General features: G+C 33.5%; 3 protein-coding genes across 6 annotated transcripts; 1 reads left to right on the forward strand and 2 right to left on the reverse strand.

The window, feature by feature from the left end:
• Positions 1-19,448: 19,448 nt before the first annotated feature.
• Positions 19,449-151,585, reverse strand: LOC118201825 (uncharacterized). Of its 3 annotated transcripts, none has more exons than XM_085820422.1 (5): positions 151,464-151,585; positions 70,217-70,552; positions 61,477-61,751; positions 42,029-42,149; positions 19,449-22,120 (listed from the first exon to the last, which is right to left on the reverse strand). In XM_085820422.1, exons 2-5 carry the CDS (start codon positions 70,521-70,523, stop codon positions 21,273-21,275), a joined length of 1,551 nt encoding a protein of 516 aa, XP_085676548.1. In that variant the 5' UTR covers positions 70,524-70,552; positions 151,464-151,585; the 3' UTR covers positions 19,449-21,272. The 3 variants fall into 3 exon arrangements, with proteins under 3 accessions (XP_085676548.1, XP_085676546.1, XP_085676547.1); XM_085820420.1 differs by lacking the exon at positions 151,464-151,585 and adding an exon at positions 80,133-80,289; XM_085820421.1 differs by lacking the exon at positions 151,464-151,585 and adding an exon at positions 80,133-80,282 and having other exon boundaries at positions 70,217-70,546.
• Positions 151,586-158,664: 7,079 nt separating this feature from the next.
• Positions 158,665-172,784, reverse strand: LOC118180190 (uncharacterized). Its single transcript, XM_085821390.1, has 9 exons — positions 172,055-172,784; positions 170,285-170,347; positions 170,087-170,164; positions 169,832-169,918; positions 169,657-169,716; positions 169,464-169,541; positions 169,206-169,292; positions 160,124-160,286; positions 158,665-158,781 (listed from the first exon to the last, which is right to left on the reverse strand). The coding sequence occupies exons 1-9, from the start codon at positions 172,732-172,734 to the stop codon at positions 158,665-158,667; spliced, it is 1,413 nt and encodes a 470-aa protein (XP_085677516.1). The 5' UTR covers positions 172,735-172,784.
• Positions 172,785-180,199: 7,415 nt separating this feature from the next.
• LOC146996221 (THAP domain-containing protein 2-like) lies at positions 180,200-185,066 on the forward strand. 2 transcript variants are annotated; one of them, XR_015042109.1, is made up of 3 exons: positions 180,200-180,448; positions 184,379-184,481; positions 184,818-185,066. XR_015042109.1 is itself a non-coding variant. In XM_085820423.1 (2 exons), the coding sequence occupies exons 1-2, from the start codon at positions 180,296-180,298 to the stop codon at positions 182,184-182,186; spliced, it is 201 nt and encodes a 66-aa protein (XP_085676549.1). In that variant the 5' UTR covers positions 180,200-180,295; the 3' UTR covers positions 182,187-182,276. The 2 variants fall into 2 exon arrangements, 1 of the variants encoding a protein (XP_085676549.1); XM_085820423.1 differs by lacking the exons at positions 184,379-184,481; positions 184,818-185,066 and adding an exon at positions 182,139-182,276.
• Positions 185,067-246,988: the final 61,922 nt, after the last annotated feature.

Raw genomic sequence — 246,988 nt, forward strand, 5'->3', positions numbered from 1 at the left:
TTATCTGAATATTCCGTGTCAGGGTTTCTTTTGGATTTCTCGTGTTGATAGTGAGCAGCGAACAAGATATTTGAAGTTTCGAAGAAGCGCAGTTTCCTTTTTCAATTTGATGAATGAGACATTGCATAGGAAAGGTGCATTAAACTTTTTCAGAGATTTGAAAAAACATTTACTGAAACACTTATTTAAAAATTTCGGAGCTATGTTTAGACACTGCCTCCACCAAAATCAAAAGTGGATCCTAATTTACGGTTAAAGCTAAATGAAATAAGACCAGACATACAGAAATTGACCTTGTGCCCACAGCTACTAATGTTCAAAATAAATTAAGATTAGGAACAGCAAAAATTACAAACAAATAGCTAAGTTTATTGCATTTTATTTTTCAGATATCGAAATGAGACGATACTAGAATAATATCGTTCGGAAACCAAAGTAATCATGAATCAAACTCGTTGCCATTCAGCATAAAGAAATATAAGTATGAATGTTATTAAAATGTTTAAGTTAATTTTATAAAATAATTAAACACATGACAAAATATAAAATACTTAAAATAAAAAATAATTATTTCTTATGCAATAACTGAACGACTACTCTACTGCCCCACCAGTAACTAAATTACATTACGAAGGTGGAGAAATAGGCAGTAACTAATATTGCAGTGTTTACCTCACTCAGAAGAATTTAGATTCAGTCCTTGAATCTAACAGGTAAATGTATAGTTCTGCCTGTGCAAGAATGTTTTTGAATCACATCTGAATTTGAATCTGGTCTCTGCAATTTGCTGTTGTCCCCATCTAAAAGGGAATATTTACTATCTCATTTGCATAGATAGATTTTCAAATTTGATGGAAGCAATTCCTTTAGGTAACATTTCAAAATAAAAAATAATTATTTCTTATGCAATAACTGAACGACTACTCTACTGCCCCACCAGTAACTAAGTTACATTACGAAGGTGGAGAAATAGGCAGTAACTAGTATTGCAGTGTTTACCTCACTCAGAAGAATTTAGATTCAGTCCTTGAATCTAACAGGTAAATGTATAGTTCTGCCTGTGCAAGAATGTTTTTGATTCACATCTGAATTTGAATCTGGTCTCTGCAATTTGCTGTTGTCAGGTTTTGTTAGCTGAGAAATTTCCTTAGCTAAAATATAAGCTGGTTTCAAGCGATCCAGGGATACATTAATATGTTTTCCTTTTATGCTAATCGTAAAATATTCGTCCGTGCGATCAATAACAGGGAATGGTCTGTCATAAGGAGGCTCCAAAGGTTTCTTCACCAGATCTATTCACTAAAACACAAGAACAATTTTTTTAAGTTCTTATGTACAAATATCCGTTCAGATGAATTTTTACGAATTTGTCTGGGTCTGACAACTTCCATCTGTTTCTGGAGTTTATTAGCAAAAGTCTCTCATGCTGCCTGGATACTTGGTTCGCTGAAAAACACTCTAGGAAGTCTGAGACTCTGGCCATAAACTACTTGCGCAATAGAATGATTTGTATCTTCTTGAATAACAGTACGCAAACCCAAAAGTACTGTTGGTAATGTGTCAGTCCAAGATATGTTGTTGCGAGCTTTTAATGCTGTTTTTAATGTTTTATGAAAGTGCTCAACTTTGCCATTACACAAGGGGTGGTAGACAGAAGTGTGTTGTAAATTGATGGCACAGATCTTGGATAAAGCTCGTAATGTATCACATTTAAATTGGGATCAATGATCACTAGCAAGTTTGCTTGGCGTTCCAAAATGCGCAATTCTGTTGCTATAAAAGGCTCTTGCGTTATTCTCAGCTGAAATGTTACCTAAAGGAATTGCTTCCATCAAATTTGAAAATCTATCTATGCAAATGAGATAGTAAATATTCCCTTTTAGATGGGGGAAGTGGTCCTATGAGATCGATATGGTTTACATTAAAATATTCCTGGTGGTACTTCAAACTCACCTAATTTTGTTTTGGTATGCCAGCTGATTTTAGCTTTTTGGCAAAGAATGCATGTTCTAGTCCACAATTGTACATCTTTCCTAATGTAAGGCCAAATTAATTTTATGTTATTAACTTCATTCAACAGTCGATTTTATTCCTGGATGTGATAAAACGTGAATTCCCTGAAAGACGTTTTTTCTGAAAACCTGAGGAATATTCGGCTGGATGTTTTTAATTGATGTATCACACCACAAATATTTCGCTGAAGGCAGAGGACATTGCTTTAAATTCAAGGAAGTAGTGGTTTGCAAACTCTTCATCTTGAGTCTGTTCATCAGCTATTTTATCATAATCTAACGATGAAATTTCACTAACTCTAGATAATGTATTGGCTACAATATTATTCTCACCTTTTATACACTATTTAATATCAGTTGAAAATTGGAAGATATAATGAAGTTGGCGAGCTTGTCTAGGTGTTGCTTTGTCAAGTTTTTGACGAAAGGCGAATATTAAAGGTTTGTGATCTGTACAAATTGCAAATATAAGAAAGCATCTGAATATTTTGTTGCACTTTCGTTTGTTACAATGTCCCAAATATTTTCGACGAACTTAGGTTCAAGCTGTGAAAATAAATAATTAAATTCTGTTTCTTCTGAAATGATATTACTAATTTTGAACTGTGCTTCAACTTAAACAAACCATATTTCTGGTTTATCAGTACAAAAAGGAGGTATTTTTACACTCACCTTATGAAGATCCAGTGACTGTGTCGACTTTTTCACAGCAGTTTCAGAAGAGTCATTTGTTGACATTTCAAAAAATAAATCATGGTCACTAAAATGTTTCTTTGGCTACTAATGTTCAAAATAAATTCTAGATAATGCTTGAAGTGTCTAATTGAAAAATATATGCTTAACAGTTCTCTATCATAAGTGCTATATTTTTGCTAGTATCATTTAATTTTTTTGGAAAAAAAATGCTTTTGGTTTCCAAGACGAGTTTTCATATTGTTGCAACACTGAGCCAATCGCCGTATCTGTAAATAACGCTAGAGGTAGTTCAGAATTGGTAAAGGACAACAGTGCCGTTTTCACCAGGTCATTCTTGCACTTTTCAAACTGTTTTTCAACTGCTTCAGTCCATTGAATTTAACATTTGTCCCTTTTTTTAGATCCCTTAAGATACTCATGAAACAATGCTTGATTCTTCACTGCATCTTTTAGGTAGCAACGATAAAAGTTAAATATTCCAAGAAAAGTTCTTAAGTTCATGAATAGTTTATGGTCGTTTGTAGTTAGTAATGGCTTGAACTTTTTCTGGCAAAGAACAGAAACTCTGAGGTGTAATTAGGTAGCCTAGAAACTCGATTTGTTGAGCAGAAACATATATTTTGAAATATTTATACTTAAACCAAATGTATTTAGTCTTTCAAAAACTATTTTAAGGTGATTTTCATGTTTTTCATGAGTACTAGATGTAATGAGTATAACGTCTAAATAGGGAAAAATGAATTCTAAGCATGTAAAGACTTCGTGAATAAACTGTTGGAACTCATTACATTAAATTCGTACAAATCGAAAGGAGCCGTTTTACATGTCTTCTTCTGCAAATGGGAATTTGAAAATAAGCTTTGAATAAATCAATTTTAGAGAAAATATTTGTACCTTTTAAAAAATGATGAAAATCTTCAATCCGAGGAATTGGGTATAGATCAGGTATCGTCTGCGCATTCACTCGACGGTAGTCCCCGCAAGGCCGATATGAACTGTCCTTTTTTGTAACAAGGTGTAAAGGGCTTGACCACTGGGTGTTTGATGGACAAATTATTCAATTGTCAAGCATAAATTTAAATTCCTCTTTAGCTAAGCGTTTTGGATCGAGTTGTCGTGCCTTTGAATACACGAATTGACCATCAGTCATAATAAAATGTGTAACACCCTGTTTAATGTATGTAGGAAAAAGGTTAGGTTTAGAAATTTCGGGATATTTCGACAGTAAATCGAAAATTTTTATGGATTTATTTAATGTGGTTACTGAGTAATCACTGGAAATAGCAGCGACATCACACTGGACACAAAGCTGTGTTACCCCATCAATTAATTTTTTTCTTATTTATATCGATAAGCAATTTATATTTGTGAAGAAAATCAGCTCCTAAAATACCTTTTGCGACATCAGCAATAATGAATGGAAACTGAAAATCACGATGTAAACCCAAAATAAGAGTTAGCATTTTATGCCATAGGTCGAAATATCTTTGTCATTAACTGCATACAGTTTATATTCACTTTTACATTTATTCTGCAAAGTAGCAGGAATTACGCTTACGTCAGCTTCGCTATCAACCAGAAAGTACAAATTAGATCTTTGGTCATGAACGAATAAATGAAATTGCAACAATCCTTCATATTTTCTGCACAAGTGTTTACCACTAAACCTACTGAAGATTCAAGTTTTCCTGGTTTTTGGAATTGTTGTTTACCCAAGCACACGGAGGCCAGCATTTCTCTGGAATACATTTTGCTGCAAATCGTGATAGAAACAAAATTTGCCAGTAGGGCAAAACAGTTTACGAGTAAAAACAATTTACGAGATTGTGAACTGGAATTACGTGCATTCGAGTCCCTGTGCCTTGAATGAATGGTTATTTGATCAAATTTTTGTTCAAGAGAGTTAATTTTTTGCTACAAATCATTTACAAGAACGAAAGTGGCATTAGCACTAAATACTTCTGATTTTCGATTCATATCATTAATTTTATCTGCCATAGATGCTAACTTGGTTACATATTTATCACCAACTTATAATTTACTTTTTATTGATTAAGGTAGCTTCTCAAGCCATATTGTTTTGATTAAATTTTCAGACACATCTGTAGTAGCAACTGATCTCAACTTCTGCAAAAGGTGACTTGGTTTTATGTCTCCAAGCTCTATAACAGTAATCAAACCTTTAATCCATACATTTTCACTTTTTTTTAAATAAATGTAATAACCTAGTTTTAGCATTCGAATATTTTGTAGCATTTTCATTTGTTATAATGTCCAAAATATTTTTGCCGAACTTAGGTTCAAGCTGTGAAACTAAATAATTAAATTTCGTTTCTTCTGAAATGATATTACTAATTTTGAACTGCGCTTCAACTTGAACAAACCATATTTCCGGTTATCAGTCCAGAAAGTAGGAATTTTTACACTCACCTTATGAAGCTCGGATGACCGCATCGACTCTTTTGCAGCAGTTTCAGAAGAGTCATTTGTTGACATTTTGAAAATAAATCAGTCACCAAAATGTGGCCTTGGCTACTAATGTTCAAAATAAATTAACAAATAACTAAGTTTATTGCTTTTTATTTTCCAGATATCAAAATGAGATGCTACTAGAATAACAATGTTCGGACACCAAAACCAAAGTAATCATGAATCAAAACTCATTGCCATTCAGCATAAAGAAAAAAAAAATATGAATATTAACAAAATGTTTAAGTTAATTTAATAAAATAATTAAGCACATGAAAAAATACCAATTCAGAAGTCAAACAACAAAAATCAGCGTTATATTTACAAAATTTTCACAGGACTAGTTTCTATGGTTTTACCGAACCACCATCCTCAGCTGCAAAACCGCAAATGAACAAGATAGGAAATAATGATTAGATAAGAAAGCCTGGACAAGAATAAGCAAGTGGCACCATCTGTTGGTGAAATCAGAACTAAAACATAATTTCTTTAAAGGCCTAAGGCAAATTTGGATTGGAATTAGGATCGTTAACTAGAACAGAAAGATTTTTATGAATGTGAAATGCCTCTAGAAAATCCAGTTCTCCAATGGAAGATGTTTTTTGAATAATTTTGGCAGCAGAAGAATTGAAAGTGTGATTTTCGGACCAACAATGTTGAGCAACAGAAGACTTCTGTGTTTCCTTGTTTCTAACATATGCCTCATGTTCCTTGACACGAAATTTTAAGGCTCTCTTAGTTTGGCCAATGTAAATTAAACCACACTAGCAAGAAATCCTATAAATACTCCAGGAATTCAGATCCGGAATGGGGTCCTTTAGTATGGAACTCGGAATTTTATTGATGGGAGAATAAACAACCCGAAAGTTAAATTTCTGCAAAATATGTGCAACTTTATAGCTAATTGATGGAAACAAGGGAATGACAACAGAATTTTTATAATCTCCTAAAACAAGAGTGGGCCTTTTAGTGTGTTGAGATGAGAATTTTTTAACTGCTTGATTAATAATGTTGGGTGAAAAGCCCCTGTCAATAGCTATTGCTTTTAAATAATTTAGTTCTTCATCAAGGGCTAGTTTGGAGGAGCAAACTTGAAGAGCACGGAAAACATAGGAATAAAATGAACCTAACCTTTGTTTAGTCGGATGACATGATTTAAAGTGTGGTGGAAGGCAAACCGATGAAGTTTTATGGTAAACCGTAGTACTGAAGTTGGATGTGTTACGTGTGACTAGAATGTCGAGAAACGGAAGAGAATTGCAAGTCTCAAATTCAAAAGTGAACTGAATAACAGGATCAATAGAATTCATTGTTGAAAGAACTTTATTTAAATCATCTTTATTACCTTCAAACAGGGTAAAAGTATCGTCTACGTAGCGGAACCATGCCATGAAGTTTAAAGTTTCAAACAATTTTGATTCATAATAATGCATGTAGATATCAGCCAGGATGGGACTGAGGGGGCTTCCCATGGCTAATCCCTCAGTTTGCTTGTAATATTTGTTTTGGAAAACAAAATGTGTTTGTTTCAAACAGAGTTGAGTGAGAGAAATTAGCTCATCAATTTCGATGCAAGAGAAATGAAATTCGCGAAGTCTGGTTTCTAGACATCTTAATGCATGCTCCACTGGGACATTGGTGAATAATGATTTCACATCAAAAGAAACCATGAGTAAATTACTAGGAGAAATGTTTTTAACCTTTTTTACAAACTCTATTGAATTTTTTATGGTGTAAATGTTATTGTCTAATAGAGTTGAAAATCTAGAAACTAAATATTTAGCTAATGGATATGAGGCAGTACCTAAATTTGATACAATAGGGCGGAAAGGAATACCACTTTTATGAATTTTGGGAAGAGCATGTAATCTGGCACAATTCGCGACAGATGGGATAAGCGAATGTTTTAAGTTGCTTGAAATGATTTGCGAAGATTTGATCGCAGTTTTTATTTTTGACAAGTCCGAAGGTGAAGGATCTTTAGGGATCGGATTATATGGTCCTTCGTTTAAGAGTTTAGTGACATCATCGATGTAAGTATTCTTATCCATGACGACTATCTGGCCACCTTTGTCGGCCTTTGAAATGATAATATCCGGGTTAGAATGAATTTCGCGCATTGTAGCTCTTTCTCTCGCAGTCAGATTTGGTTTTAAAGGTTTATTATTGAATTTCACATTATGAGCGATAAGATGCCTAATCATTTCTTTCTGTGAATCTGAAACTTTACTGAACTTGAAAGCTTTTTCGATAGGAGCCAAAATCTTTGGAATCGAAGGTTTACAGGTTTGAGAAAAGTTAAAATTATATTTTAGAATTCTCTCTTGTTCTTCTGAAAGATTAACATTAGAAATATTAACTATTGGCTTGATGTTTACAAAGGGAAGATTTTTTGAACTACTTGAACTGGAAGACTGTAAAAGAAGTTTTTCGAATTTAACTGCAAGGGTGTTTTTATGACGGTTAACTGCATTCTCCGTTCTAGACCAAGACTTTTGTTCAAAGGCAGTGAATTTTGGATATGATTTAGCGAGTTCCAGATGAAGCTTATAGAGTTCATGTTCAATTTTGGACAATTGTTGACGTGTATCCCTTATGACGGACCGAAGTAAGGCAAGCTTGCAATTTAACAGAATTCTTGAAACGCGACTCGAAGGTTTTTGATTACATTTGATTTGAATAAAATTGGGGATCAATTTTTTACATTTACATTTAAGTAAAAAGTCAAGATGATTCAGGAATTTTTGCCGTTTCAGGCGTAATTTAGTGAAACGATTAACTGATGAAGGCATGATAAACAATGCAGAAAATCAAACTAAATTAGCTAAGCAATAATAAAGCACACACAAAACAAACAAAACGTTTGTAAGCAAAATGCATGAAATCAGATAAGCAAAGCAAAATATCCAAATATGCGAAACATAAACATAACTTGAAAATTGCAAAAAAGTACTTACCGAAACTCATGCAATCACAAAATGGCAGCCACACCACGTGCAAAAAAGAAAGCAAAAAATAAGGCTGTTTGGGGCTTCTATAATTAAGACACAATAACACGCCAAATAAATACTAATTCAGAAGTCAAACAACAAAAATCAGCGTTAATTTCATAATAATAATAAATATGAATATTAACAAAATGTTTAAGTTAATTTAATAAAATAATTAAGCACATGAAAAAATACTAATTCAGAAGTCAAACAACAAAAATCAGCGTTATATTTACAAAATTTTCACAGGACTAGTTTCGATGGTTTTACCGAACCACCATCCTCAGCTGCAAAACCGCAAATGAACAAGATAGGAAATAATGATTAGATAAGATAAGAAAGCCTGGACAAGAATAAGAAATGGCGCCATCTGTTGGTGAAATCAGAACTAAAACATAATTTCTTTAAAGGCCGAAAGCAAATTTGGATTGGAATTAGGATCGTTAACTAGAACAGAAAGATTTTTATGAATGTAAAATGCCTCTAGAAAATCCAGTTCTCCAATGGAAGATGTTTTTTGAATAATTTTGGCAGCAGAAAAATTGAAAGTGTGATTTTCGGACCAACAATGTTGAGCAACAGAAAACTTCTGTGTTTCCTTTTTTCTAACATATGCCTCATGTTCCTTGAAGCGAAATTTTAAGGCTCTCTTAGTTTGGCCAATGTAAATTAAACCACACTGGGAAGGAATCCTATAAATACCCCAGGAATTCAGATCCGGAATGGGGTCCTTGAGTATGGAACTCGGAATTTTATTGATGGGAGAATAAACAACCCGAAAGTTAAATTTCTGCAAAATATGTGCAACTTTATAGCTAATTGATGGAAAGAAGGGAATGACAACAGAATTTTTATAATCTCCTAAAATAAGAACGTGCCTTTTAGTGTGTTGAGATGAGAATTTTTTAACTGCTTGATTAATAATGTTGAGTGAAAAGCCCCTGTCAATAGCTATTGCTTTTAAATAATTTAGTTCTTCATCAAGGGCTAGTTTGGAGGAGCCTTTCCGCCCTATTGTATCAAATTTAGGTACTGCCTCGTATCCATTAGCTAAACATTTAGTTTTTAGATTTCCAACTCTATTAGACAATAACATTTACATCATAAAAAATTCAATAGAGTTTGTAAAAAAGATTAAAAACATTTCTCCTAGTAATTTACTCATGTTTCTTTTGATGTACAGTGGTGTCCAAAATTGTGGACACTTTTGGAAATTTTTATGTTTTTGAACTTTGTATGCTTATAGAAAACGTTACGTTTCACAAAATGCAAACTTGTATATATCATTTTAAAGAGAATTTATTACTGAATTCAATACAAAACACAAAATTCAATTATTTGCAATACAAAAAAAGTTAAACGATAATAGTTATCGATATACATTAGATAGTGATGATTGCAGTGAGTTATCAGTGCTTAGTAGGGTACCCTTTATTTTTTATTACAGCTTCACATCGACGTTTCATTGAGCTGACAAGAGTTTTAAGCTCTTCTTTCGTTATTACATGATGCCAGGAAACAATTATAGCCTCAATTAGTTCCCTTTTATTTAATGGGCATCTCATTTGGACAAGAGTTTTCAAACGGTGCCACAAATTTTCGATAGGATTGAGGTCAGGACTGTTTTCTGGCCATGACAACAATTTAATGTTCTTTGTATGAAAACCACTCTTTCGATATTTTGGCCGTGTGGCAAGGAGCAGAATCCTGCTGAAAAATAAACGAAGCATTGTTGGGAAAGAGATCTCTGATGGAAGGTAGAAGTTTTGGTTCTAGAATAGTGGCAATGTATTTTCTGGCATTCAGTGTCCCATCGATGACATGAAGGCGACCAATACCATCTGCTGACATGCATGACCAAATCATAACACTAACTGGGTGTATCACAGTTGCTTGAATGCAGCCAGGATGTAGTTCTTCTCATATTCTACGTCTTACATATTTTCGCCCATCACTCCCGAATAACGCTATCTTAGTTTCATCACTCCATATAACTTGTGACCACTGAATCATCTGTCCAATTAATGTGTTCCTTTGCCCACTGTAGTCTTTGTCTTCGTTGCTGAAAATTAGGATAAGGCTTTTTTCGTGGAATTCTACCTCTCAGTCCAACATCTGTTAATCTTCTCCTGATTGTTCCTCAACTGACAGAAACACCAGCATCATTTAGATCACTTCTGATGGCCGCTGATGACATTTTTCTACATCTTATCTTATTATTTTTCTTATCTTGGAGACATAGTCTTTTTATTCTTCTGTCATGAATAGATGTGGTGCACCTTTTTCGGCTTTTTCCTTCTTTGTTTTTTATTGCATTTGTCTCCTCATATCGTAAACAAATCTTTCGGACTCCAGATGTAGTCACTGAACCACCCACCTGTCTTGTAATTTCAGCATAGGAAAGACCACTTTCTTGTACCACAATAATATTACATCTCTTTCAAGGTGTCCAATCTACTTTTTTATTTGATGTCATTGCTTCGTGACTAAATATTAACAATTTTTACAAAAATATCTATTTGTAATCAAACATTTGATTGGTTCTCAGAACAAGAACAATGATTGGCCAGGAAAGCTAGACATTACAAACCACTTCATAACTGAGTTTTTTATTTATATTAAAATACATATCACTTTTTTGTATTGCAAATAATTGAATTTTGTGTTTTGTATTGAATTCAGCAATAAATTCTTTTTAAAATGATATATACAAGTTTACATTTTGCGAAACATAACATTTTCTATAAGCATACAAAGTTCAAAAACATAAAAATTTCCAAAAGTGTCCACAATTTTGGCCACCACTGTAAAATCATTATTCACCAATGTCCCACTGGAGGGTGCATTAAGATGTCTAGAAACCAGACTTCGCGAATTTCATTTCTCTTGCACCGAAATTGATGAGCTAGTTTCTCTCACTCAACTCTGTTTGAAACAAACACATTTTGTTTTCCAAAACAAATATTACAAGCAAACTGAGGGATTAGCCATGGGAAGCCCCCTCAGTCCCATTCTGGCTGATATCTACATGCATTATTATGAATCAAAATTGTTTGAAACTTTAAACTTCCCGGCATGGTTCCGCTACGTAGACGATACTTTTACCCTGTTTGAAGGTAATAAAGATGATTTAAAATGTTCTTTCAGCAATGAATTCTATTGATCCTGCTATTCAGTTCACTTTTGAACTTGAGACTTGCAATTCTCTTCCGTTTCTCGACATTCTGGTCACGCGTAACACATTCAACTTCAGTACTACGGTTTACCGTAAACCTTCGTCGGTTTGCCTTCCACCACTGTACGTATCCAAATGGTCAGAAGGTTGTTGATGCTTGTTCCTTGATCTATTGCACCAAGATATTTTACTGTACATTTATTTACAATTTATTTACAAGTCGTATGCCACCTGGCATGTTTACAAGCGTTATGCCTCCTGGCATGTACATGATAGACATATTCTGCCACCTGGCATGTGAATTGATACATCATACTAGTTTTCTGCCACCTGACAGATACGATGCAATTACCTCAATTAGCGGTAATACGCCCGACATTTTGGCGTGTCCGCTTCCCTTACGTTCTGTAACGCAACTAACTTTTGTGCGGTGCGCCCTCTGGGCACAAATCACCGCAATCACCGAGGAGGCCAAAACATCCTCCCCCCCGATGAATTACATTCATCTTAATACAATCTTCAATATATGCAAACAAGTAAATGAAAAATATAGAAAATGAAAACATACAAGAACCTTCAAAAAGTATAAAATTACATATTACACTTACCAATCTTCTAGCAAAACATCTTATATCTTACTATATTGAAACGTTAACTATGAGGGTTAAACTAGAACAAACAAATAAAATTATTAGTACAATAAGAAATGAAAATAATAATAAAACATATTCAATATGAAACAAACACTTAAGTTAATGTTCTTCAACTGGTAAAAGACACAGTTTGGTATTAGGACGTTTAATGTCCCCGTGCACAGTTTTTAGTCTAACCACTCGGACATTATTGTCTCTTCCAGGAAACACTTCTATTACTCGCCCGAGTTTCCAACGTAAAGAAGGCATATTATCTTCTTTAATGAGAACCAAGTCATTTAGACGAATATTTCTGCTAGGCTGTCTCCATTTGCTACGCTGCTGTAGTTGGCACAAGTACTCTTTAGACCACCGCTTCCAAAACCCTTGGAACATCTGCTGTGTTAGTTGCCATCTTTGCAATGGAGACACTCGTACTTCGGTTAAATCTTGTTCCGGAACAGCTGTTAAAGAAGTCTCTATAATAAAGTGTCCAGAAGTCAAAGCTATCAAATCATTGGGATCACTGGAGACCGGTGTTATTGGCCTCGAATTTAAGCATGCTTCAATTTGTACAATTAGAGTTAGAAACTCTTCATAAGTCAAAATTTGAGTTCCAACACATTTCTTTAGATGCAGCTTCATAGATCTAACAGCTGCCTCCCATATACCACCATGATGTGGAGCAGCTGGCGGGTTGAATATCCACCTTATGTTTTCATTTGCTAACCACCTTTGAAATTCTGAAGCCTTCCGTAACTCATAGGTGGTAAGCATACCAGATTGCTTTTCACGAACGGATTTACAGCTGTTCACGAAGCGCAGAACATAAGCCATTATTCCCAGTACTTTGGTTAAATTTCCGTACAGTTCAAGATTTAGTAACGGTTCTGTGGATTCCACAAGTGTTTTCAAAGTAACACATTTACGTTCTTCACTAACGTTTTGCAAGTCAGCTTCGGTATTCATTTCGTTTATGTGATGTCGAATATCTACTTCTGAAAGCCAGGGTGGCCCAGAAAACCAATCACTATTATTAATTAGAGCTTCAGCATCCACCCCCCTCGTAAGTTTATCAGCAGGGTTTGTCTTCCCACTGCAAAAGTAGCAGTTGTTTAAAATTGTTTTCTCCTTGATTTCTACCACACGATTTCTAACAAATTGTTTCCACTCGTTGGCAGATCCCTTGATCCAGTGAATGCAAATTTGGGAATCAGTCCAGTAAAATATATTTCCCTTATCCAACTGCGGAAATATCGATTGCAAATACGAACCTAATCTTGCAGAAATTAATGTTACCAAAAGTTCAAGCCTAGCGAGTGTTACCCTTTTTAATGGAGCCAAACGGGATTTCGACACTATGAAACTTGTTTTATATTTATTTTTCTTCTTAAATCTAAAATATGCTACGGCACCATAACACTTGGGACTGGCATCAGAAAATATGTGAACTTCTATAAACTTCCAACACATATCACTGAAGTACTGTCTGGGAATTTCGAAAAACTTTATTTTTTCAACTTCTTTTAACCATTCCTGAAATATGAATTCTGTATCAATGGGAACATTTTCGTCCCACTGAATACCCTTTTCCCACATAGTTTGCATTAAGAGTTTAATTAGAACAGTAAATGAATTCATAATTCCTAAGGGATCAAAGAGCATACCACATGCTGCTAAAATGATGCGTTTAGTTACTTTGAGATTTTGTAACTTCTCAAACTGAGATACATCTATTTTCAAATTATCATTGACATTGTCCCAGATAAGACCTAAAACTTTCAACGGTACCAAAGAGTCTTCAGATGTTTCATGAGAGTCAATTCCATTAAGTTTCCATAGTTCATTCAGCTCAAGTGAGTTTGAAACCCATCTACGTAAATTCATACTGGCCTCGCTAAGAATGAAAATCATGTCCTTGCTTAAATGTAAGGCCTTTGCTACATTAACTGTCCCAGAAATTAAATCATCTACGTAAAGCTCTTTTAACATACTGCATGCCTCTTCGTAGGCATCTTCATACTTTTTTAAATGCAGTCTTACTGTAGCTGTTAATAAATAAGGTGAGCACTTGACCCCGAAAGGAACTCGATTGTGTTGAAGAACTTGTAAGTTGGAATTACTGTGATCGAGATTTGACCCTTCTTCATTTATCCACAAAAACTTTAAAAAATCCCTATCTTCTTTAGCTAAGCCTACCTCTAAAAATGCACGCTGAATGTCGGCACAAAACGCAATTGAATGTACCCTGAGTTTAATGATAACCTTTAGCAAATCAGGATTTAAATTAGACCCGCTTTCCAAACAATCATTAAGTGATAAATTTCCCTTACTTTTAGAAGAAGCGTCAAAAACTATTAGAACCTTTGTAGAATCCTTCTGCTCGCGCACTACCGCGTGATGAGGCATGTAATACCCCGTTTTCAAACTACTATTTAAATACGTATCTACCCGTTCCACTATACCATCTCTCAAGTGTTCATTAATTATCTCATTATATTTTAAATATAGCTCACTATTTTTCTGAAACTTATTATTTAAAAATTGTAAACGCTGTTTCGCGATTTCATAATTGTTATTTAAACCTTCAACACCCTCTTTCCACAATAATCGAGTTTCATACCTTTTATTTTACAACGGTTATATGATTAACTCTTGCGTCCTTACACTTTGATCCTTCGTCCTTGCCTTGAATCACAAAACCGAAAGTGCTTTCTGTTGCGACTAATTTTTTACAAATCTTCACGTTTCGTTCTCCTAAAATTTCCCAAATATAATCCGAACCTATTAATACTTGAATTTCGTCATTTGTACCAGCATCTGCTAATTCTATTCCCTTCTCAAACGCTATCTGTCGTATCCACCGAGAAGGAACTTTTACTTGCCCTAGTGTTATAGAATCAATGACTATTGCGTTAATTTTTATCTTTTTATTGGGATGGTTTACATTTTGCAGTACGATTTCTACGATGTCATACAAGCGCTCTTTTGCATCTTTGCATCCAAATGTGAAAATGATAAGCGCTTCTTTATTAATAATTTTCAACCCCAGTGAATCAACCACTTCTCGTAAGATGAATGACTTTGTTGACCCTGAATCTAGCATACAACGTAACACCTTTTCGTTCCCCCCCTTTACGCCTAACTGCTGCCGAAAACGTCTGTAAAAGAACGGAAGTCGGTAGTTTAATTTTGTTATTATTTTCATTACATAAGAGCGAAAGAGAAGCTTCAGGGATTGGCGTTTGTTTTGTCTGATTGGAAGTATCCGTCTCTAAATCTTTCGATGCGGCGTCACATATTAACGAATTATGTAAACCTTGGACATTGCACAGTCTGCATTTTTCATCTTTATGAGCACAGAAACGCCTTGGATGCCCTTTCGAAAAGCAAATAAAACATAAACCTCGAACCATTAATGCTTTTCGGCGAGCCTTTAAATCAAGTGCGCAATCATGATTCATATGACAAGCAGATAAACAAAATATGCAGACATTTTGATTCTCTTTCTTAGGCGGGGTAGAAAACTTTCGATTTGGATTAAAATGTGATTTTTGAAAGTATTTAGAGGGAGTTTCGCTTCGAATAGTTAATACTGAAGCATCTTGCTTATTCGTACTGTAATCATTTCTTTTAGAATGCATGTAAGATTTATTTTGATAACCTTGATGGGAACTTTTGTTTCGTATTGATGTTTCATTTACATCAAAATTCTTAGAACGCGCTAACATCATTGATGTTTCCCTACATTCTACTTCCGTTTTCAAGAACGTTAGTAGTTCATTAACATCGAAATTTTGTTTATCACTTCTTTTCCTAGTGAATTCTAGAGTTAAATTCTCGGGTATTAACTTTAACAAAATAGGGGATAATAAATGTCCATAAGAACCACTAGTAACATTTAAAGAATTTAAATTCCTTATTTGTATTTCTATATCGTCATAAAGCTTCCTCAAAGAAGCCGTATTTCCGGAATATTTTACAGGTTCTAAACTCAACAATTTATTCATATGCGCATTAATTAGCAGGTCATCTCTGCCGAAACGGGTTTTTAGTATAGCAACAGCCACCGTATAGTTTTCACTAGTAAATGTTAATCCACTAATAGCATTTAAAGCTAAACCTCCCAAAAGCGATTTTAAATAACAAAACTTGTCAACCGAAATGAGACTTTCGTTTTGGTGAATGGAATTACTAAACTGATTCCAAAATTCAAGCCAAGAACAAGGATCACCGTAATATTTTGTAATTTTTAATTTTGGCAATTTTAAAGTATTAACTTCACAAGTTTTCAACTTCGGGGATATAGTTTCCTCACTAGAATTTCTAGATTCAACTTTACACGCGTTTTTTCTTAATTTTTCCTGAATTTTACATTTAAAACTTATAATTCTTTCCTGATATTCCTGCGCGGAAATTACTTCTGTTTCCAACTCCTGTTCCGTAATTATAAGTTTTTCAATCTCAGAATCGTATTGTTTCAACAACTGCGATTTTTCAAGTAACATTTCGAGTAATTCTTTTAATTTCTCATCCGCGGTTTCACCCTCTTCTAACAATGCAGAATCTATTTTACTCATCAACTTAGTAGTTAAGCTACGCGTCACCGTACGCAACTTCTTTGCCTTATTCATAGCCTCCATTTTACCATTAGATTCTATCAACTATAATAATCACCAAGATTTTTATTCAACAATTCTATTCAAAAATGGAAAAATGAAAAAGGGCCTACCTCGAATTTCTTCGCGTTAAATCCTGGCTTTTCAGTCATGAACTCACTAATTTTCTTCGTCCATTCTTCATCTCCACAAATCAAGTCCGGTGTCACCAGAAAAAATGTACGTATCCAAATGATCAGAAGGTTGTTGATGCTTGTTCCTTGATCTATTGCACCAAGATATTTTACTGTACATTTATTTACAAGTCGTATGCCACCTGGCATGTTTACAAGCGTTATGCCTCCTGGCATGTACATGATAGACATATTCTGCCACCTGGCATGTGAATTGATACATCATACTAGTTTTCTGCCACCTGACAGATACGATGCAATTACCTCAATTAGCGGCAATACGCCCGACATTTTGGCGTGTCCGCTTCCCTTACGTTCTGTAACGCAACTAACTTTTGTGCGGTGCGCCCTCTGGGCACAAATCACCGCAATCACCGAGGAGGCCAAAACAACCACACTTTAAATCATGTCATCCGACTAAACAAAAGTTAGGTTCATTTTATTCCTATGTTTTCCGTGCTCTTCAAGTTTGCTCCTCCAAACTAGCCCTTGATGAAGAACTAAATTATTTAAAAGCAATAGCTATTGACAGGGGCTTTTCACCCAACATTATTAATCAAGCAGTTAAAAAATTCTCATCTCAACACACTAAAAGGCCCACTCTTGTTTTAGGAGATTATAAAAATTCTGTTGTCATTCCCTTCTTTCCATCAATTAGCTATAAAGTTGCACATATTTTGCAGAAATTTAACTTTCGGGTTGTTTATTCTCCCATCAATAAAATTCCGAGTTCCATTCTAAAGGACCCCATTCCGGATCTGAATTCCTGGGGTATTTATAGGATTCCTTGCTAGTGTGGTTTAATTTACATTGGCCAAACTAAGAGAGCCTTAAAATTTCGTGTCAAGGAACATGAGGCATATGTTAGAAAAAAGGAAACACAGAAGTCTTCTGTTGCTCAACAATGTTGGTCCGAAAATCACACTTTCAATTCTTCTGCTGCCAAAATTATTCAAAAAACATTTTCCATTGGAGAACTGGATTTTCAAGAGGCATTCCACATTCATAAAAATCTTTCTGTTCTAGTTAACGATCCTAATTCCAATCCAAATTTGCCTTCGGCCTTTAAAGAAATTATGTTTTAGTTCTGATTTCACCAAAAGATGGCACCATTGCTTATTCTTGTCCAGGCTTTCTTATCTTATCTAATCATTATTTCATATCTTGTTCATTTGTGGTTTTGCAGCTGAGGATGGTGGTTCAGTAAAACCATCGAAACTAGTCCTGAGAAAATTTTGTAAATATAACGCTGATTTTTGTTGTTTGACTTCTGAATTAGTATTTATTTGGTGTGTTATTGTGTCTTAACATGAAAAAATAAAAAATACTTGAAATAAAAAATAATTGTTTCTCATGAAATAACTGGACCACTATAATCTCTCTTAAACAGGCCCAAATTTCACACTAAAATTTAGAATTTAAGTATTATAACTTAAATTTTGATAATTAAAATGGTAATGAATTAATCTAATAGTTCTTTATATGTGCATAGATAATACAAATAGTCAATAGGTTGTGCAAATGGCAATATATATATACACTTTATATATATATATATATACACTTTTTAATATTTCTATTGAGAAATTGGAAATTAATCATTGTAATATTTAGTGGTGGTACTAATGTTTTTCAGTTTTTGTTTAGAAGGTATGCATTAGTCAAAAGGTTGAGAACTGCTGGTCTACAGGATAAATCTAGAATCATACATAAAGGCTTACTTAATTCCATCTTAAACAGTCATGGACTGAATTCCGCTGTCTTTTGAAATGAGATGGTGGCAAAGAGACACAGCTGTATCTTGCAAACAATTCACTCTCACAAAACCAACGTAAAACAGTTTGTTGTGATAAGGACCTTCCTGTATTAGCAAGCCATCAATCAGTTTTACCATTATCATTCTTTAACATCCTGCACAGTGGCACAGAATGCAATCACCTTCAGATGGGGAAAAAAAAAAAAAATATGTTGGCTTCTAGCCAGCTCATTTCAAGATGTTTTAATCATTTTGATGATAATTCTACAATTGGCTTACAATACTACATACATTAAGTTCTCTCACAGCATAATTTTGTACTCCACTAGCTTGCAACATACTTATTTTGCTTTTTAACTTGCTTAGCATACAATTAATTCTCTCAGAATGAATTCAAATCAGAAAAACTTTGTATTAGATATTTTTGGACTTCATGACTACATTTTATGTTTATATAATCTAAAATCTATATTAAGTATACTAATTTTAGTTTTAAATTCTAATTAATATATTGAAGATGAGTTTTTAAATTATTGCTCACTTTTTATTAGTGCTGCATATACTTAAAATTTCTTTTCATAGTTAAGATTAAGATGAACTTAATTTAAACAGCAAAAATAGTGATTAAAAATACATCTCAACAGTTTTATGAATGAATTAAAATTATGCTGGAAATTTTAAATTCGTAGATTTTTAAATTAGAGATGAATAATTACCAAACTTTAATCTCTCATTCAAGGGAAAAAATTAATATTAATAAACATTATAAGTGCTTCTTAACTGCTTTAGTTAAATTGAAGAAGAATGGTACAAAGATGGAAAATTTTGAATGAAGTATGGAATTGGGATATACAAATGAGATTAACAATTTTTTTTTCTTTTATTCAAATAGGAAAATAATAATACTTAATATTGAAAAGAACAACTGCTACTTAATTGCTTTTATTACACAAGAGAATATAGCAAGACATCTAGATTTATCAATTTATTACTTATATTTCTTTTGTACTAAAACAGTATTGTAAAATTAATAAAAGCAAAAGACAAACTCATATTATTTAAATTTCTATTATAATATGTATACAAATTCTAAAATGCTTTTCAAATTTGAATCTTATGTAGTGTCAAATGGAAATTATAAATGCTGAATGTTAATCTAAATCTATTTAAATAATATGATCTTACGCAAAACAAAATTGTATGGATATTTTTAAATACTATCATAATTCCATTCCCCATCAACCATAAGAAAAACTTTTGCAAAAAGAATAACTGTAAATTAAATGCAATAATTAATTACAAATATAGAAATCAGACTTATTTCATTATTGCTTCTAAATTGATGTTTAGAATAGAGAATTTTTATTTGGAACAGGAATATAGTCGTTATTGTTCACAATTTTTTTTTTTTTGGGGGGGGGGAGATGTAAGAAAAGAATGAAGACATTTTGAGCTAAAATAAAACAATTTTTTTAACAATTTACTAAATAAAAGCAATGAATTAAGCAATATTAGATTGACATAGATTTTGAATTTTTTGCAACTGTGAGTCTTAGATTGGCATATTTTAAAATCTACAGCAATCTTAGGTTACTTTCTTTACCTGATTTTAAATACTACTGTAATATGTTTTGCTTCCAGTTAAATATATATTATATTACATTCAATTACAAAACCAACCATACAGACTACTTTAAATCTTGTTAACAAGCAAAACTTTGTATACATCTTGATTTCTTTTCTGCAACTTTATAAAGTAGTTATTTAGAAATATTGAGCGAATGAGTTTCAGATGTTATGAAGTTTCACAAAAATAATGACATATTTTAAAATTTAATTATTTGGTATATGGTATTAAATATTTAATTTGGTAATAATTACTATTAATAATAATGGTATTAACATTTTAAAAAATCTTTTCATGCCATTGCTTCACTGCATTTAATAATTTATTTCATTACAAAAATGAAATATCAAATTGCATAAAAAATTCTTATGCATATGAAAGTAGTTGAAAATAACAATTTAGACTATAAATGTAATATTTCTCCCCTTACATTTTGACTACACTGTCAAAGTAGACTGTTTTAAGGTAGAGCCTTAAAAGATTACTCATTTAAATTTTTTATTTGAAAATATTCTCTCAAAACTATATATGAAATATTTAGAAATTTAAACTTTATGAAGAAAAATAATATTACCTTAATTAATTTTGGTAATATTAAATATAAGCAGCATTTTTTTGTCCATATACGAAATAAATTTGACATGTAATATAATTTATGGTTTTCACACACAAATAAAAATCTTCTTCATCTATACTTCCAACAGTACCTATTCATAGAGGCATATGAAACCTTTACTGCTAAAACTACCAACAATTACTGTACATCTGTTTCTATTATAGGAAAAGTGAGTCATTTAGATTCCTTTGGCAGTTGTGTTAACAAATTATTTTCATCATATTACATTGAAGGTAAAAAATACAAAATAACTGACATAAGAATACAATCAATTTGCAATCAAGTATATTTATACACAATTTTTATAACTCTTATATAAGAATCAAAGCTGTTAAAGAAACAGGAAACAGTCAGATACAAGATACTTAAAACACAGTATCTCCCCTCAACATATCGATTACTTTATCAGCTGTTGCATATATAATAATGTTATGCTTCAGAAGTATTTAGTGTATTTTTAAGACAAAAAACAATAGTTAATATTATAGGCCATACAGAAATCACATTTTACAGATTATCCCTCCTATAATTGAGGTAACTTAGTAATAATGATGGTAGAGGCAAATGTGCAATTTTCTTAACCATATAATTGGTGTAATTTTCTTCATCTGCAATTTTTTCTTTAGCCTGATTTTCTTCATCATCTTTCTCAGAATCTGAGTCCCTTGGGATAATTCTCTTCCAAACAACAGTTGCAGCACGTCGTTTAACCTTAGATTTAGGCTGAGATGAATGTCCAGAGCTGGTACTGGGAGACTGGTCAGAATCTGAATGCTTTCTTTTATGCAAACGCTTTGTCTTCCCTGAAACGTTCTTTTTTGGTGTGCGCAATGCCTCACTGGATTGATCGCTTGAAGTTGACTGTTTTTTGCTTGATAAAGTTATAAATGAAGCACTGCACAACAATTCATTGTCAGGAGACTTTTCAGTTGTATCCATCGAAATATCGGAATCATCATCCTTTGCTTCAGAGCCATCTTCAGGTTTAGAATCAGAGTCGCTGTTGGCGATATTTCGGCTATGCTGTTCAGACATTTCACTTAATGACTGCAATTCAGCATGTCTGCGGAGAAAATCTTCCAGAAGAACTGACATTCTAGATGGTATTCGAGAGCTGATAGTGTACTCTGGGCTGTCAGAATCATATTCAAATTCTGAATTGCTTTGACTGTGATTGCTGAGATCACTCTCATCAAATATCGGTATAACAATTCGTCGGACTTGTCTTCTTTGCCGCTTTTCCATTTTCCTTTGTTTTATTTTTAAATTTGGGTGTTCTCTATCAATATTCTTCCTCAAAATGGATCTAATATTAGAACGACATATATGCTGAAGTTTTGGAGGGCAAATATCATCTGAAAATTTAAATATAATTTAAAAGCATTATAAAAAATCATTTGTTATATATATACACATTAAGAGATATTAAGATAATCAACATACACTGCTTTCTGTACAAGCAAACCTTACAGAATATGTATTCTTTTTCATTAACATTATTACATACCAAAAATTTTTTTTTTCAAAAAATCTTGTACTTTAATTTTCATGCAAATCACATAAAATTAAAACAATGCTAATAATTAAAAAAGTAAATTTTCATACTCAAGTTAGCAGTACAGCCCAAAATATCTAAGCTGATATTTCATATTCTACTAACTGCCTGAAACAGTTATAGCAAAAAAGAAAAAATACAGTACAAAGTCTTTAATCCGGACTCGTCCTGACTTAGGCAATTGCGAATTATCGATTTGTCCGGATTATAGATCATCAGTTTAAATCTGGTAAGATGGCATGCAGAAATTATAAAATTAAAAATATGAAACCGTAATTTATGAAATAAAGAACAATTATGATCTAAAGGGTATCAAAATTCCCCCCCCCCCACCAAAGAAAAAGAGCTTAATATTTATTTGTTAACTTTATTAAACATTTCTTTCAATGTAAGTTGTTTAAGTTGCTTCGTTTTATGTGATATTACTTTCTCTTTAATTCTATAAACAGACATAATTTCTTGTTCAGTTACAAAGTTCCACTGTTCAAGTCCTATAATTGCTGTGTCGAGAATACCGACTAATTTGTCAATCGAAATTTTCGTTTTCAATAATCTCTGTGTCACTTTCTTCACTATCGGAAGCGAATTATAATGACGAGGAACTTGTTTTAAATCATATCAAAGACGGAGTACATCAAGATGAAATATTGCATTTAGTAAGGAATTATAAGCCAAATAAAATAAAAACATCTGCCCTGAAGATAAGGATAGTGCTGACAGATCAACTTCCAGTTCATTGCGCGCCACGACGTCCCCCCCCCTGCAGAGCAGCGTGAAATTGATAAACAGATTTCGGAATGGTTAGAGAAACAAAGGAGATAGATGCCTTTATCCCTTTTTTGCAGCAATTCCACTTTTTGTTTGATGGACATCGAAACATAGTTTCGCTTTATAGATCCTTTGGCAGCTCCAGCATCGGAAAAGTCTATTTGACATAATCAAAAGTTCAAGCTTACTTTTATAAAATTGCTCTAACAGTTTGCAAAAAATAATAAGCCGGATCCAATTCGAAGATTAAGGAACAACGCAATCTATAACATTAACTGAAATATATAATTAGATAATTTTAGCTTAGCTTATACTGTCCATTATACATTAAACGAACATGCGTAAACATTATTATGTGCATGCGCACATGCATATGCGCATGCGTAAAGGTATTACGTGCATGCGTTAACGCGTTATGCGTTGACATATGCACAGAAAGTTTGTAGGAGGTCTGGATTATAGATCATTCCGGATTATGGGCGTCCGGATGTATATAACGACTTTTGGGTGTATATAACGAGTTTAAGGAGCCCAGCTGATGTAATTTCATAAGATCAGCTTCTAATTGATATTAATAAAGAAGAACTGCATTTGTTGCTTTTACATTACTAATTTGTTAATCAGTAACAGACAGACAAAATTTGAAAGAAAAATTAAGTATCTCATGCTTTCCAGAACGGCAACACTTTTCTTTTAAATCACTGAGTTCCCTGATTAAATTTGAGATATAAATATTTTAACACTTTCTCAAGTGGAAAGACAATGTTTTTAAGTTGCTGAATTTCTTAGTAAAAAATTCCTTAAATTTGCACAAAATATGAAATAAGTAAAAAAAAATTCCAAATTCAGAATGGGGCCTACGCACCTTCATAATCTAGCGGCTCTGTGTCCAGCCATTCTTTCATAATGTAAGGAACATATTTCATACATACACATTCTTCATTATTTAATAGTGGAGATGATTAGCAGTACTCTGACATATTTAAATACCACATTCAAAATACTGCGGCATATTTATGTAACCCTCAACAAAATTACCATACTTATAAATCTGCTCTCTACTAAATTTGAAGGAATCTAAAACTTTTGTTCTACTGCAGTATTGTTGATTGTTTTAACACCAGCAGTTTATGAGACCTACTCTGGAAACAGATATTTTCAACATCAACTTATTTTATATTCTTAACAACTGAGATTTTCATGATGATCATGATTTTTGAATTTTAAGTTCTTGAACCCCTTCTAAAAGAAGGAAAAATCCACTACAGTCAAAAGTCGTTAATTCAGACACCCATAATTCGGAATGATCTATAATCCGGACCTCAAAACTAAAAACTTTCTGCGCATGTGCCGCGTTGACACATGCGCATAGGCGTTTATGCGTGCGCGTAAGACCTTTTACGACTGTGCATATGAGTGTGCACAAGTGCAGAATATGTTTTCGCGTGCGCGTTTTATGTATAATGGACGTATAAGCTAAAATTATCTAATTATCTATTTCAGTTAACGTTGATGGTTGCATTGTTCCTTAATTTTCGAATTGGATCCGGCTTATTATTTTGTGCAGACTGTAAGAGCAATTTTATAAAAGTAAGCTTAAACTTTCGATTATATCAAATAGAATTTCCGATATATATTTGTTAATATGTAAAGGATCTAAAGCGAAAGTATGTTTTGAAATCCGAAATCTGTTTATCAATTTCACGCTGCTCGGCGGGGGGGATCGCCGCAGCGGGCGCATAATGAAATGGAAGTTGATCTGTCAGCACTATCCTTATCTTCAGCGCAGATGTTTTTATTTTATTTGGCTTATAATTCCTTACCAAATGTAGTATTTCATCTCGATATGCTCCGTCTTTGATATGATTTAAAAGAAGTTCCTTGTCATTATAATTCGCTTTCGATAGCGAAGAAAGTGACAGAGGTTATTGAAAACGAAAAAATTTCGATTGACAAATTAGTCGGTGTTCTCGACATAGCAATTATAGGACTTGAACAGCGGAACTTTGTAACTGAACAAGAAATTATGTCTGTTTAATAGAATTAAAGAGAAAGTATTATCACATGAAACGAAGCAAAACTTAAACAACTTACATTGAAAGAACTGTTTAATAAAGTAAACAAATAAATATTAAGCTTTTTCTTTTTGCAAATTTTGATACCCTTTAGATCATAATTGTTCTTTATTTCATAAATTATGGTTTCATATCTTTAATTTTAGAATTTCTGCATGCCATCTTACGAGATTTAAACTGATGATCTATAATCCGGAAAAATCGATAATCCGGAATCGCCGAAGTCCCGACGAGTCCGGATTAACGACTTTTGACTGTATATGCAGTTTTACAATCTGAAATTAATTAGAAACTGCAATAATTTTTAACTACTTTTTTAGTTTTAACTACTACTTTTTTTTACAATACTGATTGGAAAGAAAAAAAACTGACTGGACTGAATCCTAGAAATTCTTTGAACTTTATGCTTGCACATAAACTCCTTTTATGTACTTGCTCCTAATGGTACTTTTCTGCTATATGACACTGCAGTATGCTAGATAATCAAAGTCAAGCATGCCCTGAAAAATGCCCTTACCTTGCTCTTCTGAAAATGAAGCCCTCCCTCACTTTTTCAATTAATCAAACATGGAACTAAGCATTTTTGAGGGTTATCCTTTCTATTTAAAATTGAAACAAAAAGTATAATTTTATTTCTTCGTCTTGTGTAAAATCAGAAAACAATGCACATTTATTTTCTAAAAACCAAAACCGTGTTATCTAGTATTTATTATTAAGTCACATATTTTTATCTTTAAAAAAACAATGTTATACCTTAAGATTGGTTCATAAGCATTTTTTCTTATTGATCAAAAAAATTCTTCAGAGCTTTTTCATACTGTTTTTGTCTTGATTCCCATGTTACAGCAAAACCCAAACAAAACATACCTATGCCATAGATTATGAACATGCATTAACGGGCCCTTGCTGCACAATGCAATGTGCTGAAGGAGCACCACAACACTGTAACATAGTTCCCCATTTTATTAATTGAACAGAAGCAAATGTGTTCACAACATAAAGGAGTGATTAGTTTGGCTGAATAAATGCAACATTTTGGTGGTACCATCTAACGTTCAGGATGATGAATAATTATGGTACTCTTCTGTTATCAGGAGCATATTCAGAAATGTATGAATGAAAGCATATGTGTACGTGTATACAACACATACATTCATTATTGCTGTACCTGTTTACAAACTTTACTGCTATACTGTTGATTGTGAAGCCTTCTTTCTTTTTCCACATATACAATCACTGAGATTGTCTCTTTGAGACAGGATGAAAGTTTGATGTTTGGAAATTTATTTATTTCATTTTATTTTCTTTAAAATTTTTTTACAAAATCAGTTCATCATTGGGGTTAATTTATTTTCCACCAGCCTTGAGTTATCACATTATCTTTTAACACAAAAAACAGAAATCTGCATATTCACTGGCATGTATTTTTAACTCTGTAAATTGAACATCAAAATAAAATAATCTGATTATGCAGCAGTTACTTTACAAAATCATATTCATCCTTATATTCTGGACATGTGTGCATGTGTGTATGTTCAAAGATAATTCATGAAGTTATAAGAGTATGTTAGGTTAGTAAGTTTACACAAGTTTCGTACAAAAAAGACCTGCAACCTAAAAACTACACATTACAATCAAGCAAAGTGTTTACAATTAAAATTTATACTTATACACATACATAACATACTTATATACATGCATACATGACCACATAAACTCCTTTCATGCACACAAGAATATATACATACATTTTTTAATCCGGTCCTAATAACAGAAGAGGAACATAATTATAACAACTCTTATTTCAATGGTGGTGCTATGTGAACATGGGAACAGAATCAAGATTGCATTGCAAAACTAAGCTCTAGAGCCAATAGGTCTTTTTAAGAGGAAATGGTGCAGAAATCCCTTTAAAAGTCCCCTTAGTCTTGCCTATGAACATTTTGTGTACCAAACTTAATTTTGATAGGCAATGACAGCCACTTATTTAAATGTTTAACAATCATATAAATTTCTTCTAACTTGTAAATAATAATGATAATAATATTTACATATTCTCCTGCCTTCCTTTCAATATCAAATTTTCAATGTGTAACCGTTTGAAGTAAATCCTTAGGTAAGAAGTGTATATAAATGTTGACAGGTCATCTCATTGACCTCCTTGTATGGACTATTAAATTATACACATTTTTTGCTTTTTTCCTTGAATTACTCTCACTTAATTAACTATTTCCTCGAGGTAAGTTGAAAAAGACATCAAAAATTGCAAATTTCAAAATAAGTATCTCAGCTAACTTTGTCCTATGGAAGTCACAGTTCTTGTATTCTTATTTTTTCATAACAAGGATAAAACTTCTCCAAATATAAGTACAGTACAAAGTCCGTAATCCGGAATGATCTATAATCCCGACCTCAAAGCCACAAACTTACGCATGCGCGTAAAGCGTTTACCCATACGCGCTTCCGATTGTTAACTTTTATTCCGATTGTTAGTTTTTTCTTATGCAAATTTTGATTGGAGGTCAATCGGCGGTAAGCTAACGTGGTTGCCGCTGACGTCGAGATCGGCGGGTTGGCCGAGTATTATATTTTCGTCGGTATCGGTGAATGAGTTTTTTTTTATGAGTTAGCATAATGCTAGTTTTCTTTCACTCAATGATTTTAAATGTAAAGGCTACAGTGTTAGCTTATTTTATTTTTAATTTACGGAATAAAGCATGAATTTTATTTAGATTAGTCAGCTTTATTTAAGGAAAACAAAACAAGCTTCGCCTTTATCGCCACTGCCAACAGGGTTATGGGCCCAGCGCCAACAGCTAATCAGTCATCCAGTTCAACTCAGCATTGATGGAATGTAGGTGAAGAGGGATCCACAAAAAGAAGCTAACCTGTCTTAGAAGTTTGTTAAAGTTGTTGTGCTCACACTTAATTGAAGATGTCATTACTACCTGAAGGTTTTGAGCTGTTAAACCATGACAATTGGGATCGATGGTCATATGAAAATGCTGTTACTGGATAGAAATTGTTGGAGCTTCATAGAGGACAAAGAAGAGGAATTAGATAGAAGTGCAACAAGGCAGGAAAAGCAGGAATTCACACCGAGAGAGAATAGAGCCTTCACTACATTATATTATGGAATTAAAACTGAGTTTAGGCCTGTAACAGCTTTAAATAATATTAAAGTCTTGTAGTTTAAATAATTTAAATAGATGAACATTAAGGTATTTGTGAATGGCAATATTGAAATGCAGGCTCGAGAGCTGCATGCATTTTCTTGCGGGAAGCATGTAATTATTTTTTTTTAAAATAAATTTATAGAATATGTTTTCTCTTCTTGTTTGTATGTCGCCATTTTTGAGTGTTAAATAAAAGTTATTGCTGTGTTCCATCATTGGAGTTGCTTCATTTCGCCAAAGAAGTATTACAGTCTTAATTATTTTGGAGGCACCGACTGAGATCGAATAATCGTGCATATTTTTATTTTATTAGTTCATCATTAAACATAATATTAGTGATACCAGATTATTACCTCCTGTTAATATTGAATTGCTTTATTTTATTAGTTCATCATTGAACGCAATATTAGTGATACCAGATTATTACTTCCTGTTAATTTTGAATTGCTTTATGTTATTAGTTCATCACTGAACGCAATATTAGCGATACCAGATTATAACTTCCTGTTGATATTGAATTGCCTTATTTTATTAGTTCATCACTGAACGTAACTTCCTGTTCATATTGAATTGTCTTATTTTATTAGTTCATCACTGAACATAATATTAGTGATACCAGGTTATTACTTCCTGTTGATATTGAATTGCCTTATTTTATTAGTTCATCACTGAACGTAATATTAGTGATATCAGGTTATTACTTCCTGTTAACACTGAACTGCCTTATTTTATTAGTTTATCACTTGAACGTAAACTTAGTGATACCATTTTAATGCCATTTCTACTAGAGCTCAAAGGAAAAGAAAAATAGCTGAAGAGCAGATCTTGGAACCGACGAAGGAAGAAAATAAAGCATCCAGAGATGTATTTGAAGAAGAAGTTAAATCACCAGAATTAAAAGAAGAAGATGTTCAAGAAAATTTAAAAAACAATAAAGAAATTAATATAGAGAATCATTTTGAAATGCAGCGTTATCATCATCTTTTGGCTTTTGATTTAATATCAAAGCCGCTACTAATAGATGAAGAAAACAATTGTCGAAAGCAAATGACAAATGAATATCATCTGAAAGGCACAGATGAACTGAGGAAAGGCTTTACTGTGAATTATAGCCAAGGAACTGGTCCACCATGGAAGAGATCTAGGCGCCGTCAAGAAAAAAAAAAAAAGAAGACTAATTTGAACACTGGCCCATAACAGCTTTAAATAATATTAAAATCTTGTAGTTTAAATAATTTAAATAGATGAACATTAAGGTATTTGTGAATGGCAATATTGAAATGCAGGCTCGAGAGCTGCATGCATTTTCTCGCGCGAAGCATGTAATTATTTTTTTTTAAATAAGTTTATAGAATATGTTTTCTCTTCTTGTTTGTATGTCGCCATTTTTGAGTGTTAAATAAAAGTTATTGCTGTGTTCCATCATTGGAGTTGCTTCATTTCGCCAAAGAGGTATTACAGGCCGCTGATACAAGAATGCTCAAGTGGTAAAGAAGCATGGGAAGTTCTACAGAAGCAATTCGAACTCAAAACAAGAGCAAGGATAATTCAGTTACTGGATGAATTTTTTAGTATTAGATATATCCCAAATGAAGAAATAGAACTATTCATCGTGAGGATAAGAATGACTGCAAAGAAGTTGGCTGAAGCTGGACACAACTTGGTAGGTCTTTTTAAAGGATTTCAGGCAATAAGGAGATTACCCCAGGAATACTGCGGCATAGTACAGTTGATCTATAGGTGGAATGATGAAGATTTTACATTGGAAAGAATTGCTGAAGAACTGGCAAGGGAAGGAAGCCAACTTCGCCAGGTAAATGCTGATTTAGAAGACAGCAAGGTAAGCGTGAGAGTTGAAAATAAAACTAAATCTAAGAAAAAAATGAGGAATATGAGAATAGGACCTTGTTTCAGATGTCATAAATTTGGACACTTAACCACTCAATGTAAAGAAAATGTAAGTAAAAATTAGAAGTTTAAAATAGACAATAAAAATGGACAGTTTAAAGATAAAGAATTAATGTTAGTAGAAAATTATGTAACAACTATAGATAAAGAAGATAACGCAGATAAATTTAATTGGGTCATAGATACTGCAGCTACAACTAATTTCTGTAATAATATAAATTTAATGACAAATTTTGAAGAAATAAATGATATACGTACGTCTTTAGCTGTAGGAAATTGTGAAAGTAAAGTACTAGGAAAGGGTACCGTCAAAAAGAGTAGGCAATTGAATAAATTGAATTGAGTTAGATAATGTGTTACATAATCCAAATCTAAGGAGAAATTTACTATCGGGAGCAAGGTTAGAAAAGGCAGGTGCTCATTTTGTGATTTCAAAAGGGAAGATGTGGATATACTTTAATAATTGGGATAGATTATGCTACGCTAAACAATATGACAGATTTTATCACGTAAAACCATTTAGATATGCAACAGGTAAAAAGGAAGCTGGTTATGGTACAGAAATTAGAAAGTTAAATAAATTAGATGATGCGATGTTATGGCATCGGCGATTTAGCCACATAAATTTTGATTATATTAAGAATACTAGTAAGCGAGATATCAAAGCGAGAAAGGGTTACCAGAAATTGAAAAACCAATGCAGAGGTATGAACCGTCTGTTATTGCAAAATCTAGTAGAATAATTTTTAAAACTGTTCCAAAGAGATCAGATAAACCATTGCAGTTGGTTTATTTAAACGTTTTTGATCCACTCCAAGTTCCCTCTAAGGGTGGGAGTAAATATTTCCTTGCTATTGTGGATGACTATAGTAGATTAGTAACAGTGTAGTATATGAAAAATAAAAATGAATAGGTCTACAACTTTAAGAATTATCATAGGCAAATGGAAAGACTGCGAATAGAAAATTAATAAGTATACGCACCGATAATGGTGGGGAATTCTGTAACAGGCAATTTGAAGGGTACTTAGCCGAAAATGGAGTTAATGTTGAACGCACAAACGCGTACACCCTAGAAGAGAACGGTGTGTGTGAACGTTTTAACCGAACGGCATTAGACGCAGTTAAAGCTATGCTTAATGATGGTAAAATGGGAAAAGAATGGTGGACTGAAGCTCTTGGCTGTTTCGTACATACGTGGAACAGAGTATGTCATAAAAGCATCCGAACCCGTTATGGAATGTTCCTAAATAGAAAACCCAGTGTTTTTTATTTTAAAATATTTGGTTGTAAAGCCTATGTTGGTGTGCCAAAACAGATTAGAAATAAATTACAAATGACGTGCAAAGAAGGAACCATGGTAGGATATGCAAAGAAAACTAGGGGTTATAGGATATGGCTACCAGAAGAATGCAGATTAATGGAAACCTGTAATGTGAAGTTCGATGAAAAACTGAATGCAGTAAATGGGATCCTGGACCAGAAATTGAAAACTAAGTTTAAAAGACTAGAGGAATCTGCACGATTAGCAGAATCAGATGAAGAACAGGAAACTTCTAGAGAAGAAATAAAGTTGTCAGATGACAAACCAACCTCGAAAGAAGTATCAGATTTAAATGGCAAAGAAAAGCAGTTAACAGGCCAGACGGAACACGTTCAGACATATATTATTTTATGTAGAGGCAACAGACTCCCGTTTTAGATCCTATAATGATATTGAAAAGTATTGTGAGGCAAGAAATATTAAATTTGAAAAAGATTAGTGGAAAAAACGAATACTTGGGGAAAGTTAATTTTGTAGAACAGGAGACTAGCTCCGTGTCTGAAGAGGCAAATTCCGTAGAAATTGTTATTCCACAAAATTTTAAAGAAGCACAAAAATCAGTAAATGCTGAAGAATGGGATAAGGCAATGAAAGAAGAAATTGACACAATGAAGAAAAGAAAGGTTTGGGAATTAGTCGAAAAGCCAGAAAATAAAACTATGCTAGGAAACAAATGGGTCTATACGCTAAAAAGAAATGAAAAGAATGAAATGGTTAGATACAAAGCACGTTTAGTACAGGGATTCAGGCAGAAAAGAGGTGATTTTGATGACATTTACAGTCCTGTAGTAAATTTCTCAATCATAAGAATATTTTTCACTATCCTGGTATGTTTATGTGGATGGACTAATTGTCAGTTTGTAAAGTACTTTAGAAAATCTACATTTTAAGAAAATACAATGGTGTAATTGTGTTTATAACAGTTCAAATGTAATTCTCTTGTTATATGTAGATGATATTCTGATTTTTAGTAAAGATCAATATAGTATAGACAAAGTAATTTCACAGCTGAGTAACTTTTTTGATCTTAAAGTATTAGACAAAACTAAAACGTTACTTGGAATTAAATTCTTAGAGAAATACACATTTTTAACAGGGTTCATAGCCACATTTTAGTTAAAAAAATAAGCACCTATAAGCACTTTTCAAGAACATTTTAAGAAAAAAAATAAGCACCTGTCTAATTACATTATACACAACCGCATAACCTTAAAAATTAGACTTGTAATTAAAAATATGAGAAATGCAGTATTTATTAAGAAAGAATAAGCATTACCTCAACCATGGAAAATAATTACTTTTTTTTTTTTTTTTTTTTTTTAAATTTTAAATAATAGTTCAATTTACAGAACTAGTTTACAATGAGAGGGAAAAAAAAAACTATGCAGAACTAAACTATATTACAAGATTTAATGATGAAATTTCAGTTCAAAATAGAGAAAAAAATAATAAGGCATATTTATTGTATTCACTTGGAACCTAATAATAAATACAATTTTATTTTTCCACTCATATTAATATTTAAATAATTTAAATCTAAATTCTAAACATTTTCTAAATTTTCATTGTATATCAGTTTTCTCTTAACAGATATTGCAAGCAAAGTAATTTAAGTAAAAAAGAGGAACATTTCTGAAATCAGAAGACAGAAATTTGCTTCATGCAGTCATCCTTTAACAGTAAAATCTTAGCTAACCCGCATACTTGGAAATTGGCGAATATTCGGACAGTCGAGCGTAACTTGAAAAAGAGGAGCGGAGGGGGGGTAGACTGTAGCCGCTCTTTAAATTTTTCCGCTAAATAAATGCTTTTGACATTTCGATATGCGCATCATATAAAAATAAACCAATGGAACTGAAAAATATTCTGCTTAGCAGGCACAGTAAAACTCTTTTAAGTGTTCATAAACAAATCTCGGACAAAACATCAAAATTAATTATCTCTGCAAAATATTACAAGCGTTATTGCGCAGTACGTGCACCGTAATTCTTCCCTACGTGATATTACGCAATCAGAATCAACAGCTGCCAGTATTGGGAGAATAAAGAACTAAATAACTGGGGTGTTTTTCATTCTAATTTTCAACAGACGGCGTTAAATTTCCAGAATAGAATCATTCTTCGCTTGGGTTGGTAGACCGCAGAACTTTTAGTCCTATTCAATCCAGATTGGAAAGTGGAAAAAGAAAAAAAAAAAAAAAAAAAGAAGAAGAAGAAGTCCGTTGCTTGTTTTGCAGCGAACTGTAACAGTTTCAATATTCGAGATTTTGCGGAGAAAGGGGAGAACCTCCCAATCTTCGTACTGTATAATGTATTGGCCAAAAAAACAAAATTATTTTGACTATTTGATTACTTTCCCTTTATTTATTACTTTCGCATTTCTTTGACGAATAGAACGATGGGCACCTGTCTGTACTCTTCGTGCACACCAAAGGTTATGTTAATGCAGAGAAAGGAGAAAAACTATTTCCGGGAGTATGATTCACCATCTGACATTCCCTATTAGGAAGAAAAGTTGTTTATTTAGTTTCGGCTTTGGTACCGGGAAAAATAGCGTGTTCATTAAAAAAAAAAAAAAAAAAAAAAAAAAAAAAGCACTAAAAGCAAAAAATAAGCACTAAAAACAAAAAAATAAGGGCTTTAAAGAAAAAGTAAGCACCTATAAGAGCCTTTATATTTTATTTTCAAATAAAAGACATTTGGATATTTTTGCTTTTCTTTGGAGTACGCCTTCCGGTATTTCACCGAAGCTGCTGCTCTGGATTTAGGTAAGATATTTTTGCTTTTTGATTCCCTCGCTATGCTTTACCTCGGTGAAATATGAGTGAGTGTCAGCCATCCGCAAATTTAGATAATGAAATCTCAGCCGCCGAACAAGCCTTCGGTAGAATTAATATACACTTAGAGAGAGCTAATCTCCCACCCAATGTTAGCTCTTACACAACCCTAAAAAAGCAAGCTATTGCTGATCTCCTTAAATTCAACTCAGTTGAAAACAAAACTAGCGATGATCTCAAACGTATAGCGGAACTTGAACGCATCATTCAAGATTACGACGCATTCTTAAATCTGGCCGTCATGCATAAAAATCAAACAAACAATTCCATTATGGAAAATAACAACGAAAGCGATGCTATGTTAAAGGCAAAAGCATCTAATAAAACACAAAAAAGCGATGCAAAAAATATAGAGCGTTCGACTATATCTAAGAATAAGAAAAAGAAAATTACTACTGACAGCGACGGGTTTAAAACCCCCCGCATCACGCATAAACGAACGCATTCAAATTCATCGGAAGCTGAACTACCCGTACAGAAAAATAAGTTCAATGACCTACAGGACGATGACCGCATGGAGCAGGAATCGAACTCAGAGTCCGCAGGATTTACTCTCGCCAAAAAAAGCACTGGACATATTCCCCCAATTGTTCTCTCAGATTTTACAGCCAACTGGGATACGTTAAAAGAGGAAATCGAAAATTTAGGAGTAAAAAAAGTCAAAGGCAATCTCACAGGAGATACACTCAACATCAAAGTCTGGGATAAAGATGACTATCGCGCAATCACGGAGTTTCTGGCCAAACGAGGTGTGCAATTCCACACATACAAAATTAATTCCGAAAAACCAATCAAAGTAGTAATTAAGAAACTGCCTAGAAACTCAAACGTGGAAATAATTCACAAAGAACTCACTGAACACGGAATTCCTGTAGAAAAGATACGTCAGCTCGAAAGATTCCGAGAAGGAAAAATTGTTAAACTACCTATATTCTTAGTCGAGGTCAAAAGAAACGAAAAGGGTAAACAAATCTACCAAATAAAGCAACTTCGTGGATTAGACGTCATAGTCCGTGCTTACAAATCCAGACCTGGCCCTGTGCAATGCCACAGGTGCCAGAGATACGGACACACTCGAGATCTATGTCATTACAAACCTAGGTGTCTTAAATGCGCCGAACCGCACGAAACTTACACCTGTAAGAAGAACAAGGACAAACTACCAGCGCTCTGTGTTCTGTGCGGCGATTGCCACCCGAGCAACTCGAAGGAATGTAAATACCATCCGGATAACCTACCCAAAAGAGTCTTCAATAAGAGCAATCAAAACGAGAGAAAGCATGAACAGAAACAATTTCAATTAAATAAAGAAGATTTTCCTTCTCTCCCTGGAGCTACGGAAAACGAAAATACTAAAAATCAACCAAGCTGGACAGCTCAAAAGGAAAACAAAAATAAACAAGAAAGCGAAGCTAAAGAAGTTTCATTTTTTGAGTGGATAAAAACACAACTCCTAAAAGCGAAAGAATTCTTTACAGAATTTAAAAAAGCAAAAAACATCATGGGTAAACTCGAGGTCGGAATGGCCGCAATTGAATATTTCACTTCTTTAGACTATGACTTTTAGACCTCATAGCAATATAAACGCGGTGATTTCAGCTACCAATAGCTTCTTAAAAATTTCCTATTTCAATGCGAACGGTGTCATAAAACAATATCAAGAAATTAAAGATTACTTGGATAAGTACAACATTGATGTCATGATGATAGGTGAAACTCACCTTAAAGCTTGCGATAAATTTAAAATAAACGGCTACAATATTATAAGGAAAGACAGAACCCGAAGTAGATGGGGTGGTACTGCAATTATCATTAAAAATCACTTGAAGCATACTGAATATGATCTTCCTCACAATAGTCTGCTCGAATTTACTTCAGCTATCATTTATACTGCTTTAAATGAAGCCTACCTATTTATTTCTATTTACAATCCTCCTAATAATCTGATGACTAATAATGACCTGGATATCTTAACCTCCACCAACTTCCCGACTATCATCGCAGGAGACTTGAATGCAAAGCATAATGCTTGGAATTCTAGAGGATCTAATAGCAATGGAAACATTTTACATAACTATTTAATTAGCAACGACCTCAATTTTGCTGCCCCCACTTCTCCAACAAGATTTGGTGCTAACGGAAACGGCGAAGTTTTGGACATTGTACTTCTTAAAAATATTCCTCATACCCCTCTCTTAGAAGTAATAACGGACTTAAATTCTGATCATCTTCCAGTGAACTTCGACTTTTATGGCTTTTATCCCCCGTTAAAGAAACACAGAACTAAGATAAATTGGACCCAATTCTCTGATACTATGAAAGACTATAATTGCAGAAATAATTATAATCATTGCGGTGATATCGAAGATGAAATTTATAAATTCACCACTAAAATGAAAGATGCAATCAATAATGCGACTTATCCCTGCAAAAGCACTAATTTTCTCTCCCTTCCTAAATATATAAAAGATATTATTACAGATAAGAATAGAAAACATAAGGAATGGCAGCGGTCCGCAGACCCTCGTGCCAAAAGGCACATCAACTTTTTAAACAGGAAAATCAAGCAGGAAATTATGGAATTCAGAAACAAAAAATGGGACTTTCTCCTATCAAACCTGGATTCTCAAGATCAAGCAGTATGGAAAATTGCTAAATCTCTAAGAAATAGCAGACCAAATCAAACTCATGCAATTCATCACATGGGAATCTCCTATCAATCTGAGGAGGAGATTGCTAATATAATGGCTAATGAATTAAGAGAAAATATTTCAACCTCACCCGCCTGAGAATAACTCCCAAGAAGAAGAAGTTAATTTTACCATTGACAGTATTAACAATTATCCTATAACAAATTTCATTCCCTTTACTTCACCAAGAGAAGTAAGAGAAATTATTCACAAACTCAAGCCAAGGAAAGCCAAAGGCTATGATCAGATTAGCAATGAAGCACTTAAAGCTCTTCCTAGACGTTGTATTACTAACATAGTCAATATTTTTAATGCCTGCATCCGAAATAATTATTTCCCTCAGCAATGGAAACACTCCATAATAGTCAATATCTTAAAACCAAAGAAAGATCCTAAACTCGTCACTTCCTACAGACCTATCAGTCTTTTACCTTCATTAGGAAAAGTATTTGAGAAAATCCTCTGCTCAAGGCTCACTAACCATCTCGAAAGACTCAATTTAATAGATGATCTGCAATTAGGCTTCCGCAGTGGACACTGCACGACTCATCAAATTCTCAATTTGGTGGAATTTGTTTCGCAAGCCTTTACTAAGAAAAACGGGGTGGCTGCATGCTATCTCGATTTTGAAAAGGCCTTTGATAGAGTGTGGCATGCAGGCCTCCTGCATAAATTGAATAATTTTATGCTTCCAAACAGTTTCGTAAAACTCATTAGTTCCTATCTGAAAAACAGGACTTTTCAAGTTCGCTGCGGTGACGCCTTATCTGTCAGAAAAAGAATTCATAGCGGGGTGCCGCAAGGATCCGTTCTTTCCCCCCGGCTCTATAATGTTTATATCAATGATTTCCCGCACCCATTCAACACGAAAATACTCAAATATGCTGACGACACTGTAGTACTGACTGAATCCAAAAGTCCCCAGCTCGCTCTAAGGAATTTAATATCATCTCAATATGATCAATCACTGGTGCAAGACTTGGAAAATTAAGCTCAACGCCTCTAAATGTTGTATTGTGCTCTATCGGAGATACAAAACAAGATTAAGAGTTAATACTGATATCTACTTAGATAGAACTCTAATCCCTGTAGCTAATTCCTATAAATATTTAGGTGTTTACATAGATAAATCTCTCAACTTCAAAGATCATATTTCTTATATCTTAAACAAAGCAAATGCAGCCTACATGGCAATTTATCCTATTATCGGCAAAAAATCGAAGCTCAGTCTAAAAATAAAGAAAATGCTTTACATATCTCTAATTCGACCGATCATGCTATATGCAGTGCCGGCATGGGCAATCGCCAATAAAACTGAGCGCAAAAAATTGGATATACTTCAAAATAAAATTCTACGTAGCATTGTGAATGCACCTTGGTACGTGAGAAACTCTATAATTCATAACGACCTGGATATTCCATCTGTGCATAACTTTATACTCATGACAGCTCACAACTTCTTCGAGAAGATGAAGCATAGTCAGTATAACGCAATTAAACAAATGTTGGATTATGATCCAACCATTGAATATACTGTAAAACGCCCAAGGACAATTCATCACAATTCGTTATGGTGGTAACTTGTAAAATTTAATTTTAAAATTTACTTGAACTCTAATTGGACTCTATCCTTTTATTTGTGTTGCATCTTATACTTATGTTAATCAAGAAAATTTTTTATTCAAGATTTTTATGTTACTATTTCATTTTTTAAAATTATTTTGTATGAATTTTTACTTTATCGTATGATTCTACGAACTTTTGAACTTTTTACGGCCTATCTAACTACTGCATATTTCTGAAGGACTTTGAACTCTTATGCCATTCACAGCTTCAAACTGTCTTCGCGCCATTTTCATGATGTCTCACTATTGCTTATCCTGCACTCTTACTAGCTATATAGAGCTCACCACCTGCATTTGCCATACAACTCACTGAACCTGCCTACATGCTTCAATTTAATGCCATTGCTTACCACTGCACAATTTTTATGATGAACGCCTACTTTCGTAAGTATTAAGATATGCCTGCTCACGCAGCTGAATTTTCTTCGCCCACGGGTGTTGGTACTTCCCTAGTACCATTTATTTGAAAATATCTTTGCCTAGTGCACTTTAATGCGATCTACTGGCAAAAACTCTTTAGTAGTTAATGACCAGAAAAAAGTAAGTCATAAGTCATAAAATAAAAGGACTTATAAGCACTTATAAGGACCGCAACGAACCCTGTTTAAAATTTGAGAATGGAGTTTTTATACATCAGCAAAAATACATCGAAGAAATTTTTGAAAAATTTAAACATTTCCAGATACCAATGACTTCACTCCTCATAGCTAAAGGCACTATTCTTACAAAATTAGATTGTAAATCTACAAATGCAGAAATTTCGGAAATGCATACATTACCCTTTAGAAATCTGTCGGGATGTTTAGTTTTTGTAGCTAAGAGGACAAGGCCTGATATTACATATGCAGTAAATATCTTATCACAATTTCAGAAGAATCTTGGAATTAGGCATTGGAAAGCATTGTTGAAATTGCATGGTTATCTTAATAGTATTTAATTAAATAAGTTAAACTTATCGAAGATTAAACATCTAAATTTATATTGCTATACAGATGCTGATTATGCAAGTAATAGGGATGACCGCGTGTCCATGGGAGGATTTATATTATATTTAGATGAAGTACCGGTAATCTGGAAAACTGTTAAACAAAAATGTGTAAGTTTATCAACCATGGAAGCGGAGAATATCGCCTTATCGGAGGCAGCGAAGGAAATAATCGACAAAAAATGTCCTAAAAGATGAAATTTCAAAGTTAAATTTAAGAGAATGTAAACTATTTTGTGATAACAAGTCTGCCATTGATTTTTCTAAATCGCCAATAGAAAATCTCCGATCTAAGCACAGAGACATAAAATATCACTTTATTAGAAGACTAGTAAATAATAGGGTGTTTGAACTTGAATTTATCACTAGTAAATTAAATACTGCAGACTTATTTACAAAAGCGGTGACTGCTGTTAATTTAAGAAAGTTTTGTTTAGATGTTTTCAGTGTTTAAAGACTATATGTGTTTTCGTATAATAGAATTAAACTATAAACTTCTGCAATTCTGTGTAAGTTTTGTTTTTGTCTTTGCATGAGGAAAAGAGGGCCATTTGTTGGCTTTAGTTTTTCCCTATGCAAATTTTAATCAGAAGTCAATCGGCGGTAAGCTAACGTGGTTGCCGCTGATGCCAAGATCGGCGGGTTGGCCGAGTATTATATGTACGCCTGTATCGGCGAATGTTTTTTTAATAAGTTAGCATAATGCTAGTTTTCTTTCACTGAATGATTTTAAATGTAAAGGCTACAGTGTTAGCTAATTTTATCTTTAAGGAATAAAGTATGAATTTTATTTAGATTAGTCTTTGCTTTATTTAATGGAAGCAAAACATGCTTCGCATTTATCGCCACTGCCAACACCGATAGTGAAGAAAGTTACATTGAAAGAAATGTTTAATAAAGTAAACAAATAAATATTACACTTTTTTTTTGTAAATTTTCATACCCTTTAGATCATAACTGCTCTTTATTTCATAAATTACGGTTTCATATTTTTAATTGTATAATTTCTGCATGCCATCTTAGCAGATTTAAATTGATGATCTATAATCCGGAAAAAAACCCTAATCAGGAATCGCCGAAGTCCCGACGAGTCTGGATTATGGACTTTGTACTGTATAGGAACCAGGAGACTGCATTACAGTTAGATTTTGTTATTTCTACAAAAATATACATTTTTTTTTTAAATTTAACATTGTCAAAACATGAATATTTTCTTCATTTAAAAACTTCTGTAGTTGGAAGTATATGCCTATGAAAGGCCAAGTACGGAGATTTAAGACAAGTAAGGATGTTGATACCTTTGGGATTGTCAACTTTAAAAAAAAAAAAAAAAAAAAAGTTGCACAATTAGATGTCTCATATAAAAAATTTCAACGTCCTATGGCTAAATCACTTTTAAGTTATGTGAAATATGTATCTACTGACATCAAGAAAAAAACCTTTTTGAATTCATTTTACACATACACAGACACACACACAAAAAGGAATGCCTACTTTCACAATAATGCTGGCATTTTTTGTACAAAAACAAAACACTTGCATAAAATTTCCTTCATCATATTTAATAGCATGCTTATTAAATTAGCCAGCAAAGCTAAGTTAAGCCTGTCTTGCATACTGATGTTGTGGTATAAAGGTGCCTAAATTGTAACGAAGCTAGCATGATTCAAGTCAAATATTTATTTAACAAATGTGTAATTAAAAAAAATAAATAAATAAATAAAAGGCAACCTTAGTTTGGCCTATATTTTGAATAAAACTCTACTGATTTCAAGTGTGATCAGACATAGGCCAGACACATTTTGCGAATCATATGTATTAATTTCCAATATAATTATCATCACTAAATTGAAGAATTAGCTACGGGTAAATTCCTTAGTCCCGTATTTTCCATTAAAGGCAAAAACTTCATTTTCTGAAGAAAAATGAACATTTATTTCTGATATGATGCCTGATTGCCCTCAAAATCGATAGTTTTTCAAACTTTATACCAAAATAAGGTTGCTTTTTTCAACCTCTAATTTAAATTTTACATCACTTTCAATTAAAGATTCATAGTTATGATTCCATCTTTTACCTTGGATGCTGTTGAGAAGGCTTTTGCCTTAACAAATTTTCCACAGTCTTCATAAAGGGTGCGTTACAACATGATACTATTATGAAGGCATCATCTCATGGAGAAGTCATTTCTTTGAAATCAAAGTTTAGTAAATCAAAAATTTCTAAATAAGCTAAAATAGCTGATGAGAGGGAATATGTGAGTAAATACAGTGTGTTAGTAAAAAAATAAAAATTTAAACCAAAAATTAAACTTTTCCTTACCAAGCTTAATGTGACACACAGGATCTTTTGTAGCTGGAGGGGAGATGAGAGGGGCAAAAGATACAGACAAAACCTTAACTGTCTGCCATGTTGTCTCACTAGTTCTAGTTATTTTTAGTAACTGTAAAGAAAATACACAAAGAAAATAATTAACAGTATATCTAAATTAAACAACCAAAAATAGGGGGGTATATTGATAATTACATTAAGCCTAATAAGCAAATATAAAAACACCCCCACATAAATCAGAGTAATTCTGATGTACAGAAAGAATACAGTAATGAAACTGGTTAATGGAAATCAGTATTGCTGAAAGAATATACCGTCAAAAGTCGTTAATCCGGACTTGTCGGGACTTCGGCGATTCCGGATTGTAGATTATCAGTTTAAATCTGGTAAGATGGCATGCAGAAATTATAAAATTAAAAATATGAAACCATAATTTATGAAATAAAGAACAATTATGATCTAAACGGTATTAAAATTTACAAAAAGAAAAAGTTTACTATTTATTTGTTTACTTTATTAAAATTTTTCTTTCAATGTAAGTTGTTTAATTTGCTTCGTTTCATGTGATAATACTTTCTCTTTAATTCTATTAAACATACATAATTTCTTGTTTAGTTACAAAGTTCCGCTGTTCAAGTCCTATAATTGCTATGTCGAGAACACCGACTAATTTGTCAATCGAAATTTTTTCGTTTTCAATAACCTCTGTCACTTTCTTCGCTATCGAAAGCGAATTATAATGACAAGGAACTTCTTTTAAATCATATCGAAGACGGAGCATATCGAGATGAAATACTACATTTGGTAAGGAATTATAAGCCAAATAAAATAAAAACATATGCCCTGAAGATAAGGATAGTGCTGACAGATCAACTTCCAATTCATTGCGTGCCACGTCGTTTCCCTCCCCCCGTAGAACAGCGTGAAATTGATAAACATACTTCGGAATGATTAGATAATCAAAGGATATGCCTTTATCCATTTTTTGCAGCAATTCCACTTTCTGTTTAATGGACTTCGAACCATACTTTCGCTTTGTAGATCCTTTACATATTAGTAAATATATATCGGAAATGCTATTTGACATAATCGAAAGTTCAAGCTTACTTTTATAAAATTGTTCTAACAGTCTGCAAAAAATAATAAGCCGGATCCAAATTCGAATATTAAGGAACAACGCAATCTGCAACATTAACTGAATTAGATAATTTTAGCTTAGCTTATACCGTCCATTATACATTAAACGCGCATGCGTAAACGTATTATGTGCATGCGCACATGCATATTCGCAGCCGTAAAGGTCTTACGTGCACACCTAAACGCCTATGCGCATGCGTTAACGTGACGCATGCGCAGAAAGTTTGTAGCTTTGAAGTCCGGATTATAGATCATTCCGGATTTTGGGTGTCTGAATTAACGACTTTTGACTGTACATAATACATTTAATAAAAGTTTAGAACTAGATTCATAATAAAATAAGTTTAGAAAAAAACTTTATCACTATTTAGCTTTCTACACACTTTTCCTCTAATTTCTCTAATTATTATGTCCCCAGGTCTTCTGGATACCTTCACAGATGTCAACTGTTGGAATAGTCTTTCATTAATAATTTTAAATTACACTTTCTTATTATGCTTCCTGATTTCATATGATCTCACAAGAAGTCTTGTAATGTGAGATTCTGCTTCACAGAATGGAAAGGAACCCATACACGTACAGTATACAGGGTTCGCACACATTTCTGAAAGTATGTACTTTTAAGTAGCATTAATAAAAAAAATTAAGGACCTATTAGCAAAGGGAACTGAATAAATTAAAGCAATTATCTATATCTGAACTTCAATTCTGTACTACCATTCTAAGAATAAAATAAATCTGTAAGTAGAATACATTATTATTAACATAATCTAATACGTAACATAACAATAAAAGAAATTCAAGAATAAAATTAACTTTGTAAAATTTATCAAGTAATTAGCATTAAATTAGAAAATTTCTCCAACATTTACACTTACATTATTTATATTTTACATTTATAATAGTCCCACATATTTTAAGGAAGATCAATGACATTTAAGTTTTACTAACAATTATTTTTACATTAATTTTTTCTTTTTCCTTACTCACTCAGTCCAGAGATTTATGCAAATTTTATGCCAAAGGGCAGAAGTCTAAATGAGAAGTAATTTCATAATCAGCATGATTCATAACAGACACTTGGCTATTGCCAACGCAGCTCCTTGCTAAGAGAGAGATGCTGATCAGAACAGATATGAATGCCTGATATTGGCAAGATTGGTATGTGTTAAGAGTTAGTTGTACTTTGTCTCTCTGACCCAGTTAGTATTGTAGCTTTGCAGGGAGTTGCTGGAATCATAATCCAGTTAATATACAGTATTAATATAAGCTGCTGAAGCACCAGAGGTAGTAAGTTGCTTTATATTATTTTAAGTATCATTAGCTGTAAGAAATAAACCATTAGGTTAATTTTTATATTTTTGTGTTCTATCTTATGTCCAGAGTAAGGATTAAGGAAACACAACCTTAACACATAGAGGTAAATTCTGAGGAACGGCAATTAGTTACAAATACTTATATATGTAGTCAAATAGAGTGTTATTAGAGATTTACATGATCACTATTATTTTTTTCTTTTTAATTTCTAAAAATATCTGTTAAAAACAAGATTGAAATCATAATCTAAGAACATTTTACAGTTTAAAATACAGATTATTACACATAATAATTTATGATATTGATTTTAAAATGATATTATGGTAATTACACAAAAAAGGCTACAAAAGACATATTTCATAGAAACAGCACACAACAAAATATTTATGCACCTTTTTAATTTGAAAATTTTCAAAATATTTAAGATAATTTACACGAATTTCCTTTTCTTTAACATCTTTTTTTGTTTCAATAAACAAATAAATGTTCCCACTAGTCCCTGCTCCATTCCCTAAATTGTTAATGTTTTAGATATATACCTTTGAAGAACAATTTTCTTTCCCTTTACATAATTAAATTCTTTCTCAACAAGTTTCCTCTACATATTAACATTTTAAATTTAACTGAAGGTTTCTATTTCTAAAAGAACTGCACATATTTAGAATATATAGAAGATGCTAATTTTCTTTCTTTAATATACGTGTAGTGAAAATAAATATTGTTATAAATTTTGTATATAGATAGGAAATTTTAATGAAATTATATGTAAAATTGTTATATTTCTTTTGTATACTATAACTGGAAAATCTATCGTAAACTTGTATGAACACAACAATTTTGGTGCACTGTTGAGAATAACTGGTTGGATGAAGCGATTCATTGGTAAAATTAGGAAAACAAACTATTTAACAGTTCCATTAATAACTGAAGAATTAATAGATGCCGAAAATTATTGGATTCGATCTGAACAAGAACACCTTTATCCCAAAGAAAGTGAATAAAGTCGAAAAGAAATCATGTTTATATCTTTTTAACCCATTTTTGGACCAGAATGGGATACTAAGAGCAGGTGGAAGATTCGAACATTCTAGTTTGTCACATGATGAAAAACATCCTGCAATTCTTTCAAGAGACTCTTGGCTAAAGAATTTGAAAGTAGAAAGTGCACATGTTAAAGTGATGCATGCATGGAGGAGTAGCAACGACCTTAGCTGAAATTCGAAGTCGCTTTTGGATCCCAAAAGGATGTCAGTTTGTCAAGAAAATAATAAACAAGTGTCTCATTTGTAAAAGATATTCATTGAAATCTGCTGACCAGACCACTTCTCAGCTTCCAGAAGATAGAATTAATGAGACACCACCATTCCACGTGTCTGGCATCGATTTATGTAAAAAACATTGAAGGAAGTCAAAAAGCATATGTAACATTATTTACTTGTGCTACCAGTAGAGCCACACATTTAAAGCTTGAACCAAATCTCTCTATGGAGATTTTTTCTTTATGGCATTCAAAAGATTCACATCCAGGAGAGGCAATTGTCGATTAATTTGTTCGGACAATGCAAAAACTTTTAAAATGGGAAAAAAGGAACTCGAAAATTTCTCTAAACTATTGTCGAATGAGAAATTTCAAGATTTTCTGTTGAATGAAAGGATTGATTGGAAATTTATAATAGAACGAGGGGCTTGGTGGAGAGGCTTCTATGAGAGATTAATAAAATCAGTGAAAGAGTTCTTAAGAAAAGTTCTCGGAACTAACATTTGAAGAACTGTCAACGGTTTTAGCACAAGTGGAAGCTGTTTTGAATTCTCGTCCTTTGACATATGTATACAATGACCACAATGAAGTGTTGCCACTGAAGCCAGTCAATTTTTTTATTTTCGAAAAAAAGATTCTGCACTACCTATCAACTTTAACTCCATTGTTAAAGATGGCTCTACCAAGTCTTCTCTGACCAAAAGAAAGATTTATTGGTTCGACAATAGTGGACTAAATGGAAAAAACAGTATTTAATGGATCTTCGGACAGCTCATCAATTAAAAAATCCTAACGCTTATGATGATTTAAAAGTTGACGATCTTGTATTAATTGAAGGCAACAACAAGTGCAAACTTTTGTGGAACTGTGGTAGAGACTTTTAACGACTTTTGACTGTACATAATACAGTAACGACTTTTGACTGTACATAATACATTTAATAAAAGTTTAGAACTAGATTCATAATAAAATAAGTTTAGAAAAAAACTTTATCACTATTTAGCTTTCTACACACTTTTCCTCTAATTTCTCTAATTATTATGTCCCCAGGTCTTCTGGATACCTTCACAGATGTCAACTGTTGGAATAGTCTTTCATTAATAATTTTAAATTACACTTTCTTATTATGCTTCCTGATTTCATATGATCTCACAAGAAGTCTTGTAATGTGAGATTTTGCTTCACAGAATGGAAAGGAACCCATACACGCACAGTATACAGGGTTCGCACACATTTCTGAAAGTATGTACTTTTAAGTAGCATTAATAAAAAAAATTAAGGACCTATCAGCAAAGGGAACTGAATAAATTAAAGCAATTATCTATATCTGAACTTCAATTCTGTACTACCATTCTAAGAATAAAATAAATCTGTAAGTAGAATACATTATTATTAACATAATCTAATACGTAACATAACAATAAAAGAAATTCAAGAATAAAATTAACTTTGTAAAATTTATCAAGTAATTAGCATTAAATTAGAAAATTTCTCCAACATTTACACTTACATTATTTATATTTTACATTTATAATAGTCCCACATATTTTAAGGAAGATCAATGACATTTAAGTTTTACTAACAATTATTTTTACATTAATTTTTTCTTTTTCCTTACTCACTCAGTCCAGAGATTTATGCAAATTTTATGCCAAAGGGCAGAAGTCTAAATGAGAAGTAATTTCATAATCAGCATGATTCATAACAGACACTTGGCTATTGCCAACACAGCTCCTTGCTAAGAGAGAGATGCTGATCAGAACAGATATGAATGCCTAATATTGGCAAGATTGGTATGTGTTAAGAGTTAGTTGTACTTTGTCTCTCTGACCCAGTTAGTATTGTAGCTTTGCAGGGAGTTGCTGGAATCATAATCCAGTTAATATACAGTATTAATATAAGCTGCTGAAGCACCAGAGGTAGTAAGTTGCTTTATATTATTTTAAGTATCATTAGCTGTAAGAAATAAACCATTAGGTTAATTTTTATATTTTTGTGTTCTATCTTATGTCCAGAGTAAGGATTAAGGAAACACAACCTTAACACATAGAGGTAAATTCTGAGGAACGGCAATTAGTTACAAATACTTATATATGTAGTCAAATAGAGTGTTATTAGAGATTTACATGATCACTATTATTTTTTTCTTTTTAATTTCTAAAAATATCTGTTAAAAACAAGATTGAAATCATAATCTAAGAACATTTTACAGTTTAAAATACAGATTATTACACATAATAATTTATGATATTGATTTTAAAATGATATTATGGTAATTACACAAAAAAGGCTACAAAAGACATATTTCATAGAAACAGCACACAACAAAATATTTATGCACCTTTTTAATTTGAAAATTTTCAAAATATTTAAGATAATTTACACGAATTTCCTTTTCTTTAACATCTTTTTTTGTTTCAATAAACAAATAAATGTTCCCACTAGTCCCTGCTCCATTCCCTAAATTGTTAATGTTTTAGATATATACCTTTGAAGAACAATTTTCTTTCCCTTTACATAATTAAATTCTTTCTCAACAAGTTTCCTCTACATTTTAACATTTTAAATTTAACTGAAGGTTTCTATTTCTAAAAGAACTGCACATATTTAGAATATATAGAAGATGCTAATTTTCTTTCTTTAATATACGTGTAGTGAAAATAAATATTGTTATAAATTTTGTATATAGATAGGAAATTTTAATGAAATTATACGTAAAATTGTTATATTTCTTTTGTATACTATAACAGGAAAATCTATCGTAAACTTGTATGAACACAACAATTTTGGTGCACTGTTGAGAATAACTGGTTGGATGAAGCGATTCATTGGTAAAATTAGGAAAACAAACTATTTAACAGTTCCATTAATAACTGAAGAATTAATAGATGCCGAAAATTATTGGATTCGATCTGAACAAGAACACCTTTATCCCAAAGAAAGTGAATAAAGTCGAAAAGAAATCATGTTTATATCTTTTTAACCCATTTTTGGACCAGAATGGGATACTAAGAGCAGGTGGAAGATTCGAACATTCCAGTTTGTCACATGATGAAAAACATCCTGCAATTCTTTCAAGAGACTCTTGGCTAAAGAATTTGAAAGTAGAAAGTGCACATGTTAAAGTGATGCATGCATGGAGGAGTAGCAACGACCTTAGCTGAAATTCGAAGTCGCTTTTGGATCCCAAAAGGATGTCAGTTTGTCAAGAAAATAATAAACAAGTGTCTCATTTGTAAAAGATATTCATTGAAATCTGCTGACCAGACCACTTCTCAGCTTCCAGAAGATAGAATTAATGAGACACCACCATTCCACGTGTCTGGCATCGATTTATGTAAAAAACATTGAAGGAAGTCAAAAAGCATATGTAACATTATTTACTTGTGCTACCAGTAGAGCCACACATTTGGAGCTTGAACCAAATCTCTCTATGGAGATTTTTTCTTTATGGCATTCAAAAGATTCACATCCAGGAGAGGCAATTGTCGAGTAATTTGTTCGGACAACGCAAAAACTTTTAAAATTGGAAAAAAGGAACTCGAAAATTTCTCTAAACTATTGTCAAATGAGAAATTTCAAGATTTTCTGTTGAATGAAAGGATTGATTGGAAATTTATAATAGAACGAGGGGCTTGGTGGAGAGGCTTCTATGAGAGATTAGTAAAATCAGTGAAAGAGTTCTTAAGAAAAGTTCTCGGAACTAACATTTGAAGAATTGTCAACGGTTTTAGCACAAGTGGAAGCTGTTTTGAATTCTCGTCCTTTGACATATGTATACAATGACCACAAGGAACTGTTGCCACTGAAGCCAGTCAATTTTTTTATTTTCGAAAAAAAGGTTCTGCACTACTTATCAACTTTAACTCCATTGTTAAAGATGGCTCTACCAAGTCTTCTCTGACCAAAAGAAAGATTTATTGGTTCGACAATAGTGGACTAAATGGAAAAAACAGTATTTAATGGATCTTCGGACAGCTCATCAATTAAAAAATCCTAACGCTTATGATGATTTAAAAGTTGACGATCTTGTATTAATCGAAGGCAACAACAAATGCAAACTTTTGTGGAACTGTGGTAGAGTGACAAACGTTTTTCATGGCTGTGATAACAAAGTTCATTCTTGTGAACTAAAATCTGCTGATGAATTAATAATAAAACGACCAGTTCAATTATTACAGTGGGTACAAAAAGTATTTGCACACATACATTTTTGTTCACAATTTATAAGAAAATGAATTAAGAAATACAAAAATTGGCATTTAAAACATAGAATAAGCTTATTCATTTAAATTAATTACAAAAAATATAATAATATTAATAAAAAATATTTTTGAAACAATATTAAAATATCTTATGTCAAAAAAGTATTTGCACACTCAACTCAACTTTAGCAAATTTGAGTTTTTATGGTATTATTTGACAGTCATGCCACAGTAAATAACATATGTAAGACAACTATAAAAGGAGGTGTTGTAGAAATGTTATCAGTTGATTGTCGATTTCAAATTGTAATGGCACCTAAGAAAACTGAATTGCCGATTTCGTTGCAAGAAAAAATTGTTTCTCTACGTGAAAATGGCCTAAGTTATCGAAAAATAGGTAAAAAAAGTACATGTTTGCTTCTCTACTGTTCGGTATGTTATAAAACGTCATAAAGAAAGAGGATCTACATCAAATAACTTGCGCTCTGGACACTCAAAGAAACTTTCACTGCAAATGAAGTGAAAACTCATAAGAGAAGCATCGAAAAATCCATTTATTAGTGCAATTACTTTAGCCAATGATGTCACTTCAACATCTGGAGTTCAAATCTGTGCCCAAAGTGTTCGAAATGTCCTGCACGATGCACACATTTATGGGAGATCTCCAAGGAAAAAACCTCTCATAACTGAACGAAATAGATTGAAGAGACTTGAATTTGCTAAGGAATATATCAGTAAGCCAATTGATTTCTGGAAAAATGTCATATTCTCCGACGAGAGTAAGTTCAATATCTTTAAATCAGATGGCAGAAAATTAGTTTGGAGAAAACCTTGTACTGCTTTTCATACCAAAAATATGTTACCTACAGTTAAATATGGAGGAGGTTCTGTTAGGATTTGGGGGTGCATGGCTAGCAAAGGAGTTGGTAATTTGTGTTTCATTGATGGGAATATGAAAGCTCGAACCTATATTGATGTGTTGCGAGATAACTTGCTACAAAGTGCAATAAAATTGGGTATCAGTAATTCGTACTATTTTCAGCTAGACAATGATCCCAAGCACACTGCTGGTATAACACGTATGTGGTTGCTTTATAATGTACCCAGAAAGCATGCCACTCCACCACAATCACCAGACTTAACTCCTTTGGAATATTTATGAAATTCTTTGGATTTAAAAATGAGAAAAAGGAAGATTTCAAGCAAATCTGCCCTTATTGAAGAGTGATAGAATACTGATCCTACTGTTACAGAAAATTTAATTAAATCAATGTCAGCAAGATTACAAGCAGTAATAGATGCTAAATGAATGCATACTAAATATCAGTTATTTGAAATTTGCTTATATATTTTATTTCTTTTGTATTCATGCAGTTGTGCAAATACTTTTTTGATACGAGATATTTTAATTTTTGTTACAAAAAAGCATTGTTATTTATATTATTGTAATTTTTCTGTTTGTTTTGGATGATTAAACTTATTCTGATTTGGCAATACCATTTTTTTTTTTTTATTTCTTAATGCTTCTTTTTATGAATTGCAAACAAAAATGTAGGTATGCAAATACTTTTTCTACCCACTGTATATACTTTAGAACTTTAATAACATTTTTTTTTTTTTTTTTTTTTTTTTTTTTTTTGCTATTTAATAATATGAATAAGATTGAATATGTTTTATGCAATTGTTTATTTTGCTAATTTACTTTCATATGATTAAGAATAGTAAGATTTACTGAAGTAGTGTCAAATTGTATTTGATGTTAACATACATTTTTTAGAATTTAGTACAAGCATAATATAATGATTATAGTTTGAATATATTTTCTATGCATTTCAAATGCTTATTAATTGTTTGATAATTATATTTTAAAATACTTATTGATATAAATTTGATTGTTGTTAGATTAATGTGAACTCTTGACAGAGTTCAGGTGGGGAGTGTGTGGAAATTACTTTGATTAATTGATAGATGGCACTAGTATTGCGAGTTAAACGCGATGTGCCTTCTGAATTTCCATAGACTTTCCACCGGCTGCTTGATAGATGGATTGTTTAGATGCTTCGCACACTTTATGAACACTTCGGCTCCTATTTAAAAGATTTTGAATTTTGATTGTGAAAGCATATAGTAGGGGTGGCCAAGCTTCTTGATAGTGAGAGCCATTTTTCAAAATTTGAAATTTTTCGCGAGCCGCAATAAAATATGCATTTAAAAGGAATGTAAAAAAGGTATTAAAAATTTTTTTACAGACATTATATTTATTAAAATCATATAAATAAAAGTACAAAATACGTGCATTGAATTTAAATATTAAAAATTAAACACATTTATTTCACTTCTCTTGATAATTCCTTAAAATTTGGTGAATAATTGGTTACAGCACTTCTCAGTAATTCTTTGAGATGCTGGTTAGTTAATACTGATCGGTGTTTGGATTTCACGAATTTTAAAGTGGAATCAAATAATTCACATAAGTACGGATTTCCAATTATTGAAATAATTCGACAAGCAGCCTTTTTTAATTCAGGATACTTCGATTCTGGTACAAATATCCAAAATTCAGTACAGTCAAAAGTCGTTAATCCGGACTTCGGCGATTCCGGATTATAGATCATCAGTTTAAATCTGGTAAGATGGCATGCAGAAATTACAAAATTAAAAATATGAAACCATAATTTATGAAATAAAGAACAATTATGATATAAAGGGTATCAAAATTCCCCCCCCCCACCAAAGAAAAAGAGCTTAATATTTATTTGTTAACTTTATTAAACATTTCTTTCAATGTAAGTTGTTTAAGTTGCTTCGTTTTATGTGATATTACTTTCTCTTTAATTCTATAAACAGACATAATTTCTTGTTCAGTTACAAAGTTCCACTGTTCAAGTCCTATAATTGCTGTGTCGAGAATACCGACTAATTTGTCAATCGAAATTTTCGTTTTCAATAATCTCTGTGTCACTTTCTTCACTATCGGAAGAGAATTATAATGACGAGGAACTTGTTTTAAATCATATCAAAGACGGAGTACATCAAGATGAAATATTGCATTTAGTAAGGAATTATAAGCCAAATAAAATAAAAACATCTGGCCTGAAGATAAGGATAGTGCTGACAGATCAACTTCCAATTCATTCCGCGAAGCGGCATTTCCCCCGCCAAGCAGCGTGAAATTGATAAACAGATTTCAGATTTCGAAACATACTTTCGCTTTACATCCTTTACATATTAGCAAATATATATCGGAAATTCTATTTGATATAATCGAAAGTTCAAGCTTACTTTTATAAAATTGCTCTAACAGTCTGCAAAAAATAATAAGCCGGATCCAATTCGAAGATTAAGGAACAACACAATCTGCAACATTAACTGAATTAGATAATTTTAGCTTAGCTTATACCATCCATTATACATTAAACGCAGATGCGTAAACGTTTTATGCACATGCATATTTGCAGCCGTAAAGGTCTTACGCGCACACGTAAATGCCTATGCGCATGCGCAGAAAGTTTGTAGCTTTGAGGTCCGGATTATGGGTGTCCGAATTAACGACTTTTGACTGTAATTGGCGCCGATTTATATTTTAATTGCAGAGCTTGATCTTCTTGCATCTCTATTAATTCTAATTCTCTAGATGCTTTTTGGGTCACAATTATATTGGAAATGGAAAACTCACCTTGAATTTTGTTAATTTCAAATGGATTCAGAAAAAAATTAGGAGTCGATGGACGGAAATGAAGTTTGTTACAACGTTGCACTTAGTCTTTCATATTTGTTATCTGTAATTAATTTAAAAGACATTTTGAAACACATATGGAATAGTAATAATTTTTTCACATATAATAACACAAAAATGAAAAGGGAACTGGGGTACATTTATCGAGAGCCACAAATAATTCTTCAAAGAGCCGCATGTGGCTCATGAGCCGTAGGTTAGCCACCCCTGGCATATAGATTTGTTAGATCACCGAACCACCGAATGCTGTAATTAATGATATGTAAATATTGTACATACTAAAGGTTACATTTTAAAAGTGATAGATGTCAATTTATAGCAATCTCAGAATATTTTGAAACAGCAAGTCCATGGGAATCTCCGATCGTCCTGTTCAGAAAGAAAAAAAAAATTCAAACTAGATTTTGCATTAACTATCTCTGGTTGAACAAGGTTAAGAATTCCTAGAATCGACAACATTCTGGACACACTTTCTGGAAGCAAGTGGTTTTTAATGCTTGATTTAAACAGCATATGTTGGCAGGTAGAGATACATCCTCATAACCAAGAAAAGAAGCTTTCACTACTGAACAAGGACTTTGGCAGTTCAAGATGACAGCGTTTGGACTATGCAATGAGCAGACAACATTCTAACATCACATGGAGACTGTGCTGAGAGGTCTTTTCTACAAAGCCTATCTGATATACCTAGATGACATCACTGTCAGAAGGAATTTGGAAGAACATTTAGAAAATCTTAGAAAGGTGCTTCCGAAACTGAATGAAGCCAATCTAAAGTTAAGTCCTGCGAAATGTATATTATTCAGACAGTAAGTAACTTACCTCAAACATGTCGTCTCTGCCAACGATGTGTGTACATATTAAAAAAAAAAAAAAAAAAAAAAAGCCAGCAGTTAAAAGACTGGAGATGTCCTAAAAATGTCCATCAACTGAAAAGTTTCCTAGGGCTTTTCGAACAGAGAACAAGCAAAAACTCTTGTGAACAAAAGAATGTGAGGATGCATTTATCAAACTGTAGGAGTTTGAAGATCTGCTCCAATTCTGACGTATCCCCAACTCAACAAACCATTTATTCTTGACAAAAATGCAAGCAATGATAGTGTCAGTGCCATTTTGTCCCTCAAGAACATTTTGTGGTATACTGGAGCAAATATCTATCTAAACCACAGAGGAATTACTGTGTCACCAGCAAAGAACTGGTCGTCGTAGTTAACGGCCATACATTTCCATCTTTATCTCTAAAGCAGAAAATTAATGCTCCTCAGAGATCATGCATCATAGACTTTGTTCTTAAATTTCAAGAAACTTGAAGTCATGGATAAGAAGACTCCAGGAAAATGACATAACTATCTGTCATCGGAAAGGATCATTGGATGTAAATGCCAATGCCCTGTCTAGAAAACTCTGTCCAAAAAGCTGCCGATTTTGTTTCAGGATAGAAACGGAGATACAAACTTCTTAATCCAGTCGCACGGAAAATTACAACTTCAACATCGGCTGATGAAACCCATGGACCGATGAAATCAGAAAAGGCTATTTAGAAGATAGCTACATTAAAACCATAATTCATTTAATGGAATTTTCAAACATTAAACCTACCTGATCGGAAAGTTTGACCTATAATCCTACGACAAAACAATATTACACACTCTGGGATTCATTCCATATTTGAAAATTTTTTTTATACCGGAAATTTGAATCAGATGATGAAAAGATATTCCGATGGCAGCTGATACTTCCAAGATCCCAGACATCCTTAAAGAACTACATAGCAGCCTTACAGGAGGCCGCTTCGGAATAAGTAAGACATTGTATAGAGTTCGAAAGCGCATCTCCTGGAGTAATTCAAGAGCAGACACACAAAAGTAGTGTCAACTTTGTGATGCCTGTGCAGGTCAGAAAGGAGCAAAGAAATGCAATGTTATAATGTAGGGGAGAAGCTGCAATGTTACAATGTAGAAGTGCCTATTGACGCCTTTGGCATCTTGAAACCTCTACCAAGAACTGCTGATGGCAACAAATACATACTCATCGTTATTGATTACTTTACCAGGTGGTCTGAAGCATATCTTATCCCTGATTAAGAGGCTGTCACGGCAGCATGGGTAGTGATACAGAAGTGCCTATTGAACATACCGCCTTTGGCATCTTGAAACCTCTACCAAGAACTGCTGATGGCAACAAATACATACTCATCGTTATTGATTACTTTACCAGGTGGTCTGAAGCATATCTTGAGGCTGTCACGGTAGAATGGGGAGTGATACAGAATTGATTATCAGGCTTGGAGAGCTTCTTTAGTTACATTCTGATCGAGAAAGAAATTTTATCTCGGCTGTAATTAATGAACTCTACAAGCTACTTGGCATAGAGAAAACTCAAAGGAAATCTTTAGCTCCCCAGTCAGATGGCATGGTAGAGAGGTTTAATTGAACCATACTTAATAACCTCTAGCTGGTGATTTCCAAAAGGACTGAGACGAGATGTAACCACTGTCCTTACTGGCTATCACATAGCCATCCACGAGACTATCAGTTATTAGGTAGTGGCCTTCCGTCTGCCTTATGATCTTTTGTTTGGTTGCCCTCCAGATACTCCTTCATTGCCTGAGAAGTACATGCAAGATCTCCAGACATGGTTTGAAGTGATGCACAGTTTTGCATGTCAACAAGTCAATTGGCGATAGAGAAGATGAAGACCTGATATAACATGAAAGCTACAGGACGTCATTTCAACAAAGGTGATAAGGTTGGTTGTGGAATGCAATTCGATGGAATTTATTCTCTCCTAAACTACAGTCACCTTTTGATGGCCCTTACACAGTTCTAAACAGGGTGAACGTCATCATAGTTTAGATATGTAAGTCACTGAATTCTAAGCCTTCTTTACAGCCTAAGTATTTCTTTACAACAGGCTAGCCCCTTACTATAGCCATAGTATGTAGTCCCCACAGTGTATATAATATTAATAGTATACATACTAAGAACATGGTCCTATTTATTTCTAAATTTATGCACTCATTTATTGGTTTAGTATTTGATTTGTTTTATGTTACTTACTGAAATCATTGTTTAAGTATTGCATAGATTTTTCATAGTTGTAAGTATGGCTTCCTGTCCAGGGATTGTACTGCCCAAAACGTGCAGTCCTTATGAAGGGGGCAGTGTTATGAATTTTATCCATAGATAGGTATTTTTTGTGAACTTACATGTAAAATTGCTGTAATTCTTTTGCATAATTTAAAAAGAAAATCTATTGTGAACTCAGTCGCACACAACAACGTGAAGTGATGCAAGGTCAGGACCAGCATCAAACCCAGTATGGCAGATAGAAGTTAGTGAAGCAACAAGCAACAAAATTTAGGGATCGCAAAAATTTAAAATTTAGGACAGATGCTGGGCAACAGAATAAAGGACCTATGAGATTGGACTGGGAACAGAGATTCCACCGGGTGGCAAAATGCCACCTGTACGATGCAGTGAGAGACATAAGATGAATCTTTTAAATTGGCAGTTTTCTTTTTCTTTATTAATAGAAAAATTCCTTTCTACCTATCCATGTGACAAAATTAGAACTATTTTTGCAATTTTCTATGCTCGCGTCTAATGTAAAGATGAGAAAACAAAGGGAAGATAAACATGTTAAGAGGAAGACTTCTAGGATCGAAAGCAGAAAATTCAAGTAACTTTTTTTTCACTTTTCTTCCAAAAATGAGAAATTTATCACAAATTTCCAAAAACGCACATTCATTACAAGTTAATATCATGAAAACATCTTTCATTTGGTCATATTTTTTGGAATTGTAGGTCTTATAAATCTTGCTTTCACCTTCCGAGGTGAGAGGTCTAAAAATTATTCCTGCCAACTAACTCTCTAGGAGAAAAAAGCCAGAAGATTCCTGAATAAAAATATTTCTGAACAGAAGAGTGTAAAGTAAAATTTTAAGTGAAAACTGTTAAACATTTGAATATTCTGAAACAAGTACATGGGCAAAAAATTTCTAATGAAAACATATAAAAGAAGAAAAAATAAATTAATTTTCAAATAACTAAAGTAGCTTTTGTTTAGAAGCGTTTTGGAAACTATGTTTCATAGGATTTATTATCTTACTTAATTTTCAGAAACAAAATATTCCTAGTTGCGAAAATCCAAAGTAATGTTATTTTAAAATATGACATGAGAAAACAAAAATTTTTTATTTTAATGTTATTTCTTTATTACAATTTTAGTATATAATCATTTCTTAATATTTTATTTTAATGCTACTTTTTATTACAATTTTAGAATATCATAATTTCTTAATGATATTAACTTTATTATGTTTGCTTAAAAAAAAAGGCAAAATATTCGGATTATTGCAAAAATGTTCATAAATCACCAAATTTAGTAACACATAGTTAAAGAAATTATATCTTAAAAACAGAAAGGATATTTTTGATGTAATATTTTATGAACTCTTCATTCTCAAAAAAGAAATTATTTCAAAATGTTAATGTTTCGATTCAGGCAGAGCTATGTAGTCCTCACGACCTGTTAAAACTAAGCATTCAAATCACAGCCCATCAAATAGATATTTGTCAATGTATCAAAAAATAGTTCTCCAAAATGTTCATTCATACTCAAAATGACAATCGTAAAAAACAGACAGAAATGTTAGATGAGTAAAATTAAAGACCTTTTGCCGATTTGGTCCAAAATTAAGAACAAAATCGTTTCCAAAAAACCTAAGGACTTTTAACTACTTTCATGAGTATAGTAAAAAAGGTGATGAACCGTGAGTATAGTAAAAAAGGTGATGATTAAGAACACTAATGCTTATCTTTGTAACAAGCTGACAGAAGACAGTTGACTTGAAAGACAAAAAAAAAAACTTAATGCTTTGAAGTCTTTAAAATCATGATAGTATGTCTACAATCTCACTGCCACTATTTAACATTTGGCAGTATTACGGATATTAGTGAACAAATTTAAATTCTACACCAGGCCTTGGCAACTTATGGCCCACAGGTCGAGCGACCTATTTCATAATTTCAAGTGGCCCACCTGAGTTCTGAAAATAAAGCATAATGAATAAAAACAAATTATAAAACATAAATCTGAAATAAATGCTTGAAGAATATCTAAGAGAAAAATTATTATAGTAACATTTTCATTTGATTATAAATTTGGGTACTATTCGGTTTCGAGGGCTGTAAAAAATCGCCAAACTATTGTTGATGCCAGTGCTGCCAAAAATAATTGCGGCAACCCTAATGCAGGAAAAGTATAATAGTAAATAATTATCTAAGATTGATGTTTTAATTTAGATGAAAGGTTAATTTCATATAATACTTTATTATTATTATAATTTATATAAAAAAAGGCTAATCATGACTGAATGGAAGCATAAGAGTAAATAACTATTTCAGATCATTATTATAATTTATATAAAAATTGCTAAACATAACTGAATGGATGCCTGAATCGCTATTTCGCTACTGACTCATCGCTAAAGCATAATTTCATCTCGTTCGTTGTCCAAACGTAATTTTCTATAATGAATGATGCATTTTCTTTGAAAATATTCTCGGTAAAGTGCAGAATCGCTCACTTATTTGTTTGCCGCTTTTTACAAGGGTAAAAACAATTGGATTTTTGTCAATTTTCTGTTACTTTTTAAGTGAAAATAGGTCAATGTGTACGTAGATAAAGTTAAGGGTGTGCGCAGTGCCATTTTTGTGCAATTCTAGGATTTTTTTTAAAGTGAAAATAGGTCGATGTGCACATGGATACTGAGTATGTGCAATTCTTAAAAACGCGTCAAGCAATCGGTGATTCTGCACTTTACCCAAAATTCTATTGCCGACTTTTTGTCATGGGCAATTCCAAAATTGTTAAAAAAAAAAAAAAAAAAAAAAAAAAAAATTAAAAATTAAACTAGTATTTCAATGGCGTCTTAAGAAATATAGAACTATATAAACTTACACAATCTGAAATCAGCGTGTACGCTAGATTTGGCGTGCTGTTAAATGGGTGCATTTGCTAGATTTGGCATTTCTGCGCGTACATTTTCGCTGCAATTTTTTTACAGCCCTCGAAACCAAACAGTACCTAAATTTGGATTAATGAACATGCATTTTATTTTGTAACATAATTTCAAGGAAAAATGTTTAAGGTCTGACATCTCTGATTCATAATTCCTTAACAGATATCTCGAAATCTTGCATGACCAAAGACACTGACATTTTTCGTCAAGTACAAGAGTCTACTAATTTCAAAAAAAGGCAAGTATTTGATTTAAAACATAAATTGTTTGTCGAAACAACTGACAGTGCTCCAGCTATAAGAGGAAAAACTGCTAGATTTGTGAAATTGATGGAACATGGATTTCACCACTCGCTTACAATCTTTCATCCCATTACGAATGAAGAAAATTTATTTGCAAACTCATCTATGCAACAACTTAAAGATCCAATGAAAAGGTTGTTAAAATAGTAAATATGATAGTAGCACAATCAATGTTAGTACACAGACACTTCAAAAGCCTTTTTGATGGAAATTAAATCGAAATATGGAGAAATTCGAAAAAACGATGGTTAAGCCACGGTAAAGTTCTTAAGCTTTCTAGAATGTTTTGATGAGGTACAAATATTTCTTTAAGAAATCAAAATATGATCTCAGACTCAATGATAAAGAACAGTTTTTAAAAGACTTTCATTCTAAGAACATAAGACCCATTATGATTTCAGCCTACCTCAAACAAAATAACCACACAATTTTGAAATTGTACAAGGAATGGAAGAGTTTTTCATTGAAATTAACTCAAAACAGTAATATTACTTAAAAAAGACATTAAAAAAATCACGTTTTCCTTTGCAAAAAGGGCAACATGAAAAAGAAAATATCAATGAGAATAATCATAATGTATTCGAAAGTTGGATTTTGTGCATTAAAAGTGAATTTAAAAATCAGTTTCAAATTTTTAAGAAGCACAGTAAAATATTTACTTTTATAGTAATAAAGTCCAATGAAACAGAAGAAAATATTTTAGATTTGCCATATTTTCAATATCTTAAAGTTGACAACTTTAGTTTAGAAATAACTGCTTTTTAAAGTTCAGTGTTATGGATGGATAAATTAAAGACACTCCAGACAGATTTGGTAAAATCAGAATATTATGATCTTTTCATGTTATCAGAAAGCTGGGCATCATTTCCTACAAAGTTTTCATCCCTGAAAAAAAAATTGGCTTTGGCATTTAGTCTGCATTTGTTTCAACTTATAAAGATAAGCAAATATTTTCATATATGAAATTTATTTTAAGAACAACTGCAGTTTTGCTGAAAATTCAGATGTTTTTATTTGTCTAAACTATAAGCCAGACTTGACTAAACTGACAAGTTCAGTGTCACGGAAACCATTGTTATCACAGAGAAAAATAAATTCATTCAGTTATGTTTGTTTTTATAATAATTAAAATTACAATTTTACTGTTTAAATTTCAAAGCATATTGCAATTATTTTTTAAATAACACTTATATTATTATTCAACAAAAAAGACTTTTAAAATGAAAATACCCCTGACCCAAAACATCATCTTAATATTCACATACTGGTTGATTTTGACCAGCAGCCAAAAAAGATTGTTAACACTTGTTCTAAACCTTTGAAGTCACACTGAATATCACACAAATTACAGAATTTACAAAAAGAATTCTTATTAATTTCATTATCCAACAAGTAAATAACTTCTTAATCTAATCTCATTGAGAAAATTTCCATTAAAAAAACACAAACTAATACACACCTTTTCATTGAGAGGCATGATTAAGATACCCCCAATTTTGACTAGGTTTTTAATATAAGTTTCATATTCTTCTGGACAAGATGCTCCACAGTAAACTCTATCATATTGTTGACAGCTGCTGTCAAGCATCAAGCAGTTACCAACCACAAATGAGGGCTCACAAAAATCATATTCATCAACTGCCATTGAATTCTTTAAAAAATGTTCTAATCTTTCATATGCAAAATCTACTATGTCACTATATAATTCAATCCCATGATTTGTGCCATAAGGACCTAAAAGCAGATAAATGAAAAGCCAAATTAGAAACAATACATTTTAAAACTGTAACATTAATAAGCAGAATTTTTTTTATTCTATTCAAAACAAATAAAATAAAAAAATAATATTCAAAATAAATAAAACACTTCCTATTTTTAAAAAAAGATACTTTTCTTCAAAGGAAACAAAGCAGTCACACATGCTGTTTGAAATTCAGTTCTATCAGTACACATTACGGTCCTCCTGTCTTTAGTCATGGAATTTTTCCACGAATAATCGACTGATCCAGAGCTTCTGTCTTAAGGAAAATTTATCGTTTCAGGATTCAATGTCAAGTTCATACTGACGATGCTCCTTCATCTCTGTCGTTAATCCTCCAAAAAGTGTGTGAATCTAAAGCCTGTTAACAGTTGTTTCCATACCCATCTCTTCTACAGTTGTCCTCAGTATGTACGAATGCTGGGAACCACTATTGATGAGTACCCGTACTTGTTTTTCTTTATTTCCATATTTCAATCTAACCTGTAATGTCTGAAGTAGAACTTCACCAGAATAACAATGATTTGACAGGCTGTTATAGCTTTTTCTGATTCTTCAGATTTAAGAAAATTATTAATTAATGCATTAGTTTTCAGCTCTGGACACATTAAAACTAAATATCTTTTTCCACAGAGAATAAATTTAATATTTGTCTTGCAAAATTTCGATTGATGTATGGCTCTTAAACATATAAAGCAGACTTATTTATTCTTTAAAATATCTTGTTTCTGCTTGAAATTCAGAGTTTGAGCCTTAAAACAATCTCTGCTCTTGTGTGCCTTTTCACAAAATACACAAGCTACATTTTGTTTTCCCTTTTCGAAAACTCCACAAAATAAATCTGCAGCTGTCGGTTGATTAAGTGGTTTAGCCATCTTTTCTTTCTCCCATTTCTAGTATTTATTTGAAAACCTAGATTTCACTAGAACTCATTCCTATCCTTTTACTTCCATTTTCATAAACAGTAACAAGCTTTTTAGCTTTCCACTTCATGGATTCTCCGCAGACTCATTCACTGTACTAACTATAGGATTTCACAACCACACCCTAAAATTGTCCTCCGGTGTGCAAGATTCAATGAGAGAGAAAAGCACGGCAGGATATTTATCCAAAGTCAAACTAATGGATTCCACAGTTCTCTCTCCAGTTTATTGTACTGTCTAACAATGTTTAATTTTTAGTTATTGCCTTTAGCATTTTTTATGACTAGCTTTAACAGTTCTCACACATAGAACTCAGTAAGTATTTCATCTCGCCCAAAACAAGATTTTAGGCATTCTACCACTTTATTATGATTTTCACCTGTTAGCAGATAACAGTTAACAATATCACGTGTGCATTTCAAATAAATGATGAAATTTAAGAATTTTTTTTTTAAAAAAAAATTAACTTAAAAATTGCATTATATGTAAATTTTTTACATTATTTTACAAAGTAAATCATCAGAATGTAAATAAGCATGAAATGAAATAAAAGCATTTATGAAGAAAAAATCAGCATTTATGTAAATTTTCTGTAAAAGTGAAAACACAAGAAAGTATATAATAAGGATGTTTGGATAAATAGATTAAAAAAAAAAAAAAAAAAAAACACTTTTTTGTGAAACTGTTTAAAGCATATTTTATCTTTTTCGCTTCCCACGTGTATCTTGTTCTATGAGGTTTCTCCCTTGTGCTACAGAATGTACACTGTTGGGATTTGCATTTTTACTGATATATATTCTGCATTCTTTAGTCTCTTTTCATCTGGCACAGAAAATTTGTTGGTTTTATATTAATAGGGGCCTTTTGCTTTGGTACGGATCCTTCGTTTCCAATTTGTATCATACTGCTGATTATATCCATTCTGAACACTTTGAGAATTTTTAAACTGCAATCACTTTCTGAAAGCATTCGATACATAATGGTCACTTGGTAAATTTACATCATCATTTTCTCACTGATCATTACTTTCATCTAAATTTCTTATAAACGGGAGGGAAGGGGGTAAAGGAGTATTTCCCTCTCATCACTTTCATCCTCAGAGACCACCAATTCTGGATCTGAAGGTAATTCTTCAAGTAAAGCTAATGCATCAGATATTTCTAGCCCTTTGCAAGCCATTTTAAATTTCAGAAGTAGAAAAAAAATATTTATAAAAGATACTTAACTTAAATAAAACTTTTATGTGATTTCTATTTTTAATTATAGAAAAATATATTTATATTATATTTAAACCACACAATATACCATAATTTCCGGAAGAAACGCCGCGGCGTTTACGTGTTTAAAACTTAAATTTTCAGCGGATGTGGTGTTTCTACCCATGCGGCGTTTAGGTGCACTAAAAATAAAATATTTCCTATGATGGTCATTGTACATAGTTTGGATGGCCTTGTCATTGTGCATAGACTGGTGCTGTTCCCACACAAAAGACCACTCAGGTGCTTTTTGCGAACGTTATTTTGTCTACATTCTTTCCCTTGAACGGACCTACGTGCCTTATTCACCCTAAACGAGATCTCAGAACAATAACATTCTTCCCCCTTCCAAATCAACATTCTCATCAGTTCGAACTCTCTCCTCTGCCATTCGATGAATCTTCCAGGACCCATCCTCTCTCCACCCCTGCCTTTTCTGCAATTTTTTTCAAAGGCGGACACGACTCCACCTGCCTTGCAATAACGAACTCCGACGTATTTCCCCTTCGCATGAATGGATTTTTCTTGGCATTCTGCCAGATACAGATCCCATCAGTTTCGGTACAAGTACTTGTTGGATAGTTTTTAAGACTAGCGTCTACATCCCAAAACGGCAGCCTATGAGAGAGACGATTCTATTATTTTCATCGGGGAGTAGGGGAGTTAGAATGGTTTTCTGAGGAATGCAACGGCAGTGGACTATATGTTTGCTTACATTTGGAAGTTCAAAAAATTGCTAAGGTGGATTGCCTTAGTTTCTACGGTTACTTAAGGGAAATATTAGGCAGTTTTATCGGTTTGCTGATAGAGGGCAAATAGACAGTTTACCTTTATAATCCGCATTTATCTATTTAAACTTCAGAAGATTTAAGATGAAGAGAATATATTTAACACAACAGAACGCAAGCTTAAGACTTGTAAATCTTTTAAAAAACAATACATCGATAATTAAAAATATTATTTATAGTGCATTATTAAAAACTTAACTGGTATGTCATATATCAGGACTTGAGTTTTTGCATCTATAAGGCCCAGGACGATGTCACGCACAATTTAATCTATTGCGGCGTTTACGCTGATGCGGCGTTTCTGTGTAATTTTAATTTTTTTCCTGCCATTTTTCTCAAGTGCGGCGTTTACGCTGATGCGGCCTTTCTTCCGGAAATTACGGTAATTAATAAAATCACAATACTAGCATAGGAATCAAGTATGTTGAGCTGAGGTTTGGTTTATGTATGTGTGTGTGTGTGTGGGGAGTTATGGCAAAGCTTCTAAGGTAAACTTGCTCATATACACGTTACACATGGGTAAAACCACGGAAAGGCCCATACAGCCAGCCCGTTCGCGGGATTTGAACCTTGGACTGAACTACCAGTGTTCAGGAATTTTACCACTCGGCCGCCAGTAGGACGGGTTGAACTCAGAGAAAAGTCTCTGGAAATGAAAGCCATTTTACATGGGCAGGTGCATGTATTGTTTACAAATCAGAGCCCCTTATCTATATCCAGGTAAAAGTAAATGCTCCCATTTGAAAGCAGAAAACACCATTGTGAAGAGCAGTGGTTTCAGAACACAACCATTGAGCCCTTAGAACAATGTGAAACAATGCTCTAGTGGCTCTGTGGTTGTACCCTAAAACTACAAAGCAAATGCCATAAATATACACAGGTTGTTCATATATGCAGGCTAATGATTGCTACATTTTTATTGTTTATGATAGAAATGATGATGTGCGATGAATAACTTTTGAAATTTAAAATTGTTTATATTAATAAAAGGTATTTTGTCTCACTGAAAATGAATTTTAAAAGACATCTGCTTTGAAATTCTAAGACCTCAAAAATGCAGGGTTCTGCAGTCTTTTTGTGTTATTTAGAGGTAAAAGATCAGAAATCAATTGGTTTTCAGTCAAAAATTTTGGAAAGAAGAGAAGGGGGGGGAATTCGAAAACTGCTGCTTTCAGGAAGCGAACACTGCGTGTGAAGGGTTTAAAAAGTATAGTACACAGAAATTGGACTTGCATAGCAATTTCCCAACATAAGGGTGGCCATATCTTTATGAACGATGCTTTTTCAAATTAGAGCAGTTACATCTTTATGAAGGATGCTTTTCTTAAAAATAGAAACTATTTTACAATAAGAAAGTAAGCACCTTTAATGCAGGAAGCAAGCACTCTAATAAGATTTCTGTTTTTTTAAAATTGGCATCATTTCATAAAGGTGCAGGTATCCGTATTATGGGTCCCATTATTAAACAGTTCTAAAATATGAGTGCTGTTGATATAATCTATTCCTAGACTGAATTTTTGAAAAATTATATGAATGATTAATGATGTATGGTGTTACATAAGATACAATTTATGGTGTTATATAAGATACAATTTATTAACTTGATTTAAAAAATATATTAAAGGAATCACATTTTAACAAGTACAGAACATTCACAGCACTACAAATATGAGGCCTATTCAATTGATTCTTAGAATGAAACTCTTATAAATACAGGAATGACTTAACTAATATATGCTGTTAAAGTATGCACACCTCCTGTTGCTATACACTACACTTAACATCAATGCAACTCTCTGAAAGAATAATAAAACTACTTTTTTGGGGGGAGAATACTGTGAAATTCCTTGCAGTATTTCATTTAATGGTCCAGGAATCTCTATTTAAAATAGCTTTCAACCCGGGAAAAAGAAAAATGGCCATGAGGAACAATATAATGATAGTATCTGGGAAATCAATGAAATGTTTATTCTTGGCCAAAAAGTTCAATACAAGTTTTTATACATGATATGAATTGTAATGGTGAAAATGCAGTTTTCAAATGTCATTTTTTTCTGTATTTTAGAGCATCAAATATAAAATTTTTGGTACTTCGTTATTTTTGCAGCTCCCATTTTATAAACGGTGCCAAGATTGTCAATTAATAACCAATACAAACCATCTTCAAACTGCACTGACATGAAGAGTAAGCATATTCATGACAAGTAAACCATGTCTTGTTATATTTTTTCATAAAAATGTTAAGAGTTCATGATTACTCATAATTATCTTTACATGAGTTGAGATCTGACTATTCCAAGTGTTAACAATATTTTTTTTTTCAAAAATAAATAAATAAATAAAATAAAAATGCTCAATTTGCAGAAAAGTGCTGCTATATCTCTCTTCCATCAAAACCCCATTTTAATACTCATTCAAATATGCAAAATGGCCATTAAACAAAAGAACATATCAATAAAAGCATATTTAATGTGAAAAGTGGTGAAGGAATATGTAGCACATTTGATCATCATCTAAATGCAGCTTACAGGCAATAAACTTTGCAAGCTCCCATTTTATAAACGGCAGGCAATAAACAGATAATATCATAAGATCATAGTTCATTAATGGATAAACAGCAAACACAAAAAAATACAATTAAAATGTAGACACATATTTATTTTGTAAGCTGTCAGAAAGAAAAATAGCACACAAGCACTATCAACTTTTCATCTGTGCAGTATAATAAGTTGTGTAAGACAATTTCTGCAGGAACAAGTCCTTGTTTCGGTTAAGGAGAGTGAAGATAAGAATGGATGTGCAACTTCCTTGTTTCTACTACTAATTCTACAAAAAGTTGTAAGTAGAAAAAACACATGTTGACAACTAAGTTAGCAATATCAGAATACAGTTAGCAATAGTATAGTAATCTGCTTACTGTTGAACACATCAACTGATGTTTAGTAAGTGGTGGAAGAAGCAACTCAGCCTTTACAAAAATACAACTATGATTAGAATAGCTATATGAGAGAAGTGTATTCTTTATATCAAATCTGACAATCATATACGTAAATAAAATTGCTCTGAAAAATTGTGTACATGAACAAAAATCTGTTCGTAAAGGAAAAAAAACAGAAATGACAGGTTTTCCTCTACAATAATGGATATTTGGTAGATTATGTGAAGAAACTGGTGAATTCCTTCTTACTCAGGTTCTGATTAGAGAAGCAACCACACTTGTGGCAAAAATCGTTGACCATCTATTAAAGACATCAATGATTTATTCAGTCATTAAAACAGAGAAATGGTAATAGCAGATTAGAGACATTTTATGAGCCATATATTTGTTGTTTATACAACAATGTTGCTCATGCATAAAATTTTGAAAGGCTCTGGTGTTCTCAATAATGTATAGTTTGCCTTACCTTGCAAAGTTTAAGAGGCATTTCTTGGGGCAAGAAAATGCTTCTGGTGACATATTAAAAGCAATTGTTCCAAGCTTAAAGCACAAATTCATGATGCATTAAATAGTCATTATACAAAAATAATTAAAAAAAAAAAAAAAAAACCTCAGCAAGACTTTCATATGAAAATAAACTTGCTTGGCAATTCTGGTCTTCCACTGTGATGACATCTGTTTTATCTGTTGAGTGATATCCAAACATCCAAGATTCTTCCTTTGTGATAACCAGGTTAAGAATTTCCTCAAGTTCTGCACAAACAGTCAAGTGATTGGACTTTTTATCTTGAGGAACAAATGATGTGGAAATATTCCTCATATTTTAATAAAGTTTGGTGATACAAGCCAACTGAAATAATTGTTCCTACAGCAGTGTCAAGAAAAACATGATATCACCTCATCAAATAAATGATTTCAGCAATTTCTTGTTGATGATGATCAACAGAAGGGCAGCCAGGACATAAATCCTCACTTTTTAAAAAAAAGTGAATTTGCTTCTGAATTTCTGTGCAGTGCTTACAGTGTTCATACAGTGTTCACAGCTTACAGTGTTCTCATTGAATGTTGGATTTAATATTTGTATATCTCTGTGGCTGATTTCCAGAGATTGAAAAAAAGTGGTTATACCACTGAAATGGTTAATAAAATGCAAAGAAAAAAAAAAATTTTTTTTTTGCTTACATAAATGAGAAAAAGAATATAAATATGGAATATGTCCCCCTCTGACAATGAACATAGGCTTAGCACCTCCTTTCTATGCAACTGATTAAACGGTCAGCTACGTTAATCAAAACAAGTCATTACACATCTCATAATTAACTCTTAGCTCCTTTAAGGATGCTGGAGGAAAAGACAAGGTGGCTAGCTGTCTCTCTTCCAATGTGGTTCCATTAGATTAGGATCTAGTGGTCAAGCTGGCCACTCCATTCATTAAATAGCTAGGCAGTAAAGGAAATAGTTAAATGTATATATCCTAAAAAGGCAGGTATTAATGTTTACTCAAACAAAGAAATTGCTATTGAAACCAGTATACTGTTTTGCATGAGATCAAGGATGTCGGTTTTACATATCTCAGCTCTAATAAACTAAGGAGAAATACATACAGGTCAGTGTGACTGTTTAAATTCTTACTCAAATAAGGGTATTGCTTCAGTATGTGTGCATTCAATTGAACATGATATGACATAAATATACACTGCAGACAGTATTTAAATTCATTAGTGGAAAAGTACCGACTGTCATTACTTTTTGTTCCATACAACATGCTTGTCTATATCAGTTTGTTATGAATGAAGGCATCAATGGAATATCAACAGCGAACCTTCAAGCAAATAGCCCCTTCAATATGCAGTATTCTTTTCATAACAAAAGCTGATATTCTTCTTATGAAATGATTAGCACTAAGCTAAGGCTCTATGGTTTGTTGCCTTCTAGCTGAAGAAGCAAGAAAAGTCCTTGGAAGAAGATGTTACAGACAGACAGCCTGAAAGTGGCCATCTTAACATTGGAAAACTGATTTTTATTCACTGGTAAACTGATTTCATAATCTGTAGATAATACTACTATTGACATTTAGCCATTCTGCTGCTTCAGCTTGTGACAGGCATTTTTCTATCTAGCCAATTGTTTGGCATCTTAAAGAAAGCCGCAGATGATATTTCTTAATTTCACAGACTAATTTTCGACAAATAAATATGCATTGGGTACACAAAACACTGTCCCATATTTCTGCATTTAAATGTAGAAGTACCAACTTTTCCTAAACATATAGTGATATTTCTGTGTTAGATAAAATTTTAATGCTTTTATTACTTAATTAACCAATAAACTTTATTCAACACGATTTATTTTCACAATAATATAATAGAAAAATCATTTGCTTGTTAACTCACAGAAAGCAGATAATTTCATAAAAACTATTCTTTATAAAAATTAAAATTTAATATAAATGAAATATACATATTATCTTGCGAATATCCAGCAATGAGAGTGAAGAGAGGGAGGAAAACTGAATGAAGAAAAAGAAATGTTCACCTAAAACTAATCCTGCTACTGTACTAAGATAGCCACTGCCACTTCCAAGATTTAAGAAGGATAATCCAGGCCGGAGCTTCAAGGCTTCCAAAACTTCAGAATATACACATGGTGCAGACAAATGCAGGTTTCCCATTCTCCATGCTATATCCCTATAGGCATTTTCCTTATGCTCTGGGGAGTAATAATTGCCTCGATCAACAGCTCTAAATACACGCTGAACTAAAGGAGTTTTGATAAATTCAGCTTCAACTAAATTATCAATAAGTTCATCATTATTCTTTCCAGCACTGACTGCTCCACCCATTCCGGACCTTTACTAGACAGAACCTGAAACTTTTAAGAATAAGGAATAAATAACAAGCAGTCATTGAGAGAAAAATATTACATTCATTCATTGAAAATTTAAAACTTACAAAATAATTTACATACTTTGATATTTAATACAGAAATACAGATATACAATTGAAATTTGCTTAGGGATTTTAAAGAATTAAATGTTTGGTTAATTATATCTAACCTGATAAGTAGAAAAAATGGATCACACAACAAAATTGCATAAAACTTTAGACCAGTGTTTCTTAACCTTTTTGGCACAATGAACCACTTTAAAAATTTTAAATATGTCACGGACCCCTCTGTGAAAAAAAAATTGCTTAAACATAATTTATTACAAAATATATTCTGTTTTATTATTTAATTATTTTAATATTTTTATTTCAATAATATAAAAAATTTGAAGAAATTAAAATTTTTAATGTGAAGGCTGTTGCTGCTTTTCCTTGATTAACAGATTGAATTGAGGGATGGTTTTCGACAAAGCAAAGCGCATATCATTTCGACATTCAGTCTATTTCGATGTTTTGTTTTTATTGTGACAAGTGTGGAAAATCCCGCTTCGCAAAGATATATGGTAGCAAACGGAATAATGGCTGCCATAGCTCGTTTTACAAGCAATGGGTAGGCTTCTGTTAAAGAAGACCAAAACTCTCCAAGAGTTTTTGAATTGAAATCCATTTTTAACAAGGACTTTCTTTTCAAATCAATTTGCTCATCTTTGGCAAGGTTCATGTCATCGATACAGTCAATATCACAAAGAAAAGGATTACGAATCCACAACTCATCTTTTATAACAAAAGAACCATCCGAATTGAAATATATTTCAAATGAAACTTCCAGGTGTTCACAGATTTCATTTTTCAAGTTATTCAATAACAAACTATCTTTCCGATATCCATTTTCAAAAAGCACTTCGTCCAACATTTGAAAGTTTGCATATATCCCATTTTGAATTCTAATTTTCCAAAGTGACATTTTCAATAAAAATGCCTGTGGTTTCTCAGTGGCATCCATAATTGTTGTATCAGGCCCTTGAATTGAAAGACATATATCGTTCATGTGGTTAAAAATGTCTGTCAGGTAAGCCAATTTACATATAAAATCTCTTTTCTTGAAATATTTGATGAGTGAGTTATCTTTTTCTTCTAAAAAAAGTGATACTTCTGTCTTCAACATGAAAATTTGTTTCAAAATCTGCCCTCGTGACAGCCAGTGCACTTCCGTGTGGTACAGAAGTACCTCATGTTCTGCGTTCATTTCTTGACGGTGTTTTAAAAAGATGATAATTAAGAGCTCTACTTCTAATAAAATTCACAGTTTTAATAACTATAGACAATACTTCTTTTAAGCTGGTTGGAAGAGTTCTTGTAGCCAGTGCATGTCTATGTAAAAAACAATGTGTAATAATAATACTAGGAGCCTATTTTTTTACCAAATGAGCAAAACCAGATTTATTGCCAAGCATCGCAAGTGCTCCACCCGTACAAAGTGAATGAAGTTTTTGTTTCCAGTAAAAGTCGTGTTTGGAAAAGAAAACATTTAAAATTGCTAAAACATCAACTGCCTTTGTAGTTTGCAAAAGAGGATCACAAAATAAGAATTCTTCTTTGATAGTATCAGCAGACACGTAACGAACAAAAACAAGAAGTTGACTACAATTCAAGCTGTAGTTTCATCCAGTTGCATATTAAAGGGAAATGGCAATGCTTTCAATTCATCGATGATCTGTTTCAAGATATTGCAAAAAATTTCAACTATTCTTGAATGTATCACATCCTTTAACAATGGAATAGCCTCAAGTTTTTTTCTCTGTTCCAGTCCACAAACTAATTCAACCATTTCCAGCTCACAAGGCTTAATTAATGTCTCTCCAATAGTATGCGGTTTCTTATTTTTGGCAATACGATATGCAACTCTGAAAGATGCCTCAACCAAAGGTCCAAACATATCCATTAAAAAAACATTAAGAAAATTTTACAGCAGGTTATAATTTATGATATTGATTTTAAAATAATATTAGTACTATTAAACACTACAATCATTAATTAAATTAATTACATTAAAATCTACAACAACAAATAACAAAATGTTTATGTGTCTTCTTAATTTGAAAATTTTCTAGATATTTTTAATTTACATCAGTTCCTTCTCTTCAGCATCTTTTCTTAGGTTATTTGTTTCAATAAACAAATCAATGTTCTCACTTGCTTCGTCTCCTAGTCAGTTAATTTTTAAATAGCTTACCTATGAAGAATAATTTTTTTCTCTCTTTGTAACACCAATTCCTTTTTCAATTAATTTTATTTTCATTTCAGAATTAATTAAAGATTTCTGTTACTCTACAGAACTGCTTGTACTCAGAATGTATAGAAGAAATTAATTTTGTTTCCGAAATTATATTAAGTCAAAACTGGTGCAGCAACCAGAGTGGCAGAATTTTTTAATTTAGTGAAGCACTGAGCAATAAAATTTAGGGCAGGTACTGAGGTATATATGATGCACTGAGACATATATGATGAATCTTAAATAGTCAGTTTTAAATTGCTATTATTAGGGTTGCCCCAATTATTTTTGGCAGCACTGGCATCAGCAATAGTTTGGCGATTTTTTATGGCCCTCAAAACCAAATAGTACCGCACAACTTTTCTCGCAGAAACAAGAGCGGGGAAAGTGCAGAATCACCCACTGCTTGGGACGTTTTTTAAAGTTACACAAACTCAGCATCCATGTACACATTGACCTATTTTCACTTAAAAAATCCCAGAATTGCACAAAAATGGCACTGCGCACTTCCTTGACTTTATCCATGTACACATCGACCTATTTTCACTTAAAAAGTCAAAGAAAATTGACAAAAATCTAATTCTTTTTACTGTTGTAAAAAGCACCAAAAAAATAAGTGGGTGATTTTGCACTTCACCCACAAGTGCTTCTCACAAAACAGTTTCATGGATCAGACAGGGTTCGTACACATTTCTGTATACAGAAATTAAGCACTTTTAAGGACCTATGAGCAAAAGGGAACTGAATAAATTCAATTAAAAATATTATCTATGCCTGAATTTCACTTTTGTAATACCATCCTAAAAATAAAATAGATCCCTAAGTAGTGCATTATTACTAAAAATGAATTAATTAACATAATTATTAATAAGTTTGAGAATAAAATAAACTTTAACTCTCTGAGCGGCCAGGGTTTCACTAAGAAAGCACAAAACTACTATGAGAACAAATTTTTTTTTTGATTTTAATGTAAAATCTCTCCTGGTATTTCATACCTAGATTTGTTCTCTTTTGATATATTGCCTTAATTTATTTGACATATTTTATTATGCACGTATATATACGTTCTTACAGATATCCCAAAACATATTCTAAGCCGCATATATACGGCCTTACCGATTAGAGGGTTATGCGATTTATCAAGAAGCATTAAATATTTTACACTTATAATAGTTGGACATATTTGAAAGAAGAAAAGTGACATTTACGCTTTACTAACAGTTAGCTATATGTTGATTTTTTTTTAGTCTCATTTTGTCCCATACTAGGTCAGTCTACAGGTTCAGTAAATAGCAGGTAGATTTTATATCATACGACATAGGTTAAAATGAGAAGTAAGATCATAATCAGCATGATTCATAACAAAAGACTGAATGTTGTCACCGCTGCTGCTTGTCTAGAGAGAGACCTGCTGATTAGAACAAACCTGAAAGGCCTGATGTAGGCATGGTTGGCAAGTGTTTAAAGTTAGTCAGGCTCTGTTTGATGCAGTTAGTGTCATAGCTTTGTGTAGCGTTCCATGGGTTGCAACCCAGTTAATATACTTTAAGGTTCCAATAAGCCATTAAAGCACCAGAGGTGATAAGTTATTTTGTATTATTTTAAGCTTCACTAGATGCAAAGAATAAGTTTTACTTGAATTTTTACATTTTTGTATATTTTATCTCGCGACCACAGTGAGTATTATTGAAAGGCAATAATTCGCTTTAATATGTAGAGATGAATTTTAAGGGTAAGCAGTTAGTTATAAATAATTAAATTAGATACTTAGAGAACCTTAGTCATTATGGATTTATATGGCCACTATTAAATTTTATTTTTTAACAATATTTGTTAAAAAAAGCCCTATTAAAATCAAAATCTAATAAAATTTCAGTTTAAAATACATGTAATTTATGACACTGATTCTTAAGGGGTGTCGGAAACCGACAATGTTAAATTGGCCATTTTCAATGTACCTTCTCTCACAATCTACTGTAGATACACGCTTGAATTGATACACGTAATTAAAGTAAAATCTCATCATACTGAAATGAGCTTTTGAAACATTTTGAATATTAGAGTAATTTATAGACTAATGTGTTAGGCATAGTAAAATTTAGCAATCTTCTCAAAAAAAAAAAAAAAAATTGTGAAATTATTTTCTTAGTTTATCACAAATGACTCATTTTAGTACATATTAGAAAACACAATAAATAAGCCATAAAAATTTTACATGCCTGTGAGCAGTAGTTCCTGAGAAAAGGTACATTAAGTATACAAAAATCACATTCGGAGAAAAACGCTTTTTTATGTAAAAAGTGTCGTTTATCAAAGCATTCGATGATAAATTAAAACTAGATTTTTTACAGTTCTAATTTTCATAGAGATTAAAGTATGATATTTTTATAAAGCTAAAAGTGTCGAAAATTTGAAAATGCAAAAATCCCAAATCACCATTTGAAGAATTTTGGGTTCCAACACCCCTTAAATGATATTAGAATAATTTCACATTAAAAGCTACAAAACAAATCTCAACAAAATATCAGTCATTTTAACTTGAAGCCTTTACAAATATTTTAGCTAGTTTATATTGATTTCCTTCTCTTTAAAGCATCTTTTATAAAAATTAGAGATTTGTCTCAATATGCAAACCAGTGCTCTCGCTAGTTTCTACGTGCTTTATCTCCTAACTTGTCAACCTTTCCATAACATACCTATGAGGATTTACTTGGTCTGGTATAAGTTAAATAGCCCAAAACCCCCGACAGACGTGAAGCATATTATTATGTCTGAAAGTAACTACAATATCAGATAAAGGTAAGGTTCTTTTTAAAAAAGCCTCTTATTTAAAAAGAACTTAGAACACAAAGGCATGTTCTGATGCTAACAAAATCAATTACAGCTGACGGTGACATAATTAAACAAAAATAGTCTAATTCAAACTAAAAATGTGTAGTGGTCAAAGATTATACAATTTAATTTAAATTTAATCTGGTTCAGTAACTCTATCATAGGAGGAAATAGAAATGGGGAGTTATAGTAAAGGCTAAAATCATAAATAATTGGGTAATTTAAATAATAATAACTGCACATATCTTTGATGAATAATTTTCTTTATGTATTCAATTTCTTTCTTCAACATGTTTCCTTTTCATTTTAGATTTTTTGGATTTAATTAAAGATTTATGTTATTCTAAAAAACACTAAATGCATTTAGAATGCATAGAAAAAGCGCCCAATTTTATTTCTTTAACAATATGAGCATTTAGAAGAAATATGAAATATATATGGTAACAGAGCTGATGTGGCAGAATTTTTAGAATTTAGTGACACACTGAACAACAAAATCTAGAAATGGCAAAACTTTTAGAATTTAGAGCAGGCATTGGAAGCAGAATTTAGAAAGGCACTAAACAACAGAATTTAGGATCCACAGAGGTTGCATCAGGTGGGAAAATGCTTAGAGCCAGCTATGTGTATGATGCATTAAGACATATTAGATGAATCTTTTAAATGTTAAGTTTTCAATTTCTTTATTAATAAAAAAAATTCCTTTCTATAAGGCCTGCCCATGTCATAAGATTAGAATCATTTTTGATATTTTCCATGCTTGAGTCTAGTGAAAAGCAGAAAAAATTAAGAGAAGATAAGCATGTTAAGATTCTAGTAACAGAAGTAAAAAATTTAAATATTATGTTTTCATTGTTCTTCTAGACGTTCTCCAAAAAGTAAGAAATTCATTGCAAACTTTCTGTAAAATACATCCATTATATGTTGATACCATGGAGACATTTTTCATTTTGTCACATATTTCTCGAATCTTCTCGAATCATAGGTCTATAAATCTTCCCTTCAACTTCTTATAAACCTTCCAAGCTACAATGTCTAAAATCCTAAAGAAAAATTATCCCTACCAATTTTGTAACAGCAAAAAGAAATTATTTTTTGGGGGGGGGAAGAGGAAAAAAGTGTAAAATTAATTTTATAGAGAAAACTGATGCATATTCTGAGACAATTACATGGAAAAAAACTCTTACTATGAAAAAATTAAAAAGAATACATTTTTAATTAATTACATAGATAATTTTGCTCTTGATAAGAGCTGTTTCATAAATTGTGCTTTAAAGCATTATACATTGTTTATTTTTCAGATTCAAAATTTTAAAATATAAGTTGTTGCCAAAATCAAACTTTATAATATGACAAGGAAAAAAAAAATGTTTTACTTTAATGTTATTTTTTAAATATAATTTCAATATATTACAATTATTTTAATGAAATAATCAATGTTACAATGTTTTAAAAAAAAATCATCGAAAAATTCTTAGATCTCGGAATTTAAAATTTTCTATAAAAACTGATCTTAAAATCGCCAAAATGTTGATAAGTCCCCAGATTTAGAACCATTTAATTAAAGAATTCACATCCCCAAAAGCAAAAGTTGTTTAAAAGCTCTTTATTAGAAAAAATGAATTTCGAAATGCTTAAGTTCCACTTCTTCCCATCATTTATGTTAAAAATAGAAACAAATTATAACCCATGAACCCATTCAAAAGATAAGCATATATGTCAGTGAATCGCCAAAAATATTCCTTCAAAATGCTAATTCACACTCAAAATGGTAGTCGTAAAAACAGACAGAAATTTCAGATGATTAAAATTAAGGACCTTCTTCTGAGTTTGGCCAATATTATGGATTTTTACGGACGAAAAATCGCTTCCAAAAAATCTAAGGACTTTTAAGGACTATACGAACCCTGTCAGAGAAGAGTCTAAAATTTAAAAAAAAAAATTGAGTTCTCTCTGATAGTCAGTGCATTTTAGACACACCTAGCATCATTATTAATGATTAACTATCTATAGCACATTCTACAGAAATTTTTAGCACAAAGTCGTACTTAAAATTAATATAAGGATCTGCTACTGAATATAGAAACAACCTGCCAACGGCAATGCTAAAAGAACTGCTTAAAAAAAAAAAAAAAAAAAAAAAAAAGAAAGAAAAGAAAGAAAAGAAAAAAAAAAGAAGAGAGAAAATTTTAAAACAAAATTTACTAACTATTTTCTATTTTTCAATAAAAAGGCTAGAAAGACGAGAATGCTTGAGTAACAAAATAGGAAGAGAATGAAATTAGCAGACTGATTAAAAAGATTTAAATCAGACAAATCTTTAGTCATGAGCGACTAATTACGGGATATTTTCAAAGAAAACAATTCAAATACAGCATAACAGGCATTAATGCAAATAACAAATATTATATAAAACAGCATACTCTATTTTATTTACAGCAAAATATTTTTAATCACAACAATTTAACTCAATTACTTCAAGATCAACAAAGTGCTGAAATACTTGGAGCAATCTCAAAATATATTAATGCAGAATCAAAATACATATACAGTGTCTCACAAAAGTGATGGGACACTTGTGCTTTACAAAAACTGTAATAAAATAAATTAAAAGAACATGTAAACATTTTTTGTGGGTTTCATACTTAAATTTAGTAACGATTATTACATAATACATTTTCTCATAATATTAAAATATTAATTTAATAAAAATACAATTGTTTAGAACGGAGCAAAAAATGGCTCACATAAGTGATGGGACACCATTAGATACTACTACGTACTACAATAAAAATACTTTTTGGGGTTTTTATTTTTACTCAAAAGCAATTAGCAATAATTTATAAAATCGTCTGCAGTATTTCGCTCCAGTTTGTTTTGGAATTTTTGTGTTTTTTAGTTCTGTGCAGCCATGAATGCTAAACGAAAAGAAACCTTGCCTGAAATTCGAAAATTAGTTATTACTTTGCATATTGAACGTGGAAAATCTATTAGAGAAACTGCTGAAACAGTTAACTTGATTCATTCAACAGTTTTCAATATCATTAAACGATATAAAAAGAATCATATGATTCAGGATAAAAGAAGATCTGGCCGACCATCAAAGCTATCCAATGGAATAAAGCGAATTATCATTCGAAATATTAAAAAAAATCCAAGAATGAGTGCTCCTAAAGTTGCTGCTGATTTACAAGCATTATATGGAGTAATTGTTAATCCTGAGACTATTAGAAGAGTAATTTGATTTGCTGGATATCACGGTAGAGCAGCCAGGAAAAAATTCTTCGTAAGTGAAAAAAATAGAAACCTCAGACTGGCTTTCGCAAAATCCAACACAAATAAGAATTCTGATTACTGGAATGGAGTTATATTTGTTGATGAGAGTAAATTTAATACATTTGCTTCTGACGGTAGAATCTTGGTGTGGAGAAAACCCAGGGAAGAATTTCGCAAACAGGACTTGGTGCCAACATTAAAACATGGTGAAGGAGGATTTATGGTATGGGGGTATATGTCGTCCGCTAGAGTTGGTAATCTTGTTTTTATTGACAGTATAATGGATCAGTACAAGTATATTGACATTTTAAATCAAAATTTGAAATCTTCAGCACGAAAATTGAACCTTCATAACGATTTCAAATTCTACCAGGACAATGACCCCAAGCACACTGCTCTGAATGTTACACTCTGGCTGCTGTATAACTATCCTGAAATAATAAAAACACCACCACAATCTCCAGACTTAAATCTAATAGAGAATATTTGGCAAGAATTGGAATCAAGAATTCGCAAACACACCATTTCTTCAAAACAACAATTAAAATCGGTGCTTCAAGAAGAATGGGGTAAAATCACTCCAGAAATCACAAAAAAATTAGTCGAAACCATCCCAAGACGAGTAAATCATGTTTTAAAAGTAAAAGGATATCCAACAAAGTATTAAAACCTTTTAAAAAGTAAAAGTTTTGGATAAACATTTGATGGAAGTTAATATCTGAAAATCAAAACGGTATACTTACTTTTAAATACTTAACCCCCAGCCAAAATTTTATGGGAATGATTCAAAAATCACCTTGAAAAGTAATATTAATATAATGAAGTACGTAAACAATGAATTAAATCTAATGTCCTTTCCTTATTATTATAATTGATCTTCTTGGGATTTTATGATGATATAACCATTTTAAATACATTTCCTGAAAGTTGTACGAAACACATACTGTTCTCCCACATATGAAAAAAACCGCTCGCTCAGAAATAAACAAAATAACCTTTAGTAATTACATAAACCAACACTATAAGAAATACTGTGTGGTATTTATATTATGATCCCGTTCGACTACTTAGAGGAAAACAAATGAAATTTCGATAAGCATTCGAGCAAATAAAAGTTTTATTAATTGAATTAAATGCATGTACACGTTCGAAAAAAATTTTAAGATTCATACATCAATTTTATTACCTTCGATTAATAATAACTTCCAATACTGATTAAAAAGTCGTCACTAGATGTAAATTCCACTTCATCAAAGATGAAAAACAATAAAGTTCAGTTGATGCCATATTCAATACGTAAATAATTTCTCAAAAATTTCATTACTTCTTTATTGAATTTCTTATATTTTACAAGCCTGCTAGGAATAAATATTTGTATTTTATTAGAGACGTCATTTATTTAATGCTAGTAAGGTAATGCCACATATTTTCATTAACAATTTCTTCTTTCTAGAAAACTAATTATACTGAAATACAGTAATAACGAGTCTGAAATATTTTAGAACATGATTTAGAATTAAAATAATTAATCCTCATCTTAAATACATAAATAACCAGATCTCTAATTGTTAAATTATCTAAGGAATTGTAAAATACTCAATTTTCCATCCATGTTGCTCAAGCTTCAAGCTATTCAAATACGAACGCTTCTCAGCAAAGCATCTGCTTTGTTAAAGAAAACCTTTTGGGAGTAAAATCATCCACTTCATCGGGTTTTTCAAACAAAGCAGTCAGTGGTCCTGTTACTACCTGCTGACCTAGAGAAATTTCCCAGAAACTTTTGTTCGAAAAAAACGAGTTTTATATTTTTAAGAATTTCCATTCTGACAGCAAGATTTTGTTATTTTTCATATATAGATGAAAAGAAACTAATTTGTTTTTAATAAAGAAGAAAAAAATTAATAAGCTTATTTAAATTTTTTACACAGCACCGAGTAAGGAGACGAAATTTAATTTTCTTTATAAATATTTTTCTCAGACAATACTTTAGTGTTTTTCAAATTACGAGAATAGCGCGTTAGTGCATGCATTTTCAAATCAGATTTATTTAATTAATATATATGGATATGCCGAACAAGCACACTTTCGCACACATACACTGTATATTAGTACATACATAAAAATGAAATAAAATTTGAAAACAAGCAATTTAAAAACTACTGTATTGAAAAATTATTGAAAATTTGTTTTTACCTCATTTTTTTTCGTTATATACATTTACTTCAGTTTTTTTATATGCATTTACTTAATTTTATTTTGTTATATGCATCTGTTAGTCTTTTTGAAAAATTTTTAGATTTTTTGAGTATGCCAAAGGAAACGAGATCTATCAGCCGAAAGCAATGAATGTCTCCATGGACGACTTTCTAAGTAAAACGTACTCATGTTCATGTTACACATAGGGAAAATCACAAAATTCAACCAGTTCGTTTGTTTGGGTTCGAATATGAGTCGAAATAGCGATAATCAGATATCTTAGCCAGGAGGCCATTGATTGGGTTTGACAGATTTCGAAACCTAATAAATAGTATTTAATAAATATAATATTATTAAACGAATCGGATTTATATAAAGCAAATAAAATTCTTATATCGAACACAACTAAAACTCGATATAACTTACACTGATAAACTGATGTGTAATAACACTGATAAATTAAAATACTAAACGGAATATACATTAATTCTACATAGATAATTTTTTGTAATGTATTTCGCTTCAAATGTCTGGACGCAAAATCCTGATTATATATACCCTTATTTTAAGGATATCACATATCTGATGGTTTGACTTTTAGCTCAAAACACAAAGAATCCACAAAATTCAGTAAAATTAATAACTTTATTTCCCTGTTGAAAATTCTCTGAATCTTTTCAAATATAAAAGCACACGCGCCAAGCAGTTTGCTTTAAATAAATATATGCAGCAACGAGAAGATGCGCTTTTGACAGCAACTCGTTTCGAAAATTGAAAATTTTTCTAAATGTAAGAGATTTGTCGCTTAAATAAATTTTTCATTAAACAAACAAAAAAAAAAAAAAAAAGAGAATCGCATATTATATTATTAAAAGAATTTTATTGATAATAACAAAGAAAGAATAAACAATATATTTCATTCAACGGGGCCAACTTTGGCGCATGAACTTATCAACATAAAAATATTTGAAGCATGTTATGGATAAAGATTTATTTGATTATGGCAAAGTACTCGATGGTTATTTGCCTAAGGTGAAGGATGCCTTCGTTCGAAGAATGCCTAACGGAAATTGGCTTGCATACATGTTACACATATGGAAAACTAAGAATATCATCCTGGCAACCAGCCCGTTTGCCGGGATTCGAACCCCGGACAGAACCACCAGTTGTTCCGTTAGACTCCGCTCAGTCACTGGTGGGCTGTCCGATAACGGAAAAGTTCAAAATTTCAAAGAGATTTCAAGAATGTTTAATTATTTTATTTAGCTTATGACAAACTAAATAAAATAATTAAACATTCTTGAAATCGCTTCTCTTAACATACTGGTAGTTTGACCTGCATTCAAACCCCCATGAACAAGCTGATTGCATGGGCGTTTTTATGGTTTTAACTTTTTGTAGTGCGAGATTGTTTCCCTTAGAAAATCTGTCACGAAAGCATACCTCCCCTTAGACAGATCGCCTTCACGTGCTTAATAATCTAACAAGCCAAACCAAACACAACCCGAGCGAGGACTCGTAATCAAAGCACGTCATCATGAAACGCTAACTAAAATTGGCTCATATTCACATTAAACATGGGCAGGAAAAATTCGCTAAAACAGCTATGCAGGCAATCCATTCGTCAGGATTTGAACCCGCTTCAAACTATTTAGTATTCAACGATTTTACCGCTACTTCGTTGGCGGCCTTTTGTAGTATCTATAAGGAAAGTAATCGCAAAGACACAATCATTGAGTACCGACGGATGAATTAAGTTCGGAATTTAAAGAATAACTTTCATCCGTGCTATTGCTATTAGCATTGACATTTGGACAGATGTTAATTTATTTTTAAATCCTTTAATGTAATTAATTTATATCTTTAAATAATTGATCTTCTGACTGTAATTTTTTGTGCGGAGTATATCTAACCCTTCCGTACACTAACTGTTTTAATTAATTTTCACTCCATTAATTTTAAGAGATTTTATATCGATAGATTTCTTTCCAAAAATGTTTCAAGGAATACATATTTTTTTCTTTAGATTTCAAAACATTTTGGATTTAAAATCTTAATAATAAAATTTTTAAAACAAATATTTCTAGAAATTCCTTCGGCGTATTCATTTATTCCATTTAGTTGAAATTTCGAGTAGAATATCTTCCTTTCAACATTCATTTAATTTTTATATGTCAGTTAGCCATTTCTACGGAGCATAGAGCCACACATACGAGTACAAAACTCAGGCATGCTGAAAGCACAGTTTTAACATTTAAGAACGTAAAAAGAAGAATATACCATTATAATAACGCGCATTTGAAATACGAAGGCAAGCAAGAAAGCTGGTTGCAACATTTTATATTTTTTCCTGACAAATCAGAAATTGTAATCATTTTTCAATACAAAAATAAAATATTTGATTCTATAACATATAGGCATAAAGGCGTCCTCCGTTACAATTCTTATTTTTTCTTGTTTCTACTAAAATTCGGCAATGTACTATAACAACGTCGGATCCTGTTTGACTTTCATTTGTATAAAGTACCACAAGGCAAACAGTTGTAAAACGATTTATCTTCTTTCGCAAACTATTAGTCGGCACATAGATAATACATACCTGCTGTCTGACAAAGATACTTCACTCTAAGGACTTTTTCCTAAAGTGCTCTTTTCAAAGAGACTTCACACCCTATTAAGACCTTTGTGTCAACTGACAGCCGCCTGCAGAAAGGTAGGGGAAGGAAGACCAGATCGCGTCGTCTAAACACGTCTTAAGCAATCTTCGCGAAATTCGGGCTTCGTGTATACACGTCTTAAGCATTTTTCGTGCGATTTGAAATTCGTGTAAAGACGTCTTAAGCATTTTTAAAGAAATTCCAAAAACGTTTAAACACGTCTTAAGCAGTTAAAGGGTTAAAGAAAGATATGAATTTGACTAAGTTATTTTTCAACAAATTGATAACTTTGCCATGAAAGACTCATTATTTGCTGTGATCTGCAAATATGATCTGGTTCTGTTTTAAATGGAGAAGACATGTATGTATCACCAAAATAGCTAATGAACAGTCAATTACGATCAACGGATTTCGCGGAAATTCGTTAACAGGCTGTTTTTCATTACAAACAGGAAATGGCATACTGCAAGCCAGAGGGAATATGGAGTTAGGGGATCTATTGGAACATAATGTCCAGTCCTTTCATTGCTATTAACGATTTTCAGTTTGTAGCATCGCAATTATCTTTCCAAGTGTAATTTCATCCGATTTTGTCACTACCGATTCTAGCAATGAATAGATGGAATTATTTTCGTTTAGTTAAGGAAGTTGTCGGAGACAGGGATACGTGTGTGCAATGGTGTGTTTCTGAAGGATTACTGCCTTCATCAAAAACATGTTCTGAAGGGCATAATATGAAATTATGAAAAAAGAGAGATGGATCAGATATTTTTCGCTCCCGACGTACTCACGCCTCTGGTAAAGATGAGCAAGTGTCTCAGGCAAAAGGCACTTGGTTCGCCAAAACCAAACTTTCTCCTGAGAAAGTAATAATATCAACGTATATTTTTTCTCAGGGAGAAAGCTATGAAAATGCTATTTTGCAGAGTAGCATTGACAACAAAGTAACTTCGTCAGAAACAGTGAGCGATTGGTATTCTTACTGTCGCGAACTGGTTTCTGACAGAATGCTACGTGCAATGCATTCATCGAAAATTGGCAGTGTCGGCTGCGTGATTGAAATAGACGAAACGAAAATAGGCAAAAGAAAGTACAACGTTGGAAGGGTCGTTGAAGGAACGTGGATAATTGGAATGTTTCAAAGAGAAACCAAGGATTTTCGTCTAGAAATATGTCCAGAAAACAACAGATCTGCGGCGACCCTGATACCGCTAATAACAAAGCACGTGGCTCAGGGAACCACAATCATTACTGATGAATGGCGGGCGTACGCATCTTTAGCCAACAATGGGTATTATGTGCACCAGACTGTAAATCATTCAACCCATTTTATTAATCCGGCAACTGGCGCACATACTCAGTCTATTGAGTCCAACTGGAGACCTCTGAAAGTTAAACTGCAGAAAAGTGGTCTTCATAAGGAAAACCTAGCAGATCACCTTCTCGAATATTTATTTCGGCGTGAAATAAGTCACAACAATAAGGATCCATTCACAGAAATTCTGGCTGCCATCAAGGATTGCTTTCCAGTGACATAAAATCTCCGGCAATTTCCTTAACAACACAGTTCTTTGGGAAAAAAAAGGAAAAAAAAAAAAAAAAAAAGAAAAAAAAAGGCCCTTTTCAGGACTATACAAATTTAACAAAAGATATATGACATATTGCTAACCTTGAATATTGCTATATATACTTTAATTTATATGCTTTATAATGTTTAACTCATTAATATTATGTCTATTCCTGCTAAGTCTAATTTTTATCCTTTAAATATCATGCTTCACTGTTTGATATTATTTTTTGCCAGCTAACTCTAATTTATATGTGTTTAATATGTTTCTTCATAATTTTTATGCTTTAAATATCATATTTAACCTTTTGATATTTTTTTCTGCCGCTAACACAAATTTAGATGCGTTTAATGTGTTTTTTTAATTTATATGCTTTAAACATCACGGATCACCCGTTTAATTATCTTGCAATATGTTTGTTTAATATATATAATAATATAACTTAATTTCTATGCTTTAAATATCATGTTTAAACTTTTGATAATTTTTTTCTGCGGCTAACTCAAATTTAGATGCGTTTTATATGTTTCTTTAATTTGTATTACGGTTAACCTTTTTAAATATCTTGCAACGTAACTGTACACCGCTAAACTCATGGCCGATTAGCCGTTGACGCATCAGTCATCTGAGCTTGGCGAGTAAATACGCTTCGCCACCAACGGATCCTCTGCCGAAGCGCCAACGGATCCTCTCCAAAAGAAAAGCCAAAAATTCTGGAGTAAAAGTATATACTATGTATAACTATATATATTCTTTGAATGATCCGTTTACTACTCATCGTATATGTCCCGTTTTTATTGCTCATCATAAAGTCGCCAAATCCCGTGTGCACCGGATACTAGGATTAAACCCAAATATTTAACCATTGAATCTCCAATTATAAGTAATTTCATCTTTTTTGGTTGCATATCGGCAAAACAAACAACTACAAATCGAAACACAGATCAATAATTTAGTAATAATTATATATGCTGTAAATAAAATGCAACTATAAATTAAATGAAAATCAAACACTAATCATAAATATAACAAAATACAGATAATTATTAATAGAAAAAAAAAGAAGGTAAATAGCTGAAGCGAGAAAAATGGCGCAAAAAATACACACCTCACACCCGCTAATTAACACGTGAACTAAATTGGCGCCAATTCTTGACCTCGCGGAAAAATTTATGGGAAAAAAAATAACGCCAAATGCTCGCCAAGCTTTGTTGCCAACAGGTACATATCCGGTGTACATATCATCAAAGGTACATATCCGGTGATGACGTAGAACACACTTCCGGGTTCCGATTTGCGGAATTCTGTAAAACTCGTTTGTTTACATGATAATTCTTATTTCCACGCTGAATCTAACGTCGTTTTGAGTGTTTCTATTTCGGTCTTTCGTATCAAATTCTTTTTTGCTGAGTAAACGTTTATGTAAAGATATTTGTTTTGAAATTTAAAAATGAATAATAATACGAAAAGAGCTTCAGGTCAAAGACCGAAGAAAAGGAATAATTTTTTTCGAAATCAGTGCACAAGAAGTAATGATAAAGATGCAAATGTCTCTGCATCAGCAAAAAAACTTCTAGATCATTTAGTAGTTTCTGGTGACAGCGAATTTAAAGCGTATGAAATTATTAAAAGTTTATTATTTTCTGTATTAGAAGAATACTTATGCTGTCATATTTGCCATAATAAAAAATTAGTATTATTTCTGTAGTAGTATATGGTTTAACCATAAAAATAAATATTTCATGCTGCTCTTGTGGAGTACTAACATCTATAAAAATTCCAAACTTGTAGTGAAAAACAAACTGCTTCTGATTTAAACAGAAGATTTACTTTAGCAATGAGGTGTATTGGAAAATGATTGACAGATTCCAGAACATTTTGTGGAATTAGGGATCTACCACCAGCTGTAACACAGAAGTCATACGACAAAATTGCAAGTCATATGCATGCAGCTACACGTAATATTGTGGAAAATAGTATGAAGATAGCAGCTGACGAAGAAATAAAAATGACTGGTTCTTCAGATTTGACCATTAGCGGAAATGGCACATGAAAAACCAGAGGACATTCTTCACATTTCGGTTAACTTCCGTTATTGGTGGTGAAACGGGTAAAGTTATTCATCGTTATGTTTCAAGTTCCTACTGCAAAGGTTGTGAGACTGGAAAAAATATATCCTCAAAAGGAAGCTATTTGAAATGGAAAATAGAACATAACAAAGTATGCAATAAGAATCATTCAGGCTCATCTGCACAATTGGAAGCGAAAGGTATGTTGAGTATGTTTTCGCGATTCGAAGAAAAGTATGGTCTTCGTTACGTTAATTATATTGGTGATGGAGATTGTAAAACTTTCTTAGCCCTTACAAAGGATAACCCGTATAATGTTCCGATTTCGAAGATAGGATGTGTGAGCCACATTCAAAAACGAATAGGTGCCCGTTTGGGGAAACTGAAGCAGAAATTATGTGCCAAGAAACTGTATGACAATTAACCTTGTAGCGGTAAAGATCGACTTATCGATCGATCGTGTTGATAGGTCAACTTACAGCATATTATGGTAATACCATTAGGAAGCATTTTCACAACTACCACGTTATGCAAAAAGCTATATGGGCTGTTTAGTACTATTAACGTTCAAATGATAATGAAGTAACTCATGACTTTTGCCACGATGGTGTTGATTCTTGATGCGCGCATACAAAAGAGCAGTTGTAAGTGGCACAAATAAAAATTTTAAACATACAAATTCAGTTCCTGTAGCAATTATGGATGCTATAAAATCCGTATTTAAAGATATGTCCCATCCAGTCTTGCTGAAGAGATGTATTGGTGGTCGAACACAAAATGTGAACGAGTCGCTAAATTCGTTGATCTGGACGTTTTGTCCGAAAACAACAAGCAATAGTAGGAAAATTGTAGAAATTTCTGCAAATTAAGCAGTAGCCAACTTTAATTATGGAAAACATGCAACGCTGTTCATCATGAAAGAATTAGAATGTATACTTGGAACTAACTGTGTAACATTTGCTGAAGAAGCAAATAGAATTCATATTAAATTCGCACAGAAACGAGCCCAGGGCAATAATTTAGAGGCTCGAATTAAAAGTAGGGAAAAAAGGAAGCTGATGAACTTCATAATTGTTTATGAAGAAGTAATTTAAGCTTCTGGTGCATTTTAAGTTTGTTTTAAAAAATATAAATTAGAGAAAAGTGATATTGTATCTTTAATTTGGATTTTCTCAAATTGGGAATTTTCAAGTTTGTGCGCAGTGTTATTATCAACCATATATGCTATGCTCATAAAAATTTAACTGTGTATGCTACTGTTGTTACTCTGCATGCTAAAACTAAAAAAATTACATACATCAATGTATATACATATATTTACCTTGAAAAATGATAAAAAAATTACATATTTTTAGATTTAAAACATTTTTTTCTTAATTTTTCAAATTTAAGATTCATTTCATAATATGTTTTGGTTTTACATTAGAGGTGAATGTGTTTCGAATACATTTTTACCAAAAATTGTCTTCTATATGCAATATTTTTAAATTTATGATGCGCGCAACATTTGATAATTTTTATTTACATGTCTCTTATGTACATTTTAAAAATTTTAATTTATAAATTATTTATTTATTTACAATTTGCATTTCATATACAGTCTAATAAGACATATCTATTTAAGGTATAAAGTAAAAAAAAAGTGTAACCTTTTAATCATATAATACGAGTTTTTGTGTTTCGAATTTGAGGATTTTTATGATCGTTTCGACGAGCCCAAAGGTACTGTGCCCCCTTAAATAAAAATGCTTGTATAACAGCTTTGTGGACATTAGATAGTTTAGGTATCAGGAAAATAAAAGGAAAATAAAATCCGAATTTGAGGAAGCCGCTAAGTGTAGAAACTGTAATTGCACCAGATGGCGCTGTGTGCGCCTGAATTCTTTTGAGGACTTCAGAACTCTGATGACTGTGAATGATGGAACAGGAAATTAATTTAAGTGCGAATTGCGAACCAAGTTTATATGTGCTTCTTTATTGTAAATGTATTTATTGTGTCGTCAATAAAAATTGGATAAAATAAAAAAAAAAAAAGGCGAGAATCCTTGCTGCGTCTGACAGGTAAGCGAAATTTCTTTATTATTTGATTTGAATATTGAGTTTTAGAATATTTTAGCGAACGTAACAAAGAATATATATGCGTATTTACAATTTTCTTGGTGCCGATAATCCGGAAGAGACTTTTAGATAAAGTAAATTGCGAACTGAATACTGAAAAACGTATTTAGCGAACTAAATATTTTAAATTGTTATAATGGATATTGTAGCTTTAAAAAAGATTAGATCACCTGTCAGACGCGAGGCAACTGACACTATGCAATTGTTAGGAACTGAAATAAACAAACAGGAAAGATCAGTTGATTTAATTGATGAACTTTTAGGTAAAGAAGCTAATTTAAAGTATCTTAATGAGGAAATTCTAAAACTGTGCAAAACGGAAGAAATACAAAAGGAAATTGAAAAACAGCAAGAATATAATGATAATATCATTACTTGGAAAATTCGCGCGAATAGAATCCTGAAAACGTGTGTGTGATTATGGCAAAGCCTCGAGGGCTATCTGCCTAAGGGGAGGGATGCCTTCGTGGAGGACTTTCTAAGGGAAACTGACTCGTATACACGTTACACACGGGGAAAACCATGAAAACGCCCATGCAGCCAGCCCGTTCGCGGGATTCGAACCTCGGACCGAACTACCAGTGTTCAGCGACTTTACCACTCGGCCGCTGGTGGGCCGAATCCTGAAAACGAAAGAAAGCGAAGTTCGCGAAACTGAAAGAATGAATGTTGTAGAAACCAGAAGTGAGCAGCAGAATACAGTAAAACTTCCTCACTTGCAAATACCTCAATACGATGACAATATATTAAGGTTTAACGAGTTTTATTCTCAGTTTGCAGTAGCTGTCCATAAAAATGTGAATCTTAGTGATGAGTGAAGTATAGTTATTTAAAATCGTACTTAACAGACGAAGCTGAGGTAACTTTACATGGTTTAGCCTTGAGTTCTGAAAACTATGAAATTGCCTTGAACATATTAAAAGAACGCTTTGGTCGAAAAGATATTATTATAGATGCGCATACAGCAAGACTTTTAAACTTAAGTCCAGTACGAAAATCATATGACATTTTAGCGATGCGTAGACTTTACTCAGAATGCGAAACACATATTCGAGGATTAGAAAATAACGGAATTAATCCTAATAGTTACAGTTGTCTATTGTATCCCGTGTTGTTAAAATCGATACCCAAAGATTTGTCGTTAGAATTTTCTCGTAAAACACATTCGGCAGATGAAAACAAAATATCTGATTTACTGGAATTTTTAAAGATTGAAATTCAGTGTCGTGAATGTAACGAGTACTTAAGTAGAGACTTTAATTTAAACACTTCAGATTCGCGATTGGAAACTAAATTTAATCCTTTACAAAAACCTAATCAAAAGTATGGGAGATTTAATAAAACCAAAGTTGAATATAGCGGAAAAAATAAATTAAATTCGAACATTCCTACTACTTCTGCTTTTATTGTTGATGTGAAAAAATGTATATTTTGTACAAAACCGAAAATAGATCCTGATTCTATCTCTTGTCCCTTATCAGTAAAACAAAGAAAATTAATCCTTAGAAAAAATAGTATGTGTTATGCCTGTGTTTCGAAGCGGCATGTATATAAGCAGTGTAAAACAAAAACTATTTAACATAAAACGTTTACAACTTCCACAAGTTTTGTGGAAGTTGTAAACGTTTTATGCATCACGAAATGATTCGCAATCAAACCAATGTTTATTCTTCTTTCCCCATTCAGGAATTTCGTCAGACCGTCGACACGAATAAATTAAATGTTGTGTCTTTCATAGCATCTGCGAATCAATCAGATGATTGCTACATGCTACTTGAAACTTGCTCGGCAGTATTAATAGGCAGTAATAAAAGTAAAGAGATTAATATTGTTACGAAATATCAAGGCACGGTGAGATAGCTTCCACGCAAAGCAGTTTTAAGTTGCCATTAAATGGCAAGATAAGCCAGGGTTGCCACAATTGGCGAGAAATCGCCTATTTGGCGACAAATTTGGTGATATACCATGGACGGATGGAGAACCTTCTGGAACGAATTCTTACTGGTTTAGCCCAGAATGTTCTCGAACAAAAGCCGAAAGCTATATAAATCCTGCTGGTCCGCAGTCAGTTAGTGTGTGTGTGCCTCGTCTAGAGTGCGAGTTAGTTAGTATCGAGTTCTTGTCTCATCTAGCGAGTCAATCCCTGCGGAGTGGATCGAGTTGACAGCCGGGCAGCGAGTGCCGAGAGGGTCGTCGAGTGCACCGCAAGAGTCTCGTAGTATAGGGCGGTTAGTGTAACGTCGAGAGAGCGTGTTGAGCTCCGGGAACGACTGAACCGAAGAGTCGGGAGCTGTGCTCTTGTGTAGTCGAGTGCACCGCGAGTTGTAGTGTGGAGAGTCTCGAGAGTACGTGGAGTTCCGAGAACGACGAAGCAGAGTCGGGAGCTGTACTCCGGAAAGCAGAGTCGGGTGCTTTGCAGGAAGCTGTCTCCACCGTGATAGCCTGATAACCTGAAGGTTGTGTCGCTGATTGTTCCAGCGTGTTTATAGTAGATCTTCAACGACTGTAAAGAGAGTTATTGGAGCTGTCCTGATTAATATTGGCTAAATAATGTGTGTTTCGATACTTCATCAAGTGTCGTTGTTATTCACTCCAAATCTACACGAACCCCGTACGAACGTGAAGGGAAAAAATAACGTAACAACTGGTGTCAGGAAAAGAAAAACGCAACAATATTTTGTTAGATAATGCGTCGCAGAGATGTTTTTTGAGAAAAGAATTAACCGTAGAAATGAAACTACCGGCAATTCGACAAGAAAGGTCTAGCTGTTTACACTTTCGGCTCTAGAGTGCCAATACAAAAAACGTATGAAGTAGTTTGGTTTACACTTTGTAATTTATGTGATTCGGTCAAGAAAATAACGAAAGCACTTTTGACTGACTGTATTTCTGGATCGTAGTTTAGAGTATCACATAACAAATTAATGCAAATAATTTCGAGGAAGAACATTCAATTGTCAAACTGAAGTAAATCGTCAGGAAATGAATTGTCTCTGCTAATTGGAGCACAGTATTTTTGGGATATTCATACGGGAGAAAAGCAGCAGATTTGATTGATACTCTGTTTGGAAGGGTTGTTCAAGGTCGAATCCCTCCATCAGGTTTAAATGCGAATCGGGATATTTCTATTATGAAAATTGCATGTTGCGCCGCATTAAATGAAAAACTAATAGATTTAATGGAGATAAATGATACTCATAGTGGAGATTTCAAATTTAATGAGGAATTTATTTCTCAATTTGAAAGTAATTTAAAATATGAAAATGGAATGTATACAACTAAATTATTCTGGGATGATAAATCAGAAAACCTGTCTAAAAACTTCACGGTAGCAAAAGTGAAGATTTCGTAACTTAAGTGTAAAAATGAAAGAAAATGATTGGGTTTATAATGAATATAAGAATATAGTTAAGCAATTAAAACTGAATATCGTTGAAGAATGTCTTTCCTGCTTAGAAGAGAATTCTTATTACATGCCTCATTCAGCTGTAGTAAGATCAGATAGGGACACTACGAAAGTCAGATTGGTTTTCGATGCATCGTAAAAAGGTAATGGGTGCTAATCTCTTAAAAGAAAGCATAGGTTTTCATTTTTCTAGAATGAAAATGTGAAATTATTATTTAATATTTTTATTTAATGTAATGACTGCAAAAATGTACGCCTTAATTTTAAGAAAGTATACTGATCTAATACCGTTTTTTCAAAATGCTTTGATCGTGTATGAAAACAAATTTTTGTTTATTGAATATATTAATTTTAATATTTTATGCTAACCATAACACAATATAAACCTGAATTGCCAGTGCTGGGGACAAACAGGCATAGTAATCATAAAAACAGTACACACTCAAGCAATGGTTAAGATGCTACCTCGTTCTTCTTTCTGCATAAAAAATTGCATCTCTTACTATCAGATCTTTGACAACACAGGATACCAAACATAATCATTACTCAACCACCTGTAATTATAATGCACTTGCTGGCCTTTTAAATGCTAATTAATAATACATATATTATTAATTAGACTATATATTTATTATATCATTTTATATTTTAGTAATTTTAACTTGTTTAAATATAATTTGAAAAGTTTTTTTTTTTTTTCTAATTCAAGAATCTTTTTCCATTTAAATTAATGGTAAATAGTTCTTTGATTTATACAATTTTGTGTGTAAAAATGTTCATTGAAAGGTTGCTTTCATTATGTACTAAAAAATTTGATTCTAATTAAAATTTGAAAATTGTTCTGTAATTACATCAGCTTGACACTATTAAATTGTGGCCTTGGCTACTAATGCTCAAAACTAAATTATGATTAGGAACGGCATGAATTATAAACAAATAGCTAACTTTATTGCTTTTTATTTTCCAGCTATCGAAATGCGACGCTACTAGCACAGCAACGTTTTGAAACCAAAACCTAGCAATCATGAATCACAACGAGTTGCCATTCAGCATGAAGAAATTTAAATATAAATATGAACTACTTGTTGCCATTCAGCATAAAAAATATAAATATGAATATTAACAAAATATAAAAGTTAATTTCATAAAATAATTAAACACATAAACAAATATATGAAATAAAAAATAATTATTTCTCATGCAATAACTGGGCCACTACACTACACTACTCCCCCACCAGTAACTAAGTTACGTTACGAAGATGGAGAAAGAGGTAGTAACTAATATTGCAGTGTTAACCATTATCAGAATAATTTAGTCAGTTCTTGAATCTAACAGGTAAACGTACAGTTCTGCCTGTGCGAGAATGTTTTTTATTCACATAGGAATTTGAGTCCGGTCTCTGCAAGTTACTGTAGTCAGGTTGTATCAACTGGGAATTTTCCTCAGCTAAAATATATGCTGGTTTCAAGCGATCCAGGGATACATTAACATGTTTTCCTTTTATGCTAATAGTAAAATATTTGTCCTTGCGATCAATAACAAGAAATGGGCTTTCACCCGATCTATTTGCTGAAACACATGAGAACAAGTTTTTAAGTTTTTATGTACAAATATCCGTTCAGATGAATTTTTACAAATTAGTCTAGGTCCAAAAACTTCCATCTGTTTCTGGAGTTTATTAGCAAAAGTCTCCGATGCTGTCTGGATACTTGGTTTGCTGAAAAACTCTCTAGGAAGTCTGAGACTCTGGCCATAAACTACTTGCGCAATAGAATGATTTGTGTGTTCTTGAATAGCAGTACGCAAACCCAAAAGTACTGTTGGTAATGTGTCCGTCCAAGATATGTTTTTGTGGGCTTTTAATGCTGTTTTTAATGTTTGATGAAGGCGCTCAACTTTGCCATTACACGAAGGGTGGTAGGCAGTAGTGTGTTGTAAATTGATGTCACATATTTTGGACAAAGCTCGTAATGTATCACTTTGAAATTAGGATCCACGATCACTAATGAGTTTACTCGGCGTTTCGAAACGCGCAATCCAGTTGCTATAAAAGGCTCTTGCGACATTCTCAGCTGAAATATTTTCTAAAGAAATTGCTTCCATCCAATTCGAAAATCTACCTATGCAAGTAAGACAATAAATATTCCCTTTAGATGGGGGAAGTGGTCCAATGAGATCAATATGGATGACAGAAAATCTTCCTGGTGGTACTTCAAACTCACCTAATTTTGTTTTGGTATGCCGACTGATTTTAGCTTCTTGGCAAGGAATGCAGGTTCTTGTCCACAACCGTACATCTTTTTTTATGTTAGGCCAAATGAATTTCGATGTCATTAATTTCACAGTCGATTTTATTCCTGGATGTGATAAACCATGAATTCGGTGAAAGACATGTTTTCTGAAAGCTTGAGGAATGTACGGTCGAATATGTTTAGTTGATGTATCACACCACAAATATTTCCCCGAAGGTAGAGAACATTGCTTTAAATTCAAGGAAGTAGTGGTTTGCAAACTCTTCAGTTCTTCATCTTGAGTTTGTTCATCAGCTATTTTATCATAATCTATCAATGAAATTTCATTAACTCTAGATAATGTATCCGCCACAATATTATTCTCACCTTTTACATATTTGATATCAGTCGAAAACTCTGAGATGTATTGAAGTTGGCCAGCCTGTCTAGATGCTGCTTTGTCAAGTTTTTGACGAAAGGCGAATATTAAGGGCTTGTGCTCTTTATAAATTGTAAATACTCTTCCTTCTAGATAATGCTTAAAGTGTCTAACTGAAAGATATATGCTTAATAGTTCTCTATCATAGGTGCTATATTTTTGCTGAGTATCATTTAATTTTTTAGAAAAAAATGCTATTGGTTTCCACGAGGAGTTTTCATATTGTTGCAACACTGAGCCAATCGTCGTATCTGAAGCATCTGTAAATAACGCCAGAGGTAGCTCAGAATTGGGAAAAGACAACAGTGCCGTGTTCACCAGGTCATTCTTGCACTTTTCAAACTGTTTTTCAGCTTCTTCAGTCCATTCGATTTTACGTTTGTCCCTCTTTTTAGCTCCCTTAAGATACGCATGTAACAATGCTTGATTCTTCGCTGCATCTTTTATGTAACGACGATAAAAGTTAAGTATTCCAAGAAAAGTTCCAAGTTCATGAATTATTTCTGGTCGTTTGTAGTTAGTAATAGCTTGAACTCTTTCTGGCAAAGGACCAGATTTTGAAACATTAATTCTTAACCCAAATGTATGTAATCTTTCGAAAACTAATTTAAGGTGATTTTCGTGTTCTTCATGGGTACTGGATACAATGAGTATATCGCTAAATAGGGAAAAACGAATTCTAATCCTCTAAAGACTTCGTGAATAAATCGTTGGAACGTTGCAGGAGCATTTTTTAAACCGAAACTCATTACGTTAAATTCGTATAAACCGAAAGGAGTGATGATAGCCGTTTTACATTTGTCTTCTTCTGCAATGGGAATTTGAAAATAAGCTTTGAATAAATCAATTTTAGAAAAAATATTTGTACCTCATAAAAATATAAAGAAAATCTTCAACGCGAGGAACTGGGTATCGATCAGGTATCGTCTGCGCATTCAATCGTCGGTAGTCCCCGCAAGGACGATATGAACCATCCTTTTTCGTAACAAGGTGCAAGGGGCTTGACCACTGAGAGTTTGAGGGACGAATTATTCCACTGTCAAGCATAAATTTAAATTCCTCTTTAGCTATAGCTAAGCGTTTTGGATCGAGCTGTCGTGCCTTTGAATAAACGGGTTGACCATCATTCGTAATAAAATGTGTAACACCCTGTTTAATGTGTGTAGGAAAAAGGTTAGGTTTAGAAATTTCGGGATATTTCGACAGCAAATCGAAAATTTTTATGGATTTATTTAATGTGGTTACTGAGTAATCACTGGAAATAGCAGCGACATCACACTGGACACAAAGCTGTGTTACCCCATCAATTAATTTTTTCTTATTTATATCGATAAGCAATTTATATTTGTGAAGAAAGTCAGCTCCTAAAATACCTTTTGTGACATCAGCTTTTATGAATGGAAACTGAAAATCACGACGTAATCCCGAATCAAGAGTTAGCGTTTTTATGCCATAAGTGGAAATATCTGTGCCATTACCTGCATACAGTTTGTATTCAGTTTTACATTTATTTTGTGAAGTAGCAGGAATTATGCTTACGTCAGCTCCGCTATCAATAAGAAAGTGCAAATTTGATCTTCGGTCACGAACGAATAAAAGGAATTTGCGACAATCCTTCATATTTTCTGCAGAAGCGTTTGCCGCTGAAACTACTGCAGATTCGAGTTTTCCTGGTTTTGGGAATCTTTTTTTACTCAAGCACACGGAGGCCGGCATTTCTCTGGAATATATTTTGCTCTAAATCAAAAGTGAGAGAAACAAAATTTGCCAGCAGGTCATATCGTTTACGAGATCGGCTTCGAGATCGTGAACGCGAATTACGTAAATCCGAGTCCCTACGTCTTGAGCGAATGGTTATTTGATCAATTTTTTGTTCAAGAGAGGTAATTCTTTGCAACAAATCATTTACGGGAACGGAAGGGACATTAGCAGTAAATACTTCTGGTTTCCGATTCATATCACTAATTTTATCTGCCATAGACGGTAACATCTTCATCATTAACTAATAATGTATTTTTTATTGAGTCAGGTAGCTTCTCCAGCTTTGATTAGATTTTAGAGAGAAAGTTTTGATTAGATTTTCAGACGCATCTGTAGTAGCAACTGATCTCAACTTCTGCAAAAGTTGGCTTGTTTTCATGTCTCCAAGTTCGATACCAGTAATCAAATGTTTAATCCGTACATTTTCACTTTTTTTGAATAAATGTAATAACCTAATTTTAGCATCCGAATATTTTGTGGCACTATCTTGCGTTACAATGTCCCAAATATTTTCGACGAACTTAGGTTCAAGCTGTGAAACTAAATAATTAAATTTCGTTTCTTCTAAAACGATATTACTAATTTTGAACTGAGCTTCAACTTGAAAAAACCAGTGGCCGAGCGATAAAGTCGCTGAACACTGGTAGTTCGGTCCGAGGTTCGAATCCCGCGAACGGGCTGGCTGCATGGGCGTTTTTCGTGGTTTTCCCTATGTGTAACGTGTATACGAGCCAGTTTCCCTAAGAAAGTCCTCCACAAAGCCATCCCTCCCCTTAGGCAGATAGCCCTCGAGGCTCTGCCATAATCACACACACACAAACACATTTGAAAAACCATATTTTCGGTTTATCAGTCCAAAAAGGAGGTATTTTTACACTCACCTTATGAAGCTCCGGTGACTGCATCGTATCTTTCGTAGCAGTTTCAGAAGAGTCATTTGTTGACATTTCGAAAATTAATCAGGGTCACCACGATGTGGCCTAGGCTACTAATGTTCAAAACTAAATTATAATTAGGAACAGCATGAATTATAAACAAATAGCTAAGTTTATTGCTTTTTATTTTCCAGCTATCGAAACGCGGCGCTACTAGCACGGCAACGTTTTGAAACCAAAAACTAGCAATCATGAATCAGAACTAGTTGCCATTCAGCATGAAGAAATTTAAATATAAACATGAACTACTTGTTGCCATTCAACATAAAAGAAATATAAATATGAATATTAACAAAATATTAAAGTTAATTTTATAAAATAATGAAACATGAACAAATACATGAAATACAGAATAATTTCTTCTCATGCAGTAACTGGGCCACTACAAATTATAATAATTGCCATAATTTTGAAAATTTAAATTTCAAGCTAGTTATTTCTTGTAAGTGCGTAGTGCATATTAATAGCACGTAACCTAAAATAGCAACAATATGCCAAACTTTTGGTGTACATAATCTAAAGTGACCACATTTTCATTGAGACAAAGCGGGACAAATGGAAATGAAAATTGCAATTTAGTTATGAAAGCAGACCAATAATTAAAAAAAAATTTATTTTATTGTATACATTCATTTACTTATATATAAATATACAAAAATAGATTTATTATCAACTATAAAAATATTTGTAAAAAACTATGATTTGAATATTATGTTTTTTAATTAATTTAATATTTTATTTAAAAAATTTATGGTTTTCTTTCACAATCACATTTTTTATCCGAGTGAATACTTTGCAATATATTTGGATCATTTATTAAAATGTCGTGAAATTTCTCACTTGAATTGGTCAAATTATATTTTACGCTTAATTCATATTTTAAAGGTTTAATGTTCAACTGCGTTTTTTCAATTGTCTATATTTTATTGATACTAGAAAAAACACGTCTACAGTTTTCAAAATATTTTCATAAGGAATATTATTCTGTTTAAAATGAAGGAATAACTCTGTCCATTTTTTGTCTGTTTCCACATTTGCAGACAACGAACATTTAATGTTTTCTTCAGTAACTTATATTTTTAAAAATGACACCTCATCAAAAAGATAATTTTCGCAAATATTATTTTTTGGAAAATGATTATTAATATTTTAAAAAGATTTTTCCATATATTCCTATTAAATCTCTTTTATACTTCCTTGTACGAAGTAAAAAGGAAGTATTGTAATCGCGAAAATTTTCAGGCAGCATATTTCAACGAAAATATCCATTTTGACCGCTATCGAATGCAATTTAACGATGTTTTTGCGTCTTATCTGTACGTAAGGACATAATAAAATACTCTTTTCCTTCAAAAAAATTATAAAACTGCTTTAAAATAAATTCTGAAGAGAATTTTTCGTGGCATCTGTACGAACGTATGTACGTACGTGCGTACCTACGTACGTATCTCGCATAACTCAAAAACGAGTAGCCTCAGAACGTTGAAATTTTGTATATAGGACTGCTATAGCATGTTGTTGTGCACCTCGTATTTTGGTTGCAATCGGCCGCACCAAACGTATATAAATATATTTATATATATATCCACTCTATTACCCGGCTCAGTGATCTCAGTTTCTTTACTCTTATATGTTTGTAAATTGTACATTTTTTGCTTTAAAAATGATTGAATTATGTTGTTTTTAATCTTCCGGTTAAGGATTTTATGCCTTTAGTAAATCTGTGTGCAATATTTTTAGAATTATCAGCAATTTTAAAGTTGTTTAATTGCCGCTAAGCCTGTTTTTAATGGCGGCCATTGATGTTTACATTTGAAACAGGAGACTAGTGGATTTGTTGCCAATCTAGAGAAACTTAGCTTCGCAACAACAAAGATAACGCATTCATTTATTATTGACAATTAAATCATGCTTAATTCTTTCTGGAATTTTTTCGAGGAAGTAAGAGTTTGAGATTTAATTCGTAATTTTTAATATAGATATTTTGAGTTTTTATGTATTTTTGCCTTCTCGCGAAGTGAGAACTGAATTAATTAAATGATAAATACTGAATCGTCTGTGAAAAAGTGTTTCTGTTTTGTTTTGTTTGCTCAATTTCTTTTATACATGGTTCTAGCTTTATTATAGTATTTGAATAGAACATGTGGCAACGATTAGATAATTCTTTAAATGATATAAATTTTGTGCATTCTGAGTTGTAATATGAATGAAATATAATACTGTTAAGTAAAACTAGCGCCAGAGTGTCGCTATGGTAAACAAAGTGATTTTAAAGAATGCATTTATTCTATTGTGGTTTATGCGCTGTCGGCGAAGTAGGTTTAATTCAATCTAGTAAGTATAAATAAAATGCAAGAAAAAATACATATAATTTAATATTCCGTACAAGGAAGTCATGTGGTGTACACATCAGATTTTTTTTTTAATGTCACCCAATGAAAATTTTTAATATCCTCGAATTGAATTGTCCGTTCTTAAGATATTCCAAGCAGTTATTATAAAAATTTCGGACTTCTTTCAGAAAATTAGGTCGTTGAATGGCGCCTTGTTCTTCTAACCTAGTGATGCTCTTTCGAATAACTAAAGGAACGTAATCGTTATCAATTCTTTCTCGCAATTTTGTTTTTAAATTATTGATTTCATTTGACACTTCCGTAATTGAAATTTTGTCCCCTTCAATAATTTTCGCAGCATTGTGAAATAATGTAGCTTGGTTGTGAATGAACTGATGCCAAAATTGTGATGTGTCATTTTCAATAAAGAGCTGCAATATTCTTGAATATTTATCTAATAAAATGTATGATTTTAATGTTTCGCATATTTTAAAAATATTTTCTACAGCTTGTAAAAGAGTTAGCCATCATGTTTTGCTGTAACCAATAATTCTTTTATATTCGATTTCTGCGCTTTCACAAAGATCCTTCAAACTTTCAACACGCACATTGTATATATATAAAAATACGAATAAATATTTGCATTAATATTTTCAAGATCCACAGGAAGTAAGTCAGATGCTGTTTGAATAGTACTGTCTAGAATGTGCGCTGCAGAACCTACCCCAATAATTTATTGGTTCAAATGTTCGTTAAGTTCTGTAAAAACGTTATTGATGCCTCTTCTAGCTTTTCAACCAAAATTTGCGTTAGTTTTATCCTCACAATAGTCAATAATTTTATTGTTTAAATTATTACTTTTTAAAATAGTACTTATTGAATCAAGAATTATTTGTGAAGTTTCAACCGGCAATGAAACAAAATCTAATATTCTAATTTCAATTCCTGTTTCTGGATCAAAAAGTCTAACAATTGTAAGAAATAATATTAAATCTTTGTGTTTGTAAGCATCATAATATATGGATATAAATGTGCATTTATCTAATTCTTTCTGCAGTTGTGAAAATGAATATAGTGAAAAAAAACATTACAAATAATTTCTTCGGTTTTTGTCCTTACACATGCAAATTTTTTGTCGTACAATGTTTTGATCATTTACGGCATACATTCAATTGATCTGAAACTTCTCATTGTGGTTTATGGTGTGGAAAGCAAATAGCCTTTCAGCTAATGTTAGCTGAGTTGTTCCTCTGTTAACAATACATATTCCTTGCCGAGACGTAACATGATGATCATGATCGAATACCACCGGGTAAAGGATCGAACACCACCGGGTAAATCTTAACTCGTTACATCGCCTAATTTAGTTTACTCTGCATGCATTTTATGTGTTTTTTAATTTATGTATTTATTTCTTTATATTTACTATAATAATTAATAAATAATAGGTAATATATTTTTACAGCACATTTAAAATAAGAAATGCAGGTGTTTTCCAAAAAGCAGGACAGGTTAAAAAATCGGAGGGACGCGGGACCGTCCTCCAAAAAAACGGGACTGTCCCGCCAAAATCGGGACGTGTGGTCACTTTGACATAATCCTTACTGTATAATAAGAGGGAAAAAATATTAAAAACAAGTCTTAAAATATTTTCATGTTTTTAAAATGAGATATATTTCTTGCAAGAGAGGTAGCACATAAAATTGTCATTTTGCCAATGTAATTAATATTTAAACATTGCAATTGTCAAATGACTTAGCTGACACATTAGAAATAATTTTTCTCTTGCAGTAAATGTTTCTATATTGTAAATCTTATGTCGATTAAGAATTCTCTTAACCTGTTCAATATCCATTGGATTGCCATTAACTCCAATTTGCTGGCATGATAAATGCTTCTATATATTTTTTAACAATTTTCATAAAAATTAAAATTTGTAAGAAATAATTTCCAACATTTAGGATTGTGCACTGTTGTAGTTTAAATGAGAAATCAACTAGGATTTGATAAAATAACATTTAATAACAGACTTCAGAAACAAGCATGAGACATACCTAGATATAAAATGGTTAAAAAAATTTCCGCATATAATTGTTCCAATCAACAACTGTATTGCATATTACGAAACTCAACTGAGGTCAGTCCATGATACCAATGGTACATAAATTTTACAGCTCTAAGGAAATTTAGATGCGATCCTTCAAACCAAGTGCGAGATATGAGACTTTTTTCTGGGCAAGATCTAACTAACATTGAAACGTTATTTTGGTGTATCGTAATTGGTAAAACACATCATTTCAGGATTATTTTTACAAAATTTTCAGCTATGAGGAATCCCTTTATTCTATAGTAATTTCACTGCTCCCCCCCCCTTTTTTTTTTTTTTTTTGTAAATCTCAGGCAACTTTGCTATTGAACAAGAATTTCTATCTATAGAATTAAGAGAAAAAATTAGCACAAAAAATTAAACAAGTTACATTGGAATAAATGCTTAATAAAGCAAACAAATAAATATTGAGTTTTTTTTTGTACATTTTGACTCCCTTTAGGTCATACTTACTTTGTTATTTTATATTTTTAATTTTATGATTGACATCTTACTGGATTTAAACTTAAGATCTAATATGCAGCCAAATCCCAAATCTGAAATTGCCAATGTCACGAATATCCTAGATCTTTGACTTTGTACTATATCTCTAACAGCAGTCAGTATAAAGCCATGCTATACAGGATATAAAAAATTGCAATGACAGTCTCTTTTTCAAGTATTTTCATGGTCTGAACAACATTTTGTTATTTAGGAAATGCTGCTTAGCACAGCCAAAACAAGTCCAGCAGACATTAAATTAAATCGATGGAACATTGTGCATATTTTTTTAAATTTCTGTGGCATATACTCAGAATGAGAATGTCAAACAGAGCCTGATAAATAGGTTCTGCATGCTTTCGTAGAGGACTGGAAAATAAAATACATCTTCTGTTTTGAAATGACATCAAAAGGAACATTTTCTAGATTTCATTACAAATGCTTTATATATTTGCAATCCAATACACAAAGACTACGGTTAGTATTGGAAAAATGAACAACCCAAGCTGTACGGCATGTAAATTATATTTATTTAATGAGAATAAGAAAGTTTAATAAACAAATAATAACACATGAACATTTGGCTCAGTTCACTCATAAAACCAAGATGACTTAGCTGATCACATTGTTGCTATCTTCAGCAAGCTATCATATATTTTAACACTGTTTTTTGGCGGTGCCCATATGACAGAAAATGTACCTACATTTCTAATAACAGTTTTTAAATGGAACACTATCATTATTTATAATAGTGATGATATTGTAATCATTATTATAATATCATTATTACAATATCATCACTATTATGACATAAAAGGTATATTTTATATTTTATAGGAAGTTATTAAATTATAAATTATAGAATTTTTTAAGGTGTGAAGACTAACAGTCTCTTGATGAAGAAAAAGTTACAGACATGATTACTTATGTCTAAGCAAGTAAAAGATATATTTATAATTTATTTAAATATGTTTTTAAAGGGATAGTAATAATCAATTACTCAAGTATATGTTAAAATATAAAATAAACCTAGCACTTATAAATGTAATAATTACTTAACATGATCTTTCAAAATATATCACCTAACTATGTTACTTCTGATTAACATTTCTTACATGATAAAATATTTCTCAAATTAAATTTTCCTTTAAAACTTAAATACATACTTTGAATATAATGCCACTCATGATATGTCCCCATATATATATGAAGGAAAATATATCACACTTGCTAAGTGTTAATATATGTTACAAACTAGACAACGGAAGCAAAGGAAGATGAAATGAGTTAAATAAAAACTGTTAAATAAATTATTAACTTTTATACATCCACTTGATATTTTACAAGAAACAAAACATATCTTAACAGAAATATTTAATAGATAAATATATACAATACATATTATAGTTGCAGAGTTATTAGTACGGAACTATATAGGCTAAACTAAGAACAGTCATTATTAAATTAGAAAGAATTATTATTATTTTATTGTTCACTTTCAACCAAATATAATCATTATTAAATATCATGGTTTACTAAATCCCACAAATTTACAGGAAAGATGCAATAGCACAGGTACTGACTGAGACATGGTACGTACAACTCCAACATTCCATAAGCCGAAAAAAAGCACTTCTACCTACATTGCTATCATATCATATGAGCTCATGCTCAGTTGAACAGTTTCTTTTTTTATTCCCGTGTATACCTAATATTTATCTTTACTGTAATGCGACCACGCTAACCATATGCAGTGTTAGTAACTGCCAATAGTTCGACACATAGTCAAGCCATAAAAAAGCACCATAAGTACACTCTGTTGAAAAATGAGCCGCCATTTTTCTTTATTTAATACCCCCTCCACCACTAATCACATATGAAGTTTGCTGCTTCAGTAATTATGTTTGATACATGCACGATTACAAATAAACTGCGATTACGAAATATCGGAGATCAAGTATCACACTACAAAATACGACATGTCATCACGATAGTACGTCCATCTTTGCGCATGCGCTAGCCACACGATTTCGCCAAGACCTCGTAAATCGCCAAATTTAGTCGCGGGTTGCGTTTCCTAGGGAGGAAATAAAAATACGCGTGCCGCGTATATGACGCGAATATCATAATGAATATCATCTGTATGACGTGTTCCGGCTCTTTGAAATAACTGCCCTGTGGGCCGCTTGACAGTAAAGTTTTCCAAGTGCGTGAAAACGAGGATACCCACAGATACACAGAAACATCGATTTCGAAGGAAGGAGTGGATGAGCAAGATGGATTCTCTTGGGAGATGGAAGTCAATGAGCTTTGCTATGATCCCCTCGTGCCAGACCCGATCAAAAGCTTTCGCTACGTCTAGCATGACAAGTGCAACATTCAGCTGGATATGTCGTGCTGCACCGATGAATACCGTGATTCTCACGAGTTGCTTGGTGGTTGAATGCTGTTGTCGGAAGCCAAATTGTTCTGGCGGTAATTTCGTGAAGTAGCACTTCATTCTATCGAGAATAATTCTTTCATAAATTTTCCCTACTCCTGGAAGAAGGCTGATGTGTCACTCATTAATATTTGGATTGATGTTCACGATGCTGCATATAATCGCTCTTTACATCTAGAAAATGACTCAAGCTACAATTAGCCTCAAATATTATGCATTTACTAACACCTGTCGATTAACAGAACTCAAGTGTATTGTTTATGTTTTAAATTGATCTGAAAAGGACTGGAAGTTTTACAGTGAATCTAGTGTTTTCTTATTTCAGTGCTTGCATTCTTTGACTTTGAAAGTGTAAGATTCAAAATATGGATAGTTAATGATCTGATTATTAATTGTTAGCATTAAAGTGATATATGAATAAATTACATATATTCGTTGTGAACAAGATACATTCATTCTGTTTGAAGAGTGTTTATTGTGCAGGTAATACATTTAAGAGTGAACAGTTATTCATGTGAAATTTAACACAATAAATGTGTAGGAATGCAAATTAAGAAAGTTCACTTTCAATCAAACTGCACATTGGCTTTTATTATAGAACATCTTTTTCATATACACTGCAATTAAAAATTCTAAGACTTTATATAATAATGCTTATATTTGATCTAATTCGCACAGAAACTTTTTCACAAGAAATATACGATGCTTTAATTATTTTGTACAGAAAATTGCGTGACAAAATATTTTCAACCATCTTGGAAAAGCTCATGTTAAATGACAGAAATACTACTGGAAGCCCATTGGTCCGTTTTAGAAACCACTTCCTCATTGGCAAAACAGATTTGCACTTACGAAATATGCAGCCGGGACATTTCTCGGAAACCTCCTGTTTAAACCACTGCTATTAAAATCTGGTTTATCGGAAATGTCGAGCCTAGCTGAGCCAAAAAATATGTATTGTTAAGAGGGAAAGCTTCGCAGTAGCAGGAGTGGCTCCCTCCAGACGAAAAGGGACACAACTGCGCATGCGTCAAATATCCGTCGCCAAAAAGCTCGAAGCTGATGTCGAAATTCGAACAGATTCCACGGTCACGTTTATCAAGAGTTTAAAGCTGCGTGACTCCATTTTTTCCCCCTACATATCGACAAGTATGCAATCAGACATCAAACTGCGATTTGGATAATACAAGTTCAACTAGTAAAGCAAAAAAGCACGAAAATTCGAGTTTAAATTATCGCAAAAAGTCAAAGAACGATTCATCTTAACCCGTATTCCTCAATTTCCTATACACGTGGAGGAGGTGGAAAATCTCGGCCAGGGTGAAATTCCAAGGAGGTTAGAATCACAAAGGGTGAAATTCCAAGGAGGTTAGAATCACAAAGGGTGAAATTCCAAGGAGGTTAGAATAGAAGGAGGGAAGGTTCAACTCAAATGGTGAAGCTTGGCGTCCATGTTCCTGTTATCGCTGTGACTTGTGCAAGGAAGTCTGTAATTGCAATATTTTTTCTTTTCTTTTTGAAGCATGTCAGCTTGTGTTGTATATGGACACACAAACAGATTTTCGAAAAAGATTCCAGAGATTACTTTTCACGCGTAAGTATTGATTTTCTTTTTTTTTATGTAATTTGATAACCATGGTAAAAAATATCACAATGTCATGTTTTCTATCCAGATGTGAAAAAAGGACTTAATAATAATCAAAATATGTTAAATACATTTTAATATTTCTCCTTATAGCTGGCATCTTTGTTCCTTAACACACAGTGATGTATGCTAGGATTTAAACTGTATAATTTGAACGTTTTAGGTAATTCATTTGATAATTTTCATGAAAAGTAAGACACCAATTGTTACTATTTTTACGAATTGTAAAGGAGTTAAATAAAGTAATGATTTTCTTTATGTAGTAATTATTATTCATTTTTAAGTTTTGTGAACCGTTAGGAATATAATTTGTGCATTTGATCAAGATGAACTATCTTTTCTGTTGTTAAAATTTTTTGGCATAAATTTACAAATTTGTGGGCAGGATAGCGAGGAAAGCAAGTAAAATATTTACGCAACTGAACATGTGGAAAGATGTATTCAAAAATATAGGTATAGGTATATTTCTGTAATTCAGCTTAATTCAAGGCTGAATTAGAGAAATCTTTGAGATTCATAAATATGAAGCGCGCATTAACTGAAATAACTGAATTCACATAAATCTGTTTTATTTTATTAATATTTATTTTCTTGTTGTTATAAGGTTGTTGGTTGTGAAAAGAATCTATTTAAAACTTTCATTTAAAAAAAATGTAACGTGTGACCATTTGTTAGATAATTATCTGCTATTAATTTCAGGTTAAAATTATTTTAAATGATTCTTTAATAAATTATAATGTTGTGAATAAATCAGAAATATAACTTCTTAAAGGAAAAATTGGAAAGTACATCCAACAGGTTGCTAATAAAACCTAAACAAATTCTTGAAATATACAGAAACATTATTTTTAAAGGCTTTAATGTTATGCACATGCATTTAGATTTTGAACTATTTCTTAATGATTTTCTGTACGTATCATCAAAGGATATCGTCTTTATAACTTCAAAACAAAAAACTAACAATAGCGAAGTATTTCATTATAAATTTTATATACTTTTAGTGGAAAATACATGCACGGAACAGCTTAAAAACACATATGTTTCATTGCCGTAATGCGATGTTTTTAAGTTACAAACCTGGACACCGCTTGTTCGGTGGAGTTTCATTCCCCGATAGTGGAGGAAACTGCGAACCCTCCCTCCTTATATTCTAATCTTCTTGGGAAAGTCTCGCTAACAGGTTCCATCGACAAATCCCTTGGCGAATTGTCCCTCTTCTTTCTAGCGGCGTAGAAGACAAACTGTTTACATTACGTCTATGGAGCCTTTCCTTCTTTACATAGACTTTCTTTGGCTGAGCGCATCGCTAGTTATGATAGCTCCTTTATGTAGAATAACGCTCTCTTTAAATTCGATTCACTCTGATTTATTAGAGACTTAATATGCATTTTGTTTACTAAGCAAGGAAGATCCAATTATTTGAAAAACTGAGGCACTGTTTTCATTAAAACATTGAAATTATTATAAATAAAACTGTTGCATCAGGTTCTTCTATTTACAATAAAATTAATGTAAAATTCCTTACCTGCATCTTCAGTGTTCACGACGCCAGGCTTCTAATAATCACGTTTTCCAGTAAAAGTATTGTGACGTCGTGGATGCTTCAGTGGGAACGGAATCAACACTGGTATTGGTGATGCATCACTTTAATTACACAACATAACACAGATACAACATTTAATTAATACATTTAGAAAAACTTGAGTACATATCCGGGTTGGTGACACGATCAGAGACGTTAACGAAGATAGCACTCGTCATCACTGGACAAACTTAGTCTCCACACCTCAGCTCGCTGGCGGAGCTTCCCAAAACTCTTCTCTCACAGGCGTCTCAACAGAACTCTCATCTCTATACGCATGCGTAATTCTCAGTTAAGTCGTTGCCATTCACAGTTCTTTAAATAAGGTGTTAAAATGAATTATAGTACTCGTAGTGCGAGGAGTTTGCTAACGACGTTCTCTCTAGTCAAGAGCATCATAGGTCTTTCTAGTAGAGTTCAGGAGCGTTCTTTACAGACTAACTCCTTCCGCCTCCAGATTTTGTTTTCCTCGGCCACAGAGGAAACAAAACTTTATTTAGGTTCCTACGGGATAAAATACAAGTTCAGGCAGGCGTTCACTACAAACAAACACCTTCCGCCTCCAGTTTTTGTTTCTCCGGACACAGGAGAAGTAAACCTTCACAGTTTATGGTTTCAATACAGATTGTTCAACATTTTACCAGTTAATTTTAAACCACACTGTTAAAAATGCTCTCCACTCTCATAACCAGGCCATCATAAAAAAACACATATAACAATACATATACAATATATATGAAAAACCAACACAGAAATTTTGTCTTTAAGAATAAAGCTAACAATTTACTATATAGTATGAATTTAAAAGAAAAGTACAATATACATAATAAAATAATAAGACAACTTAAAAGAAATGATAACTAGTCTATTTAACTGGCATGTACAGAGTTTCTACTTAAGCAGTCTACATTTAAGTTGTCGTAAAATTATAAGATTGCAAGGCTAAGGCCCAGCGTAATAATCGACCATTTCTACCTGCATTATTTTTTAGCCATACTAGGGGATTATGGTCCGTTTGAATTGAAAATTTAGTCTGCCCATCTATATACCCTTTCAATTTTTTTATTCCATACAGAATTGCAACACACTCTTTTTCAGTGGTGGAATACTTCCGCTCATTATCAGTAAATTTTTTACTGAGATACAATATGGGATGTTCTTTTCCTTTATCATCTTTCTGGGCTAAAACAACACCATATCCTTGATCTGATGCGTCTGTCTGTAGTATAAATGGTTTAGAAAAATCGGGTGCATGTAGCACAGGCCTACTAGATAGCTTTTCTTTTAACGATTTGAATGATTCATTACATTCATCATTCCAAACAATTTTACCCTTTTTCTTATTCCCTTTTAACAAATCTGTCAAAGGTGCGGCTATAGCAGAAAACATGGGTATATATTGTCTGTAGTATCCAGCTAACCCTAAGAAAGCTCTAATCTCAGTTTTAGTTGTGGGAACAGGAAAATTTTGAACCGCTTCGACTTTTAGTTCTGCTGGAGAACGTTTTCCTCGACCTACTATGTGACCGAGATATTGCACTTCTTCTTGTGCAAACTTGCACTTAGAGGGTTTAATAGTTAAATTGGCTTTTCTTATTCTTTCTAAAATTTCATGTAAATGTTGTAAATGTTCCTCCCACGTTTCAGAAAAAATAGCAATATCATCTAAATAAGGGGTCGCATATTTCTCACATCCGCACAATATTTCGCTCATCATTTTACTAAAATAATAAGGAGCATTTTTAAGCCCAAATGGCATTCGCAAAGGCCTATATACGCCAAAATTTGTAGCAAATGCAGCAATTTTCTGAGCCCTAGGGGTCAGCGGAATTTGCCAATAACCTTTAGTTAAGTCTATCAAGGTGATAAATTTGGCTGCTGCAACAGTTTCAACACGTTGCTCTATATTGGGGATCGGATAGAACTCAGTACGCGTTATTTCGTTTATCTTTCTGTAATCAATACACGGCCTAGGATCCCTACCTGGTGCTTCAACAAGGATCATGGGTGAAGTATACTCAGAGAGTCTTGGTTTAATAATCTTGTATTTTAACATTTTTTCAATCTCGACTTTAAGAATTTCGTTCTGTCGATTTGTCATTCTATAAGGCTTATGCTGTACGCGTTTGTCACTGATTAGTTCGATATCATGTTCGACTAAATTTGTTTTCCCTGGAATATTCGAAAATATAGCAGAAAACTTTACCAACAACTTTCCCAACTGCAGGATTTGTTCATCACTAAGTCTTTCTTTAAGATTATCTTTTGCTATTATTTCATTAAAATCAAACACATTGGGGTCAGTTAACATATAAGGAAAATCCTCCTCTAATTCCGAGGGTTCAACTATCTCCTCGTTGTCAAGGAGCACCATATTCAAAAGTTCAGGTCTCTTATGATAAGGTTTTAACATATTGATGTGATACACTTTATTCCCTTCTTGATTCCCTTCAAAACTAACCACATAGTTTGTTTCTGATAATCTTTTCTCTATTATCCCCGGACCTTTCCATTGAGGACGAGTTTATGCGGTTGGTTCAATGCTAATACTAATACAGAATCTCCTGGCTAGAATTCCCTTTTCACGGCATTTTTGTCATACCATTTCTTCCTTTTGTCTCTCACCTCTTCCATTTTCTCTGTAGCTAATTCTCTACATTTCTTTAACCTATTGATTAATTCGAAAACATATTCTATTACGGTATCTTCTTTTTCCTGAGGATCTAACCATTTCTCATACAATAATGCGACAGGTGTCCTGAGGTTGGTCCCGTACACTAATTCAGCTGGACTAAATCCTGTACTATCATGCGTTACTGTCCGCAGGGCAAAGAGAGCGGCAGGTAATTGTACTTCCCAATTTGGGGCAGCTTCAATACATAATACCTTTAAGACCCTTTTTATTGACCTATGGAACCGTTCTACAGGATTGCTCTGGGGGTGGTAAACCGAACTTCTGGAAATTTTTATACCAAACCTCTTCAAAAATTCAACGGTTAAGCGACTCATGAAAGATTTTCCTTGATCAGTTGGAAAACCCATCCGACTAAATACCTGCAAGAATGCACTTACAGCAGATTTCGACGTTATATCCGGTACCGGGACGGCGTCAGAATATTTAGATGCTAAGCACATTACTGTAATAAGATATTTATTACCTACAGTAGATGTAGGCATAGGCCCGCAAGCATCTACATTAACCTTACTAAAGACTTCCGATATCACAGGTACTATTACCAACGGTGCTTTCTTCTTGTCACTTGCTTTTCCTACACGTTGACAGGAGTCGCATGTTTTAACGAATTCCTCAATGTCTTTATAACAATTTGGCCAGAAAAAATGTCTTAGTAACCGGTCTTTTGTTTTCAGAACTCCTAAGTGACCTGAAGTTCCTTCATGACAAATTGCTTTAATTTGCTCTCTGAGGTTTTCTGGAACAACAATTAAATGTTCTTCTCCTCCTAACTTATTTACCTTCTTTTTTACTAAAACCCCATTTTTAATCCCATAACTTGTTTTACTTCCGCTTTTTACTAGTTCTAATAAAGGCGCAAGTTCTTTAGTTTTTTATTGTTCATCAATAAAAGTACTTGAGTCAATTTGAATTGCAGGACTTGTGGGGACACAAAGGTCGACAGGAGGCAATATCTCTCCGTTTTCTGACCTCTCATGAGCATCGTCCTCCTCTTCCAATTCTAACTCATTCTGCTCAGAATTTTGATTCGTCTCACATAAATTTTCCGTTTCCTTAAATTGTCGTGCTTGAGATCGAGTAACGACCGCATTAACATTACCGGCATACGACGAATAATTTTTCTCAGTTCCTCTGAGAAGAGCCGCTGTCTGGTTGCCTAATATATATCCCCCTTGGTCTAAGTGGTCTCCTATAACAGCTGCTTTGGTGGTTACTGTACCCAAATGGCATTCAATATCTACTTCAGGAACAGGTAAACAAGTCATATGATCATCCAACAAATGTCGAACCCACACATGTTCCCCCTTCATTCTATCTCTGTCTACATATTTCTGACAGATAATATCTACCGTTGCTCCCGTATCTCTTAGAATAGGTACTTCAAAACCATTTACTCTTCCATTTAATGTATAGGGATCTAACAGATTCTTCTCTGATCTCCCGCTTATCCGATACAAATCTGCCTTTTGAGTTTTTAAATTAGGGCACTGAGGTCGTAAATGGTCAAAAGATCCACATTCATAGCACTGGAGTCTTTTTCTCCTATCAAAATTCAAGTCCGACTTTTTCCCAACATTGCGTGCATCATCATCTTTTTTAAATTGTGTGCCTTGAGGGTTTTTTCTATTTTTGAAAACGTTACCAGTGGACTGAAAAACACCCATTTGTCTACCTGATATTTTCGTTTTAAATTCACCCAATTTTGTTTTCCCAACCATCGTCTTTTTCGCATCTTTAAATTCCTCTATTTTACCCACCAACTGTTTTGGTGAAGTGATCGTTGCCCATTCATCTATAAAATGTTCCTTAAACTCATTAGGCGTGCGCCTTTTAATCTGATCTACCAACATTAAACCCTTGAGTTGCTCAAATGTTTCGATTTTTAATCCCTTGAGCCACCCATCTAAAAATGTTTTAATTTCGTGATAAAAATCGTACCACGTAGCATCCGGACTTTTCTGAGTCTTAACAAGAAGTTGCCGAAACTTCTCCGCACTTAACTTAAATCTTTTAAGTAGTAATTCTTTAATATGTTGGTAATCTCTAGCCTGTTCTTCAGGTTCCCTAGCAATTATATTATTTACCTCAACCGGAAGGACACCAATGATATATGACACCCATTGATCCGTGGGCAATTTTAGAACTTTAGCTTGCCTCTCAAAAAGTTCTAAGAATAAACTGATATCATCAGTTTTTAAATTAAACTTGGGCATAAGTTTCTGAAAATTCTGATTAAATACCGTTTCACCTCCAGGTTTAGCAGATTCAGTGTTCTGTTTTGCTTTAAGGCATTCTAGTTCTAACTGTTGCTTTTCAATTTCTTTATTTTGTTGTAGTATCTGAAATTCCCTCTCCCTAGCTTCCTGTTCTAACTGTAATTCTTTCGCTCTTGTTTGCTTCTCTAAGTTTTCCTTTTCTATCCTATCAGTCATAATACTTTCTAACAAATTTTTAACAAATTCTTCCTCATAATTTTTACTATTCGTTATTAATTGTTTTAAATCTATCACTTTCATATCTTCTAAAGCTATTTCCCCAAGTTCTGAAGCGACAAGGAATAGATCCCTTTTCTTAGCTTTCCCCAAAAATGCCATTTTCGCAAAAGTAATTGTTCAAAACAAATAACTCAAATAGTTATTCACAAGAAATACGCAAAAAAATATATCAGAGATATAAAAAACACTAACTTTTCTTCTTTCTTACAAAATTAGGCAAATAAAAATAAAAGGTTAATAAAAGCATTAATCACTGTGGATTTATTTCCATTCAAAACATTCATTCAAAACGAATTTTCCATTCAAAACGAATAAACAACCTTACTGAATACTTCGTATAAAAAAATAACAAATTCTTTTCATTTAGTACAGCCAGACGTGCCGCCAATAAATATAAACACCTTTAATTAACTATCGTTTTCATGACAGCTACTTCCGCTGGCAAACACATGGGCAACGCAATTACTACGTAAATTCGTTAGGCGCAGGTTTAAATCAGAACACTATTAGAACATTTGTTTACTGCTCAAAGCTTTAAAATTAAAAATGAAATGATAGAATTTAAAATTCTACTTATCAGAAAAAACACATCATATTAAATTACAGCACTGGTGTGCTTTCATGAGAAAACCAAAGTAACAAGTTTTTAATATCTTCAACAACTTATTTCTTTCACAAGAATTCAACATAAATTTTCTTCTAATGACTTAGAAATGATAATTGCAATATTGCACTGATGTGCTTTCACATATACACAAAATAAATAGTTCAGATTCTATCACACCAATTGATAGCGAAACGTTAAATATAAATACACTGATGTGCTGTTTATTTACGGGAATGGATTTTCCCCATTATCATACAAAAGAAAAATATCTCGTTAGATATATAAATGCAACACCTTGATTGTTTTGAAAACTTTTATGCACTGACGTGCTATAAAATACACTGATGTGCTAAGTGTTAATGGGAAAATGTTTTTCCCGAATATACCACAAAAGGAAAATATATTGTTAGATATACTATAAACCAAACACATTGAGTGTTTAAAACTCTTATGCACTGATGTGCTACTTCTGCTTTGGGAATTGATTTCCCGAATAAGTAATAAATAACTACATTATACACTTCAGGCCTGGAAATGAATATTGTGGAGAACACATACCTGGTCTCTTGTCACACAAATCTCGGTTGAAACCTCGAATTTTTATATCTTTCGTCTGTGACGTCGTGGATGCTTCAGTGGGAACGGAATCAACACTGGTATTGGTGATGCATCACTTTAATTACACAACATAACACAGATACAACATTTAATTAATACATTTAGAAAAACTTGAGTACATATCAGAGTTGGTGACACGATCAGAGACGTTAACGAAGATAGCACTCGTCATCATTGGACAAATTTAGTCTCCATACCTCAGCTCGCTGGCGGAGCTTCCCAAAACTCTTCTCTCACAGGCGTCTCAACAAAACTCTCATCTCTATACGCATACGTAATTCTCAGTTAAGTCGTTGCCATTCACAGTTCTTTAAATAAGGTGTTAAAATGAATTATAGTACTCGTAGTGTGAGGAGTTTGCTAACGACGTTCTCTCTAGTCAAGAGCATCATAGGTCTTCCTAGTAGAGTTCAGGAGCGTTCTTTACAGTATCTATTAAAATTAACAGGCCATTATTCTTAACATTTTATGGTAAGATGAATATTTCTCAAAAAATGTTCTACCCTTTGAGTATTTAGTGCAGAAATGACTGAATTCCTTTTTTCAGAATTCACTATTTCCATGTCCGGTATTTTCCTTTGTCTAGGCCATTCTTCCTGATTTTTCTTGAGCCGATCGGGGCCCTCCCACCATTTAACTACTAAAAGTTGTTTGCCAGTGCAACCTCTTGATGGGAGGTCAGCTGGATGTTTTGTTCCAGCAATATGTTTCCACGTTTTTGTATCCGTCAGTTTCCTAATCTCCCTGACTCTGTTTTCCACAAAGACAGCCCAGACAATCTCTTCCCTTTGAATCCACGTCAAAACTGTTGTAGAATCCGTCCAAAAATGCGTTTCCATATTTTGCTATTGCAAACCATTTAAAACAGAAGAGCATAGTCTGGCACCTATCGTGGCAGCTATCAATTCCAGTCGAGAGATCGTAATAGATTTCACGGGAGCTACTCTAGAGTTCGATGCCAACAGATGAACTTCAACTCCAGAATTCGTCACAGTTCTCAAGAAAACTGCAGCAGCATACGCATTACTACTGGCATCACAGAATGTGTGAATGCTGCAGAACTTCCTATTGTCCTTGCTGGAATGTATCCAACGTAGGAGGGATATTTCTTTTAAGAGAAAAAGGCTTTTATACCAATTCACAAAATTTTGTTTTGTACTCTCGTCGACTTCAGTATCCCAAGAAATTCCTGTTTTCCATTAGTTCTGCAACAATATTTTAGGATACAAGAGAACAGGACTAACAATTCCAACAGGATCAAATATTTTGTGTGTTACAGCGAGAATTGTTCTCTTCGTTATTATACCCATTTCAAAATCTTCTAGCCAATTCAGATTCAAAGTTAAATTATCTTTCTGAGAGTTCCATAACAGACCCAATACGGATGAAATAGTTTCCTGTTTCAAGTTATCTCCGTTATGTAACCAACCTCGAAGATTAAACTTTCCTTCATACATTATTTCTCGAGATTTTTCGATAAACTGGATCATCTCGGATTCTTTGTCAAAACTGGCAACAACGTTATCTACGTAGAAGCTACGCAAGAGTTTAGCTATCATCTCCGTATCATATGAAGAATTTTTCATGTACTTTTGTAGATGGAATTCTATAACAGCTGCCAAAAGGAAAGGACTACTCTTAACCCCAAATACTACTCTAGTATGACGAAATATTTTCGCTTTCCTTTCTTCCACATCATTCCACCAGAAAAACCGAATCCAGTCTCTATCTTGAGGCTTTACACTGATCTTTAAGAAAGCCTTCTCAATGTCTGCTATAGCAGTAAACTAGCCTTGACGAAATCTCAACAAAAGAGAGGGAATTAGTTCTATCAAATTTGATCCACACTCGAAACACTGATTTAGAGAAGGATACGATTGTTTCCTCGCAGACGCATCAAAAACCGGTCGAATTGGTGTTGAGCTATTTTCTTTGATCACAGGTCTATGCGGTAAATAATGTCCAAAGTCAACCGCTATATTTTCTTTAACTTCTTCGATCACTTCTAAGTTACAACAGTCATTAAAAACTGCATTGTATGAAGAAAATAAATTTTGAGATAAAAGTTTCTGAGTGGTAGATTGTAGACGTTTCAACGCTAAGTCCTTGCGGGTGGAGAGTGGTACATGATTCTCCGACCAGGGAAGTGCGACTTCATAACGCCCCTTTTCGTTTAGAGATACAGAATTTTCGAACTGCAATTTTGCTTGCAAATCCCTTTCCTCTCTAGCCTTCCTTGTAACTGGATCTGTTATTCCGATAACATCAAGCCTCCACAGTTCTGACAGCGTGGCATCAGAAATATGTAAAGATAACGAAAGCGTGGAAAAGGAATTTTCTATTTCATAATTGTCAGTGTTCGCTTTCTCCATGACTGTCCACCCAAGTCTTGTACTTACAGCAACTAATCTTTCCCAAGGAAGAACTTCGATTTTACCTGTAAACAAATTTGCATCAACATCTGCCCCTAACAACAAATGAATCTCTTGGGGGTTCTCCTGGAATAATCTGCAATTTCCATTTTCAAAAACATCACTGACGTAAATTCCTCTTCTTCTAAGTTCCCTAATCCAGTGTATATTTTTGATTTTAGGGACCGAAGAAGATATTTTTCTTTCATCTAATACATTGATTTCGCATTTATACCTTTTATCTACGCTACCCAATTTTATTCTATAACGTTTATGTTTTTCAGAATCTTCTATGCCACCGCAAAGTCCGTGGGTTACACTTTGTTCACGTAAGCTTCTTAATTGTAACCTTTCTGCTGCATATCTTCTTATATATGAGTTTTCACTTTCGGTGTCAATTATCGCTCAAACAAATTATTTATTCCTTCTTCCATATATGCGGACAACTAAAGTTTGCAAATATACTTCTGAACATCCCAAGGAGGTTAGAATAGAAGGAGGGAAGGTTCAACTCAAACGGTGAAGCTTGGCGGCCATCTTCCTGTTATCACCGTGACTTGTGCAAGGAAGTCTGTCTTTGCAACATTTTTTTCTTTTCTTTTTGAAGCATGTCAGCTTGTATTGCATATGGATGCACAAATAGATTCTCGAAAAAAATTACGGGCATTATTTTCACACGTAAGTATTAATTTTCTTTTTTTATGTAATATGACAACTATGTCAAAAAATATCATAATGTCATGTGGTTTTCTTTCCAGATGTGAAAAAAATGACTTAAAATAGGTTATTTAATATAACTATAATCAAAATATATGAAATACATTTTAATGTTTCTGTTTATAGCTGGTATCTTCGTTCCTTAAGATACAATGCTATATGGTAGGATTTAAATTGTATAATTTGAACGTTTTAGTTAATTCGTTTTATAACTTTCATGAAAAGTAAGAAATCAATTGTTACTATTTTTATTAATTGTAAAGGTGTTAAGTAAAGCAATGCTTTTCTTTATATATTAATTATTATTCATTTTTTTAAGTTAAGATAAACTGTTCTGTTAAAAATTTTTTGCATAAACTTACAAATTTCTGGGCAGTATAGTGATAAAATTAAGTAAAATATTTACACAATTGAACATGTGGAAAGATGTATCCAAAAACTTATATAGGTGTATTTCTGTAATTCAACTTAATTAAAGGCAGTTTCTTTGAGATTAATAAATATGAAATGCGCATAAACTGAAATCAATGAATTCACATAAATCTGTTTTATTTTATTAAGATTTATTTTCTAACCTAAGCAAATCCGTGAAACATGCAGAAACATCATTTTTTAAAGGCTTTAATGTTATGCGCATGCATTTAGATTTCGAACTATTTCTTAATAATTTGCTGTACATAGTAAATTATGGATATAATCTTTATTACTTTAAAACAAAAATTCAACAATAGCGAGGGATTTCATTATAAATTTAACATATTTTTACTGGAAAATAAATGCACGGAACAGCTTAGAAATACGTACATATCAATGCCGTAATGCAATGTTTTGAAGTCACAAACATGGACGCCGCTTGTTCGGCGGAGTTTCATTCCCCGATAGTGGAGGAAACTGCGAACCCTCCCTCCTTCTATTCTAACCTCCTTGGAACATCCTGCTTGATTTGAAAGTACTTTATTTTCTATCTCTTCGTCTTTTTTAATTTCCGAAACCTCGACAGAAGGATTTTGTTTATTACACATAACAGTTGCATGTTGTTTTTTAGAAATATAACAAGTTATTTTTTTTTCTGAGGTTTCGCGCGAAATGGTGTGGTTTTTGGCATTTATAGCAAGCACATTTCTTTTTTAAAATGTCCCTTTTTTCTTGTAATGATAAGCCGGAAACGAAACTACAGTCATAAATCTTGTGGAATTGATTACAGAAGACGCAGTTCATAATTTCCTCCCTGCAATCGGATTTTGTAAACAAATCTGTAGCGGTCGAAATCTTTGGTTTATTGTGTCTATTTGAGAGACCATATGCGCATTTCGTTGCAGGGGGGAAGAAGACTGTCGTCGATCGGATATTTTTTGCTGTTGCGAAACCGTTGACCTTGTGCGTTCGCGGGATGAAAGTTCTGCGTGTAAAAATGACATTAAATCTTTTATGTTATAATCGGTGCCAACATTTCGTGTTCTATGAAATTCAAGCGTTAATTCTGAAGGCAATAACTTCAAAATCATCGGACACAGCAAAGCGCTGTAAGATTCCGATACAACATCTAACGCTTCGAGACATCTAATATGTGTTTGTACTTTATCATACAAGTTACGAAATGTTTTTATGTCATTCGCATTTTTTAATGATTCAACATTCAGCAAATTATTCATGTGCGCATTAATAAGAATGTCTCTCCTTCCAAAACGGTCGTGTAAGATTTGAATTGCTGAATCATAATGTTTCGGCGATAACGGAAGTCCTTGAACGCAACTAGCAGCTGTTCCTCCTAAATATGTTTTCAGGTATTTAAATTTGTCTACTTTGTTCAATGATTCGTTATTATGTATTGAGGACTCAAAACTATTCCAAAAAGTAAGCCATCGACTACTGTTCCCATAAAATACGGGAATGGAAAGTTTGGGTAATTTAACATTAGGTGTATCTTTTATATTTTGCTGAGTGTTCGGTGCATTTAAGTCATGATTAAGTTCCTTAATCCGTTTCTTAAGCCTGAATTTCCATAACGTTATCTTCTCGCGATATTGTTCTGTAATTTCGAATTAATCAACACTCAGAATAGGTTCAACTTCCATATCGGCATTAGATAGTGTTTCGGTTTTAGCATTAAGCTGTTCTAACAATTCTTTGAGCTCATTAATACTACCTTCAGATTTATTTAATTCACTTTCAATTTTCTTAAATAGTTTTGTAACGGCAGTTCTTAAGATACTTCTTTTCTTTTTTAATTTATCTACTTCTGCCATTATCTTTCTTAGATTCAAACACTTACACAAAATATAGACGTCTCATGAAAAACAAATATTTAACTCTTACTTAGAAAACAAAATTATTCTTCTGATGAATACTTCAAAAACAAATATTAAAATCTTCAATTTTAATATTCAGCTTTTGAATTCACATTATTAGAACTTTTCAAAAACCTGGCGTCCCTGTTCGGGCGCCATAAAAATGTTGCATCAGGTTCTTCTATTTACAATAAAATTAATGTAAAATTCCTTACCTGCTGCATCTTCAGTGTTCACGACGGCAGGCTTCTAATAATCACGTTTTCCAGTAAGAGTTTCTATTAGAATTAACAGGCCATCTTGTCTTTTTCTTATTTATTCAAACAAAACACTAATATACACTATTTACAAGGTAGAATTATTTTAAGACAGTACATTTTAATTGCTTTTCTCTGAAGTTCCGTTTTTACGCTCCTCAGAGCGGTTCCAATCTAGTCTCGTTCCCGGAACTTAATTACAGCAAAAGTAAAGGAAGAGATGCCCGCCAGCGTATTTCCAAACCCTACCCCACTTTTCGAATTTTTGACGTCATGGACAAATCGACTAGTTTCGCCTGGATGGTAATTCTTGAGCATGCGCTGAAGGGCGAGAAGTAACATAAACAGAACTTTGGCTTACACTTGTAAACACTATAAAGTATATTGTCTGAAAGTGCATTCGTTTATGTAATTGCATAATTTTACTGTTTCTGTAATAAGAAAACTTCATTCAGATAAAATTTATTTTAATATTATTATTATCTGGTTATAGGATTATACGAAATGCTGAATACTCTAGGTACTATCCTAATCTTCGCATAACCTTTCACATTGTATTTTGCGTTATCATTGTAAAATATATTGTATTATAAAGATTAAATTACTTTGTTAGAAGTATTATAAAGATTAAATTACTTTGTTAGAAATGTGAATGTTCTAATTTAATTTTCTTTTTATCACTTATTATTTATTTCCGCTTTGAAAACACGTTCATATTTAACAATTATCTCCGCTAAAAATTTTTGATTGTTTAAAAACTATATTTGTCAATAATGTAATAAAAACTCACTAATCTAGTGCTTCATAGGTCAATATGACAACGAATTTGAAATGTTTTAAAAACAGTTTTAATCTTTAGTTTATAGTAGATGCAACTAATGTCACAGAGAAAAAATATTTCAATAAAAAAGTTCTTCATGTTAATTCAATAGCAAAATTATTTCTCTTTCAATGAAAAATCCACTTTCAATGCTTATATAACAGAAAAATGTAACATAAGCATTTTAGAAGTTTTAAATATAAGCTAAAGGTTTGTTGTACAATTTTATATAAAAAAATTCTTCAGATTTATTTACTTAATCTTTATGTTTAGTTTCTGAGGTACTTTCCATTTCACTGGCGCAAATCTCGCCAAGCAGACTTTGTTGTCGACAACATACGATATACACATAAAAAATTTTAACAAACGTTAGTTCTAAGAACTTTTTATTTTGAAGGCATAAACATTTTAATACCTTTTAAAATTTTGTAAAAAAGCCAATAAATAAAGACAATAAATTTGTAAAAAGACATTAAGAATTTACTATGTTTTCATGTTTCAAGATCCTGATTTGTCGGTTCGTATCACGTGATCTCATCTCACGTAAACTACGCTACAAAAATCTAATTCTCTCAGTAATTATCCACATTAATGACAAGTTAAATCTTAATTTGGAATACAAGTTTAAATGCAAGAATTATTTTAATTCGTACGAATAGTTTATTCAGAAATTATGTAAAACCACAGTGCTTTACTTCGCTAGTCCATTCTCATTAGAATTGATGAATTTGACCTGTGATTTTGCCTTTTCTATATTTTCGCTTTCAGATAAGCGGTGTGAATGCATTCTAATTGACTTAATTACCGCGAATGGTCTTAGAGCATAAAATTTAACTATCTTGTATAAATTCTATGTAATTGTATGCCAATACAGTCAATCCAATAAGAAATGGCTGCGACTTGTTTGAAAATGAGGCGTAAAAGGTTATCAGGTTCAATGTTTCTTCTAACCTTCTTCGGAAACATACAATGACCTGACTAGAACAGAGAGCTTACTAAAGCTATGTTCACTAATTGTAGTAAGTAGACAGGATACAGACGAAGGGTATACAAAACCCTTTATTTTTTTCTTTATATACAATGACTTCCGTACTTCGGAATACAATGACCCTCCACTCGGGGTCTAACTTAAAAGATATCAAAATAAAACTAAACTCTAATTTAACTTTAGAATAAGATTGGCCTTATAATAACAGAAAGCGTATGTAGCACAGAGACTGTGAACACTACAATACGTTTAATTTATCAAGAGGATTAAAACCTCTGGCCTGGAAGGCAAAGTAGCAACTGCGTAACTTCTAAGGTAAGCGGCCTGCTTCGAACTCACGGCTTCCTCTCTTCTGCTTGGCAAAAAGGCCACACTTAAATACTTGGCGTTCGCCAGACAACTTTGCATAAACTCCTTCACGCTTATAATTCTGGCCGGAAGTAGAAAATAAGAAGTGATAGTAAAGATTTAAAATAAAATAAACGTTAGTAAAACTTAAGATCCTTACATACTTCCCGCCAGAGTTAATTAGTTTGAAACTGAGGTCTAAAACGACCTTGTTGAAAACTTTTAGCTCTAGAAACTAACGCGAGGCCAACCTTTAACAATCATAACTTAGCTAGAAACTAGAAAATTTTAAAAGAAAGAAATTTGTTACAATAGCAGCTCCCAGGATATACAACAATCTTTTTTTCATCTGTACTGCATCTAAACAGGAGCTTTATTCAATTCTGGTTCCTTCCAGAGATCTGGAAGGAAAACTAGTTTAATGAAATGTTACAGAATGACATTGCAAATAACATATAGAATATACTTTTCTTAACATTCTTATTTCATTCATGACTATTTTAATTATCTCTCCCCGTGCTCTCTGACATGTGTTGTAAAAACACCAAACACGAATGTGTTTCTGTCTATGTGTTCAACACTTCCTCCTACAATCAAAACACTAACGTGTTAAAATTCAACATACGAGACCTCTTAACACACCCTAATTTCAACTCTAGACCCTGAGGTACTATTCTGAAAGTGGCTAACTCTAAAGTGTAGCGTCAGAGAGCCTAACTACATCATTCAACCTTTAACACATATTCACCATGATTTAATCTTTACAGTCACACGAATAACAAATTTTTTAACATTACTTTCACTTTTACCATATCACGTTATTTCTAAACATTCAAAATAACAGTTCACATGTATACAAGAACATATCAAGATGCCGTTAATTTTACACATTTGAAAACATACATTAGTAGTACATTGTTAACTTCTATTCTTTTCAAAGCAAGTGCCAATTCTTTCTACATTGAAATAATACTACATTTCAAAAAGTCTTTCAGACTAAAACTTCTTTCTTGTTAGAATGTTTTAAATAAAATTTATACAATAACTTTTTACAATATTTAAGTCTTTATACAACGCTATTATACATCAACTTTAGTTTTACGCGCGAGTAATTGAAAAACATAATAAGAAAATCGGTCACAACTCATTTCTCGCCCTTTTGGCGATAAAGGTAGACCTCGCATGAGGTAAAACTTCTTGAAATCTGCCACTTGCAGTAAGAATGAAAGATTAACTTAAGTTTGTAAAGTAACATAAAATTTTACTTATCTTTGTAATATTCAGACATCCTTTTCTGGGCCCAGTCTTTAAAGGTGCTGCAGACCGTAGCTTGGTTGATCCTCCTTCTTGTACGGGCTCGCCCTTCAGTGCTTTCCTCTGGAAGCTTCCGTTTTTCACCACTACGGCCACCCTTGAACATCTTCCTTCTGTCCTCTGCTTGTGGTCTTAGCCGTTTGAAGGCAGCTGGTCTTGGTGGAACCGGGAAACTTCTGTCGTGATCCTGCTTGGACCTCGTTGTTGGCCGTTCAAATTTTTCTTGTACTTTTTCCTCCGCCGCTGATGGCCCTTCCGCAGTTCGGCGACTTTTGCTGCGGAGAGTTCTGTCGGATGAGTCAATCTTCCGTTTCACAGCCGGGTTATAGTTGCCGTCCTTTCTCCCGGTCCTTTCCACATACGTCGTCCTTCTCCCTTCTTCATTCTGGGGGTGTTCGTGAACTCTGTTTTTTGGACGGTGGAACGGCTTCTTTTTCTTTGTACCTTCAATTTTTCCGCGGGGCAATTTTCTTTTCACTTGCTTCTGTCTCTCATTGGCTTGCCCTTGTACTTGTCGTTTTCCCACCTCTGGAACTTGTACCTGCGCTGTCTGCCGTACCGGATCCTGCAAAAGATCTGAAAAGATTTGCATTTTATTACGGTCATAGAATGGTTTTATCTGGTCAATGTTTGCGGAACAGGTTTCACCATTTCTTGCCTTTAACACTACAACAGCGTGAGTTATTTTTTCTATAACATATGGTCCTTCAAAGCGTGGAAAAAATTTGGCAGTTTTATCTTCTGGTGCTGAAGAAAGTGAATGCTTAATTTTTAGTACTTCATCCCCTACTTTATAAGTTACTCCCCGTCGTTTCAAGTCATAATACAATTTTTGTTTTCTTTGTGCTACTTCCGTATTCTTTTTTGCTTCTTTTATTAGTTTGTCTATATCACCCATTTTAAATTCTGGGGCTCTTCGTTGCACATAAAATAGTTTATCTAACGGTGTTATAACCTTTCTGCCTAGAAATAACTCAGCAGGAGTTTTGCCCGTTGTATCATGTTTTGCGGTCCTAAGGGCGAAAGCAAATTCATTGACATAGTTATCCCAGCTTTTATGAAAATTTTTAACATAACTACGGATAATTTTCACTATATTTCTGTTGACCCGTTCCGCTATATTTGATTGCGGCCGATACGGGACCATTTTTAAATGACGTATGCCCAGTTTTTGGCACATGTCTTCAAATATATTACTTACAAATTGAGGACCATTATCCGATATAACTTTTAGGGGCGCCCCGTATTTTAAAATATATTTATTTAAAATAGAATCGGTAACTAATTTCGCGGAGGCTCGTTTTAAGGGAACAATTTCGGTCCATTTACTAAAATGATCAACTATAACAAGGAGATAGCGACTTTTGTTTAACTGACTTTTTGGGAAAGGGCCCAATAAATCGATGCCGATTATTTCATTTGGAAATTCGGATTTAATACTATTTAGAAACCCGGCCGGGCGGAAATTAATATAATTAACGGCTTGACATGTTGGGCAGGACTGGACATACGCCCTTGTTAACTTTTGCAGTTCAGGAAAGTAGACTGCCTCGCGTACGCGTTGAGTAGTTTTTCGAATACCAGCATGAGAAGCTAAAGGGCTGTCATGGAGCTCTTGCAGGATATTTAATCTAAGACTAGCTGGGATAACAGGTCGAAATTCGTTGTTGGAATTCGTAGTTTTTGTATAAAATAATAGACCATCTATTAGTTCGTAATGGGCCGCCCTATTTCTTATCGCCACAATATCTTGGTGGCTAAAATTTTCAGGATCCTTCAAATACTCATAAATACTTCCAAACTCAGGATCCTTACCCAGTTCGGTTATTACAGTTTCTCGGGAATTTATTGTACACGCTGTCAGCATTGCAACTTTTACGGTATTACCCTGTTCGTCTAATTTAATTCGTGACAGGGCATCTGCTACGATATTTTCCTTTCCGGGGGTATGCTTGATTACCAGATTATATTCTTGCAGCTTGAGTGCCCATCTTATTAACCTTGGGGATAAATTTTTTCCAGAGTACAATCTAGTTACCGCCGCATGATCAGAATATACTGTTATCGGCGCCTTTCCAAAATAGACTCGGAACTTTTGCACTGCTAACAGAACTGCAAGTGCCTCTCTCTCGGTCGCGGAATAGTTTCTTTGTGTTTGATTTAAAGTTCGGCTAAAAAATGCTACTGGCTGCTGATTTTGCGAAAGTACCGCTCCTACCGCATAATCCGAAGCATCCGCTGAAATTTCTAAATTTTCATCCTTTTCAGGAAATTTCAACACAGGGGCTTGCGTTAATGCTTGTTTTAATTTTTCGAAAGCACTATTGGCTTCGGCCGTCCACGAGAATCTTGCCTTTTTCCTTTTTAATTTTAACAATGGCTCAGCGATAGCCGCAAAATCTTTTATAAAGGACCTATAATATGAACAAAGTCCTAGAAAAGAAGAGAGCTTCTTTGCCGTGTTTGGAGTCGGATACTTTTGTACAGCGATTATTTTTGATTCATCTGTCTCGATCCCTTTTTGCGATATTTTGTAACCTAAATATTTTAATTCAGGGGCTGCAAATTTGCACTTTTCGACATTAACTTTTAGACCGGCCTCATTTAATAAAGAAAAAACCTGTCTTAAATCCTGTACATGTTGGTCTAGATTATCACTAGTAATAATGATATCGTCTAAATAGATAAATGTGGACTTTCCGAGAACAGGTCTTAACACAATGTCCATGCATCGCTGAAATGTTGCTGGGGCGCCTGAAAGGCCAAACGGCATTCGCAAAAATGCATAAGTGCCAGACTTGGTTATAAAAGCAGTCTTAGGCACGTCTTCAGGCCTGATCCCTATTTGAAAATAACCATTCGTTAAGTCTAAAGTTGTCATAAATTTGGTTGATTTTATGTTCCTTAAAATTTCTTCTATAATCGGTAAGGGATATACCGGATATTTCGTTATGGAATTTAATTTACGGTAATCAATAGCGAATCTCCACCTTTTTGGATGCTCCAAAGGATAATCATTATTTTTCTTACATAAAACCACCGGACTAGCATAACTACTTGAGATAGGCGTTACGATCTTTTTACGTAGCATATCGGTAATATGCCATTCTATAATTTTTTCCTTATTCTTATCATACCGGTATGGTTTTTGACGAACCGGCAATGCATCTCCGGTGTCAATACTATGGTTAGTAACCTGGGTAAATCCTGGAATATCACTAAATAAGGAAGCAAATTCACTTACCACTTGTCGGATTCTATCTTGCTCGTCATTAGGCAGGTGGTCGAGATTTAACCTTGGCGGTTCAACCTTTTCTACACGCACTGGTTTCATCGTCAGCTTAAGAGACGCTTCATTAAAATCCAGTGTAGCTTGTGCGTCTGAAAGAAAGTCTATTCCTAGTATTAAGTGTGCTTGAAATTCTTTACTATAAAAAACATCACCTTTACTTGTTCGTCCTTGATACGGATGTACAAAGGTACTTTACCTACGCACTTACATTGTTCTCCTTGCGCCGCTAATACTGTTGTATTATCCGCATTATATATGCGGTATTTGCGAAAATACTTTCTAAAAAAGACTTCTGCCACACAGGAACACTGCGCGCCGGTATCCAGGAGCGCGGTGGCCGGGATATTATTTACCAAGACTTCAATCTTCGGAAGAGTTAAATTTTTCACCATTACTGTATTTAACTTGTAGGAAGAGGGGTTTTCGTGGCCTTCGGATTTCCGCACCCTCTCGTCAGCAGAAATCCGTTTTAGTTTAAATTATTTTTTCTTTCGGTGCTTTCCTTCTTTCTCCACTGGCCTTGAGACTTTTTTCCTGGGTTGCTATTGAACTGTCGACGTTCGCCGGCTGTTTTTGAATGCTCGGGTTTCCTTGCCCACTGATTCGCTTTTTCTCCGTAGCCATGTGCTTGAGTTTGCTGTAGTCTTGGCGTACCAAATTGGTTTCGCTGTTGATATTGGCGTCTTCTTTCGACGTCCGCCGTTCTTCTACTTTCAAACTGGATTGCTAGCTCAAATAATTTTTCCAGTGTAGTCGGATTTCTCAATTCAATAAAGTCTTGCACTTGGGGTAGTAACCTCGGCAAAATCACTTGAATTATTTCAGGATCCGGACGTTTCCATACAAGAGCTTGAAAACGTGAATTTTTCTTAAAATAAACCTCGAGATGTTTTCCATTCTTTGTTGATATATACTGAAAAGTTCTGTTTCTAATTTCGCACGATCCCTTACAACAGGGAAGGCTTTTAGTAGGGCAGTCTTGAAATTTTCGTAGGTATAGGTGGGACTTCCTGCTTGACCCAAGAGACTTATGCCGATACATTTGAACCAGTTAAGCGCTTGGCCCCTCAAAGCGCTGGTAGCTAAGGTAACTTTTTGAAACTCGTGCACGGGGTAGAGCATGAAGTGGTCATCCAATTTTTCCAAAAAACTGGTTACCTGTGAGTTTCCATTAAACGTTGCTTCTGGTTTCATCGAAGCGCGCATGGTCTGGACAATATACCCAAATCCTTCCAGGGCGGCAGCTGGCATTTCTGGATTCTGAGCCGTTTCTGCAGGCAGCACAGGTTCTTCTTGAAACTCGGCCATGGTTATTCTTCGTCGGGCGCCACTATCAGGTTCAATGTTTCTTCTAACCTTCTTCGGAAACATACAATGTCCTGACTAGAACAGAGAGCTTACTAAAGCTATGTTCACTAATTGTAGTAAGTAGACAGGATACAGACGAAGGGTATACAAAACCCTTTATTTTTTTCTTTATATACAATGACTTCCGTACTTCGGAATACAATGACCCTCCACTCGGGGTCTAACTTAAAAGATATCAAAATAAAACTAAACTCTAATTTAACTTTAGAATAAGATTGGCCTTATAATAACAGAAAGCGTATGTAGCACAGAGACTGTGAACACTACAATACGTTTAATTTATCAAGAGGATTAAAACCTCTGGCCTGGAAGGCAAAGTAGCAACTGCGTAACTTCTAAGGTAAGCGGCCTGCTTCGAACTCACGGCTTCCTCTCTTCTGCTTGGCAAAAAGGCCACACTTAAATACTTGGCGTTCGCCAGACAACTTTGCATAAACTCCTTCACGCTTATAATTCTGGCCGGAAGTAGAAAATAAGAAGTGATAGTAAAGATTTAAAATAAAATAAACGTTAGTAAAACTTAAGATCCTTACAAGGTTGCCAGCAAAGGTATTCTGTTTGGCATCAGTTGTACCATTGTTGACAACTTTATCGTTTGCACCGGCAAAACGGAAAAGTACCGTTTCTAAATGTGTTTTTAATTTCGCAGGTTTCATACTTTCCATGTGCCAAGTTTTCACTGCATTTAACAGAATGGATATTCATTTTCCATTAATAATGCAACATGTAAAACAGTATAAAATAAACTCTTCTTGATATTTACTCAATTTTTTTAAAAGTAGAAAGAGAGCCAGTGGATTCATTATTGTTTGCATTTTCATTAATAGTTTTTCTCTAAGTTTATTTGATGTTGGTCCATCCATCCCGTTTCTCTTGTGAACATTGGGTATCTATTTTGGGCCATTTAACCATCATGAACAAAACTGCAACTAAAACAAAATTGTTTTTATTATCCTTTGAGACACTACTGAATTTTCCAATACTTAGGAAATGTTATGTGCTTACTTGACAACAAATTTGATTAGGATTAAGAAACATAGTTTATAAATGATGCGTAATACAATTCTATGCAAGACACTACTAACGTAGTCGAAAAAACTACATCTTAGCTACGCGTATGCAATTGCTTTGAAATTCGATTCGAGCTGTTTGGAAATCATCAAGCATAACACACAAATCAAGTGGAAAGCAATAAAATCAAAATTAAAATAGGGAAATGTTAAAAAACATTCAAAATTCTCTTCAAATTCCATATACCTTTTATTGTCAAATAAATATCTCTGAATTTGGTGCCCCCCACAAATTTGTTTACGACTCCCAGGTTTAATTTTGTAAAAAAACAATACAAGTTATCTATTGCATTTTGAAAAAAAAAAAAAAAAAATTGATTTCAGGCTTGTCTTCAACAGAACAGCATGCAACGGAGTATTTTCAAAATTACGGGAAAGTACGACTTATGTGAAAATTGATAAACATTGGCTGTCCAATGTGAAAAGTGAATTACGGTTTAATATGTTATGTTCATAGCTTGTGTATTTTGAATACAGAATGATCCGTTCCTTCAAATTTCTGCTGGAATAACTGCTAGAAAATCTATTCCATTTCAGATGAACAGAAAGCGTTTTATTCTTATTCAAAAATTACAGTACTCTCGCATAATACTTACAAGGAATAAGTCAGGTTATTTAACTAAAGTGCAATCAATTTTATTCCTTATTTACATGAATGACGTATCACACAATGCTGTGTAGGCTGGTGACCTAGCGATGATGACTCAAAATGCATCTCTGCATTCAGGCATATGTTCCTTACAAGAATATAACCATGCACTGGAGTCCTAGCTTCAGCAGGTACATTTTGTTGTGCTGTGCAATCTCTGTGGGTCCTAAATTCTAAAAACTTTTCCACTCCTAAATTCCAAAAATTTTGCTACTTGATATTTCTGTAAATTCCAAAATTTTGCACACCTGCCATAACCGCACTGGCTGTGGCTTCAGTTATCCAAAGTTGTAGCAAAATCAAATATTGTAACGTTATTTCAGACGACTTTCTTAAACCGTAGATCGCAACCCCCATCTACAGCAGGGAGTCGCAAAAAATTTTAATAGTTTTGGTATTTCTTAAACTTAATATAATAATTTTACAATTACCCAATATTTTTACACAATGTATCTAAAAATAGATGAAGATAAGACAATACAGACAAAGAGAAAAACAAAAATGTTTCAATGCATTCTTTTTATAATATAAATGTTAATTTTACTTTTTTTGCACGTGACGCTGTCATTCCATCTGTTACTTAATTAAAATTTTCACATTGTTTTATGTCTTAAAATGAGAAATTAAAGTTAATGACTTAAAACTGCAATATTATCTTACTGTACAAGTGAAAAAATTGACAGTTTCACTCACGTGCGTGTCGGATTTTTGCAATGCTTATGGGGTCCCACAAAATTTTCGTAAATATTTTGGGGTCGTGAAAAAAATCTATGATAAAAAAGGGTCACGACTGAAAAAAAGTTTAAGAAGCCCTGTTTTAGACCAATCAGTTTCCTGACGCCAACCCATTTTTTTTTTGCCTGTTTTGTTTCTCAGCCGAATTATGTTTTTGTGGTAATTTTTCTATATTTTTACTGTTTCAGCTGAATGGGAAAACACGCTAAAGTGTTTCAAATGACTATTAGGGGAAGAGGATCAAATACCCCACATTATTATTATCTCTGTTTATCTCCTGTTTCAATTCTGAGTTGAATTATGTTTTTTGATAGAATTTTTCCATATGACATATTTCAGTTCAACAAAAAATCAACTTTTAAAATATTGAGGAAAAGCATGTACTAAAATGTTTCAAAATGAAAATGTGGGATAAATAAATACAGTACAAAGTATTTAATCCGGATGTCCATAATCCGGAATGATCTATAATCTGGACCTCAAAGCTACAAACTTTCTGCACATACGTAGCATTTACGCATGCGCGTTTAATGTATAACAGACGGTATAAGCTAGGCTAAAATTATTTAATTATCTATTTCAGTTAATGTTGCAGATTGCGTGGTTCCTTAATCTTCTAATTAGATCAGGCATATTATTTTTTGCAGGCTGTTAGAGCAATTTTATAAAATTAAGCTTGAACCTTCGATTATGTCAAAAAGACTTTCCGATTCTGGAGGGATTTACGAAGCGAAAGCATGTTTCGATGTCCATCAAATAAAAAGTGGAATTGCTGCAAAAAATGGATAAAGGCATGAAGAAAGTGACAGAGAGGTTAGTGAAAACGAAAAAATTTCGATTGACAATTTAGTCGGTATTCTCGGCATAGCAATTATAGGACTTGAACAGCGGAACTTTGTAACTGAACAAGAAATTATGTCTGTTTATAGAATTAAAGAGAAAGTATTAGCACATAAAACGAAGCAACTTAAACAACTTACTTTGAAAGAAATGTTTAATAAAGTAAACAAATAAATATTAAGCTGTTTTTTTGTTGTAAATCTTGGTACCCTTTAGATCATAATTGCTCTTTATTTCATAAATTACTGTTTCATATTTTTAATTTTATAATTTCTGCATGCCATCTTACCAGATTTAAATTGATGATCTATAATCCGAAATTGCCAAAGTCCCGACGAGTCTGAATTAAAGACTTTGTACTATATATAAATTACTTTTTTCTAGGAGTGTAGGAGTTCTTATATATATATAAAGAAATTTAGAACAAACTTTTCACAAAGACTAAAAAAATTAAAGTTCATAAAAACCTATAAATGTAGAATAAGAATACTTTAAAATGTAAAAATTAACACGATGACTGCCGTGCGCATTTTACAAGATTTGCCCATGATGTTAACTTGAAATTTTTATTATGCGATATATATTATGTTGAAATTTTATCTGCAGATGTTATATATAATCGTGCTTAATGCATTTTTCATGCTGGGGGTCACCGGAGACCCCCAAACATCTGTAGACCATTTTTGCGATTTATAATTTAAATTTTTACAATTTATTATTCTTCAAATCATTATAGTAACAATGGTACTATTTAAAAATTTATCAGTATCGATATTTATTCTAATTTTATCCGGTATCACCCACAGCGCTGTAGCCAAGTGGAGCGCTGGTCACCGGTGACCCCCACAGCAGTCAATGTGTTAAAAAACACCATCACAAGAAAAACCAAAAAATAGTATAAAAGAACAAGAAAGGCGAGGAATCCAACCAACTTCAACATAATATCATCAAGATGAGGTATGTCAAATTTAATTACATTTCCCCTTCTAAAACAAAATCCTTGCTTTTCTGTATCCAGAATCCGTTGACGAACCATTTCAATATATTTTTTATCTTAATAGGTCACCCGAAAATTCTAGTCCTCCTCCTCAAAGCGAAGGAAAATCATTAAAAATATCTTCCAATTTAAAAATATTTTTCTAATCTAAAAAATTCTTTTAAAAACAAAAATGGAAACATGCCCTTAAAAATGTAGAAAAAATTAAAATCCTGCAGTGGAAAATCTTTGAAAGTTCAAAATAATCTTAACTCAAAACTTTACTAGAACCTCTTATCAAACAGCAGTAGCAAAGAAAAATGGGGGGGGGGGGGTAAAATCATTAAAATTATCTTATAATTTAAAAAAGATTTTACTAGTCTAAAAAGAATATTTGATATTCCACATTTACAGGATTTTATCAAGTTAATTTGAATTTCAATTTTTATTCTTTCTGAAAAATTGGTTCTAAATTTCTTTCTTTATATATTTACTGATCAATTTTTAGCAGCATAATGCATGAAAATTTTTGGAAGGATTATAAATTTTTCTTTTAAAAAATTATTTGTATATACATAGTCCAAACGCATCTGTATACTGTGGAATACGTTTAACGCGAAATATCGGTTAACACGAAATAATGCAACGGTCCCGACAAACTATGTATTTTCATGCATTTTGTTTCTCATAACACGAAAAGATATCCTTTCTGGAAATAAACACTGGCATCGCAGGCAAGATTTAAGCGGGATGTGAAATAAAAGGGAGGTGGTTTCACATATTTCATAGAAAAGAGGCTAATTTGGCTTTGAAATACCACGAGTCAGCTTTGTTATGACACGAGTCAGTTTTGTTTATCTACGCTACTTTCGCCTTCCACCTCTACAAACGCCACACAAACATCTCATCTCTCATCAGTCAGCTTTGGAATTCGGTGACAAGTACATGGCAGTGCGAGTAAAAATTAGTGAGTTTGGCTCATATGTTGCACTGCATGGAATTCAGCAACTCCAAGGATGAATGAAAATTATTTTCATTACACACAATTCTCAAAAGTATCAGATTCTTTCGCACCAAAAGAAATAGAGAAGTAGGATAGTGACACTGAACTGACACTTAATAAAATGTTTGAGAAAGTTTCTGTATTAATGAACTGTCGTACTGTACTATCAGAAGAATTTGTTGCAGTAATTTATGATAATGTATGTACAGCCCCAATTATGGCAGACAAAGTTATTTTGGAGTTTGTTCAAAGCTAAAAAAATATCATTGATGCAGATTCTGGTGACGAAAATAAAATGAATAATGCAGTTCCTGTTCCCACCTCATCCGAAATGAGGAACATCATAAAAGGTATGGACAGTTATTCAGACGCACATTCCAATGGTGAAATGAATAACAAAATGTTTGACATTGAACAATTTGATGCTAAAAAAAGACAACGCAAAGAAAAATATCAGATTATTTTCCCAAAACTCAATAAATGTTTTGTTTTTCAAAAAACTTTAAAATTTTGTATTAAATTCTATTAAGTTCTTGTGGATGTTTTTGTTTCATTGACTTTTATTAAATACATACATATACACATATCTATGTAAATAAAATGTACTCTAATAAGCTTAATTTTGTTGAATATATATATATAATATATATATATATATATATATATATATATTAATATTCTTTAACACGAAAAAATATTTCAGTCCCCTCAGTTTTGTGTTAAATGATTTTCACTGTATATCTATTGCACATAAATCCCTTTCTTACATAAATAATAAATGTATGTATAAAATAACTAAATAAATTTTAAAGGAAGTTTAATTAGCAACTATGAAATCTTAAAAAAGTAGTATAAAATTTATAATGGCAAACATTAAAATAGATGAAAGTAAATAAAATTTAAATTATAGAATGTACTTCATAAAATTAATAACAAGCAGTTAAAAATATATATTTTAATTGCTTAAAATATGGAAGTTATTTGGCAGAGATTGTTGGATATAAAATTACTACTTCAAATTTTCAGATTACTATTGTTCATATTTAAAGTCTCAACTTGCAGTCTCAATCCACATAACAACCATTGTAAAAATCACCCGTTATCATATTCCAAAGATCAGCAGCATACATTTTTTCAAAATCGTGCATAATATTAAATAGTCAAGTTGATACAAATAAGATGAACTGCTTTTATGAGTTTAGACTAGTAGTTTAAAACGAAAAAGTACTTATTCGGAGAGTGTATTTCTTTTTCGTTCATGAAAATCAACATGCAATCACACTGCACAAGCATATATGGAAATTCTTAACACATTTAGTAATCCTGATAATTGATTACAAATTTAGTAAATAAATCAGAAAATATTTTAATGTATAACAAATGAATAAAATATTTAAGTTTTTTTAAAGCATAGCATAATACTACAGTTATGAACAAATTTAATGTTATAAAAGTTAGTTAATTTAGTAAATGGTTGATCTTTACAATATGGTAACTTGGCGATTTTTTGGCGAAATTTGGCGACCAACTCTTTTACAGCAACCCTCTATTTTTTTTCTCCGCCGCCATTTTGTCTTCACGAAGTAAAGACATGTTTCTTTTCTTTTTATCTACTGAACACTTCTTCCAACAATCTACTAGCCGAATTACACTTATGCTAGAAATTTTATCAAACAAAACTGCTTAATCATGACAAATATTCACTGCAAAATTGGGAAAAAGTGCACAGTACCATACTCCTTACGCGTTTTTCAAAATAACACATACACATAAACCATGTACACGCCGACTTATTTTTACTTAAAAAAACATCCCAGAATTGCACAAAAATGGTATTGCGCACACTCTTCACTATATCCATGTACACTGCTTTTTTCTCATAAATTGGAAAAATTTCACGAAAATACATGACAATTTTCTCAATCTTTAAACCCGGTAAAAAGAACATATATGAAATTACCTATCGCGAAAAAGTATTTACCCTTTCCAAATATGAACATTTCCACATATAAAATAAATAAAATATCCAAAAACTTTTACCTCTAAATCATCTATTACATTATACACTTCACCAACGAATTCATACCGCAAGCATTACAAATACTTAGTATCAAATATTTAAATTATTTCCATGCACGTTTACTTCAACTTAAACGTATACCAAATTCCTACAAACATAAAATTCATAAAATAACTATCATTTAATTAAAATATCACTAAACCATGTACACGTCGACTTATTTTTACTTAAAAAAACATCCCAGAATTGTACAAAAATGGCATTGCGCACACTCTTCCCTATATCCATGTACACTGCTTTTTTCTCATAAATTAGAAAAATTTCACGAAAATACATGACAATTTTCTCAATCTTTAAACCCGGTAAAAAGAACATATATGAAATTACCTGATCGCGAAGAAGTATTTACGCTTTCCAAATATGAACACTTCCACATATAAAATAAATAAAATATCCAAAAACTTTTACCTCTAAATCATCTATTATATTATAAACGTCACCAACGAATTCATACCGCAACCATTACAAATACTTAGTGTCAGATATTTAAATTATTTCCATGCACGTTTACTTCAACTGAAACGTATACCAAATTCCTAAAAACATAAAATTCACAAAATAACTATCATTTCATTAAAATATAATTAAATTCAAAAACTCTACTTAAAATATAAATGAGCACATACATTAAATTAATAAAAATTACCTTACAATCCTAATTACTTTAAACTAAATCATTGCTAATAACAATTTTCCCAATAATACCAAATTCCTTTCCACCTTACATTTAGAACAATGCATAAAAATAATATCCTCAAATAATTAAAAATACTAACTTACCTAATCTTCTTCAGCATCTTGATTACGTGTCCGATAAACTTTTCTTCTTTCTGTTTAAAATCATACTTATATTTCACAGGAAGGTACCAGGTAAAATAAATAACTTAATAAAACATCTTTATTTCTATCTCGCACAACCTTAAAGAAACATTTATTACTACCCTTTTCAATACCACTAAATACCCATTTCGAATTCACTTTAGTTACGGCCATGGGATCCAAAAATTAACGAACACTGTTTCACACAACACAGAATAAAGCCAAATACAAAATTTCCAGATTTTTTCCCGATTTCCCCCCCTTTTCCGATTAAAGAACCGTAATTCGTCCATTAATATCACATGACATATCCCATGATCTCTCATTTCCCTCAGACAAAATAATGCGTAATCAGAACTGAGTACTGCTCACATTATTACCAAAGTCCCAGGTAGTAACCTTTATCGCCTCCAAAATGTCGCCAAACTACCAGTTACCATATTGTAAAGATCAACCTAGTAAATTTCAGTTTTTCACCAAAGCAATGAAATATTTTGATAATTATAAAGTTCCTTGTATATCTTTATAAATGAACTTTATTGTTGTTTTAAACAATTAAACAACTGCCCATGTTATTTTAATACTTATGAAATATATACACTAAAAGAAACATTAAAATTTATTAATATATTTGTCAACCTTGATTTTGGCATAAAAGTCTGCAGAATGCTTCCTAGTTTTTAAGCACACAGAGGCACTGCAATTCTTTCTTATTCCTTGATTTGAAGTTTTCTGCAAGTTTTTACTTATTTATTTATTTATTTATTTTCTTTAGTAAAATATCTGTATTGGCACACATACAATGTTTGTATAGTGACTTCAGATGTGGATAAGTTTTTCGAGCACTCTCGTTTGTTTTACTGGCGTCGCTGAATTTTGCGATGAATGCATCACATTTATTGCCGAGTATCACCTTCCAAATTTTTCATACTGTTAATGTATACATTAGCAGTGAATTATTCTCCTCTTTCCTCAGATATACTACGGCGATAAACAATAACCATTCAGTAAAGATTTTGCGTAAATTTCCACTCATAATAATTTAAATTGCGAAAATCTCACAATTACCATCTAAACACACCAGTCGGCACAACAATTTTTTCGAAAGCGCGCCGTAGTAGTCAAAAGTGGGGTACGCCGTTTTGCCAGGTGAAACTAGTCGATATTTCCGTGACGTTAAAAATTCGAAAAGTGGGGTAGGGTTTGGAAATACGCTGCCCGCCAACTAGTGGCAAGAATGTGACATCCTCCCACCTTTTGATTTTACCTCGATAAGATGGGAAAATAAAAACAAAATTTATCAATAATCAAACAAAAATTCAAGTACAACTTTCACAAATATGAAAAGTAATTAATGCTCTAAAATTAATACTTACAAAGAAGGATTACACATCTAAACATTTTCTGCATTACATTCATACCATATCCAGATAACATGTTCCAATTGACTACTGTTAGGACAATTAAATTTCTAAAATACTGAAATAAAACAAAAATTAGTATAGCAATTTAAAAATATGTAACAGGTTTTACAGTTTTACGTCCATATCTAGTTTGATAGTTCATATCACTGTCACACTTATCGGCAGAGTTCTTTCTGTTCATGGTAAAGTCACTAAACAAGTTAGGTCTATCAAGTTCGAGAGGATAAATACGTTTCATAGGTCTTAGGAGTTCACCCGTTGCAGTTTTCACTTTGACAACACGCACTTCGTAGTCCTTCCCAGGATATATTTCTACAACACGACCTATTGGCCAATCTATTCTCTTCTTGTTATCGCTGCCGACAAACACCAAGTCATTTTTGTTGATAGTTCCAGTAGATCGTTTAAATGGTTTTTGCACTAGGATAGCTAAATATTCATCACGAAATCTTTTGCGAAAATGTTCTCTTAAGTTCTGCAAGAACTTGTATCTTTTTGTCAGATTGATGGTATCCAGGTAGTCTAAGTCTGGTACTCTGACGTCATGCACATCTTGTAGAAACATTGAAGGAGTTAGTGCCGGAAGATCATTTGGATCTTCTGAAAGGTACGTAAGGGGTCTTGACTTAATCACTGATTCGATATCACAAAGTACAGTCAACATTTCCTCGTAAGAGACACAGGACTTTCCGAGAACATTTCTCAACATCTTCTTCACTATTTGTACCAACCTCTCCCACCAACCGCCCCACCATGAAGCAGTTGGGGGATTAAACTTCCACTGTATTCTCATACTAGTTGAATGACATTCTATTTCTTTCCAATCTATTGATCTTAACAGATTTTCAGTTTCAACGAAATTAGTGCCATTATCGCTGTAAATAATACTTGGACGACCTCTTCTGGCAATAAATCTCCTTAATTCCAAGATGAACGCATTTGTTGATAAACTTTCTATCAGCTCAAGATGTATCTCGCGATAGACTGCGCAAGTAAAGAGCAAGATCCATGCCTTTTTATTCTTTCCTTAAATAAAGAGGACCGGCTACATCGACACCGGTCACTTCAAACACCAGAGCATCTCTAACTCGATCTTCAGGAAGAGGTGCTGGAACAGTCTCTATATTCTTTGCGTTATATCTTCTACAGCGAACACACTTCATAAGAACTTTACGTACTGTTTTTCTTCCTCTCAGGACCCAGAATTTCTGTCGAATATTGGCTAGTACGAATTGCACACCAGCGTGGGATAATAGCAAATGGTAATCTAAAATTAACCTATGAACTAAGTCATGATTTGAGGGCAATACAATTGGACAGAGAAAATTTTCTTCTTCCTCTCTTCTAGTAATCTTGGTCTTTAACCGAATAAGGCCATCTGAGTCAAAAAAGGTACAAAGGTTGCTAACTTTAAGTTCTTTGCCAAATGCTTCTATCTGTATTATCTTGCATATTTTCTTTTCTACAGTTTCTATTTCAGGGACCGTAAGTTCTCCTGATTGTTTAGAATCTGGTATTCTGCAGTGGTTGATAAATCTTCATATCCAAGCAGTTATTCTTAACATTTTATGGTAAGATGAATATTTCTCAAAAAAATGTTCTACCCTTTGCGTATTTAGTGCAGAAATGAATGATTTCCTTTTTTCTGAATTCACTATTTCCATGTCCTGTATTTTCCTTTGTCTAAGCCATTCTTCCTGATTTTTCTTCAGCCAATCGGGGCCCTCCCACCATTTAACTACTAAAAGTGGTTTGCCAGTGCAACCTCTTGATGGGAGGTCAGCTGGATTTTTTGTTCAAGCAATATGTTTCCACGTTTTTGGATCCGTCAGTTTCCTAATCTCCCTGACTCTGTTTTCCACAAAGACAGCCCAGACAATCTCTTCCCTTTGAATCCACGTCAAAACTGTTGTAGAATCCGTCCAAAAATGCGTTTCCATATTTTGCCATTGTAAACCATTTAAAACAGAAGAGCATAGTGTGGCACCTATCGTGGCAGCTATCAATTCTAGTCGAGGGATCGTAATAGATTTCACGGGAGCTACTCTAGACTTCGATGCCAACAGATGAACTTCAACTCTAGAATTCGTCACAGTTCTCAAGAAAACTGCAGCAGCATACGCATTACTACTGGCATCACAGAATGTGTGAATGCTGCAGAACTTCCTATTGTCCTTGCTGGAATGTATCCAACGTAGGAGGGATATTTCTTTTAAGAGAAAAAGGCTTTTATACCAATTAACAAAATTTTGTTTTGTACTCTCGTCGACTTCAGTATGCCAAGAAATTCCTGTTTTCCATAGGTTCTGCAACAATATTTTAGGATACAAGAGAACAGGACTAACAATTCCAATAGGATCAAATATTTTGTGTGTTACAGCGAGAATTGTTCTCTTCGTTATTATACCCATTTCAAAATCTTCTAGTCAATTCAGATTCAAAGTTAAATTATCTTTCTGAGCGTTCCATAACAGACCCAATACGGGTGAAATAGTTTCCTGTTTCAAGTTATCTCCGTTATGTAACCAATCTCGAAGATTAAACTTTCCTTCATGCATTATTTCTCGAGATTTTTCGATAAACTGGATCATCTCGGATTCTTTGTCAAAACTGACAGCAACGTTATCTACGTAGAAGCTACGCAAGAGTTTAGCTATCATCTCCGTATCATATGAAGAATTTTTCATGTACTTTTGTAGATGGAATTCTATAACAGCTGTCAAAAGGAAAGGACTACTCTTAACTCCAAATACTACTCTAGTATGACGAAATATTTTCGCTTTCCTTTCTTCCACATCATTCCACCAGAAAAACCGAATCCAGTCTCTATCTTGAGGCTTTACACTGATCTTTAAGAAAGCCTTCTCAATGTCTGCTATAGCAGCAAACTAGCCTTGACGAAATCTCAACAAAAGAGAGGGAATTAGTTCTATCAAATTTGATCCACACTCCAAACACTGATTTAGAGAAGGATACGATTGTTTCCTCGCAAACGCATCAAAAACCGGTCGAATTGGTGTTGAGCTATTTTCTTTGATCACCGGTCTATGCGGTAAATAATGTCCATAGTCAACCGCTATATTTTCTTTAACTTCTTCGATCACTTCTAATACACTTCTTCTTCGATCACTCATTAAAAACTGCATTGTATGAAGAAAATAAATTTTCAGGTAAATGTTTCTGGGTGGTAGATTGTAGACGTTTCAACGCTAAATCCCTGTGGGTGGAGAGTGGTACAGTCGGTCACAAAAGTATTCGAACACCCGCACCCATTCAGAAAATTTTCTTTTCCGTTGAGAAGCAAAATTGTCTCCAGAGTCCATCTTGGCTCAATGGAAAAAACAAAAGGATGGCTCGTGTCAAATTTGGCTAGGTGTAGGGGAAAAAATAGAACATGATATTTTTCCGTTGGGAAACAAAAGGGTCTCCCGAGTCCATCTTGGTTCGATGGAAAAAATCAAAATAATGGCTCGTATTCAAATTTGGCTAGGTGTATCAAAAAAAATACAACATGACCTATCTGGGTGAGATCGAAAACAAAATGGCTGCTCACATGATCCAGGTTTGCGCTCAGAGAAAACGCAAAAGTTCGCTGCGGCCCGTCTCGGTTCGCGAAGAGTGAAAACCCAAAAGGGTCTCCAGTGTCTATCTTTGTTGGATGAGAAAACACAAGGATGGCTCATTTCCAATTTATTTAGGTGTGGAAAAAATATAACGTGACCTATCTGGGTGAGATGTCTCCAGCGATCCAGTATGGACTTTTTCCCCATCTGCAATAGGTGACATCTATAAACAATTCCATTGAAATCTCCTCGAAATATAAGAAACATCTAGCTAGTGAAATTGTAAGGTATTCCCAAAGAATTCCACTTCTTGAGAAAGAATAAACATCCTAGGTCCAGAGGAAGTAGAGAGAGAGAAAAAGCATGTTGCACCATGGAAAGCCCGCACGGTTTCTGAACAGAAAACGTGGAATGCTTTTATAGAAAAGAGTTGAAAGTGAAAGTAAAAACCAAATCGTCTTGGGTGGAAAATTTTCACTTGGCTGTCAGCTGGGAAAAAATTTTCTAACCTCAGGAAAAAATTCTGAGATGTAAAAAAAAAAAAAAAAAAAAAAAAGAGGATGAGTCATGGTCTTTGGGTTTCTCCATTTGAAAGTAAACAAAGTGAAGACATCAATTTAATAAAAAAAAAAGAAAGAGGTTTTTTTTTTCTAACTCAGAATTTTTTTTCTCAGCTCTGGAAGTTTTTTCTCATTCGACAGCCAAGAAATATTTCCAACAAATACAATTTTATTTTTACTTTCTTTTTCAGTTCATTTCTTATATCTATAAAAACATTTCACGTTTCTGTTCAGATCAGTGTGGGTTGTTGAAGATGCAACATCTCTACCCCATCCCACAATCAGGAAGAAAAGATGTTCTTTCATGAGGAATTCTTTTGGCTTTCGAAAACAACGATGACATGATGATTCTAATATATTTCTGTTCTGATGTCCGATGCTTGAACTCATAATTATTTCCAGAGCTCTGAGAAATTTTCCTAGTCAACTCGATGACCCAAATTTCGTATATTTATTTAAGCCACTCGAGTTTCGACTTCCCATCCGTGTGTGCTGTGCATTCAAACTGGAGACACATTCCCTGAGCTCTAAGAAATTTTTCCCAGCCCACTTAATTGCTGAAATGGATTAAAAATAAATTCTTTCATACATTTTTAAAGCTCAAGCGTGTTAGCTGTCATGGAAAGGGCCTTTTTTCCCAGCCCACTCAATCGCTGAAATGGATCAAAAATAATTTCTTTCATACATTTTTAAAACTCAAGCGTGTTAGCTGTCATGGAAAGAGCCTTTTTTTTCCCAGCCCACTCAATCGCTGAAATGGATTACAAATAAATTCTTTCATACATTTTTAAAGCTCAAGCGTGTTAGCTGTCATGGAAAGAGCCTTTTTTTCCCAGCCCACTCATTCGCTGAAATGGATCAAAAACAAATTCTTTCATACATTTCTTTAAACCTCAAGAATGTTAGCTGTCATGGAAACTGAAATTTATGTCACGGTTTGTCTCTCACACGTCGTCAACGGTATGGTGTGAGGTGAAAATTGAAGACCCGATATGAAAAATCTCTTTAACTTCACTTTAGAAGAAGGTGTGGGATAGAGAGCTTCCGTCATGGGAAAGTGTCTTTCAATATTATGACATCTCCTTTCAAATAGGATTGAAGGATTTTTCTTAAACTATGTAGAAATCATGATACATCCAAACCACGGATGAGAAATTCTGATCCATGGATGGATTATCCAATTTCGCTAGAACCTGATAAACGGTTGCTGATGAAATCCCAACTACGGGGCTCTATTTTTTCAAATGGGAAACATTTTCCCCTAAACGGAGGAATGATTTCTATTCTGTGAGACGTCAAAAAATGGGAAAAAACTTGTGTTCACAGAAGCTCTTTCTAGAAGGGTGGTCCTGGGTCCAGATGAGGTAGAGAGAGAAAAAGCATGTTGCACCTTGAAGAGCCCGCACGGTTCTGAATAGAAAACATGGAATACTTTTATAGAAAAGAGTTGAAAGTGAAAGTAAAAGCCAAATCGTCTTGGCTGGAAAAATTTCTCTTGTCTGTCGACGGTTGCAACCGAAAACATCGCTTCAAAAACATCGCGGATGAAAACGTCGCGGAGAAAACAACGCAAGGCGAAAACGTCGTGCTACAAAACATAGTGGGAGAAAACATCGCAAAGAGAAAACATCGCAGTTCTAAAACATCGTCGTACAAAATATCGTCGTCGAAAATAAAGCGGTTCAAAAACTTCGCGGTTTAAAAACCTCGTCGTCGAAAATATCGTGGTAAAAAATAAAGTATCTACAAATCATCGCATGACGATAACATCGCAACATGCTTTTTTCAGGCTTTAATAACTGTAAATGGATATTCCCGTAATGATTTGTGAGCGCAAGATGGAAAGAAGGATAATTTTTACTTTCATATTTTTTATTAACTAATAAATTTTAGCTGAAAAAGTAAGAAGGAGACTTAAGCATAGAAAATTAATGCAACTTATAGCACTTAATTTTAAACCGACATAGTTAACTAACAAAGGTCATTAATAAATCATTTTTATAAAGTTTTTACTGGTAATTTTTTATGAAAAGTATTATCTAAAAAAGATTAGAAAAAGGAAGGTAAGTAACTGCATGACCTTATTTATAAAAAAATTGCTAAGTTAATTTTGAGATTATTTTCTTCACTTTTGTTAGTCTAATACTCTTATAGCGAAAATTATTTCTTGTTTTGTTTCAGTTTATTCCTAAAATGTCATTAAAATTTCCATGCACAGCGTGCAGTCAGTTACTTGAATGACGATTTGTTAGTTATGAAGAAAGTCAGCTATGCATAATATTTCAGTAGGATTTGGATTTATTAGATTATGCCAAAGCACACTACGGCTATCTGCTTAAGGGGGGGGGATTCCTTTGTGGAGTACATTCTCAGGAACTGGTTCATATGCACATTATACTTTAGGAAAATCGCGAAAATCTTCCTGCAGCTTTTTTTTTTTTTTTTTTTTTTTTAGAAATAATGTATATTTGCAGTGAACATTCTTGGTGACTATCTCCCTCTAAGACGAACAGTGTTTTTGAGAATAATAAACATTGGTTTTTTATCATTACGCAAGTTCACCACATTCTCTCAAGATTAAACATATATGGAATTTTGAGTAATCGCTTTAAATAGGATTGCTTACATTTACTTTTAGATTTAGACATTTCTTATTTATCCCTTTAAAAGTATTATTTAATTTTTCATATACATTTTATTTGAAAATTTTGTAGTTACTTGTTGAACTTACAGTGGCCAACTTTCTAAGACAATTTTGAATGTTTTCTTCGGTATTTCTTAATTTTCAGAATATATTAAATTATGGTCGCCAAAAATCTGTAGCGAAATTAAAATTAATATTTCTGAGTGAGATTCTATTTTGTAGCGATTCTTTGCCTAGCAACTTTGAAGCGACTAATTTTTCTTGTAGATTTTTAATTAAAGATAAAATTTAGTGAAATAAAAACTTAATCGAATTTCCTTTATATAGATTTCAAGGATAAAAACTGTACATATTTTATATTGTCTTTTCTTTTCACTGACTGAAACGTTTCAAGTACAATTTCTTTTTGTATTTATGTGACAAATTGTTTGGAATAAGAAAATATAACATTTTTATGAATCATATGAATACATATTTATGAATCATATATGCTTTAGAAACATATGATTTTGAATATCAATCATGATTAAATTTTAAAATCCTGTTCGCTTCGTGCATGATTTTTTTTTAATTAAAGTATCCAGAAAGAAATTGTTTAAAAAAATGAAAGTATTTAGTGTGTCTAGGCATTAAACTATTGGAAAAAGATATGTTGAAAGAATGCATGTTAAGTTCCATAGTTTACGTTTTAAATCAAACAAAATTATCTTTTTGTTTTAATAATTTTACAAATCTTATTGTTTTTTTTAAATCTGTAATTAACTGTAGTTTTAGTTTCTCAATTCACAATAATAAGCAAAGATATACTGTGAAATAGCTAAGTCAATGAGAGGTGTGTTATTAGGTAAATGTAGAATTCAGTTTATCTATGTGCACCACTGTAAACAACAACTATACTAATTGCTTATCTGGATTTCTTTACCTCAACGTTAAACATTTTCTTCCTCTTACACTCCACAGGGAGGGAAAAAAAGCTTTATCTCTTTTCCCAGCCATAAAAACTCTACTACGATGTTCATTATTGCATCTGCATGTAACAAAAAGAACAAAATGTTGCATATAAATTTATAACTTCATGGAGTTACCCATTTTTTATACTTCGATATGTGTTCTTTTTAATATTCACGTAAGGCTTAATTAGCATGTTGGCTATGATTCATACTAGTATATACTTGTATAAAATCGAATCACGTGCTTTTTTGAGTGCTGGATTGCTCAAAAAAAAAACGTTTTTTCGTTTTATTGTTAAAATATGACTAATTTTTATATAAAATGTAGTGGTGATGGTGCGTGTTAAGAGGACTATATATAGTCCTTATTAGTTTTGTATATTGTCCGTATTTACTAGTCCTTATTATATTACATATTATAGTAATGCATTTTAGTAATATTTACGAATTCGCATTGATACTGTGACACAATCATTTTGCTTCTTGAAGGCAACTTTTGCAATAAACTTCGAATGTTTCAGTTTCATCATAAAATGAATTGATACGAAAAATATGATTTAAATTTTGTGCTCTAATTTTGCATTAAACTGGACCAAAATTTTTGGGAAATCCTCTTGTTATTGAAAACTAATACATATATAAAAGTAGAAAATAGTAGTTTCTCTAAATTGTTTTGAATTTCTTTTAAATGAATGTCAAATGCTTCTAGGATTAATATATTCCTAATTGTAATGGGTAAGAATTGCAATAAAATTATAGCTCATAGGAAATGTAGAATTATAAAATAATCAGATAATTATGAAATTTCTCAACTGTATTCAGAATTCTTGCATCTTTTTCTTTAGCATTGAGTCATCTATGATTGTTTCACTAATGACCTAGCTAACTACAGTGTTATCAAACGAGTCTTACAAAAATGCATATTATGATGCTTCAAATCATTAAAACAGTATAGATAATGGCTATCTGGTTATATCTCTGTGTAAGGTCTTTCTGATTTGTATACAAAAATATTTGAGTTATATTATTTTATTGACAAATGTTTAGAAAGCAGACGTAAAACTCTGATTGGCTTAAATGAATGTAGGTCTTTACATTTATGACTGAAAATAATGCTAGTTTCATAACTCCCTACAATTAAATATAATATGAATTTCTTGCATATCTATGAATTTGCAATTTGAAAGACACACAATTTGCATTTTTGATAGTACAGTATCAATGAACACATAAATTCAGAAATTTTAATGAAGAAGATTTCTACTTTTTCTACAATATTCATTTAATTTATTTACAGTTATGTATAGAGTATGAGCTTAATTTCAGGAGAGGATACTAGAAATGTTAACTTTTTGTTTACTCGTTTACCTGTTGTAAAAGTATCTGGAAGTGGCATTCAAAGGTAATTTGAAATTTTTACTTAACTTTAATATCTTCTACAATTTAAACGAAATGAAGTAATGTGGTATGTATTATAGAAGAAGATGTGATTTTACTAAATAATTACAATATTATTTTAAAAAAAAAAAACTGGTGTAAATATCTTATTTTTCTTTCATGTCTTTCTTTTTCTTTTTCTTTCTTTCTTTCTTTCTTTTTTTTTCTTTTTTCTTCATTAAATTACTAGACAAATTGCGTACTTTTGACCGATCTTACTAAAAAAGGTTTGGTTCCTGGAGTAATCATCCAAATAATTTTAAAAATCATTTAAAATGTGAAAAAGGTTGGATAGGAGGTAGTCAGCTGAGGAGCATTTGATATTTTCGTTTGAAAAGTAAAAAAAAATACATATCTTTTCTCATTTTAGATTTTTTTTTTTTTTTTTTTTTTTTTTTTTTTTAAACAAACCAAACCAACCTTATCTCATATAAAAAAATAAAGCTTTGAAAACTACAGATCTCAATAAGTTCAATCTCAGTGCAGATTTCAAAAGTTCTTTTGATGCCCTTCAAGTTCCATAACCGACATAAAAATTCTTGTCAAAGGCATCTCTCGTGAATAAAAAACACATTTTTATTTTAATTAAAAAGAATAAATATTTTAGTTAAATAATAGTTTTACTTTTAATAAACATTAAGTTAAATTAAATTTAAATAATTCTCTTACGCATTGATTTAAGTAATGAAATTTGAATTTAAAAAACATTCTCTATTCGTAAAAAGTAAATTGAAAGTTAATTAAATTTTAAATTATGAAATTTAATTGTAAACAAATGAATGATTAATTATTGCTGCGAACTAATCTGCAATATCATTTAAATTCTGAATACATGAATGACGAAACACGAATTGAATAATTGAAAAGTTAGGTTTGGAGGCAACTTCCCTTGATAAGTTTGTCTCCTGCCTGCTCAACAATTATTCACTTATACATTTAAAAATTTTTTTTAAGATTAAAAAATTTTTTGGAATTATATATTTATTCATGGATTTTGATACTTTCACGTAATTTATATATGCTCTCAGAATTTAAATGATATAGTAGATTAGTTCGCAGCAATAATTAATCATTTACTTGTTTGCAATTAAATTTCATAATTTAAAAATTTAATTAACTTTAAATTTGCTTTTTACGAATAGAGAATGTTTGTTAAAGTTTTATTTTAATTAAATATGTTTACTTTTTGTTTATTTGCATTTTTTCTATTGATTAGTTCTTAAATGTTTATGTTTTTTTAAAAAAATCGAAAGTTGATTAAAGAAATCGATATATTAATATATGAATATAATATATGAATCATATGCTGAAAAATTCTTTCCCTATGCTATTTACATAATCAAATGGGTTTTTTTATACTGAAATAAGTACTGGATATATACTGAAAAGTTTTTTTACAATTATATACTGAAAAAGTATTTCCTTATGCTATTTATATAGTGAAAAATGTTTCCTTATTGTGAAATAAATACTGAATGTATACTGAAATGTGTTTTATATTCTTCCCTAATGCTATTCATATGCTAACTTGTTAGTTTTGAAAGACTCTTTTTAACTTTCCCTCTATATTAATTTCCAAACTTAAGCTGAAACTTCGTTCGCAACATTAAACCACAGTATTTTATAAAAGAAGGCTTCCATCATAAGTCATCTATTTTATGAAGCAGTATAGAGATTGTTTGTTGAATTACCTTGTATTAATGTTTATTTCTCAGATCAAATTATATCCAAAAGTGCATCCTGAAAAATTCGTTTACAATAGACTGTGTTACTTTCAGATTTTGCAGTGCATCAGGAAATAATATTTTGAATTTATATTTTAATCAAAAATTGCCATTCTTAATATTATATTATTTTTATTAAACACAGTGCTTTATAATCCATTCTTTTACTATTTTTAAGTAATTATAAAAATTTATAGTTGTTATTGAATAATGAAAAATATTTATGGCACCATTATAAAATTTAGCGTAGATATGTCAGCCTTGTTCAAAATTTGTAGCTTAAGAATAAACAATAATTTTACTTTCCTTCATTTCGTAAAAAAGGTGATATCATGTCAAAACTTTGCAAATAATGTACCATCTATTAATGCAGTTATAAAAAATTAATTAAATAATAAATACTTCATTGTATACATTTAAAAAATTAGGAGCGCGAGAAAACTGTAAACATAGTAGAAATTCCCGCCTAAGTCAGAACTAATATTTAATATTGCTTCATAAATATTTGCGAATAAGCTATACATGGAAAACCATAAGCATATCTTGAGAATGTATTTTTGTAGCAAAAGACCGATATTTATAGTGTTACCCATTGCAGAAAAACATGAAACTCTCTAAAATACCTTTCATATTTATCAAATAAAACTTTCGTTTATATATCATTCTATATTTAGCAAATGAAAAACTGCTGTTAAGGATTTTTAACGTTAAATTTACATTACTGTCATATAATAAATTATTTTTAAAATTATGTTATGTAATCAGTATTGATCAAAATTGAAATGACTGGGGATTTAAAAGCAAATCTCTTACCTCAGTTTTCAAATTTTCCCCCTTTTAAATATGCAGAAATACGCAATAAAATACCGTATTGTCTCAAAACATAATGGTGTCATATATGAAAAAGTTTTTTCTTTTAAGAATCTTTCAGAAAGACAAAAGGGGCTTACATATATAAGTATATATAAGTTTTAAGGGCCACGTATATAAGTTTGATATATCAAAGTAAGTTACAAGAAAAGCCATTAAAAGTCTAATCTTATTAGTATTTGAGATAAAATTAAGTAAATATATCTCCCATTGCTTTACGAGTTAAAAAATACTCTTAAACGTATTCTTTAATATTAAGCTGCCTGATCAGGATGATTTCAGTAAGGAATAGAAATTGAAAATTTCGTCTTATATGCGTCCACAATGGTATTAAATTTACTGAATTTTATTAAAATAAAGCTAGCTTATTGAGCTGAAAATTTATCCACTGTAAACAAATACTCTAAAGTCATTTTCTCACACAAACATGAATTAATGAAAAATGAAACGAAATAAAATTTTAATTGATAGGAATTTTTCAAAAATATCGTTATTGTTAATACCAAATCTCCAATAAATTTTAGCTTCGCATACCGTTTCAGTTAATAAATGATATTTAAACGAACAAGGCATCATCATTTGTCGTTCATAATTTCTCTGATGAAATAAAATTTGATTTATACTACCAAAGAGTGTATACCAAAGAGGCTTAAATAAAACACATTATATGGAGTAAAATATCATTCACATATATTCATGAAAGCTAGTATAATTGTAAATATCAACTCTAAGAGCATAAAAGATCGCCTAATATTTTTCAGAAAATATAATGTAATTACGACTCATGTTAAAGCTGTAGTAATAAAAACATGTATAATTATATCAGACATTAAACATCCTCATTAATTAATGTATAAAAAATTTACACCTGCAGTTGAAAATTGTAGGCTATTCCCCTTAAATAGTCTAAAATAGGCCGATCATTATACTCATTTACAATCTTTTGAATTCTGAGAGATGTATCTCTGTAAACTTTTCTACTTACTGGTGGATGGTGACCTGCAATGTATTGTTCAATTTTTATAGAATTTAAATTTTGTTCCTTTTTTAAGCAATCAATAAATTTCCAATTGTTGGATGGCATCCGTTCATAAGTTCGTTGGAATCTGTCTGATATCTGAGACCCGACGAAGGAAGCTTACCCGGATATTTACCAGCCTCAAGGCAAATACTCTCGACACACGAGTGGTATTGACGAATGAAGGGTTATTGTAATTGGCTATTTATCGCCGTACTGGTTATTTTTTGTTATCATACTTTTACGTATGTTGTAATTGCTATGTGAATGAGTTTGGGGAAGTTTTTACAAAATATTTACGACTCTTCTCTTTAGTGTTAGCAAGAACTTAAGATTATCATTATACATACGCTTGCATTAAAACTAATCAGTCTACTCAAAAAATGCATTAGATATGCGATTTTACTCATGCATTATTTCTTCGTACATACACAAATAGAAATATATATTTCTGGCATATATGTATATAATATTTGGAGTGTGCAGTAGTTTTTAAAATGCATGAAATTTATGAAATCAGATTGAAATCTGTGTTATATTTTATTATCTATTTAATGGAGAGATACTTATTACTTATTTATTACTGAATTAATGGAGAGATACGTTTTATTATATTACGGTTTTATTGTCAAGTGGAGTAATCTTTGAAATATTATAAAAACTGTATAATGGATTGTTTTGCTAAGCAAGTTTTTTCCGAACGTTACGCTCTGTTAACTCTTTGTTGAATATGTCCACTGTATTATGAAAAGAAACCTGCATTGTATTAAAAACATATTTCCCTAAAAGATTTAAGGAAGACAATTATTATTCATTTTCTCAAATACTTGTTTTTATATATTATGTAATGAATGTGGAATTTTTATGATTGCAACCTTTGAAATCAATCAAAAATAAATATTTAGGTCAAAAGAATTGTGTATGTAAAAAAACTTGTCCACATATATATTTTCATGTTAACAGAATTTGTTTATATATATAATGAACAATTATGTCAGAGTTCATCAATGCAGAGATTCCGTGTTGATTTCTACAATATTTGTCCTTACAATCGTAAAACTGCATATTTACAAAAAGTATAGATATATTTTCTTTGAAAATAAAAGTAAGACTGTTAAGTAGTGTCTTAGATATCAATTGTTTTATCTTTATTTACAAATTAGGGCGTAATCAGCAGATTACTGAGAAAATTTAGATGACTAAAAACTAAGGAATTTTGAATGCGAGAATGTTAGATAATTTTAGATACAGATTTTATTGCTTATTACTATATTTAACTACACTTATTATTGCAGCTTATGTAAAATTTACTGTTTCTGTTTAAAAAGTTGTTCTTTTTTACATCTTTTCACTTTTATGAAGAAAGTTGGAAAGCAGAATTATGGTGCAACATTTATTTCATATAATGCCTGCAGAAAAGTAGGACCAATTATGATGTAACAGGAAAAACAAGGAAACCAACAATTTTAAGGAAGTATCTGCAGATATCAGTTTTAACAGCTAGGTATATTATCCTAAACATTAGTCAAGGTGTAACAAATTTTTAACTTTTTGACCCATTTGGGCACCTAAATTATAGACATAGTGATCTTATAGATTCAAATAATTAGATATTAATAAGTGGTCTTCAACCTGTCTCCTATATCTTGCACAACCAGATATTTCACAACTCACTTTACATTTTCACTGCCATCTCCTTTACAGTTTCCAATGGACTCATTTTTTTACACCGAATATATATGTACTTCTATCTACATAATCTATGTAGTCATCATATGATTGTTTCTTTTATTTATGTTTTATTTCTTAAGAAATTGATATGATTTTAAAAAAGGACAACATTTATATTACAGTCAAAAGTCTTTAATCCGGACTCGTCGGGACTTCGGCGATTCCGGATTATCGATTTTTCCGGATTATAGATCATCAGTTTAAATCTGGTAAGATGGCATGCAGAAATTATAAAATTAAAAATATGAAACCGTAATTTATAAAATAATGAGCAATTATGATTTAAAGGGTATCAAAATTTACCCAAAAAGAAGCCTAATATTTATTTGTTTACTTTATTAAACATTTCTTTCAACGCGCGGATGCGTAAAGCATACCTTATGCATAGCCGAAATTAGAAAATTGCAACCAGAAAACTATTTGATTTGTATTCGTGGTATTTATAATGACGAGGAATTTGATTTAAATCACATCAAAGACGGAGTACATCGAAATTAAATACTACATTTAGTAAAGAATTATAAGCCGAATAAAATAAAAACATCTGCTCTGAAGATAACGATAGTGTTGACAAATCAACTTCCAGTTCACTGCGCGCCGCGACGTCTTCCCCCCCCCCCCGCGCAGAGCAGCGTGAAATTGATAAACAGATTTCGGAACGGTTAGATAAACAAAGAATATGCCTTTATCCATTTTTTGTAGCAATTCGTTTTTTGTTTGATGGACATCGAAACATACTTTCGTTTTCTAGATCCTTTGGAAGCTCCAGCATCGGAAATTCTATTTGACATAATCAAAACTTCAAGCTTACTTTTAGAAAATTGCTCTTACAGTCTGCAAAAAATAATAAGCCGGATCCAATTCGAAGATTAAGGAACAACGCAATCATCAACATTAACTGAAATAGATAATTAGATAATTTTAGCTTATAGCGTCTGTTATACATTAAACGCGCACGCGAAAACGTATTCTGCACTTGCGCAGATGCGTATGCGCAGTCGTAAATGTCTTGGGCGCACGAGTAAAACGCCTATGCGCATGCGTCAATGCGGCGCATGCGCAGAAAGATTTTAGCTTTGAGGTCCGGATTATAGATCATTCCGGATTATGGGTGTCCGAATTAACGACTTTTGACTGTATAAGAAAATGATTTAATGAAGGTGACCCTTTTCTTTTTACAATGAAAAAGAGGACAAAAAGCGAACAAAGCAGGACATTTGCGTCTTCACAAAACTTTTTTAAAGCAGTCACACGAACTGTAAAACGACTAAAATACAAATAAATTGTTGTTATTATTACTTCTACATCAATTGGCATGGCAGATGATGCCATGTTTATTGCATTTGACAAAATATGTGTATTACAACCAATGCCTAGTGTTTTCTTTTAGAGTAAATCTGGTAATTTTTCATAGACATTATTTACTCCTTTTGCATCTTTTCCCACCAAAATTTGTATTTGTATTATCTGCTGTTAGTGCAACAACTTTATATTTCAAATTGTTTTCATTTATTACTCTGTATAGATGGTTCACCAAAATTTCTTCGCCCTCAATAGACTTTAAATTAAAAATTTTTATGTGAGTGCTCTTGTTAACATTATAATATCTTACTAGTATTGGATACAATTTTGTTTCATTATGATTCGATGCCTCAGATAAAACTGTTATAAATACTGCATTTTTCAAGTCTTCTGCAAGTATATTGTCACAATTATTATACTCAGAGTATAATAATTATACAGTGAAAGGAAATTTGTATTTGCATCAGATGTAAATGTGAACTATAATATTATAGACACATTAAAATAAACAAAGTAAAGTGCGCAAAAGTGTGAGGGTGCATGACAAGTGTGGCTGCATGATGTTTTGATATGCCCAGAATGTGCTGTCTGTGCATTTTATAATCATGTTTTTTCGAACTGCACTATCACCTGACCATTGACATGTAACATTTCGAAGCAGCATCTTTAACTAATACAGAGATAAACAGATTAGTTGTAAAATATTGAAAAGGAAGACAGTTGGGAGGACACTTCTTGAAGAAGGACAGAATCTACCAAAGGAGGACAATTGGTCTCCTTGCATGGTGGTTCGCATGTAACATTCTTTTCGTTGTTACCTCCTGGGGCATAGCTAGAGGGGAGTGAGGGTAGACATATGTCCCTTGGCTCCCCCCCCCAAGGGGAGCCAAACTGATGTTACTAAATTTTAAAATTAAATATTTTCCGTTCTTAGCAAACAAAAAGGGGTGCGAAAACTTCAGCTGGGCACTGAAAACCTTACCTATGACTTTGGTTACATTATCAGCTTTAAGATTTTCCCCAGGCAGATTATTATAATTCTCATACTGTCTTCGGACTAGTTGTAAGACATTTTAGCTCTGTGTATTCCTAAGCATATTTCATTTGTGATAAAATTTTCGTGGTGAATCATTTCCATAAGTTTCTTCAGAGTATCAGGTATGAGTCAACATTTCAGACATTAGCATCTGAAACACAAGCACAGAAGCTAACCATACAGAAATAAATGCCAATGATGATTTAATAGCTGTCCTTTTTTTAAAAAAAAAAGGATTCTATATAATATCCTTTAATAAAGGTTAGTTTTTCTATATAAATTCACCTTAGCTGCTTCATTACTTTTTACCATTTTTTCTTATTAAAGATTTTACAGCAGTGCTGTCCTTTTGCAAAGTGGAGATCTGTATTAAATTTATATTTTTTTAGATATGTACTGTTAAATATAATTTAACAGAAATTCAATTATCCTTCATCCTCTCAACATCAGTTTTTACTATTCACTTATATATTCTGATGGACAGAATGAAACCCCCAAAAGGCGAAAAATAAAAATAAGTAATAATAAAGAAAAGGATTTAAAATAAGCCATATTGTGATAAATATGATTATTTTGTCATTTTATTTATAATAAAGGAATAAAATATTGTTTTAAAAACAAAACAGACTATGGAATGAAATTACATAGAAAAAAATTTCCATAAAAAATGACAAATGGTCAAATCAATAGTCATGTTTTTCCTGAATATATAAACCTTCATATCCAGCATATAAAATTTTAATAGAAATTTCTATCCAGCAGTAAGAAATGGTATTGACCTAAAATGGCGAGGATGAGTCATGTTAAAGATGTTTGATATTTATTGTATTTTGTGTAACGATTGTAAGTTATATATTTCTTAAATGCAACTTATATCATAAGAGCTTGCTTTTGTTTGCATAAAGGCACAAATCCACATACTATTGGACGTACATCCATTTTGATGTTTTCAATGAAAGCAAAAATACCAATCTGCAGTTTGAAAAATTAATCTGGCTATTTAATTATGATCTGTACATTACTTATAATAAGTATAACATATAACACATATGAAATTTTATTATTGTACAAAATCTTTGGTAAAACAATTTTGGAAACTTCTGAAAGTTAACAGTAATTCTGAGAACATAAAAAAGCTTTATTATTGAGCATTAATAATATGTAGTTATTTTCTTGTTTGAGCAATCTAAAAGCTATTAAAAGAAACAGAAATTGAAAAATCATCAGGAATCATTATATCGTTATCTTAGGGAGATTTCATTACATTTAATATAACTTATGTAATAGTTTACTATTTATATATGTATATGTGCTATTTCATCACTGTGTGCTAACATAAGTTGTCAATAACAATTATTAAATGCAGTGGTTTGTGAAATGGTTAGAAGTTTTGGTTTTACTGCTTACTTATTTATAATTATTGATCATTTTTAACAGTTACAGTGAAATCATTGGGGCAACCACTTCCTGAAAATGAGTAATGTTTCTATTATCATAAATCAAACTTCACAGAATTTATTTTTAAATATTAAACTTTAAATATCTCTATAAGATGATGGATTCCATGAAAGATAAAAGCCATGGATGCCCTTCTTGCAGAGATTTCACTGTGTAGATATTTAGTTATTGCTATTTCATTACTCATTATTTGCTTCTGCTCTCTCACATAAACTATATGCATGATGCTTAAAATATTTTCAGAAATATGTTTAATAAAAATTTATAATTTTAATCCAATAGTATATATTATTAATTTTTTTCACATTTCAGAAATGTTTAATATGGAATTTTTATTTACTTTCTCAAGGGGGGAAAAAACTTAGCATCATGATGTGTTAATGAAATAAACATCCTGAATTTTTTATTCATACATAATTTGTCAATGCATGATCTCAATGCAAGTTCTCAGATTTAATATTTAAAAATTATGGAAATTTTTAACTTTTTTTAAAATAAAAATTCTTGTTTTTAATGTAATGAATCTCATTGCTAATGTTGGAAATAAAGATAAAATTGTACCTAACAGATGGGAGATTTCACTGATATGAAGTTATGAAATTATTCCTGTTAGCATAGAGCTTCTGATAATAGTATTCAGACTTACTAATACTATTTCTAATATCTAATAGTTTGAAAAGACAATAGAACTTTGTTAATTCAAAATTTGTGATAATTTAAATTTAGATATATCTTTCCCTGATGAGTTGTTTTAAAAATGGATACTAACTTTTCTTCATAAATCAAACATAACTTTGATAATTCAAAATTTGTGATAATTTAAATTCCTCTTTCCCTGATGAGTTTGTAGAGGCATTAAGTTATTTTAAAACAGGAGACATGAAAAATGAGCAATGCCCTCACCGGGAATCGAACCACGGACCTCTCGAATATCCGCCAAGCATGCAGACCACTACACCACGAAGGCACACTAAGAAGCTTGGAGAAATACGTTGTATACTCCACCTTTTAAAGGGCACTGGGGATTAAGGGATTCAATCACCAAATTCTGATGGTGGAGAATCGTCATCAACCATCATTTTTAGTTCAGGCGGCACTGTAGAGATATTTTTTTTTTTTTTTTTTTTTTTAAATGCAGGAGAAGTAAAAAATTAGCGACGCCTTCACAGGGACCTCTGGAGTACGTGCCCAGCGTGCTGACCACTACACTACCAAAGCATGCTAGGAAGCTGGGAACTTCCCCTTTTAAAAGGTGACTGAGGTTTTATGGGACCCACTCGCCAAATCCTGGGTGTGGAGAATCATCATCCACCACTCTTTTAGTTTGAGCGCCACTTTAGAGACATTATGTATTTTTTGGAAGCAGAAAAGATGAAAAATGAGCAATGCTCTCGCCGGGAATCCAACCACGGACGTCTGGAATACGCGCCCAGTGTGTAGACCATTACATCATGAAGGCATGCCAAGAAAGTCGGAGAAATACCTTAAAATTTTTATCAAAAATGGATACTAACTTTTCTTAATAAGTCAAATTTCCTTGGCTGCTGTAATGAAAATTTCAATCAAATTTTCAATTTACTCAAAATTCAGAATTTTGATTAAGTTTATTTTCCCCCCTACTTTTTCCTATTTATCCTAAATTCATAGAAGTTGTTCTAACTTCTCAGGAGATTCTAATCGATTGAAACCTGGAATGTTAACAAATATGTAGAAGTCTTCGGTAAAAAGTGAACTTCCCCTTTTCGTCCTGACAACCAACTAAAATATTGTAACATGAATACAAGCCAGTATCTCAAAAATCCTCCACAAAAGCATCCCTTCCATTAGCAGATGTCCCTTACACACTTTAAGTTAAATGAAACACTTCGAAAAACTTAAATTACCTTGGTATGTAATTTAAGTTTTTCGAAGGCAGTGTTTCGTAAATATTCAAATTTTTTACACATAACAGTAATATTTGTAATAAATATTTAGAGATATCATGTATCATACAGCATTATTTATTAGGAAAGAACACAATTCTTGGTGTAAGGATGCTAGCATATGAGAACACTGCAGCTTGGTTTCTTGATCAATGCTATATCTTTTGGTACCTCTAAATTTCAATAGTAAATTATTAGTGCTATGTAACTCTTGATCACCTTGGCATTAATTAAATCACACTGTTTCCTTTGCTTGGTCCTAATACTTATGTAATGTGCCGTATATGATTTCAGAAAAAAATCCAAGCTGTTGTCAAACTGAAATGAGAAGCAATGATATAAGAAGCATGATTGCCAGTGCCCGACTTAGCCTAAATGGGGACTTTACCAAAAACTTTTTGGGACCCTCCTATGCTTTACTGCTTCAGTAATAGACACACGAACTTTTTAGATATATTTAAATTTTTATAGTAATAAACTTTCTAGCCGATTAAGAGCCCTTCTGTGCTGTGGGGGCCTGGGGCAACTGCCCCGTATGCCCTTGCCTTAGTCAGGATCTGATGATTACATAACCTACAAAGTACATATTTGAGGACTATATTTCCCACCTATTTGAGTCCCTACTGCCATACTTTGCTTTCTTCCTTGAAATTGGTATTACACTGCTAGCTGCTCAACTTACTATACCATGACTGTGGCATGCAACAAATGTCAAATTTGCCTAAAGTACTACATGGTGGGATGTGCAAATAGTTAATGATCAGTATTCTAGCGCATGCACACAAAGCAGGTATGAATAACATCTGCATTGTGTATAATTGTAAAGTCACCGCGATTTTCATTTAGAAATCGCAACTGAATATCGGTCGTTTGAGTATTACGCCTACATATTATAAACGAAAAACTCCTACCAGCACCTGTCAGAAATCGACTGCTCCAGGATTGGAGGGTTTATCGGTTCACTAGCGCCTAGAGGACAGCCATATCTTTTCGTCTCGGCTTTTGCGGGATTGTACAATCACTTCACGTGCCCTGAGTCAGGAATTTGGCTCCTCATGTTCAGGACTACAAGTGTCTGCACAGACCGCGCTATGACGTCTGCAGCACCACGAACTGTTAGGACTGCGACCGTTATTGCGGGTTTCAATTGGTGACGCAGCAGAGACAGGCGTACATACCAGTAGATTGACGAACGACGATATTGGACACAAGAGTACCACCACATCCTCTTTGTAGAGGTTCTGCTTCAACATCATGATGAAACTCGGTTCTGCGTCAGCCATCATGATGGACGTATCCATATATGGAAGTGTAGCAATTTTAACGCCCAAAAGCAGAGTACTTTAACCATAAGTTATGTGCATTTAGAATAATTATATGATCATCATGAAACATGCAAGAGGAATGAGAATACAGAAATGAAAATACGATGGAAGCCTACTCTTAGTCACCATGCATGATTGGTTTCAAATTGATTGAAGAGCATACTTCGGAACACTCTTTTGCAAAAAATCCAAGCACCATGAAGGAAGTGGTTGTTTTTGATGAAATTGAATATATGTATAACTGATACACAGGTAATAAACTGATTAAAAGGTCAAGGTTATAGTACCTGTTCATGGCTTACAATCACCCATTGAGTGTTCAAGTTAGTAGTTGGTCGAACCTTCTCTGGCGGCAATGCATGTTTGAATTCGTCGAGGCAAGGAATGGTAGAGGTTCCTAATGTCATCCTGCGACACATTCTGCCAAGCATTCATCAGTTGTCGCTCCAGATCTGCGATTTGTTCTGCCCGAATCTGGCGGCCTACCATGCCATAAAGATTAAAATAGTTCCGACCCGGCAATAAGCCATACAGTATTGAATGCTGTGACACCAAAGGGTGTCTAAAAACTATTTAGCGATCACTCAGCCCGAGTCAGACCTTGGTAGTATCATTACGAATCCCTACCGCGCCTGAGCGCGCACTGAACAGAACGGTGCTTCTAGTCCTGTGAAGGCCGCTAATTTTCTCCATATTCCACTCCCAACGTATGCGCAGAATAAGTGAGCAGCGTGGGGGAGGTCAGGTCCAATTAACCCGCATAAGTAGAGCAGCCAACTCATGCATTTCCGCCTCTTCCCTACGTCGACGAAGGACCCACGGAGAGGGACTGATAAACATGGCCCAAGAGCCCTAAAAGTGAACTCCTGACGATTGAAAAATAGACAACTGTAAAAGAGACAACTATTCACTGACGGCAATGAAATTATGCTCTCGGAAATATCTCTTTGCAGTACAGTGTTTTCATTGTACTGCAAAGAGATAAGTCTGAAAACAGCTATTAGCACTACAGCTTACCACAATATCGCTGCCGATCACATTCAATCAGGACCAGGATCGGAGCCTGTGCAGCCGTACCGGGCGGTAGCACTTAGGGAAGACAAATTTTTTAGAATTTAGGGCGGCACTGGGTGGCAGAAGTTAAGACAGTAAAGACTGTACCGTGCGGCAAAGAACCTACCATTGGCCCTGCGTACACTCCTTCATTGATGCTATTCCACCAGATGCTAATGTTAACTTTCAAGAGAACGATAGTCACCGTGCATAATTGATCTCATATTGGCTGAAGAGCATATTTCGGAATATAAATAGTTTCCGTGCCAACTCAATTCTTTGGTTTCAATCCCATAAGCACTTTCAGAAACAAAATTGAAACATAATTTCGAAACTTGCTGACAAGAGTTTTTAATTGTTGATCAGGTTTATGCGCGTTGTCAAATGGTTGTAACTGTCGTCCTAACACGCCTCATGCATACATATCACTTTTGGGAAAAAAACTGAAGATCTGGCAAGCAAAAGGGAGGTTGTAATATTAAACAGACATTCCTTGGAGGCGTTGGCCGCATGCAGCTGGCTATCATCTTGCTCAAGGTTGATCGCTGACGAATGCCATAGTTTTGGCAATACAGAAGTTGGCAGGATCTTGTCCATAAATCATTGGGCTCTTAAAGTGCTGCGAAAGATCAGTAAAAATTTGGTTATTAAGTAAGAATTTGGCTGCCTAGATAATAATGCCAGTATATACAGAGCTATGGTTGTTTTACGTTGACAAAGGGTACACAGCTCACTCGGACTTCTATGCTGAATTAAGGTAAGCCAATCTTCTTTCACGTATGAATCCCAAGCTAACGAAAATCATAATTCATCGCACAACATGATCCAGTTCTAACCCGATACATTCGAAAATTATCAGCCGCAACACCAGAATAAACGTTGCTCTCAATGCCCCCTCTCCGGGGATCTACGTCGGAAAATCGGGAAGCTACTGTCTAAGATCTATACATAGGCAGTTTCTGCCACGTATAATCAGTCTTTACAGGACTAGAACATACGTTCATTCAGAGGATTTGGCTGCCTAGATAATAATGCCAGTATATACAGAGCTATGGTTGTTTTACGTTGACAAAGGGTACACAGCTCACTCGGACTTCTATGCTGAATTAAGGTAAGCCAATCTTCTTTCACGTATGAATCCCAAGCTAACGAAAATCATAATTCATCGCATAACATGATCCAGTTCTAACCCGATACATTCGAAAATTATCAGCCGCAACACCAGAATAAACGTTGCTCTCAATGCCCCCTCTCCGGGGATCTACGTCGGAAAATCGGGAAGCTACTGTCTAAGATCTATACATAGGCAGTTTCTGCCACGTATAAGGTTCAGAGGATGGTTCAGGACCATATGGCCCCATTCAGGACCTGCAGGGACCATGTGGCACTGTCTTGTCTGCCTATTCACTGTAGGTAGCAACATGGTTAGATATGAGGCGTTTTCATTGGGTCATTGGCTCTTCGGTCCTCTGGTGCACTTAGTAGATGGAACAACACATCAAATATAATCATTGCTACCGGACTGGTACCCAATCGGAACTTTTATTGACTGAGCGTTATCGTTCGTGCAATGTAATATATATAAAGCCCGTAGGAACCCGCGGGAGTTACGTCCGCCTGAATGGTCTCCAGATCTGAGGATTTTTTCTGAAAGTTAATCTAGGGCAGGAGTTCGTCTCCAGTGTTCTATTCTGCTCTCCATGCCTAGGAGTTATGGATATTGCAACAGACGCCGAAAATTCAAACCACCTTTCCTTACAACACTGTTTTTTAAAACTACACGTCTAGAGTTTGTAGGTAAGTGATGCTGAATGGTAGAAGCTTTCAACTAATTTGCAGTAACTCTTGCTATCCCACAATCCTTCCCAGAAACTGCCATTCTAGCTCTGCGTCTGTCCTTTTGGTGATTCTGAATGCCTTATTGTAATACTTAGTAACAATATAGTTCTAACTGTATTACACTCTTGTCAGAATTCTGGTTCTCAGGTCAGACGATGCATCAGTAAGATCAGTCCGTTCCCATGAAAGTGGTAATGCAGTCGCTGTCGAATTTATTCATTTGGATTATATTGAGTATTCGGATACATTCTCATTAGCTAATGCAAACAAAACTGTGAAATAAGTAGTCAAAGTTATAGAACGTTGACACGTTAGTCGATATGCTTAACTGAATAAACCTTGCTCAGGCAGTTTTAAGTAAGACAAGAGAAGGCTTATATAAGCACACTGCTTTTTTCGGGAAATGAGCTTGTCTTCACCTACACTGCTGGCCATTAAAATTGCAACACCAGGAAGGAATGATGTGACGAATGATAAAAGCACGTGAAAGGAAGAAGAGATTTGGTATGCAAATGGATTAGAATTTAAGCAGGAGGGAGAAAAGACATCTGACGCATTGCATAAAAAATGTTGTATAGTGGATTTCTCATTCGAAACGCGCTTTGTACTGCCAGAGTTTTCTCAGAATATAGTGTTATGCCTCAAATATTAAGACGAAATTCTTACCAGCAAGAGTCGGAATTCGGTAGAGGCAGGATTGTTTCCCATAGAGAGTGTGGATTATCGTTCCGCGATATCGCCCGTCGCACTGGTCGACATCCAATCACTGTCATGCGAATATATAATCAATGGGTTGCTGAGGGTCATACTGAACGGCATGCAGGATCTCAACGCCGTCTCCTGACTAACGCTCGAGAGGACAGACATATTGTGAGGTTAGCCTTGAAAAAAACCGCACAAACACATAACGAACCATTAGTTAGGAAATGTGTATGTTTGTAGTACGCCGAGTATCCGCTCGTACGGTGCTTCGACGTTTGCAGCAGAGCAGTGCTTAAATTGCACCGGAGCCCAGCTCTGGTACTTCTCAATTTTTAAGCTAAATAACAATTCTAGCCGGAGTGCACCGGAGCCCTAAATAAGAAGGCTGCGGCAATTCTTTTATATAACTGAATAACAATTTCCGTAGAAATTTTAACTCGAAAATTTTATTTTTAGCAATAAAATTATATTAAAAATCGCTTATGACATTTTAATTTGTTGCTTTACATTTATTTTAGTTTTAATTATTTCAATAAATAATAATTAATTATATAATAATCATCAATTAAATTATAATCAATTATATAATAATTGTTAATTGAATAAAATCTATAAACTTTAATTAAATAGCTATTAATTAATTTGATTATAATTAACTGTTTAATTTAAAAATTATTAATGAGTTTAATAGTCATTAATAATTTATTTACTTTTATTGCTCTTTGCTGGCGGTCTTCCATAAGGCTCCGGCACTTATAATTTTAAAATTTAAGCCCTGCAGCGGAGTGAACTATCAACACGATGACCGCTACTTTGGCTTCCCTTGAAAATGCAGCATAGAGAGAGACGGTGATTCTGGTGCACCAAACGACAAAGCTGGATAAAAGAATGTCACAATGTTGTCTTTTCAGACATGACCCTGTTCAGCGTGCGATATTCTGATGGCCGTATATGTGTCTGGAGGTAGCGAGGAGACTGCACGTCGTATACCATACAGTTTACGTGCAATAAATATCTTTTTTGTATTTGCTTTTCTTCACGGTGTTGCTATTTTAATGGCCAACAGTGTACTACTGAAGTGTTCCTAACCGAAACATGTTTCGTTGAAAACTGCGTCTCGCCTAGCTAGCGAGATAATTTTATACTTAAATGAAAACGTTTCGTTTGAAGCACTGTTTCTCGTTTGATTTCTCCAAAGAACCGGTTTTCATACAAGTCAACTGATCAAACAATAATTATATATTCGACGTTGTATGCATAGATCTTCTTTCTGCACCTTCCCACGCATTGACCGTATTCTCAAATTGCACATTAATTCTTCTAACACTACATTTCCTGAATGTTTACGCTAGCCCAGAAATTTTATGAGTCATTCATTTTAAGTAATATAGTCTGCTTCTTATTCGATCTATTATTTTTCTTCCGGTCTTTTTTAAATTGCTAATTCTTCATCGATTTAATACATAGCACTGTTGATTTATGTCATAGTGAATGAACTTCATTGCATTTTTCTGTGATTACATTTCGCTTATTTTGTGACATTGCATCCCCTTTTTTTGCCAGAAGCAATGAACTGTTTGTGTTTTCTGAAATATAAATCCTAGATAATTCATTGCTATGCAGCAACTTGATCAATATGGTTCAGAACCGACTCACTTGTGCCAAGATTCGAATTTCAAATAAGCTATTTTTTACTGTTATGCTTAAGCACATTAAGGACACTTGAAATCTGTCAGTCCAAAAGTGCTCTGATGGGGATGCTAGAAAGGAAACAAAAGGTGTAAACCACAGGAATCTGTCTTTTCGGGTTTTATGTATCGAATCTAAGAAATAATTACCTATACTGCTGCAACATAAACACCACAAGTAACAGGTATAAAGTTGCACTATTATGATTATTCAAGATCTTTCCGCATGTAAAGACTCAGAGTAAGTTAACACCACACTTATTGATATGTATAATATAAGCAAATGATAATCTCCTTTTCATCGAGTTAGAATGTCATACAATAAACAGTCCACGTTTAAAAGCATCTAGCTAATTTCCTGGTCTTAATCCCATATCAAGTAGAGTTAAACCTGACTTATGCAACTTGAAGTTACATGTTTTTTTAAATCATTTTTTAAACTCCAATATATGCATACAACCAATGATTGCATAAGAACTCTGATGGACAAGTGGTATAAGCAATGTACTAACTTACATTTCACAAAAATTTAGACCAGATTTTATGACAGCAATATAACTAAGAATGCTTTAGATGTATGGAAAAAATTTAATGTTGTAAAGGGCAAAATTATTTTGTTTCCCAGTTGCTTAATGATTTCACTCCTATAGATACATATGCCAGTATTGGGCTCAAACACTACTCCTGCATATACATGCAGGAGTAATGTCTACACGAGAGTGGAGTAGGTCAAACACTACTCCTGCATGTATATTTAGTTTATTAAATGAAAACTTTAGTTATCTTCCCTTTTTTAAGTGTATTATGTAAATATAAATAAATATATATATATTCAGAAACAGGTTTGAAACATATTCACATAGATATTAGATTTTTTTATATGTACATATACAGTATTCTTTATTAGTTCAAAACTGAACTTCACAATATCATCTTCTAAGACAGAGGTTCCCAAACTTTTCCATGTCTAGCAGTTCTAAAAAATTATATTCTTGCAGCCCCTAACAAAGTTTCTAGGGAGGGTGAGGAAAAAGAAAACAGTTATGTAATCAAATTTTAATAATAATAATAATAATAATAAAAAAAGGAACTAAAAAAATATTACAAAATTTAATATTTGCATAAATTTTTCAAAACAATAATTAATAACTATTTCTGTTCCTCTGTATTGGATATTTTTTTCCAAATTGTGGCACTTTATTGTTAATAGCAATTCGCATATCTGCTTGTGCATCCAAGTGATTTCTGAATTTTGTTTCGATTGACAAAAGAGCATACTTCACAAAGAATTCCTTCACATGCAGAAAGGCATCATTTCTTTTGTGATTGTTTTCATGTCTTCACAGAACCAAGACATCTTCCATTATGGCAACACTATGCTGTAGCACCCAGACAGGATAGTAGTTAATGACGCTGCCTATCATACCAAAAGGTTCGAGTTCAAATCCCAAAGAAGGCATGGATGTTGTAATGTAAGTGTGTAATGGTTGTTTAGCAAGGAGCACTAAAAGCAGAAGGTGAGGCAAAATCCTTGAGAGGTTGGTGGTAGGAGACTTTCTGACCACATTCAGAGCATTCTTCTTCAAAATTCCATTTTGGTGGAAGCTTAGTACTTAGCAAGGCCCAGCAATACTTAGCAAGTACTTAGTAAGGCCCAGCAAAGTACCCACTTAGATATACAGGTGCTGGTTTTCCTTCAATCTGTCAGGTACTAAAACAAGCTTATTTTTGTTGCCCATCAGTTATTATGAAGGGACAAACAAACATAAGCTTGATTTAGGTAATTCTGATTATAGATGCTAAAATATACATTATGAACATAAACTCTTTAGAACAAAACAATTTCAATAAATATCTATTTGATTTGAATGCATTCAAACATCATATATACTAATATTTTCAGATTTTTTACCATACAATGTTTACAAGAGAAGGATTCGGGAGACAATTACAAATTATTATTATTTTACAAATCTCTGAAAGCTTTTTATCAGCTTCAAAATTATTTGAATGAAACTATTTTGAATTTACTTAAAAAGTCATATTTTCATCCATTGACTGAGATTCTCGCATGTATGTATTCTGACTCAACACAAATTCAAACATTAAAATAAAAATAACATCAGAAACATATATTATACAATTTAATTCAATCTAATACATTATTACTAGAAGTAAATTAAAGAGTATAAAATTTTAAAATACATATGCAAAATCTGATGTGCACATCACATTACTTATTAAATTATACAAAAACTGCAGATTTTGAAATTTAAAACACTGCTCAGTCTTTGTCACATGGGAGTCAAACTTCTCATAATTTCATTTTTTATAATGAGTATAAAAATGTCCCAGATATTTTTTCAGACATAAGGAAGCTGGAGATCGCATTAAAATAGATTTCGTTATTTGTCAAAAATAATTTTTTAAAAAAAGTTTTACATCGTCAAAACACAACTATTTTCATCATTTAAAGCATTTCAATGATAACTGGGAGTATAGACTAGGGCCAATGATTGTGAAAATTAAGGCTAGGTAAAGGTGTGTGTGTGTATATTTGGTTCTGGTAATTAAAATAAAAAGAGAGATGCACAACTATAGCAGTCCCATATACAACAAACATTCTACGGCTAATCTTTTTTAGTTATGTGAGATAAATACATATGTATGTACAGACATCATTGAAAAATTCCTTTTGGAAAAGAAGTCATTTATTCTGTGCGTATATACAGATGTTATGCAAAATTATGCATGACTGTTTGCCAGGAAATGCTCCAACGGTTGAATGTTGATCTGAACCTTCTGGAGAAAAAGGTGACTGGTGATGAGACCTGGGTCTACGAGTACGATCCTGAGTCGAAGTATCAAAGCTCAAAATAACACACTGCTTCCTCTCCGAAGCCCAAGAAAGCTCGCATGAGCAAGTCGCGTGTGAAGTGCATGCTGATTGCTTTTTTAATTGTCAAGGAGTGATTCACAAGGGTTTGTTGTTTGTGGACAGACTGTCACAGGTGACTTTTATGTTGGAGTGCTCCGCCGCTTGAGGGATCGAGTCCGCCCGGCGTCTGGATTCTGCACCACGACAATGCACCCGCCGACATTTGAGTCAAGTTCAATGTGATAACACTGACGCAGCCACCCTACAGTCCCGACTTGGCTCCAAGTGACTTTTTCCTCTTTTCCCGAATCAAGACAGTCCTAAAAGGAAAGCGATTCGACCCCATCCAACAGGCTTCGACGAGAGCCCTTGACAGCATGACACTCGAGGCCTTCCAGAAGGGCTACGAACAGTGGAAGGCACGCTGTGTTGATGCTGAAGTATTATATTTTGAAGAATTTTAGTCCGCTGTATTTAAATGTCCAATAAATTTCTATTTCAAGGTAAGTCTTTAAACTTTTGATTCACACCCTGTATAATGATTGCATTACATTAAGATATATACATATTTCTTACTTTGACCTAAGTGGGTCATCAGCAGAAAACTGAATATTGAACTGAGCTGCCCAATATTCAGCTGGGATTAATCCATTAAAATGGATTCCCATATGCCAGCTCTAACAACATTTTTCAGTCCCTTTTTCTGAAAATGTGTTTGGTTACTTGATAAAAGCTCTAATTTATTGTCCTTGGAAAGTTAGAAACAATATCTCACCTAAACTGACAACACTGTTCTATATTTTGAGTGAACCGTTTTCGCCCTACGTGAATCCAACCATTAGAATCTGGAGGAGCAGATTTCCTGAAAGGTGGAGGAAACATATCTTGTTTACCATTGCACAAAAAGAAATTTACCAATTCTTTAATAATTCATGAAATCTCAAAATTACTAAAAAGAAATAACTGTTATGAAAAATGGATGCCGCATAGGGTACAAATGATTACGATTCACCACTAATGAATTATCATTTACCTAAAGAAAGAAGACAATTCAGAATTTTCCTTTAGGTTCTTTTGAGTAACAGCTACAGATGAACATTGGTGAAATTCTCTGTTAAAAAAATTAATTTATATGAAATGAAGAATAATAATTTAATGAAATGTACACGACTTGCAAAAATATAAATAATAATGTTTGATTAAGCATACAAGAATTTATGATTTACCTTGGATCCGTTTCATAGTTCAAAGATGCTACATGCTTTGGTGAAACCAGGCAAGGCTTCCTATGGGAGATAGAAGCATTATGTTTATGAGTAATTTCATATCCACATCCTAAGAAATTAATCTTGATAAAAGCTCTAATTTATTGTCCTTGGAAAGTTAGAAACAATATCTCACCTCAACTGACAACACTGTTCTATATTTTGAGTGAAACGTTTTCGCCCTACATGAATCCAACCATTAGGATCTGGATGAACAGATTTCCTGAAAGGTGGAGGAAACATATCTTGTTTACCGTTGCACAAAAAGAAATTTACCAATTCTTTAATAATTCATGAAATCTCAAAATTACTAAAAAGGAATAACTGTTATGAAAAACGGATGCCGCATAGGGTACAAATGATTACGATTCACCACTAATGAATTATTTACCTCAAGAAAGAAGACAATTCAGAATTTTCCTTTAGGTTCTTTTGAGTAACAGCAGCAGATGAACACTGTTGAAATTCTCTGTTTAAAAAATTAATTTATATGCAATGAAGTATAATAAATATCAATTTAGAGCAAAGAGTTCATGAACAAAAATTTATAGATTCTGTAGTACTTCATGCATTTGCATAAAAAAGCTACCTTGTTTGAAGTTGCTGTTCAGTTTCTGAAGGAGCTTTCACATTCAACTGTGATGGCAGTTTCCTGTGGAATAAAATAATTATGATTACACTTTTCTGCATTATTTTGTAAAAAAACAATTTTAGAGCATCAAAGCTAAAGTCAAGCTGTAAAATGCACTGTAAACTATCCTGTATGCTGTTTTTTCCCTTTATTCTGTAGCTTATATATGTTACTGTTTAAATACTATTTTTCCATAAGCAATTTATTAAATAGAACAGCCACACAGTTTCTGAGGTAAGTTTGACAGCTATGCAAAAATTAAGGCCATGGGGGGATGCGTTTTCTCCCCTCAGCAGTGATGATTCATTAGAAGATGCTCTCCTCTGCAGTGACTTTAGGCAATATTTTCAGCAATCAGAAGATTAACTGCCTAGTAGGCTGTATTATTTTCTTAACAAATATTAAATGAGCAGCTGGTAAGTTATAACATATATACATAAACACTAACAATAATGCATATAGTTAATAAACTCAGCCATTTATGACGTTCAGATTTTCAGAAACCAGAAGAAATACATACTAATCACTAGCAAAAATGCCATTTATTAAATTAAGACTGGCAAAGGACTGATTCTTTTGTACCAAAATATCCTACATGTACATATAAAAATTCTCTGTACTTCATCATTCACTTTCAAATTTGCCGTTATCTTAGATGGGTCATTTGCAGCATGTTAGAATCATAGGACAAGGACTGATTTCAAAGTGAAGCACTTTAAAAAGATTTATTATAAACACACACAAATATTTATCTGATTGTAATTCTTCGTGCATTAAAGTGATCTGTAGTCACAAGGTTAATGTCTTTTAAACAGCTACAGTTTGAAACAAATTGATGTTTATCACCTGTGTAATCCCAACAGAACATATAAGACAAATAAAATTTACTTGCCTAATTTTTTATTGTGAATGGAAAAATTACTTATTTTCCAAGAAAATATCTCAAGCTTGCCACAGAAATAAAGAATTTATTTCAGAGTTTGGCAAAGTGAAATTTAAAAGTGTGTTTATTATCAAGTAGATTACATGCAAATGTGATTTCTTGCATTGTAGCCTTGAAATAACATGGGAATGGATAGCAAGTTAAACTTTTTTTGCGTGAAACAGAACTTTGCACTGAGTATCTCTAACCATATTTCTACAAACAGAAATAATTTTGCAGTTGAATATGGATTTTTTTTCTAGTGTTTGAACTTGCATGAGAATAGTTGTGTCATCAACAAAGAAAATTTGAATTTTACAGTGTTGGGAAGAATAATAAGCACATATATAATAAAATAAGGAACTCAGTCTTGGGCCTCTTGTTCTGTAATCTGCCTCTGCACTGAAATGATCCATGACAGATAAAAATTTCTCATTAAAGAAGCCACTACATAAGCCTTTGAGAACATTAGAAATTTGAATGTTATTGACTGGGCGATTACGTTCTCCAGCTGTCACAACTAAATGCAATAGCTGCTTTATCAAGGAAGCATTAAGTTTTTTCAAGAAAACAATATACAATTTGTATTCTTAGGCACTGAATTTTACTTGTCAAATTTCATTACTTTAAAAAGAAAAATGAATAAAGATTTTGATAGTTCAACAGTTGCTTAGTATGATTCAGAAATTCATAGCTTGGCTGACAAACAGATTGCTTAAATATTTAATGCCTTGCTGTAAAAATATTTCTTTGTGTTTGAATTTCGAAGAAGGAAAGAAATTATATATATATATATATATACATACCTCGACAGAGCTGATTCAGCAACAACTTCAGAATACAGAGGAGAGGCTGAAGATGTTAAAATATCGCTGCCGCCATCACAGAGAGGAGGAAAATCCAATGAACTTCGAAGCTCTATTTTACTGGTACTTTTGGAACTCTCAGTTAAAAGTTGCGTCAAAACTTGAACAAACAGTGTAGCTAACTGCCGTGTTCCTGCTGCATTCAAATGCAGCCCATCCAGAGCCATGCATCCACTCCAGTCACGAGATGACATGCAGAAGGTTACATTATCCAGCTCTTCACAGAGATCAATCATTTTTTCATCAAACTGAGAACTCTTGTTGTTGACAGAGCGCAGTCGAGGTCGCAATTCGTCTCTCTCATTATAAGTTAAATACTTCGAATCCACTCTGGGCAAAATTCCTGATATGACTACCCGCGCATACGGATTCACTCTACTCACTTCCCGAATTAAACTTTTATATTTTAAGACACTGTCATCCACAGTAGAATCCATATTATTGGTCCCTACATGAAAAAGGATACAATCGTATTCATTAAAGGATGAAATTTTTTTGGTCAACCTTTCTATTGTTATGCCCGGAAACGCGAGAGCATGCAGTTTATTATCATACAGCTGAGACGGTAAATATTGGTACATATATTTAATCATGGAATCACCGGTTATCAGAACCTTCATAGTCGATTACAAGTTATAAAAACTTCAAAATTACAAGCCCATTACAAAACGCCGAACGACCTAATATTAACAATACTACTACGAACAACGACAGATTGAACAAAAGCTTGGCTACTTTTGAGCAATGCACTTGGCTCTAAATTTTATTCTGGTAACCTTACATTGCATCAGCGATTTCGAAAGGCATCATGGGAAAAAGTACACATTTTTCGGCAAACTTCCGGTATCAGGGACTCAGTTATCTGTAAAATTCAGTTCGTTGAATCTGCGATGCCATCCTTCAACCGCATTATTTGTCCTTGGAACTTTATCTTTTACAGCATCATAACAGTTCCAAAGAGGGATGTCAAACACTGGTCTGCGACGTTGTCCACGACGAGTAAATCTACCAATCCATGTGTCTTCAAAATAATTTATGATTGGTTGAATGATGTTCATATTATTTACAAAATAAGTAGATGATATTAATTGTTCAAATGCTTCAATGACATATGAAGTAGGAACGAAAGCCAAAGCTGCAAGTTGAGAGATTTCCAAAACGAAATTCGGATCAGTTTCATATTTACTTTGCAAACCTGCAGACTGAATCTTTCTATACAGACACTGGCTTAAATGAAAAAAACATCCTCTCTGAATGATATTCGGAAAGGAATTTTTAAAGGCATTTATGGCAGCCTTTTCAAAATCAGTCATTACAGTTTTGGGCTCACCGTAAACACTGTATTGTATGTTTCTTCGCGTTTGTTTGGCATTAATACATACACTGAAGGTATCACATTATCCTATTTAACACCATGGATCGTATAAATCTGACTGAAAAGCGGTGGTGTTGCTTTAAAAGTTCCATCAGCAAACCAGTTCGGACATTCAGCCATGAAGTCCAGATTTCTGAGGGTCGAAAAAATTAGAATTCTGTCTGTCTGCACTCCACTGTCATACAGCAAAAATTTCTCTTCTTTTAGTGTTTTTGAAAACTGTTCTGGGATTACTAATTCTTCAAGACATCTAGGATTATGCAATGGCATTTCTCCGTGTCGAGCATATCTGATAATTTTTTTAATATTTTCCACTGGTGGTATATGCCCCGAAACAGCACAAGGAAGACCAATTGTACCAACTGCTGCTAAAGAATGTGTCGATTCTTGCGTTGTTACCGCACGCTCTTTAATTGAACTCACAATCTCTTTCGTTTTTGTAATTTTGCCAGCATTTGGAGGATGCCCGTGAGATTTTTCAAGAATGATATTATCATCTTGAGTGTGAATTCGCCCTTTACACTTACAAGTAAATAACTCTACACATTTCCAAATACTTTTCTCAGCACTAGCACGTTCAAAATTATAGATGTATCCTTTCACCATAAGTTGTTTACGGTTCTTTTGGCTGATGATATAGTGTAACGGCATGTTGGCTTCTCTGACAGAAAATGCAGTTAAGTTTCCGAGTTTCAGGTACAACTAAGACTTGGAGCATCAGACATACATTATTTACCTATTGTCAAACAATGGTTTTCTCGAGGCAGGAGCCACCTGTTTCCCCTTCAGGCTCAAATGACGTTTTACAGTTTGTTAAGTAAAAATAAGCAGGTGTTCTATTATTGAACACAGTTAGTATATGTTTATTAGTAGTTGAACACCAGGAAAATTTCTGTGAACTGAAAAATGTCAGCTAAGCAATTTACAATTTGATTTATTTTTAGTGTATCTGGAATCATTATTGCTAGTTTAAAACTAAAGTTTTGTATATAGTGCTGAGCAGTTTTTGTATATAGTGCTGGAACAGATTAAAAATTTAATAAAAATTAAACTCGAAGTTCCTTTCAGGTAACAAATATTAGCATCTTTACTGAGAAAAGCTAGTAAACAGAGTTTTGAAATCGGAATAAATTATTTAATTATTTTAAAATGGTTCAAACCCAAAGAAAAAGATCTTTAAATCAAATATCAGATAGTAATTGAATCTTAAAATAATTAGACTGAAATTTTATGATAAACAATTAGAAGTAAAATGAAGATAGAAAGAGAGATGAGTCTAGTTAAAATAAAAATATCTGTGTAGAATTAAAATAAAAAAGAGTAAAAAATACAGCAATCCAACATCCAAGTTTTAGTTATAGAGATGTCTTATATAAGCATATTATACTCTAAGTAAAGTGGTAAAAAGCCTTCCGTGTCATATTTTTTTGTACAACTGGTCTATTGTAATGATCTGAATGTTATCCAACATCCAAGTTTTAGTTATAGAGATGTCTTATATAAGCATATTATACTCTAAGTAAAGTGGTAAAAAGCCTTCCGTGTCATATTTTTTTGTACAACTGGTCTATTGTAATGATCTGAATGTTGAGTTTTATCAGAAGTACTTTATTAATTACGTATCTCGAGGTCTCTATCGATATTTATCCACATATTGTCGAGCAGCGAGTACCAGATGCATGTAGATCACAGCCACTATCATACTATAAGAGTATAAGAAAACCATTTACTTGAGAAACTTAAGATTGAGTCTACCAGGAAAATCAGAAATGAGCTATGAGCTTTAAATCTAAAAGTCACTCTGCACGTTTTTTGACGCATTTTCATTTTTATTGAATCTTTTTGTTTTAGTTTCACATTTAATTTTATATGAACGAACGTTTCGCAAAGCATTCGAATTTATAAATTATAATCTTTAATCTTACTGTAATCATGACCCCTATTAGCGGTCGAATGGTTAAAATCGCTGAATGCTAGGAGTTTGAACGCAGTGCCATTTCAGGCAAAGAGGCTGGCTTCGTGGTTGGTATCGAGAAAGCCCTCATCGCAGGCATTCTTTCTCTAAGCTTGATAGCCTTTGTGTGCTTTGCCATATTTAAACAACCTAGCCTATTGTGTAAACATAGAAACATATGATGATAAGAGATTACACTCTTTATGGAAACGAAATGTACACTGCTAAAAAAAAAAAAAAAAAAAAAAAAAAAAAAAAAAAAAAAAAAAACTGAAATGTTTCAGATTTTAAATTACGTCCAAAGGGGCGTTTTTTAACATTTTGTGTGTTACCTTTCTTTATTAAATATCATGTTCCTCGCACTTAAACCATAAGATCCAGTGCAGCAATATCGCAAAATAGTTTTAAAACGAGCATATCTTTAGACTTTTCGATACAGAGACTCACGCGCTGGAGATAAAAATGTTTTTTCTGCACAACGTAGCCATTGCTCGCTTTGAAATCCTTGAGTTTGTTAATCAAAAATTCGTCAAAGTTTTAAAAAATAGGAAATCGATCATAAAACAAATTTCAAATTTCAAATTTGGTCTTCCACATGTTCATATTCGTTGGAGGATTACGTTATTCAAAATTCGATGACTCTATGTACCGTTGTTTTATCACAATACGAGAAATATACATACATTTATGCAGATTTTTCATTATTTAATTTCTTCAAATATAATGCAGGACTCTAACATTTTGTGGCAACAGTTTGAAAAGTGAACCGACATTTATGAGTCCGACGCAAAATGCCAAAACGAAACTAATAGTCCTTCGGGATTCAAATCCCTTTGGACTAAAAAACTGGGACAGTGCTATATCTCCTGTTCTACTGGGCCGATTGACAAAATTCAAATTGCGTTCTTCATGTCTCGAAAGCGCGACTTAGGATATATATTAGATTTATATATAGCACTATTCTAACATAGGTATTTTGACACAAAATCGGACTTTTTCTGAAATAACATACCAATTTTTTTACATATTTCAATTCTACGACTCAAATTACGCCTAAATATGAAATTTTGTAAAATTTGGAGCGAAATTTACGGAGAAATTCACAAATTTATGTTGGCACTTTTTTGTCAGTTTGCGCCAAGAATAGTTCACTTGGCGAACTTCTTAGTATATGGCAACCTAGTTTCCTTTCCCGTGAGAGGAAAAAAAGTCACCATCGTTCCTTTTTTCCAAATAATATTCTTTATATTATATTTTTAATTGTAACTTATTATTTTAAGTAATTTTTTCTTTTTCGAATTTCATTTTAATTAAGTTGCATGGTTTTTTTCGAATTATTTTTTTAAAAATTTCTACTTACCTATTCGAACTGAGTAAATAAAGGAGCAGCGTTTATTTTTTTTCAAATAGTTTTCTTTATATATATTTTTTGTCATAGTTATTATTTTAGGTAATTTTTAAATTCTTAACTTTTATTTTAATTGTTTGTGTTGTATTGTCTCTTCAGATAATTGTTTTAAAATTTTCTATTTATTTCTTCGAATTGAGCATTTAAAATATATTTATTAATATAAATTTTCCAGAATTTGATTTTATTTATTTGAATTGCGTTTTTTTCGGAGGAATACTTTGTAACCCAGACTACGATGCGTTTGAAAACTGCATATATTAAAAGAGAAAATACAGTAAAGCACAGTTAACACGCCTTTCAATGTTCCGTTCAGAAAAGATATATATATATAAATAAGAGAGACATTTAACTTAGGATTGCGACATTTTAACTTAGGATGACTTGCATACACTGCTTTAAACAGTTTTATCATTGTGCCCATTGCTTTACACAATTTTATCCTACATTTGGCTTCTTAAATGTTATTCATATTTTAGTCAAATATTTTATTTTTGAAATCGTAAGAATCAAATATCATAAGATTAAAAAGTTTTAAATTAAAAAAAAAAAAAAAATACAAATACTAAATTTTACAGTAAAATTTATTTTTTCTTCTCTTTTTCTTCAGGCATTCTACTTTACTCTTGCTCTTTTTCTTTAGGCATTCCGCAAGTATATTAAAAAGCATTCAAATTTTCGAAATATCTTGATATTTCTGACAATCATTTTAAATAAAGTTATCGCCTTCCATTTCATAAATACCCACAAACGGCAGAGCGGTAAAGTCGCTGAACACTGATAGTTCACTCCGGAGTTCGAATCCCCGGAGTTTCGTAAACGGGCTGGTTGCATGGGCGTTTTCGTGGATTTTCTCATGTGTACCGTTTGTGCCAGCTGATTTCCCTTAGAAAGTTCTTCATAAAGGCATCCTTCCTTTTAGGCAGATAGCCCTGCTTTGACGTAACTTAATAATTCAATTCAATCCATTTCATCAATATTTGGTCAGAGCCTTTATCAGTCTTTAGAGGCTAAACATTTTGAAGGTATGAGATGAAAGGAGAGACTGGTTTCATAAAATTATGACAAAGCACACTAGGGCTATCTGCCTAAGGGGAGGGATGCCTTCGTAGAGGACTTTCTAAGGGAAACTGGCTCGCATACACGTTACACCTAGGGAAAACCACGAAAATGCCCATGCAGCCAGCCCGTTCTCGGGATTCGGACCTCGGACAGAACTACCAGCGTTCAGCGACTTTATCGCTCGGCCGCTGTTTCATCAGGAGGAAAAAAAAAGCATCTTTAGGTAACATCCACATACATCACTGGATAAACTCCTGAATCTTCAAATAATTCGAATGAGAAAATCACGGGATTCTCCATTTATGATACGATATGATGTTCTATAACGTAATTTAAATTTATACAACCATATAGTTTAAAACCAGTCGCTCTTCACTTTAATCTGTAATGATATCGTTTTTGTCTTTTCTGTTAACTACAAGCTCAATTGATGGTATTTGCTGGTGTACACGTCCAAGTTTTTTTCTTTGAGAACCTAAATTCTTTGAAGTATCCTGAAAGTATATTCAAAAGCGTCCAACATTTTGAAACATCTTGGTATGTCTGACAGCCAAATTTCCCTGCAAATTTTTGCTTACCTTTCTCCCTAATTTTCTTCTTTCCTTCTACAGTTATTTTCAGTGCACACACAAGAAAATTAAGATTTTTCGATTGCTAGACTTCCATAAATTTTGCATTCTTGTCAATTTTTTAAAATATCAATGACATGAATTGCGTTTCAGCTGAAGACAGCTTTTCATTTTCTAGTCATTTTAACTATAAATTAAGTTTAAAGCGAAGTCCAAAGGATAAATATTTTAATTAAAAGATTTTTGCTAAAAAAAAAAAAAAAAAAAAAAAAAAAACAGTCCAGCAGGGTTTATTCTCTACCACCGAGTAACCCGATTCTTATATCGGCTGAAACAATCTAAATCATGTTAAAGATCATATTTTTTTATACAATCTATAACGCGAGAGAAAAATTAGCTTCTTCAAACATTCTTTCTAAGAGGATTAATATAAAAGATTATATTTATATATATATATTTTAAAGCTGGGGCTTGAACCAAACTGTAAAATTTTTAAAGTTTAATTTACATAGTGGTCATAATTAAAGTTCCAATTTGAAATAGTCATAAAAGGAAAACTACCGTACCAAATGTTATCAAACTTGGGAATCGTGTAAAGGAGATTATGGGAATTTATTTTCCGCGGAAAAAAAAGAGTTCAAAAACTCACCACCAGGAGAAAAATGGCGCTGTATACAAGATTGTTAAATGAAATAAGACACGAAAACATCTGTTTAAAACGTGTTTAATATTTTCCGAAACGTGTTACAAAGCATGTTCAATGTAGCGTCCATCATTTTACGAAAGCAAGTTAAATCCTGTTACTGCATTCTCAACAGCAGCTCTTAGCATATCAGGAGGAATGTTACGGACATGTCAGTGTATCACATTTTTCATTTCTGCCAAATTGTTTAGATTATCACCATAAACAGTGCTTTTGAGAAAACCCCATAGCTAAAAGTCACAAAGTTTGAGGTCTGGTGGGAAGAGGGGAAATGTTGGCCTATAAGACGTTCATTCGTGAAATGTTGCCTAAGTAACTGTGCGACACACGTGAGGTGGGGTCCAGCCCTGCATAAAAATCGTAGTATCTAAAATGCCACGTTACTGCAGTTCATGTATGACGAAACATTTTAACATTGACTCTATGGTGATGGCGATAAGGAGCGCGCCTTGCGCCTCCGATAAGTGTGGCAACCCTAGAGGAGAAATTTCTTACGAGTAGCGAGCAGAGCGAAACAGGCAGGCTGTCGGGGAGTATGCGCGATGTTCCTAAATAAAGTTTAATTTTTATTGTGCACTATGTCTTGTTAATATTATATTAATGCAGTAAGAACATAATCTGTGGTATGGAATTTGAGGATTGATGGTAAAAACATAACAAGAAATTACCATAATGGTAACCTGGACTGTGTTAAATCGTATGAACAGTTCTCAAGCACTTTCGGTTTTGACTACAAGCCATCACTCAAGATCTCCAAACCAGAAGTAATGGATTACATCGGTTTTCGTCCTCCGGATCACAGATGAGTAGTAATTATAGATCATTTTATAATTCTGTTTTCTACTTATCATTTAATTTCATTTTCTTTAGTTAAATTTTTCCTTTTATTTTGGCTTAAAAACCTTGCACAATGTCTGATGTTTATGCCGTCCAAATTCCGGTTTATAACCGATCTGCCAAAAATGCCATTGCTCAGGCTACCCTTTTGAGACACCCTAAGGCTCCTATATACCAGGCTGAATCATCAGGCATTCGCTATCCCAAGTGGGAGATTAAATGGCGGCTGTGTAGTTACGGTGCAACAATTTTTTGTGTTTTTTTTTGTGTAAAATGGGCGGATGTGCAGCTATTAATTGTTCAAATCATTCATGGAAAGGTCATACATTGGTAAAATTTCCTAAAAATGAAGAAAGAAGAAAAATATGGGTAAATAATTGCCGAAGAGACAATTGGAAACCTGGTCCAAGCGCTGAAATTTGCTTAGTAAGTATAATGTTAATTACGCCTTGATTTAGAGTTTATATCTTCTCTGATGTTTATAATGTGTAAGTAAAGTGAAATTCTTGTGTACAATAACCTAAGTATCTGCTAATTTCTGTAATAATAGCTATAATTAAATTAGTCTAGGGTTAATGTACCCGTCGCCAAACATCGCCAATGTGGATGTTTTGAATGTGGAAAAGAAATTTCTCTTCTAATATAAAGCGCAAATTTTGTTTTCCTGTGCTAATTGTGGAAATTATACTAATGTAACATGAAAATCATTAGCATATTGAAATTTATTAAAAAACAAATCATAATTTGGAAAGTCATGATAAAATCTGAATGTTTGCTAAAGATATATGTAACATTATACTATAGTTGCAATATCGTTGGAATGATATATAATTTTTTTCTTTATTTTATAATCACTATTGTTAAAAAGTTAGATGAGTTTTTTATGCACGGTGCCCACTAATGTTTCTTGGTTAAAATAACTTCCAGAATTTTGACATTGACATCTGAAGTCAATAGAATAAATTGAATAGTATGAGACAAAATATATATAATCTGACTTCAATAATTGCAAGTACCATATATTTATAATCACAGTATTATACAATTTGGCAATGGAGTAAAGATTTAGAAATGAATGCAGAACATTCAAATAAGCACAGAAAACTTGTGAAACTGCATGTGTATTTTTCAAAAATAATTGTAGTGTTTTTAATGCATGTGTAGTGTTTAATGCATGCATAACAATCAAATAAATCTGCCTATAATGATGAATTTCAAAGGCCAAGCCAAAATCCTTTCATGAATTTGATACTTCTAAAGAATGTGATCTCGTCAAATTAAATCCTCATGACATTGATAAACAGTTATTACTGATATGTGTTACAAAGCAGATTTTTATACATGATAAATAATATTTTCTGAAGCGTTATTTTGTGTTGTCATCTCTAAATAAGAAATTGCCTACAAATTCAGAAAGCTACTGAACTACGTTCTAGAGTTTTTAATAACTTTAATTGGATATGTCTGTGGGGATGTAATTTAAAAAATTGTCGTTTAAACTGGCCTTGATGCTTTTTAAAATGCATGTTGGCACTGTGCTTCGAAATTAGGCCTATGTTTTGAATGATTAGAGAATTAAAAATTAAATATTTCAATTAAAGCAATAAACATTACTACAATTATAACAAGAATCATAGTCTGCTCTAATTATAAATGTATTTATCGGCCTAGTATCTTAAAAGTTGGGTGAAGTGAACTCATATTTTCTTATCTATTGTAAGAGCACTATAGCAAGAAATATAAAGTTTTATTTTAGTTGTTTTTAATTTTATAGCAAAACACTACTTCATTTAATTTTTGGATAATGTTCTAAAGAACACTTTAAATTATAGGCAAAAAATAAATATTGGATAATTAAATTCTGCCCAAGCTTACAAGATGCTGCTGCTGATATGTTAGACATGGTTTGTTTATTGTTTCAGTTTTTTATAATACTGGGCCTAATTTAATTACCTGCATATTTATTTATTGCCTATACTTACTTACAGTTCATGCTTGCTGCCTTTGGCACAACCTCACTGTGTGAAACACTTTTCTCACATTTCTTTCGTGTGGTTTGTTTTTTGTACTTTTATTTATTTTGTATACTTTTTTTTATTACTTTATGTATTTACAGGATCATTTTGAGGAATCTCAATTTGAGTCACTATGCAAAGATAGTTAAAAACTAAGAAAAACTGCAGTACCAACACTCTTTAGCATTCCAAATCCACCACCATCTGTAACTGACAAGAGGATAAGAGAAGTAAGATGTCCTAAGCCAAATACTGAAGTGGTAAATTATTTAATATTCTCCAAAAAAATTGTTGAAAAAATCATTGTTATTACAAATATATTAATTCAGTCAACCATTGTTTAAAAAAATAATCACAGCATAACATGTTTACTATTTCTTTTTGAATTTAGGAAACTCTACCTGCTTCAAATGAAGAGTTGTTAAAAAAAATAGAATTCCTTGAGCAACAGCTTCAAGAAAAAGATGCAAAATTGACATCATTTTTGTCCGATGAGCAAGTAGGAACCCTTGCTGTGCAGTCAAAAAGGAACTGGTCAGAAAAGTCCATTATAAAAGGACTGAAGATGCGATTTGCTTTGAGCAAACATGGATATAATTACCTCAGAAGTACTGGATATCCAGCACCATCGTACAGTACCTTGAACAGGAGGATTAGGGACATAAAAATTAATTTCGGCATTTTAGAAAATTTGTTTTTTTTCCTCAAGACAAAAGTTCATTCATTGGATGCTCTTGATAGGAACTGCTGCCTTTTAGTTGACGAAATGGAAATAGCTTCATATCAAGATTTTGATACATCGTCTAAGTCATTCATTGGAAATGTTACGTTAGGAAGCTAAGCATTACACTATTGTAATGCTTAGAGGCCTTAAAACATCATGGAAACAGATTGTTGCCAATGAATTAACAGGGCCTTCAACATCAGGTTCTGACATGAAAGATCTAATTCATAGAACTGTAGTAGCAGCTACAGAAATAGGTTTAACTGTAAGAGCCTCTGTTTCAGATATGGGAAGCAATAACAGAGCAATGTGGTCGTCATTGGATGTGTCTGTCTCTAGGAGAGATAGGAAGACAAATTACAACATTGGAGGACCTGATGTTTTCATTCACAGTATTGCAGATGTACCACATCTCATTAAAAATATGAGAAATACATTTCTTTCAAGTATTATAATATTACCAGAGGAATTTCGCCACCAGCATGCCTTGCCATCGAGGATAGTATCTTCAGTGTATGTGAAACGACTCTGGTCAAGTGAGATAGAAGCAGATGCTGCCCTGAGATCTCTACATCACTTGAACAGAGTTCATCTCTTCCCAACACACTTTTCCTCGATGAATGGGGCATCTGCTGTGCAATTGTTTTCTGTAAAAACAGCTGCTGCTATTGAAAAAGCAGGTATTTTACACCAAGTTGCAAAAGAAGCATTAACTTCTGCATGGTGGCTGAGACTTGTAGCAGAATGGTTTACAATTATGACTACAAGGCATCCAAAAAAAGGCATCACTATCAAAAATCAAGATGAGAAATTTAATATTTTATTGAAATTCATTCATGTGACTGAAACTGTTCAGTTTGGGAAAGCATGGAAGCCATTTCAAACTGGCATTATTATGAGCACATTGAGTGTTGTGAAACTCTCAAAAGAATTATTTTCCGAGGGGTTTACATTTTTCTTACCAGGCAGGTTGACACAAGATGCGCTGGAAAATGCCTTTTCACAGATTAGACGAAAGTTGGGTGCAAAGCCTACTGCTTTGCAAGCCAAGAGAGCACTGAAATTAGTGTGCCTATCACAGTTCATTTCAGATATCAATAATCCAAATTATTGTTCTGAAAGTGACCACAGCCTCTTTGATGCTTCTGAATTAGAGGTTGCTATCAGAAAGGAGGTCTTGCATCCTATCTCCAATTCTGTAGTGCCATCTACCTCTTCTGCAGTGGCAGTGAAACGTAGCTTGCCCCCAGCTGTGGAAGAAAATGATATACATTACATCGCAGGAGCCATATATAATAAGTTGTTGAAAAAAAAAAGCATATGTGAAAATTGTAAAACAGCTATGACCATTTCAGAGGACATGCTGGAACCTGACATACCCGAGCATCGCACAAAACATAGCAATAAAGGTGGACTGAAGGTCATCTCTTCAGGAATGTATCAAATATGTAGGGAAGCTGAACGAGAATTTCAAAAATGTAAAGATGTACTCCTTCGTTTACAATCAGCCATCACAAAAGAATTAGTTGAAAGAATAATTGATAAATGTACGCATGTGGCCATGCCAGAATGCTGTAATCTTAAGAAAGTAATTATTCATATTTTTTTTATTACTAGATGCAAAGGCCTTACACAGCATCTTATCAACAAAAGAGCCCATAACGTTTCATATTCATCAGCATCGGCCAATAAGAAACAAAAAGTAAAATAATTTTAGAAGGTATGTATGTTTTATATTAAATAATTTATGTGTTTTATGTAATATGTATTACTTTTTCCTAGGCTACGAGTATATAAATTTCTGTGTTTGATGTTATATATGTTACTTTCTGCTAGGCTATGAGTATATTATTATGGTATTATTTTCTTGTTTCTAATATATAGAAATATAGCATATTTTCCAGTATAAAATTTCAGTTCAGTTTTACTTAAAAGTATGGGAAAGCAGATTTGTTTCATGCATGATCTTTATAATACTGGTATGAAATGAATGAATTTTAATCTGTAAACAATTTTTTGTTAATATTGAAATGTGTTTCCTTGGGTACATTTTTAGGCACTTGTGGATCATGTCAGACAACATGCAATAGAAAAAAGATGTCCGTGTGCATAAATTTTTCATTGTGTTACTTCATTTTATCTAAATTTCAAGGATAATTCTTTTCATTTTTATATGGCATGTTATTAGTATAAAGGCTAGTGAAAATAAATTGGTATGTGTATCTGTTTTTGAAGTGTAATGCTTAAATAAAAAGATGGTGTGTGTTTCTTCATTTAAATAAAATTTCAAAGATAGTATTTTTCAGCGTTGTACTGTTTGTTATTTCTCAATGTAAAGGGTAACAAGGGGAAAAAAACTGGTATGGTACATCTGTTTTTTAAGCATGATAATTTTATTTATTTCTTTAGTGATGCATATATATATAGAGAGAGAAGGTATTTGGTCCAACTGAAGTTATAATAAATCTAATTTTACTAGATCTCTCCCTCCCCTCAGGTGTAGAAAATTTTCAAATGCAGAAAGTTTATTTGCAGAATTAATTCATTTCTGATAAACTTATTATCGTTAATTTTTTATATACCATGTTATTAAGTTACACGTATGACTACTGTGTAATAAACTTGTATTTAGGGCAAAAAATTAACTGTTTTGCAGCTAGTGACTAATATCATATGCTTCTAAGAATATTACTTTAACTTTTTTCATAACTTTTGTATTTCAGGAACATGAAACTGTTATTTTGATATACTTAAATAATAAAAGTGTGTATCTGAATCAATTAATGGATACAAATATTTTACAGTTATTTTTAGAAGATATTTGCCATATCGCTTCTAATAATTCATAAAGTATATTAAAATATAGGTAAATAATTTGGTGCAGAATTCAAATTTAGGGTTTGAAATATAGTGAATCATGAGACTAAATGATTTTTATTGTCATGATTTGCCTGGGCTTAAGAATGTACTTTTCGCCTGGTGGAAATTGTCATCAAACTGTCCTGAACAGGCTTTTTGTTGATAATAACTTCCAGGCTTATCAGTACCTCCTTTTGAGTGGAGGGTATACAAATATAGTACCCAATTTAAATTACATTGTGATTGTAATAATATTGTGGTATTAAATAAGTGATTATAATTACAATTTAGATAATTGCTTTGTAATTATATTACATTGTATCTGTGAACTCTTAATTTCATTACTTTATGCAATTATGTTGTAAGTGCATAATCTAATTGCAATAATATAATCTATTCACAATTACAAAATAATTATAAATGCAGTTACATCTTAAATAGAGGCCATTTTAATACTTTTAAATTTTTGCAAGATAACTTCCCATTAAGGTTCATTTGGAGGAAACTATGCAAATACTAAAAAAGAAGTTATGTTAAATTTACATATTTTGTACAGTAGTTTCTTGTTATAATGCTGTTCAATATATCTTCAATACTTTTGTAAATTTAACGACATTCTTTGCAATTACTGTGGGGCTTTAAAAAGAAGTTTCTTAGTTATGCTTTCTAATAAGAATGTGTTAAAAATTAAGTATTATGTATAATAACTAACAATTAAAAAAACTTGACTGCATGAAAATGCTGTTGCTGTGTAAAATAAAAAATAAGCTTTCTTTTATGCTTTGAAATGAATTACATGTGGTTAAGTCGTCCTTTTACAATTTAAGAATGTGGTTAACACACATTCTTAAATTGGACAGGTTTTATCTAAATTATTAGTATAAAATATATAAACTATGAATTATTTTGTAACATAACTCAAATTACAAAATTCATTCTATATACGTTCAAATTTATTATCTTTTATGGAATAACTGTTTTTTAATTTAGGTAAAAATTGGATTTTTAGAAGTATTACAAATACAATGCAACACAAAGGTGATCTGATTGGAGAGGAAGGACTTTTTATTACGGTTTCTAGTTCGTATTTATATTACATTTGGTGAAAGTCATCCAAAACACAGAATGCTGTACTTTCTTCTTCCATATATGTTATGAAATATTTCACACATTTAAAAGAAAGTGTTTCTTCAGAGTCTTGCACAATTATTTCCATATACCTCAGACTAAAATGACAACATATTCTTAAGTTATTTTTTTAGTATGAATTTACAGTGTTTTTATGGAAATTTTTGTTAAAATGTCATTAAGATAAATTTATTTGCACACTCTACGCTTTAACTATTTCCCCATTTGACACTATTGAAAGTTTTTATTCATATCTTATTTATTTTAGTCTGCTAACGAAACTGAAACATCTAAAGAATAAGTTATTTTGAATATGTTTACAAAATATACGCGAAATTTTTATTTAAGTGAAAACGTCTATATACTATTCGAGAATTAATTAATTATCCGAAAAGTTTATGTGCGCTGAATGCCGCGCGTCTGTAAAATAAATCTTTAAAAAAAAAACAGCAGACATTCAGCCAGCGTGTGCGATAAACGCGCCAAAATTGGTAGCGCGTTCCCTCCCTCGCCAAGAGAGAAAAGTTGGTGATTCAGCCTGGTTTAGAGGAGCCTTAAGACACCCTATTCCCGGAGCCCAGCTAAGCATCTGGGTAGATGCCTCAGACGTCGCAATCGGCGGCACACTTATGCAGTTGTCTTAACAAACATGGGAACCTATAGCATTTTTCTCTATGAAACTCAGTAAAAGTCAACAGAAATGGTCCGCGTACGATAGGGAATTATTTTCTATTTATTCTGCAATTAAGAAATTCCGACACATGTTAGAGGGCAGAAATTTTATAATTTATACGGATCAAAAACCGTTAATATACGCTTTTAAACAGAACCCTCATAAATGTTCACCTCGACAATTGCGACATTTAGATTTTATTTCTCAGTACTCTACTGATATTAGGCATGTGCAAGGTTCAAAAAACGTCGTTGCTGACGCTCTTTCAAGAATCGAAATTGATTCCATAACAAAATCTCCATTTTTGGATTTTAAAAAATTTTCGGAAGCTCAACGGCATGATCCGGAGGTACAAGACCTTCTCAAAAACAACACATCATCTTTGAAACTGGAATTTAAACCGTGCCAATATTCTGATGGTAATATTCTTTGTGACATATCAACAGACATTCCTCGTCCATTTGTTCCGAATTCCTTTCGCAGACTCATCTTTAATCATCTGCATAATCTGTCACATCCAGGAATTGCAGCTACTACGAAACTTATTTGTTCTCGTTATGTATGGCCCGATATGAAACGTCATATCAAAAATTGGGTGAAATCCTGTGAATCTTGCCAAAAATCGAAAATTACTAGGCATACTAAAGCACCACTGGGCACATTCTCTCTTCCTGATGCACGTTTTTCAGAAATCCATATGGATATCGTCGGACCGTTACCTCCATCAGAAGGCAATGTGTACCTTTTGACTCTAATAGATAGATTCTCCAGATGGCCTGAAGCCATTCCCATCCCGGATATGAAAACGGAAACCATTTGCAGAGCCATCTTCAACTGTTGGATATCTCGTTTTGGCTGCCCATCGATCATAACAACAGACCAAGGTTCTCAAATGAGATCCGCACTTTTTGCAGAATTCACGCGCATTTTGGGTACGAACAGAATCACAACAACAGCCTATCATCCAATGTCCAACGGCATTGTTGAACGATTTCATCGACATTTAAAATCTTCTCTCAAGGCTCACGAGACCAATAACTGGACTGAAACACTACCAGTTGTTATGCTTGGTATTCGGACAGCCGTAAAGGAAGATCTACAGTCATCTTGTGCTGAACTGGTGTACGGCACAACTCTCAAGCTGCCTAGTGATATGATAACGTCATCTAAGATATCTCCGTATGACACACAATTTATCACGAATCTTAGGCATAGAATGCAACAATTGAATCCAATAGCAACATCTGCACATTGCCAAGAAAAATGTTACGTAAGTGCTACCTTAAAGTCGTGTACGCATGTATACTTACGTGTCGATCGAGTAAAGCCACCTCTGTGCCAACCATATACAGGTCCGCGTAAAGTCCTTTCTAGAACAGACAAAACTTTCACAATTGATGTTAACGGTCTGAAATCTACTGTGTCTATAGACCGTGTGAAACCAGCCTATTTGCTTTCGGACTCTAATTTGCCTGAACTGAAAACAAATAAAGACTTAAAGACAGTTCAGCAGAATAAATCTGCAAACGAACTCTCTAAGACACAAACTGTCACCAGATCGGGAAGACATGTTCACTTCCCTAAGAAACTTGCTTCTTACGTAACAATTTAAAACATTTCTTTTAAAATTCATATCTTAACATATTTCTTGTTATTTCATGTTTATTATATGTGTCAATACCTTGTTATATATTGAATTGCATTTTGATCTTTTCTAATTTTATATTCTAATTTTGTAATCATGTAAAAAATACCCGACAGTACGGATCCTCTAAGATAATTTCATAACCTATGTCGTTCCTTTGAATAGTCATTAAAGGAACTGGGGGGAAACTCTGTGGTGATGGCGATAAGCAGCGCGCCTTGCGCCTCTGATAAGTGTGGCAACCCTAGAGGAGAAATTTCTTACGAGTAGCGAGCAGAGCGAAACAGGCAGGCTGTCGGGGAGTATGCGCGATGTTCCTAAATAAAGTTTAATTTTTATTGTGCACTATGTCTTGTTAATATTATATTAATGCAGTAAGAACATAATCTGTGATATGGAATTTGAGGATTGATGGTAAAAACATAACAGGAAATTTCCATAACTCCAAGTGAGCTGCAATCACAGTGGTCCAGCTGTCGACTGCTCTTCAGAGAAAAATGGTTCAGTTATAAAACTAGCTGTCATTCAACACTAAACGGTGTGGAATGACTGCTATGCAATCGAATGCAGTAGCAGAATGCAATGGAACTAGATAGATAACATGAGGGATTTCTTTGGCCCAAATCGATTAAAAGCGTTTTGAATCAGTATCTTCATGTTTTAGGGCCGAATTCAGGCTTCAAAAATTACAAATTAGCGATCTGTAAGAAAACGATTTCTAGATTGTACGCACTTGTGCGAGTGATTTGCGATCTCACATTTTCTAATCGCTAATTCGTGGTTTTCACGCACGAATTTCTCACTTACACGGATGGCGATGGCGCACTCAATGTTTATGGAATTTAACACCTTTAAATGGTAATTTGCTTACTTCAAAATTTCTTAAGGGTATACAACAAACCCGTGTAACAAAAGGTTAAGTTAGATTCCGACCCATATTTCGTTTAAAAATATTGCATATAGCGCCATTACCTCCCCTGGTGGTGAGGTTTGGAACTTCCTTTTTTTCGTGGAAAATAAATTCCTATGACCTCCTTTACATGATTACCAAGCTTGATAACATTTGATACAGTAATTTTCCTTTTATGACCGTTTCAATGTGGAACTAATTATAACCACTCTGTATATTATTAAATTTTAATTTGAAGCTATGCGTTATATGTATACCATGCGTAAATTTTTAGCTTTTATGGAAAAATAAAGAATCGAAGCAAATATACTTAGAATAATGGACCAAAACTGAAAAAAATTCCCCTCCCTCAGAAAATCAAATATTGAAACTTCGACCTTGAATTTATTGGGTTATCGAAATATTTAATTTGACTTATCTTCTAAGTCCTGTGTTCCGACAACAATTCCGAATTACTTAAGATGAAGTAAACAATTTAGTATATATTCATTGTATGTTAATAAAGTAATTAGAGCGTAATAAAAATAGATTATAGAATTTACGCTGATGCAACTTTTTGTCTGACTGCACAACATGTAATGGAAGAGAAGGCTTGTAGAGTTCTGTTTTTGACATGCCTCTAAATATAGATGTCATACTCCTTTTGTCTCTTTAATGACAAAAAACTTTCCTTTGAGAGGCAACTTTAGTTTCTGGGAAAGAAAAAAAATCACAAGAAGAAAAATTTGAAGAACATGCAGGATGATTGAATACACATACTTATTTTCGGAACACAAGCGATTCTCCGACTGGTTATTGAATAATGAAAACATGCATTGTCATGCAATACAAAACATTTGGAATACGTTTTCTGACTGAAAACGTAAGATTAAAAGTCATCTGCTTAATTCACAGCCATTTACAAGTCAACTGCTCGGGCAATTGCAGAATCGTTTTGATCCAGAGCTTGTAAGACAAACCTAATATCACTGGAATTAAACACTTCTTTAATCTTCCGAGAACGTTCCTTCTTTAGCTCATATTCCAAGAATATTTAAGTAAATACAATTATTGCACTACGGCTTGGTAGTTTACTAACGAGTTAAACAAAACTTAAATTCTGCTTTTTGTGTCTAAGAATACAACAATATTTTAAATATTTACAAATAAAATATTAAATTGGAGATTTAATTGGAGCCTCACCAGTTGCCTAGCATTTGAAGATTGTTAAATACTAATTGTTTGTTGCGAAGTCTAACCCAAGCTGCATGGTTGGTTTTCGTAGTTTTCTAGGTTCTCTTTACAAAGGTTCTCTATGAAAGCATCTTAATCAAATGGCTTCCATGTTCTTTCTTTGTTCAAATAACCAACTAACCTAGTTTCAGCGCGATTTCCAAGTGAATTTACTAGCAAAACCCGAATACTCATTAAAAATCATGTAGCTTGCCAATCGGGAGTAACAGGAAAGATACGGCGCCAATAATTGAATTGTTGTTACGGTACGCTGTTTCTGAACTTAGATGGTCATTTCTTAATTAAATAGCCCACTAGCGGCCGAGCGGTAAAGACGTTGAACACTGGTAGTTCGGTCTGAGGTTCGAATCCCGCGAACGGGCTGGCTGCATGGGCGTTTTCGTGGTTTTCCCCATGTGTAACGTGTATACAAGTCAGTTTTCCTTAGAAAGGTCCTCCACGAAGGAATCCCTCCCTTTAGGCAGATAACCCTCGTGTGCTTTGCCATAATTAAATAATCCAATCCAATCCTTAATTAAATATAATTGATTTGTAACTTCTACTAGAGCTGACGTTAAGAATTGAAGTGTAAATAAATAATATCGTGTGCAATCTTGATTAATATAAAATTAAAAATATTTGCATAAAAATATTTTTATTCAGACAGAAAGTTTTTTCAAATATTTGCAATTACTTTATAAGAAGGATTTATTAATAACCGTAATAATTACTTATTTTATTACTGATGATTAGGATTCAGTTCTTGACAATTACATTCTAAATTAGAATTTTAAGGATATAATGAAAATACGCTACGTACAAAAGTACATTTTAGGATAAAAAATGAGTTGATTTTTTATGTTTTAAAACTTCTTAAATTTATTTAAGAAACTTCGTATCCTCGTCGTTAATTGAATCTAGAAGGGTGTGTGTCGTTTATATAATTATTCTTACTTGTCCACAGAACCTGCTGACTTATCCAGCCATTAAGTAGCTGCAGATCATTTCTACATAACCATTGAACTTCCATTAATTCAGTCTCTAGAGGGTTTTATGTTTATATCACAATTTGACTTTTATAAAAATGATTATTCTAAATCTTATGTTCCTATAAAAATATACTGTGCTTTAAAAATATGGATGATAGTATCAGCCGCTCTTTCAGCCACTTCATAAGCAACAGTTTCTTTAGAAATAAATTATGCAGTTAATGTCATAAAATATTTTCATAAAATTCAAATAAACATCAAACGAAAATTCTCAGTTTTAGACACTTCGATTTAAACAAAGTTAAAGTAAAGTAGCAGACAAAAAAACGCCGAAGGTAAAAATTTACTCTTATTTTTTTTAAAAGAAGGAAAAAAGAGAGAAATTTTAAAAAATAGTTAAAAATTTGAATAATATTATCTGTAATTTTTTAAAAAATAGCTTTTCATATAGTATTAATAAATATTTATTACGCATCATTGAGGGGAAATATTTTATATAATTAATTCTCAATAAAATTTTACTTGAAATTTAAGGTTAAAAATAGCTGTGGCAATTCACTGTAACAAAAATCCATAAACCACATTTGGCGTTATTATCGCTCAAAAAAGATGCCAAATTTATATTAAAAAAAGATGCCAACAAATATGTAAATTCGTGTATATCTTAGAAAATTTTGAATAAAAACGTCTAATTTTTTGCAGATATGCTTAAAAATACACCTACTTTAAGATGATGGTAAAAATTTTATAGGTTATAATAAAAATTTTTTTCGAAAAATTTATAAAAATTATTAAAAAATAGAAATTTAAAAAATAAAACACAAAAAATGGGTAAATTTTATTTGGAATGAACTAAATTTCGAAATGTGGGAGAAAAAACCAAAAACGTTTAATGAAAAAAGAGATATTAATAAATATTTGCCAAATTCAATTAACATTGAGGAGCTAAAATTTTGAGAGCTAATATTTTAAAAACTACTCGTACGATTTTTACAAAACTTGGCATTCTGGCATAATTTGAGTCGTAGAATCGAAATATGGAAAAAAATTGGTATGTTATTTCAGAAAAAGTCCGATTTTGTGTCAAAATACCTATGTTAGAATAGTGCTATATATAAATGTAATATATATCCTAAGTTGCGCTTTCGAAACATGAAAAACGCAGTTTGAATTTTGTCAATCGGCTCAGTAGAACAGGAGATATGGCACTGTCCCATTTTTTTTTTTTTTTTTTTTTTTTTTTTTGAGCAGTGTACGTGTCGAAAGTGTGCAATTAAATTCTAGACATGTTGTTTACATATATATTTATATGTAAATGTAGTATGTAAATTGTGCAATGCGTTTATTTGCAAACAATTTTTATTTTTAGCGCATTTTTATAAAGAATTTAAATACTTCTTACATAATAACAGGACCGAGACTGATGAAGAGAAAGAAGTACTCAGCTAGAATAAATAACTCAGACGGGAATTGCAAGGGAAAAAATAACATGAAAGACAGTGTTATTTAAACCTGAAAATTAATTAATATGCATTATTCTCTGTCCTGATAAATATTTTATGTAGGTTTTTTAGTAATTAAGTCTTTTAATTAAGTTTTTTTTAATTAGGTTTTCTTATCATATGTGTGGAATTCAATCATTTAAGGTAATGTGGATTACCTCAGATAACAGGAAGTGCGGATAAATGGACAACTGTATTATTTCATAAAAAATTATCATTACGAAAATTTATTGCACACGGTACTGTTATTACGCACGGTGTTAAAAAAAATGTCCCTGAAAAATTATCCTGGAAAAAATGTTCCAGTAAACATGTTTCCAGAAAAAATTAAATGTTTCTAGAAAATGTATGGCTATTTTCCTATTTTTCCAAATCTTATAGCAAACTATTTAGTGTCATATCATAAATATCATCACAAGTTTATATAACTTTTAAAATTAATGAACATTATTTAGCTTTTACATAAGAAAGTTGCCTTACATTTAATGAAATATGTTATACAAATGTACTAAATGTGAAATATTCTATAAAAGATACTTAAAGTGAATAGAATTAATCATACGATTGTGTTATGTGGATAATCACATATAAATTTAAACTAGGTCTTTGGAACATTGTGCATTATGCTTATCAATGTAGACGTTACGTCGATTATTTTTTTAACAGTTCGTCGTAAAGGCCAAATCATATTCCCAATTAGTAAAGCCGTATATCATACTCCTAGTTAATAATAATCCGTAAAATGATATTCCCAGTCCGTAAAGCTGTAGATGCTGTTTCTAGGCCGTAGATGTGAAATATATGATATTTTATTCTTTAAGGGGCTGTGTACAATTCTAAATTTTATTTTGTATAAATTTTTTTAAAGATTACATTTTAATTTAGAATTAAGATTAATTAGATAATTAAGATTACATTTTAATTTAAAATTACTCGGCCCTGTTATTATGTAGATTTAATCGTACAGGAACAGACGTTGTGAACACGAGACATAAAGAAAGACAGTCGTGTGGGCGTTTATTGAGCAATCGGAAGAAAGGGGAATTAATGAAACATTTCGGAAAGCGGAACTGGAAAAAAAACCACAGTACTTTTAAAAGCATTATACCAATTTCATTTACTTGTAAAGCACTTATATTTTTTCATTTCTTCGTATTTATATTATTCTCATTATTTACATAAACTAAAGTTTTATTCCTTAAATACATTAAATCGTAAAAGGAAATTTTATAACTTTTGTGTTTAAAGACCGGACACCAAATTTTTAAAGTTGTTTTGACAGATTAAAACATATTTCGGGAAAATTTGTATATTTCTCTTATTGGTCTGAAGAAGTATTTAATAATAAAGAAATTTAAAAAAAAATAAATGCATAATGCACAGTTCTGAAAAAACACTGCTTAATGTTTATATAATTAAAAAAATTATTTTATTTTGGAAAATCTTGTTCCTCAGATTTTAAATATTTTCCATTCTCAGCGACAAAGTTTGAATTTATGATGTTTTTATCATACGTATAATCGTAGAGTTTCGCCTCCTTAATCGAACTACGTAGATATGTAATTTTATTGGAAAAAGTTTAAAATTTTGGATTATTCATTATTCGTATAGTTGAAATTAGGCCAAAAAAGAAAGAAAAAATGTTAATTAAATCTATATTTTTAATATAATTCATTGATGAAATTATATATTAATTAAATAAATCTGTATGTATGAATACTTATATGCAAAAGAGGCAAAGGGCCTTTTTTCAAAAACAAACAAGGAAGGGCGATCTAAACACGTTTGAACTATAAACTTTTCTGGGTTCTCTTTTTAAACTGCATGGTAGATGTAAAACACACAAATACTAAGAAGTTAAGAAATGCTATTTCTGTCTGTACATGGACCATCATCAGTAATGACCGAAATTTTCAGCTGTCTTTTATTAACCAAATAGCCTTCAGCGGCCAGAGGGGACAGGACCCTGGAGTAAGGCTTGAACAAAACACCCGTTCTCACGGATGTTAACTAATGGTTGACTAATAGTATAAATAGCTGTAATTCATCCGCCCTCCCCTGAGTTCAGCCACTTAGCTTGTTTTTCAACTCAATACTCAAAACTAAGACTTTCAAGGAAAAGTTCTTAATTGCTTTCATCTTGCATACTGATTGCTACAATTCCCAGGCAAATCCTAATTCTCACTTCTCTTTCGAAACAAATATATGGTTGTAGGAAAAAATGTCACCCGGAAAAAAGGGAAACGGAAAGAATATCCCCGGAAAATAAGGAACGGAAAAAATGTCACCCTTCGTTTGCAATGGGAAATATAAGGCATGTTTAGAAAGATCGCCAAGCTGGGTGATAAAAGTTTTATCTCAACAACCATAACTTCGGATGACCGGAAACATGTGCGAGTAGAAGCAAGAAGATGTGTTGGCTGCTTGTTTCTTCCATGGAGCCTACCTCCATGGTTTCTTCGTTAAGGTTAAAAATAGAGAGTTGTTTAGAGAGGGAAGCTTTCGCGATGGAAGCCAGGGGGGAAGGCGGGTTGTCCAGCGTCGGTCATTGTCAGGTCTTTAGTAATTACTCTCCTGGCACCGCATGTTGTTATAGCCTTATGTTGCGGTTTAGTGAAACATTTATTGACGCACAACAGAAAACTAATTCATCCAGAGCTTTGGCATAAGAAACAGTTGTAGATGCAATTTCAAGTTACGGTTTGCGATAAGAATAGGACTAAATTTTTTACCTAATTAATTTTTGCATAATTTTTTTTTCTCATTTGATTTAAATTAAAAGTAACGCATCTGCACAGGAAACAATTGTTTAATTTTGCACTTAAGTTTGAAAACAAGAATACCACAGTTATTAAAATTAAGAGGTTTATTTCAAAATTATTAATCCCTGAGGGACTAATGTTTTCATTTTGCGATTTTGCGTCGAATCACTCTGAATGTCCGTTTCACTTTTCAAACTGTTGCCACCAAATATTGTGATAAAACAACGGTACCTAGAGCCATCGAGTTTCGAATGACGTAATCTTACTGCGAATATGGGCAACTGGAAGCCCAAATTTGAAATTTGGAATTTATTTTATTATCGATTTTATATTTTGTAACGGATTTTTGATTAACAAACGCAAGAATTTCAAAGCGAGCCATGGCAATGTTGTACAGAAAAAACATTTTTATCTCCAGCGCGTGAGCCTGTGAATCGGAAATTCTAAAAATGTGCTCAATTTAAAATTATTTTGCGATACTGCTCTTGAACTGAATTTTATGGTTTAACCCGGCGGAAGGCGCACCAAGAAAAGTTACTAGAGTGGGCGCGTGGGGTATCACATACCCCGATATTTAAAATACGATAAAAATAGTTTTATTTAGTTTTAAAGCTGTTTTTCTTATTCTCGAGTATTATAAATACGAGAAAAATAATTGGGTTTCAAAAAATTAATTTCCAAAATAATCTTAGAGTTAAAATTAAGATAAATGAAAATAATAAAAAATAAACATCATGCCTCTAAGTTTCATTGCATCTCTAATACAGAATGCTTATTTTATTTCTTCACACTTTGAACGAAATAAGTTCACGTGTTCTTGGAACAGAATGTTTTCACATTTTAAAAATTGCATTCACGTTCTTCTGTCCTTGGCGCGAGGGCAAAGAATTTATCTTTCATACTTAGTTGTTTCGAATTTCATGTATTCGTTTTAATTCTTCGTCAAAACTTCTGCTTTTGTTTTGCATGCAGTACGTTAGTTTCTCGGTAAAGTATTAATCTCTGATCTTTGTTCAATACTTTTTTCATTAATTGTAATGCTAAGTCCTTCAAAAACAGACTTCTGTTTCTGGTTGGTGGATTAGCAGTTGAATGTAATATAATTCAAGCATTTATTACAGCAACATTCAGTGCAGGAAAGAAAATTACAATTGGCCACCCCCTTGTTATTCTGGCAATTGAATAATTTTGCTGACATTTCATCCCCCATATCCACTGCTCCTTTAGTCATAATTATAAAAACATATAATTCCTGACGTTTTATTTTCTCCGATAGTATCATGTATAGTATGATCGTTATATAATGTTGAAAGCATAAGAACGGTTTTTGCTTTTTTAGGAACATCAGGAATTAATGTTTTATCTTTTCGAAACCAAAACACTGTAGAAAATATTCCTAGTTTCATCTTCAGTTTCCGAAATGAAATCTTCATCGCTTTCAAATCTTTCTAATAAATCTCACAGGCGTTGCATCTCCAATTTATAGGGAGTCATTCTTTTCACCATAATGCATTAGAAAATTACCATTGGAAATTTTTAAGAATTTAATGTCAAGTACTTTAAAATCCCTTGGGAGTAGAAATATTTACTGTTACACTCTAGGAATAAAATCAGAAAAACGCTTACGCGGAGAGGCGCGTGGTGTGTGTCATACCCCAGTTCCAACAAAATACCGATAAATCTTTTTCTGAAACACACAGGCAAAGAAAAAGTAGTTCTGAAAGTCAACCACAACTAGAAACTCAGCTGCTGAAAGCAGCACAGAATTTCAGTTTCACAAGTTAGGAATATTCCACTTTTATGTAGGGTTGGGGTATGATACACCCCACGCGCCTTCCCGCGGGTTAAGTGCGAAGAATATGATATTTAATAAATAAAGGTAACACACAAAATGTTAAAAAAAAGGCCCCTTCGGACGTAATTTAAAATCTGAAACCTTTCAGATTTTTTATTTTACTAAAATTTTAAAATCTAAGTAAAATGGTTCCTATAACCCCGCGATCTGGATTTAAACATTTAATATGCAATGAAACCTCTTATGGCAACCTCTTCCAAAATAATTTCTCAGAGTAGAAATTAACACTTGTACCGAGCATTATCTCTTTAAGACGACCACTTCCACCAAAGACCAAAATAATTAGAAACGTGGATGATCGTATTAGAGAGGATTTAATGCATTTTACAATGCACCAATGCGTAACCTACTCAGAGCTGCACCATCTAGTAGCCCATAAACGATTGGCGACCATCTCCTTAAGACGATCACTTTCAAAAGTGACAGGCATTTCTATGGGTATAAACAAACGCTTGCACTGAATATCATCTTTCTAGGGTGGTGATCTTCACAGAATACCAAAAATCAACTAGAAACATGGATGGATTAGGACTATTCAATTATGGCAAAGCGCACGAGGGCTATCTACCTAAAGGGAGGGATGCCTTCGTGGAGAACTTTCTAAGGGAAACTGACTCGTATACATATTACACATGGGGAAAACCACGAGAGTGCCCATGCAGCCAGCCCATTCGCTTCGCGGTATTGGATCTCGAACCAAACTACCAGTGTTCAGCGTCTTTACCGCTCGGCCGCTGATAGGCTGAAATCTGATGGATGGCTGATGGATATCTTAGAAAGGATTTTTACTTATAGTAGTTATATTAATTACAATTACGTGTAAAGCTTATGGAAACTTAAAAGCGGCCGAGCGGTTAAGTTGCTGAATACCCTGGTTGTTAGATCTGGGTTCGATTCCTAGCAAAGCAGCTTTTCGTGGTTTTTCCCCTATATAACGTAGTTACGAGCTAGTTTCCCTTAGGAAGCCCTCCACGAAGGCAACCATTCTCTTAGGCAGATACCTTTCGTGCGCTTTGTTATAGTCAAGTAAATCAAACCAAATTAAAGAAGCTTATTCATTCTACTCTCCAAATTGAGCTCCAAATAAGTCATACGTGGGAGCTTTTCGTATTCATAACGTAAAACGTATCAAAACGGAAAATTAAATAAATTTAATTATTTAAATTGGTTATCTAGAATTCCAGTTTTTAATTTATCTCTTGTTTCCAAAAATCTGAGCATGAATAATTGTGTAATAAAGCATAAACTGATAACTTTGAAATTCAGAGAATAACTTAAATGGCCTTTGACCACTAGCAGGCGAGAGGTAAAAATCGTTGAATATTGGTAGTTCGACTGGCGTTCAAACCATGGCGGATGTGCTGCTTACCAGGAAATTTTCGTGTTTTTCTCCATGTGTAACATAAGTACGAGTCAATTTCTATCCGACGTATGAAATAATTTTTGTCAACTACCCGCTATAAACAGTCCTCCATGGCATCCATATTCAGTCCTCCAAGGCATCCATATTCACTTCGGCAGATAATCTTATGGTACTTTGCCATAACCTAAATAGTCTGATTTGATGATCATGCTAATTTTTTCTCATACTGAAGCCAGTGATGCTTTAATTAATGTTTTATTTATCATAAACTGTGTTAACTGCTTTAAATTAACCAGATCAGGATTTTTTTGTGTTAGATTTCCTTTTTGAAATTTTTGACATCATTTTAGAAGCCTAAATATGTCAGATCGTTTTAGTAAGACGTATTATTTGTAACTGTTTTACATATAAGTACAGAGAATCTCATGACGGCGAACTTTAAAAGTGTTTCCTACAACATAAATAAACAGGCTTTTATACATTTGCCTCTCTAATGCAACCATCTATATAAGTGGCCTAAAAATCGCTTGAAGCGGCCGTTAGTAGTCGCATTAGAAAAGTCTCATTATATTTGCATTTTTGTGGCATTTAATAATTTCATTTACATGTCTGCCTTATAAATTATAATATTGATTTTTCAAGGTCGTGTAACAACTTTCAATATAAATTAGAATAGTAATAATCTTTTACATTCCATTCGGATTATTGTATTCGTATGAAAGCCTTGAATCAATTGTTGATCATTATTTTGTACGTATGCTATTGCAAAAATTTAAAAATTCTTAATTATGATATTTTCCAATATTCGGGCTTTAAATGCCCAAGTTATTTAATTTTATGCCAAGATTTAAACTTTGTGCATTTACAATAAGAAGATCTTAATTCTGGAACTTTTTAACATCTGAGGCTGGTTAAAACTGGTTGAAATGTGTTGCAGTCGCAGTTCGTATGCAAAACCATTCTCGCACTGATTTGTTTTATGCTCAATTTATAGCAATTTCCCTAAGTAATCAAATTTTAGATTTATATAATTTTTTTTTAAATTGTGAAAATAAACAAAAAGAAAGGAGAACATTTTTCTTTCTTACATTATAATTATTTTCAGTTCATCTTTTATGATAAATAGTGTATTTTCCAATTTTCCTCAACTGTCAAATCTTGTTGTATTTCTAAATATCTTTAGATTATTTACAGTCCCTGCAATTTTAGAGTTTTTATGTTAAACTCTAAAATAGTTATTAGAAGAATTATTAGAAGCATTTGATGTAATTAATGACGCACGTCGCCCATAGATTCGCAAATTTTGAATTTTCAATATTGTTGCAAGCACTTGAGCAGAAAATTCGTCTTTTCTAGCAAATTGCAAATTTTAAAATTCAAAAAATTCAACTCCATCAATCCAATTTTCAGACTCAATTAAAGGCACTGAAGTTATTTAACATTTAAGAACTCTCGGTGATTTAGAACTCCCCGGAATTGGTACTCAAGAAATGATTTCAAAAATGCTCTTCTACATCTATTAATAATTGTTCTATCCCTTGAATAGCTAGTACCTACTGCATTTTCTCCTCATTTCTTCTTTGGTGGTTATTTGAATCATGGCTAAGCATAATGTATGTCTAAGAGAAGGGATGCCTTCGTGGAGGACTTAACGAAGTATGAGAAAGGGAAACTTGATTGTATTTACCTTACACATGAAGAAATAACTAAATTATCTTGCAACCAGCCTGTTTGCTGGGATTTGAGCCCCTGTCGAACTATCAGTGTTAAGCGACCGCCAGAGTCGTAGCTAGGGTTTTCAACGCCCAGGAACAACTGAAGATATCGCGCCCCTTACTGCTTGCCAAGGATGGAAAACATTTAATTCTACAATGTCGTAATATCAGTTTGGCGCCCCGGGACTGCGCCCAGGAACAGATGCCCCTCCTTGCCCCCTTCTAGCTACGGCCCTGGCGACCGCTGGAGCGCTGATGAGCTGCATTATGTATTCTGCTTAAGAATATAGAACACAAATTACTGTCAATTTTATTATATCATCAGTGTTTGGTAACTTTCCCTATGAAAATAAAATTGTTAGAAATATGAGTGAAAAGACATGTAAATATTTTGAATTTGGATTCAATTTAATCCCCTTCATGTAACATATAATGCTGTAATTTACGTGATAGCATTTAAAATTTTTGAATATATTAACACAAAAGGATACGGCAATGCTGTTACGGCATTCGAAAAAATAAGTCTCGTTTACGTATATACCAATCTTTGCAGAAGGAAGAAAATTATAGCCAATGCAGAAAATTTCTAAATTCAATTTCGCCAGATAAATTTTACATAAAATGAAAAAACAATTTTCAGTACACATAAATAATTAATTGAATGAATGTAAATTTTTACTGCAGAATACATAAACTTATTTTCAGCTGAATGTAAAACTGTTCCCTCGCAAAATTTATATTATAAGAAAAAGTTAAATGTCTGTTATGTCGAATATTTCTTCACTTAGATTGCAGAGACATTCGATATTTTATGGAAGCAAGAGACTTGAAAAATGAGCAACCACCTCTCCGGGAATCGAACCGCGGATCTCTGGAATATGCGCCCAGCGTGCAGACCACTACACCACGAAAGCACGTCAAGAAGGCTCAAGTCTAAAATTTATGCATATTTAGTATTAATTCTATATTTTGCATATTAACATTTAAAAAAATACCTGACTAAATTACTCCTGGACGGTTGTGTATAAGCCTATGGTTTGTTTGATCAAGTGCGACTCATTTGTAAAGTATTGAATGGTGTACTCGCTTGCAAAACCTTGTGAATTTTGTGTTTCTTGAAAAATCGGCCATACTAAGTATGATTGCTAAATATTACATTCTTTTTAAGGGAACAGTATAGTATAATAAGAAGAATATTTTCTCCTGGGATATACTTTTATCAATGATATGTTACTGCAGCGCAGTTTTGCTAAATTCCTATAAATCAGTTCTAACTAAGACACAATAACACGCCGAATAAATACTAATTCAGAAGTCAAACAACAAAAATCAGCGTTATATTTACAAAATTTTTCACAGGACTAGTTTCGATGGTTTTACCGAACCACCATCCTCAGCTGCAAAACCGCAATATTTCTTACCATTTGCGGTTTTGCAGCTGAGGATGGTGGTTCGGTAAAACCATCGAAACTAGTCCTGTGAAAAATTTTGTAAATATAAAGCTGATTTTTGTTGTTTGACTTCTGAATCAGTTCTAATTATTCTAAGCTGATTTACTAAGACTTGGAATGATGCTCAAGGCCGGCGCTAGACGTTTTGCCGCACGGTGCCTGCTTTACAACTTCAAAATTCTGCTGCCCAGCTCTTTCCAAAGTTCTAAAAATTTTGCGTTCTCTCAATTCTGCCGCCCGGTGCGGCCGCACCGATTGCATATGCTCTGGCACCGGCCCTGATGATACTAGGAATGACTAGGAAACGATAATACTTATTATCTGAATTGTCATTTCCTCATAAACATGATGCTTATTAAATTACAGACGTTTTAATTAATAACAACCTTTAAAACTGGTTGTTAGTAGCTTTAATTTTGACTCCATACACTTCAACAATTAAAAAAGTCAAAAGATAGGAAGTTTCCTTGTCAGCTCTTTTTGAGTCCTTTTCTAATACTGCTAAAATTCTGCATGATATTTGTTTTAGAACTGCTAAGAAACTGCTAACAAAATTTTAAATACAAAAGTTATACTGCAATTTTAAGTCTGAAAAGTAATTAATTCAGACTTGAAAGAAGTTGAAACATAGAACTTGAGCTCAAAACAATAAGAATAGAATTTTGCATTCATTTTTTTTTAATTATACGATTGTTGCTTCATTGATAACAATGTTATAAATAGTTCATTTAAAATTACACTACAATTGCTGCATTAGAATCCCTATTTCTTACTAATTATTTAAACATGAAAAATGAGAACTATAATGTTTATATGTACTTTTTAATCTCCAAAGTCATAATAAAGTTTTCTCATAAATAGGAAATTGACTGTTTTCAACAGTTTTCACCTCTTCGTCAAGAAACATTTCTTTTACGGTCCTAATTAAAAATTAGAGAACAGCAGAACATAATCTATCTCACGAAATTTGCTAAAACAAATTCTTTCGCATTAATTTTGAATTTTATTTAACTCAAATTTATTCAATACTTCGAGTTCTGGATAATCAAATTAGCGGTATCATTCTAAAGCTGCAAAATGTAATTAAGAAGCTCAGCTTCGTTTTTAATGATTCATTTTACCACGCCACTGGGGAAAAAAAAAATATCTGAGTTTTCAGATTTTCAATTACGTCCAAAGGGCGTTTTTTTAATGTTTTGTGTGTTACCTTTATTTATTAAATATCATGTTCTTTGCACTTAAACCATAAAATTCAATTCAATAGCAATGCCGCAGCATATCTTTAGAATTTCCGATACACAATTCCGCGCGCTGGAGACAAAAAGGTTTTTCCCACCCGTAGAGTGTTGCCATTGCTCCCTTTTAAATCGCTGAGATTGTTACTCAAAAATTCGTTAAAGTTTTGCAAAATATAAAATCGATAATAAATTAAATTCCAAATTTCAAATTTGGTCTTCCACATGCCCATATTCGTAGGAGGATTACGTCATTCAAAATTCGATGGCTCTATGTACCGTTGTTTTATCACAATGCGAGAAATATACATACATTTATGCAGATTTTTCATTATTTAAAGGAAAATCTGAAAGCTTTCATATTTCATATTGCGCCCAAAAGGATTTTTTTTAACGTTTTGTGTGGTACCTTTATTTATTAAATACAATGTTCTTCGCACTTTACCATAAAATTCAATTCCACAGCAATATCACAAAATATTTAAAAATCGCAAAATTTAAGAATTTCCAATACACAGTTTCGGGCGCTGGAGATACATTTCTTTTTTCGTACAGTGTTCCCGTTGCACGCTTTTAAATCGATGAGTTTGTTAATTAAAAAATTCGTTAAAGTTTTGCAAAATTGGGAATAGCTAATAAAACAAATTCCAAATTCGGAATTTCAAGTGCTCATGTTTGGTTGGAGTACTACGTTATTCAAAATTGGATGGCTCTAGGTACTGTTGTTTTTTGAAAATGCGAGAAACATTCATGCATTCATGCAGAATCTTCATTATTTAGTTTCTTTAAATATAATGCATGGCAATAATATTTTTAGCAACAGTTTGAAAAGTGAATCAACGCAGAAAGTGAAACCACGCAAAATGTCGTTTTGAGACTATGTACCGTTGTTTTATCACAATGCGAGAAATATGCATATATTTATGCAGATTTTGCATTATTTAATTTCTTCGAGTATAATGCAGGACTCTAACATTTGGTGGCAACAGTTTGAAAAGTGATTCGCCGTTTATAGTGATTCAACGCAAAATCGCAAAACGAAAAGAATAGTCCTCCAGGATCTCTTTGGACTTAATGATAAACCGTTAAAGTGGAAAAAAAAAAAATGACACTATAAAATATCTGTCGTTTTATAAATTAACTGATGAAAAACCATTAGTGTTTAGAAAATTATATTTCATATTACGGATAGATTAAATAATAACGGAATGCATAATATAATATTATTGCTAGATTCGTTAAACCGTAATAAAAAATAACAGACTATACTATGCCAATAGTTCTGTTTAGCAGCTTTCGTGTGCCGTCTTTACTAACAATTCGTCATTTATCAACACTTTAATGTGAACAAGCTGTTAGCTTCCAGTTAGGGATGGATGAAATTTAGTTTAAAGACCGGCAATCATTATTTAACAGAGGAGAAACATTTGCTCCCCGTGAATTCTTTCCTTCCGGGTGAGGTGGGTCGGTTTCTTTAAGGAAACGGGTGAAGCAAATCACGGGGGAGAACATACGATTTTCCCGCAGGCAAGTTGGAAAAACCTGCTGTCGAAATGACCTTGCTCAGCTGCAGCCAGCTCAACGTCTTACCCTTAAAACCTCCCTCAAGAGAGCCCGCTATAACCCTGCCCGTTTGGCAGGTTTCCCTATCTCCAATCGGCGACATTATTTGGCGAGATTTTAGAGCTCCTTTTTTTCCGTTCCTTATTTTCCGAGTGACATTTTTTCCGTTCCTTATTTTCCGGGGACATTCTTTCCTTTTCCCTTTTTTCCGGGTGACATTTTTTCCGCACAACCAAATATATACTACCACTATTAATGAAAGAAAAAATTTCATTTTATGAATAACTGAATATGAAATGTAATCATTTATTAAAAAATGAACTTTTGTAAAAAACTCATAAATCAATATTCTGAAAATTTTAAGTGCGGTGAAATACAGCATTTAAGTCTCTCCCTTAACCCTTTCAGTCCCAATGGGTTAAGTCCCAGTAGATGTTTAAAGAAACCTAGAGATAATTAAACGCATTAATTTACTACATAGTTGATGTCCCACTGGTAGCAGGCATCATTTTTAACATCCCCATTACAAAATTGTTGCGCGCATCATCTTATAGAGGCTTAGTGACAGACTGTCAATTTCTGTTAGTGTGATTTGTGTCATTTGTGATAATTACCAAGAAGGCATAAAAAAAATCAAGTCACTTGAAACAAATAAATTGTGATTGAAAGGGTTAAACAATTTAAGATGTTTTATAAATTTTCAGTATTTAGTTATTCAGATTTCAACCAGTAAAATCATCTTCTCCAAATGCCATTTGTCAAATGTATTTAAGTCCTCAAAAAAAGTATTTTCCCTTTCATTTAAAGATTTTATATTTTGACAACTTGCACATCCTTGTTTTTGATATTCTGCACTATATCACACGTAAAATTATAATTTTTGCTGATAAAAACTCACAGAATCATGAGTCTATTTGAATTAATTGTGTTTCTTATATCCAAAACATGTTTAATATGTTGAAGACGTATATTAATAGAGTTTTATAATATATGTTTAGTGGGAAATATGCACTAATATATAACATGCATTAAAATAATTGAGTCACAGGATCAGTAAGAAACCATGGTTATTACCAAAATAAATAAGGACAATGTGCAAAATAATAAAGACTACAGAAATAAATGAGGACAATATTTAAAATAAATAAGGAATATATACCGCTCCTCACACTCCCACATCATCACCACTACATAATAATTAAACATGTTGCAACAATAAAATGAACAAAAAAGAGAAAGTCTGTGCAATCCATTACTCCAAATAAAGCATATGTTTCGAGTATATACAAGTATTAATACATAGTATGAATAACAACCAACACACTAAAAGTTGTACTAAACTACAGCACATTAAAAAATACTATATACTTCAAAGGTAAAGAATTCTTAGGACAAAGAATCGCCACAAAGTAGACTCTCTCTCAGAAATATTAATTTTAATTTCGCTACAGATTTCTGGAGTGCATAAATTTAGATATTCTGAAAATTAAGAAACACAAAAGAGAAACATTAAAATTGTCTTAGGAAGTTTGTCACTGTAAGTTCAATAAGTAATTACAAAATTTTCGAGTAAAATGTATATGAAAATTTAAATAAAATACTCTTAAGTGCTTATAAGAAATGTCTTAGTATAAAAGTTTTCTTCTACCCTCAGCGGACTTCGGTTTGGCCACTACTAAGTGATGTTCACTTTATTACGGAGGCACCTAATTATAGGTGGGCCACATTTGCCTCCTATGAAGGACAGTTACAATCCTGCCTTCTCCGAGGTTCGAACCCGGGACCTTTGATATCGCAGCCCCGCGACTCAAACCACTATACCGTCTAGGAGGTCTAAATATAAATGTAAATGTAAGCAATCCTATTTAAAGCGACTACTCAAAATTCCATTCTTTTTAATCTTGAGTGAATGTGGTGAACTTGCGTAATGATTAAAACCAATGTTTATTGTTCTCAAAAACACTGTTCGTCTTAGAGGGAGATAGTCACCAAGAATGTTCACTGCAAGTATACATTATTTCTAAAAAACAACAACCAAAAAAAAAAAAAAAAAGTGCAGGAAGATTTTCGCGATTTTCCTAAAGTATAATGTGCATATGAACCAGTTCCTGAGAATGTACTCCACAAAGGAATCCCCCCCTTAAGCAGATAGCCGTAGTGTGCTTTGGCATAATCTAATAAATCCAAATCCTACTGAAATATTATGCATAGCTGACTTTCTTCATAACTAAAAAATCAGCATTCAAGTAACTGACTGCACGCTGTGCATGAAAATTTTAATGTCATTTTAAGAATAAACTGAAACAAAACAAGAAATAATTTTCTCTATAAGTGTATTAGATTATCAAAAATGAAGAAAATAATCTCAAAATTAACTTAGCAATTTTTTTAAAAGTAAGGTTATGCAGTTACTTACCTTCCTTTTTCTAATCTTTTTTAGATAATACTTTTCATAAAAAATTACCAGTAAAAACTGTATAAAAATGATTTATTAATGACCTTTGTTAGTTAACTACTAATATTACTTTGTTACTATATATATTACTTTGTTATTACTATATATATTACTTTGTTAGTTTGTTAGTTAAAATTCTATTAAGTGCTATAAGTTGCATTAATTTTCTATGCTTAAGTCTCCTTCTTAAAAATTATTAGTTAATAAAAAATATGAAAGTAAAAATTATCTTTCTTTCCATCTTGCGCTCATAAATCATTATGGGAATATCCATTTACAGTTATTAAAGCCTGAAAAAAGCATGTCTGCGATGTTATCGTCATGCGATGATATGTAGATACTTTATTTTTTACCACGATATTTTCGACGACGATGTTTTTAAACTGCGAAGTTTTTGAACCGCTTTTTTTTCGACGACGACATTTTGTACCACAATGTTTTAGAACTGCGATGTTTTCTCCGCGACGTTTTCGTCCGCGATGTATTTGCCGCGATGTTATCGGCGGACACCCTGTCGACTGGGAAAAAATTTTCAGAGCCCAGAAAAAAATTCTGAGATGTAAAAAAAAAAAAAAAAAAAAAAAAAAAAAAAAATGTTAATTTTTATTATTTTTATTATGTCTTCTAGACATTATAAAAAATTAACTCTACCCCCTTTTTGTCTGGGAATGTTGTCTCACCGTTTCTAAAAATAGACCATGACTCATTCTTGGAATTCTATGTTTTAGAAAGGATGAGTCATGGTCTTTGGGTTTCTCCATTCCAAAGTAAACAAAGTGAAGACATCAAATTAATAGAAAAAAAGAAAGAGGTTTTTTTTTTTTTTTTTTTTTTCCCCTCCTAGCTCAGAATTTTTTTCTCATTCGACAGCCAAGAAATATTTCCAGCCAATACGATTTCATTTTTTACTTTCACTTTCAGTTCATTTCTTATATCTATAAAAACATTCCGCGTTTCTGTTCAGATCAGTGTGGGTTGTTGACGATGCAACATCTCTACCTCATCCCACAACCAGGAAGAAAAGATGTTGTTTCATGAGGAATTCTTTTGGCTTTCGAAAACCACGGTGGCGTGATGATTGTAATATATTTCTGTTCTAATCCGTGGGGTTGTGGAAAGTACATTCTCGGTACGCAATCTCACACCCAGGAAGAACAGAAAATGTTTTAAAAGGAGTGAGTGAGTGAGTGAGTGCACCGCTATGATGGCTTCCGACCACGGACATGAACCAAACGGAATTATATACCATCACGGCGGGGAAGACTCCAGAGTTACAAGGTTGAATATTATATACTAATAACAGTTTTTACATATTGTTAACTGCAAGGCACTAAGCGTTATTCTGGTTATCTGCTTTAAGTTCTGAACTTTTGAAACATTATAATATTATCCACGGTTGTTTCTGCTTAGGCAGTGTCCTGAGATTTTCTCTATTTTATCAAGGCTTATTCTGTTTTTGAGTGTGTTAGTCGTCCACATTGCCCAGGCACAGTCCGCTGGTTTCTTCAAGTGCCAGGTTCTTGTATGTACACAATGGAAGTAATAATGGTCCGTGTCGCCTTCCTCTCCGCATTCGCAGAAAGGATTAACCCTAAGTCTGAATCTGTTCAGATATACTGGGAATGGTCCATGACCTGTCAAGAACTGTGTTAGGCTAGCACAGTGGGTATTTATTTCCATGTTAACTTTTGGCAGTAAGCGAAATGTCCTTCGTCCTACCTCTGCCTCTGTCCATCTACTTTGCCAATTTTGTAGCAGACTTGTCAAAGTTGTTCGCTTAATATGAGACCAAGGAAGTTTAGTTGGTCTTTCTAATATATCCGTGCAGTTGGCTGCATGCTTGGCCAGTAGGTCAGCGGCTTCATTGCCTTGAATCCCTGTGTGAGCTGGAACCCATTTTAAAGTGGGTCTTTGCGGAATAGGCATTGTCAGAAGCTGTTTATGAATTCTGTATACCAATGGACTCCGGCTGTTTTGACTTGCGATAGCCGCCAGACTTGATGCCGAATCACTGAGTATGGAGAATTTCTCCTGTTGACACGTGTTCGCATATCTAATTGCAGCACTGATAGCTAGAAGCTCTGCTTGGTATACCGAGTTGTTCGAGCCAAATTTCCTTTTCCACTCGAATGTTACAACTCCATTTTCTAGTCTACAGAAGGCGCTGCCCGTGCCGTTCTCAGTTTTGGAGCCATCTGTGAAAAGGTTATTACTGTACCTCTGAATTGGTTGGTCGTTTATACTGATACCGTCAGAGAGATTAAAAGCTGCTTGATGAAAGTTATTGTAGTTGTTTTGCTCCTCGTAGTCCGAGTGGTGATAACTATGACCCCAGAGTGTTGAAGTTTGACCCAGCCTGGTAACCCTTACGATAGCTGCCTCCCTTTCTACTATCAAATCTAGGGAAGGAATTCCTGCTAGTTGTTGTACGGCTAGTGTTGACGTGGTACGGTAGGCCCTGCATACTTGAAGTAGCTGCTGTCTCTGAATAGAGAGCAGGGATCTTTTCATATGAGAGGTAAGTTCGCCACCCCAGATTGCTGCTCCATAAGTTATTACTCTTTCTGTAATGGTTCTATGCCAAATTTTTAGTAGCTTAGATGAGATACCCATTTATGTGAAGTCATGCGTCTCATGTTGTTGCTTAGGATGCTAATTCGAGTCTTAAGATTCCTGACATGTGGCATCCAATAAAGTCTGTTGTCGAGTAATAGCCCAAGATATTTCAATTGGGGGAAACATTTTACCGGTATCCCAGAGTTTAATGCTTGGGTTGCGTCTTAGCTGCCTGCTGCGTCCTATGAGCAAAGCTTTAGTTTTCTCTGCCGAAATCTGAAGCTTATGTGCTCTGGCCCATTGGGAGAACAGATCAAGACAGTATTGAGATCTCATTTCGAGGTTACTCCTTCCTGCCGCAACTAGCATAAAATCGTCCGCATAGGCTATGATTCGAGCGTATTCTACGCTCTCAAACTGACGAAATGCCGAGTTTGCCACTATATTCCACAGTGTTGGTCCAAGGCATGACCCCTGTGGGCATCCTCTAAAGACATTTTTGACATAAATGCCGCTGTCTGATGTTACTTGCGCACTTCGATCTTGAAGGTACGAGCGAAGGATGGTAATAATGGCTGTTGGGCAGGCCATGTTGTGCAGCAAATTTATTACGTCTGGCCACCAAAGGGAGTCAAAGGCTCCCTTGATGTCAATGGCTATTGCCAGTGAGTGCAAATTGTTATCCTTGTTCTGTTTGATAGTGGCCATTAAGTCTTTTATGGCATGTTCAGTTGAGTTGCCCATTCGGAATCCATATTGGTTGGGACGCAGAGCGTTGTTCCTTTGCAGGAAGAAGTCCAATCTGTAAAGAATTACTCTTTCCAATACCTTACCGAGCGCTGGCAGTAGACAGACTGGCCTGTAAGATGTAGGTTCTGCCGGAGTTTTGCCTGATTTTAGGAATAACGCCACTTCTGCCAACTTCATATTTTTAGGAAAGTACTGATGTTTCCAGCAAGCTGAAATGACCGCAAGGAATAGTTTTGGGAATTCCCGGTGTATCTCTCTAATGATGATATTATCAATTTCATCCGGACCTGGAGCTTTTTTGGGTGCCAGAGTACGTATGATGTTATCCACTTCCATTTGCGTAGGAGGGAGTTCGTCTCTTCTGGTAACTTGGCGAAATTTCATACTGTAAGTTTTTCTCGCTTCCTCTTGCTCCTCTAAGAAATCCTCTTCATCATCATCAGGAAAAACTGCATTTATGATCTCACTGATTACTTCGATGTTGGATGAGGCAGTGCTATTCACCATAGGCGAAAGGGTCGTAGAACGAAACACCTTGTTACATGTTATCTTTTGAGTAGGTCCAAAGGCTTTAGTAACATTACTACAGTAAGTTCTCCATGAGATTAACTTGACCTCTTTAATTTTTCTTCTATATAAAGCTCTGGCTTTATTGTATGTTATCATTTTGAGTTGCCGTAGATATGGATCTACCGTGGATTGTGCTTTTCTGCGAAGTGCTCGAATTCTGCTCCTTTCTGTGTTAAGCTCTGGTGACAACCAGGATATCGAGTGTTTTGCCTTTACAGATTTCAAACGATATGCTTTGTGGGCGGCTTGCACTATTTTTGTAACTAGTAAGTCGTAGAGATTATCTAAGGAGTTTCTGTCCTGGCAGTTGTTGAAATCTTTGATAAATTTCTCTACACGCGCTCGAATGTGTTCCCGTAAAACGGAATGTCCTCCAAATGCCGTTTTGAATGTTTTCTTTATTATGTAGTCTATAGGAGTATCCAGCCTGTAAGTAATAATTTTGTGATCACTGAGTGACGGCAGGTCACTCACTGTCCAATCTTGTATGTACGGAGTTGTATTGGGAGTTGATATTGTCAGATCTGGCCACCCTCGAGCTCTAGATGTTTCAAAGGTAGGCGGTGAGTCCTGAGCGTTGATGACAATGAAATGCTTACTGTCTAAGAATTCGAGTAGCGCAATTCCCCTTCGGTTCTCGGAGTCAGCACCCCATAGTTGACTGGTGGCGTTAAAGTCTTCTGCTATGATACAGTGTGATGCCCCAGTTAGAAGGTTAGAATTAAGTTCCTCTAATAGAGAGGTAATATCTTCGCTCGGGGGTAGATACACAGCAATAATATCAATGCTGCAGTTACTAGTGTCTAGTCTGATGGAGACTGTATGCTCTGTGATTTTCATTAGGGGAGGGGAGAGTAATAAATAATCGCAGCTAGCTGATTCTTTGAGAGAAACGTTCTGCTGTATGTTGAAACACTAGGAATCACTCCGTTGTAAACGTATGGCTCTTGGAAGATTCCGACATTGGCAGCAGTATGTGTCATTACTTGCAGCGTATTTATGGTTGCTGCATAGCACTTCTGCAAGTTACACTGTAAAAATCGAAGACCTGCTATATGTTTGTTTAGTGTCATCTTGGTTTAGTTCTTTGCAGTGGTCCTTCTCAGGCTCTCGAAATGGGCTCCATACACTGGGCAGGAACTTGAAGTAGCTGGGTGATCTGTGCTAAAGAGGTCCCCTTTTCAGAATTACTACTGCAGCAATTAGTGCAACTCGCTTTTTCCGAGCTACACTCCTGCGTCGGGTGGCTGTTACCACACTTCGCGCAAACTGGAGCGTTTTTACAGTTCCTGCTATAGTGACCGAACTCCTGGCAGTTGTAACAGCGTATGATCCTAATGTACGGACGGAGAGGACAAGACTCAAAACTCACTAAAAGACGGCCTAGCTTAACTAGGTGTTCTGCTGACTTAGGGTCTATGTCTATCACCCAGTTTTTCCTTCCGCTTTGCCCGGAACAGCTTGCTCGTATTTGAAAAGCACTGGGATTGAAATTGGGCAGTTGGTCTACAAGTGCTGCTGTTAGATCTTCTTTTCCTAGATTCTCAGGTACTCCAAAAATAATTACACTTTCCCTTCTTGGCTTGGGCTCCCGAAATTCAAGTGTCTCTAGTAGTGCTGGCCTGTCCTCGATTGCCTGTTTCAGGCGTAGCAGGTGAGCTTTTTCTCGACACCGGATGAGAAGCTCTCTGGACCTTGTCGGCCGAATCTGCACTAAAGTGATCACTAGCTGGGAGGGTTTCAAATCTGCCGAAAGTTGAGCTTTAATCCCTTCGGGTGTCCGTGTGGAGTTCTTTGACCTTAATAATAGAACGTGCTCCGATAGAACTGGAGAAGATCTTGAAGGTGGAGAAGTTTTTCGCTTCTTTCGTGTCACCTCAGTGAAGGAATATTCTTTTGTGGAGTGTTCTTCTGGGGCTGAGGATTCCACTGCTTGATAAGACTCGGAATGTTGAGGATTCTCGTGAGATGGCTGTAAACTGTGTGCGAGTTGCTGTTGTTGCAGAGCCAAGACTTGTCCCTGTAGCTGGGCGAGATAAACTTCTTGTTCCGTTAACGTTATGCGAACGGTGTTCACAAAAGATGTAAATTGCTTTCTTTCAGAAGCGTTTAGTCTGCGAGATTCCTTTGCTTGTAAGATGAATAACTGGAGTTGGTTACAGATGTGGTTAATTGCTTCCAATCTGGAGGTAGGGGTCGATGTGCTAGCAGCACCTTTAACAGAAGGGGGAGAATGTTAAATATTATGCTCCGTGCCGGCTGGTGATGAGGGAGTATCCGAAGGCATAGTAAGTAAGAGAACACAATGAAAATGCTTTCTGAACACAATGAAGATGCTGTTTTCAAAGGAATACTTTGGCCTGACTTTTGAAAAAAAAAAACAATGATCACAGGGCTGTTGGGATAGGATGAGAACCCATGATGATATTGTGCGATGGGGGCTAATCTTTTTTTCTTAAACGGATCTTCTTCTAAACATTCAAGGTATGATTGTTTCCATAGATGAAAGAAAACAATACCTATTTTCTTTTTTACAAGAGAAAAGTGTTCTCAACTTTGTTGTTAAAAAGACGAAAGATATTTTCTCATGGAACTATTGGACCGCTCCTCTACGGTATTGTCGGAAGCGATATCGCATTCAATCACTTTTTACCGACACACAAATCACGAAAGGAGTGGCCTTCCAGCATCCAGTGCACCCAGCTTCCCTTACAGAGTTCCGTAAAGGAGGATCATGGGTATTGAATTCTATTTCTGTGTGTTGTTTCTCAAAGACCCACGGGATGAAATCCATCTTCCTCCCTAGCGATTGACTAAAAGAATTCCTCTTCTTGAGAAAGAACATCCTAGGTCCAGAGGAGGTAGAGAGAGAAAAAGCATGTTGCACCTTGGACAGCCCGCACGGTTCTGAACAGAAAACGTGGAATACTTATATAGAAAAGAGTTCAAAGTGAAAGTAAATCGCGTTGGCTGGAAACATTTCTGTTGGCTGTCGACTGGGAAAAAATTCTCAGAGCTCAGAAAAAAATTCTGAGTCGTGGAGAAAAAAAGAAAAAAAATTATATATTATATATTATATAATATATATATTATATAATATATATTATAAATACTTTTTGTTAATTTTTATCATGTCTTCTAGACATGATAAAAATTAACTCTACCCCCCTTTTGTCTGGGAATGTTCTCTAAAAATAGACCAGGTATAGTAATATACTACAAACGGACTTTAACGCCTGTTCTCTGTATGTAGCTATACAAATTTGAAGGTAAAATAAAAGAAAAAAACATCTTTTTTTGGGGGGGAAGGCAGTGAATTTGTATTGGAATATACTACAAACTGACTTTAATGCCTGTTTTCAGTATATAACTATACAAATTGGAAGGTAAAAAAATAAAAAAGGATATCTTTTTGGGGGAAAAGGAGTGAATTTGTATAGGAATATACTACAAGAACATCAGGAAAATAACATCATGGGTCCAAGAATTGAAACTGAAAGTCAAAAAACGAAATGTTAAAGACTGGGAAAAAATTTTCAGAGCTCAAGAAAAATTTTGAGTTGGAAAAAAAAAAAAAAAAAAAAAAAAAAAAAAAAATCCCTTTCTTTTTCTTTCTTAATTTGATGTCTTCACTCTTTTGACCTTGTAGAAAGTCAAAAAGTGTAGACATCAAATTAATAAAGAAAAAAAGAAAAGATTATTTTTATTATTATTATTATTTTCTCTTTCTTCAATACGGAAAATTTTTCCAGAGCCCTAAGAATTTTTCCCAGTCGGTTTCTAGAAGCAACTCGCTAATCTATTTAAACCACTCGCATTTCAGCTTCACATCAGTCTGTGCTGTACACTCAACGTGGATACACGTTTCTCACTCTCCTGGAAAGAGCTTCTGTGAAGGTATGTGAACATTTTTTTCTTACTCTTTTGTATTTCATAGACTAGAAATATGTTTTGAGTTACCCATTTTATAGAAATGTATTCTTATTTCCTTTCAATACTTTGACGTAGGGTAATATTTTCCCCCGTGCTACCGTTTTTGCTTTTCAAGGCTAGAAATGTTTTACTCAATAGCCGTTTTTATTGAAAACAGGCTATTATTTCGTACACTGATATATTTTGTGAAATTTTAACAAATGACTTTCTACAAGGCAAGATCATGTGATCCACAATTGACTCCATCAGTCAGGATCAACGGATCACGATTGTTCCATCGTATACTGATATATTTTGTGAAACTTTAACAAATCCTTTTCAACAAGGCAAGGTCATGTGATCCACAGCTGGCTAGACCCGTCAGTATAATCGGATCACGATTGTTCCATCATATACTGATATATTTTGTGAAATATTAACAAAGTCCTTTCAAGAAGGCAAGATCTCGTGATCCACAGCTGACTCCATTAGTCAGGAAAAACGGATCACGATTTTATCAATCGTATACTGATATATTTTGTGAAATTTTAACAAATCCCTTTCAACAGGACAAGATCTTGTGATCCATAGCTGGCTAGAGCAGTGAGGATCAACGGATCACGATTGTTCCATCGTATACTGATGTATTTTGTGAAAGTTTAACAAGGCAAGCTCTCGTGATTCACAGGTGGCTAGACTAGCCAGGATTAAGGGATCAAGATTGTTTCATCGCATACTGATATATTTTGTGAAACTTTAACAAATCCTTTTCAACAAGGCAAGATCTCGTGATCCACAGATGACTCCATCAGTCAGGATAATCGGATCACGATTGTTCCATCGTATACTGATATATTTTGCGAAACATTACAAATCCTATTCAACAAGGCAAGATCTCGTAATCCACAGCTGGCTTGAGCAGTCAGTATAATCGGATGACGATTTTTCCATCGTATACTGATATATTTTGTGAAACTTTAACAAATCCTTTTCAACAAGGCAAGATCTCGTGTTCCACAGCTGGCTAGAGCAGTCAGTATAATCGGGTCACGACTGTTCCCTCGTATACTGATATATTTTGTGAAACTTTAACAAATGACTTTCAAGAAGGCAAGATCTCATGATACACAGCTGACTCCATCAGTCAGGATTAATGGATCACGGTTGTTCCATTGTATAATGATATATTTTGTGAAACTTCTTTAACAAATGACTTTCAAGAAGGCAAGATCTCGTGATCCACAGCTGACTAGACCCGTCAGGATTAACGGATCACGATTGATCCATCGTATACTGATATATTTTGTGAAATTTTAACAAATGACTTTCAACAAGGCAAGATCATGTGATCCGTAGCTGACTCCATCAGTCAGGATCAACGGATCACGATTGTGCCATCGTATACTGATATATTTTGGGAAACTTTAAGAAATCCTTTTCAACAAGGCAAGATCTCGTGTTCCACAGCTGGCTAGAGCAGTCAGTATAATCGGATCACGACTGTTCCCTATACTGATTTATTTTGTGAAATTTTAACAAATGACTTTCAACAAGGCAAGATCATGTGATCCATAGCTGACTCCATCAGTCAGGATCAACGGATCACGATTGTTCCATCGTATACTGATATATTTTGTGAAACGTTAACAAATAACTTTCAAGAAGGCAAGATGTCATGATCCACAGCTGACTCAATCAGTCAGGATTAACGGATCACTATTGTTCCATTGCATACTGATATATTTTGTGAAACTTCTTTAACTAATGACTTTCAAGAAGGCAAGATCTCATGATCCACAGTTTACTCAATCAGTCAGGATTAACGGATCAAGATCTTCCATTGTATACTGATATATTCTGTAGAGCTTTAACAAATCGTTTTCAACAAGGGAAGATCCTGTGATCCATAGCTGACTCTATCAGTCAGGATACCGGATCATGATTTTTTCAATCGTATACTGATATATATTTTGTATATTTTGTGAAACTTTAACAAATCCTTTTCAAAAACGCAAGATCTTGTGATCCACAGCTGACTCCATCAGTCAGGATAACGGATCACGATGGTTCCATTGTATAGTGATATATATTTTCTGAAACGTTAACAAAGGACTTTCAAGAAGGCAAGATCATGTGACTCAGAATAATTGTTCAATCGTATACTGGTATATTCTGATAAAAACAACAGAATGATCCAATTTTAAATACGATCCCAATATGTTTTATGAAATCCATTTCATATTTTGTAAAACGTGAACGAATGACTTTCAACCTGGCTGCATGGGTGTTTTCTTCGTTTCCAAATAATTTCAAAGCTGTTTGGAAACCCATTCGCTTCTACAGCTACCAGGAAATTGGACAATGCTGATCTGAAAAGCAGAATATCTGTATACGTATCACGTTGAGAGATTCCTTTCTAAAGGATCTCAGAGAAAAATGGGACACATTCCTGGAAACAAAATTGAAAAATGTGTCCTCTTTTGCAAAGGATGAAGCAGGCTCGTGTTGTGAGATGTTGCTGGAAAATTTTTTTTTCTTAGAAAGTTGAAAATATTGAAAATAGTAAGACACAGTGTCTTGTTTCGAAAATGAGTAGAAGGCTAAAACTAGGCATTGAAATTTTTTAATAGATTCATGACAACCGAAAATGATACAAGGTCTTACTTGCAAGTATTTAAACCCTACTTTGAACCCATACTTGAAAAAAGAAATGGCAAAGAGGATCTACCTTTCTTGGAAAGTATTTCTGTGTCGACGAAAGCAGGAAGAGATCTCGAAAACCATTCTCCTCCGAGAACGATGTCAGCTCTTGGGGGGGCTTTCCAGTATCCACTCCATGATCCATGGGTGACATGTACCAAATTCATAAATTCTTCTATTGGAATTCCATTTCTTGGACAAATGGCTTTCAAAATTATTTAGCTTAAAACATCATGGGATTGGGTAGAGAGAGAGACCTCTTCCACAGCCCAATCGCTTTGAAAAATAATAAACATCCAGCTTCTCTATGTTTCACAAGTTGTAAGAAATTGTTAAGGAATTCCTCTAAAGAACATCATGGGATGGCGTCAAGAGAGAGAGACGTGTTGCCTCTTCCACGGCCCACACGGATCTGAACTGAAACGCGGAATGCTTTTATAGATAAGTGGGGAATGGAAACTGAAAGTCAAAACTCAATCGAAAGTAAAAGAATCGAAAGTAAAAGTAAACGCCCAACAGAATTCCAAAAGAATGAGTCATGGTCTACTTTTAGAAAGAGAGAGACAACATTCCCAGACAAAAAGAGAAGGGAGTTAATTTTTATCATGTCTAGAAGACATGATAAAAAATTAACAAAAAGTTTTTTTTTTTCTTCACTACTCAGAATTTTTTTCTAATACTTCCCTATTAGGGAGATAGCTATAAGTAAAAAATCTCAAAAGAATTCTTTGAAGTGACATTGGAAAGAAGAGAACATTATCATCAACAATTTTCTTTTGCTATTGAAATGGGAGAAAGAAAATCACTGCTAAACATGCAAGGTGCTTATATGGAGAAGGCTAAATGTTTCCAGCCGACGTGTGTCACTACTATTTTTTTTTTTTTTTTTTTTTAAAGAAACAATGGACTCAAAATTATCGATAGAAGTATTTAGATTTCCAATCTATGCGTACAGTTCAAGGTGAAATATAACAACCGGAATCTCTTCCACTCAAAGAAGATAACATATTCTATCCTTTTCAAATCTTCAAATTGAAAAGGGGTAAGTTTATGCTTTTCATTCATACTGTCCAGCTTTACTGTTTATTTGTCATTACATTAGTGATTTGTTTGACCATTTACATGATTTATCAAACACAACAAGCTAGATATTAGGAAAAATTATGTTTTTTCTCCCTTCATGATATTCATTTTTCAAACATATATATTATTGATAAAGTTATTTCTTTTTCAATGTCGTCAGATCCTGACACCCATTCAAAAAATCATTAATGATAATTTAATATCATTAATAAAATTTTGAAACCCTTTAGTATAAATCTTTTTTTATCAATTTTTAGTAAAATAAAAAAGATTCTAATATTCTAATTTCCTAACCCTTCTATCATGACCCCATTACTTGATCAAGGTGCCTTGAGCGAGAAATAGGGTAATATGAAAGGGGTTAGGCTTTTATTCTCTTTTCTATTTTACGGGTAAAGGATATTTAAAAGGTTTATAGAACCCCTATATTTTTTTAATCAATTTAATTTTTAGGTACCAAAAAAGGAGTAGATTAAAAAAATATAATACGGAATCAAAAATAACATATATAATAATTAATAATGAAGGGCTGGAATCAAGATGAATAATGAGGAATCCACAATTTTATCTGAAAGGAAAAGGAAAAAGAAGGCCTACATGAAACATTAGTGGTCATTGGAAAGAATAAAAGAAGCAAATCGATGGAGATTACGAGAAAGGAGAAGAGATCCAAACGTTCGATTCAAAGAGAGGGAATACCAACGAATAAGACGGTGGAAATGTTGGGAAAACTCTCTTCCTAATCATAGACACAAGCATGACAGTACAGTATTCATACCATGTCCGACAATGGAGGAATGTCAAATTATTATTAAACGTATGAATATTTCGGAAGCAACAAGAACTAACTATGAATTTTATTTTAATGAATTCTATGACTGGTATCGAAAACATGGTGATGGCATTAAATATCATTATCAGAGAGCATTAGAGGAATATGAAAAGTATCTGAATGAAGTAAAGAAGAAATCGCGCAATCAAGTGAAGAATAAACTCTGGTTTTTGTATCGCTTGTTAAGTGAGAAATGGGAGCATCCAAAACAAACCAATATTAAAAGATGTCAAGGTCCTCTGCTTACATTAGAGAACCTCAAAGAACTTAGAAAAATAGTTATAGATCGCTATGAATATGAAGAGATGGCTTTATTTATTCTTGTCATTCTTGAAACTGACTTAAAAGCAACTGAAATTTTAAAACTTCTGAACGAAACAGATCTTCGACGACATTATGCAGAAAAGAAATTGGCATCGTCCAATATATGGGATCAACGTAATCGATTTTTGTATGAATTTCTTGCTTGGGTTATTGCCGGCCAACTTTTCCCTCGAAGATTAGATAGTTGCTCGAGAAGGTTAAAACGATTCTTTCGAAAGTATTTCCCGTATCTATCTTTTAATCCTTCCTATACCATCATTAAACGTTCTATGAAAATTACAAAGTATCGTAAACACATACGAGAAGAAGCTAAAAAAGAGACGGAATCAATAATAACGTAACAGCTTATTCTTTTACATATTGCTATCTTCCTAATAGGGAAGTATTTTCCAGGCTTGGAGGAGAAGGATCTTGTTGTATTGCATCTCCAACAGCCCGTTCCGAACTGAACTGAAACTCGGAATGTTTTTATAGCTAAGAGACGAGTTGAATGGGAAAGTGAAAACGAGTCGGCTGGAAACAAATTTCTGCGAGTTGAGAAAAACCATTCTTGTTGTAGGGTTCATATTTATTTTAACTAACATTTATTTTAAGTTTAAACTATCTTTTCTGTCAAGCCTTACTTTACCCTGGAATTGCCAATGCCAGAGTATGTAAATTTTAGTAGAACGCGCAAAGTATTCAAAATTGTCAGCGGAAGTAATCTGAGTTAAATAGAAGGGAAACGAGTTCGAAAGTGAGCTTTCTTGCTTCACGAGCGCAGAGGTGGCTAGTTAGAAATTGAAGAACCACGCGTTTCGGCCTGTGTGCTTGCCTCGGTAGATAGTTAAATCTTTCGACGTAATATTCAGAAGTTTACTGAATTGTCAACGGTATCTTAGAACGCGGTTAGGTTAGTTACGTTTTAGAGAGCCTCGTAGTTAGTCACTTGTTATTATTCTTTTTTTAGTTTCTTATTTTTATTTTACCGCCGGGTCGGCGTAGTTTGTGAGCGTCAAGAGCACGCATCTGTAATTTCTTAAGTTGAATAAAAAGGGATTTAAACCCTTCTCAAGACTTTGTATACTTTCCAGTTCATAGCAGTCACCACTATTGTTGCGTGCAGGTTGGAAGCGCGCAACATTACATTGGCGCCCGAACACTTGTCGAACTGAAATGACCGAAAATTGAATGGAAGCTGCTGGACAACAACAAGAAATGGCAAGCCAATTGGAAGGATTTGGATACCTGGTCCAGACGATGAGAGCTTTAATCAAGCCAAACGTCAATTTCGACGGAAAAAATTCGGTGGCGATATTTCTAGAAGGCCTCGAAAACCACTTCCAGATCTACCCTGTGCCTGAAAGACAAAAAGTTGCCATCGCCACATCTGCACTAAGAGGACAGACCTCGCTATGGTGGAAGAATATAGGCAAATTTTTATTAGGGGAATTCGGAGGCCAGACATATACATTTGAAAATTTCAAAAAATCGTTATTAAAGGCCTTCCCCATAGTGAAAGATCGAGCAAGGCTAGAAGCCGAACTATATAGTTTTTATCAACGGAATATAGAAGAGTTGACGGACTTTATTCTGCGAAAAATTAAGCTGACGGATATGCTGTATGGGAAGAAACCCGACGCGGAGATTATTGAAATAATCTTACAAAGATTGTTACCTGCTGTTCAAGATTACTTCGAAATTAGAAACCCAAGCACATTGCAGGAGCTCTTCGAATTGGCGGTCAAGTTCCAAAATCGCAGAATAGCGGAAAAATCTAGAGGGGCATCGTATTCTCAAAGTATCCGAAGGCAAACTTCAAATGAGCAAACCAGAAATGCAAACCACTCTTATGGGGGAAAGAGCTATCAAGCTAACTCATCGACTCTCGAAGGTCAAGGCCCAAAAAGGAAAGTTGAAAACAACCGTCCGCGTACCCAGAAGGCAGAAGTTGAAAGGAAAGCTTTAAACGAGTAGAGGGGCCTGTGAAAGCGAGGGTCCAGACCCCGGAAGTTTTGAAAAAACCCTCAAGAAGATACTTAAATACGGTCCTCGTAAAAAACGCACAGTTACCAATTATACAAGCCTGTTTGGCGATGTACCAGTAGAAGCCCTCATCGATACAGGGGCAGAAGGTAATTTTATGGGTGATACATTTTTTAAGAAGAATTTTAATAGGTTACGATTATTTAAAAATAAAACACAGAAATCATAGCAGCGCAAGGACAAAATTGTCAATGCATTGGGAAATCATCATTACAAATACAGGTGAAAAATGAAAGCCTTAAAGTATTAATCTTTGTGGTAAAAATTTCGCAAAGACCACTTATTTTAGGTATGGAGTTTTAATAGTCGCGAAAGCCAAACTGAATTTTCAGGAAAATTCAATTATGCTGGAGACGGATCGGAGGGTGGTGGAGCCATTGGAACAACCGCAAGTCGACATTTAGCCATTTGAATGACCATGAAAGCCAAGCCATCCAGCAAGTGGTGAGTACTTTTTCGAACTTGTTTTCAGAACGGCCTGGTAATTGTCAAATTGTTACGCATGATATACAGTTATCTGCCGACAAACCCTGTAGGACTAAACCTTACCGGTATGATAAACAAAAAGGGCAAATTATCGAAGAACACATTCAGGAAATGTTGAAGAACCAGATAATAACGCCCATAAATAGTGAGTACGCGAGTCCAGTCGTACTATGTAGGAAAAAAATGAGTTTCCTCCTTCGTATAAAAGGGCTTGGAGGTTTGCTATCGATTACAGAAAGCTTAATAGTGTTACTAAGTTCCCAGTTTACCCTTTGCCGGTTATAGAGGAAATTATTAGAAAGATTAAGTCTACGAGATACATGACTACGCTGGACTTAACGTCTGGCTACTATTAAATAGCTATGAGACCCGAAGACATACATAAAACCGCGTTTATCACAAAATCGGGCACTTATGCATTTTTACGCATGCCCTTTGGGTTGTGTGGGGCCCCGTCAACATTCCAGAGAGGTATGGACATTGTTCTAAAGCCTGTCCTAGGAAAATCGACTTTAATCTATTTAGATGATATAATTATAACGAGTAGTACGTTGGAGCAACACATTAAAGACTTGGAAGAGGTTTTTTAAATTATTAAAAGAGGCCGGTCTTACAATTAACGCTTCATATTGCAAGTTCGCAACCAAAGAACTTAAATATCTGGGTTATAAAATTTCGCCAAAGGGTATAGAAATTCAGGATTCAAAAATAAAAGCCATCAAGAATTTCCCACCTGACAAAACCGCCAAGAAACTTTCTTCTTTCCTTGGGTTATGTTCTTATTATCGGTCATTCATAAAAGATTTTGCGAATATTGTTGAACCTTTGTTAGTAATTAAAGGAAAGAAAAGTAAATTTACGTGGACAGCAGAAGCAAACACTGCATTTGAATGTTAAAAGAAGCACTCATCAATGCCCCTGTTTTGAAATTCCCGGAAGGGGACGAAAACCTGGAAATTGCAGCAGATCCGTCGGACTATGCCGTAGCTGCGGTTCTCATGCAAAATGGCCATCCTTTGGTATTTGTTAGTGAAACTTTAAACCCTACGCAAAGAAATTATACAGCTAGAAAGAGAAAAACATTAGCCGTATTAATGGCTGTACACAAATTTCGAGTTTATTTCGGCAAAGCGCCAGTAATAGTCTTTTCAGATCATGCGGCTGTTGGTAGAATTTACTCGGGAAAAAACCTAACCCCCAGGTTAATAAGATGGGCTTTAAAACTTCAAGAATATAATCTCATAATTAAATATAAACCGGGTAAGGAAAACAATGTAGCTGACGCACTTTCTCGTATAAAACTGGACGATGAAGGAAATGAACTCAAATGCGCTGTGTTGACTTTTTAATTGGTCTTTTATTTTTATTCTTTTTTTTTTTACATTCTAGAGAAAATTTTATATTCTAGAGAAACAATTATTGCTGAATTGAAAGCTGATCCTGAATTTGGAAGTATCTATGCATATTTGAAAGACCCCGAAAGCTTTGAGCACACAGATATCGATGCGATAAGAAATAGAGCAGAAAACTATGAAATAATAGATAATTTATTATTTTATATGAAAACAACAAACGAAAATCTCGAGTACAAACCAGTCATCCCAGCCTCGCTTCGATTAAGCATTTTGAAGGAATTACACGACGCGAAAACAGAGGGTCATTTAGGGGTCAGAAAGACTTTAAAAAGGGTACGCGAGGCGGTATATTTCCCGCAATTATACAAAATAGTAACTGCGTATGTCAGGTCCTGCAATCAATGTCAGTTAATAAATGATATTAATTACAGCCCGGTCGGGTACTTAAATAGCATTCGCGCTACATTTCCGAATGAAATTTTAGGCATAGATCTTCTTGGTCCTTTCCCCCAGAGTGAGTTAAATAAAAATCGTTTTCTTTTAGTAATTGTAGATCAGTTTTCAAAATGGACGGAAATTGTTCTACTTAAACGCGCGTCAGCCAAAACAGTCGCAGATGCATTCCTACACAAATACATTTTAAAATACGGTGCACCGATAAAAGTCATTAGCGATAACGGTAAACAATTCGTTAGCCAAATATTTGAAAACATATGCAATGGACTTGGCATACGCCATATCAAAATGGTTCCGTATAGACCACAGGCAAACATAGCAGAAAGAGTTAATAAAAATATTGTAAAAATAATTCGAAGTTATGTTAGCACACATCACAAGCGCTGGGATGGCTACATAAATGAGTTAGCTTATGCTTTAAGAACGGCAAATCACGATACTACGGGAAAAACTCCAGCAGAATTATTTTTAGGACGGAAGTTAATAACGCCATTAGATAAATTATTCTTTGTGCAACAAAGAGAGCAAGAATTTAAACAAAAAGATGTGCAAAAACTCATTGACCAGGCGGTTAAAAGCTCGGATACGGCAAGAAATAGACAAAAATTATACTATGATAGAAAACGCCGTGAAGCAGATTTTAAAGTTGGGGATAAAGTGTTGAAGCGGTAATTTTCTTTATCAAGTGCCCCAGACAATTTTACTGCAAAGTTAGCTCCAAAATTTGAAGGCCCCTATGTAATTCAGGAAATAAAGCGAGTCGTATTGTACCTTAAGAACGAGAGAGGGGAAATTTGTAAAGCAAATCCCGACCAGGTGAAAAAATATTATAATCAAAATGATTTTGAAATCCTTAAAAGTTTCTTGCAGGACTCAAGCGTAAAAGAAGTAGAAGGTCCAGAAGTAACGTCACCCGTTCCACCAGCCAAGAAACAGAGAACTGAAGAGAAACCTAGCCCTTCTACAAGTCATGCGACGGTACCGAAAAGAAGAAATGAAAACGTTCAGACTCCAGCATTTAAGAAATACAAGAAAGCAACGCCGCCACGTAAAGAAGCTTTGGTAAAGAGGAAAAGACCACTTACAACGTATCGCAGTAGAAATTCTGCATAGAGGAGAACGCTTCCAGGGCCAGAGTGTCAGGTGCAAACAAGGCCGCCGTTCCCGAGAACGAAAAGATAGCAGGAGGAACGAAAAGACCACCACCAACAGAAGAAATTCAAGCATGATTCCAGACCGGAGGACGCCAAGACCAGCCGTCCAGGGGCAAAACGGAAAAGACAGCAACCCGATGACTACCACTTCAAGAGGCCAGCATGCAGAGGGCGAAAAAGAAATATCAACATGGACGACACTCGAAGGACACAAAGGAGGCGACTGACGTCGATGAATTCCATATCATGGGAGCAGTTCTACCAGAAGAGGATGTCGGAGTTCCAATCATCGAAAACTCAAAGATAAGTTAAAATCTTCTATAAAATTTTTTTCTTTTGTTCCGAAATGTTATGCGTTAATACGAAGTTCTATGTTTTGACGGAAGTCAATTTGTCTCGGTTGAGACTTAGTTTTGTTTTACTTTATTTAGCTAAGGCAAAAGTATTATTTTCTTTAAGTATAAAATCTAAGAACAAGCAGTTTCTGTTGGTCGAATCACTAATTCTGTTATGTTAGAGTTTACCTTTATGCTTTATCAAGTTTACAATTTTGCTAAATTTTGACAGATGACGCATGATACAATACAAAATAGAAGTGCTACCTTTAAACTTTATTTCCTCATTGCTGATGAGTTTAACTTAAAATAATATAATAAAAAATTAGTCTTTTTCACACAGCACCTTGCTGGAATTTAGTTTAATAACTGGATTACTTCCAAATAAACCTATGTGAAGTTCCAACACTAAATGTTCAGACAAACAAAGCTTAACTAATAGCCAAAATTTGGCCGAAGATAAAAATAACTTCGTATTCTTGTATTAATCAGAAATTTAGTTTCAGTGCCGCCAGCTTGGCGAAGAATGCGTAAAGTAAAAATTTATTTTTCTCTTATTCATTTTATGGTAAATTGTAAAAATCATATGGATTAGAATTTTGTAAATATACGTAATACTTGAAAGTTATGTAAAAGTAGAATTTAGTCTAGAAGCATAAAATTTTAGATGCTAAAAGTAAATGCTCAAAAGCAATGAATTCAAATTTAAGTATTAAACTATAGATAAAATCATGCTTTAGAGCGAAAGCCTGCATGTCTAAAGATGAATGAGGGGGAATTTAGAATGAATGTGTTTTGTAGGGTTCTCCACTTACACTTGAATTTTAAGAATGTTAAAATAGCTCATCGAGTTTTAGAATGTCGAGTAAGGTGTGTCTATTTGGTCGTTGAATTCTAACAAATCATTGTGGTTAGGGGAAGTGTTGCAATAGTAAAACACGAATATTCCCGTTTGACACCACACATGGTGGAGAGCCAGAGTAAAGTTAAATTCATGTTTGAATACTTGAATGAATGTGAATTAAGCAGTAACTAAAGAAAATAAATCGATCAAAAACAAAAACTTATTCAGTGTCAAGAAAGTGTAAATTATAATGTATTTAGAAAGATACTGATACTTATTCCTTCCAGATGCTGGAAGGAAGAGAAAAGATTGATTGCTGAAGTCCAGGAAAGGTTGCTGTAAGAAGAGAGGGTTAAATAAGTATCTACAGAAATTTATTCTACCTTTTGTGAGAAAACAGTTTTTTTTATGTAAACGAAGCTCTTAAATTTTAGTTCAGAATTGTGGAAACTTTTCAACAGGTCGTTTCTAGGACCAGCTTCCAAGTTTACCAAATACTGGCAGCGGCAAATGTAGGGTTTATATTTATTTTAACTAACATTTATTTTAAGTTTAAACTATCTTTCCTGTCAAGCCTTACTTTCCCCTGGAATTGCCAATGCCAGAGTATGTAAATTTTAGTAGAACGCGCAAAGTATTCAAAATTATCAGCGGAAGTAATCTGAGTTAAATAGAAGGGAAACGAGTTCGAAAGTGTGCTTTCTTGCTTCACAAGCGCGGAGGTGGCTAGTTAGAAATTGAAGAACCACGCGTTTCGGCCTGTGTGCTTGCCTCGGTAGATAGTTAAATCTTTCAACGTAATATTCAGAAGTTTGCTGAATTGTCAGCGGTATCTTAGAACGCGGTTAGGTTAGTTACGTTTTAGAGAGCCTCGTAGTTAGTCACTTGTTATTATTCTTTTTTTAGTTTCTTATTTTTATTTTACCGCCGGGTCGGCGTAGTTTGTGAGCGTCAAGAGCACGCATCTGTAATTTCTAAGGGATTTAAACCCTTCTCAAGACTTTGTATACTTTCCAGTTCATAGCAGTCACCACTATTGTAGCGTGCAGGTTGGAAGCGCGCAACATTACATTGTATCCAAAAGCCTGTATCCAGGTGGAATGCCCAGCACAGACTGATCTGAAGCTGAAACTCGAGTGGTTTAAATATCTAAGTGAGAGTTCTTTCTAGAAACAATTTGGAAGTCTTGTTTTGATCATCGAGTCGACTGGGAAAAAAATTCTCAAAGCTCAAAAAAAAAAAAAAAAAAAAAAAAAAAAAAAAAAAAAAAAATTTGTTAATTTTTATCATGTCTTCTAGACATGATAAAAATTAACTACCCCTTTTTGTCTGGGAATGTTGTCTGACAGTTTCTAAAAATAGACCCCAACCCATTCTTTTCTTGGAATTGTATTCTTTAGAAAGGGTGAGGAATGATCTATTTTTAGAAAGTGTGAGACAACATTCCCAGACAAAAGGGGGTTAGTTAATTTTATCATGTCTAAAAGACATGATAAAAATTAACAAAAAGTATTTATAATATATATTATATAATATATATATTATATAATATATAATTTTTTCCTTTTTTTTTTCTCCATGACTCAGAATTTTTTTCTGAGCTCTGAGAATTTTTTCCCAGTCGACTCGATGATCAAAATAAGATTTCCAAATTGTTTCTAAAAAGAACTCTCACTTAGCTATTTAAACCACTCGCGTTTCAGCTTCCAATCAGTCTGTGCTGGGCACTCAACGTGGATACACGCTTCTCTCTCTCCTGGAAAAAAGCTTCTGTGAAGGTATGTCAACATTTTTTCTTCCACTCTTTTGTGTTTTTGCTTCTCTGATAGTTTTTCCCCTTCTAGCCGATGTTATTATCCTATTCTATTGATGGTATTTACTATGTTGTTGACTTGTTTACGTTTGAAATATTTTGTGGGGGAAGATTTGAGAGACTAGCTCAATAGATTTGCTTTACCATTTTGTTGATATTGTTTACCGCGTTGTTTTTTTATGGCCCGTTTAAATTTCTAAGGAAACCATTGCCCAGCCGACTCGATGGACGAGTCCTTACCCATTTATTCTCTTCAGAATTTCACTTTAGATTGGCTGTTCATTGAGCCTTCTTTCACTATTTTTTGGAACCCAACCGTATATTGTTGTTTTCCCGAATTTTGAAGAATAAAATAGTTTCCAACCTATTTTAAAATCCTTTCTAACATTTTGAAAGTAGATGCGTTTGTATTTTGAGGCGTTTGTGGTTTGTGGGACTGGATATCCTTCTCCATGTTGGGAGAAAAGCGGAACACCTATTCTTTTTAACCCGAAAACCCACCCCAGTTGAATCTGTCTTCCTTTTCAACCTCTCCAGGGTCCGCTCGACAGGTTGTGGGACTGAATGCCCCTTTCCCTGTTGAAAGAAAAGTAGTACGAATATTGTTTCCATCCCGAAAGAAGGACAATCTCCCTCCCATCGAATCCGTCTTCCTTTCCAATCTCTCTAGGGTCAGCTCGATCGGTTTCGGGACTCGATGTCAACTGTAAATTCTATCATTTTTGAGATTTGGGGGTTGTAATAGTATCTTCAGAATTCCTAGTAGGAGCTCGAGGGGTGACAGGTCTCCCTGCGTTTTACCGTAGTCAACTGTAAAACCCATCCCTCCCGAGATTTCGTGGTTGTAACAGTATAATCAGACAGTCGGTCACAAAAGTATTCGAACACCGGCACCCATTCAGAAAATTTACTTTTCCGTTGAGAAGCAAGATTGTCTCCAGAGTCCATCTTGGCTCAATGGAAAAAACAAAAGGATGGCTCATGTCAAAATTGAATAGGTGTAGGGGACAAAATAGAACATGATACCTGTCGGTTGAGAAACAAAAGGTTCTCCAGAGTCCATCTTGGTTCGATGAAAAAAAAATAATGGCTCATATCCAAATTTGGCTAGGTGTATAAAAAAATACATGACCTATCTGGGTGAGAAGGGAAACAAAATGGCTGCTCATGTGATCCAGGTTTGTGCTCAGAGAAAACGCAAAAGGTCGCTACGGCCCGTCTCGGTTCGCGAAGAGTGAAAACCCAAAAGGGTCTCCAGTGTCTATCTTTGTTGGATGAGAAAACACAAGGATGGCTCATGTCCAATTTATTTAGGTGTGGGAAAAAATATAACGTGACCTATCTGGGTGAGATGACTCCAGCGATCCAGTATGGAATTTTTCCCCATCTGCAATAGGTGACATCTATAAACAATTCCATTGAAATCTCCTCGAAATATAAGAAACATCTAGCTCGTGAAATTGTAAGGTATTCCCAAACAATTCCACTTCTTGAGAAAGAAAAAACATCCTAGTTCCAGAGAAGGTAGAGAGAGAGAAAAAGCATGTTGCACCATGGAAAGCCCGTATGGTTTCTGAACAGAAAACGTGGAATGCTTTTATAGAAAAGAGTTGAAAGTGAAAGTAAAAACCAAATCGTCTTGGGTGGAAAATTTTCTCTTGGCTGTCGGCTGGGAAAAAATTTTCAAACCTCAAAAAAAATTCTGAGATGTAATAAAAGAAAAAATTAACTTTACCCCCTTTTGTCTGGGAATGTTGTGTCACCGTTTCTAAAAATAGACCATGACTCATTCTTGGAATTATGTTTTAGAAAGGATGAGTCATGGTCTTTGGGTTTCTCCATTTGAAAGTAAACAAACTGAAGACATCAATTTAATACAAAAAAAAAAGAGTTTTTTTTTCTAACTCAGAATTTTTTTCTCAGCTCTGGAAATTTTTTTCCCATTCGACAGCCATGAAATATTTCCCACCAATACAATTTCATTTTACTTTCACTTTCAGTTCATTTCTTATATCTATAAAAACATTTCACGTTTCTGTTCAGATCAGTGTGGGTAGTTGAAGATGCTACATCTCTAACCCCTTCCACAATCAGGAAGGAAAGATTTTCTTTCATGAGGAATTCTTTTGGCATTCGAAAACAACGATGATATGATGATTGTAATATATTTCTGTTCTCATGTCCGATGCTTGAACTCAGAATTATTTCCAGAGCTCTGAGAATTTTTCCTAGTCAACTCGATGACCCAAATTTCGTATATTTATGTAAGCCACTCGAGTTTCGACTTCCCATTCGTGTGTGCTGTGCATTCAAACTGGAGACACATTCCCTGAGCTCTAAGAAATTTTTCCCAGCCCACTCAATTGCTGAAATAGATTAAAAATGAATTTGTTCATACATTTTTAAACCTCAAGCGAGTTAGCTGTCATGGAAAGAGCCTTTTTTTTCCTGAGATCTAAGAAAATTTTCTCCAGTGCACTCAATCGCTGAAATGGATTAAAAATAAATTCTTTCATACATTTTTAAAGCTCAACCGTGTTAGCTGTCATGGAAAGGGCCTTTTTTCCCAGCCCACTCAATCGCTGAAATGGATAAAAAATAATTTCTTATATACATTTTTAAAACTCAAGCGTGTTAGCTGTCATGGAAAGAGCCTTTTTTCCCCTGAGCTCTAAGAAAATGTTTCCCAGCCCACTCAATCGCTGAAATGGATCAAAAATAAATTCTTTCATACATTTTTGAAGCTTAACCGTGTTAGCTGTCATGGAAAGAGCCTTTTTTTCCCAGCCCACTCAATCGCTGAAATGGATTACAAATAAATTCTTTCATACGGTTTTGTTAGCTGTCTTGGAAAGAGCCTTTTTTCCCCAGCATACTCAGTCGCTAAAATGGACCAAAAACAAATTCTTTCATACATTTCTTTAAACCTCAAGAGTGTTAGCTGTCATGGAAACTGAAATTTATATCACGGTTTGTCTCTCACACGTCGTCAACGGTATGGTGTGGGGTGAAAATTGAAAACCCGGCATGAAAAACCACTTTAACTTCACTTTAGAAGAAGGTGTGGGATAGAGAGATTCCGTCATGGGAAAATGTCTTTCAATATCATGATATCTCCTTTCAAATAGGATTGGGGGATTTTTCTTAAACTATGTAGAAATCATGATTCATCAAAACCACGGATGGGAAATTCTGATACATGGATGGATCATCCAATTTCGCTAGAACGTGATAAACGTTGCTGATCAAATCCCAACTACGGAGCTTATCTTTTCAAATGGGAAACATTTCCCCTAAACGGAGGAATGATTTCTATTCTGTGAGACGTCAAAAAATGGGAAAAAAACTTGTGTTCACAGAAGCTCTTTCTAGAAGGGTGGTCCTGGGTCTAAATGAGGTAGAGAGAGAAAAAGCATGTTGCACCTTGGAGAGCCCGCACGGTTCTGAATAGAAAACATGGAATACTTTTACAGAAAAGAGTTGAAAGTGAAAGTAAAAGCCAAATCATCTTTGCTGGAAAATTTTCCGTTGTCTGTCGACTGGGAAAAAATTTTCAGAGCTCAGAAAAAAATTCTGAGATGTAAAAAAAATAAAAAATGTTTTTTAATTTTTATCACGTCTTCTAGATATGATAAAAATTAACTCTATCCCCTTTTGTCTTGAATGTTGTCTCACCGTTTCTAAAAATAGACCATGACTCATTCTTGGAATTATGTTTTAGAAAGGATGAGTCATGGTCTTTGGGTTTCTCCATTTGAAAGTAAACAAAGTGAAGACATCAATTTAATACTCAGAATTTTTTTCTCAGCTCTGGAAATTCTTTTCCCATTCGACAGCCAAGAAATATTTCCAACCAATACAATTTCATTTTTACTTTCACTTTCAGTTCATTTCTTATATCTATAAAAACATTTCACGTTTCTGTTGAGATCAGTGTGGGTTGTTGAAGATGCAACATCTCTACCCCATCCCACAATCAGGAAGAAAAGATGTTGTTTCATGAGGAATTCTTTCGGCTTTCGAAAACCACGGTGGCGTGATGATTGTAATATATTTCTGTTCTAATCCGTGGGAGTTGTGCAAAATACATTCTCGGTACGCAATCCCACACACAGAAAGAAGAGAAAATGTTTTACAAGGAATACTTTGGCCTGACTTTTGAAAAAAACAATGATCACAGGGCTGTTGGGATAGGATGAGAACACATGATGACGTTGTGCGATGGGGCTAATCTTTTTTTCTTAAACGGATCTTCTAAACATTCAAGGTATGATTGTTTCCATAGATGAAAGAAAACAATACCTATTTTCTTTTTTACAAGTGTCCTTAACTATGTTGTTGAAAACATGACAGGGATATTTTCTCATGGAACTATTGGACCGCTCCTCTACGGTATTATGGGAAGGGATATCGCATTCAATTCCTTTTTACCGAGTCACAAATCACGAAAGAAGTGGCCTTCCAGCATCCAGTGCACCCAGCTTTCCTTACAGAGTTCCGTGAAAGAGGATCGTGGGTATTGAATTCTATTTCTGTGTGTTGTTTCTCAAAGACCCACACTATAAAATCCATCTTCCTCCCTCGCGATTGACTAAAAGAATTCCTCTTCTTGAGAAAGAACATCCTAGGTCCAGAGGAGGTAGAGAGAGAAAAAGCATGTTGCACCTTGGACAGCCCGCACGGTTCTGAACAGAAAACGTGGAATACTTATACAGAAAAGAGTTCAAAGTGAAAGTAAATCGCGTTGGCTGGAAACATTTCTGTTGGCTGTCGACTGGGAAAAAATTCTCAGAGCTCAGAAAAAAATTCTGAGTCGTGGAGAAAAAAAAAAAAGAGAAAAATTATATATTATATAATATATATTATATAATATATATTATATAATATATATTTTGTCTCACCTTTTCTAAAAATAGACCATGTATACTAATATACTACAAACGAACTTTAACGCCTGTTCTCAGTATGTAGCTATAAAAATGTGAAGGTAAAATAAAATAAAAAATATATCGTTTTTTGGGGAAAGAGAGTGAATTTGTATAGGAATATACTACAAACGGACTTCGCCTGGTTTCAGTATATAGCTATACAAATTGGAAGGTAAAAAAATAAAAAAAGACATCTCTTTTGGGGGAAGGCAGTGAATTTGTATAGTAATATACTACAAATGGACTTTAAAGCCTGTTTTCAGTATATAGCTAAACAAATTGGAAGGTAAAAAAAATAAAAAAAAGACATCTTTTTGCGGGGAAAGGGAGTAAATTTGTATTGGAATATACTACAACTGACTTTAATACCTGTTTTCAGTATATAGCTATACAAACTGGAAGGTAAAAAAATAAAAAAAGATATCTATTTTGGAGAAAAGGAGTGAATTTGTATAGCAATATACTACAAGAACATCAAGAAAAGAACATCATGGGTCCAAGAATTGAAACTGAATGTCAAAAAACGAAATGTTAAAGACCGGGAAAAAATTTTCAGAGCTCAAGAAAAATTTTGAGTTGGGAAAAAAAAAAAAAAAAAAAAAACCTTTCTTTTTCTTTCTTAATTTGATGTCTTCACTCCTTTGACCTTGTAGAAAGTCAAAAAGTGTAGACATCAAATTAATAAAGAAAAAAAGAAAAGATTATTATTATTATTATTATTATTATTCTCTTTCTTCAATGTGGAAAATTTTTCCAGAGCTCTGAGATTTTTTCCCAGCCGGTTTCTAGAAGCAACTCGCTAATCTATTTAAACCACTCGCGTTTCAGCTTCAGATCAGTCTGTGCTGTGCACTCAACGTAGATACACGCTTCTCACTCTCCTGGAAAGAGCTTCTGTGAAGGTATGTGAACATTTTTTTCTTACTCTTTTGTATTTCATAGACTAAAAATATGTATTGAGTCACCCATTTTATAGCAATGTATTCTTATTTCCTTTCAATACTTTGACGTAGGATAATATTTTCCCCCCTGATACTGTTTTTGCTTTTCAAGGCTAGAAATGTTTTACTCAATAGCCGTTTTTATTGAAAACATGCTATTATTTCGTATACTGATACATTTTGTGAAATTTTAACAAATGACTTTCAACAAGGCAAGATCATGTGATCCACAATTGACTCCATCAGTCAGGATCAACGGATCACGACTGTTCCATCGTATACTGAGATATTTTGTGAAACTTTAACAAATCCTTTTCAACAAGGCAAGGTCATGTGATCCACAGCTGGCTAGACCCGTCAGTATAATCGGATCACGATTGTTCCATCATATGCTGATATACTTTGTGAAACATTAACAAATTCCTTTCAAGAAGGCTCGTGATCCACAGCTGACTAGACCCGTCAGGATTAACGGATCACGATTGTTCCATTGTATACAGATATATTTTGTGGAACTTTAACAAATCGTTTTCAACAACGGAAGATCCTGTGATCCATAGCTGACTCCATCAGTCAGGATAACGGATGATGATTTTTTCAATCGTATACTGATATATATTTTGTATATTTAGTGAAACTTTAACAAATCCTTTTCAAAAAAGGCAAGATCTTGTGATCCACAGCTGACTTCACCAGTCAGGATAACGGATCACGATGGTTCCATCGTATACTGATATATATTTTGTGAAACGTTAACAAATAACTTTCAAGAAGGCAAGATCATGTGATTCAGAATAATTGTTCAATCGTATACTGGTATATTCTGATAAAAACAACAGAATGATCCAATTTTGAATACGATCCCAATGTGTTTTATAAAATCCATTTCATATTTTGTAAAACGTAAACGAATGATTTTCAACCTGGCTGCATGGGAGGTTTTTTCGTGGTTTTTCCGAATGTGTAACGTGAATACGAGAAAGTTTCCCTTCCAAAATCCGCCACGAAGGCATTTCTCAAGGAAAATAGCCCTCAAGGGTTTTGTCGTCATTCGAATCGACCCAAACATTCTCCAACTTCAACGGTGTCATTTGAAATCCATTGAACCAACCCATCATGACCAGTATGAAACGATACACACACACAAAATCTGTGGTCGCTTTCCCGAATAACGAAACGTATGGAGTCCACAGCCCAGACTGAACCGAAGCGAAGCAAGAAATGCTTCCGAAGATAACGGAAAGTTCAGTCTGTAAAAATAGAAGGGTGTCTCATCAATCGAGTCGGCTGGGAAAAAATGTCTGACAGCTGAAATCAATCTCCATACACCTTCAGAAAACCTCTTTCCAGGAGGAAGAAGCGTGTATTCAGCTCCAATGCACAGCACAGACTGATCTAAAGCCGAAACTCGAGTGGTTTAAATAGATGAGTACCCTCTATAGAAATAATTTGAATATGTCTGGTTTTGTGAATCAAGTCGACTGGGAAAAAATTCTCAGAGCTCAGAAAAAAATTCTGAGTAGTGAATAGAAAAAAAAACTTTTTGTTAATTTTTATCATGTCTTCTAGACATGATAAAAATTAACTTCCTTCTCTTTTTGTCTGGGAATGTTGTCCCTCTCTTTCTAAAAATAGACCATGACTCATTCTTTTGGAATTCTGTTGGGCGTTCACTTTTACTTTCGATTGGGTTTTGACCTTCAGTTTCCATTCCCCACTTATCTATAAAAGCATTCCGCGTTTCAGTTCAGATCCGTGTGGGCTGTGGAAGAGGCAACACGTCTCTCTCTCTTGACGCCATCCCATGATGTTCTTTAGAGGAATTCCTTAACAATTTCTTACAACTTGTGAAACTTAGAGAAGCTGGATGTTTTTTATTTTTCAACGCCATTGGTCCAAGAAAGCGATTTCAATGGAATTGTATCGACGAAAACATTCCACTTTTCCTTTCAAATCCGTGCGGGCTGTTGAAGAGGTCTCTCTCTCTACCCAATCCCATGATGTTTTAAGCTAAATAATTTTGATAGCCATTTGTCCAAGAAATGGAATTCCAATAGAAGAATTTATGAATTTGGAACATGTCACCCATGGATCATGGGAGTGGATACTGGAAAGCCCCAAGAGCTGACATCGTTCTCGGAGGAGAATGGTTTTCGAGATCTCTTCCTGCTTTCGTCGACACAGAAATACTTTCCACGAAAGGTAGATTCTTTTTGCCATTTCTTTTTTCAAGTATGGGTTCAAAGGATTCGTTTAAATAAATGCAAGTAAAACCTTGTATCATTTTCGGTTGTCATGAATCTATTAAAAAATTTCAATGCCTAGTTTTAGGGCTATCGATACCCGACATGATTCACATGTTTTACTCTACGTTTTAGATGAGACCCTCTCTTACACATGAATTTCCTATTCAGAGTTGAAATGAGTTTCCTGAAGGCATGATCCTTTTAAAAAACACGTGTGTTTTTGTATGTGTGTGACGGTTAGCATTCTCTCTTACGAGATTGGAAGTCGAAACTCGAGGGTTTTAAAAAGATAAGTGCGAATTCCTTCTAGCCCTTTCAATGTCACATTTGATCCTCGAGTCGACGGGTAAAAATTCTCAGAGCTCTGAAAATAATTCTGTGTTCTAGCATGGAACATTTTTTGGATCAATAAGCTAAATTATTTTTCTAGTCCCATATTCTCTCATGACTAGAGTTCCAGATTTGGGCAGAGAGAGACATGTTGCCTCTTCAACAGCCCGCACTGTTCTGAACAGAAACGTGGAATGCTTTTATAGAAAAGTGAAGAGTTGAAAGTGAAAGTCGAAAAACGAAATGGGATCGGCTGGGAAAAATTTCTCAGAGCTCAAAAAAAAATTCCGAGTTGAATAATAATAATAATAATAATAATAATAATAATAACCCTTCCTTTTTTTTTTTTTTATTAATTCGATGTCTACACTTTTTGACTTTCTACAAGGTCAAAAGAGTGAACACATCAAATTAATAAAGAAAAAGGAAGTTTTTTTTTTTTTTTTTTTTTTTTTTTTTTCTGAGCTCTCAAAATTTTTCCCAGCCGATCTCATTTCGTTTTTCGACTTTCACTTTCAACTCTTCTCTTTTCTATAAAAGCATTTCGAGTTTCTGTTCAGAACACTGTGGGCTGTCGAAGAGGCAATATGTCTCTCTCTCTCTCTACCCTAATCGGGAATCCATGATGTTCTTAAGAATTCTTTGAGAATCTATTACCCTTTCTGAACTTTAAATGAGCTGGATGTTTCCTTCCGTATGTCAAATCTATGGATGGATCCAAGAAGACGATTCCAATGGAATGACTGACGAATTTGGAACATGTCACCCATTGAATATTTTGAGGGGAGAAAGCTGTATCCTTTCAGTCGATACTAGATCGCCCCGAAAGCCAACATCGTTCTAGATTCAGAATATATTTTCGCTCTTAGGAGTGTCTTCCTTTATTCTCTTTTCCCCGTGATGTTGCTTTGAATTGTATCCAACATCTCGTAGTTGTTGAAATGGGTCTCATCGTATCTGTGACAAGGATACCGTTATCCAGGCTGCAGCTATGTTTAGCAGCGCACGCCCTCTGAAGCGAAGCTCGGAATACTTTGACAAATTCTGTCGAGTGGATTCTGAAACCATTTTTAAAGGATCTCAGAGAAACTCCCATGAAGACGATACCAAAGTGTCGTTTTTCGGAAAGCATGAAGGTGGCTCATGTTGAGAGATGGCGTGGTCAAATAGTTTTTTTTTTCGTAGAAATATGAAAACAAAAATGGAGAGTAGTAAGACACAGTGTCTTCTTTCGAAACTGAGTAGGAGGGTCATTTTGAGATGGGCTGGCAAATATTTTCTGAGAGATTTGAAAAAAAAAATTAAAAATAAAAATATATATATTAACAAAAAGTATTTATAATATATATATTATATAATATATATTATAAATACTTTTTGTTCATTTTTATCATGTCTTCAGACATGATAAAAATGAACGACATCCCCCTTTTTTCTTTGAAACCTCTCTCAACGTATCTCGTCCTGTTTCTCAAGTAACATTCCTTTCCTGAAAAGCTAATTTCTTTAGAAACCTAAGACAACTCCTTTCCTGAAAAGCTAATTTCTTTAGACATCTAAGACAACAGGTTGAGACATCCTTCGAACCAAAAAGAGAGTAGAGATCCTTTTGAATAATGTCGAATAGACAAAACACGGCTAGCCATTTCCGTTCTATGCTTTTTCCTAGGGACGAACCACGAAGGGTCCTGTTTTGTTCACGACCCGTGGTTCAACCATGGATTAACCCATCAACGGGCCCGCCTCTCGGAACGAAATGCTTTGAAAACGGTCGCGTTGTCAGACAACAAACCCCTCCAAAAAAAAATTGCTTTCGTTTTCTGAAATCTCTCTAAGATGGCCCAGCCTAAGGCAGTATGTTTGCTTCCCCTTAGTGTGATGGATAAGCCATAAAATTGCCTCCCCGCTATTGAATGCCAAGAAGTAGTTGTTCCGTTTAGTTTCGTCTCCCTCCTCTTTCTTTGTACTAGTAGCCTGTAGACTTGTTTCTTTTAACATGTGACTGCAGAATTTTCCGAAATCTTTTTAGAACTTTAGCTTCCAAGCTTGTGAACATTCAATTATTCGACATGTTTTATTGGGCAGTATTTTAAGAAAGATCATTATTTATTTTGTTACACAATTTTTTTGCTATTTACTTATCTATTTTATTTAGTTTTAGTAAACCAATTTATTTTGGGAAATTAAATTTTAATCCATTCTTTTACCGACTCAGTTTTCATCACATTATAAGTCCATACATATTTACGATGAGAGTACAATATTTATCAGAAATTTTTGGAAAATTTCGCATATGCATTTATATTTTAGCGTTGAATTTTTTCCACAAGTTGTTCGTTTACTGTCGAGCTCATCTTCGTCTTTTCAGCGTGGAATTGGCAAGCATAATCTTCCTAATATTTTTCGGGATTTTATAGCAATTTCTAGAATTTTGGCGGTTTTCTACAAATATTTTGGTAAGTTTAGCTATTATACAGTTGCTACTAATGTAGAATTTAAAGCCAAAAATGTATTCCTTCGTTGATTTGAGAGATCGCATTTCGAATTTAAACGGAAGTTTAAATGAATTTGATACAATCTTACCACAGACTAGAAAGAATTATTTCTCTGTGTTGGATGGATTTTTCTCACTTTTCTGCATTTGATACATTAAATGCATAAAGCAGACACTCACAAATAGAATTTAAATAAATTTATTTAAATAAATTTCTATTTTCATTTAAAATTTGTCATTATTAGCACCTCCCGCAGTTTTATGCAATCATAGGATTTTCCGAATTGTATTAGGTCGTTAACATAATTTCAAGGCCTAATAGAAAAGTGGTAATATGGAAAGACTATGTCTTGAGTACCAATAGCCAAGTATTTGTAATTAAATAAAATAATATTGAATACCAGCCGCTTTTTTATTTATTTTTAGTCATATAACAAAAGATAAACAAGAATACTATTACATCTAAGAATTATTTAGTAAATTATTTTGCTAATGTTTTATGAATGAGGAAGCACGGTAAAAATGTTTTAATGATTGAAATCACCGTTAAAAATCAAACAAACCCCAAAATTCCTTTTTCCCATAACTTCGTAAAATGTTTTGATTAAATATGATTTGAATGAGTTTTCCAATTCTGTTTTGAGTGATATAAATATTATTAAATTAGGATATAAATATTAGGATATAAATTATTATTAGTAATAATTTTTGTATTATAACTTAGCAGAATATCGTTTATCGTTAAAAATTATATCTAAAAGAATTAAATTTTGAAAAAGAATAAAAAATATAATTAACTGTTCCATTTCTCCTCTATGCATCTAAAAAAGGAATCTGGCTAGGGAATTTACGACTTGTATATGAAATAAAACTTGGTATCTTGACAAAACTTGTCAGAGCATAAAAAGCTTATATTCTGTGATATTAGTGTATTAATCATACTTCTGTATCCGTAAATGCAGTTTATAATTACCAGCATAAGTATCATAATGGATTTTATTAAAACGACGAAAACTGAATGCATGATCCTAGCATTATCAAAGTACGGCTTTTTATCCCGTTAAGAATTCCTTGGTTCGTAACCAACACGAGTTTTATTTTTGAAATGTTATTCCAAATAAAACAGGAAGCGTTAAACTATATGCATTTTAAACAGTTTTACTTTTTTTTGGAAAGGAACCTGACCTCCGCAGGCTAACTGACACTAAGGTCTCGAAAGACTATTTCTAGTCGGTTGTAGGAAAAAATGTCACCCGGAAAAAAGGGAAACGGAAAGAATGTCCCCGGAAAATAAGGAACGGAAAAAATGTCCCCCTTCGTTTCCAATGGGATATATAAGGCATGTTTAGAAAGATCGCCAAGCTGGGTGATAAAAGTTTTATCTCAACAACCGTAACTTCGGATGACCGGAAACATGTGCGAGTAGAAGCAAGAAGATGTGTTGGCTGCTTGTTTCTTCCTTCCACCCTTTCCTACCTCCATGGTTTCTTCCATGGAGCCTACCTCCATGGTTTCTTCGTTAAGGTTAAAAATAGAGGGTTGTTTAAGAGCGGAAAGCTTTCGCGATGGAAGCTAGGGGGGAAGGCGGGTTGTCCAGCGTCGGTCATTGTGAGGTCTTTAGTAATTACTCTCCTGGCACCGCATGTAGTTATAGCCTTAAGCTGCGGTTTAGTGAAACATTTACTGACGCACAACAGAAAACGAATTCATCCTGAGCTTTGGTATAAGAAACAGTTGTAGATGCAATTTCGAGTTACGGTTTGCGATAAGAATAGTACTAAATTTTTTAGCTAATTAATTTTCGCATAATTTTTTTTTCTCATTTGATTTTAATTAAAAGTAACGCATCTGCACAGGAAACAATTGTTTAATTTTGCACTTAAGTTTGAAAACAAGAATACCACAGTTATTAAAATTAAGAGGTTTATTTCAAAATTATTAGTCCCTGAGGGACTATTGTTTTCATTTTGCGATTTTGCGTCAAATCACTCTGAATGTCCGTTTCACTTTTCAAACTGTTGCCACCAAATATTGTGATAAAACAACGGTACCTAGAGCCATCGAGTTTCAAATGACGTAATCCTCCTGCGAATATGGGCAACTGGAAGCCCAAATTTGGAATTTGTTTTATTATCGATTTTACATTTTGTAACGAATTTTTGATTAACAAACTCAAGAATTTCAAAGCGAGCCATGGCAACGTTGTACAGAAAAAACATTTTTATCTCCAGCGCGTGAGACTGTGAATCGGAAATTCTAAAAATGTGCTCAATTTAAAATTATTTTGCGATACTGCTCTTTAAATGAATTTTATGGTTTGCGAAGAATATGATATTTAATAAATAAAGGAAACACACAAAATGTTAAAAAAAAGGCCCCTTTGGACGTAATTTAAAATCTGAAACCTTTCAGATTTTTTATTTTACTAAAATTTTAAAATCTAATTAATATGGATCCTATAACCACGCGATATATGGAAACTTTTCTTATTAGAAATAATTACGAATTATTAATTGCATTAATATAATATTGTGTGTGATTCTGTTGAAGTTATAAAAAGTAAAGGAATTTTAATAACGAATATAGTGTTTTAATAAACAAACCCGAAAATTTTCGCGATTACACTTTCTACAACGGCCCATTAGCGGCTGAGCGGTAAAGTCACTGAACACTGATATTTCCGTTCAGGGTTTAAAATTGAATATATGTTCCTTGGAGATGGTATATGGAAACTTTTCTTATTATAAATAATTATGAATTATTAATTGCATTAATATATATATTGATACAATTTTGTGTGTGATTATATTGAAGTTTATAAAAAATATAGGAATTTTAATAACGAATCTAATGTTTGAATAATAAATGCGAAAATTTTCGCGATTACATTTCATACAACGGCACATTAGCGGCTGAGCGGTAAAGTCACGGAACACTGGTAGTTCGGTCAAACTTTCGATTCCCGGCGAACGGTCTGGCTGTATGGGTGTTTTCGTTATTTTCTGTCTGTGTAACGCGTATGCAGTATCTTCTGCGTGCATACGTGAATAAAGCGGGCGCAAAACCGCTGAACATTGGTAGTTCAGTCCAACTTTCGAATCCCGGCGAGCGGGCTGGCTGCATGAGTGTTTTCGTGATTTTCCACATGTGCATAATATATGCAGTATCTTCTGGATGCATACCTGAATATAGCGGGCGCAGTCCGCGCAAAACCGCTGAACACTGGTAGTTGGGTCCAACTTTCGAAGCCCCTGCGAGCGGGCTGAATGCATGGGTGTTTTCGTGATTTTCTTCATGTGTATCGTGTATGCAGTGACTTCTGGATGCATATGTGAATAAAGTGGTCGCAGCCCGCGCAAAACCGATGAACACTGGTAGTTCGGTCCAACTTTCGATCCCGGCGAACGGGCTGACTCCATGGGTGTTTTCTTCATTTTACGCATGTGTATCGTTTATGCACTATCTTCTGCATGCATACGTGAATAAAGCGGGCACAGCACGCGCAAAACCGCTGAAAAATGGTAGTTCAGTCCAACTTTCGAATCCCGGACGGCTGGCTGGCTAGAGGGGTGTATTCTTGATTTTACGCATGTGTAACGTGTATGCAGTATCTTATGCCTGCATACCAAAATAAAGCGGGATCAGTTCAGGTAAAATCGATGCAAACCGGTAGTTCGGTCCAACTTTCAAATCCCGGTGAAGGGCCTGGCTGCATGGATGTTTTGGTGATTTTTCGCATGTGTATAGTGCATGCAGTATTTTCTGGATTCATAGGCGAATAAAGCGGGCGCAGCCCGCTGAACACTGGTAGTTAGGTCTAACTTTCGTATACCCGCGAATGGGCTGGCTGCATGGGTGGTTTCGTAATTTTAGGCATATGTATCGCGTATGCAGTATATTCTGGTCGCATAAGTGAATAAAAGCGGGCGCAGCCCACCCAAATCCGCTGAACACTGGTAGTTCGGTCCAACTTTCGAATCCCTGTGAGCGGGATGATTGCATGGGTGTTTTCGTGATTTTCCGCATGTGCATCGTGTATGCAGCGTCTTCAGGATGCATATGTGAATAAAGCGGGCGCAGCGCGCGCAAAACCGCAGAACACTGGTAGTTCGATCCCGGCGATCTACTCTTGGAATAATAAACCAGAAAATCTTCGTGATTATATTTCGTACAATGGCCCAAAAGCGGCTGAGTCGCTGAACACTGGTAGTTCGGTCCAACTTTCGAATCCAGGCCCATGGACTGCCTGCATGGGTGTTTTCGTGCTTTTCCACACGTGTATCGTGTATGCAGGATATTGGGGAAGCATATGTTAATAAAGCGGGCGCAGCCAGCGCAAAAGCACTGAACACTGGTAGTTCGGACCAACTTTCGAATCCCAGCGAGCGGGCTGGCAGCATGGGTGTTTTCGTGATTTTACGCAAGTGAATCGTGTATGGAGTATCTTCTGGAAGAATATGTGAATATAGCGGGTGCAGCCCGCGCAAAATGCTGAAAACTGGTAGTTCGGTCCAACTTTCGAATAACGGCGAACGGGCTGACTACATGTGTGTTTTCGAGATTTTCTGCATTTCTAACATTTAGGAAGTATCCTGTGGATGCACACGTGAATAAGCCGGCGCAGAACACTGGTAGTTCGATCCAAATTTCGAAAACCGTCAAATAGGCTGGCTGCATGGTTGTTTTCGTGATTTTAGACATGTGTATCGAGTACGCAGTATCTTCTCCGTGCATATGTGAATAAAGCGGGCGCAGCTGAAATCCGCTGAACACTGGTAGTTTGGTCCAACTTTCTAATTCCGTCGAACGGGCTGGCTCCATGGGTGTTTTCTTGCTTTTACGCATGTGTATCGTTTATGTAGTATCTTCTCCATGCATTTACGAAGAAAGCAGGCGCAGCCCGTGCAAAACCGCTGAAAACTGGTAGTTCGGTCCAACTTTCGAATACCGGCGAAATTACAATGGGAACTCATGAACATTGAACAATGAAAAGGAAAAGCGGGCGCAGCCCGCGCAAAACCGCTGAACACTGGTAGTTCGGTCCAACTTTCGAATACCGGCGAAATTACAATAGGAACTCATGAACATTGAACAATGAAAAGCGGGCTTCAGCCCGCTAGTAGAAATTAACACTTGTACCGAGCATTATCTCTTTATGATGACCACTTCCACCAAAGACCAAAATAATTAGAAACGTGGATGATCGTATTAGAGAGGATTTAATGCATTTTACAATGCACCAATGCGTAACCTACTCAGAGCCGGACCATCTAGTAGCCCATAAACGATTGGCGACCATCTCCTTAAGACGATCACTTCCAAAAGTGACAGGCATTTCTATAGGTATAAACAAACACTTGCACTGAATATCTTCTTTCTAGGGTGGTGATCTTCACAGAATACCAAAAATCAACTAGAAATATGGATGGATTAGGATTATTCAATTATGGCAAAGCGCACGAGGGCTATCTAGCTAAAGGGAGGGATGCCTTCGTGGAGAACTTTCTAAGGGAAACTGGCTCGTATACATATTACACATGGTGAAACCACGAAAGTGCCCATGCAGCCAGCCTGTTCGCGGGATTGGAATCTCGGACCGAACTACCAGTGTTCAGCGTCTTTACCGCTCGGCCGCTGATAGGCTGAAATCTGATGGATGGCTGATGGATATCTTAGAAAGGATTTTTACTTATAGTAGTTATATTAATTACAATTACGTGTAGAGCTTATGGAAACTTAAAAGCGGCCGAGCGGTTAAGTTGCTGAATACCCTGGTTGTTATATCTGGGGTCGATTCCTAGCAAAGCAGCTTTTCGTAGTTTTTCCCCTATATAACGTAGTTACGAGCTAGTTTCCCTTAGGAAGCCCTCCACGAAGGCAACCATTCTCTTAGGCAGATACCTTTCGTGCGCTTTGTTATAGTCAAGTAAACCAAACCAAATTAAAAAAGCTTATTCATTCTACTCTCCAAATTGAGCTCCAAATAAGTCATACGTGGGAGCTTTTCGTATTCATAACGTAAAACGTATCAAAACGGAAAATTAAATAAATTTAATTATTTAACTTGGTTATCTAGAATTCCAGTTTTTAATTTATCTCTTGTTTCCAAAAATCTGAGCATGAATAATTGTGTAATAAAGCATAGACAGATAACTTTGAAATTCAGAGAATAACTTAACCCTTTCGTGGGCCATTTATTTCTCTTTCGAATTTCTCTCGTTTTTTTATGTTTTATTATCAACTAAACAATAGCATTTAAGGAAATATATTTTATTTTGCCAAATTTTTTGTTTACATTTAAATTCTAGGGGTGGGAAGTATACTTCCCACGGGACCTTTTATGGTCATAGAGAAAATTCAATTTAAAGGCGATTATTTGCCGTGAAAAGATGAGAAACATGTTGCAATGCACAAGGGTACATCACATACTGCACACATATAGCGGGTTCTCTTTTCTTGGGCCTTTGTGCTACATTTCCTACATCGTCTATAGATGGAACCATCTTTGGCATATGATTTCCCACATTGGCTAAGCGTATATCATCCGGAACTGCACAGCTTTTTGCTTGGAAGTTAGCAGGACGGCATTTTCTTTTTCGAGGAATATCCATCTATTAGTTGACGAGCTAATGCTTTACTGAATGTTAGCTGGTCTAAACTTCTGTTTCTCTTGTTTACTTGCCACAGTATAAAACTATTTACGATGCCAAGATCAATAAGAAAATCAAAAATACGATGCCACAATTCTACAGATCTTCTTCCTATATGGTATCTTT

The sequence above is a fragment of the Stegodyphus dumicola genome, chromosome 7 (genome assembly GCF_044657685.1).
Source record: "Stegodyphus dumicola isolate Sdum_Otavi_A_Nest chromosome 7, ASM4465768v1".
In the NCBI taxonomy this organism is placed as follows: domain Eukaryota; kingdom Metazoa; phylum Arthropoda; class Arachnida; order Araneae; family Eresidae; genus Stegodyphus; species Stegodyphus dumicola.

What these genes read in the sequence shown, in the direction of transcription:
- LOC118201825 (XM_085820422.1), bottom strand. Translation starts at nt 70,523, where the DNA reads ATGGGTGGAGCAGTCAGTGCTGGAAAGAATAATGATGAACTTATTGAT. An exon ending in TCATGCCTCTCAATGAAAAG is followed by an intron (nt 42,150 to 61,476) that starts GTGTGTATTAGT and finishes TTTTCTTTACAG; the next exon opens with TTACTAAAAATAACTAGAAC. An exon ending in TGTGTGTCACATTAAGCTTG is followed by an intron (nt 22,121 to 42,028) that starts GTAAGGAAAAGT and finishes TTAAATTTTCAG; the next exon opens with ATGATATTTGCCCTCCAAAA.
- LOC118180190 (XM_085821390.1), bottom strand. Translation starts at nt 172,734, where the DNA reads ATGAAGGTTCTGATAACCGGTGATTCCATGATTAAATATATGTACCAA. An exon ending in AACTATGAAACGGATCCAAG is followed by an intron (nt 169,542 to 169,656) that starts GTAAATCATAAA and finishes TTTTTTTAACAG; the next exon opens with AGAATTTCACCAATGTTCAT. An exon ending in CGTCGTTCGTCAATCTACTG is followed by an intron (nt 158,782 to 160,123) that starts GTATGTACGCCT and finishes ACAATATTTTAG; the next exon opens with TTGGTTGTCAGGACGAAAAG.
- LOC146996221 (XM_085820423.1), top strand. Translation starts at nt 180,296, where the DNA reads ATGGGCGGATGTGCAGCTATTAATTGTTCAAATCATTCATGGAAAGGT. An exon ending in CAAGCGCTGAAATTTGCTTA is followed by an intron (nt 180,449 to 182,138) that starts GTAAGTATAATG and finishes ATGTATTTACAG; the next exon opens with GATCATTTTGAGGAATCTCA.